The following is a 288358-nucleotide window of genomic DNA, read 5'->3' as shown; positions in this document are numbered from 1 at the left end:
TCTGATTCGGCTCCAAACGCAAACAATTCGCAATCGCCAACGAGAAACGAATGCGTCTCCGGGAATAACGGCTTTTGCATGGTTCCATTAGTACTTTTTACGTCACTTCTTCCCGGTTCCAAAGTGGAGAACAACAACCCTCTTTGCCACAGCCGTTGCAATTCTTATATATTCTCTGCCAATGCATGCCAGTCATATCTTGAGCCGCTAGCGGAAATAAATCACACAGAAATTAATGTTTCTGACCGAGTAAAACCGCAGTCGCGACGATTAGTTTCAATGAATGGCAGCCACTCCGCAGGGGAGAAAGAGTGGTCCGCGTCTAACGTGCAGAACAACAAGAGCTAGATTTATTGGCAACAATTATTTCTCCATTTGCCTGCGTGCATGAAAAAAGCGCGTAAATTCATAATTTACTCATATACTCTTCAGTCTGTTTCATGGTTGGGTGCGTGGGTGGACTCGGTGCTTCGTTAACAAGTTTATTCAATCTTGCTAGTCAAAATCTGGCATTACGATGACGGTGCTACAAACTAGCGTTGCTTAGGTCTAACCACACAAGACAGTTGATTTGAATAACACGGTTTATGCGATGTTGTTAAGTTTGACTTTAGGTCCTGTCAGAAGTGATAAATATGTATTAGAATATTAGATAAATTAACAAGAACAAAGAACATATTCTGAGATCATCAGTTTCAACCTGGTGCAGTGATTTCATGTTTTTCTTGCTAGTGACAAACATGCAAGATCTAATCTCACGGTATTTGCAAATTGTTGTCATTGTACCATACTATGGTACACCAGCTTTTGATTTTAACGTTAGCATTGGAAAAGGCCGTTAATGAGAAACGTCAAGGTACGTAAAGCGGTGTGATTAGTCCTCAATTATGTGTTTTTTAACACTACAGTCCAGTCTCAATTATTCAATTAAATATCAATCTTTTTTAAGATATAAGGTATTTTAGCTGTGCTTAATTTAAAAAAAAATTGTTTCAAAATGAGCGGTTTTTGAAAATTAAAAAAAAAACTTTTTTGAATTATTTTTATTGTTTTGATGTTGACCTGTTTTTATTTTTTGCTGCTATTAGTTTTTCTTTGTTTTTTTTTTAAGATAAAGGTTTAGAACCACTGTACTAACTGCAATTAATCAAAATATCATGTTTTCAAGCACCTCAATCAGCAAAAAAACACTTCGAAACCTCCTACGGAAACCCAAAACATCTCCGGTGGTCAATCGTTGTAACGTCACGCTACATATTCGCTCTTGGAACAGAAGCCAAACAGTGAAATCCTAAACCCAAAGTTGATTCTTATGGCTCAATTAACGTACTTCCAGAATTTGTTAAAATATTGGATTATTTTCTTTCGAGCGAGTTGTGGCGCTATAACCATGGCATATAGTGTCCAGGGCATTCGTGGAAATACAATGTCCCATCCCAAAGGGTCCCCCGGAGTACCAAACCTTCTTAACATGGTGCTCCCAACGAATACAACCAAATCTCGGAGCGTATGGAGGTGGTTCCTCCCCTGTCGATTCAGAATTGAGTTGTTGTTCGAACACTCTGTGCTCAACCCACTGCAAACGAATCATGTCTCTGCGATACGGCTTTACGCAGTAGGCCTGGCCGCTTTAACGCTTGTGATGTTTTAATGCATTCCTATGCAATGGCGCACTACAAATGTGAATAAATGACGAGAAGAGTGCTAGGCGTAATCTAACCTAAGGCACTCTCCAGGATCCCTTCGAAAGATTGGCTGCGCTAGTGTCTGATTAGATTAGATTAGATTAGATTAGAAATATTGGAGTATTTTCGTTCTAATTTCTGAGAAATAGACAAAATATGAAAAACAGAATCTTCTAACCGTTGTAACGTCTCGGCAGAATGTGTCAAATACTTTTTTGTTTTTTTATTTGTATTTATTCAGTTTTTTTTCGATGTACGTTCATTCAGTTAAAATATTATTGAGTGTCCAATCACAATCGGTGATTTTTCATCTCAATTTTAAATACTAGCAACATTCATTTATTCATGAAATATTGTAGCTTTCGCAATTCAGTGATTTCAAATGTAGGAGGTCTTACATTTACAAAAGGGAAAAGAGATACCTTAACGTGAAGACTTCCATCATTGTCTTGATTTTTCATTCAAAGATATAAATTTTGCGTCATTATCAAAATTTGGACAAAATTCCTTCAACAAGTTGTTCAAAATAGTACCCTACATGCGTTGATACTTTTTGGTAACGATTATTCCATTCCTTGTAAAGTTATGGAAATCGTCATTAATCAATGATTGCCAACTAGGACGTCAATGATTGTACCACAAAATTATATAAATTTTGAAACACATTTGATTTAGACCAAAAATTCCTTCAGTGGCTTCAAGAAGGCAACAACCGGCATATGCTGATTCATTTTGGTGCAGAGATTCGTTAAATTGAACTCAATACAGATAATTTTCAAGTGATCGTCAATTATTGTTTTTTTGATCAATTTTCTTCGAAAATGATCAAAGGCTTCACCTTAAAACTAGGGGAAATATACCCTTTCTAATCTAACACCTATCTTCGTCATATGGAGAGTTTGATGCTCGATTTAAGCTCTAAAAATATTATTTAGGCTGTAAACTTACCAGCAACATCACCGCCTCGAGTAAGCACGCAAATGTATGCCACTTACTGGCCAAAAAGATCAAATTTAATGCACTTTTGATCATAATTTCTATTTTGCGAGACCATTTCTCATCATTTTGGTGGCACACACATCCACACGCAAGATCAGAGGTTAACTGCTTAACGAAAGTCGCCATCAATATCTTTTCACTTGCGCTAACGATTTCAAAGCGCTTAAGATATAAAATTGCTTCCAACTACCGGCTACATGTTCTTTTGACCGTTACTTAGTCACTCACTTGAAAAATAATCCCGAAACATGGAAATAATTAGCAAGCGCCATCAAAAAAAACAAACGCGCTAAGTCTTTTTTTTTTTTTTTTTTTTTTTTTTTTTTTTTTTTTTTTTTTTTTTTTTTTTTTTTTTTTTATAAGACCCTCCATCACACCCCCACACCAAAAAGCTCATAATTGAGCCCCCTGGTAGTGGTCTCCTTAAATGCTCAGCTAACAAAAGTTAATGTAAAGGACGAAAGCAAACTAAATTTATGCTGAGAACATTGTTTTACAAAGAAATTCTAATATTGGTGTGCAATGAAGATTAACTACTGCTAATACTAAGGTGAAATCCCAGTGGAAAAAAGATTTCCTTTTAAGGGATCCACAAAACTAAAATAAATGAAAATAGCTCGACTAATAACAAGAAATATAACCTATTTTATGTATTCGGTGTTAAGTGTATTCTATTGGAACAGTTCGTGTAACTTATGTTTTAAATGCTGTTTTAATCTGATTTTGAAAATGGAGGTGCTAGTGGTTTGTTTCAAATCAAGGGGAAGTGTGTTGTATTTAGTAGGACCAATGAAAGATATGCGTCTTTGACCAAGGTTGGTTGAAGCTTGCTCACGTCGCAGGTGGTCATTTTGTCTAGTTGAATGAAAATGTGGTGCACTTGGTAAGGTTATGTTATGGTGCATTACAGGATTATTTAGAAGGTTGTGCACAAATACTAATGTTTGGTAATCCCTTAGGTAATTCAAAGGAAGTATTGTATGAGATAATTCGGAATACAGTTGTAAAGTTGGGTACAGTAATGGTTTGTAAAAAATTGTTTTGAGACAGCGATTTTGGAGTGTACGAATTTTCTTTAATGAAGTACTGGAGGCATAGCCCCAAGTTGACACAAGGTGATTCAGTTGGGAATGAAAATACGCAAAATAAAATTTTAATAGGACATGCCGAGGAACAAAATTTCGCACTCGCCAAAGCATGCCACATAAAGGGGCCAATTTCTTTTCAACGTGATTAACTTGGTATGCCCAGGAAAGTGTCGGGTCTAAGTGTATTCCCAGATTTTTAAAGCAATTTACTTTTTCAATTTCTTGATTCCCCAGTCTTGGATGTTCGTGTTCCGTTATGACTTTACGAATTTAATGAAATATCATGTACTTGGTTTTACTAAGGTTTAACGACAAAAGATTTGCATCAAAGAAATTTTTGAGTACTCCCAGATCAGCCTCAATTGATTCAATTATTGTGTTAATATTTTTATTTGGATAAAATAGAGCTGTATCGTGGGCAAATAACCTAGGAGTACCGCATACCGCTTTTGACGTTTCAATTTCGACCATCCATTCTAATCGAAGGCTGAAGAAAACCGAGCGAGAAGCGAAGGCAAATAAAGAACAAAGGGTGGCCACCAACACCACCAGCAGCGCTTGTGGTGTTGCCAGGAAACTTTCTCTATAAATGCTACTTTTCGTGAGTGTTCGCTCAAAATTTCATCAATTTTGGCAGCACGAAGCAGACCCAAACGAGCGTTGGAAGAAAAAAAGAACTAAGCTGAAAATACAAAAATGGGCGTGGCCCAATGCACACGACTGATTAGAATGCGTTTTTGAAATATTTTTTTAAAATGCTTATAAAAGGAATAGCATAACTTTTAATAAAAGTGAAAATTAACAGAAATGTTCACAAAAAGTTGCTCTACTCGTTGGTGTACTTGGTTTTACTGAATTTCAAGGAACACTCCAGATTATCCAGCATCATTCAAACAAGACCGCTTATTAGGCTTAAAATGGGTTTATTTCCCCTAACTTATAAACTATATAAAGAGCGGATCAATGCAGCTGAAGACTGCAATGATTTTTGTCGAAATGTATCAATTATCTTATTGGACATAACATTCAAAGTGTCAACTTCGGCTAATTGATGAAGTTTACTGGTGCTGAACCAGGGAAGAAGTTTCAGAATCATTTTCAGAATTTTGTTGTGAATCCTCTGAACTTTTTTTTCCTGGTTAAGCAACATCTTGGCCAGATCGGCACAGCATAAATCAAGGCAGGTCTGATTTTTTTTTATAAAATAACAGTTTATTTTTGAGACAAAGTCTTGAATGCCTGTTTATAAGTGGACACAAACATTTAATTTATTTGTTACATTTAACCCGTTACTATCAATGTGATCCTTGTAAGTAAGGTTTTTGACAAAAGCAAGTCCAAGATATTTCACTTGATCCGCCCACTTTAAAATTACCTCATTCATCTTTATAATGTGATGACTTTTTGGTTTAAGAAAATCAGCCTTTGGTTTATGAGGAAAATTAATAGGTTGAGTTTTTGAAGCATTTTGAGTAATTTTCAATTCTTTCAAATAAAAATTGAAAATATCCACGCTGTTTTGTATTCTTCTTGTAATGACACGAAGACTTCTGCCTTTAGCGGAGATGCTTGTAACATCAGCAATATTATGCTTGGTGAGATAATTTAATATTTTGCGGTTCTGGCTACTGCGCCAAGTGCGGTCGTCTGTTCTGAACTGTAGGCGGCGGCGACTAAATCGGATTCTAGCGATTCAGGAGATGAAGAATCCCGGAAGGTAATTATACAATAAAGTTAGAACACAGCAGAAAATTCATTACCCACTTTTGAAATTTTCAGCGCACTAAAAGGCCTGCGTCTGAGGTGCCTATCGAGTACAACATTGAAAGTGACCTGGAGGAGGATGAAGCCCTGTTTAGACTTGAAGCATCGGTTCTGGAGAAGAACTTCAAAGGCCAAAAGTCCAGCGAAAAACGTGGATCCTTGAAAATTGGTGGAAACTGCGTTGACGACATTTAGCGTTCTGTTTGAGATCATTGCATCCAGTTTGTTCTCAAGGGCGAAATGGACGAAACGCATACGAAGCCACGTAGGGCAAAAAGGACCCGGAATATGAAGATAAACATTTTTTTCTGCGAATAAAAAAAAATCAACAAGTTTACAATGATTTCTTTATTTGAATCATCAAACACACTTAAATCCTAATTTCTAGAATTTTTGGTAAAGACCTTTGTTTGGGTCGAAAACCCACACGGAATTGATTCCTGGGGTGCGCTGGATACGGTTCAAATTGGCACTGGGCTGAACCGCAAGAACACTTTTTCCCTTTCAGTACGGATGAAAACGTCATCCCGCTTGTATCTTGTTCGCAATTGTTGTGATACACCTAATTGAGGCGTGTTGCTTGAAAACGGCAGTGCAATTCTCGGACATTTTTCCACTAAAATTCAAATATTATATTGAAAACTCTACAGAAACCAAAACTAGAACAAACTACCTACGAGATGTTGATAGAAGACATACTGACAAGAGCTAAATAATGCACTGAAAGGCCTACTAAGGGGCCGTTGCGATATTCGCAGCTGCGGGATACGCTCGCAGCAGAATGACAATTTATCTTTACAGCCGCAATACTGTTATGATAAAAAAAACCCAACTGTTCATTGAACATTTTTAAACGCCCGTTTCCACTTTTCAACTCCGTTCATCAATCGTATCTGTATTTAAATGAAACTCTGAACAGCAAACAAATTGCACCGAAAAATATCCTTTGCCTTCCAGCAAGCAATAAAAGTCATCATAAAGTAAATTTGTGTTTGACTTAACCCTTGCCCCAAACAACACCACCGTCCATCGTCGGGCACCACCTTCGAAAAAAAAAAAATGTAGCAACGAAACATCATACTATGCAACCGATATGCCTCCCTCTTGTGCATCGCAAATGCATGAAATGAGACGGGGAGCCAAAAAAAAAAAAAAGCGACCACATATCTTACGCCTCAGTGCGGTCCCTCATGAAGTGCCCCCAAGAAATGGCCACAAAATGAGAGGCAACAAAAAAAGCACACATACAAACAACCAGCTAAATTAAAAGCCCAGGATCAACCAACATTTTAATTATGATTTTCGGGGAGTTCGCTTAAATCATTGATATGCTTTTGATGGGTTTATGAGATTTACGATTTCTGGCGAAATGTTTTGCTTTTTTAATCTCTCGAAGGCACGATGTATGGGACGATGATGATGTTGCAGCACACGAGGGGCCAAATGATTGAATTTTGAGTGATTTTTTTCGGCGGTTTGGTAAGTAAGCCCTCGACGGTATGGTTTTTTTTTAGTTTTCAAATTTTTTTAGATCAGGATTATTTTATTCATACGATAAACCATCTTTTTAAAAAAATGTGTAATGAAAAGAAAGAATTTGTAACTTAAAATTTGTCTGTAAATATCATGGCAACATGAATAACTCGACACTTATGGCGAAACCTTTGCAGTTGAGGGTTCGGGGTGGGGGCGTACAGTGATGTTTGAGAACGACCTCCGGACTGTTGGACGTGGATGGACGTGACTGCTTATCCAAACAGACACCGTGTTTGCGATTCCCGGTAGAAATCCCAATAATAACTTTATGCTCAGTGGAGATCAAGGAAGATGAACATTATTAAAAATATTATTTTGTTTTCAAAATGGCACTCGTAAAAAGCCATACTCTTTATCCCGAAGCGTGTGGCGGCGAAGTAAAACTAAATAAATTCAAAAATTCCGCTTATTGTGAGCCCTGTGTGCGAGTGTGGGGGATATCTATGGCTGAGAACTTTGCGAGGAAAAGCCATAAAATCGACGGCGGTGCAGGCGAGCGGTTTTCCTCCCACGAGAGCTGGAAATGAGTTTGAGTCCGCAAAAGGATATTTGCAGAGGCGTACGGGGGCAATTTTTCGATTGGGTGCTCATGATTTTAAGATTTTGTATAAAACAAAATATTTTAAAATTGTTCGCTCTACAGAATTGTCTAAGCGTTCTCTATTTCCAGATTCCCACACGAAACTGGGTGTCCGAAGGTTTGAACTGACGACCTTTGGATTGTGAGTCCAACTGCCGTTCAGCGGCTCTACCGAGGCAGGTTAACGACCTAACCTCTAGGTTAGACCGGGGCCAACATTTACTTCCCCGTCCGGCGGAAGGCGTGATCAGATTAATCTCGTCTCGAAAAATGCCACCGGGGCCGACTGGGACCAAATCCAGGCCAACTGAGGTGAGAGGCGACCACGCTTACCACTAAACCACCAATTCCGAGATTTTTTATTTATATCTTAATTTTATATAAAAATTATAATAATTGTTTATACGGTAGTTCAACGTTTGTAAGACGAGTTAAAAAAAATCAAAATTTAAGATTAAATTCATTTTTATCCTTAAGATAAACATTCAAAGTAAACGAGCAATTAATTCGTATCTGAGCAATTCTCTATGTAGAAGTACTTTTGCAAAAATGTTGATAAATTGCACCAAAAATGTCGATTTAAAAACTACCCGACTCCGCAGCCTTGATGTGATGAAAATGTTTAAATAGCGCTGCATTTTGAACTGGAACCATTCTGAAATGGCACTTTCCCCCACAAAACGCCCCTGGCTACACGTGAGTGAGTGATTGTGTGCACTTTTATATGCGCTTTCGGTGCAGTGAGGCGTAAAAAGCTTGCAATATATACGTGTGCTTTTTGCCGTGGCCTTCTCCAGCGTCCTCAACCCCATATTGGTGGGTTCTGGTTTTGTGCCGCGCTAGCAAAACTCCAACTTTGGGCCATTAAAATCTTTTTTGACGACTTTGGCAAACGATCCTTCTTTTTCCCTGTTGCCGGGCCGGGGCCTCCCTGCTGATTCCGTAACCCTGTGCTTCCCAGAAAACCCATCCATTCATCCATCCATCCATCCCATTTGGCCATATCGCCCATCAGCTCAAGTCGAAGGAAATGCAATTTTCTATGTTCGTTTCCTGGCACATGCATGCGGGATTTATTGTTGCAACCAGACGCTAATGATAAATTTTACTCCGCGCAAGGATATTAAAAAGTGTTTATGGCACCATCAGGATTATTCTTAATGGCAGTAAAGGTGAGCCCTCGTCAACTGAGTGGTTGCTGCTTTTGCTTCAGCTAGCTTGTGACGAGAAACTGGATAATTTATGTATTCGAAACTAGAACAACTGTTTGGTGTGCTTTGTCGGGCTGAAGACTGCAGCAGGAATAATAAATGGTCATTTGCGAAATTGCACTGTTACTACAAGTTGAATAAAGTTAATCCTCATCATTTGTCTTCAATATATAAACCTGGTTTAATAACATGGTTTTTGTACGGAGTTCGGACGGAGTGTCCTTTTTGCCTTCCAGGATCCATCATCCGACCCATCGTTGGTTAGGTAATCAAGAGACCTTTGTGCAAACGATGTCCGGATCCATCATCCAACCCATCGTCGGTTAGGTAATTTAGAGACCTTTCTAACGAGTCCACAACATTGAAGATCTGGCAACCCTGTCTCGTGTTATGACCACTTAAGTGATATTTATGTACTTTTTTGAAGCCGGATCTCAAAAACCTTTCCAACGAGCTCAAAAACATTGAAAATCTGGCAACCCTGTATCGAGTTATGATCACTTAAGTTATATCTGTGTACTTATTTTTCTGGATCTAAAAAAAATAGCTGAAATATGTGTCCAAACCACTCATCTTACTTTGGGTGATAAATAGAGAGAATGCGTAACGTGATTTTCGAATGATCCAACTTTGTTTACATCTACAAAATAGGAGGCTGTTCAAGCACTAGCATGACTTTTTTCTTACTGGCAAATGAGCTGTTTTATAATATAATAATTATTTTGTCTAGTTTTTTACATTTTTTGCTGGAAAATGGTCGCGTTTCGATCGGTTAGAAGAGATTTTTCTTTTTTACGGGTGACGAAGAACTGCGCGAGAGTTTCATTCTGCGATGTCGCAGATAAATTCCCTGTCTGATTCCTGGAGCTCTTCCAGGACAAAAAACATCGCTAATTCTAGCGAAGATGATCCAACAAACAGTGCAGTTTTTCACTAAACCAGGTTTTCAAACGGAATCAAACAATAAAGCATTCTTCTGGATGGATACAATGGCATCGAATCCATAAACAACTTCCATTCATAATTACAAAAAAATTACGCTCTCGCCTTCAACTTTCTTAAGATTTTTTGAATTCAACTCCAGGTCCTCAAAAGCCACACATTTATTATTCTTGCAAAAAAAAAAAAAAAAAATAATGATCGATAACAACATTCTCTACTTTTGGCGATCAATAAATTGGTTCCACTTTGACAGTTTCAAATTGAAGCCGTTATGCGAACCACTATTCAGCACCCAGATATTACCCATTGTTGGTAAAAAGTGAGGAAGGCATCAACCACATGGGTGGATTCAGTTAGTTTTTAAAATATACTTCGACGTTGGAATAGAGCCTTTTTAAAAGGTTTTCAACTTCAATCAAGTATTGAAAAGCAAGTTAACAAGTTAGTTTTAATCAAAAGTTTTTATAAATAATTTGTTCGTGTGTTGGAAGTCAGCAAATATAATGAAAAAGGGAAAATTCCTTAACCAGTCATATATAGTTATACGAATTCACTTATTCCGACGCTGCCGTGCTAACTTGTCGCACGTCTCTTTTTGACGATTCGAGAAAAACCCGTTTTAATGTTAATAAACAAAAACGAAATCTCTTTGCCCATCAAATCATTAATTTTCAGGGCGTGTCAAGATAAAATGACAAGATTGAAATTCATTTATTTGAAAGACTGAAAACAATGCACGAGTTTTTTTTCCGATTTTATTGAATATCTCAAGATTGAAATCTAATGTTGGGGATCTGAGAAGGCCAAACGGTGAGGCTTTGTGAGCTACACAAAATGGCGTTCTTCACTCAATTTGGCCCAAAAGCACGTGCGATTAGAGGGTGACGATTCTCGAGATTTTCAATTTCCCGGGAATCGAGAGTTGAATTTGGCCATTTCCCGGGAATTCCCGGGACCCGGGAGTTTTTTTGTAGCTATGCCAATAGTGGCAAAATTTAAAAAGAAAAGTAATAAATTTGTTTCTTTTCAATGAATTTAGTAACAATGAATTCATACTTATTCTATGAACCGTTAATTTCAGTATCCTTATTATTTTGAGGAACTTTATAGTTAACTATACTGCCCCTGATCGCATAAATGTCCCATATGCATTTTCATCGATTTTGAATTATTGATGCAGTTTGGTTCAAAATTGTGTGCTCTTTCAAAAGAACCTATAACATCCAGTACTTTGTTCTAGAAATCAGGAGGAAATCCAGTTTTTTCAAGAAAACTTAACACGTAGCCTTATGTATGGGACAAACTTCAAAAGCGTTTTTCTCAACTTGCTGTTTTTGCATATGGGACATTTATGCGAACATGGGCAGTATAGTAGTTTAAATGGTTTACGAATCATAATTTGCACTGAGTGATTTTTTAAATGTTGCACAAACTTGTTGCATGAACTTCTTATTAGATATTTGTAAAGTAAAATCAAAGCTAATTTATAATTTCCCAGTATCGAGATTTTTGCAATATGATAAAAAACGACTCAAAACAACATTTTAAACTTCTTCATTGAAGAAATATTCACATTTATCAGGAAACCCCGAATGTTCACAATTGGCGGACCTTAACTTTACAAAGATTGCCACTGCCAGAGTTTGTTTTCCAAAATATAAGTTAAGATTGAGGTTGACTTGAAACGCAACATAATTTATTAACATCAAAATAGAAATTACCTTGATTCAGCGAAATTAACTATGGTACTAGGGATAAAAAAAATATGACGATTACGAGAGAGGATATGGACTAGGATGTAACAAAAATGACTTTTTGGCGGGCATTCAGGGGATTGTTCCGGTGGGCATACTGAGCCCAAATCCCAAATATGAGCTTGATTCGACGTAACAGGAGCTGGCGTTGGCGCTTTTTTTCAAAAATGTCTATTTTTGAGGCACTTTGGCCACCAATGCGTTTACCAAAAACATTACTGGCGTGTAGGTTAGATCCTTGCGCATCTTTTGGTATCTATAACATTGAAGTTTGGAGCACCCTAGAGCTCGGTACAGAACTTCAAAGTTTGGCGTTTTTTCGAAAAATCGGCCCTGGCAAAAAAGATATGCGTCACACCTCGCCTGAATGCCCGCCAAAAAGTCAATTTTGTTACACTCTAATATGGACATTGAACTTATCTTGAAAAAGCTTTCCCTCTTAGAAATGATTAATTAAAAATAAAGTTAAAAAACATTAGATTTCATATTTGGGGTGTAACTACTAAGTATGCTTTGAGGTATTTTTTTTTTGGCATCTCTCAATTATAGTAATTGCATTTTTTTTATAAGTTAAAATTTAAGAGCGAGTCCACGAACAGGGCATACCCCTTTGTATGGGACGTCGTTTGGACCTCACCAATCTGCCTGAAATTTTCAGAGGTTGTTTGTACATATAAAACTAGCATCTGGCCAAAATATGAGCACTCTAGGTCAACGGGAAGTGGGGCAAATCGGGACACAAAGTTTAAAGGTTTAAAACGTCAAAAATCTTGAAAAGGCTATAACTTAGGCAAAATTAAATTAAATTTCAAAATTCAAAATGCATCTGAAAGGGCCCAAAAAATGCAACAAAATGCAGTGTAGAGCATACAGATTGGTTAAATCTAAAGGGAGTTATTGGCATTTTAGTGAAAAATAGCATAATTTTCAAACTCAAATAAAAAAGTGTTCCATCCAGATATCAACTCGGTTCGACCTGCAGCTTGTAGGGGACATCTGGGACTACCATTTGAGACTGAAAACGCTTTGGGTAAGGCAGTTTAACATATTAAATAGACACTTTTACTTTTAGTGATTTTTTTGGTTGTAAATTTTTGCTCGGGGGACCCCTTAAATCCCATTTTCTGGTGATAATTTTATCATATTCGTATTCCTGAGACAATTTCACAAAAGAAACAAGCATAAAAATGTTTATTTTGATCCATTTTAACCCTTTAAAAAATAAAAGTTAAAAAAAATCTTCAATTCACATTTATTGAAAATCAAGCTCGTTTCCAAGGATACTAGATGACACCAGAAAAAAGCCGCTTCATAATTTTTGTTTAACTTTCATTTTTTAAAGGGTTAAAATGGATCAAAATAAACATGGGAACTCCCGCTCGTCACCCTCTACGTGCGATAAACTAGCACAACAGCGACGATTTGAGAATTTTCCACATCGTATAAACACAGTTCAAGTAAAAAAATCAACTTTACTGCATAAGAGTCGTCTGCAATTGCTTCACCACCGAAATTCCGCATCAGCTATTTATTTTACTCATCTACTTTCTAAAATGTGATAAAAGTAAAACTTTTCAGCTGTAACATTTCGGCATTCGCTGTGAGCTTGATGAAAATAAAAGCTTCCTGATGCTTGGTTAGCATCACAGAGAAGAGTGTTTATTTTCGGTAAGCTGCCAACTTATTTCCTCCTATTTTACGACCCAAATTCCCCAAAAAATAAACTCTTTCATTTCCTGGACTCAGCTTCAGTCGGTCCTCCCAGGGTGATCTCGTAGTTGAGCTGTGCTGTGTTTTGTGGCTTGGGCGAATAAAAGCGTCTCGTCATTCAGCTAAACAAGTAAACATATTGAATCGGTCAATTTCCAACGGGGGGTTCCAAGCACTTTGATGCTCATCCAGGTTGGTCTTTGTTCCATTGAGCGAGAAAATTGCATTTCTGAACCTCATCTTCACCTTACGGCAGCCCTCCGTTCAGCTCTGACTGGATTTAATCACCTGATGAAGAGAGAGAGACTGGAGTGATGGAAGAAAAAGTTTTTAATGACATCTTTTGTTACAAGCTGATTGGATTATTTCCACCGTGAACTAACTTAAGCACACACAAACACTAACCGTAACCGAGTGCGAGAGACCAGTAGTGCCAACCAGGGCAGCATAAGTTAATTTAACTTAATTAGAGTCGGAGAGTGGTCCAGACAACACCTCGAACATTTGTATGTTAATTTGATCGGCGATCGTGCGTTGATTCGATACGATTGCATCCTGGGTCACTCTCACTTCAGCTGGCTGGTTGATGCGCAACGAGTTGCATCTTTACGGCAGAAGAAGCTCTGTTACACACGCGTGCCGCCAGAAGCGTTTGACGCGTCCAAACCCTGCCACTGATGCGCACTGGTTGATAAAAAAACGTCTCAATAACTAAATTAAAAATTGGGTTGTAAAATTTTAGAAGCTGCTGCGAGCGTGATGCCGGCATAAATTTATAAGATAGCTGAAAAATGAGCGTTGATCTGCTTCGGTTCGTCAATGAAGTGTTTTATGGCCGGTTCTAATTTATGCAGAGTGAAAAACATGTTTCTCACAGCAATTTTTGTTGCGGTAAGATGCATGTTTCGTTGCAATTAGTTGATAAGGTCCTGAATTTTGCTGGATGTTAATAGCTTTTATATGGTAATGTTAGAATGTGATTGGCCAGTTGTATTCAGTTAAATTATAATCAAGTTGTTCTACCTATTAGTGAAAGAATACAATTTTTAACTGTTTGGCATGCATTTTGGTTGGTGGGTTATATTGGTAATTAAAATACTCGAGCTATCCCTTATTTGACAGCATTGTCAAAATCGATAATAAATTTACTCGTCCTACCTCACATTTATGTATTTTTTATTATCCGATACATCAATATTCCACCAATTTTCTGTAGATTGCAATGAAATATCAGTGGTAGTTCTCTGACAACTCACACGAATTCAGATAAAGTTGCCCGACCCCTCTACGATTTTTGTGAACCTTTATCCTTAAAGGTAATTTTCGGTTCTGATCACGAATTCGATTTCTATTTATCGAAATCCATTTTTGAACAATCGAAAAATACGTGTTTTTCAATAATTTGCAGTCGGAAATGGTGATGGTTTGAAAATTTGGTGTCAAAGGGACTTGTATGTAAAATTGGATGTCCAATTTGATAGCGTACTCATAATTCTAGAGTAAATTTTCAAAACAACAAGTCATGTGTTTCCTATGCAGAATAGACCTTTTTAAAATTTAATCTAGAATTCTGAATAAAGTTTTTTTTAACGAAAAAAAAAGTAAAAGATTAGCCATATTGTTGATTCGATTGTATGTTTTCGACTCGTATGCCGAATTTGATGATTTTTTGGCTTTCTCAGTCAAATAAAATAAGTTTAAACGATTTGTTGTTTGAAAATGCCTGACGTGTCGGCTCAGGGTTTGAGCCTTTTTCAAGTGGATTATAGTGCAATCGTTTTCGTGCGTAGTGACCATACCATGAGATTTCGGAACAAATCTCGTTTTTGTACACACCACCAACAAACCATAATTTCCACGTCCTTCCGTTTGCAACAAACGTTTCTAACGAAAACGATTAGACTTCACCCAAGGTTAAAGATCAAGGGGATAGTCTTCCCGAAAAGAAACATGAGGGAAGTACTATTTTGCGAGAGTATAGACCTCTCGTGTGTTCATTCGTTCTTTGGGACAGTTCATCCTATTGAGTGGCTTATATGGACAAATGACCGCCACTTAGTCATCGAACTATGGTGGCTCATACGGCAAAGGCACGGTTCAGTATGCCGAAGGTCTTGGGTTCAAGTCTCGGTACAGGTACTTTTTTTGACAGATGAACTTTTTTTGAAAATAAACCCATGAGTAAAGTACTCTCGATAATTTCGGGATTTATCCTCTCCGTCCGTTCATGATTGCAGATTTGAAAAGTATATAAAATTTCCCACACCCGGAACTGGGCATCGGCATACGAGAGGATAAAGAGCACGGTTCGGTCGTAAAATGGTACTGTGTGCGGACGGAGAGGATAAATCCCGAAATTACCGAGAGTTCTTTACTCATGGGTTTATTTTCAAAAAAAGTTCATCTGTCAAAAAAAAGTTCCTGTACCGAGACTCGAACCCAAGACCTTCGGCATATTGAACCGTGCCTTCAACGTATGGGCCACCAAGGGTCGGTGACTAAGTGGCGGTCATTTGTCCATATAAGCCACTCAACAGGATGAACTGTTTCAATGAACGAATGAACACGCGAGAGGTCTATACTCTCGCAAAATAGTACTTTCCTCACGTTTCTTTTCAGGAGGACTATGCCCTGGATCTTGAACTTTGGGTGTATTACTTTTCGATTAATTTTTATGTTTGTAGAGAAAAGAAGGCCGTTTCGTCGATCGAGAATGACAGGAAAAGTAAGTAGTTTAACGACGGTAATGCAGCAAAAAATATGATACAGTTTTGTAGGTTAAATTGTTACATTAACAGGGGGTTACCCCCTTTACAAGTTTGTTATGCCATTTGTTTACTTTTTTTTGCAGATCGCGTTAACTTCGGGAAAAAGGATTCTCTTTGTAATAATGCGTTCCCTGGTTTAAGTCTTTTAAACTTAAAAAGCAACTTAAGCTCTTTTTTCAGATAAACATCTTTTTACCGTAATTTTTTTTTTACCATAATTCCAAATAAATATAATGTTAATAAATTGTCAATAAATTACTTTTACGATTTTTTTTCTTATATTTAAGAAACACAAATTACAGAGAAACCTCTTTTTACGCGGTTGCGTCACGCTTTTTATTTCGTCGATTTCTCTAAAACCATACAATATTTTTGAAAGCGACAAATTAGAAAAACGTAACGCACCGCGTAAAAAGAGGTTTCACTGTATTAGTAAAAACAATTTCAATTTCGTGACTGCTTCTTCAGCCCAGATAACCATAAGAAATGTGATTTCATGATCTTTCATAACAACAAACAATTAAATTTCTTGATACAAAATCAAGTGCCAACTATTCATCTCAGGACAGCTTACTCAATGAAGCTCAATCAGTACGAAGTTATCCTTTCCGATTAAAATTGCAATCGCTCTCGGTACACGATGATCTTGCCCTTGCGCCGTTGAGGTACATCACGTTTCGTGCCTCCAACTGATCGCGTGGAAAACACCTTTTGGCGGCCACTGGCATCGAAATTGATTCGGTTCATGGCGGGTCCTCCAGAATACGTGACGACCAATCAACCGCCCGGGACCAGTTTCGCTCCAATCTTGCTAGATTTCGTTGTTGCCAACTGTTTACAAATACATTCACCGCGGCGAATGCTCCGGGATGGTGTGCGATGCACTTACAAATAAACAGAAAGGGAAAATAATCATCTGGTATGACATGACAGCATAATAACATCTAATTCACGTGTAGATACATTTTAAGCCACTTACATTTAAATATTTTCGCTTAGGATTTCGTCTTCCAGAGAGATCGAGTATAGAACAGAAACCGAATCGGGGCCTTGCAACGTCGCGGACTGAGAAATAATTTCATCCATCAGTGCAGTGCATTATTTTCTTAGGAGTTTTTTACGTACAAAATAATTTAAAAGCTATTATCGCTCTCGGTTTCAGGCTCGGCATAATTTTAAATGAAAAACCCCTTCTACACCGTGTGCTACAGATTATGCAGGGTCAACTGCCAACTGTTGGACGATTATTTGATTATATGAAGACAAATGATTAAATACAACAAGCCCAGGAAAAAATATTTGATCAAGCGGTCAACTCTTCAATGAAGTTCCAAAACTTTCAAATTACCTCAGCGCAAAAAGTACAACAAGGCAATTCACCCGACCAGACAGTCGCAAAGAGACGAATCCCAGCACAACACGGTACAAAACATCACAGTCTTCAGCCAAATTACTCTTTTTGCATGTAGGTACATTTAACGTTAAGGACTCGCGCCGCAAAACCAAGTTCTGCCTCACGCTCGCTTCCGCGGTTGCAATCGGCTCCGTTTTCGGATTTGGAGTTGTTGGAGTGTTGAGTTCGAGTCGAGCTTGCAGCAAACGCTTCTTCGTTTCGGCGGTATGCAGATTACTCGTTCTCGACCTGTGTAGCAAAGGCGAGCCAAGCTGAGAGGCTTTTCCGAGTATAGGAGATAACTGGGGCCAGAACACGGGGTGTAATTGGGCCTAACGTCCAATCTGGTCCTCGTCGGCGTTGGCTACCAGAACTATGTGCGTGTATGTGGGACGCTCGGTTGGGGGGCCTCAGTTTGGGAGAGGGGGTTGAAGAACAATAATCGCAAGTAAACACACATGTTCCGACGAAAGCGTTTTGCGTTGGTTGCGTTTTGGATGAAAGTGAGTTTAGCGATTCTTCGACTCTGGGGGCTAGTTAGTTGGTTAGAGCCACCGCATACGAGGGATAAGTGAATGGTATGGTTTGATTTGACTGAATAATGTTCGCTGTTTTAGATTCAAACTGTTAATCACACTATGACAAATTTGACGGTTTGGGTAATTAATTTATATTTCCAATAACTAACCCAATCCAATCCATTAATTTATATTTCTAATAACAGAGATTATCTGGGTCTTTTACAATTTGGGATTTTCATTGGAATGGTTTGATTTTAAAATTCGTTCTTTTGTTTTTTTTTATAAATATTTTTCTTGTAAATCAGTCGTATCTAATTAGCACTAATTTGAGTTCTGAAAAGTTCAAAGTAAGGTAATTATCTGCCAACTCACATAGCAGTTGTCCCACGTCAATTTTCATAAAACTTTGATTTATGAGGTAATTTTGCTCAATGATAACCAATCCGAGGTCCATTTTTCGAAATCTCGTGACGGTGCGGCTGTACAACCCCTTTCATTTTCGTGAAATTTAATGATTTCTAGCTCGAAATAGTGAAGATATAGAAATTTGTTGTCAAAGTGACTTTTGTATAAAATTGGCGTACTCAAAATTTTGAGCTAGTAGAACTAGAACTATTCATCATTGAACATTGTGTCGTCTTAAAAATACTGTGGGAAATTTAGTTTTTTGTAATGTTCGCAAAAAGCTAGCAAAATAGCACAATTATTGTGATCGATCCATCATTTTTGTTTTCAAGTAGTAAAAATAATAACCTTTCATTTGCGCCCAAGATATCTTAAACGGTTGAAATGGTGAAGTCATGGGTTTTTTAATGCTGATATATGCCCGATACAAATTTTAGTACCATCAGTGGGGGTGAGATTGGGTCAAAGTATTTTTTTACGGATTTTACCATTTCTCAGGTACTTCTCAATGGAACTAAATTCACCCCCTCTAAGGGGTGAGATTGGGTCAATTTTCAAACGATTGCCATTTAATGTAGAGTCCATCTAATTACACCATATTTTGGGAAAACGTTAGTAAACTATCTAAGATCAATTCTACGATAAAAGATGTTCGATGTTATTTTAATTTGTTTTTGTTATTAAGAAATTACGAGAGGTGTATCGTTTTTTTACCCATAGTCACCCCCACTGACGGTACTTCAAACTCCTATCAGTATAACACTTAGCTCCACTATTTTAACTACCAAATCTGAATTTCCAGACCAAAATTAGATTTTTTTTCAATATCGGGAAAACCAGATCAAAATTAAAAAAAAAAAATCTGGGACTTGGGAATTTTCGATTTTGGACAAATTTCGTGAATTCAGTCTCATGAAATCCCGGGATGAACGAATTACGTAAAACTTTATTTTCTAATAAGAAACCTTAAGTTCTTACAGCAACATAACTGATGTTATTTTAAAGCATTTTCATGTTCAATACACTCAACCCCCGTTGGTTGGTCACTTTTTCGTTGCATGTGTTATCATTTTCATTGCATAAATAAACATATTATATTTCATGATATGAGCCAGTCATTGAACAATTTTTAAGAGTCGTCGTGGGCCGTATCAAATCCAAGGTTTCTCGAGATTTTCAATTCCCCGGAAATCGAGAGTTGAATTTTGCAATTTCCCGGGAGTTTTGGTTTTTCAGAAAAAATATTGATTTATTGACAATAATTTAAAGAATTTAATGAATTTGTCAGTGCCTGTGTTTTTCTTGGTCGTAGTAGACAAACACTTTCAGCATGGAAATCAGCATGGAAAAAAAACAAAAGCGCTCGGATCGGTCTTAAAAATTTTCTGAGGGTTCCCTGGCCGAAATAATTAGACCCGTATTTTTTTTTGTTTGGCCATTAGGGTGACCTACACCTAGTTAGGGTGGTCCGAAAAATGGCCATTTTCGTCGATTTTCGCAAAAACCACGTTTTTCGAAAAATCATAGCTCCTCGCCATTTCAATCGATTTCAATTGTCTTTTATGCAAATGAAAAATAATAAGAAGTTTCAAAAATCTTGCCTAACATATGAAAAGGTCGAATTAAACTTTAAAATGCCGTTTTGACGGTGTCTGGACCAAAGAGCCTATGTCTGGAAATATTTTTATCGGATTCCTCGGACATTTTTCATTAACAGGATTCCGAGATATGATTTTTGAAAATTCGACGCGCCGAGCGCAAAAACGCGAAAATGACGAAATCGGCAAAAAATCAACTTTTTTCACTAAAACTGCGATAACCCAAACATAAAAGATTTGACGAAAACAAAAATTTTAGAGAAAAAAACATAATCTTCGAACATTTTCAAAAATTCAAAAGATTTTTAAATCAACCAAAACATGCTAAAAATGATTCTTAACGCAGGGAAATGCATTTTCAATTGATTTCAGCTGATTGTACTTACATTTTCATTGAAATTTTGAAGTTTTTTGAAAAAAAAATTTTTTGCCCCCTGATTTTTCGGGCCAACTTTGTTACAAGTAAACTTTGGGCTCCCCAACTAAGTTATCAATTTCGAATATTGGGATTATTAAAAGCTAAATTTTATTTTGCTAAATTTGCAAATCAAAGAAGCATAGGTAGAATTGAAATGGATATTTCCTGTGTATGAAATTTACAGTGTTATAAGTATCGAAATTCCCGGGAGTCTCGACCAAATTTCCCGGGTTTTTTTTTTCTCAGGAATTCCTCGTCACCATCTAGTAATGCGTTTTAAATAAAAAAAATAATGCGTTTTGAAGAATAAAAAAAATTAACGTTAAAACATTTTAGCATCAAATTCTCAATACATTGCTCAACCCCTCGCTCATTCGCACCCAAACCAGCAAAACTTTAGTCAAAAAGCACACACAAGAAATAAAGGAACCAAGAATGTGAATTGAAACATTTAAGCAAAATTGAACCTGCAAAACGGTTGCACACACGTGAACAGAAGGGAATGAGATGCTGCTGATTCGGGTTGCCACTGTGTGTTTGGAAGTTTGGATTGGACTCCTCGTGGTTTACCACTTTTCCTTTTTCACACGCGATTTTGGCACGATGGAAGCTGCTATGAAGGTCGATTGAGGAGTTCTTCTGAAGGTGGTATGCGTTTTATGATAAGTCAATTTAGATGTTTTTTTTCGGTTTTCAAACTGTTGATTGATTGATTTATACTTCAAAAAAGGTATTTTTACTTACTATCTCTGATATTTAGAAAACATTTTCCTAAAAACGCATTAAATGTTATGAAACGTTGCCGCATATCGCATCTGGTGGAGCAGTTCCGACTCTGCCACTCTCTAGTTTCAAAACAACAACACACCAGAACGAGAATACCGGGGAGTAATTTCATTTGTTCGTCTGGATAATCGAGATAAGGATTCTCTCACCGCCATCCTTTTGTTGCCACCGACTGGTTTGGGTTGGGGCGTGTGGCAGTGTTGATGTGTGCGGTGAAACCCTCGGGAGTACGGAGCGTGTAATTTGGGTTTTCAACATGTGGGATGCAGACGTTGTCTCTCGCCACAGTTTCTGGTTCTATCCGCGACTGACGGTTCTTGGTGGGTAATTTGAATGAAATTGAAGGTGTGCACGGTGTTATCCAACACGGTGGGAACTGTACCTCAGTGTCTCGGACGATTGCAGGTCAGGACGAGGATACTGGTGGCGTTATTTATAAATGGTGATTTTCACTAATTTTTAGTTTTTTTTAAGATTTCGAAGAACTTCAAAATCTGTCTAATAATGTTTTTTGTCAAAGTTTAGGTATTGATGAGATTAATAATAATAATTATTTTATTATTATAATGTATATGGAGGTAATTCTCTGCCAACTCACACAGCAGTTGCCCCGACAGCTCTTCGATTTGCGTGAAACTTTGTTATAGGGGGTAACTTTTGTCCCTAATCATGAATCCGAGCTCCATTTTTCGGTATCTCATGACGGAGAGGCGGTAGGACCCCTTGCATTGTTGAAAATTCGAAAAAAGACGTGTTTTTCAATCTTTTGCAGCCTGGAATGGTGATGAGATGGTAATTTGGTGTCAAAGGGACTTTTATGTAGCCAATCGGAAGTGTAACACGCGTAAAAAAGTTTTTATTATTTGGATAAAATTTTAAAACCAATCTGTTGAGATTTTTGCACAATCAATAGATAAGATTTTATTTAGACCTGAGTAAATATATTCATTTTTCATTTTCGATATTTTATTACTTATGATTGATGATTGAGGTGAAATAATAGGGTGTAATATGGTTGTATTAGAAAAAATAAAGTTGTTCAAATTTAGTGAGCACAGCAACTTTTCAGTTCCTTTTGGGGTCCTAAACAACTCCTCAAAGTTTGAGAACGGTTGGTTAAGTCCCCACTTTCGCAAAGCGATTCAGTTTTCCATACAAATTTGTATGGGGAAACCCATTTTTTTGGATAATGATATTTTTAAAATACACGTTTCACGCTATATTAAAACTGGATTCATAATCGGTTGCTCTGGAAGGTGCTCTGTTCAACTTTTATAAGGCATTGCACCATGAAAGTGAAAAGTTTTCTTCCTGGTTCCCGTTGGCATGAACTCTGTTCACGGTTACGCGAACTCATTTTTTTGAGTGTAGAAGACCACTTTATTCACCGGAAAAAAATTGAACCTCGATCTGCGATAGCGCAAAATCAATTTATTTATCTCTGCCGGTCATATTTTCCGACAAATCCGATCAATCTCGCGTGCGTTACAATTCCCGTGCGTGAGGCGTCAATCTAAATATTCTGCAACCACCCTTAACCCTCTACTGCCCAAATTTTTTTTTTCGAAAATATTTATTTTTCCCGTGTTCAGGAGGTCATTTTGTACACTTTTTGTTCTACGAAAAACATTACTTCTCTTGTTTTATGTTTTCTTTGTTTTATTTTTAGTATTTTAATTTGCATTTATCTTGCTTACTTTATGTTTGTTTTTGGTAGTATTTTGCCTACTCTATCATCTAATGTAATTACATTTTGCCTATCTAATTTTTTCACGTTTTTACAGTCACTTTTTCAATTTTTTGCATATTTTTCACATTTTCTGCTATAGAATGGCACCTTCATCATTTAAATTGCGAAAAAATGCGTAGAGGCATAGTCTGGGACACTACAAAAATTACTGCATACTTCTTTTTACTGAAAATATAGGAAATGTTAGTAAAAAACACAGCCAAAGTTGACCCCTAAAAAAATGACATTTTTAAAAACACTGGCAAAGTCACATAAAACAAGTTAAACTTCCAACCCTGAAATTTTCTAAAATTTTAAGAGTTCTTCTTTCCAATGCTTTTTAAAGATCAACAATCGGTTGGAAAATGGATTTTTGGTGATTTTTTAGATTGAAGCCCGTCTAAAGGCGGGGTTAGGTTGTAGAGGGTTAAAAGGGCGTGGGCGAACCGAACCCGCAAACTGGTCCTCGAGTCGGCGATGGCCATTCCCGTTCGCATCGCCGCCGCGGCTGTTCGCGATAACGGCTTGTTTGACTTTGCACCCAAACATACCCACACACATGCTCATTCAGAGGACGAGTGTCATTCGCGGAATCGCGCAATTATGGTGCTCCACGGTATGCAGTGGCATTTCAAAAGTGGCAGCTTTTGCGCCAGCTGTCACACCAAGGTGTCGGACGTCACTTCATGCGGCATTATTATCTTGCAAAGTTAGGCGACTTAGTAGCTTGGCCGGCCCTGCCCGCGAGAGAGAGAGATGCATCTGGCTGTTGTGCCCTGTAGAAGCCCTATACGAGAGGCTTTATTTCTCATGCTTCCGTGGGCTTTTGGGATTTGGCCGTGTAGGAAGTCCCCGTGCCGGAGTTGTGACCATACATTTCAACCGACAACAACGCGGACGCGATGCTCGCTGCTATCTCAATCAGAGCTCAAAGATGCGAATGGGGACTTGGTTGGCATTGTGATATCTTTTGCCAGGTTCGCCAGTTTGTGATCTTCGAAAAGCATCGGAAAGAAAAAATCTTAAAATTTGAGATCATTTAGGGGTTGGAAGTTTGACTTGAATTTCTATAATGCTCCAGACAATGTCTCTATGCTTTTTTTTACATTTTAAATAGTAAGTATATCGTTCTATAGTAGAAAATGTAAAATTCAAGCAAAAAAACAAAAAAAAAAATAAAAAAAGACTAAAAACATGAAAGGTAAAAATAATTAAACAAGATATATAAACAATTCTCCACCAAAACCGGAAATGAATTTTATTTATATTTTATGATTTGGTTCAAACTTCGTTAGGTCTTTCCCATTGGCGATAAAAACTTTAAATGAAATTTGTACCAGCCTTATCTATCCAACTGTAGGTCGGATGATGGTTCCGTTTAGATAAGTTGGATCTGGCTTCAAAAAAGGACATAAATATCACTTAAGTAGTTATTACTTGAGTTAGGTTTGCCAGATCTTCAATATTTTAGACTCGTTGGAAAGGAATGTATGACAAAAGGTCGGAAGACATAAGGTCGAATGGACAAAAGGTCGATTGTCAAAAGGTCGAATGGACAAAAAGTCGAAGGTTGACAAAAGGTCGAGTGGACAAAACGTCGAAAGGACTGTTCGGTTGAAGAGTAAAATTGACTCGCCACCCTGCCGTGTAGCATAAATTCTCTTGCTATAATTTGCGTACATACACGGCAGGGTGATGGTAGTGGTGTTGATGATCGTCGCGATCACGCGCACCGTCACACCATTTTTGCGTATTCCTCTTCACACTGCCTGGACCAAATATCAGTTGAATAAAATCGTCGTCGCGGTCGGATCGCGTTGCTTTTCCTTGAGAGGAATTTTGTTTACGTTTTGGACTTAGCGAATAAAGTCTCGATCGGAAGGAATAAAATTGTAGTTTTCCGCGAATAAAGATCGTTTCTGTGTACCTGTAAAGAAGAAAATACTCACCTGTATTACTTACCCGTTGACTGCTGCTGAAGTGGTTTGAATCCGCCTTTTCTCGTGCGCTTTTCTGGTGTTTGGTTCGCCCTGCAAAGAAGAAGTTTCCGCCATCGAAGTTCTGCCTGCTGTGGGGAGAAAAAGTTACTGCTGCCGCTGCTGCCGGAACTGAAACCTGTTGAAATACTTACCTGGAACCTACAAAAGAAAGAAGGAAGAAAGCGGGACGGAAACGGGACGGACAGGATTTGGAAGGAGTTTTGGAACGGAAAGGGACGGAACACACAGAGGACGACACAACGCACAAACACACAACACACGACAAAAACACAACGTAGAATTAGACGTCCAACGAACAGAGGATTGAACTCAGGTGAGCGCGGTTCGAGGTAGGCCAATTCACGGGTCCGAACAAGGACAAAAGGTCGAATTAAAAAAATACTTTTGATGTGAGCCTAAATGCATGAATATAGAAAGGCATGGCTCTCTAAGGCTCAAAAGTTGAATTTTTTTGTCCCCTAAAACAAAAAAAAAAAATTGGGAAAATGTTTTTTTTTTAGGGTTAATTTAAAAATCGTCTAATTTTATTTCCTTGTGTCAATTCATTTCTGAATAGTCCTCATCAATATCTACAACTTTGCTGAAGACACTTTTGGACTTGGTATCGGTGAACGAATTACTCAAATTGGCTTCTTTGACACAAAATGGCTTTCAAAGATTAAGCCAAATCAAAAAAATATAAAAAATAAAAATTGTCGAAATCGGCCGATTTCGTAGATAATTGCTCAAGGAAAAAATAAAAAAAAATCGGAAAAAATAAGCTATAGTGGAAATTGAGTATTTTTTAAATTATGCTGTTTGAAATGATTTTAGAGATTACAAAAAACCTCTCACCCCAGCTGACCTAGGTTCAATCCCAGTCGACCGCGGTTAGCATTTCTTGAGACAAGAAATGTTTGATCACTAAACTTATGACAGGATAGCACAGCAGTGACGGCATGTTGGCGAAAGTGTCAAGCTGCTGCAATTGCACAACGGTCAGATTGAAATGAGACCGTATGCACACTTGGTAGCCAGTAAATGTCAAAAGATAATTGATTCATTAAAAAGGTGAATGCAAGCGATCAATCAATGATTGGCGCAGCAGCAGAGGCAAAAGTTAAAAAAAGTATTAGCTGGAACTAATGCGGACATGCAATCAGTCCTCCTCGGGAACTCAACTCAACTGCACTATGAAAGTTGAATTTGTCTCGACGGCGCGATAATGTAGTGTCCGTAGCGTGACAACTAATCACTTTGTAAAACAGACAGCTTGTTTCGTTTTGCGCGCGCTTTCCATGCCTTGAAGATTTTGAGCGACAAAAAGCAGATGGATTCAATATCGTTGGGCCCACGAAATTCGAAAATGTACACATTTTGGATCGACACTCGGCACGAGTTTTGCCCGGCTGGGGCGGTGGTAATGATGATAGAAAATTATTCTGTCAATCACCTGGTGTGCTGAAAACGGGTTTGGATTGGAATCGCTCGATTCCGGCCGGAAAATGGGACCTCCAAGCTCCGGGGTGTCATCTCCCGCCAACCTATCGCTAGACGTGATGTCACTTGGCCGCATCACGTGACAAGGATGGGGACGGTTGCGGAGTATTTCCTATTTTTGTAAGAATCAGTTCAGTTCATTTTGAAATTTCAAAACAATATTTTTTTTCTCACTTTAAATGCTCCAACCTAAGGGTGTTTCATCACAGCATCTAACTTCGTAACAAGCAGTAGAAATAGTTTTCTTGAAAGTTTTTATAGCAACAGTGAAATTACTTACGCTGCAAGTTGCATAAAGCGCATCGAAGCAGAGCTAACATAGTCTCATTTCTTTGACGAATGATCTGCAGCGCATCTTTGCCAGCATTTCAGTTATGGACGCATCCCGGGGTACATTCCGAGAGCAAACGGAAAGAAAGTACAAACTTTACTCGTTAAAACGATTCTCATAATTATCCAGCGTATGCAGTGCTTCCGACAGCCAAGGATGAATGTGAAATCCTAATTCGCTTCACTAAGTTCGATAAACTTTTACCGCTTTAGCTGCTGCAAGGAAACTTCGGCCGAACTAAAGCCATCACAATAATCAATCAACTTGACGGCGCGTTGCTTGTACAAGTAGCAACTGATTTCTCACTTATCTTGTTGATAACGTTCCAATCTACTGTTTTTCCCTTAAACGAACAATCCGGGCGTTACTAGCGCCCTTTTCCATCGATTCTCCAGCGAGGATAAATGAAGTGCGAATAGATAGAGATAAAAATTTATCTCATAATTAAAATTGATCACCACAATTAATCACGGGCATCAAACCAATTCTTCATTTGAGCCATCTACAGGCGCATAGAATGGCGGCAGATGCCCACCATAAAAGTATAGACAACCGACAAGCGAAGAGCAGTGGTGTCACGGTTCGCTTATGAGCGTATCACAACCACTCAATCGACGAACCTATCGGGTGAGCGTTTATCGAACGCTCAGAGCGGCGGGTTTGAACGGTTCGCGAACCAAAATTTCGATCATCATTTCTCTGCTCGCTTGCCGTTCCGCTCTGAATGGAGTAAAGAGAGCGTTCAGCGAACGGTTCGCCAACGGAGAATATAGGCACTGATAGAAAAACTTATTTGTTTTTATTCTTCACTCCCACAAAATTGTTCAAATTTGTTAACGATAAAGTTATCAAGGGACCATCCCTAAACTACGTGGACATCTTAGGATGAGGGGGGTGGGGGGGTTGTGCTATGGCGATTAACCACGTTCTATGAAAAAAGATTTAATTTGAAAGGAAATTGTCTACGAGGAGGGGGGTGGGGCGGTTGAGATTTCCAAAAAAGTGTCCACGTTTGTGGATGGTCCCCAAGGAACCAGGGAGTCCTCTGTTGACCCAGGACATAAAAACATAATATAAAAAAGTTATGCGGGTATGATCTGCAGTCATAAACCGCAGACCTCTTGCTTGTTACGGCGGTGGACCCACCGATAATAAATCCAGGGAGTTATTGGAAGACCCAGGACATCCCAATGAGTTGTTGCAGCCATGCTCTGTAGCCCTCCATAGTCACTTAAGCCGTCTGCCGTAGCCTTCTGTTGTCAAAATCATGAAATGTTTTTCTCTGAGTGCTGTTTTTAGCTCTTCTTGCGAACCGCTCATTGATGGTCCCTCTCACTCTCATTCGCGATGAGAGAGCAAGGGTTCATGCGAACCACGGCAGGCGTTCGGATCTTGGTTCGCTCGTGCTTGGTTCGCAATCATGAGCGAACCACACTTGAGCGTCATGACGTATCGTTTGAACCACGATTCGAGTGAGCGAACCGTGACACCACTGGCGAAGAGTACTTGCAAGTTATTACTGTTCATTTTTCCCCAACCCCACCTTCACGGCATGAGCTTGAAAAGTCAATAATAGTTTTTTTTCCAAGCCGACGTTTTCTTATCGGAGACTTGGCGGACAGGAGACGCCCCATCGTAGCACTTCCAACAAGCCAATTGTCTCGTCTTGGGTCTTTGGGAAGGCCGACCGCCGAGTGATTCCATGTTATTACACTGTGTACGACCTCCGCTCCAGTCTCCCCACGACGATCTAGGAGTTCTTTGAAACAGTTCCGAAAGAAGTTCTCTTTTAATTAAAGACTACATTCAGCGGTACACTCTGGAGTTGGCTGGGAAATTACGGACAATCGTGATTTTATTTGGTAGAGTCTAACGTCTGCACTTTTATTTTAAAACAATTAATTTGCATTCCCTCAACGTTTATTATTAAAAGTGTGCCGATATTTCAAGGCAAAATGCGGAAATTTTTTCTTCAAAATTAGTTTTGTAACTTGTATCCTTCAGTTGTTGAGCTTTTTAATGGTAGCAGCTGCCGTAATAAATCGTAATGAATGAAATTAAATACAAATTTTAACCAGTGGCCTAGATGTCAATCTAACTGAGATTAATTCGATTTAATATTACACACTGTTGCAAAGTTGCAACCTACGAGATTCAAACCCAGCACCATTAGCAAGGACTGGCGCCTAAGCCCGCTTGGCCATCAGACCGATGAATTGTGGAAAGGATGAACGCCATATGATATGAGCCTGACATTTCGGTCAAGTTGGTTTCCAATACTAATGGGCTGCAATTTCATAAAATAATGCAAAAAAATTTTATTTTATACCCAGGCCTTTGACACGCAGCTGTTTGGATCGTGTAACTTTACGTCTAATTTGACACAATTTTGCATATAATCTGACACTCCAGATATGTGCATCAAATTTAACTGAAAATTACACGTTTTTCGTAGTGTGTAAGTGTGTTAGATAAGATCTGTATTTTCATAACTCCGTTGCAACGTCACGGAGTAATCGATGAGGCAAATGAAAAGTTTGACTCAAAATAACTTACTCACTTGTAGTAAATTAAATTTCTGATCTAAATCTGTAACACGAGACATATTTCGAAAAAAAGTGATACATTTCGTGACGTTTTTCTTATACCAATTGGAAATGCTTTTAGATCTGCAGCAAAAATTTGCATTCAACGGAAATCAAACGGAATATGCTTGGTTTTGAAATGAAAGCTTTAAAGGAAGTGAAGTAAACAATTTTTTTTATTTGTTTTTTAGATACGTGGTAAAAAAATCAATACATCTGGGAAGGGGTACATCTTTTATGTCACAAAATATGTAATTTTACATCTGAAAATGTGTAATTTTACCTCTTTTCAAGAGAAATGTCACATTTTCAGTCTAGATTGAGGTAAAATTGCATCATAAAAGAGGTAATATTGAACTTTCCTAAATTAGACCTTCCAAATTTACACAATTTTTTACTGTTAGCTTAGCTTAGCTTTGTAATGATTTGTTATGTGAAGCTCAAAATAACATTCAAGAAATGTTGATCATTACCCAAAATTGTATTTTTTTTAAACCTTTTACAACTCAACTCCGCTTCTAGGTGGGCTTTCACTAAACATCAATTTTTCAACCAATTCTCGATCTTTTAAAAGCATTTGAAAGAAGAACTGTGAAAATTTTAGAAAATGTTTGGAAAGGAAGATAGGCTTTTTTTAATGTGACTTTTCAAATGTTGTAAAACATGTAGAGCAACACGAGACAAGGGCGGATCAGCATTTTGATAGCTGGAATTAGTTTGCAAATTCCGGGACAAAAGTTAACTTTTTCACATAACTAAAAATGTATAAGATTAGCTGACCTCCATGGCGGGTGTGTTAAAAAGTTTCTTGTTGTCTCAGAATTTGCAAATTAGTTCCAGCTGTAAAAATGCTTGTGCGCCCTTTTCAAATGTTGCACCACAAATGTAATTTTTAAGGGGTCAGCTTTGGCTGTGTTTTATCAATCATTTCCTATATTTTATAAATAAATAAATATGCAGTATTTTTTGGGTTGTTTTTTGTAGAGGCTTTGCATATTTGCATTTTTCAACAATTTAAATTATAATGATATCACTCAATAGTCATAAATGTGAAATCAAACAAAACTAAATTTAAAAAATTCTGTAAAAACATGAAAAACAAAATAATTCAAAAGGTAATGAGTGATAGGAGGTGGTAGAATAAGTCAAATACTATAAAAAAAAACATAAACTTAACATGATAAATGCAAAATAAAAACCATAAATGAAACAAGAACAGCATAAAATAAAAGAAGTAAAGTTTTTCGTTGAACAAAAGTTGCTCAAAATGAAAACGGGAAAATATTTTTTTTTCGAAAACTAAATTTGGGCATTGAAGGGATCAATGAATAAGTGAACCAAAAATCTGAAATGGGTCTCAAAATTTATAAAATTGTATGATGCACAAATCGTCATCCTGGTGACAATCCTTGATTAATGGTGGATTTTAATATCCTGAAAAGAAATATCGCCGTCAAAAATAAATCATGATGTGAATAACACTACGATTGATATAAATTGTCAGCAAAGCAAATTTTAAATCGCTGAATAAAAAATCATGGCAACGATTCAAGTTGTCACTTTTTGTGGCTATTAGATTAGGAACCATCCACAAACCACGTGGACACTTTTTTGGGAATGTAACCACCCCCCCCCCCAGGTGTCCACGTGGTTTATGGATGGTCCCTTAATAAGATGCATTTAATAAAAAATAACAGTAAAATCCTCCATAAACTGATCCATTTGTGATTTATAAACTTCAAGTCTCCACCACTAATTCCTTATAATTCCGTTGTCATTGCTTACCGCTATAAACCCTTTAGCCATCTCATCATCCGATGACGGTCAGGATGTTTTCGGAAAGTTCATTATTTCGGTGTCAAACCGTTTATCCGATAGGTCTCCGGCCACTTTGGTGGTGGTGGTGGTGGTGATGGCCTGACTTGGTTCGTTGGTTGCCCTTTTAACTCCCACACAGCCTCTCTGTTCTACACCATGTGGCAGCATTAGCCGCTCCATGGCCTGACGACCTGACCACAACAATGCAGTTGAAGTGGCCCAGTCTGTTAGCCGGCCGGAACGGAACGGTTCGGTACGGTACAACTCGGTCAGTACTATTAGAGGTATCATGGCAAACATTAGTTCGAGCAACGGCCCGTTGTCATACATGGGTTCTCTACGGCTCTAGCTTCATCGCAGGGGCAGCAGCTGGGCAAACGTGGTGCCATTGCAGAGGCCAGCCAGTCGGGACTAACTATTCGACTCGAATGTCCTCTCACTCGTTGGTTGTCCTCTCGAAAGCCGGAATGGAGCAGCTCTTCAGTTTTCGGGAGAAGAGTCCCTTTGCAATTGCTTTCATCAATTTGATCAGGTGACGACGCAAAACAGGTCCACACATTATGCCATCGAAAATCGAAAGCCCAAAGAGTCCGGCCGGACCTATGTCCCCCAGCACAACTGCTGCAAGTGCATCATCACATGGCATCGCCAGACACGAGCTCCACCGAGAGATCCAACGTCAGACACCGGAGAGGCACATGTGAAAAGAAAGTAATCACATTGCAAACACAACTGTGGACAATATGTGAGCAGATGAGATGGACAAAATGTATGCAAATTTATGCTTTGTCTGAAGTGTGAACGAGTTTTCCTCATTTGCCTGGCCTCATCCGGCGGGCGGCGGGCGGTCGAGAACATTCGGCACAGAACCAAATGAGATCGTTGTTCTTGTGGTTCCGGTCCTAACCTCGGCCACAGCAGTGGGAAAACTCAGCAGAGCAGCTTCAAATCCGGCAGATAAAATTGTTTTTCCAGAGGGAGCAATCGTGCACATTTTTTTTTGCGAGTCTCCGATCTCGCCACCAAACACTCAACTGAAGTTTAAATTATTCCAAAACCAAGAATTGTGCTACAAACTGTCCGACATTCAAATTCATTCCAACATTAGCATTTCGTTCCAGTTCTTCCAACCGGGAAGAGGAATGTTCGCGTGCGCCAAAAATTGCCATTTACATTTCTCATCTCGTGAATGCTCAGTGTCGAGTGTTTTCTTTACTTCCCAAGTTTGGTTTCAATTTACTCAAAGCTTGCGATGCTGTGACGTGTTACAGTGTGCTGGTTGCGAGATAAAATTTCGTTGCATGATGAATTCAGTTGCATTTGTCACAATGTGAATCATGTTTGATGTGTAAGTAACTTAATTTTTAAATTAATTCAAGTAAATTAAGAAAATTATTAAACTTTTTTCTATGAAGCGTGGACAAGCGTCATAAGCCTTTGGATAAGTGTAATGAAGTTTAACTGGGTACTAACTTTGACATTAGAATATGCAAAGTTTTATTACAAAATCGACTTACCATCAGATGAAAGAAACAGCACTCTCAGTTATCAATGTTGTCGTATCTGCAATCAATTACGGCTAGTGTTGCATAAATCACACGGAGAGACCGTGTCCAGAAATTTTAACAATTAAAATTGTTGATTTTACTTTCGTAAATTTTAACAAAAACGTACTTGTCACTGCCAATTTTCAGTTAAATTAACCAAAATTTAGTATTAATTTAATAACCTGTTTGTAAAAAATGCTAAAGGCAAAAAGCTAACAGATTTCCCGAACTCGAATGAACGTGCTCGACTGTTAGCTTTGGTTTTAGGAAAATCAAAAATTTTGTTGGTTGAATATAATTTACATTTGGTTGAATATTTAAAAGATGAACTTGGGTTTGTTTACGTCTGTCATTTGAAGTCAGGATTCGAACGAGAGCGGTCAATTTGTTGAGTTTGTGTTGTTAATTATGAAGTGAGAGGATGTGAAAAGTGAAAACTACACTATTTAGCTATTGTTGAAGTGGCAAATCAGAGTGTTGCAACTGGGGAGGTGAAATTGGTGAGTAGGTTTGATGATGATTTCTTTGCAGGTGATAAACTATGACGACCTTCGCCATGAGGACCTCTAATGCGAGTGAGTTGAACACGTTATAAGAATGTTTGATGGAACGAGAGGCCAATAGAAGGGAAATGCGGGCCGACTCTTCACGGATAAAGCAGCCCGGGCAAATTTAACAAAATGTTGGTTAATCCAAGTAAGTATGGGTTTATTTTTCCACAATAATTTATCTAATGTGATTCTTATTAGAAAACTGAATCATTAAAAAGCTTCGTGCTTACGACGGATAAAATCTTAATGAATCATTATTTTTTTTCAGAATCATCAATAATAAAATACATAGAAATGCGTACACATGACAACATAAAAAATAGAGATGAAGTAAAGTATAAAAAAATAAAAATATATAAAATATGTAAAAGAAGATAATTATTATCTTGAAAGTTTTTTTGCAACACGACTGCTCAATAAACTGGTGAGTAAAACTCAAAATATTTTTTCAGGAATCGGAGTACGTTGAATAAATTGAATCAAATGCAATGAAACTTTGTTGCCAAAAGTAATTGTTAAATTAATGCAACCTTGGTAAGTAGCATTATTGATATTTCTTCTTTCCTCAATATAATTACATACATTTATTTACGTTCCTTTTTTCAGTTTATAGCCGAAATTAAGAATTTTGTATTAAATTACTAATACATTTCACATGTCTATTTGCAGCAAAAGGTTCACTTTAGTGGAAATTCTGTGTCCAACCACAAGGAAAATAACTAAACCTGAGACCATTGTAGATGATGATGACTTATCGGATGATTTCACAGTGATGGTAAGTGGATACAAGACTTAATTTTATACAACGTAATAAAAATATAAGCTTAAAACTTGGTGAAAATTATGCTCGGTTTATATTTTTAAGGAATTCACGAGAAATTTAACATCATTTGTAAATATGTTTTACAAAATTTGTAAAATGTTTTTTATTATTTTTTTAGATTTATGCGACGTAATTTTTTTAAACATTAATCAAACTTTACATGTTTTATAATAACAGTTAATAAAAATTTTTGTTTTTATGCTTTTTAACAGTAATTTAATAACTTCATGCTAAAAAAAAAACAAATTTATACAAAACGTTAAATTTTTAGGCAGAATAAATGCGAAAATAAAAAACACTCAGCATTAATTTGTAAGGCATTATTAAAAAATTTACCGAAAATTCAATTAAAATATTGCTAACAACAGCTAATTATTGACTACATGTACGAATAATTTACTGTATTAAAGTAAGACATTAGTTAAAATATTGCTAGAAATTCGGCCCAGCCCAGATAATTAAAAAAATATATATATCAACACTTACATAAATAATGTCTAATTAAGAAATGTTTTGTTATAAACCACTAATAATTTGCTGCATGCAAAAATATTTCGGTTGATACAACGAAAAAAAATTGTTGAAAAATAGTTGAAAAACATTTCCCAGCCAGTTTTTAACAGAAAAATCCACAATATTTCAGCTGAAAACAAGAAATTTTTAATTAATTTTCAGAAAAAAATATTCTAGCAGTCGACTGCTAGAATTTTTTCGGCCATTTAACCAAAAAAAAATGGCAATTCCAAGTATTTTTTTAGTTAATTTAATTACCGGTGGTCAGCAATTTCGGGTTAACAAAATCAACAATCGATTGTTGAAAAAAAGCTGTGTAAAAAATTAACCCATACTTTAAGTTAAATTAACCAAGATTTTCTTAGATTTGCCCCTGCCGGTCTCTCCGTGCAGCACCAGAACCTTGCACCCAGGAGTGGTACAACGACGTGCAGTGCACTCACAATTAATTCGACGTCCCTCCTGGCAAATCACAACAACATCAGCTTGATTGAGGTTTCATTACTTTGAGGTAAATTGCGCTCCGATCCGGTGCCAGGGAAACTTCGGACAGTAAAAACGACACGCTGACCAATTGGTGCTGGCAAGTACTTTCATTATATTCGCTTCTCACAACTAGCATTTTCCATCCCAGTAAATCTGAAAGCCGTTTACGATGCGCTTAGCTTCCCTTCAGCCAGTTTTATTATTTAGTATAAAATTGAGAAGAAAATCTTGCTTTGGTTATTTTATATCAGCCTCAGCATTATAGTCCTCGTCGCCGTAGTTGGGATGTACATCGTAGAGCTGCTGTCATAAAACTCGAGATCCCTTCTCGCCACAGTCCTGATGTCTAGTGCCAGGGCATTGCATTGACGGGAGCAGTGCGGGATGGACCTGAACGCGATCCTTGGAGAGCCTTGCTGCTGAGAACAAATACTGTGCCAGATGATTAAAATGCCGCTCAAACGTTGATATCATGCTGGCGAAAATGTGCAATGCACACGACGGTGATGCAATTGATGGAAACTGCTAGCGAACACGGTCGGTGCAATCGCTAGTGCTGAAATAAAATAAGTTGCCGGACAAAAAAAAAAAGAGTTTCCCTTGGACAGGGTTGGAATACAGAACTAAATATGTTTTAACTTTCGATCTAGAGCCCGCTATTTATTTTACAGGCTTCCGGAAAATGATGATACTTTGTGCTAGAAAACATGATAAATCCCCACACGAAATTTTCAAATAAACAATAAACCTTAAAAACAATATGTCAATGGTCGTTACGCTTGCATAGAGCGTATCCTATACCTTTTACCTTGCCAAGAACCGTCCAACTCCAAGCGAAACTTACTTGGGGACACCGTGGATTTTTTTCCTTGTCCTCTTAAAAAAGTGGAGCATCAACACTTCCCGTCTTCTTAATCCCTTTCCTTGTCCCTTATGCGCGGTAGAGGTGGTAGTGGCCGGCAATGGACGGCTTTCATGGTGGTGAGAATTTGGTTCAGGTGGAATTGGATCTATTCCCAATTATCAATTTCTAGGCAACTTAGGGTTAGACAATAATCATATCACATGGCGAAATACAGCCTGCAATCCGGTAAATCACCGTCTCATAGCGAAGCGAATGCACTTGAATAAATTGAAAATGCATTTAAAATTTCACTTCGTTTGATATGAGCAATTCTCTGAGATTTCGGTCATTCGTTTTTTTTTTGTTTTTTTTTTAATCCGGCTGAAACTTGTTTGGTTCCTTTGGTATGCCCAAAGAAGCTATTTTGCATCATTAGTTTGTCCATTTAATTTTCCATACAAATTTGGCAGCTGTCCATACAAAAATGATTTATGAAAATTTCAAAAAATAATTGACCGAGTTATGAATTTTTGAATCAGTACTGATTTATAAAAAAAAATCAAAATATTGTTCGCAAAAAATTTTCAACTTCATTTTTCGATGTGAAATCAAATTTGCAGTCAAAAAGTACTTTATTGAAATTTTGAATAAAGTGCACCGTTTTCAAGTTATAGCCATTTTCAGGTATCTTTTTTGAAAATAGTAGCAGTTATTAATTTTTTTAAATTAGTGCCCATGTTTGCCACTCTTGAAAAATATTTTTGAAAAGCTGAGAAAATTCTCTATATAACTTTTCAGAAATATCCAGGTTGTGCGATAAACCTTTGACCGAGTTATGAATTTTTGAATCAATACTGATTTTTTTTTAACTGCTACTATTTTCAAAATAGTTACTTCAAAATGGCTATAACTTGAAAACGGTGCACTTTATCAAAATTTCACTTTAGTACTTTTTAAATGCAAATTTGATTTTACATCGAAAAATGTAGTTGAAAAATTTTTGCGTCCAATATTTCGATTTAAAAAAAAAATCGTATTGATTGAAAAATTCATAACTCGGTTAAAGGTTTTATTGCACAACCTGGAAATTTCTGAAATGTTGGCATTTGATGTCCCCTAAAATATATCAGAAATTAAAAAAAATAAAAATAGTGTTTTTTTTTGCAAATAAGTTTTAGTGACAAAAAGTGAAATAAAAAATCACCAATTTTTTTCCGTGTATCATATTTTTTCAGAGTAGTCCTTATCCATACCTACAAATTTGCCGGATACACCAAATCGATCAAAAAATTCCATTCAAAGATACAGATTTTCGAATTATCATAAATCATTTTTGTATGGACAGCTGCCAAATTTGTATGGAAAACTATATGTACAAACTAATGATGCAAAATGGCATGGCATACCGAAGGCACCAAAAAAGTTTCAGCCGGATTTAAAAATACAAACATTAAAATTAAAGAAAAAATACCGTAGTGCGTCCATCCCGGGAATTCCCGGGACAAAATTCCCGGGATTTTTCCAAAACCGGGAATTCCCAAGTCCCGGGATTTTTTGTATTTTGTCCCGGGAAATCCCGAAATTGGAAAAAAATATAATTTTGTTCTGGAAATTCAGGTGTTCTTGTGGAAAAAGATGAACAGCGATAAAAAATTAAAATAAAATACTAAGCATACATCCAGGGTTTTTATTTAAATAGTCCTAGAAGCATTTGAATTTTTCATATGTTTGTAGGACCTATTTAAAAACAAACTCAAGATATCAACATTAAAGGAAATTTGTATAAAAAAACGTTACTTAATCCACCCTTAGGTGGTTGGTGCCTTCCTCTCATTTATATAGTAATTTAGTCTGATTATTTGAAAAACTGCACTTTGCACTTTTTGTCAAGTCTGCAGATTTCTATCAGAGCCTGTATAAGCCAATTTTGCCCTTACACAATATTACCATTCGAATTTTCCTTATCTGTCAGACAATAACACCAAAAATCACGATTTTTTGAGTTCCAAATCCCACTTTTCATACGATTTTTTGAGTTCAGGTACTACAACCATAAAAATGGTTATATGGGTTGAACTGAAAAAATCGTATGAAAAGTGGGATTTGGAACTCAAAAAATCATGATTTTTGGAAAGGGTGTACTGTTACTGTTACGTTCGTTTACGATTACCAAAAAAAAGTGATGGTTGCTTTGATGCCTCTCACTTCACGGTACAGAAAACGACAGCCGTGATGGATTTTTCGAAAAAATATCGTAGTTGTGCCGGTGATGATTCTTGCGAAGACTCTGCTTACTAAATAAGGTAGGTGTTGACACTTTTTAAAAATGTGGACAGAAATAAAAATTTCGAGTGCTTAATTACAGCCAAAAACATTTTCTCCCCTTTTCCGAACGGACAAAAAGAGCTTTGGATCAGGTTCGTGATTGGGTACACGGAGTACTCGGCGGAACGGACGGAGACTGGTGGTTGATGGGGACGAACGCGGATTCCTTGCTATAGACCAAGGTTGAAAATGCCGCAAAAGTTTGCGACAATCTGTTGGTGCAGTCGGCGGATTTTGCAATGGAAATGACATCTCGGTACTGGCACCGGTCAACCGACGAAACTAACCTGCACGTGGTCGTTAAGCCTGGTGGCAAGATGGAGTCAGGGCTCAAACACGAAGATGAACCAACGAAACACGCAATATTTGAATTGATCGGCTGGGATCTCGCCAAGGTCTCCCAAGATAAATGCATCAAGCTGAGGGACACTCCGCTAATCAACACCGCGGTGACGCAGATTGATTCCACCAATCAAGAGATTGCAAGTGCGAATCAAGCGCGAGTGTTTCTAAGTTAGCTATCGGTTCCCTGCGTGGCCCAAATAGAAGTGCTTTAATGATGACAAAGTGCAAATAAAAATGGTATATTTCAGCATAAATCTTGTGTTTTATAATCATTTTAATAAATCCATGTGGTATACCAGACAAATGCACTTATATTCAAAACACGAATCAAAAACTGGTTCCGAAAAACCGAAAAAAAAACATTTCCAACCAGTTCCGGCCGAAAGCCGATGAGACTCCGGTCGTTACACAACTACGGGAAACATTCCGGCCCGTTCCGGCGAAAATGCTGGGTAAAAGCGTAAAAAACAACACTCAAAACAGGCGCACCAGAGAAACGAACCGCACTCGACTGCAACGGCTTTTTAATTTCTTAGAGATCCGGCCTCCAAATAGTATATAAATAACAATTAGGTGCTAATAACTTTTGATAGGGTTATCAGATATTTGATGTTGTATGCTAATTTGAAAGGTCTTTCAATTATCTAACTAACGACAGGTCGCATGATGGACCCGGACATCAGTTTTACTGAAATATCTGAGATCCGGCCTCCAAAAAGTGTATAAATAACACTTAAGTGCCAATTACTTTTGATAGGGTTGTCAGATCCTTGATGTTTTAGGCTCATTTGAAAGGTCTTTCGATTATCTAACTAACGACGGGTCGCATGATGGACCCGGACATTATTTTTACTAAAATATCTGAGATCCGGCCTCCAAAAAGTGTATAAATAACACTTAAGTGCTAATAACTTTTGAAAGAGTTGTCAGATCCTCGATGTATTAGGCTCATTTGAAAGGTCTTTCAATTGTCTAACTAACAACAGGTTGCATGATGGACCCGGACATCATTTTTACTGAAAGATCTGAGATCCGGCCTCCAAAAAGTGTATAAATAACACTTAAGTGCCAATTACTTTTGATAGGGTTGTCAGATCCTTGATGTTTTAGGCTCATTTGAAAGGTCTTTCGATTATCTAACTAACGATGGGTCGCATGATGGATCCGGACATCATTTTCATTGAAATATCTGAGATCCGGCCTCCAAAAAGTGTATAAATAACACTTAAGTGCTAATAACTTTTGATAGGGTGGTCAGATCTTCAATGTTTTGGGCTCATTGGAAAGATCTTTTTAATACCTTTCTGAAAATGTATAACATGATAGGGTTTCTTACAAAAACCACCCTTTTTACAATCTTCCGGACTTTAGTCAAAATCGTTTTTTTAGCATAACTTTTGAAGTACTTTACTAAACATCATAATTTTCAATAGGGACTTATGGGACCCCAAGACAAATCGAATGAGACCAAAACGGTCCAAATTGGTTAAGCCAGTGCTGAGATAATCGAGTGCATATTTTTTGGTGCACAGACCCACATCCCTACACACACACACACACACAGACATTTGCTCAGAATTTGATTCTGAGTCGATATGTATACGTGAAGGTGGGTCTAGGAGGTCAAATTAAGAAGTTCGTTTTTCGAGTGATTTTATAGCCTTTCCTCAGTAAAGTGAGGAAGGCAAAACTACCGATCCGTAAATTGCCTAGCGCTTTAATTTTTTTCTTTTAAATTTTATTTATTTTTTAAAAGACTACGTATATTTATGATTTCAAATTTAATATCATTTTAAATTATTTTTCATTAAACATCTTTGGCAAATTAAGACAAGTTTAACGAATTTTGACAGCTGTTTTAGTCATTTGTTTGCATAATGTTTTGATTTTTTTGATTGATTTAGGTTAAAACAGGAACAATACAAAACAATAAGTACACCGATTTCCAAATTAATTACTCTAAAATCTCCTGTACCTATCTCGACTGTATTCCCGATTTTCCCTAGTTGGCGGCAATGACCTTAAGATAATTTGTAAAATATTTTTTAATATAAAACATGAATGTCTAAATTTATCTTAAAATTGACTGGAATAATTTTATTTGTTGTCTTTTTATATGTTATTTTAGACATTTAAAAAGATTTTTTAGGCTTTTCCAGTCATGTCACATAAAAAAAATAAAAAATATGTATTTATAATAGACTTATTTAATTTGAATCACATTGGATTAGAAATTAGATAAAAAACCAAAGCACAACAAAGAACAAAAAAAATTTAAATCTGTCTAGAAACTGCTATCCTTGTTTAGATTTAAGTGTAGATTACCACCAATGAATAGTATTGAGCTAATTCTATGATTTTAAAATGTCATATATAAAGAAAACATAGATTTTATTACTGTTTTCAAAATTTCCCGGGATCCCGGGAATTCCCGGGATTTCAAAAATATTTTTCCCGTTTCCCGGGAAATTCAAAACCCGGGAAAATTGGACGCCCTAAAATACCGATTTCGTAGAGAATTGCTCATATATTGCAAATTTTGAAACATTGAGTATTTTCGCAAAAATACGCTTTTTGTATCAACATTTTCGTATCTTACAAAATTTGAGGAAATTTGAGTATTTTTGAAAATTTGCGATATTTTGCTAAAATTTTAGTACAGGCCATTCTCTGCCAACTTAATTTATTTAATTATTTAATTATTTGTGTAAAATTGGACTCTTGATTTGTACCCAAATTCCGACAATTCGCATTTTTCTTACAAAAAAAGTTTAAAAATAGTTTTAAATTCGCTGCCTTTTCCCTTTACTTAACTGTAAAAAAAACTCGAGAGACAGGGAAATTTACCTTACTTTCCAAATCTGCAATAACCCAGGGAGGTCCTTTTCATTCTGAAAAAAAAAATCATTTAAAAATATCGTGTTTTTAAGAACTTTGCTGGGTCATTTTTAACAATGTTACAATGTTCTACAAAGTTGTAGAGCAGACAAAAACAAAAATATTGGTGTATAAAAAAAAGAGGTTTGCACAGAGATTACACGAGTTTTCAGAATTTTACAAAAAAAAAACTTTTTAAAGTAATTTGAAAAGTCGCAATATTGTTCAAAAAACAGTGTTCTACAAACGCAATCGAAAGTAGATATTCCAGACTTTACATGTTCAAAATTTCATAAGATTTGGTTTTTGCATAACATAAAGTTTTTTCTCTTTTTTTTTCTGGACAAAATTTGCTTCGGAAGCTAAAATCTCCAAAGCAAATTACCTAAAGACTAAATAATGCCACAGAAAAAAGTCATTTTCTGGTCAAAGGAATTATTAATTGAAAAAAGACAATTGAACATAGAATTCAATTAGTTTATCCTGTCCCTAATCCTGGCGATTCCATCCCTGGCGTCCTGAAATAAAACCTAGAAGAACCTTATCCTTCGAAGCGAAGAAGCATCATCCGGCAAGATTTCCTTCTCCGTCCTAGCTCCAATATCAAACGCTATAAAGTCATTCTCAACGCTTTTTAAATTATAGCCGAACGGTATTTAATTTTATGACACAGAATGTGTTTGGTGCATTCGGTGCTTTCGTCCTCCGAGAACGATACAAAACGTTCACCTGAACGAGAATGACGATCTCGAAGACAGCGTTCAAGTCCACACTCTGGTACTAGCTGCTGCTGCTTTTTTATTTGACTTGATGAGTCCTCCTCAAGGAAGTGGGAACACACACCTCGACCTTCTGCATAGAGCCAGGGATTTGATACTTGATTCGCGTGAAATAAAAACGATTCCTCTTTATCCCCCCGGGGGGTGGTGGTGGCCGTATACATTTTATTGAGTTTGCACAGTGCGAAAAAGTGTACATTGCAGGCTAGCTTCCAGAGAACGGCCAAGATGCAACAAAAGACCATCTCCGGATCACAAAAGCGCACCTAGATGACCCATAAAAAGTGTGTTTATATTGTGTTCCGGCAAAAGGCTCTCCTTCCTTCCACGTGGACAATTGGATGCAATGAAATTTGATTGTTTATTGCGATGCACTTTTACGGTATTCGGTGCTCGTTTTAATTTAAATTGTTTTTTCTTCGGCCCACTCTTTGACGCACCTTAGCCAAAAGATCAAGTGACGCGGCAAGAAATGCACCCAAAGTCGTCCAATTGCAACAAATCATTAGCCTGCGTCATGTCATTAGGAGCGCCACATTACCTGTCGGTTCGAACCGCTCTGTAATCAAATTATCGAACGCGCGTGGTACCATAATTTGGAAGGAGGGGGATTCCTTTTTTTTCAAACTTATTTAATTTAAATATTTGGCATCCGCTGCTGCACTTGCTGCCAAGCCCGAGTGCGCACCCATCAGATTGCTAAAGGGCAACTTTTAATTTAATTAAACTTCCATCACACGATGACACTTGAATAACAATCGGGTCCTCACTTGTGAAAGGACCATCATCAGAAGTGCTGCTCCCTTCTTACTGCTTGTAATTTGCAATTTGTGTCGGTTAATTTGTTACCTGGCTTCAATTTGGATCGGTTGAGAGTGAACGACACCTCCATTGCGTTACCAATTATTTTATTAACTGATTCATGCACTTGCTCCTTTTTTTCGAGGCAATCAAGTTTACCATCCATAATAAAGGTAACAGAGAGAGGACACTCGTTAATAACTGTCATTTTTTGTAAACTTTTTTGTACGTAGGTATTACGGGTATGCTGAACAATTTAGGAATTTTGCCAAGTAAAAAAGACATGTAAATAAAAAAAGATTCTACGAGTTCCCGAATATGTTATAAAATGAGTTTTATAAACTTAGAAATATATCCCAAATAGTAAATATTTTCCACAATTCTTTCTGTAGGTTTATGATGTTGACATGAATCGCAAAAAGGCTAACATGCTCTATAATGGCCATTACGTGCTCATATCTGAGATTTTGCCTGAGTACATCCATACGTTTTATTATTTCTAAGAGAGAAAATCCTTTTCATGACAAGTGTAATTTCCATATCCTCTCTCGAACATGTTCTTGCAATCCTAAAAATATAGTTTTTTTATTAATTCTAAATAAGTTAATTTCCCTGTATCATTAGTGGTTCATTGAATAAGTATGAATTTATTTTAAGGGAGCGTTCTTTTATTAAGTAACGCAAAATTTAGGATTTTTGCCCCCTCCTCTTCATAACAAATCGTAACAGATAAGCGATCCCTCTACCCCCCCCCCCCCTGTAACGCGTAACGCAAGGTTGTTTTTGCAATTTTTTATGAGTACTTACATGAAAATTTTGCGTTTAGTGACAACATTTTCATCACTCCCCGATTTTCGAAAATTTCGTAACAGACTCCGACACCCCCTCCCCCCTAACTGTGTTACGTAATAAAAGAACGCTCCCTGATTTAATTCATTGAAAAGAAACACATGTATTAATTTTCTTTATAAATTATTAGCACTATGGCATGGTTAAAATAAATCCTGGGTCCCGGGAATTCCCGGGAAATTGCAAAATTCAACTCTCGATTCTCAGGAAATTATAATTCTCGAGAATCGTCACCCTCTAGCACTGTTTATAGAAGGCGAAAAGTCAAAATCTACACGGAAAAACTGTATAAGGCAAATCCAATAATCGATGTTGAATCGATAGGCTAATTTTCGTATTGACTAAAATGTTCGTCAGGTTTGCCAAACAGTTTCAAAAGTCTGATATTTTTTGGCAGAACTTACAATGATTTTAGTTGAAGTAGCCCATGTTTTAGATATTTCAAACAAATCATTAGTAAGAACGAAAATCGTTCTTTCGGTAGATCGGGGTTCAAATTCCGGCTCGGACCAACACAACTGGTGATCGTTTCTCTTCTGAATTCGATTGCTTAATAAAGGGAAGGTAGTGCATCGTCACAAGCTGGACCTTATCAACGACACCTTAGGAAGGCGACCTATGGAATGTTAACATTAACCTTAACATGTTAACATTAGTTGAGTTAAAAAATGCCACTGAATCCGCTTTGTTAATGCCGGCCCCGATACTTTTCAAGGGTGTTCCCCTCAGAAACTGGGAAAGATTTACTTTTTTTCCGTGTTATATATATATTATAATTTTAATATGATTATATTTTCTAGTTTTTGATGTTGCCAATCCAGAGTCAAATTTGTACAGGTTCTGCTGCTTATGAGAATCAAGCACTTTTTTATATAAACTAACGGACACCGTTTGTGTTCATGTACTCATGCAGCTATAATGATAAGATATTGCATTCATTTTTTTCTGAGTTAGTAATTGATTAAATTTGCAATAGATATATTTAGTATCCTTCTCATTGCGTTTAACTCGCATCAATTTGCATCAACCAGTCATTGTATTTATAAGAGTGAAATTTCCAATAAATTATGGCTCACATATTGCGGTAGAGCCAGCCAGAGTGGCTCACAGAGGCGCTTCTCAACACACACACGGCACAAAAAAAAAAAAAACAGAAAAATGCGCCACTTTATTAGATTGCCCCGAAGCGAACATACATTTAATTTGGCCGTTAAAACGTCAACTCCTTTTTTGCGCAGCCGGGTGAGCTATCAATAAAATCGATAAATTAGAGATTTTATTAATATTGTTTGCCTCCTCGTCACATGGTGGCGGCTGCCGGACCACTTTAGAGCTGGGAACTGGCATACCGTGGCCAGCAGCCGGCCCAAGATGACGACGACGGCGGTGATGATAATCGTTTTATCCTGATGATGGTGACTTCACAGACCGCGGTCAACCCTCTTGGGAGCTTGTTTTTGTTGCAATGCTGCTTTTATTGGCAAAGTTATTAAATTGAGACGTGCTGCCGGCTGATGGTAATCTCTTCAGTGGAGGAATTCGGATACAACTCTTTTCTCGGGAGCATATCAGATTTTATTTGGGAGGTTTGAGGACCACCGATTTGCATACCAATTTATGTTGTGTGAAAAAGTTTAAACGATACTCAGTGGAACGAAATGATTCAATGAAAGCAATTAACCTTCAGTAGCATATTGATACCAAGGAGACAAAAAATAGAATCCACTAAATATTTCAGAAGATAAGCAGCATTTTAGATGCTCATTAAATCACTTGATAAAGCTGAAATTTATTTTAAAACTTACTTGAAAATCAATTAAACAGTTTTTTATCCTCAGTTTGAATAGCAAGTACAAATACAGTAAAACTGTTTCACCAAAAAAACTGCGTCCAGCACGTCAATTTAGCCCCGAGTCTCAATTTGGACATGTTTGGCGGTGCACCTGTTAGAACCACCGTCCAAATAAATTGCAGTGCTATGAAACGCTGCCAGCAGGCAAAAAGGACACAAATTTTACTCCACTTGTTTGGCCACACTGCCGGGTGGTACATCCTGTCCTCGAAATGGCCAACGTCCACCGTTATCTACTACGGGTTTTTGCCCATCCTGCTAATTGATTTTGTTGTTTTAAAATACAATTAATATTAAAATATGTATTGTATTTCCGAAAGTGAAACTGTTTTGCACGTGCTGCCCGAAAACTAATGAGAGTTTTTGAGAGAGCAAGCTAAAAGTGTTGCTACGGTGACTTGGACACGCTAACACACACACTCACGGTAAATGAGTGTGGCAAAAGCAATTTGCGAGAATTCTAAAAACTTTGATGATGCCACAGAAAATTGAGAAAAATTGTTTGAATAGCTATTAAAATGCTAATGGCGCGTAAAGTGATGCTGGGCAGCTTAGCACTATGGGCTAGCAGGTGGCCAAAAATACAAAATGTTACATTTTTGAATATTTTTTTCGCCGATGTTAGTTGATAGTAAACATTTCAACTAAGAAAAACTCCAAATTTCAAAGCTGTAGGTGCCATAGTTTCCGAGATACTCGTTATCAAAGTCAAAAAAGAGTGTGAAAAGATTCATTTTTTACAACAAGTTTAAGATAAAGGAATCATATTTCAAAATAAGCATCTGGAACAAAAAAAAAAGGCTGCTGATTCATCTACGTGTTGAAAAATAATGCATTTAACACTAAAACTAACGATTTGGATTTTTGGCCACCTGCTTGTATGGAAACCGTCCATAGTGCATAGGTTGCCGGTCCACACGAGCGTTAAATGCTTTGTAAATGGAGCGTGTTGGTTGAATTATCATATAGAAACTAGTTTGATATTGTTAAAAAAAAACTCTTTGGGGAAATTCACGTATGTTTGGCTAGAATTCTTCTTGGCATGTGCTCACCTTGTGCAGGCGACGTAATGCAAATATTCAAAGCAGAAAAACAAGACATTTTTGGCCACAAAATAACCTTCGAAAACTTGGACGGATAAGTCGACGCTTTGCGCATTTCATTTCAATAATTCATGAAAATTTGCATAGAAAACCCTTTGTTGGTATTTTTATTTTCTTTTATAAATTTTATTTAGAACTATATTTTAAAACCAATACAATACTTATCAAATTAAAAAAATCTCTTAAATATTCGCATTGAAAGTCTGGTGCTATTTTGATTCTAATAAAAGATACTTTCATTTTATTTACTCGATTATTAGTGATATGAGGTATCTTTCAACATTTTTATCCAAAAATGGTAACAGTTTACTGGTACAAAGAAGAACGAATTGAGTAGGTAAATTAAAAATCACGCTCAAAACTGGTCTTATGTGATTTTAACATTTTATACCATTTTCAAGTACCGTCAGTGTTGGTGAATATGGGTAGAAAATGTATACTCTTCTCACAATTTCTTAATAACACAATTTCTAAATGTTAATTAAATGTTATTATCGTATCGGCATGCTACATGTTGGAAGTGGGGATTTGTAATCATTTAGGTACTTTTAGAGAAATTTAAAAAATATTTATTATATGGTTGTTTGTTTTTGATAGGTTTTTTTTGGCCAAAAACGTACCTAATCTGTGAACAGCTGTCAAAATGGTTTTCTCACAATGTGACGCTATGTCGTTTGCGTAACATTGTGAGAAAATTTCATATTTTTCATGAAATGTTTTTTTTTTAATTCCGCTTTTGAGAAAGCACAAAGATATGTCCCAAATATATGCCTTCCAGTTTGTAATCATAGTAGCCAATGTGTTATGCTTAAAACACTAACACACTAAGAATTTTAAAAATTCTGCTTTGCGCGTGTACATTAATTGAAAGTTAAAAAAAGGTAAATGTTTTCCGTGATATTTCCTACAAGCTGCATTTATTAGTTTCGATTGCATTTTTTTTGGCTCATTTTGCGGAGTATCATGATTTTTCAAAACTTAAAAATATATTTTTTTCTCCCTAAAACGCCCTGACATGTCCAAACACAAGCTTTTATGGACAATGTCTGTCAAGGAATTCGTTCAGCGGACATTAAAATATAAGTTGAAGCCCCAGACGATCAAATGTGAATGTCTTTACTATGTTTGATACGTGCATTTCGAAAAAAAAAAATACTCGAAAAAGTCACGTTTTGCATTCAAGCTTCGCGCGCAGGTTGTAATCCATTTAAGAAATTTTGTTGTTGTATAGAAACATTGTTCCTGACATCCTAATCTATCATTCTAGGAGTAAGTACCAAGGTTTTGACCTCTTTTAATTTTTTTTGAACGTTCAGTGACCAAGCTTGCTCCATAGAAAAGCAAACAACACAATCGAGGTGTTCTCTACATCACCAAAGTAGCGTTGATTTTTTTATTCCATTTTACCCAAATTATCTATCTGATTTTTTTTATTTTTCGCGTGTTTAGGAGGTAATTTAAGGCAACTTTTGTTTTACGAACAGCTTTATTTCTCTTGTTTTATCTTGTTTAATGTTAAAGTATTTTGATTAGCATCTATCTTGTTTTGTTGATGCTTGTTAAGTTTATGTTTGTTCCAAAAAAAATCAAATTAACCCTTTAAATTGAAAAGTTAATAAAAAAAACCTTTCCGTTGGCAAAGATAATTTAATAGTAGCAACCCGAAATCAGCTTCTGCAATAATTGGATTGGATGTTTTATCGATTGAAAAAAAATGCAGTCTGGTAGAAATAATATTGAAATTAATAAATTGGAATTTTAACGCACTCGGATGTCTTCAAAGATAATCACGCCTTTTACCAGTTGGCATCGAAGATACGTTTTGAATCATCGAAGTTCAGCCAAGTCACGCCAAATGACTGCTATCAGATGTCAAACGCGCAGCACGATACTGCAGCAGCACTCACTCCGGCAGTGGAGTGTTATTACCTCTTCCAAAGTATTAAAATTGCAAATAGGCATATGTACTCACATACCGATATGTGGCCACCTTCTCTTCCCAGCAGCCAGATCTGTTCACATCGTCGGGAGTTCAAGTAGTAAGTACCTAGTAGTGGGAGGAGGAGGACCGCCGAGCAACAGTTTACGTACACTTTGATCATTGCAGCGCAGAGTCTGGACACCGGTACTTTGAGTGTTGCTCATTTGCTGCAACTCCGGGATCGGCTGTCGACTGCGCGGACTGCGGCAGAGGAGAGGAGACCCTCGAGGACGATGATTGTATCCGACCGGAGGGGGTTGGCCGGAGAGTGAGATGGTCATCTATGAGGCCGTAGATTGCGAAACGGATACTGCCGCTCCGTTGACTGCCAGCTTACGGCCAGGGGTTGTTTTCGAACGAAAAGTGTCTGCTGATGGGCTGATGGCAAAAGGGATAGGTATTCATACCGGAGAGATAATGTACTTAAATTGATTCCGCTGACCCCGGCGGGTGTAATGATTGTTATTATGTAAACCTCGCCAAATAGCTATATTTTATTTAATTTGCTATCAATTACACCTGACACACGACGACGACGACGACGACGCGAATGGAGAGCAGCACGAGCGCGGCATGGCTCGTTTGCGCGCCGTTGAAAGTGGCTGGCTGCAACTTGGGCTGTCACAGTTGGCTGGCAGATTGGCTGGAGGAATTTAAATGAAGGTGCTTTACGTTTTTTTTTGCTTTAAACTGGAGCAATTCACAGTGAACGCTTGGTGCGAACTGTTCTGAGTAAATATTTGTAGAGTTATAGGAGAACATAATTTTTTTAGATTTCTGTGCTCCAATGAAAACTTTTGTTTGATCTGTTATGAATATTTATTTGGCAGGAGCTACGAGACACTCTTTATACGAAAATCATACTTTTCTTGACAATCGTCAAAATGTTGTGTTGTTTAATTGCAGGTGACTTGCCGTGAACGTTAAAAAGTTATTTTAACTTTCAACTTCAATCTACAAAAAAAACGTTACTTAATCCACCCTTCCTCACATTTAAATGGTAATGCTATCCAAAAGAGACACAAAGGGGGGGTAGTCAGATCTTTTTAATTCAGGGCACTTATGCTACAACTTTTGATAGGGTTGTCAGATCTTCAATCATTTAAACTCGTTAGAAAGATATTTTGATTACCTATCCAACGACCGGTCGCATGATAGATCCGGACAACGTTTTCATTAAAATATCTGAGATCCAGCCGCCAAAAAGTGCATAAATAACACTTAAGTGATAATAACTTTTGATAAGGTTGTCAGATCTTCAATCTTTTGAACTCGTTGGAAAGGTCTTTTCAATACCTTTCTAAAAATTCTTACAAAAAACACCCTTTTTACAATCTTCCGGAATTTTATTTAAAAAGTTTTTTTAGCATAGCTTTTGAAGTACTTAACTTAACTTTATAGTTTTCAATAGCGACTTATGGGACCCCAAGACGGATCGAGTGAGACCAAAACAGACAAATTCGGTTGAGTCAGTGCCGAGGAACTTTTTTGTTGATCAACATCTCACCACACACACAGACATTGGCTCAGAACATGATTCTGAGTCGATATGTATACGTGAAGGTGAGTCTAGGAGGTCAAATTAAGAATTTCAATTTCGAGTGATTTCATACACTTTCCACAGTGAGGCGAGGAAGGCAAAAACTAAATTTTATGAACGCTTATATATCAACTAAACTAACTTTAAATATTGTATGAAATGAAGTTAAGACACAACACTAAAGCCACGACAGAAGGGCATTAGGTAGAAACACCATTCCCCAAATATGAGCTTGATTGGTTGAAACCACGATTTATGGAAACCATTTTATCATAGTTCCCCATGTCTCGATGATAACAACTATTATACCGTACAATTTGTTTTTTTTTTTAAGTTAGGCGATCCACCCAAAAACCACATATTTCAGCATAAGCAACATTCTTCAAACACTCGTGTTCCACAGAAAGAATGTTTCGTTTTGTGCACTTTTGTTTTGATATTCTGATCAAGTGACGCGCTGCTCACTCATTTGCATAGATATTAAAACCATCGCGGGTCTGGCTGGCCGCTCAAATGTAATGTTTTCAAAACCGGGCCATTGGAGCAATATTTTTGTTTCATTCTCGTTACCAGCAAATTGTTTCGTAATTTGTTTTGCATTCTGCTGTCGACCGCGGAGACAACTGCTTCCCCTCTTCCAATTTGGCAAAGGGGTTGCATGTGGTTGTTGCAGCATAAAATCTGTTTGTGGAACATCACCCGAAATGGCCACCACCGCTGGGAAACGTGTCGCTGACGCGTTATTTCATCAATTTGGTAACGGGAACGATGTGAAGTGAGCTGAAGTTTTGAATATTTTTATCAGCTTGTGTAAATAATCTTATAGTGAAGTAATAAGTAATAAAGTTTTATGGAAATTTGTTTGTATTGATTAATGATTTTATGATAATTTTCAATGCTCAGTGGAAAAACTTAAATGAAGTTTCTCAGTTTTCAATGTGTCATAAAACTGAGAATAAATTAAAAAAAAATATACCGCAGGAATATGTGTAAAAAAAACTCCAGCTCATATCTAGAGTTTTTTTTGATTAGGTCCTATACACATATGAAAGACAATAGTTTATTGGTCCTTTTCAAAAAAAACTCTGGATATGTTTCAAGTTAACAGCGGTCCACGTATGAACCTCTCCCAGGAGTAGGTCCACAGTCCACACGTTGTTCGTTTCGAATCGTTTATTCAATAAACGTTTTCAATATTTGTGTTTAATTATTCGGATGAAATTCTCTGGCCCGGACGCGGAGGCAGCTTCCAGAGAACCGACGGAGAGTTGTGTGGCCGTAATTATGTTGTGATTGTCATTGTCACCTGCGTGTGCCATAAACAATCTACCTACAATTTATGCACTTCGTAGGGGGCTTCCCAGCGGATGTGAATCGACTCGTGGAGGGTGGCACTTTTTTTGAGAGGGATTTTTTCGCTTGGGATGATCAATGTAATAAATGGGTTTTAATTTGTTGACATATTTTTATAATATTCTTTCAGTTTGAAATGCAATTATTGAATTTTACATGACTTTGCCTAGATTTATTTTTTGAATTAATACTTAAAAGCTGCAAATATTTTTATTTTTTTGTCATTTTGCTTCCAGTTCCCTTAAAAATTGGTCCGTAAAGAGGACTCAAATATACTATAGATCGATAGAAGGGGGATAGTCTTGGGGAGCGCTCTTTTATAACGTAACGCAGTTGAGGTTGGTCGTAGGCAAGGATCTGACAAGCATGAAGTTTCCTGAAGTTACCACCAGAGGTTTTGTCAGTATTGTTTTTAATCGTGGTTTTGGAAAAGGTCGTATGAAACAAATGAGCAATTTTCTACCAACACCGGAAAAGGATTTTATTTGGGTATTTCTCTACCAACTCACACGAAATCGGGAAAAGTTGCCCCGACCCCTCTTCGAATTGCGTGAAACTTTGTCCTAAGGGGTATCTTTTGTCCCCGATCGCGAATCCGAATTTGATGGCGTACTCAAATTCCGAAAAAAACGTATTTCTCATCGAAAAAAAAAACACTTAAAAAGTTTTAAAAACTCTGCCATTTTCCGTTACTCAACTGTGTATCTTGGAACATGTCATTTTAAGGGAAATTTAATGTACTTTTCGAATCTATATTGGGACTCGTGGTGTAGGGCACGCGTGGTTGCCTCTCACCCAGTCGGCCTGGGTTCGATCCAAAGTTTCATGCAAATCGAAGAGGGGTCTGGGCAACTGCTGTGTGAGTTGGCGGAGAATTACACATTAGTATTTTTTGATTTGGTCAAACTTTGTGGGGAAACCTAATTTTCAATTTCCTGTTTCTTTTTCTTTAAGCCGCTGCATCTTAGCAACCAGAGGTCCAATCATCAATGTCTTTTATAAAATGTTATAGAAAATTTCTGAACTTCCAAAAATGTTCATTTTTACTATTTTCTAAAACTCAAATAACTGCAAATATTTCACTGAAATCAAACTTTCGGTGACTATATCTTGAAAACGAGGCACTTTGCCAAAAAATCTGTAAAGTACTTTTCGATTTACATAAAAAATAATTGAATCATGAAAACAATATTTTTTTCTTTGTCTTATAATAGTTTGTTGATCTTTGGTATGACCCCTAGACTACTCTAAAATTATTTAGAATTTTTAAATCCAAGATGGCGGCCAAAATGGCGGTTACGAAATACTGAAAAAATGCATTAAAAATAATGATTATTCGGCGAAATATCATTTTCACTACCGTCATCAGCACAGCAAAAAATCCGATGGTAAAATCGCATGCATAAGCATGCACATCACCTTTGTGAGAAAAAGCATGTAACATTGTATGAGAAAACGTGTACACAAAAAGCATGTACCGAAGAAAAAAAATCAGGTCTGCTCACCCCAAAAATAACCTCAATCTGACGATTACCAAGTTCGCGCCCCAACCCACTCGGCTATTTCGCCGCTATGAATATAGATGGATCTTCACCGATGTAGCTGTAGGTTCCCCAAACATTGTATGCAATTAACACAGTATAAGACGTACGGAAAACCTACTGTTACATTGGCATTGATCCGACTATTTTCTTAGCGGCGAGATAGCCGAGTGGGTTGGGGCGCGGATTTGGTAATCTGAATATGACTCTCGTCGGATTGATGTTATTTTTGGGGTGAGCAGACCTGATTTGTTTTTCATCGGTACATGCTTTTTGTGTACACGTTTTTTCATACAATGTTACATGTTTTTTCTCACAAAGGTGATGTGCATGCTTTTGCATGCGATTTTACACAGATTTTTTTTGCTGTGAGGGTTGACATTGGGTCTGGGGAGTGAGATTGGGTTATACAAATTTCTGCATTTTTGTATGACCCAATCTCACCCCCCCAGACCCAATGTCACCCCTGATAACGGTACTACACTTGCAAGTGTAATGTCACACATCGAAAATTACCTGTCACTTTTTTTAGATGGACAATGTGTGTAAACAAAGCAAAATAAATAATTTTTAGTGATGCTGAAAAGGAAATTCACAAAATAACATCAACAGATTGATTTTCTTGGAGAAGTTTGTCACATCTCTCTTTCACGGGTGAAGAAAGTTTGCGAGCGAAAATGTTTTTTTTTGCGAATATTCCATCCCTGTTGGCGGGTTTCGGTCCCCTAATACATATAAAAAAATCTCGAAAATATTTTTTTTTGGAATTTGAGTTTTTGTGAAAAAAAGTTTAATAAAAATCGGCAAGAAAGAAATGAGTAGAATATTTGTAAGATATCACGTATTTAATGTTGGAAAGTCCTGTATTATAAGCAAATGTTTTTTAATCCATCAAATTTCTACAATATACTATTACTGTACGTTTACCTTGAAATTTGAAGAAATATTTATTTATAATTTATTTATATTAATTAAAATTGATTGATAATGAGTTTTTTGACACCCCTTTACATAAAAACTCCTTTGTAGAATTCACCTGCCATCACATTCCATCAACGCCGTTTCGATGCAATCAATTTGGCATCCCGTCGACGATGGCCAGTCAACAGAGGGTCGCGTGAAACGCAACAACCAAGGACGCAACGGCAACAAAAAAATATCCATCTCCTCTCACATCCGCATCCGGCCAAAAATTGTCCACGTGCTCTATGGTCATGGCTCTGGCTCACCGATGCGAATATCCCTATTATCGTCGGACGATTTTTTCCTCCCAATTTCCCACCCCTCCACTTGCTCCAATGTTGCACTTTTACTTCTCCGCCGTTGAGAATTCAAATAATGAAACAAACGACGATGGCGTGGGAGGAAAAAAAGGTTGCCAAAACTCGTTTACTTCCCCTTCTGGTTGGAATTGATGGTAACACCGGGGTCGGTTCCATGCGTTTTTGCGTTTTTGGTCCGGATCAGTTCGGCCAACCGCCACGTGAGACGTGGGATTAATATTCCGGAGTGTCCCACCGCAGTGCTGCCAGCCACCGTCCAAAACGGTGGCGGAAGCGAAAACAGCAAACGGGACAGGAAAAAAATTGCTACAAAATGTGCCACTAACTAAATCCGATCCAATCCAAATAATTATATTTCAATTGTTTATTACGGTATTATCCGCGGTGGGTGCGGGACAAGCCAGCGTGGGAGGTTCACGGCCACGAGGACAGCGATTGTCGCGTGGTTCCACAATCAGGCAATCCTTTGTGTGGGGATTTATTGGCAGCGCGGAACACGTGGCCTCATGTATTGCGAAACAACACAGTAAATATTATTGTCTTGTCTGTCTTGTCTGTCTTGTCTGTCTTGTCTGTCTTGTCTGTCTTGTCTGTCTTGTCTGTCTTGTCTGTCTTGTCTGTCTTGTCTGTCTTGTCTGTCTTGTCTGTCTTGTCTGTCTTGTCTGTCTTGTCTGTACACTATATTCTATTTTCGATTTTTCAACAGTGCCTCAGATCCTGTAAATGTGGTTCAATCCAGCCATGTGTGTTTGTGTGCCATGCGGTCTGGTTTCGATGTAAATTCATTCATGTGAAAAGTAAAACCGGATGAAGAAAGCGGCGGAAAAAATATCCACCGTCCACTTCCCGACTGCTGGCTGCCATCCCGGAGAACCACGTACCGGAGGTGACAGATGGCTGGACCGTAAGTTCCGACTGACTTGTTCCGTCCACCGGAGCAATGATATCGGTGGCATCTGTTCCGTTGTGTTCGATCGGTGTGTGGAATGCGGTGTAAAACCATCGCTCGGTGAATTTGTCCAACGGTAATCCGGATGGATGGGTGGATTTACGGTGGTTTTGCCTTTCGACAGCGTCAACGATTGTTTTGTTTATGGAACTGATTGAGAGGAGCTGGTGGGAAAGCTTTTTGCTTTGTTGATGAGATTAGCAGGGAAGAAAAAAAGTAAATGTTTGTTTATGCTTATTTTGAATTCAATTCCAGGATAGTTGTTCGTTGGTTTAAGACTATAGACAGAAACAAAACAAACACGTACTTTTTCTTATTATAAAAAATAAAATTAAAAAAACCTCTTTAAACAATTAACTGTAAAGCCGAAAACTCCCAATAAACTCATTAACAATTCTTCACACCAACAGATAAGCCAGAACTCACTCCAGCAGAGTACAAACACCGACCGCTCAGTCAAAACAACTCCCCCTCGCCAGTATATGTATCAATTTCAAATCCAGTCCCCGTAATGGATACTAATTTGAATGCAATTAGGGCTTCCTGGTCTCCTGTAACATTGTTATTCCCTTTGATGTTGCAAACATCCCCCCCCCCAACAAACGGCAAGCAGAGCAGAGTCTCCGTTGCGTTTACAATTTAACACCTTGTCCACTGCTAGGGCTGAAACATGGGATGATGACACCAATGCAAATCGTACTGCCTTCAGGAGGAGGAGGGGAAGCATGAAATGCGGGGTGTCACAAGGTGTTCGAAATCCCTACGCAAACAATTTGTAATGCCCTAAATACGTGTAGCTTGAAAAGTGCATCTTGCACAATCGTACAGCTCGAGCTCGAACTCGAACCAGATTGTGTGGTGAGGTACGCAATGGAACGGAATCAGAAATCCGATTTGCATGATGAAGAAGGGTGATGATACAGGCCACGTTGGGACTACTGGTCCTCGGTCGGGGAAGAGTGGGTGTAGCTGTATATTCGGTGTCATTGTATGGTCGGAACGGCATCGAATGTAGGAGGAAAAAGTAGCAGCACTTAATGAGTCGACATGGGAGTTGCTGGGGTTGCTCGGAGCTAGTTGAACATTAAACGTAGCGTGCGTTCTTGAACGGGAGCATTTTTAGCGGAGCTTGGCTAGTATGTGGTTAATATTGACAGGTTTATTCATTGTGCTTCCTTCAACTGAAATATTGTTTAAATTTAGCCAAACTCCGAAATTTTGGAAGCATTTTCTCAGCGTATTAATCACTTTGTACTTAAATTTGACCAGTTCACAGGATTTTTAATCAGTTTTGAGAATTGCAGAATGCCCAAGTAACATTTTTAAACCAACTAGCCACCACCTAGTTTTATTGACGTTTTATGGTAGCATATTGATTGCTTTATAGTTTAATTTGGGCCTTCGCTGTAACCAATAAGCAAGAGCTCATTAGTAGGTTCTAACAAGGTTTTATGCCATAAACCTTGGACATAAAACCTTATGACAATAAAAGCGAAAAGTTTTAAGAGAGTCTTGAAACCCCAATGGCAAGGTCATGCCAAACGGTTTCATCGCATGCGTCTTTTAAACCATGGGTGTTTTTTTTTTGCTGTCAAGTGCCATTAGGCATACAAAACGCTTACTTAAAAGCATAAGCTTACTTAAAAGCATAAACTCCTGACTAGGTTTTAACAACTTTGTAATTCTCTACCAACTCACACGAAATCGGGAAAAGTTGCCCCGACCCCTCTTCGATTTTCGTGAAACTTTGTCCTAAGGGGTAACTTTTGTCCCTGATCATGAATCCGAGGTCCGTTTTTTGATATCTCGTTACGGAGGAGCGGTACCACCCCTTAAATTTTTGAACATGCGAAAAAAGAGGTGTTTTTCAATAATTTGCAGCCTGAAACGGTGATGAGATAGAAATTTGGTGTCAAAGAGACTTTCATGTAAAATTAGACGCCCGATTTGATGGCGTACTCAGAATTCCGAAAAAACGTATTTTTCATCGAAAAAACACTAATTTTTTTTTAAAAATTCCCCCATTTTCCGTTACTCGACTGTAAAAAATTTTGGAACATGTCATTTCATGGGAAATTTAATCTACATTGACCCAGAAGGGTCATTTTTTCATTTAGAACAAAATTTTTCATTTTAAAATTTCGTGTTTTTTCTAACTTTGCAGGGTTATTTTTTAGAGTGTAACAATGTTCTACAAAGTTGTAGAGCAGACAATTACAACAATTTTGATATATAGACATAAGGGGTTTGCTTATAAACATCACGAGTTATCGCGATTTTACGAAAAAAAGTTTTGATAAAGTTACTTTTTGCGTTTCTCTTTGTTTCGTCGTCCGTGTCTGTCGCGGGTGACCATGAACGGCCATGATCGATGACGACCAACTTTGTCAAAACTTTTTTTCGTAAAATCAAGAGGTAAATTAATTATCATTGTTTTAGGATCCGAAGAGCAAAAATTTGTTTAAGCTAAGAAGAGTAATGATTTTTTAAATTTATTTTTTATGCCAAAAATATCGTTGCATTTCTTTTCTCAAATTAATTGTGAGTTTGATTTCACCGAGAAACACCGATAAGCTCGTAAATGTAATTTAATTTAAGGTGATTAAAACAATTGGGTAAAGTTAGCAAACAGTCCCAATACTGTGCAAAAATATCGATAAAAAAAAGTTGGAACCGCCCAGAAGTAATAGCAAACAACGTGTACAGCAGTTCATATATTCATTGTCCAGCTAAAATCACAAGAGGTTTTAAAGAATGAATGAAAATTAATAAGTGAAGTTTTATAAAACATTCCCAATGGACAAATCTACGATAGGTTTCCCCTATTCTAGCAAACGACGAAAAGGTTCAACTCTTCTACTGAACTGGTGCACCTCCGACACCGGTAGGTATAGCTATTAAGTCCCGAGTCTTTCTCAGCCCCTGGAATCGATTTTCATTGAGATCAAATGTGTGTCCTCCAGGTTTATTTGGGCTGTGAGGTTTACGTGTGGAGGAAGTGACAGAGGGAGAGGAGGTGTTGTTTGTTTCACACCCATATAATGTTTAGGCAGCACTTTACAATTTGAGCAACTTCAGTCGGATTCTGTTTGAATTCAGAACCCCTTTGTTGAAATTTGTACTCAAATGCACTGCACTGGTTTCCCTCCGATCTCCGCTCTCTCCACCCACAACAACTCCCACAATGATGCTCGACTCGCTCAAGAGTGTGCAAATTTTGTTTATTTGATTTGATTTCAAACATTTGTACACACACTCACTCTCTCTATCTCGCTCAAGTGCGAATGAAGCAGTACTGGTTGGGACTGTCTGTCTGTCTGCCAGTGCCTGCCAGCAGGAGTACGGAACATCATTATGCACATTATGGTCGGTGTAGGGTGTTGCATTTTGTGGCCTGTTGGATGGCCCTCGGTCGCCTCAGGCCGCCCTCTTGACAGAGGAGGCTAATATTGCACCTTCCCTCCTTCATCGGAAACTGGCTCATTGTGGGATTAAATGGTATTATGGCCTCTCGGTGAAATAATCAGGCCAACGAGAGTGAGGAGATTTTCGAGGTGAGAGCGATTTTGATTGATCATTTCAATAAGTTTGGTTTTGATTAAATCTGGGGAGGTATTAGCTTGCAAACAGGGCTTGTTCGGAAAGGGCCGGCTAGTAGTTTAGTGATGGGCAGAGATCAGATGGCGGCCGTTTGAAATGGGATTCAGATCATTTGCCGGCTCAAGTGGGTAACCTAAATTTGATCCTTTAGGGATCTATGTTTATTGGCACAACTGAAAATAGATGCAGTGCTGATATTTTGATGCTAAACGATAGAGTTGATAAAACTTTATTATTGGTTTAGAATTCCAGAAATCGACTTTTTTTGGTTACCCTTTTAACCTGCTATATTTTTGTCGAAAGATTTTTGTTGGTGATTTATGCTGTAGATTTTAATTTTTTTGTCCCTTTTTTTATTTGTTGTTGTTAATTCATTCAGTTATGGTCATCCGCTGCCCTCTTTTTTGTTCAGATGAAAATTTTACCATGTGTTCATTTTGTCACAAGTACCCATTTGTCTTGCTTGTGCTATTTTGTCGCACGTCCATTTTGGGCCAAATTGAGTTTCAATCAAACCATCCACATTAACGACCCCCGGGTCTTTTGTGGTCTCTATTGCAAGTTTCTGCTCGAACCTAGGAGTCCGAAGGCTTGAATGGGGAGAGCACCAAAACCTCTTTCTACTCCAAGGAACCTTCCACCCCAGTGTTTGAACTGACGACCTTTGGATTGCGAGTCCAACCGCCGCCAGCGATTCCACCGGAGTAGGCTTGGTTTGGTGTGTTGTTTGTACTTATGGCATGGAGACGACACCTGGAATGACTTAACGGCCTAACAACCAAGGCCGGGACCGACGTTTTACTTCCTCATCCGATGGAAGGTTGCAGCAGATGGGAATCGAACCCAGAATCATCCGCTTACAAAGCGGACAGCGTAACCATTCGGCCACGCACTGCTGCTGAGTTTATAACTCCAGTTTGTGCAGCTATCTTTGCCTTACCTTTTGACCTTCACAGATCCCCAAAATTCGATTACAATCCTGAGATATTCAACAAAAATCGAGTTACACCCTGAAAATTACTGCAAGTACGACAACTAGCCAAAGGAAATTTAGCCAGAAGACGTTTTCTGCCCATGACTAATATTCACTTTTGTCAAAATCGACATTTTAGCACCAGATGGTAGAGGATGTCTCAACGCATCTTCTGAAACTTGAATTTCACAAAAGATTTTTTGTTACCTGTGACTTTTTTTTATCTGTAGAAGTCATAACCAAGCTTTATCAACTCTGAAAAAAGTTTTTTTTTCGAAAAGTTCAGAAGATCATTGGAGATTGGACCAATGGTGAGATACAGCCTCTGAAAAAAAGTAAACAAGAAAAAATGGGGTTTACCATAGAGTAGTACGGGGCAAAAGCGTGCACGGGCAAAGGTGGTTTTAAATACTTAATTTCAACCTAATAAGCTCATATTCGGGTTTTCGACTCGTCTTAGGGTCAATTTTATGTATTAACAAAAATAAAGTGAAAAAATTGAAATTTGAGAAAGTTATTGGGAAAAGTCACTTTTGGCCCATTTTGATCTAATATCTAATATTCATACATTTTTGTATGAAAAAAAAAATTAAACACATTAGATAACATTTATTTCTGATAAAATTGATTCAAAATTACAAAAAATAGTATTTCTGCCAAAATCGGACCAAAAAATATAACTTATGCGAAAATAGGAAAGTTGTTAACCCTAAAAATTAAACTTTAGTTATATAAGTACTACTTAGTTTAAAGTAGTTACTATACCATAAAATTATCTTCATTTGGGGTAAAAAACAACCCCCAATTGAAAACTTGATGAAAAGTTAACTTTTACACAAAAATTAACTGAAAAATCACTATCCCCGCATAGTGCGCACCTTTACCCCACATACGGGGCAAAGGTGCGCTCTTCATTTTTTTTTAGAGCAATTGCCTGGTTCTCGTGATGTAAGCGATCTGAGGTAAATCCTAGTGTTACATTTTGAAGGCCATGGACAAGGGTACCATTTCGACGTCGTCGTGCTATCTTGTCGCACCCGCCATTTTGACGTTCCGAGAAAAACGCGTTTTAATGTTTGACCTTGAATGTACAAAAACGAGAGCACGCAATGTAAACAATAACAAACACGTTTTGTTTGGCTGACCATTCTGTGCATTGTCCCAAAGTTTGGTTGAAGTTGGTTGCTGGAGTCCCGAGTTATAATTACAAATGTTTACGGTAGTCTAGCTTGTACGTGCGACAAACGCATCCTGACTTTCCAGGCCTGAAATCCCTTTGGCCTTTTGTCGCACTTACATCAATTTTCATGGAGTGACAAGATAGCACGACAAGATTGAAACTACTTTCAAATGTAAAGTGACAAAAATGCACGGAGTTTTTTCGGTTTTTGTTGAATATCTCAGGATTGAAATCGAAATTTGGGGATCTGTGAAGGTCAAAAGGTGAGGCTTTGTGAGCTGCACAAAATGGCGTTCTTAACTTAATTTGGCCCAAAATGCACGTACGACAAGTTAGCACGATGGCGACGATTTGGTATATACAACGAATCAAAAATATTGTATGAACACCAGCGACAGAACGAATACCATTAGGTGGCACCTTTGCCCGCTCTACTCTACAATACTGAAATATAGTATTTTTTAAAGGAAATTTTCTGATCATTTCAAAAGAAAATATTTTCAAAGGTGGCAAGCATGGTCACGGCAGCTAAAATAGACTATAAAACAATTCTAGAGTTTTTTTAATAGGTCCTATAAACATATGAAACACAATAGCTTATAGGACCTTTTCAAAAAAAAAAAAAAACTCTAGAATTTAATGTTATGTTTTATTTTTCATTTTTAGACTTTGTTCAATGTTCTCCAAAAATCATGTTTATTGAAAATCACTGCCAAATGAATTTTGACCAATTTGTGCCATAGCCAGGATTACGAGGTCAAAATTTGAAAAATCTGGCAGACGAAAATCTAGCAACTCTGGATGGTGAAGGGGAGGGAGGATATAAATTAATTCAAATGTTTGTAGAATGTAGATTGTTTTACTGATTTGATTGCCTCAAACATGTTGAATTTTGAGAATTTACATCTTTTTTAAGAAAAACACATTCTTTTTTTTTATTTTCAATAAAATTCGTTCATTTTTATCAAACAGTTGTTCATGATGGGTTCTATCCCATTCCCCAGAATCCCATTCCCCAGAATTCCATTCCCCACACCCAAACGGCGGTCGCATGATTGTGATCCATAGGGACGTGGCGTTACATCGTGCTGCCATCTGGTTTTTTTTTTAAGTGCAAGAGTGGAAAAGTGCTGAGTCATCGTCTAAAAATAGACGGCGTCCTATCTCGCCCAGCAAAATGAAGTCGATAAAGTAGTCGGTTTCGATGAGAAAAAGTGGAAAACGTGGTCTAAAAATAGCGACGCCATCCCCCTATGGCGGCATGAAAGTATATCAGAATCTGCATGAAAACTGTCCTCATGCATTTTTTGCGATATAGGGGTATGACATTTTTGCCCGTTACCGACAATGATCGACATTACCGACGGCTTTTTGGTTGTATTTCACATAAAAAAACCCTAAACAGAACGAGGATTGAACCACCAACTTCTTGGTTATTGATCCGACACGCTACCACCGCGCCATGGACGCTTGATGAAAAGTGAGTGAAAGAGCACCAACATGTTCTTCTCTTTAGAGTGTTGCTCGTGGACGGGCCAGCATTATATGTGTTGGTGAGAACTGCAGATCGCTGTAATGTTTACACGCGGGCAAAAATGATCTAGGGGCTTGCTGCAAAAAATGTTATAAAATGTGACATTTTCTGCAGCAAATCCACTGTTGCAGATTTTGAGATATATTTTTCCTTTGGGTGCAGAATGCCATTCCCCAGAATGCCATTCCCCAGAATGATCCATTCCCCAGAATGACCCATTCCCCAGAAATATTTAGGACCTTGAAAAACATGTTAAGTTTCCCATTTGGTATAATTCCATTTAGCATAACGCCGTTTGGCATAACATAATTTGGCATAATGACCCATAATGGTCAATTGGCATAATGATATTAAATTTTCAACATTAATTCAATATTAGAATCGCTTTAAAGAAGACATCGTGACTTGTGATAACTGCTGACACTAAGTTATTTTTATCATTCTTTAAGAAGGGAAAACTCTCTTTACTATGGATAACTGCTAAAGGAAAATTCAACTTGTGTCAGCATGCTGCAGTTATGAACAAGTCAAGGGAGTTGTACCTTCCTTAAAGAAGCAAAAATACAACTGTAAAGGGAAACGTCAACTTTTGCCCACAGTCAGACAGTCACGAGAGTTTTCCCTTCTGTAAAGAAGGGAAAATTCTACTTCAAAGGGAAATTTAAGCTTTGGCAACAGTACTGCCAGACCAGAGAGTTTTCCCTTCTTTAAAGAAGGCAAAATTCAACTTTAAAGGGAAAATTAAACTTTTGTCAGCAATTACCACAAGTCAAGAGAGTTTTTTCCTTTCTTTGAAGAAGGAAACATTCAGCTTTTATCAGCAGTTATCACAAAAAAGGCGAAATACGAACACTTCACACTTCAAAACTGTTCACTTATTGAAATAATGTACATTCATAATAAAAATAAAACTTTTCTGGGGAATGGGTCATTCTGGGGAATGAGTTTCTGGGGAATAGAGCTATCTAAGGCAGATCTCACACACACACTAGCAAACCATTTGCTTTGCTGGCTGGTACAAAATTTAACCTCAATCTTTTTCGTGTACGTACACGCAATACATGCGCACGTAGATAACTCTATGGCATTCTGGTGAATGAGATTCTGGGGAATGGGATTCTGGGGAAAGGGATAGAACCTTCATGATGGGCATAACGTGAAAAATCTAGCAAAATCTGGCAAAATCTGACAAAATCTGGCATAATCTGTCAAAATCTGGCACAGAGAAGGGTGAATATTCATTCTGACTGTCACTTGAAAATCTCGCTCTCTCAGATTTATCTGTGTATATGTGTACTTGTTCATTCTCATAGGAATTGCTAAACGAGAAAAAAAATTTAAAAATAAATAAACAAACTAACAAACAAATTTTATAAGCAGCACGATCACGACGATGTGTTAAGCAATTATTGAAGCTTTTCGTTGCAACATATAAATGACAGATGACACTAACCTGTAATAAAATAAGTAATAGTTTGTAGAAATGTACAATAATTTAAACAGCAATTTTATAAAGATGCACATCATTGCACCCACTTAACTGTTGTATTTACATTTTGGCATCCCATTCACTTCCTGCTGTTTTCCTTCCTTTTAATGATTATTGAGTTTGTCCCAAGCACACCAAGAAACAAGATTCCACTGAGAACCGCCAAAGTTCCAATGTTCTTCCACCCAGTGTTTCTCGTTTACCCATAAAGCTTTAGATTTAATTGCTTTCTTTTTAACGACATCTGTTGTGAGTTTGGTTAAAATCATGTCCCGTCCCTCCCATGTGTGCTATTTTGCCGATGAAAATAAAAGAAAACCCTACTGATTAGCTGCTAACCACCACATCGCCGCCTTTTCATTCAGTCCCAACACGTCGTCGTTCTTCCCAACAAAACTGCATCCTGCATCCCATCATTTCATTCAGGTGGCGAAGAGGTTCGGTGTTCACATTCTCAATCGCTCGGGACGTCGCTTTCCTCGCTTTTCATGTGCAAAGCCATAATCATGGGAAACTTTGGTACAAAACTTTTCCTCTCGAGGAGCTCTCCGGTTGGAGAAAGTGCATGTTAAACGTTTTAAAATATCTACGCCAATCAATAAGTTTAGCATCTTTACCAAAACTTTTAACCGACACTGCTTGGGAGCAGGACTGCTGTTGCTTGCAAACATCCAGCAAAGCACTAATTTGGAATTGAAACTTTTGCACGAGGAAAAGTTTTTCCTCCTTCCAGGGTGGTGGTGCTTGCCGCCCGGAGTAAAGCGGAACAATGAAACACTTGAGCACTGGCACTGCTGCACAAAAGGTGGAAAATGAGTACACATTTCCTTACATGTTCATCTTCCGAAATTGACGCGCGACTGTCGAAGGAAGGAGAGGCCACATCGCCAGCATTTGGAAGGGTTTTGCTCGGGAGATCCGCGCCGGAAGAAGAAAAACTCGTTACGTTTTATTAGATCTCGATAAGTTGTCGCATCGTTTGCCGCATCGAAAATTTGAGATACGTGATATCTGCTGGCCCGATTGAACCTGTCTTTCAACGTTGGCTGCTCTAGGTTGGTTTCGGAGTTTGGAACTTGTTTCACGTTTATGAGCCACACAGAAGACATGTGTAATTTTCGTACGAAGATGGGTTTTGTTTAGAGTTTTTGCAGTAAGTGGAGCGATTTTATGTTTTTCGCGTGAATCCAGTGTGATTGGTCAGCATAGTTTTCAGTATGACTAATAATAGAAAAAGAAATTAGCCGAATACTTATTTGTTGTTCAAAACTGAATGCTTCGATTGGGAAAAAAATTAAACATTAAACAGCAGTAAACTGCCTATGTTCGCATAAATGTCTTATATGCATATTTGTCTATTTGGAGTTTATTACTTGAATAGCTTTTTTTTGTGCAACTTTATACTACATCAATAATACCCACTACAATAGCACCACTTTTTTATAGCTGGTATGTCTCGGGACCAATAAGCCAACAGCAAAAATGAGGTATCAGAGATTCCTGAAAATAAAATACGTATTCGGAACATTAATTGCGTATCCATCAAAATATTCTGGGAGGTCATTTCGATGGAGAAGCATGATACTTTACGTACGGTTGATGTATCGAAACCCGTTTTTTTTTTTCAAAAAATCATATCTCAGAATCCTGTAAATGGATATTCTTCATTGGTTTGGTTCAGCTGATCTGAATATGAAAACTGTGGTTCTTGCAAATATTGTTAACATTCCAACGCCCAAGGCTCCAACAAAGTTGGAACAGTAACTTCAACTCAATGGTTCTCGGGCATAACTCAACCAATCAAGATGATTCTTCTTTCTGGACAGTGATTTGTTAGGATGTCTAGATGATTCTAGAACTTTGCAGAACTTAATTTGATCAAATCTGTAATTTTTGCGATCAAAAACATTTCGCGTGTAAAAAAAATCGCCGAAACTTCCGCGGAGGCAGTCGTTTTAAAAAAGGTGGAACGATCTTTTCGCGAGTTGAAGTTACCGTTCCACCTTTTTTGGGAGGCTTGGGCGTCCGTGTAAGTTTCAAATAGGACTACCGTATTCGCCAAACAAAAAATACGATTTAATTTTTTTTGGCCATGGAACTCCCATGGAGCACTTTTGATTTGGATCCTGCTGTGTTGACGTGGAATCGCTTATTCAAAGAACGCACGAATTGGTGGTGTTTTGATTTTCATTCAAATAAGCCTCTGTTATTTTTCGTTACAGCGACCCAGGAAGGTACTTTGTATTTTGCTAAAAAAATGTTACTTTATAATATTGTTTTTTTTATTTGTAGAATTCATTTTCACAGTTTAGCAGAAAGAAATAATGTAAAGTCACAATTTAAGCAACGAGTATCACAAAATCATTATGACAGTGATGCCAATTTTAAGAGATATTAAACAACCAGAATTCATAAAAATATACAGATTATTTTATTGATAAAGTTTCTAAAAAATTACGATACAAAATTTGTTTTGATCTCACAGCATAAAAAGAAGTATTCTAGCTGCGTGTAATAGGCCTGGGTGTAAGATAAATCTTGCATTATTTTATGAAATTTTGTGTAATATTACACCCTGAAAATGTAGCCCATCAGTATGAGAAACTTACTTGACCGAAATGTCAAGCTCATATATGCGTTTATTCATTCTATTTTTCATTAGACCGATCCATTCTTCATCAGGTGCCAGTTTTTACTGTTGGTGCTGGGTTTGAATCTCGTCAGCTGCATTTTTTTGTGTTTACAAAAATTGTACATGCAGTGTGTATTATAAAGTGTCTTTTTGCCGTATTTTATTCAGAAATTTGGTTGAATTTTATTCCTTGAGTCCCCCATTACAAAAAACTTAGCAAAAAATTTAGCCTTACATTTACATTTACAACTCAAAACGGCGCACAGTGGGCGAAATGGAACCCAAAATCGGACTTAATTGAACGCGGCTGGTTCCCTGGTATGAAAATAAGTGTTTCTTATGTAAACAAATCCGGGGAATCGATTGGTGATGGTTCCATCCACCGCACGAAACGGCAAAGGTTCCATTTTGCCCAAATTCACCATTTTTTATATTTTTCCTTGAAAATCAGTCTGAATTTAGAGCGGAGGATTTATGTGGCCATCCAAAATGCACTTAACTTATGTAAAAATGTCCCAGGAATCCAGTAAAAATAACCACTTGCACCGCAATAATCATCTAGGGTCCATTTAACCCCAATTCCGCTATAAAAGCATTTTTGGCCGTTTTAAAATGTTAAGTTAGATTTTAAAAATCTGAAAATATTTCAATCGTAAAGATCAGACAATTTTACATTAGAATGATGATTTTCACTTGATAGTTTGACACATTTATGTTGATAAAAATTAAAATTATGTAAAAGGCAAAAAAAATTACAAAAAATTACAAATGTAAAAGGCAAATTAAATTATTACACTTTAAAAAATAACTCTGCAAAGTTAGAAAAAACACGAAATTTTAAAATGAAAATTTTTGTTCTAAATGAAAAAATGACCCATCTGGGTAATGTAGATTCAAAAAGTACATTAAATTTCCCATAAAATGACATGTTCCAAAAAATTTTAAAGTCGAGTAACGGAAAATGGGAGAATTTTTAAAACTTTTTTAGTGTTTTTTTCGATGAAAAATACGTTTTTTCGGAATTCTGAGTACGCCATCAAATCGGGCGTCTAATTTTACATAAAAGTCTCTTTGACACTAAATTTCTATCTCATCACCGTTTCAGGCTGCAAATTATTGAAAAACACCTCTTTTTTCGCATGTTCAAAAATGGAAGGGGTCGTACCGCCCCTCCGTCACGAGATATCAAAAAATGGACCTCGGATTCGTGATCAGGGATAAAAGTTACCCCTTCGGACAAAGTTTCACGCAAATCGAAGAGGGGTCGGGGCAACTTTTCCCGATTTCGTGTGAGTTGGTAGAGAATTACCCAATACAGACCCATTTTCAAGGAAAAATATTTAAAAAATGGGGAATTGGGGCAAAATGTACCCTTTGCTGTTTCGTGCGGTGGATGAAACCATCACCAATTGATTCCCCGGATTTTTTTACATAAGAAACACTTATTTTCATACCAGGGAACCAGCCACGTTCAATTAAGTCCGATTTTGCGTTCCATTTCGCACACTGTGCGGCGTTTTGACCGTGTCTGGATCAAAGATGCTACATATACTTTTATCGGATTCCTCTGACAATTTAACACCACACCACCAAAAAAATGAGACGTTGCCGAGATATATTTTTGTATAAACAAAAACAGGGGTTTTAGACACGCCGCGCGTTAAAGCCGAAAATGACGAAAACGAGAAAAATCAACTTATTACACTAAAAACACGATAGCTAGAGTTTTATGTTTACCAAAAGCTTTTCAATTACAAAAATAAAAAAAATGGTTTTTGCATAAATTGACAAAGATGATAATTTTAGGGACAACCCTAGCACGGCGCAGGCAAAAAAAAACGGGAATTTTTATTTTGGCCAGGGAACCCCCATAAAAATATTGTGCGCGATCGGAGAGCTTTTTTTTCGGTTAATGCGCTTTTCAAATGGAATTGCTGTATAACTAAATCATTTTCACTTTTTTTTTTGTAGCTGCTGGTACCCCAAGATTTTTTTCAAGCTTTATTTGATATAAATATTTTTTTTTTAAATATTTTAATGGTCACAGTGTTGTAAAAATATCAAAATATCAGCTCTCAGGATCTACAATTATCAATCATGAATATTCTTCTCTCCGTATTGATATTGCGATTGACATTTTCCTTTTTTCTCTCATTCCCGCTTTCACGATCATCCAACCCCAAAAGCGTTGACCCACAAAAGCCGCCACAAAACCAAATGCGCAAGCGCGGTTTAACGGGACGTCATGCTTGGTCGGCTCGGAATCACCATCTCGCGTTCTTTCATTGCAGTTTTCGGAGAGATTGAGAGACTCATCGGTGAGAGCGCATAGTCGAAGAAAAGGGCAGTGATAGAGAGGGAATGACATTGCTGGGAATCACGAGACACAAGAAGAGATCAGTGACGGTCGCTATACTCTCGGATGTTTTTGGTGCAGAGATAATCAATCGATAGCTTTTTTATCACTCATTTGGAACACTGAATGGTCACGTAGGTTTTCAGTTAAAACACTCTAAAAGCGTAAGTAAACGTTACGTAAGTAACGTAAATTTAGTGTTTTTAAAGTGTTAAAACTGAAAAGGGATCATCCACAAACCACGTGGACACTTTTTTGGAATTCTCAACTCCCTCGTGGACAATTGTCTATACAAAAAAATCCTTTTTGTATAGAGCGTGGAAAAAGTAAATAAAAGGCCAAGAAAAGAAATAAACAACTAAATTAAAAAAAAATAATGTGGACCACAAATCCTGTGTTTGTCATCACGATCGAAAAAAATGAATTACAAAGATAAAAACGTTACTTAATCCACCTTAAGGTGGTTGGTGCCTTCCTCGCATTCATGTTGTATTTTAGGTTGTATTTACAAATTAATTTAAGAGTTTTTTTTTAATTTTTTTTTCATTTATTTTTTATAATTATTGATTTTACTTGAACAGCAATTTTCAATTATTTTTTTTACCAACTCTCCAAAATAAAGGAGAAAAGTCTCATGAGTTATAAAAAAAAAAATTAAAAAGTTCGTGTAAATCTTTGTCGAGACAAAATGATGCAGCAACATAATTAATACAGATTTTTACAGAAGAGACGCAGACACTGCTTAAGCAATGTGGCAACCGGGCGATACGCTTGCAAGGGGGTGTGGCTGCCAAACCCTCGCGAGGACCAGAATCCCTACGCATGCTGCGCGACTCTCGCGCGTAAGCAAAAAGATCCGGCCTTTGAGGTTATGCAAAAATCACCCTTTTTTGCAGCTACAAAAAAAACTTTTTCTTGGCATAACTTTAAAAGTACTTCATTAAACAGAATAAAATTTAATAGGGTCTTAGGGGACCCCAAAACGAACAGAATAAGGTGGATCCGGTTAAAATCGGTTCAGCCAGTTCTGAGATAATCGTGTGGAAAAAAATCATGTCTACACACATCCCCACAGACATTTGTTCAGAATTTGATTCTGAGTCGATAGGTATACGTGAAGGTATATCTAGGAGTCGTATTTAAGAAGTTCATTTTTCGAGTGATTTTATAGCCTTGCCTCAGTGAGGTGAGGAAGGCAAAACAATGTTGATTCTTCAGACAGGGCTAAGCTGGGAACTTTCGGAACGCAGAAGAAAAAGTATTATCCTTGATTTCAATAATTTATTTCTGACCCCTTCAATCTGAATTTACACTTTTGGGCTGATTTACATCACAAAATTACGAAACAATCACTATTGTTTGCCATCCTCTGCATGTTTCCCACCGGAAACATCTTCGTCTCTGTTATTCCGCCTTTTTGTTTTCATGTTATCGTTCTTAGGTTCCTTAGCGATTTAAAGACAAGAAATTAAAGTCCTACCAACTAGAAAAAAGAGACAACGTTCGTTCTGGGTTTTAAATATCTTAGCGACACTTGTACCTAAATATGCTTGAAATGAAAGAAAACAAATTTCGGTGAATTCTGTGATCATTTATAAACTTGGTTTATTTCACTTCTGTTTTCTCCGCGTGTGTGTGAGTTTACTCGACTTCGTTCCTGTATTTGTGATTTGCACCATTATTCGTTTTATTTTACAATAAATCTACTTTTTTCACAAAACCATCGGGATGGTGGTTTTGCGATTTCTGATCGATTACCATTAGTTTTAAGACAAAACGTAGCTAGGATGATGGGGTAGGGGTAGAGAAGTGACGGAGCAAACCAGAGCTTTATTTATTTACAGCTTTACAGACACGCAATGACTGTGATACCGTCAGTGGGGTTGAAAGAATACCATAACATTATATGCTTGGCTTTTACATAACAAAAATAAATTTAATAAATTTGTCACCTTATCCCAATCCAAATTCTTCTTGGTTGGTGTTAAATCCTGCACAAAATTTCTTGGCTGAACGTGAGTCAGGTATCACAACGAAATCATATCGAAGATTTTTTTTTAAATTTAATTTATGAACAACATTTTTACTAATTAGAGCCAGGAGAGAATTGATGGTTTGCCTGCCTTCATTCCAACTGACGGTATTACAAAAACTTTACGTGGATTTGTAATTGCATTTGTTCGTGAACGTTGCGTGAGGGAGGGTGTTACAGTGAGTTGCTTCTTTTTACTCGTTTTTTAGAATGGAAACGTTTGATTAAATATTTACTTTTGGCAATGGAAAACCCTAATTTGTTCAATACCAAATCAAGGAGATCAATGGTTCAGATTCAAATCAAATATCACCATTTGCATGATGAGTTAAACTCGTAAGTTGCTACTCGGTAGTGAGCAGAACTTTCTGGAATAATTTGGAGGTCTTTTTGAAAGCCAAATGTCAGCAGGTTCAAGAACAACAAAAAGTTACAACATGAATATCACATTTCAATTGCTAAAAACATCATCCATGGGAGACATTTTTCGTTCGTTTTTAAGCGAGCTCAAAACAGGGAGTTTTTTCTTAAAACGTTTCATCTTGGCGTATTTGAAAATTTACAATTAACCTATTGTTAACGTTGATCCTAGATTACATGCTACCGTTTTTTCTTCTGTGTTGCATGACTGTACATTAAATTACAAAATTTAGGGTTAATAAAAGATAGCGCCTACTGCCAGCCTCCTAAAACTGAATCAAAAGGCTTTTAATGTTTTTAACAAGTGAACACCGGTGATAAGGAAAACTTAAATAAAAGCAGGATGAACAAAACAAAATAAAAGGTAGTCTCTCTTCCAACAAAACTGTAGAAAACAAACTTGTAGGTTATATAGTATAGTCTGAAGATTAAAACATAATAGGATGATGAAAACCATGTAAGGTACGTAACGCAATAAATTAACACCTTTCTTTACTATCTTTTCAGTGGGTTTTCTCGTCGATCTACCAGCAATGATCACAATGACTGATGTTGTGTTCTTTCTTTCTTAATTTGTACGGAACCAACTTCACCAAGCAAAACAAAAAAAATCTCTCAAAACGACAATCTTTTCTGCTTACTCAACGGTTTCTTAGGCTTATCTCATTTCCTTTGTGGATATCACAATATCACAGTTCAATCTAAGGCGTCATCCATAAAGTATGTCACGCAAAAATCGGCCAAAATTAACCCCCCCTCCCCCCTATGTCACACTTTGTCACACAAGGTTGAACCCCCCTCAAAAAGTACGTCACATTTTGCCAGTCCCCCCTCCCCTTGTTTTCGATGGGATAATTTTGGTATTTTTGCCAATTTTGATATGAAAAAAATCAATTGTCTAATTATTATTTTTTAGAATAAACATTGCGATATAAAAAAACAGTTTTGTATCTTTAAAAAATAGAAGATCTGGTATAACATTCAAGTATTAAGAAATCTTGAAAACTTTTTTTCACAGCTTTGTATCTAATAAGTTCAAACAATTTAGATCAGTTTTCTTATGAACACCCTGCTTTCAAAGCATTGATTTTTATCGAACAAGAATTTGCTTAATATTGAAGTTCAGGCTGAATAAAAAAATGTGACTGTATAATCAATTATAATGCGATACTTCTAAATAATAGTAAGCAAACAATTCTATAAAAGAGGATTTAATTTAATTGTGTACAATTCGAATTAACATTATGCAATCATAAAAAAAACCTAGCGTGATGTCACAGTCTCGAAACCCCCCCCCCCATCGTCACATCTTGTCACACCTACGGTAACCCCCCTCCCCCCTCCCCCCCTAAGAGCGTACGTACTTTATGGATGACGCCTAATGCCAACACAACATTTCCTAGCGCCAATCATTGTACATAACCTAATTAACACTCTTGTGGGTGCTGTTGCTCACTCCTTTGCCATTCGTAAGCGTGTGTGGTGGTCCGGTGGATTCGAAATTCGTAACAATATCACACGCAGAAAGCAACCCAAACCACGGTTGGGATGTGCGCGTGTGTGGGTGTTCATATTTTTTAACAGTTTAAGTGTAACTTTTGTACATAGTTCATAATTGAGTGTTTACAGCTTCACTGATTTTGGTGATTTGCATTTTTGAAATAAGTCTCGTGGACTCGAGGGGTTTACTGGAAGTAGCCAAACGATGAAATTGATGCTGGATTTGGATGTCTTAGCGGCATCTGTAATGATGATAAGTTAGAAAAGAAAATTAATTAGTGTTTGCCCAACTTATAACATAAACAGCTTCTTTCGCTAAACCCATTGTAAGAAATTCAATAACACCAACATAAATTAATGTTAAAAGAACCTCAAAACTCTAGTTGATTATAAGAAATTCGAATTTGTGAACAGATCATAAATTGAATTCAACAACACCATATAAGTCCGGACCTAAGGGACCATTCATAAACCATGTGGACACCGCGGTTTCAACGCTTCGCCTTGTAGCCTCTAGAGAAATTGTTCCCAAAGCCACCTCCTTGGAACTGCTGGTATGCAAAAATTGTCAAATATTAACGAAACGACTGACAGAGAATTTCACCTAAATGCTCGAGTTAATCCCATTTGAACTTGTTCCTGCTCAAGGTTCAATGAGGGGGTTAATCAACGCTCTCTAATTAGAATAATCTCTCTTGTGAGCATATAGATCAGGGGGTTTTCAACCTTTTGGACCAGCGGGCTAGATCTGATTTTTCTAAAGCAGTGGCGGAACCAGAGAATGATTAGAAGAGAGTGGGGAGACTTGATCCCCTTTTTTGTATCTCAGAGAACTCTGTCTATTTCTCACAAAACTATGAACTTTTTGCATGAATTGAAAGCTTAAACATTCAACTATGTTTGGCTAATAAGGGTTTTTAAGCAGATGAACTTTCAAATCATGCCAAGCGTTTTAAAAAAATATTTTGAACCGGCCTTTTTAAAATTTTAGGGGTAACTAGATCCCCGTTCTAACATTTTGAAGAAATCTTATGCAAAATGTTTCTTATTCATCCAAACTATTGGTTTTCTATAAGTTACAGCAATTTCACATATAACCTGTACGTTTGTGTTTTAAAATGTAACATGTTTAGTTTGTAAATTATTTAAAACTAAAAATATTGTTATTTAGACCAAAATTTAGCATGTTTACAAAAGCTGGTAATTTTTGTTTACAAAACTTTAGAAAAATGGTTCAAACTGCAATAAGTCAAAATTCAAACCATCCACATTAACGACCCCCGGGTCTTTTGTGGTCTCTATTGCAAGTTTCTGCTCGAACCTAGGAGTCCGAAGGCTTGAAACTCCAAGGAACCTTCCACCCCAGTGTTTGAACTGACGACCTTTGGATTACGAGTCCAACCGCCGCCAGCGATTCCACCGGAGTAGGCTTGGTCTGGTGTTTGTACTGATGGCATGGAGACGACTCCTACACCTTGAATGACTTAACGGCCTAACAACCAAGGCCGGGACCGACATTTTACTTCCTCATCCGATGGAAGGTTGGAGCAGATGGGAATCGAACCCAGAATCATCCGCTTACAAAGCGGACAGCGTAACCATTCAGCCACGCACTGCAATAAGTCATGTACAACTATACTAAAGGAAACCATGTACGAAAAACCAAACCAGTTTATAAGGCTTCCAGTGACTGTAAAAATTCAGGGATCAAATCTCCCTGAACGCACTTTTTTAAACAATTGAATGTAAAAATAGTATGACGATAAATTTAACGTCAAATGCGTAAGGGTTCTGTAGTCTCTTGGAGGTTTTTTGTGTTCTACAATGAGTTTGAGTCAATTTCTCACAACTTTCTAGAACAAAGCTATTTTCTACCCGCATGCTGCAGAGATACAGCATTAAAAAAAAAAAAATTTCAATTCACTTCGCTTTACCTCTTTTACATTTTGAAGCAAATATTTTTGCTTTTGAAGCTATTTTTTTTGGGAATCACCCAAACCTGTTTCTACCCCTTCCACCCCAAAGTTCGAACTGGCGACCTTTGGATTGCGTGCAGACTTGGTTTGGTGTGTTGTTTGTACTCATACCAGGGAGACGACTTTTACACCTGGAATGACTTACCGGCCTAACAACAACCAAGGACGTGACCGACGTTTTATTTCCCCATCCGAAATAAAAATAAAAACTTTTTGGTAAGCCTCGATTCTGTTATTTTTGATACAGAAAAGTAGGCTATTTCGTCGTTCATTAATGACAGGAAAAGTAAGTAGTTTCACGACGGAATTGCAAAAAACCATTTTTTGTAATTCCGTCGTGTAACTACTTACTTTTCCTGTCATTCTTGAACGACGAAATAGCCTACTTTTCTGTACCAAAAATAACAGAATCGACTAGCACTTTTCAAATTAAATGCTGAAAAGATTGCTGTAAAGCACCCATTTCAGTGCTGAAAAGTTGAACTTTTCAGCACTTGTTTCGAAAAGTAACACTTTTCAACATTTTTATGATTTAAACGATTTATTGACAAAATACATGAAAATTCGACTTAAAATTTCACTCAATGGGTGTTTTTCGAAATTGCAAAAAATGTTGTATGGCACTCGTTGCAAAACTTGATTTTTTCAGCACTCGTCGTATTTATCCAACTCGGTGAACCTCGTTGGATAAATGTACGACTCGTGCTGAAAAAAATCCTCTTTTTGCAACTTGTTGCATAAACTACTATTAACGGAACCAATTTCTTAAGCTGAAAACCATGAACCATAAACCATTTCATAACTAAAATCATAAAATAACTACTTTGTAATATGTACATGAAAAGTGCAAACATACATTTATACATACATGTATTTCAAAAACTCGCAATAAATATTTGAAAACCTTCAGTTGCAATCTCATATAAAAAATATTTCTGTATGTATGACCCCCGTCTTGGCAGAACTTGGTCATAGGGGGATGGCGTCGCTATTTTTAGACCACGTTTTCCACTTTTTCTCATCGAAACCGACTACTTTATCGACTTCTTTTTGCTGGGCGAGATAGGACGCCGTCTATTTTTAGACGATGACTCAGCACTTTTCCACTCTTGCACTTAAAAAAGTCGAGAGAATCGTTCCTTCAAAATTTATTGAGGGCTCAGGGCCAAAATCGAGAGAATAATGCTACCAACTCACACAACACCATCAAAACGAACGTGTTCATTTGTTAATTGTAACAGTAAATGTCCAACAAGTGTCGTACATTGACTTCTAACCACTCCACAGTCAACAAGCTGTGGTGGCCGAGGCAGTTGAGTCGTTGGGTATGTCTGTCAAAGGTCTCTGGTTCGATTCCCGTGGTCGACACTTTTTGTTTTTTGTTTCGACGGATGAACTTTTTTTGAAAATGAACCTCGAGGGAATAATTCTTTCGCCCATCTCGAGCTGTGTTCTCTGTATCCGTGGATGGTACCACTATTCTCTCGGCTCGAGGACATCATTCTCTCGGACGAGCGCTGCCCAGTTTTGGGTGTAATATAAATGTAACCTAGTTCTTCGTTGCTTAACGAATTTTACCTTAAAAACCGGACATAAATCAACAATTTTTTTTTAAATTTTAAACTTTATTTCCCACCTCCGTGTACGCACGAGTGCAAGCAGCAGTCAAGTGCCCAGTGCTCCATCGTTTTTTCGAAATTTTTCGCCGTAATTTACAGTGATAAGCCGCGAGTTTGCTCCACCAGCATGCCAAGGGCCGGCCGTGGCCGTGGCAGTTCGAGTGCGGCCTCGAAAAACCCGCGAAGTTTGTCTACCGGCCGTGTGCAAAAAGGTAAACAAACCAACGCCGTGTCGACCGCCATCGCGCAGGGGAGCGTGACAAAAAGTTACTACATCCCGGATATGTTCCGAGATCACCAGTGCGAACCCGTTCCGGTACTTCCGGTGCCACAACCAGTGGCACATCAACATCCGCCAACATCCCCATCAGGAACGAGTTCCAGATGCTGAGCGACGACGAAGAAAACAACAACAACAACACCGACGGTAGCACTACCGACGACGACGACGACGATGATGGTCGTGCACGGAAAAAAGTGTCGACGTCAAAAAAGAACAATTCTCCTACGGAACGAAGACCACCTCCAATTTTTGTTTTGGACACGTTGGCGGACGATGTTGACGAGTTGTTGGAAGGCCTCGGATATTGTCTGAAAATCGGTAAGTCGGCAGTGCAAGTGATCACACTGAACAGAAAAGATTTCGACCTGGTGCTTGAAGAACTGAAGCGTAGCAACTTCAACTTCTACACATACGACCCAGAGAAGCCCCCTGTTAAGGTCGTCTTGCAGGGTTACCAAGACCGTCCGATCGCCGACCTGAAGCGACACCTCTCGAACGCCGGAATAAAGCCACGGGAGATAAAAGTACTCTCGCGAAAGACAACAGTCACGGGTACGCATACCCTGTACCTGTTGTACTTCGACCGCGGCACCGTCAAAATTCAAGATCTTCGGTGGACTAAGACGTTGGACGGTTTTTGGGTAAACTGGCGGTTTTACACCAAGAACCCGACGGACGTAGCGCAATGCCACCGTTGCCAGAAATTCGGCCACGGCTCGCGGAACTGCAACCTCCGGCCCCGCTGTGTGAAGTGCGGTGAGTCACACCTCTCGGAGGCGTGCGCACTGCCACGAAAGGTGGACTTGGGGGACAAGGCAGACCAAACCAAGCCGCGCGGATGCGTCGCGCGCAAGGCCTACCTCGAGGAGCAGGAAAAGAGGAAGAAGAAAGCCCACCCTCCTCAGCGAAGTACGAGCGCAGCCGTTCCTGCAGCTGGACAGCGTACGGTTCCAGCGAACAACCCAGTAATCCCTCCTGGATGGGGGCGGTCGTTTGCCAGCATGGTCGCTCCCGGTAGCGGCGATGCGGCCCAGCAAGGAGTTACCGGGGAAGATCTCTTTACCCTACCGGAGTTCTTTGCTCTCGCGGGGGAGATGATGACGCGGTTTCGGAGCTGCCGTAACAAGGCGGAGCAATTTCTGGCCCTCGGGGAGCTGATGATCAAGCACATCTATAATTGATTATTTTTGTCTGTGATCTAGTTTTAAGCTTTCTCTTTATCTATCCTTTTCTCATTGCACTTTCTGTAAGTTTTTTGAAAACTTTTTCTTACTCTTGTCTATTCCATAGTTATAAGTAATAATTTTTCGATTGAATTACGATATAAAACACAGCTGAAAGGAACACCAAAACTCTGTGATATACCTAAATGAACTCATTGTAACTTGGATTATTCACAAATAAAACCGAATTGAAAAAAATAAACTTTATTTCCTAAATACTTTTTTTTATCTTTGAAGTCAAACAATTGAATAAGATCCCAATACTTCAAAAATAACTTTTTTACCTTATGGAGTGAGTGTTTTCCGTCGGCTATCCCATGAATGATTCAAATTCAAATTATTGTTATTTATTAATATGCAAGTATGTTTTGCATTTGCAACGACATAAACACACACACGCTCACCAAACTAGCACTAGCCCACTGCTGTTGCACTATTTTCTATGACTCTCTCTCTCTTTCTCTCTACTACATCTAATACGTACAGAAATTATTCATTTTCTATTTATATTTATTTTTAATCACGAATCAATCACCGTGATATGAAAATTTAGCAGAACGCGGGGCTTTGCTGTGACGAACTGCTCTAACTCTCTCTCTCTCCTGACCCTCCTCCCACCCTTGAGGTTACCAAAAAGGGTGCCGAGGACGTGTGCAAAAAAGTCCTTTTCGATTATTCAAAATTTATACACAAAATATGCATTGCATTTGTGCAGTGTGCTCGAATAGAGTTTAGAAACAGAACCGCATACACACACAGACTCGCACAACACCTACTTGGGTGCGTTCAGTCAATGTAATGCACTGTGAATGTTGGTGGGATTTATACATTTAATGGACATATTTGAAAGCTTCAATATATTTTTATTGAAAAGCCACAACTTTGTTCGAAAGCAAAGGTGCAAAACTTTTGAAAAAAAAACTTGCTTGCTATTTATTAATTCGTTCAAGTTTTTTTCAGCAAGACCGACTACGATACTCTAATCAAAGTTTGAACCAAATTTGGCACAATTCAACTATGGGCCAGGGAGTGTACAACTTCACCATGGTAGGACCACATCCCAATCAGTCACTGTGTGATGCGCGTTGTGCATAAATTTGCCCCGTCTCCTCGGCTGATTGTAATTCATTTTTAATGAGTTTCCGACTGTTTGGTTGACCCTTTCGCAAAACAACACATGTTTTCAAAGGCACAGTTTTTTTTTCTGCTGTTGATCCTACAAAGTATTCCTCGACCAAATTAGCCACGCTCAGATCCTCAGATGTCTGTTGGTTAGTTTTTCACGGATTACAATTTAAGTGCCGACGGAGCAAAAGCGTAACAGAAAAAAAGAGAACTCTTCTAGTCTTGTTTTCGTCTTTGGGTCGCACAAATTTGCCGCGGTGGTAAGAGATATGTTTTGCGAATTTACGACCCATTTTAACGACCGTCATAAAGTCGCATTTAGCTGCGGATGGTTTTGCGCGCATCTCGCGTGTGTGTGCAGAAAACTATCGAAGGTCCAAAGTCGACGACGTCGTTGCACACATTTCGCATGAAATCGATAAGGTGCTGCCTTTTAAGATTCCGACACTCGTTAACGACTGGGTCCACCAGTAAAATGGGAAATTACAGCCGTATTTGTGCTGGTAACGAGATTTTCCTTCGAACAGTCCCAACCAGATACATGCAATTTTCTGAACAACTCTTGGAGAGCAGTTATCACTTGAAGGTCTGATGCATAGTGACTAATGCTATTTTATGGTGAGGGGTTGTTAGAAATGCTGTTACTATTCGTATGTTAATTGGTAACAATAATGATCAATCAAATGAGAAATTTTTCACGTGAATCTTGTCTAAGCAAAAAACAGAAGACGGGTTTGCCACCGATTACGACTATAATTTTTGATTGTACAGAATTTTTCCCCATTTTATCAAAAAGCAAAAAATAAAGAACAGCGAAAATAACCATTTTTGGACCCTCCTAACACAGCGTAGGTCACCTTGATGGTAAAAAAAATACTGGTTGGATTATATATTACTGGTTGGAACCCTCAAACCAATTTTGGACAAGATCGGACAACTTTTTTTTTTCTAATCGTGTTGATTTTCGTGGGAAATTACTGATTTTTTTTTTAAAGGTTGAGAAATTTTTACACGAGTTTCACTTTTTAACATTAACAACCAGATCATTAGTTCCCAACATCATTTGCAAAGTAGCCGCCGACCTTACAAGTCGCATTCTTAACGCCAGTCCGCAGTTTGTGTGCGCGTCGCCGCTTTTTTAAAATGTGCACCGTACACAGAAACAGTGTGGTACAAGCCTAAAGCTTGTAAAAAAATCCGATTTAATATCACCAGAGGTGAAATAGAGCCTTTCTTACAAAATGATGAAACTCCGAAAAATATATTGGTGCAATTATTTTTTCAGAAACATAATGATACCACCCAGTGAGAACTTGACCTAAAGCATCGAGTCTTTTAAGGCTAAACCTCGAATGTCATTTTTTTTTATTTCATAGGTAGATTATGGGTCGCAAGATAATTATATTTAATTAAGAAAACCTTATTGGATTGACATTATTAGAAAAAAAAATAAAGGGTACTCAGTCTTTAATGTTAGTCTATGATTAACTTGAAAAAAAATATGTATCGATATTGCACTTAGTCGATCTATTATGAGAAGCCAGAAAGAACATTTTCACGCGCAGCGTTAAACGCGCAAGCGTAAATGTGCTGGCGTTTATGCTTCGACTTGACGACTTGTCGATCTTTCGAGCGAGAATGAGCCGGGACTTCGAATTTGATGTTCAGTATATGATTTTGTATAAAACCAAAAATTTTATAGGAAAAAATAGGGTAAAAATAAGACGAAAAACACTAAAATGGCTATATCTCTGGAAAAACATTATGGAAAAGCTTCAAATTTTGGGCCCAAGCAGTTTATGGCGCATGTTTTCGAATGGCTTTTTGTTTGAAACTGAATTCTTTCAATTTGTAGTGTTATCTGTAAAATAGTCCAAAAAATACCTCTAAAAATGGCTTTGACCACATTTACAGGTCGAAAATTGTGAATCGAAAAATAAAATGGTTTTACGAGCGGTTTTCCAATGATGGAAGACACAAATTTTTAAGAACGGATGCAGACATCGCTCAAGTATTTCAGAAAAAGAGCTTTCAAAAATCAGACTTTGAGTTCCGGGTTTCGGGCCAAAATTTAATCGAAAGAGCGCATCTAAACCTTCAATTTAGTAATAGGGTTTTTTTCCTGGGACGATTCCTCGCCGTGCACGAAATTTTTAAGATCTCTGAGAAAAGCGTTTTTCCAAAAGCAAACCTTAAACCTTTCTTTTGTTAGAAAGGCAAAAAAATTCTCGCAGACCTACACTGCCCATGTTCGCATAAATGTCCCATATGCAAAAACAGCAATCTGAGAAAAACGCTAAACAAGTTTGTCCCACACATAAGGCTACGTGTTAAGTTTTCACGAAAAAAATGGATTTCCTCCTGATTTCTAGAACAAAGTACTGGATGTTATAGGCTCTTTTGAAAGAGCACACGATTTTGAACCAAACTGCATCCATAACTCAAAAGTGACGAAAATGCATATGGGACATTTATGCGATCATGGGCAGTACAGGTAAACCAAGAAAACTTGTTAAAAAACGATCTAAAAATTCCATTAAAAGATACAGATTTTTGAATTTTCATATATCATTATTGTATGGAGCGGCCGTGGCTGACTGGTTACGGTGTTCGCTTTGTAAGCGAATGGTCCTGGGTTCGATTCCCATCTGCTCCCAACGAGAAAGTATAGGAAATATAAAATCTTGAAACTCTGAACATTAGCGAAAAATCAAAGTCGCTCGAGTTGGGGTTCGATCCCCCGTCCTTTGGATCGATAAGCAAAAATGCTAACCACTAGGCCATCGCGACTTAGTGAGCTATAACTGGAATTAGGAATACTGTTGCTACCAACTATATACGCGCTGGGTCCTTGTCCATTTGACAAGGGTTCGGAAGTTCTAAATAACATTTGAATCCGATTGATGCAAACGTTCTTCAGGGCGGGGCTTGTCGATAAAGCTGAAGTACCTTGCGCTCGGCTAGCCAGCGTAAAAATGGGTCACCGAAGCTCGGCAGACCTAACACCTTCCAATTGCCTATGCGAATTATTTGCATGTATAGAATGTAGATCTAAAATACATGGAAACACCTCAATTTGTAAGAAGCGGCCGCGTGGTCCCGTTTGGTTGGTTGCACACACACACACACACACACACACACACACACACACACACACACACACACACACACACACACACACACACACACACACACACACACACATCACCAATGACCGCTGGACTAACTTCTTCCCAGGATTCCCAAATGTAGTTCGGACCCTACGGATGTTGCTGAAACAGTCAACGGCGAAATCAATTACTGTAAACAGTGCTGCTGCAGCAGTGATGATAACTGGCAAAAAATCGCTTTGTAATCTCAAAGCAAAGAATAAAAAAAGTGCAGAGCTTGACTTGATAAAAAGGTAAACCAAAAAGGCAGTACAGTCATCCCACATATTCGGAACACCCACAAAATCAGAACACTTTTGTGGTAATTTGTCAATAGGATGCAAAATGCAACTTTTCTGGCGACCCTGCTATTTTTAAGGGCCTTTATTTCGACATTCTCTTGCTATTTCACTAGTAAAAGTAGTTCTTTTTAAACAAAAAACTGCATTTCAAGACTATTATATACTGAGCAGCAAAACACTGCCTCCAAATTGCCTGTTCCATAATTGTGGGATGTTATTGTGCCTCCCACAATTGTGGAACACCTGAATTTAACTGATATTTTCACAAAAAAATTATCAGGCCAGTCATAAAACATAACATAAGCTTGAGTTTCATTGATTTCAGTGTGTGAAGTCATTATTTTGTAAAAATTATTTGCTCCTGGAGAGAATCAAAGTTTGTTTACATCCGTAAGAAAAAAGTGTTCCGAATTTGTGGATTTCAAGGGTCAAAGTTTTTCTTCAAAAACTTGATAAAAAAGTTAAAATTTGCAGCTGTTCGATACAGCATTCTAAAGATCGCAAGAAAGGCTTTCAAATGAAGGTAAAAGCGAATCATTAAATTCAATTATCGATTTGCTATAATCTTTTGAACATTGGCCGATCTGTAAGCTGTTCCGAATATGAGGGATGGCTGTAACAATAATTATAATATAACCAGACAAGCGATTTAAACCTCTGTAATCCTTCCTCTTCCACTATCCACCTTGAAGAGACGAATGCACAATGGTGTAAAGTCTCTATAATAAAAAATAGTTCCCAGCATAAATATCATCGATTGAAATTTGAGGACCGAATGGGTAGCGTAATTTTAATCCTTTGCAAGGCCATATCTCAGCAACTTGTTTGTATGAAGCTTGACAAATCGCCAACAGTCCACATGATTTAAAGATGGCTCATTATCACACAATTTGGTAGTTGTAGTCTGCCCAATTTAGAATATCATGAAAAAACAAACAATGTTTAGCTCACCTTCGCCAGCACTATGTCAAAGCGGTTTTTCTTCCTAGGAAGAAATGTCCGTCGAGGATGATCACCAATCGTGTACTGCCCTTTCACTCGCAACTCAAACTCACAGGTCCTCAGCAATTGTGCAGTTAATGAATCGGTGCCACGGACGGTTGACTGGGCTGCAGCACGGGTTCACCCCGCGATCCCGCAAAAGGCTGGGCGCCCACTTTCGGCGGAGAAGACGTTCTGGACGGAGACGTGGGGCATGTGAACTTAGGAAGTTCCTTCCGGTAGCTGTCGGGGAAGAGCAGCGAATGGTGCGGGTAGTTCATGAAGGGACTGGAGATCAGCGGATGGGGAGCATCACTACCGGAGTGCGTTTGGTAGGGATAGAAAAACTGCGGATATGACCGGATCGCTTCCATGTTGGTGAGGGGAATTGAAAACGGAAGTGGGAAGTTTGCCGCTGACGGTAGGGAGAGTGGGGTTTTGAGCAGCTCAAGATTTTCCGCTAGATGTAGATGCCTTGGAAATAAGGATAATGGTTTGTCGCGAGCTGCGAAAGATTCGATCGCGGAGTCATCTTTGTGCGTGCTTCTTCTGTTGGCTTTGTTATTTTTGAACAGCTCCAGACCCTTCTCGAAGCCGTTTGTTTCGTGAGGTGCCCTTTGCGACACTGGTTCGGCATCGTCAGCTACGCTGTGCTTTTTACTCTTGGACTTGGCACTGTGGTGCTGTTCGACACTGTTCTGGTACGCCTCCTCCAGCCGGGACTGGTGCTCGCTTGGTGGCTTTGGATTGACGTCGTTGAACGCCGACGAATCGTTGGATGCTGCATTTTTCGCTGACTTGGTGTCCAAATTGAGAACGCCTTCCTCGTCGGGATGGGGCGGAGAGCGGGACCGCGACCGGTATGGGGAGCTACACCGCGAAAGGGGCGTCGAGTTGGTACGGCCCGTCACCGAGATGTTCTCGTCGTCGATGTCGTCCCGTCCGATTCTGCGGTGAAGAACTGCCTGAGCTGTTTTGTTGGTTGGGATTTGGGGATTGACATTGTGATATTGGGGGTTGGGGAAAAGAATACATTAGCGGACGAATTTGATAGTACAGTGTGTTGGGCTCATTTTGTCAACATTGATTGCCTGGTTGATTGATTGTCGTTAAGTCATATTGACTGCTTCGCTCTTCTTATTTTTTGTTTTGTAGTTTGATTTACATTTGTCATTGTCGTTGGGTTAGGTATCGTAGGTAAAAGGCCCACACTTCAACAAATGATATCTCAGATATTCAATGTTAAAAAAAAATAAACTCTACGGATTTTTTTGGCTATTGTCAATAAAAACAAAAACTAATTTTTGAACATAACATATTATTAAACAAAAGCAAAAACAATTATTTTAGACATTCAAAAATGATCCTGTTGTCATGTCCGTTCGTCTGTATTGTCCTGCTGTTTTTTTTTCTGTTTCCAGTAACTGGTCAATGCCAAATGTAATTAGTTCATGTTAAGTACCTGTCCGGGCATTTCCTGCTGCTTTGGGACATTTTGAGCTAACAATAAGTCCCTTTTTTGGTTGATTGAAGCATTCATATGTTCTGTTTGCGGCCAATCAATGTTTGACCCGGTTGTTTCATTGAAAAAAAAACCCTCGGTTGACGGCATGGTTGATTGAAAAGGCTGTTTTGCTGTTGACTTTTGTATTATTGGTTGCATGGTTGATTGAAATTGTTTTGGTTGTACGGTTTATTCTGCTGAAATAGTCGACATCGGTGGATACGGAACACAGTTTGGTTTTTTCTCTGAATACGAAACTTTTGCTGCCTAATACTTAAAGATTTTCATTTTGCTTTCCAAAATTTTCACCTTGCACTGTTCGTTGACGCTTACTTTTTTACACTTTTACTCACTCACTGAAGATGCTACGCTTGGTAGTCCCATAATGGCTGCATTTCACCATGTTCACTGAACAGCATTATCACTTTAGGGATTGAATTGAATGGTTTACAAAAAAGTTCAAGGTAGTGCATCGAGAGAATAGATATAAGAGGTGTTTTGAACAGCTCTTGCGGTAAGTGGGGTTGAAGTCGTTGGAGAGATTGAGCATCTCTTCACTCCAGAAGAACTATTACAAATGTGTGACCACGACACGTTTTTTGGACCACCTTTGGTTCTGCATGTCACTTGGTCTGCTCCACCCAGTTTCAGATGAATACCCACGATCGTATCGAAGGGACCTTCCATGAAACAGCTAGATAAAATCGAACTCATCGTTGCTCTCTAACCACTAGTTTGAACTTGCGGGTTTTCGTTTGTTTGCTCTTGGCAATAAACTTTGTTTTTACATACATCTCCAGACTGTTTTTTTCGCTCGCACAATTTTCAAAATTGTAAACCCGGCTCCGTCTTTTCCTGTTTCAGGTCCGTGGCTAGCGGGAGTGGGGGTGGTGGTGGTTTTGGAGCCGAAGCCAACGGACCGACGGAGGACATTGCGTAAAAAGTCTATCATCCGGACTGGCGTTGGGTGCTGCGAAGCTCCACCCCGTCGAACATGTTCAGATTGTGCAACCGTGAGTATTCGTTGACGACGGCTTGACCTGCGTGGGAACGAAATAGACAATAGAACGTATGGTTGTGGTGGTTTGATGGGTTGAACGGGAGCTCAACAAAAGAGGGAGGAGATTTTCCAGGGGGACACTTCCGATTTGGGTCAATAGTCGGAATTAAGTAGTTCGAATGTAGAAGTGCAGTAGACGGAAAAATGACAAGTTACGGATCTTGGACCTTGGACGCAAGACGAGTTTGTTCAAAAAGTTCAAGATACCTTCGAGAGTAGTAGTCCCCTAAAATTAGCGATCTTAGCCTGCCATTACAAAATTAAAATTTAATTTCAAGTGTTTATAATTAATTACACAGACCTACCAAAATTGACAATAATGACTGCGCAGTATTGTGTCTCAAAAAAGGCGATGTGGCGGAAACCTTCGAGCATACCCGGATTTCGATAGGTTTTTGCCTATGAAACAATGTTTTCATTCTACGAAAAATTCCCAAAAATCGTTTAGAACTCGCGATTTGCGATTAATGAAAAATGGTCTGTTTACATATAAAATTTCATATTTTGCCCCGTATTTAACTTTAAATCATAGTAAGGAGTTTAACAATAATGTTCTGTATTCATATCGATCTAGGACAGGGGTGCCCAACCTTTCTTAAGCAGTGGCGTGCTGGAACTTATTTAAAAGTTGAAACAGTAAACCCATTTATTTTGCTTTGCTTATAATTGTATTGTCATTATTTTTGTCGATTACAATCAAATACCCTGATTTCAATAACTTTAAAAAGGTCGTTGCAAGTCTGTTCAAGTTCAATTTCCTCAATGCAACAATATATTATAAAATCAATGAGGCATGATATAATTTATTGAATCGAAATTTGGATTACAATCTTCTTAAAAAAAAACTTTACGCGTTGTTGTGCATCTTTATTCAAATATTTTACAAAATATTTCAAAATGATTTTAACCTTACACAAAGTTTAAAAACCGTACAAAAAAAAAATTGAATAGTTTTCAATTCGTTATTCTTCGAATTTCTTTAAACTGTTGAAGTTTATGGAAAAATATATTTTTTGCTCCCCGATTTGAAGTTGAGTAATAGAGTCTTTTTTTTATATTTTGATAAATATTTGCAACAATCTTATTGCCACTTTTTTACTTTTTTTTCTAACAAAACTTTATCACTGAAAAGTTGTTCTGGAAAAATGCATTATTTTTGGATTACTTCATTTAGTAAAAATCAATGTTTATTAAATTTGAATTTTTTGAAGTTAACGCAGTAAAAACGGCAAGAAATGTAAATTTAGTGTCTTTTTGTGCATTTTAAGACATCAATCCAAGTTTTTTTTGCATATATTGGACATCTTTACACAATGGATAACTTTGTTTTCTTGCACCATTTTTCAGCATAATAATTAATTCTGAAAATATCTGTAGAAATGATTAAATTCAAACAAAAAGATGTTTAATTGTGTTGCAAAACTATTAAAAAAACGTTACTTAATCCACCTTTAGGTGGTTGGTGCCTTCCTCACAGTCATAATGTCAATACATTCAGTAAAAATAGAAACATTCCCTTAACATGTTTAACAAATCAACTTTATTACTCATTTCTTTTGATAGGGTTCGCAGACCTTCAATTTTCCTGGCTCATCGGCAAGGTCTGATAAAAAAAACCTTTCCAACGATAGTTCACATGAAAGATTCAGACAATATTTTTATCACAATATCTGAGATCCGACCTCCAAAAAGTATATAAATAACACTTAAGTGTTAATAACTTTTGATAGGGTTGTCAGATCCTTGATGTTTTAGGCTCATTTGAAAGGTCTCTCGATTATCTAACTAACGACAGGTCGCATGATGGACCCGGACATCATTTTTACCAAAATATCTGAGATACGGCCTCCAAAAAGTATATAAATAACACTTAAGTGCCAATAACTTTTGATAAGGTTGTCAGATCCTTGATGTTTTGGGCTCATTTGAAAGGTCTCTCGATTATCTAACTAACGACATGTCGCATGATGGACCCGGACATCATTTTTACCGAAATATCTGAGATCCGGCCTACAAAAAGTGTATAAATAACACTTAAGTGCTAATAACTTTTGATAGGGTTGTCAGATCCTTTATGTTTTGGGCTCATTTGAAAGGTCTTTCGATTATCTAACCAACGATGGGTTACATGATGGACCCGGACACCATTTTACTGAAATATCTGAGATCACGTTGGGCAGGTTTGATCTAGGAAGTCGTCATTTTTCATTGGCGAAAAAAAATAGTTGGAAAAATCATCTTCAAAAAAAATTTGGCACCAATACCATCATAGGTAACTTCTTTCTGAACAAATGCGCTTTTTAACAATTAGTTTTTGTCACTTTCGTGCCAAGATACACCCATTTTAGTAAAATAAAAATGGAGAATTTTCAAACTTCCCTGTGAAAACTCAATTTTATCACTTACACCACTGTTTCAGCTTCTGTCAGCATTTTATATGTTTCCAAGCCTTTTGAATTGCTTTATATCAGCAATTTACGAGCAAAGTCAATAGTTTTCATTGATTTGACTACGTGACGTAGGCGCCATTACGAAGAAATGAATTTTTAATTAACCTCCATTAGTACACAAAATCATTTTTATAGAGATTTTGATGAAATTGCTTGTTAAACCAGGAATTCTTTTAAAAAACTCTGAAAAGTTTTGATAACAAAAAAAAATCAGATGAAATAAACCCGTTTACCTACATTTTCGAACTATTTTTTGTAATTCACTTCAATAAAATAAATTAAGAATAATAAATAAGCCCAATGTATGAAAAAAATAATCAAAAGTGATTAAAATCCCACTTTCACCACCAAATTTTGCTCTTTCAACATTGAATAATTGCCACTTACTAAAATAAATGATACATTCTCACGACTTGGCCATTCTGGCTCCCCAATAACCACGTAAAATACATTTGCTCAAACGAACTCACAATCGCATGAAATATCTCGTTCAGGTTGCGCATCCGCCGTTGTCGGGCCCACCACTGAATGCCGGGCGCAGGCTTCAGCCAGAACGACTTGAGTAATTATGGTTGTAAATTTTTATTTAACGACATAATTCTCATCTCGAGCGCACTTCACCTGAAACCCATTCGGTTACGGTGTAGGTACTTTTCCACTCGTCCAAAACAATTGCCCCCGATCAATGGTCGGTAGGAAGTAACTTGACATCGAAGGTCCTACCGCTTGTCATTTTTCCACCCCTAGCTAATTTGTTTCTTTCAGATAAAAGGCGAATCTCTTGCGTACATTTTACTGTCCCCGTGAGAACCGTTTGGGGGTTTGAGGAGGCTGAAAACTCAAGAGGTGGTGGTTTATTAGTCAATCCAGCAACAGCCAGTGTCGGTACGGAACGGTGGCGGTTGGATCTGGCTGATCAGCGTCCCAAGCTCTGAACACTCGGCCATACCTTCGTCGATCCGCCGGTGCGCCGTTTGGACGTCCCCGTCGGCACCCTTCAGTATCACGTACATCAGGGGCATCATCTCCCACGGGTAGTTGAGCTTCTCCAGCAGATACTGAGATCGTTTCACCAGTTCATCGTCTGAAAGGAGATAAAAGAGAGTAAAGTGGGTAAATATTTTATCTTTTTTGTTGACTGATGTTTGCGTAAGAACTTAAAAATGTTTGTACAGGCAACCATATTTTTAACAAGTCGTAAAATGACCTTCGAGATTTTATAGATCATTTAAAATTTATTTTGGCAGCAGATGATTTTATTGAGCACTAACCTGTCCCTTTTCGAAGGTCATGGAAAATCTCCTTTAGATATTATATTTTCTTGCTTTTCACGAGTCAGTTTGCCATGCCAGATGGATGTAAATGTTTTTATTCTTTAATTTATAAATCTTTAAAATGATTTAAATCAGTGTTTCTCAACCTTTTTCGTTCCATTCCCCCCTTGACTAATTTTCAAGAGCCTAATTCCCTAATGTGATCGCTTAAAAAAATAAAATTAATATATCAATTTTGAAAAAATGCCGTAAACTCAAGTAAAACTTGTTAAAAACTGTGAATATTTACAAAACTAATTTGAATAACGTTGAATTTTTTTTGTAAACATGAAATTTACAAAGAAAGCATCAGCTAAGATTGCATACATGTTTAAAAAAATCGATTTATGATTCATCCTCATTCCCCCCACAAAAAGATCATATTCCCCCCCAGGGGGGGAATTCCTCACCGGTTGAGAAACACTGATTTAAATGAAGTGCCAAAATCGTACCGTGTGGGATATTCGGAACACCTACAAATTCGGAACACTATTGTGGTTATTTGTCAATAGGATGCAAAATGCAACTTTTCTGTTGACCCTGCTATTTTAAGGAACTTTATTTGGACATTCTCTTGCTATTTCACTAGTTAAAGTAGTACTTTTTGAACAAAAAACTTCATTTCAAAGCAAAACACTGCCTCCAAATTGCTTGTTCCATGATTGTGGGATGTTATTGTGCCTCCCACAATTGTGGAACACCTGAATTTAACTGCTATTTTCACAAAAATGTTATCAGACCATTCATAAAACATTACTAAGCATGAGTTTTATTGGTTTCAGAGTGTGAAGTCATTATTTTGTAAAAAATATGTACTCCTGGAGAGAAAAAAAGTTTGTTTACATCGTAAGAAAAAAATTGTTCCGAATTTGTGGATTTCAAGGGTCAATGTTTTACTTTAAAAACTTGATATAAAACGTTAAATCGTACAGCCGGTCTATACATGATCAAAAGATCGCAAGAAAAGCTTTCACGAAGGTAAAGGCAAATCATTATGTTCAATTATCGATTTTCTATGATTTGTTGAACATTAGCCGATCTGTTAATTGTTCCGAATATGTGGGATGACTGCACTATTGAATAAAATTGATTTTTCTAAGCAAAAAAAGTAAAAAAGCAACAAAAAAGAGCAAATTTTATTCACAAGGGTCCTGAAACCCTATGTAAATATTTATGTACAACGATAAAAAAACACGATTTAAACCCATTTCATGTCACTTTTTTTTCATTTTAATGCAAAAAAAAAATTGTCAAGACAACATTTTTTCGATGGATCATTTATGGTCCCCTTGGAACGAGCTGTCAAGTAGGACCTTTTTTGTTAAGGACCACGAAGATAATTTTAAAAAATTGATGTAAAAATCCATTGTACTCAGAAAAATAAGCTTTATCACAAATTTAAGCTTAATTTTTAGGATCCAATTTGTGTTCTATTAGAACTTAACAGTTCTTATACAGAATATAACATTGTTTATTCAAAGATTTGGGGAAACCTTTCACCTGAGATCAATTTAAAAGATTTTGCAGGGAGGTTACATGTGTCTTAGTGAAGAGATAGATAGATTGTTAAAAAAAATAGAAAAAAGGTTTTGAGAAAACCCCAAGAAATTGTTAAACTAGCATGATATTTTGTTCATGGTGCTTCACAAAAAAAAATATGATTTAAAGATAATTGCTCTGTAACAAGATCCCAGCCGTAAGCAACATAACTAATTGGGATTTATTGTGCACCAAATATGGAAGCCACTGATTATAATTTATTGGTTCATGCACTGATTGAATGCAACGCTCAGAATTCCCAGCCAGATGAATGCTCTAGCGTTGGTATTCAAAGGACACCTCTCGATCGAAGGTTAAAAAACCCTCACTTCTCAGGCGCAAATCTATTCAGTTCAATAGCTACCAAGCTATACTGTTAATAACGGACAATTTTGTAAAGACCTGGCCATCTGAATAGACGAGCTTAAGTCCCGGACCTTTGGGTGCCCCCTCTCCCTATAGCTAATCCTCAAAACCAGCTCTCCCCCAGCTGGGTGATTATGAGGAGCCTACGACGATGATGATCACCAACAACGCCGGGTGTTGACCACGGGGAGGAGAGTATGCAAAATCTAGCGTGCGAAAAGCAGAACCCCGGCATTAGTTAGCTCGCCTCGAATGCGATTGGAATCGATCAATCATCTTGGCCGAGCCGAGAGTTGTTGCACTTTTCAATGGTTAAGTGATCGCGTGGAAGGGGAATGCTGCTTGCTGCCATGGCAAGTTCATTTTTCAAATCACGAATGATATATTGACTCGCGTATTGATTGTCTAGCTAGTGAAAAATGTGATCCGGCGACGGACTGTAGCTAAAGCCACTAGTTATCGCTTGGAACTGGAATGTACCGTTCAAAATGTGCATTCAAGCTCTTACGATCAAATCGGTCAACAATTCCAACACAAAATTTGTCTGTTCAAAAATCCCCCTTCCCTCATTAAAGGCACGTGCCAACAGTATCACCCAATCAAACCTTAACGATACCCACTCAGGCGCCGCAGTTCCGACTTCTGGGTGGGCTCGTATGTTTATGCAAATTATACGTCGCTTATCAAATCAAACGGTGCTTCCGCACGTATCACCTGGGCGTCAACTTGGGAGGAGGTTCCCGCTGGCCTGCCAGCGACCCATTAATCGCTGATCGACTGCCATCAGCATACATTAATCGGGAGGACGGAAAAAACCGCCAAACAACCGCTGGCGAAATTAATTGAACGCTTAATTGATTTGCACGCGCCGCCGCGATGGATATCTTATCGACGGGAACGGATCGGTTGACGCCCCGAAGGCACCTGCCTTGTCAGCTCTTAATGGGCCGAGGTTGGGCCGAAACGAGCGGATCGGCGAAGTGGAATTGATGGATAAGATGTTCTAGCTTTGAAACATGTTTTAGAATTTTCGTTAAGACAGTTAAGAGCTTTGGGGTGACTTTGATAGCCTGGGTGACTTTCATAGGTTTGAAAATTTTCCGCAAAATGAAGAGTACAAATTTAATACGTACGGAATGGTTTATACAGTATGTTAAAAAAGTATTTACAACCCTTGGGCACTATGCACATATTGTGATGAAACATCTAACAATTTAATGTTGACAGAAACCTAGTACTACCTTTTTTGTTCAGAAACTCATGCCAAACATTTTGCTAAATTTTTCTGCCAAATTGAGAAAAATTGCTAAAACTGTATGGATCTATCTTGCTCCTGGCAAAAGATACAGGGTACTCAAAACAGGTCGAAAATGTAAAATAACACATTTTGCTGTATCTTTTGCCAGGAGCAACAAGCACCATTCTTTCTTCGAGAAATTTTTAGCAAATTTTCTCTATTGTTAGTTTTTTTATTGGCACAAAATTTAAATTACAAAAATCAAATAACAAATTTAATGAGTTTCTAGTAGATTTTTAATTTTTATTTTTAAATCTTAAATACACTTTAGAACAATTGGACCCAATTTTCCAAGGGTTTCCAGAAGCGTTTATTACTTGCCAGTCTGCCAATTAATTACTCAAATTACTGGTCCAAAATGATTAATTACATAAATTACTTAATTACTTTTCACAACGATAAAAAAAATTAATTTAAATTTAAGTATTCATTTCACCGTTTCTAAACTAAATTATTTATAAATAGCTCATTCGATAGCTCTTTCAAAAATTATGCTGTTTATTTTATTTGTACCACTCTGGATATTGTGAATTTTGCGTATAATTTTTATTGAAAATAACTATAAGCGATCAAACGTCAAAAATACCCCCACTAGAGGGCGCTGAAACTTTGAGTGATGTTTACATAATATCCTACAGCGAGATAATTGGTTTGAAACTTGGAATTGTTTTATTTTATTATAAAATTGGCATTAGTATTTAATAATACCATTAATATTTGTTTTATGGCCAATTTAACGTGTTATATTAATTGCAAAAGAAGATTATTTAAGTTGACTTACGTTTTTTGAAGTTTGTCATAAAAGCTCAAAAACTACTGTACTGTTTTACTTCAATATATGCATTTTAATATAATTAATTAATAATTTAAAATTGTTTTCAGTTTATTGCAAGTCGAATGCCATTAAAATAAAGAAGTTGTTTCAAAAAAGGCCCCCTGATTTTTCGAGCCCAACATAAACTTTGACAAATATTTGCAGCGGCTCTTCATGAAAATTGTGAAATTCTTAAAAATAACGTTGTGTTTTAAAAAAAAATTAAACATTGGTTTGACATTACTTTGCATGTTTTTTCTCAAGCAAATTAAAAAAATTCGTTACTGAAAATACGGATAATGTGAAATGTGACATTTACATTGGATTTTATTTCTGCATCTGAATATTAGTCGATTTTAATTTCACTGATTTTTTTCATTGAAACATTTGTCTCAGAAATATGTAAAAAATTTTCGGGAAAATAGCTTAGCTCTTAATAGAGAAATATTACAGGATTATCACTTTCTGCAGATTATGAAAAAATATAAAACAAAAATATTTTTATTGATTTTTAAATGGCTATCACTTGAAAACTTAGTTTTTATGAATGATAAATTAATACATTTTGGTTTTAAATATTTGATCCACATAAACTTTATATCATTTTGACTGCCTATTAAAAGGAAAAGCATAAAAAATTAATCAATTCTAATGTAGTTCTTGTAGAATGAAAACATATTTTTATATTTATTTAATAAATATGAATAGATTTCGGATTCACAAAACATTTTTCACTTGGTAATATATAATGGCGTTGCCTTTTGTTGTTAATCAGCTTTGATAAACAACATGTTAAAATTTTTTTTAGGAGAATTCTAGGAGAGAACTAAGGCCTTCTACATACAGAACCAGTCTTTTTTAATCTTTGTGTTTCGCTCTAATTTGAAATTAATAAAATACTGTTATAATAGTTTATATATTAAAAGTAAATAGTTCGTTGAAGAAGTACAATTTAAAAAATCAATTGCTTTAATTACTCAAAAATTACTTTAATTACCAATTAATTACCTTAAATTACTCTAATTACCATGAATTACTAAGTAATTAAAGAATTAACTAATTACCAGCTAAAAATCAAAGTAATTTTTAATTACTTGCCAGTCTGAGGCCTTGCTGGAAACCTTGCAATTTTCGTTAAATAAATGAACGCAAATTTCAGGCATGCTTTTGATGTCAGAGTATATCAGTAGATGCGAACGAATCCATAACAGTCACAATTGTGGCGTCTTGGTTCACTCCCAACCCAAAGACGATTAGATAACTCTCTTTGGGCAGCATTTCACCCAGAATGATACAACCCCAGCAATGATCTATGGCTCGCGCTGGTGTTCTTCTACCTCACCATAAAATAATGCATCACACCGGTCCAATCAGGTGGTCATCCATCAGGACTGTGGACTGAAGCTGACGAAGCGCACCGAACCCGAATCAATGGAAGAAAGATCGCACGGGTACAGGTAATCCAAGAACGTAGTAAATTTGAGCACACACCTTTCCCCCAACCCCGTCCAGGCTTTTCAGGGTCGGCCGATTTTCTTCGATTGACTGAGATTATTTTATTGCATACTCACGGCACGCCAGGGACCCAGGATTGATGCAGTTTGCCCGGCCAATAAGACAAGACAACAACCCTAAAGAGGAGAAGGGAGATGAATTGCAAAAGATGCACTCGCCGATGCATGAATCAGCGGAGTTGAGTTGAGTTGTGTTCGAGGTTGGGAGTGAGAGGCTGCTGGGGGACAGGCCAAGCGGATACGGCAGAGTAGGAGAATAAATGAAGCGCAAGATTAGCTTGACGGAGACGACTTTTTCAAGTGTCAAAGTGACGTACTCACGCTTGAAGCGGAACGATGATAAAAATACAGCCTCCCAGCTTCTTCATAACTTTCAAACGGGGAGGTGGGTGCGGGCTCAGTGTGATGCTCCTCCTGATTAATTGTGACTGTGAAGGTAGAGCTAGTTCATGTTACTCAACGAAGAAGCAGCGGGCGGATGAGGTTGATGATGATTCGGAAAATGATGGATTTTTGCACGGTTTGTTTGATCGAGGCACTTTGCAATTACTTACTTGGCGCACTGAGGTCTTCTTCTAGCGGTGCCTAGGTGGAAGCCGATTAATTAAGTGCTAATGAAGAAGTTCACATTAGCTCGGTCGGGCATGGAAGTATATTGCGTATGGTAAGAGCAACGGAGGGCAATGCAGGTAGCACACCAAATGTTGAATCATCTGCATTCGCAGTGTCTAAGTTAATTGTTGAACGCTAGATATAGAACGGGTTTGAAGCGTTCTTAATGTCACAGCATTCAGTGCCAATCATGAATCTAGAGATCAACCTGATTTTGTGGTACATAACAAACTCGATTGCCCGTAGCAGATTGTTGATAAAACTTGAACCATTTTTATCCCAAGAACCAAAATCTTTCAGGAGTACAACAAGAGCTCTTCAAGGTAGCTACAGCATAGCAATTTGGACCGCGGCAGGAAAAAGTTCATTTCAAACCTTCTTCAAGAGTTTGGGAGCGTAGGGGAGAGTGGGGAGACTTGATCCCCTTTTTTTGTATCGCACATAACTCTGTCAATTTCTCACAAAACTATGATCTTTTTGCATGAATTGAAAGCTTGAACATTCAACTATGTTTGGCTGATAAGGGTATTTCATCAGATAAACTCTTCGAATCATGCCAAGCGTTTTAAAAAAATATTTTAAAGCGGCATTTTCAAAATGTTGGGGGTAATTTGATCCCCCTTTAAACATTTTGAAAAAATCTTAAGCAAAATATTTTTTATTCATCCAAACTTTTAATTTTCTATAAGTTACAGCAATTTCACATTAAACCTGTACGTTTATGTTCACAATATAACAATTTTAGCATGCAAAATATTTAAAAACATAAAATTTTCTTTTTTAGACCAAAATTGAGCATGTTTACAAAAGCTGGTAATTTTTGTTTACAAAACTTTTGAAAAATGGTGCACACTGCAGTAAGTTATGTACAACTATACTAAAGGAAACTATGTACGAAAACCCAGCTCAATTAATTAATCTTGAGGCTGATTCCAGTGACTGTAAAAATGCAGGGATCAAGTCTCCCTAAACGTACTTTTTTAAACAATTGTTTGTAAAAATAGTATGACGATAAATTTAACGTCAAATGCGTAAGGGTTTTGGAGTTGATATGTTTATCAAGCAATTCATGTATAAAAAATATTTTTTTAAATAATTTTTGAGTGTTTTCTATACTTATCAAAACAAAGAAAAAAGATCTCTTGGAAGTTTTTTGCAGCACTTTTTCGAAAAATGTGTGTAGCTCAATCTAAACATTTTTTAATTTTTTTCTTTGTTTTCTACAATGAGTTTTAGTCAATTTCGCACAACTTTCTAGAACAAAGCTAAGTGTTTTACCCACATGCTGACGAGATACAGGCTTGGGATCAAGTGTCCCCGGGGATCAAGTCTCCCCACTCTCCCCTACTTGAAGAAAGTATCATCCTGCCGTTGTCGAAACTGTTATACTGTGAAGAGTTCTGGTAGAAATCCTCAAACACTTTGCTACTTGGGGTCAAGGGGTTTCCAGCATCAAGGATTACTGACCAGTCTGAATGGAATTACCAGGATTACTGGCAATATGACACGGATTACTTTGATTTCTCAGATTTACTTCGGATTACCAGAATAACCACGCGGAATTGTTCAAAATTAATAAAAACATTACTTGGGATTACTGCCTTGCTTACAGCATATTGAAAAAAAGTCTTTTGAATTGGATCGATTGACAGCTGTCAAACGCACAAAACCACGTGCTAGGAAATAGTGCGTCCATCCCGGGAATTACCGGCTCAACATTCCCGGGATTTATTAAAAATTCCTGAATACTGGGAATTTTTATGTTTTGTACCTGGATTTCCCGGAATAAAAAAAAACAAATTTTGGCCTCGAAATCCAGATTTGGTTGTGGAAATAGATGAACAGTTAAATAATTAGTAATCGATAAGAAAATTATAGAATAACAACTTTAAATCAATTTAAAAATTGTGATTGAGGATTCGCAAAATGCCTAGCGCCTATTGCCTTTTTTCTATTTAATTTTTTTTTACAGGCTGTTTATTAGCGAGATTATCTTTTTAACAGTTATTTTTATTATTTTTTTTTTATACAGTATGTTTTCACAAAAAAAATTAAGGAATTACCAGGATTCCTGGAATTATTAGGAATTATCAGGATTACTCTGCAATTAATTGGCCGTACAAATTTCCGCATTTTTGTATGACCCAATTTCTCTTAAATCTCTTTTAAATTATCCTGTAAGCTATGGGATTGCCTATGTTTATTAGACCTTTACAAAAACTCTTAAAACAAGCAAATTGTCAGTTAAAAACAAGGACAATGCGAGTTCGAATCCAGTTCACGAGTGCCAAAGCAGCAAAGTGTGCAACAGTTACTGGGTACAACGACGTGTCTTCATCACCGGTGTTGGCGCATTGTATCGATATGCAAATTGAGTCGCCGCTCCAGCAGACTCACGCTAAACGACTGTTGACCTCCCGCGGAGCTTGCCTCAGTTGAATCATCCACGGGGGGTTTTCGCGGTTTCGCGCCTCGTCCAAACAGTTTAGTCTTAAACCCACTCAGCAGCGTTGATACAGTTTGTGCACTGAAAGGCGACCGTATTTTAGTTCCAGCGATAAGCCCAATTCCTTCGCCGAACGATCTCATGTCAATCTAATCAACTTCTCTGATTACTGTTGGCTGGCTCGGCCGGAGGTTTGTTTTGTATACAAACGGGTCTCCTCACTCGCGAGGCGAGTCCGACCGTAACGAAAACATTGGGTTGGGAACCGAGAGCGAGTGCGCGCGAATCGCTCAACGCGACACAACCCCGTCGACCGACCTCCTCGTTAGCAAAGTTATGGTTTGTTTAGTCTCAAAGTATAAATTATTGCTCAATTATTCAATTTATTGTGGCGCGAGAAACGCGAGTCGTGATTGACGAAAGACGCGGCTTTTGGTTCCGCGGCCGCACACACACCACAAATTACACTGGGTGGCGGAAAAATAACTTTTTTCTGAATAATGATTTTTTTTGTTGATTTTAATTCAGTGATTTTTGTCAAGGAACTATGATTCCTCCTTTGGTTCAACTTGAACTGTTCTAGAGTTTTTTTTAAAGGTCCTATAAGCTATTGTGTTTCATATGTTTATGAAACTGAATAAATGTCAGAATAGGACGCAGACCCTTAGCGAAGCCAATCTTTCGAAGGGATCCTGGAGAAAGCCTTAGGTTAGATTACGCCTAGCCTTCTTCTTGTCATTTATTGACATTTGTAGTGCACCATTGCATTAGAATGTATTGAAACATCACAAACGTTAAAGTGGCCAGGCATACTGCGTAAAGTTTACCGCAGAGATGATTCGTTGAAGTGGGTAGAGTTTGAGCACGGAGTGTTCAAACAACACCACAATTCTGAATTGACAGGGGAGGACGAAGCGTGGGAACAATTATTCGTTGGGTGCTCCATGCTAAGTTGTTTTGGTGCTCCAGGTTCCTTAGGACCTTGGCCATTTTTTTAGGTCCTTTACCCTTCTAAGATAGGCAGTATTAAAATTGACTCAAATCATCGACATTTTCCCGTCGAGCAGTGTAATCTAAAGTGGCTGCCGGTCGAAGCTGGCGAGAAGTCATCGAAAAGCAAAGTCATGTGTGAACACGCCCCAGCGTGAGTGTCAAGCGCTGCTGGCTGGGCCCTACAAAGTGCTGGCGCATGGAAAATCGGAGTGTTTGTTTTATTGAGCGTTGTTTAACTGTAACGCCGAGCAAACTGTTTGTGTGTCTCTCAGGGTTGTGGACGGAAAACGCGCGTCCGATGACGGTGATTAATTTGATACTGATACACCACTCAATCGATTGATACTTTTAAAAACAGTTGATTTCTAAGGAATAGTATTGCACAACTTATAACCTTTTAACTGCTTCAGTCCTCTTATATCAAGTGCTGAAACGTACTTTTACAAGGGCAAAGTTCTTCTTTTCAGTACTGAAATGGCTGCTTATCGACGAAACAGATCGATACGTATTATTTTCAAGGGTCATTTATTTAAAACAAAATGATTCTGAGAGTTATGTGCTCTCAACTGATTAAAAGAAAAAAAATCTTTTACTTTTTTCGCAACGACTGTCAAATTTTTATTCGTCGGACTTTTATTCGTCGGACTGAACAGCCATATATGAAGAAAACCGAAAAAAAAAAAATCTAAAATTTATAACACGCATTTGATTTATTGTTTGTATAAAAACATATGGCCAATCATACAATGTCAGCCTTCACCTCAAAACCAACCCATCAGACCTACTTGCACTATGTCTCAATAATCTGCCGAACCAGCCAGTCCACTATCTCTGCTCGACTGGTGGTTGGTGGCGTGACACGTGCTCCCTGCCTCTCCCCTCGTTCACGGCTTGATTTATCGTGGACACCATCCAACAATCCCCCTCCCCCCAATTGAATCGCCAAGACCACTTGCACACACAAAGCGCAGTTCAGTTGTGGTTTGCAGCAAAGTGTGTTAATATTTATTTAATTTTCTATCATTTCTGTCGCGACGACGATCGCTCTCCTGGCGGTTAGTTGGTGTGTGCGCAGAGGGCATTCCAGGGGCCTGCCCAGGGTGATATACGTGGGAGCGAACTGGCCTCCCGGCTTAGAAAAACACACACTCCAGGGCTGCTCTGGAACCAGTTGAGCAAATTGTTAGCGATTACTTGGCGTGCACTTCTTGTTGTTGTTTGTGCCCAAGTAACATTTTTTTCCAGGAGTTCTACAAGAGCTCTTCAAGATAGCTACAGCATAGCAGTTTGGACCGCGGTAGGATAAAATTCTCTTCAAAACTTCTTCAGGAGTTTGGAAGAGTACTTGAAGAGAGTTTTATCCTACCACGGTCCAAACTGCTATGCTGTAGATATCTTGAAGAGCTCTTGTAGAACTCCTGGAAAAAAATGTTACTTGGGAAGTATGCCCTGTTCGTGGTCGTTAGTAATTTGATACACGTAATGAAATTGATCTATGATTTGATCCCCTTAAAAATGTAGAAAAAATGTAGAGCAAAATGATTTTTATTCATCCAAATAAATGATTTCTTTAAAATAGCTGTGATGATAAACGCATGAAATCAGAGACTTTAATTAGACATATTTATTAATTAAAAATATCAAAATAAAGCATGTCTAAAAAAAGCTAATTATTTATGTTTACAAAACCTTTAATTAATGCTTGAAAAGTAAGTTGATGATTTTTCACTGGGTTATTCTCCGCCAACTCACACAGCAGTTTCCCCGACCCCTCTTCGATTTGCGTAAACCTTTGTCCTTAGGGGCTACTTTTGTTCCTGATCACGAATCCGAGCCCCATATTTCGATATCTCGTGACGGAGGGGCGGTACGACCCCTTCCATTTTTGAACACGCGAAAAAATCAAAAACACGTTTTTTCATCGAAAAAAAGCACTAAAAAAGTTATAAGAACTCTGCCATTTTGTACTGTACAAAAATTTGGAATATGCCATTTTTTGGGAAATTTAATGTACTTTTAGAATCTGCATTAACCCAGAAGGGTCTTTTTCATTTAGAACAAAAAATTTCATTTTAAAATTTTGTGTTTTTTTTCTAACTATTCAGGAGTGTAAGCAGACAATTAAAAAAAATGATTTTAAAACAGGGGGTTTACTTGTAACCATCACGAGTTATCGCGATTCTACGTATAAAAAGTTTTGAAAAATTTGATCATGGCCGTTCAAGTTCACTCGCGACAGACACGAATGAAGAAACAAAAAAAAACAAAAAAGTAGAAAAAACACAAAATTTTAAAATAAAAAAAAATATTCTAAATGAAAAAGACCCTTCTGGCTCATTGCAGATTCTTAAAGTACATTAAATTTCCCATAAAATGGCATATTCCAAATTTTTGTACAGTTGAGTAACGAAAAATGGCAGAATTATGAAACTATTTTTGTATTTTTTTTTCGATGAAAAAAAAGTTTTTTAAGAATTCTGACTACTCTATCTAATTAAGCGTCCAATTTCATATAAAAGTCCCTTCGTCACCAAATTTCCAAGCCATCCCCATTTCAGGCTGCAAATTATTGAAAAACACGTCTTTTTTTGAATGTGCAAAAATGGAAGGGGTCGCAAAATTGAAAAAAATAATTGGATGGTTGAGATTACTTTCTGAAGCTTGTGAAAATCTTATCTTAATGAAATTCATTTAAAAAACGGGAAATGTGTCATCCGCAGCACTGGATTGACATATTTTTTTTTATTTTCATTTGCCTTGAAAATAATAAATGAAACCTTTCAATAAACACTTTGATTTTGGGTCGCATCATCAGCTTCTTTGGTAAATCTTGACCAAATACCCTACCCTACTAACAAATTTTCAGGTTCCTGGCACGTGTGAGGTGTAAGCACAGGGTAAACCAGCTGCCCTAGTAGCAACCTGTGCCAACTGACATTCTTGTTCCTTAAGGGTGCACAGCAACCAAGGAAGTTGTTATAATAAAATTGACAAACTTACGGACCCAATCCTGCAATAATGTGATTGTAAAAATAGATAAAATTTGTTATAAATTACTTTGTGGAGAGTACTTTAGGGGATGAATAAAAAAATATGTCGATAGTACCCGTAGTTTTACTAAAATGTCTGTATCAAAAATCTGCGTGCAAAAGCTCTTGTTGATGTGTACTGTTAAAATCGAGATCTACAAATTGCCATGGCGGGCGCCGTTGATGTGAAGTTGTGTGAAAAAGTAGGAATTGTTCATAAGCTTTTACTAATTTATATGATTTTTGTAAAATTCCTAATTTGATCAGTAAAAACATTAAAATAACTTTCATAGAATTTTACTATTTTTACAATATTTATTTGTCTTGTCTTCAATGTAGAAAACTTATTTTCCCATTTTCCTTTTTAATCACAACCAACCATCAATGAGCCACCAACCAGCAGCAGCAGCGGTGCATAGAGCGCGACCTGCGTATGTGCATCATAAAATCGCATAAATCATTAGCCCCCGCCCGCCCAACAGCAACACAGCCCATACATTCCCACTCTACTTTCGAACCAAGGCTTAGCCGAGCATGAATGCTTGTTGGTTGAGCGCCAAACGAGCGTGTAAAACAAAAGCTTCTCGCGGCCAACTACGACGACGACGAAACAACAACAAAACATAGGGAGAATTAAAAAACGGAAAGAAGCAAAAAAAAAACCGACAGCAGTAGAGGGGCGGAGCCAAGCGTCTATTGGCTGCTAGGCGGCTAGTTGTCTCTCTCTCTTTCGTTCGTTGGGTCTGCTTCGTGTCTTTTCCACCTAGCTCTCTGTACGGTTGTGCCGTTTTCCCCACCCAAGCAACCCATGCCATGCGCTAGGAGAACCGAACCGAACCGCCGCCGTTATGCTCTCTAATGTTCTCCCTCGTTCGCTCTCACACCCTCTCTTTTTTTAATGATTGCAGCTGACTCGCTCTCCGGCCGTAATGTTGTACCCCCGGTTATGCTTCGGCTATGCTCTGACGATGTTTACGTTGCGGGCCCGAGACCGAGAAGACGAGCTTCTCGCGATTGTCACCCTTGGCTGGGTTTTCCCGACTTTTCCGACGCCGTTACATCGGCGCCACCTCCCCCCCCCGAGGACGAGGAAAAGAGAGCGGGGTTTAATCGGTTTATCAAGACCCCTGCCGCCGCGCCGTCTTCTCCGCCTCGTTGAAAGCATGTTCAAACTTCGAAATAGGTTGTCGCGCCATTGTGTCTTGTCTTCATAAAAGCGCGGCCGCACGATAAAGCTTTCGTGTGGAAAGTGCCAATGTGCTTTTTCTTTGCATGCAATTGCACGAGGGTGTGAAAAGTTGATGCTACGAAAACACATGGAACATTCTAGGTCGGCGGTGAAATGACAGTGCTGAGCCGAAAATGACATCAAAGTGAGCGCACAGCTTTCGAAAGGTTTGTCGGACGGCCGCTCTGTCTTTGATGTCAATGCGCACGGTGTTTTGGGCTTCAGGTGCTCGCTTACTTAGCGTCTAATTATTGGCTTGTATTCAAATTTTGGTGAGACAAAGTTTTAATGATTTGAATTCAAGCTGAATACTTTCTGGAGCGATGACTTCATGTCTGTCATCATTTCTCTTGTTGTGGTGTTTTTCAATGAAAAAATAGTCAACATTGAATCTTTTAATGAAAAAAATATATTGGATGAAAAGGCCTTTTATTTTTTAAGTTTTCCGTGACCGTATGATTTTTTTTTCTGAACACTGTTTTTCCACTTCGTTTTGTTTTGTTTTTCAACATTATTTCACGGAAAAGCTGACCAAGTCAAATCCACAAATCTGTAGGATATTTCAAAAGGCCTGACTTATGATTTCAATGGGGTCATTCTCCGTAATTTTAGTCCCTGATTACGAATCGGAGGTCCATTTTTTATAACTCGTGATGGGTGAGGACACGTTTTTCAGTGATTAGAAGTTCGAAACCGAGAAGAGATATACATTTTAATGGCGTTCTCAAAATTCCGAAAAAAAATCATGTAATTTTAATCAAATTTTTTTTTATTCGCTGCCATGAATTTAAGTGTCAAAAATCTAGAGACATGTAATTTAATGGGAAATTTAACATACTTTCGAATCTGCAACAACACATAGAGGTCATTTTTTTTTTCGTTTAGAACATCAATGTTTTATTTTGCAAGGTTTTCTGTGCGACTCGCGAGCTGGTTTTGAAATATTGTAGAATCCGGCCCACCTAGAAATCCTCATGTTATTTTCTCTAGACAAACGAATAACAAAATTTCTTTCATAAAGAAAAATGTTTAAAAAAGTAATAAATCTTATCAAAAATGAGAATTACACTTGGAATTAAAATTCAACCTACAAAGTTTCTAAGAATTTGGAAAGTATTAAATAAGCGCTATGTGATTTTCGACAATTTTTTTTTAAATGTTAATAGTTTTTTTTTTTAATAAATGAACTGACGAAACAATAATGAAAACTTTCAAACCTTTGATTAAATTTAAATTCTTAATACACATGTGTATCAAAAAAGAAACTTTAATTTACTTGTAAACCACGATCAGGGATGGAATAATCGCAAAAAAATCAATTTCGCTAGCGAACTTTCTTCACCCGCGAAAGAGAGAGGAGGCAAATCACGCAAAAGAAAATCGCTCCCGAAATTCTCCAAGAAAATCAATCTGCGGATGATTTTTTGTGAATTTCCTTGTCAGCACCACTTAAAAATGTTTATTGAACTTTGTTTACACACATTGCCCATCTACAAAATGTGACAGGTCATTTTTTGACGTGTGACGTTACACTTGCAAGTGTAGTAGTGAAAAAGATGTTCCGCCGAATAATCAAGATGAGGATTTTTTTAGATTCATTTTACCGATCTTTCGTGCGCGAGAGAGGAGAGCCATGCTCCCTACGGATTTTTTCTCTTGATGAACGTCCAATGATTTTCTTTTGATGATGATTATTCCATCGCTGACCACGATGCTAAAAATGCTGGTAACATCAGAAATATTGTTTAACAGTTCTAAAAATCATTTGGATTATAAGTACTACTTCGGATCATCCTGCAAATTTTCAAAATTTAATTCAAATTAAATCATCAAAAAGTATTAATTTAAAAACTGACATCAATACAACAAAGAAGCGGTAATACAATACTATCCATCAAGCAGAAGATCAAAAATAAATTCGTTACAAGGAAACATTTTAAACCACTATTAATTTTGTTTTGGAAACGAACGAATTAGAATTTTTTGTACTTATTTGAATATTTCACCATAATACCATTCAAAAAGGAATTATTATCGTTTAAAGTACATCTAACTTTTAATTGAGAAATTAGGTTAATTTATACTTTTTTTTATTACAAAATAATTTGAATTTACTGCCCCGGATTGCATAAATATCCCATATGCATTGTCATCACTTTTGAGTCATTGATGCAGTTCGGTTCAAATTCGTGTGCTCTTTCAAAAAAGCTTAAAACATTCAGTACTTTTTTTTTCTAGAAATCAGGAGGAATTCCAGTTTTTTCGTGAAAACTTAACACGTAGCCTTATGTGTGGGACAAACTTGCAGTGCGTTTTTCACAGCTTGCAGTTTTTGCAAATGGGACATTTGTGCTAACATGAGCAGTTTAGTACCACAAAAAAACAAGATCTGTTTAAAAAATTTCAAACAAATTTTATCTGAAATTGCTCTGCATTTCAAGCCGACAGTAAATAATAAATAAAGGCAAACATAGTTTCAAAATTTTGCAGGAATATCCCAAGAAATATTGAGTTTAAAAGAATGAAATTTGGCTTTTGAACAGGTTTCAAACATTTTCTTGTTAAATTTCCCAATACGAACAAAAAAATTAAAGGATGATAAAGTTAAAATTAATGTAGTTTTCATTATTATTTCACTTTTCAAATCTTTATTTAAAACTTTAAAAAATGGTGTCAAAAAATCAACAGTCAATCAACTGTCAGTTCAACATGCTTTTTTTTTGAATATTGAAGCATTAAACGCAAACTATTATTGCTAGCAATATTTCAAGGCGATCATTATATATGACATTTGTAAATATGCTATAAAAGTAATTACTTAATTAATAAAGATTAAGCTGGAATATTCTTCTATTGATTGTTTAACAGCCTGGTCGAAATGATTGGTGATGTGTAGATTTGAAAGAGTAATGGAATCGAATTAAATGATAATTATTTTTTTGCGCAGGAAATTTCATTGAAGCCAATTTAGGCCGCTGCAAAAAAATTTTAAAGTTTATATCGCCCCCTTCAATATTTGTACCCATTTCAGTGCTGAAAAGTAGAACTTTCAGCATTTATTTTGAAAAGTGTTGCTATTCGATTCTGTTATTTTTGGTACAGAAAAGTAGGCTATTTCGTCGTTCAAGAATGACAGGAAAAGTAAGTAGTTCCACGACAGAATTGCAAAAATGCATTTTTCGGCATTGATAATCATATTTAGCATGTTTGGGCTGGATTAAAAATATTTTGAATTTTTATGAAATTCCAATGCACAGCACAGCAAAACTTTTTTTTTTCGCAAAAAATAAAATTTTCCTCAATACATATATATTTTGGAAACTAATGATTGCAACACAACTGGACAGGTGTATAATGCATTTTAAAACACTTTTTTCATTCAAATGTTGAAACCATGGCTCGTAAATTCAACTTTTAAACTTTTTTATTTTCTGCCCCCCCTCCCCCCCCCCTCGACTTTGGTCAGAGGCGAGGGACATAAACTTCAAAAAATATTCGCAACGGCCTTATTAGAAAACAATGAAATGGAAATAATTTTTTGAAAAATATTAACAAATTTTAATGAAAAAGTTGTGCAAAAATAAAGATTATAAAAATTCCACATTGACTTGTATGTGACTTATATTTTCTGCGGCCCGCGATACTTCGAAAAATTACCAAAACGGCCCGCTAGGTTCTGCTGGCTGGACCACTGTACTACACCATTAATCGCAACACTTGCTTAGAGCGTATCCTAGACCTCATGCATACTGAAAAATAGTCCAACATTGTATGTAGTTTTAGGATAGGCTGCCTACATTTTTTTCAAGTTTTTATGATTTGACTCACTTTTTTTCGACAAAAATGCCGACATTTTTCCAGCTCCCTCCTTTCAAACGTCATTGTAACCGTCATATCCATCTCGATCCAATTTCTTTCACCAAAAGAAACGACCATGTTTCGTGCAAGAAAAAAAAATGAGCTCGAACAAAAAGCACGAGCTGGTTCGGTTCGCACAACATTCCTGCGCGTTCCCGGGGCAACAACACCGCCCTGACTGACTGACTGACTCTGACTCTAACTAATTGGATCATAAAACTATACAACGGCCAAACCGCAATTTTGTATAAATTTTCCTCATCCTTTTTCTCTGCTCTCTCAGCCTCAAAAACAGTGATATTCTTAACTTTATTACAACTGTTCAGCACACACCACGCCGGTACTTATGGTACACTCTACCTCTTCTTGCGTTGTGACCCTTTAGGTTCTGGTGTGTGTGTGTGTGGAGTACTGGCAATAATAAAATTTAAGGGAAAAATAATAAGCAGCTCAAGCGCTACTACCCGTCTAGAAACGGGGGAAACGGCTTAAAAAGTGAGGTTAGGGGGCCAGGAGGAGAAACAAGAACAAGCTATCCAATAACAATACTGGAAAGCCATAATATTATAACAAATTATGCTCGTCTCGTCGGGATTCTCCTCTCCAAGCGGCTCTGGGAGATGGATTCGTCGCCGTTGTTGGCTGCGCCGCCGTGCAAAACGTACAATAAAAATCATAATATAATTTACGATCTTGCTCACCGCGAAACGGCCAAGTGTTTGCCGGCGATGAAGAAGCACAGCAAAAGAGGCTGTTTGGATATATATTGGGGTGCTTTTGATGGACAATCCTGGAGTGTCAGGTCAGGGAGGGCGATGAGGCTTTCTTCGCGAATTCTCCTCGGTCACGGATGGTTGAGTTTCTTGCTTTTGACGCAGTCACTTCTTGAGCGGGGAATTGGCAGGATTTGTGTGAATGAGGGACATATTTAATGTAATTAAGAATAGTCAAAATAACTTTAAAAAATGCAATTTATAATTTTTGAAACAAACATACACGATTATTGCTTCATTTGTATCTTTTTATTTCAAGATTATTGCTCTTGGTAGAGTTAGACAAATCCCATTTCATGTACTACCTCTGTATTCAAATTTCGTTTCTCAAACTTGACTTACTGAACATTTTTGTAAAATTACAGAGAAATATGGTCATCAGTCAGTAAGTAACAAACTTCACTTTACTGCTACCGTTATAATAGGCAAACCATTACTGGAACCATCCAATCGAGGCGGGCAACATAAATGGCGAAAACTTTGAAACAAATCAAAATCTTAAAATATAACAAAACCATTCAACCCCACCCCCCCCCCCTCCCCCCACCCTCCTAAACCAACATACCGGCAATAACCCAGTTAAAGCTGTTGCCTCCTCCCACGAACAGCCAACGCCATATCATCATTGGTTAGTTCAATTACGGGTTGGAACTAAATCCACCACCAATGCCCGGTTTAAAGCTTAATGGCTGGCTAATGGCTAATGGTCGAGGGAGAGAGAGGCAAACAAAAAAATAAATAAATAAATGTTTTGTGTTACAACCACAACCTTGTCTCAACCTTGTGGTTGAGTTGGTCTCTTTCTAACTAGTATGTAAATGATTGTATGTAAGTTAACGGTATCGAACGGAGCTATCAAAGCACAGTTCCTTTCACTAGGGTGTGGGTGGGTTTATTTTAACCGGTAATCAATTACTGACACCAACGAAAGAAAATTATTCAATGAGATAAGCATTATTTACAAGGCAACTGTGAATTGAAAATTGATAAATTGATTGAAGTTTGAACAGTGAAAAACAATTTCAGACATCACGTTTATTAATTTGTTGTGTCAGGAGGCTGCATGATTTTTCATTTGAAAAAGCTGCAGCAGCTAGTTCAATTCAATTTTCTTTATTTTTGTGAGTATTTAATGGTATTTTCTAGCACTGTTGAAATAGATTTTCACTTTTTTCACTCATAGAATTCTCTCATTGAGCAGCTTTGAAATATTTTTGTTCATGTTTTGAATATGAGCCCTACTTAATTAATTAATTTTTGAACAAGAAATTTCATGTGAGTTTTCAAATGCTTTCAAAATGGGCAGTTCTTTAAATTATTTCCTATTTATAATTTCCTTTGAGTTTGTTGAGGATTGTTTCAATCATGAGTTGTTATTTATTAATGACCAGATCTTCTTTTGAAAATTAATGATCATTTGAATTTTTATAAACCCGAGCAAAAAAATATATACATATTTGTGATGTTTTGAATTCATTCAAATATTTTTGAGATTTTTGCAACTTTTAAACATTACTTGAAGTTTGATAGATGGTTGAGTATTCAAATGTCATTTTGGAATGTTTTTGTTTTCTTTCAAATAACATTCGTTTCTTTTACAAAAATGGTTGAAAGAAATGCATTGATTATTTGTAAATGGTGTGAAAGAAAAAAAAACTTCTTTGACATATGTGCATTGATACCATTTTGTTGAAAATTTAAAGAGGGGAATGAGGTTCTTGAAAAATAGTCAAGGGGGTAATGAATCGATAAAGGTTGAGGTACACTGCCCATGTTCGCATAAATGTCCCATATGCAAAAACAGCAAGCTGAGATAAACGCATTTGAGCAATTCTCTACCAAAACCGGAAATGGATTTTATTTGTATTTTTTGATTTGGCTCAAACTTTGTGGGGGCCTTCCCTATGACCAAAGAAGCCATTTTGCATCATTAGTTTGTCCATATAAATTTCCATACAAATTTGGCAGCTGTTCATACAAAAATGGTACGTAAATATTCGAAAATCTGTAACTTTTGAAGGAATTTTTTGATCAATTTGGTGTCTTCGGCAAAGTTATAGGTATTGTTGAGGACTATTTAGAAAAAAATAGGTACACGGAAAAAAAAATTTCCCGATTTTTTTATTAACTTTTTTTTCACAAAAACTCAAATTCCCAAAATACGTATTTTTTGATTTTCGAGATTTTTTGATATGTTTTAGGGGACAAAAATCCGCAACTTTTGAGCTATAGAGAAACATGGTCAAAAAATCTGCCGCCGAGTTATGATTTTTTGAAAAACTGGTGATTTTTGGAAAAAATCGAAATTTCATACATACAATTTTTTTGACCTCATTTTTTTATGCAAAATTGAATTTGCAATCGAAAATTACTTTACAGATTTTTTGATAAAGGGCCCCGTTTTCAAGATATAGCCACCGAAAGTTTGATTTCAGCGAAATATTTGCAGTTTTGCGATTTTTAAAAATAGTGACCATGAGTGACCATTTCTAAAAATATTTTTTTTGAAAAGTTCAGAAAATTTGCTATAAAATTGTCTAAGAGACATTGAAGATTGGACCTCTGGTTGTTGAGATACAGCGGCTTAAAGAAAAAGAAACACGAAAATTGAAGTTTTCTAAGTCTCACCCAAACAGCCCACCATTTTATAATGACGATATCTCAGCAATTAATGGTTCAATTTTCAATGTTAATACATGAAACATTCGTGAAATTTTCCGATCTCTTCGAAAAAAATATTTTGAAAAAAATTAAATCAAGTCTAACATTTTAAATGGGCATAATATTCAATGTTTGGCCCTTTTAAAATGTTAGTCTTGATTTAATTTTTTTCAAAATATTTTTTTCGAAAAGATCGGAAAATTTCACGAATGTTTCATGTATTAACATTGAAAATTGAACCATTAATTGCTGAGATATCGTCATTAGAAAATGGTGGGCTGTTTGGGTGAGACTTAGAAAACTTCAATTTTCGTGTTTCTTTTTCTTTAAGCCGCTGTATCTCAACAACCAGAGGTCCAATCTTCAATGTCTCTTAGACAATTTTATAGCAAATTTTCTGAACTTTTCAAAAAAAATATTTTCAGAAATGGTCACTCATGGTCACTATTTTTAAAAATCGAAAAACTGCAAATATTTCGCTGAAATCAAACTTTCGGTGGCTATAACTTGAAAACGGGGCCCTTTATCAAAAAATCTGTAAAGTAATTTTCGATTGCAAATTCAATTTTGCATAAAAAAATGAGGTCAAAAAAATTTTATGTATGAAATTTATATTTTTCCAAAAATCACCAGTTTTTCAAAAAATCATAACTCGGCGGCAGATTTTTTGACCATGTTTCTCTATAGCTCAAAAGTTGCGGATTTTTGTCCCCTAAAACATATCAAAAAATCTCGAAAATCAAAAAATACGTATTTTGGGAATTTGAGTTTTTGTGAAAAAAAAGTTAATAAAAAAATCGGGAAATTTTTTTTTCCGTGTACCTATTTTTTTCTAAATAGTCCTCAACAATACCTACAACTTTGCCGAAGACACCAAATTGATCAAAAAATTCCTTCAAAAGTTACGGATTTTCGAATATTTACGTACCATTTTTGTATGAACAGCTGCCAAATTTGTATGGAAATTTATATGGACAAACTAATGATGCAAAATGGCTTCTTTGGTCATGGGGAAGGCCCCCACAAAGTTTGAGCCAAATAAAAAAATACAAAAAATAAAAATGGTCGAAATCGGCCGGTTTTGTAGAGAATTGCTCATATTTGAACTTTGTCCCACACATAAGGCTACATGTTAAGTTTTCGCGAAAAAATTGGATTTCCTCCTGATTTCTAGAACAAAGTACTGGATGTTATAGGCTTTTCTGAAAGAGCACACGATTTTGAACCAAACTGCATCAATAACTCAAAAGTGATGAAAATGCATATGGGACATTTATGCGATCAGGGGCAGTCAGTGGTACCAAAAAAGGAATTTATTTATTTAGTTATGAAATTCTATGTATTAACGTAGAATTCATAAATTTATAAATAAATTTTGAAGATGTAAAGAGGTTCAAATTTTGATTTGAGGGTTAGAAGACATAAATAATTTTAAAAGAAGGGGTAATTTGTATGAATTTTATTATTTGGTAAAACAATAACAATATACATTTCTGGCAAATGTATTTCTGGGGAATGTATTTAAAAATACTCTACTTAAATTTCCAGTCAGTTTTTCATTCATCATATCATGGATAAGCGTCTCATGACATAAGCAAGGATTTTACCTTTGGAAAAATCACATGAGCTTGTTCGCCGGAATGACTTTCGCAGATTTTCCCGATAAGCAACCAAGGAATGAATAATGTCGAGTTTCTTTCTTTCCATACATTGCCCTTATACTTTGCATTCATATTATATTTAGTGTTATTTATATAAAAAAAAACGAGCAAAACAATAAACCATTAAAAGACAAACTGCTGCAGGTTTTGCCATAAAACTGCCACTAGGTATATGGTGTATAGTTGGAAGCAGCCGTGCGTTAACGTTTGAAGGAAAATGAGTCAGAGAGCAAAAGGAGAAAGGAGGGGCGTTTGGGAGGTGGGTGGGGGGGGAGGTCATATAAATTTTGATGTGCACTTATGTATAAATTGTACCACACACGTGAGTGAGCGCTACTATTTAATGAATCTAACTGGCTCGCCTTTAAAAACTTCTCAGCTGCTTTTCGTACCAATAAAATAAAATGAAGTGCAGCAAACTTCAAGGGAGAGCTGCTGAAAAGAAAAAAAATCCACTTGCGGACATTATTTACCCACAAGGCAGCCAGCCAGCCAGCGAAAGCTATAAAAATTAATTAGCATATGAAACTCAGCCCACTTCCGTTCAATTATATTGTTGTTTGCATTTACGCCCCCTCCTCACACCACTCTCGGGAAGGGCCGCACTCACTTTTCCCGGCATTTTTGGCTTTAGGGGTTGTTTTTATTTCACTTATGCTGCTAAGAAACTTCAAATCGCACATGTGCATCAACATTTGAAATTATTTTTGTTGCTAATTGGTTGAAATTTGTTTCTCTTGTTTTCCACTTTCAGCCCGAATGTCCTCGGAAAAGGGGAGCAAAATTCAATTGAATTCACTGGAAACGAAAATGATTTACAGGTTTCCATTAAAAAGTGGTTTATAATAAAACTGAACACGCTAGAAGAATTCGTTCCGCGCCTGAAAATGACATTAAATCGCTCCTCTTAAAAGTATTGAATACCGACTATCAAATCAGCGTCTCAGACAGAGCAAAAAAAAAGAGACTCATCGGATTAAGTGCCTCGTCCCAATCATAAAAATTATTGAAATGGAAGCCATAAAAAAGGCCTCACCGTGCAAGATTTTCTACCGCGGAAGGTTATGAGAAATGCGATATTTTTTTACAGGCTCTGTGTGCAACAATTCTAACGATCGCGAAGATGAACAAGAACATGGTGCTTATTTTGCTGCTAAATAGTTCTATCTTTTCCCCTTCCATGCATGAAATTTTTGAGATAGTGGAATAAATGTTTAAATAAAAGGCAAAAATTGCATTTGCTTGAATCATTTCTAACAAAAATAAAAAAATATGACGTCTAATTCTCAACTTAAATCGCAAATTTTGGTGAAAAAACAGTGAATTCTCAGTCTAAAAAAAAAAAAAAAACGAAAAGTTCAACGTTTGATACAACATTATATTTTTACGTACTTTTTTCTATTTTTTTTATTTTCTTCTTAATATTTTAGGTTTCACGAAAATGAAATAAAAATATCAAATTGCTGGTTTTATTTTAAATCTTAAATCTAAAATAATAAAACAACAAAACCGATTTGTTAAAGTTTTAAAAAAGTAAAGAAAGAAAAAACATGGCATCACATGTCCTGTCAGCTGGTTATGAATTCGGAGAAACACAAAGTCCAAAAAAAATTTCAATGTTATTAAAATTAGGAGAGTAGAGCAATGACCTACAACCTAAATCCATGAGAGGAAGGTACCAACCACCTTAAGGTATAAACTAACCATAAGTTGGTAATGTTTTTTCAAATGATATTTTCAATATGACTTTAATTGATTTCGTTTTGTGTGTTTCTCTTTGTATATGAATTTCGTTTATACTGATGTTAAATTTTCTGAGCTTTGTCCTTAAAATATTCAAAATTAACCCTCTACAATCCAATCCCATCTCTAGGTGGGCTTCGATTTAAAAATCAAATCAAATTTTCAACCAATGTTTGATCATTGAAAAACATTGGAAAAAAAGGTTGGAAGGTTGACTTTTTTGATGTGACCTTGTGAATATTTTTAAAATATATTATTTGTTAGGGTCAACATTGGCTGTGTGTTTTACTAACATTTCTTTTATTTTGTGTTAAAAATATGTATGCAGTAATTTTTATAATGCCCCTTTATGCATTTTTATACAAAACCAGGAAAACAGACAAAAAAAATAAAAAGTGACTTAAAATCCCGATTTAATGTCACCAAGGGGTGAAATAGAGCCTTTCTCACAATATGATGAAGAAAATCCAACAAAAAAACAAAACAAACCTACTGTGCGTAACCGCTCTTCAACCGCCATAACGCGCTCATTTTTTTGCCCCTCAACAAGATAGTTTCATCCCCCCAAAAGCCCCAACACCAACGTTTCGCGCTCCTTCTTAGGAAATATAAACACGACCCTCGAATGTATGGAAATATGCACAATGTGCAGCTTTTTACGACTTTTCGGAAATTTTCTGTTTGCAACGCTTGATGTGTGTTAGTCTTGAGTTTTGAGCTCCTCGTCAGCAGGGAGCCCCGACAACAACAACAACGACTGACGAAGACGAAACGTCAGCAGAGCACTTTCCTTGAAGATTCTTCCTCAACCGGCGGCGGCTTCGTCACCGCCGGCCGTCGCCGACTCTCGGTAGTAAAACCCTCCAAAGTGTGTGTGTGTGTGTGTGTGTGAATTTTACGAGCATGAAACTTTTTGATTTATGCATACGGGAAATACAACGGCGGCCACGACCCCCCGATGATGCGATGTCTGTCAGGACCGGCGAAGTATCCTTTTCCGTGGTTTGCGTGGTGCGGCTCCTAAACACAATAACAGGAACGCGGTGAGGTCGGTTGTGTTTCCGGAGATTCGTTGTGTGTGCTTTGTTTGGGTGGAGCAAGGATGCGAACATTTGAAATAAAGATGAACTTGGGGAATCGCAAACAATCCAGCTAATGAGAGCCTTTTGTAGCGCGAGTAAGAGTTTATAGAGTCATATTTGATATTTTTATGGATGCGGAATAGAGTTGGGAAAATATTTGCTGCTTTGACTGACAGTAAAAAATGCATCAATGCATACAGAGAAGACGAAGATTTATTGAATCCAACGAACATTCAATTTGGCAGCTGCCCATACAAACATGTTTTATGACAATTCGAATATCTGTATCTTTAGAAGGAATGTTTTGATCGATTTAGTGTCTTCGGCAAAGTTGGAGGTATGGATAAGGACTACACTGAAAAAATATGATACATGGTAAAAACAATTTGGGTGATTTTTAATTTCACTTTTTGTCACTAAAACTTGATTTGCAAAAAACACTATTTTAATTTTTTTTCATTTTCTGATATGTTTTAGGGGACATCAAAAGCCAACTCTTCAGAAATTTCTAGAATGGGCAAAAAATCTTTGACCAAGTTATGAATTTTTGAATCAATACTGATTTTTTCGAAAAATCGAAATATTGGTCGCAAATTTTTTTCAATTTTATTTTTCGATGTAAAATTAAATTTGCAATCAAAAAGTACTTTAGTGAAAATTTGATAAAGTGCACCGTTTTCAAGCTACAGTGAAACCTCTTTTTACGCGGTGCGTTACGTTTTTCTAATTTGTCGATTTCTCTGGAACGACGCAACATTTTTGCAATCTTTTAGAAGCAATTTGTAGGTTTTGTTCAGATCTACAAAACGCTGTTTGAAGCTTCCAAAAATATTGCATGGTTTAAGAGAAATCTACGAAACAAAAAGCGTAACGCCACCGCGTAAAAAGAGGTTTCTCTGTATAGCCATTTTTAGTTTTTTTTTGAAAATTGTAGCTGTTATTCATTTTTTAAAATTAGTTGATGTTTGCTTACTTTTGAAAAAATATTTTTGAAAAGCTGAAAAAATTCTCTATATTTTGGTTTTTTAAATTTTTTTGATACGACCCTTAGTTGCTGAGATATTGCCATGCAAATATTTAAAAACAGAAAAAATGATGTTTTCTAAGTCTCACCTAAACAACCCACCATTTTCTAATGTCGATATCTCATCAACTAATGGTCCGATTTTCAATGATAAATTATGAAACATTCGTGAAATTTTCTGATCTTTTCGAAAAAAATATTTTAATTTTTGTTTAACCAGGACTTAAATTACAAAAGGACGTAATATTGAAAGTTTGACCCTTTTGCAATGATAGTCTTGATTTAACAATATTGAAAATATTTTTTTCGAAGAGATCAGAAAATTTCACGAAGGTTTAATATTTTAACATTGAAAACCGGACCATAAGTTGCTGAGACATCGACATTAGAAAATGGTGGGTTGTTTGGGTGAGACTTAGAATACATCAATTTTTCTGTTTTTAAATCTTTGCATTGCAATATCTCAGCCATTAAGGGTCGTATAAACAAAGTTCAAAAAAGCCAAATATAGAGAATTTTCTCAGCTTTTCAAAAATATGTTTGTCAAGAATGGGCGAACATGGGCACTAATTTAAAAAAAGAATAACTGCTACAATTTTCAAAAACAATACCTAAAAATGGCTTTAACTTGAAAACGGTGCACTTTATCAAAATTTCACAAAAGCACTTATTGATTGCAAATTTGATTTTACATCGAAAAATGAAGCTGAAAAATTTTTGCGACCAATGTTTCGATTTTTTGAAAAAATCAGTTTTGATTAAAAAATTCATAACTCAGTCAAAGATTTTTTGCCCATTCTAGAAATTTCTGAAAAGTTGGCTTTTGATGTCCCCTTAAACATATCAGAATTTGAAAAAAAAAATTAAAAACAGTGTTTTTTTTGGGAAATCAAGTTTTAGTGACAAAAAGTGAAATTAAAAATCACCCACATTTTTTTTAACGTGTATCATATTTTTTCAGTGTAGTCCTCATCCATACCTACAACTTTGTCGAAGACACTAAATCGATCAATACATTCCTTCGAAAGATACAGATTTTCGAATTTTCATAAATCATTTTTGTATGGACAGCTGTCAAATTTATATGGACAAACTAATGATGGAAAATGGCTTCTTTGGGCATACTGAAGGCACCAAAAAAGTTTCAGCCGGATTAAAAAAAAAAATCGAATGACCGAAATCTCAGAGAATTGCTCAGTAATGAAGACAAAACGATAAAATTTTTTTTTTAATTTTACGCAGAAAGTATAACAAAATGTTTCATACATAGCTATAATACAGCTGATGGTACAAATTTGTTCAATAAACTTTTTTTAAGTTATTTTATTGAAATTTAGATGTACAGCACCGCGAAAAAATATTTTTCGCAAGAAAATCGTCAATGGCCAAAGTCGAGGAACATAAACTTCAAAAAATATTTGCAACGGCCTATTTATTTTTTGGCTTAGGAAAAAAAAAATGAGAGAGAGGGGAGGGGGGGAGGACTAGAAATAAAATTTGCATTGGCCTTATGGAGTTCACATTATTGGCTCTCTTATTGGTTCCAATGGAGTTGAAAAGATGCAGGTTGTTATGTTACACATGACCAATATGACAAACAACTTTAGACAAAACTCTTGATTGTTTTCATTAAATTTTAGAATGTACAGTTATTATTGGGTGCTAAAATTAAGCTTAAATTGCTGTATATCTTGTTCATAACTAAGGTCAATTTGGATGTGCCTTCTGAGTGCACTGTAAACAGTCAACGATATTGGTTCAAATTTAATGTCTACGGGAAGGTGATTCCAGCATTAGAAGCACTAAAACAAATAAGGATTTTTTATCTCTTGATTTTTTTTTTTAGAAGTTGTCAGCTAGGGCCCGATTTAAAAAAAATCGCAATTCAGTCTTTTTTTAATGTTTTCTGAATTACGATACATTTTAACATAAAATTTTAATCAAATTGGCCTCTTTTAGCCTTTTCCAACCATGAATTATGGATCACAGTTCGGAAATGGGCGTCAAAGTCTATACAAATATTGTCTTCAGTTTTTAATTTTTTCTAAATTTTCAACATAGCATAGCATTGGTGTCTACCCGTAGTTGCTACTCTGATATTGACCAGGACCTCTAAGAATTGCTCCGTGGACCACAGATGAATCATCACCAATCATCACCACTTCGCAACTTTCAAACGTCCCTATCATGCTAGTCAATCTCAGTGCCAGCCACGACCAGTGGTAAGATACGGAGAAGTGGATGGGAATTTTAGTCCGATATTTGAGAGATGAAGACCGCTAAATCGGTTGCGTCTACGACAAAGTATCACGTGAGATTTGAGGGGGTTAGTAAGATGGGTGTGAAGCCAGGATTCACCGTGGTAAGTGATGTGGCCGGTCAAAGTTATTTATAGTCCTTAATTCTTCGTATGTTCTTAGATTCATCTTGAAAGCTTTCCAATTCGGTTCACCAAGCTTTTTGTGGTGAATTTTGGTCGTGTTGAAAGTTCAATATTTGCCTAACAAGTATGCAACCAGTAAAGTTCTTGAATTCAACTTTGCATTCAATATTGCGCATTGTCCTGTTCTTAGGTTCACAGATTCCAATCAAGTTTCTTGGATTCTTATAGCATTCTAAATCCTTCGATTCAACTAAGCCTCGATGGTCTGGTGGTTAGCATTTTTGTCTGCTGACCCAAAGGACGGGGGATCGAACCCCGCTGCGAGCTGATGAATTTTTGTTCATATTCAGGTGTTCAGAATTCCTTCTTTCCAAATGGGAATCGAACCCAGAACCTTCCGCTTACAAAGTGAACAGCGTAACCATTCAGCCACGCCTTACCCCTATTTTTTCTAAATTTTCAACAGTAGCAAAACTTTTAAGACATTTCTTACACTTTTTGCTTCAAAATATGAATTAGAAATTAAAAAAAAAGCTTCGATTATGGTAGAGTGACAATAACTTTGGATGCAATATTTTAAGTACCAAACAAACAAATATAATAATTCTCACGATTTAACCTGAATATTTTTTAGATATGACGAGTGCTGAATCTCTTCGCAACGTGTTGCATGCAACATGTTTTACCAATCCAAAAAACACATTTGAATACGATTTTTCAGTAAAAAGTTAGAGTTGTTAGAAAAAAAAAATCATTGCAATAAACGCGTTGCATGGAACTAGTTGCAAAACTCGCTCTTGTCGTATCTATTTTACTCAAAATAACTGGGAAAAAATTGAGTAACAAAATAACAGAAAAGCTAATTATGAAATTTGTGATTTATATAAAGTTTTAATATTGTATGTGCCAGTTATATATCTGCTTTTTAGTTTTGCTGCTAATGAGTGTAGGTTAATGTTAATCGTGTGTTGCGAATTTTGCAACCTTTTCATCAATAAAATTAAAAAAAAACATCTTGAATTTTCATTTGACCTTTATTTTTTGTTCAGCCAGACTCAAAAGACATTAACTGCCCAAATTTTTTTTTCGAAAATATTTATTTTTCCCGTGTTTAGGAGGTCATTTTGAGCAACTTTTGTTCTACGAAAAACTTTACTTCTCTTGTTTTATGTTTTTCTTGTTTTATTTTTAGTATTTTAATTTGCATTTATCTTGTTCAGTTTATGTTTGTTTTTGGTAGTATTTGGCTTATTCTGCCACCTTATGTAATTCCATTTTGCCTATCTAATTTTTTCACGTTTTTACAGTTACTTTTTCAATTTTTTGCATGTTTTTCACATTTTCTCCTATAGAATGGCACCATCATCATTTAAATTGCAAAAAAATGCGTAGAGGCATAGTCTGGGACACTAGAAAAATTACTGCATACTTCTTTTTACTGAAAATATAGGAAATGTTAGTAAAAAACACAGCCAAAGTTGACCCCTAAAAAATTGACATTTTTAAAAACATTGGCAAAGTCACATAAAACAAGTTAAACTTCCAACCCTGAAATTTTCTAAATTTAAGAGTTTTTTCTTTCCAATGCTTTTTAAAGATCAAAAATCGGTTGGAAAATTGATTTTTGGCGATTTTTTAGATCGAAGCCCGTCTAAAGGCGGGGTTGGGTTGTAGAGGGTTAAGACAGATATTCAAATGTTTAATATATTTTCTATGTTAACAACGAATTATAGTTTTTTAAAATTATTGTATCGACTTTAAATAGTTTTAAATTTATTTGTGGGATATTCGCCTTGTTCCGGTGGGCGTACTGAGCCTAAACCCCAAAAAAGGAGCTGGCGCTTTGCATTTGAATTTTAAATGGGATTTAACCCGTAAAAAGCCTTTTTTCAAAAATTAAAAAATAAAATAAAAATGACATTTTTTGTAGAGCCCTTCAACAAAGTCTTTATCAAAAAGCATTTTTTACTTCTTTCCATGCCGGATTGAGATCTTTGGAGAAATTTTTAGTTTGTTTACATCACTATGAAAAAAGGTTTCCCAAAAAGTAGAGTCCAGGGTTCCGGATGGCCAAAGTATCCCAACAAAATCTGGAATATCTCAGATCAAATTATACCATATTTGATCTCCCTTTTGAAAGATAAAAATATAAACAAATCAATTATATCATTTGTAATTGAAAGCGTCCAATTTGGACAAGTTTACCGAAATATGCTCGAGAAAAAGGGGTGAAAATGACTACCCCAATGTTTGAGTGTCAATGACAAAACATAAAAGTCAAATATTAACAACAACGATCTCTTCCCACGAGAATATGACGCACCACCAACCAAGGTCATCCGCAGACCGTAAAAAGAAATAATCTAGTAAATTCCAACCCCATCAAATATCTATTGCCGTAAAACTGACCAATCCTCCGACAAGCGCGTCAAGAGACTCAACTTTGCACATTTTGCCCGAGGTACTTGGTAAAATTCTAGTGCGCATTATTTATCTACATCGCGATCGTTAAAGTGGCGCGATCGTAAAATCAAAAGGTAAATTGGTCATCAGCCCTGGTCAGTTCCCGTTTGCACACTAAAGATTACAAACTAGTCGCGATGTCAAATAAATAAAATTGAAACGGTCATATTCTTGGCCCCGTGTAGTGCCTGTGTTTAGCACCAAGTCGACACTAGGCCATATTAAATGTGGCTGCTTTTCAGCATTAAACCTTTTTTTTTTCGTTGTTTGTTGCGCGCGTTCCCAATGTGTAAGCAATAAAGTTTGGGTTCCAGTACTCGCGAGCGGGTTTTAATGGTCTTTACAGCCACGAAAATACAGGGAATATTCTGCACTTTGGTGGGGTGGCGGGATTTAGGGATCGGGTGGAGCGCCCCGTGTAAGAGAGGTCATCAAATTTTAACGACTCGTTCCTTGCCATATTTCAATTAAACCGATCACATGGCCGGGATAAAAAAAAGAAGAAGCCAGGATTCCTTCACCGAAACGCGCGTGTGCTCATTAAGGGAGACCCCGGCGCTGATCGAGCCCAATTTATCTGCGACCGTAAAAGTTACAAATGGTGCTTTAATTATTCAATAAAAGCTCCGAAAGCTCGCTACCAGTGAGTGGACATCAAAAAAGGGTGGCCGCCGCCGCCACAGCTCAAGTGAGGCACTTAAAGGCTGCAATGCGTGAAATTGGGCACGATTTTTTGTTTCTGGTTTTATTTTTGCGTTTTTTTTTGTTGTTTGTGGGTACGAGTTTCAGGTGGCAATTTAAACGTTGCAATAAAATATGAACTCCAATGACAAATGAAGCCGTAAAATTTCAATTTCGAGCACCTGATAACGAAGGCGGTTGCGGTTGGGTGGTTAGGGATAATCTGCTGCGGATGCTGGAAAGGGTCCTTCATTCAATATTTGGTGAGTAATTAACTTGTTCATAAAACACTGAAAAAGTATCGATTATCTGAGTGAATTATGACTGCTATTGAATCCTCTAAATGCGCTACACTTTGTAGAAATTATTCAAGACGACTTCTAGCACTCACCTGATCGAGAATCTGGACCGTGATGTACTCTGATGTTTGGAGGGACTGAAATGAAATAATGCGATGGAAATATGGTTAATGCTTACAAGAATTCAAAGTTATACTTGAAATTATGAAATTTCCAGCCCGAAATAAACCAACACAAGTTACTCAAGTCATGGCTCTCAAAAGTTTGTTTGTGCTTCGCAAACGAGAGCAAACATCTTTAAAAAGCAGTCAATAACATGTGAGCAAATATTTGCACACAATTCGACAATTCCACCATAAAAAAAACACCAAACTTAAGCAAACACTCTTGTTACGTCCGATTTCACTTTCCGAGACACGGTCTCCTTCCAAGATATGAAGGCCGCCATTTGACAACTAACACAATGTCTGCAAATGCAAACATAAAAATAAAAACGCGCCAAATCCGCCAGTTAACATGACAGGCGTCTGATGCGATGAATGCTGCCGATGCTGTCAGTTTTGAGGGGAAGTGAAAGCAAGTGAAGTGAGTGCAACCAAAGATGCATACCATTTCCGGGCATTTTTGATTTGTCGATGCTGCTGATGACTTTTTTGTAAACTACAAATTTTAACAATATATATAAAAAAAAAAAACCAAAATGCAATTTCAATTGGTACTTTTATAATACAGTTAGACCTCGCAAAGTGCGCAGGCGTTACGCTTTGTATTTCTTCGATAACTCTAAAACGACATTATATTTTTGCATTCTTTTTGATGCTAATTGTAGATTGGAACAAGACGAACAAATTGTTTTGAAAAGATTGTAAAAATATTACGCCGTGTTTGAGAAATCGACGAAATACAAAGCGTAACTCCTGCGCACTGTGCGAGGTTTAACTGTATTTGGGATTATGTCGGGTGATTTGTTTGGCAACACATAAGCTAATAGATTTTTATTTTATTGCTAAAAATTTGTGAAAAATTGGAAAAATGATTATAAAACATGGTGAAAAGCATAAAACAATAATTATAGTTTGTACGTTAGGATTAACACCATGATTAAAATTATCTTAGCAATCTGAATATATAAAAATCTATATCTCGTAAAGAAATTTTTTATGAGATTTGGTGTTTTTCAAAAAGATGTATTATAAAACAAAAAAGACTGCTGAGAAAAAAGAGTACATTGAAAAATTACTTAAAAAGTAAAATAATAAAAAAATATTTTTATTTCTTATATGCTTCAGGCTTGTCCTTTTTTTATTTTTTGTCCCTTGGCTCTGGTCAAGGTCGAGGGGGGTGAAGTTTTAGGATGGAACAAAATTTGGAACTTGTGTGATGATTTTTTTTAAATCGTTTTATTTTTCGGAAAATATCAAACAATATTTGACGAACAAAATTCTAAAATTCATGTCAAGGTGGGTTATTCTCTACCAACTCACACGAAATCGGGAAAAGTTGCCCCGACCCCTCTTCGATTTGCGTGAAACTTTGTCTTGAGGGATAACTTATGTCCCTGATCACGAATCCGAGGTGCCTTTTTTGATATCTCGTGACGGAGGGGCGGTACGACCCCTTCAATTTTTGAACATGCGAAAAAAGAGGTCTACATTGACCCAGAAGGGTTATTTTTTCATTAAGAACAACATTTTTCTTTTTAAAATTTCGTGTTTTTTCTAGCTTTGCAGGTTTATTTTTTAGAGTGTAACAATGTTCTACAAAGTTAAAGAAAACTTTTTTTCGTAACATCGCGATAACTCGTGATGTTTATAAGCAAACCCCTTATGTCTATATATCAACATTTTTGTAATTGTCTGCTCTACAACTTTGTAGAACATTGTTACACTCAAAAAAATAACCCTGCAGTGTTAGAAAAAACACGAAATTTTAAAATGAAAAATGTTGTTCTAAATGAAAAAATGACCCTTCTGAGTCACTGTTGATTCGAAAAGTACATTAAATTTCCCATAAAATGACATGTTCCAAAAAAATATTACAGTCGAGTAACGGAAAATGGCAGAGTTTTTAAAACGTTTTTAGTGTTTTTTCGATGAAAAATACGTTTTTTTTTGGAATTCTGAGTACGCCATCAAATCGGGCGTCTAATTTTACATAAAAGTCCCTTTGACACCAAATTTCTATCTCATCACCGCTTCAGGCTGCAAATTATTGAAAAACACCTCTTTTTCGCATGTTCAAAAATTGAAGGGGTCGTACCGCCCCTTCGTCACGGGATATCAAAAAACGGACCTCGGATTCGTGATCAGGGACAAAAGTTACCCCTTAGGACAAAGTTTCACGCAAATCGAAGAGGGGTCGGGGCAACTGCTGTGTGAGTTGGCGGAGAATTACCCAGGTACAAAATTCAAATTGCAATTGAAAATGACATAACCAGGGATGGAATAATCGTACAAAAATCAATTTCGCTAGCGAACTTTTTTCACCCGCGAAAGAGAGAGGAGGCAAATCACGCCAAAGAAAATTGCTCCCGAAATTCTTCAAGAAAATCAATCTGTTGATATTTTTTTGTGAATTTCCTTGTCAGCACTACTTACAATATTTATTTCACTCTTTTTACACACATTGCCCATCTGCAAAATGTGACAGGTCGTTTTTCGACGTGTGACGTTACACTTGCAAGTGTAGTAGTGAATAAGATGTTTCGCCGAATAATCAAGGTAATGATTTTTTAGATTTCTTTTACCGATCTTTCGTGCGCGAGAGAGGAGAGCTATGCTCCCTTCGGATTTTTTCTCTTGATGAACGTCCAATGATTTTCTTTTGATGATGGTTATTCCATCGCTGGAATAACAAATTTTTTGATAACGTTCTCAACTAAAAGTTATTTTCTTATTAAAATTTAAAAACATTTTTTACTTTGTTGATGTTGATAATCGATCCCTGAGATACGGCCTCTTAAAGCTTAAATTTTGTGAAAAATAAGTTTTTCCTCAGTGGCTTCTAACTAACCTTAAAGTTATTATGTTGGAAACTAGTAGATCAATGTTGTGAAGTTTTTTTTTCTGGCCAAAATCGAAAGAAGGCAAACAAAAATAAAAAATGTTCAAAAATTTATATTAAGAGCCATGGTTTTGACTGTTTTCACGTGATGGTGCGAAAACCTTCAGGATCGCTCGAATTTCGATAGGTTTTTTGCCCCTTGAACAATTTTCATACAGTCGACTCTCTGGCTGTCGATCTTCTCGATATCAATATTGCTTCTGCTATCAATACATTTTTCAGTCCCTTCAAGAAGCATTCTTTGATTTTTCGTTTTATAATTTGATAACTCCCGTTCATGACGGTCCCTTCAATATCGACAACGAGAGCTTCCACTGTACAACAAAAAAGAACCAAAAATTATTTATGACGTTTTTATCCAGCGTCTACTGGTCTTCAACGTTCTAAGAGACAACATTAACTATAGCAGCATCCGTGAACTGGTTCATTTCAACGTTCCAGCACGTCAAGGACACAGGAACAACCCACCACTGCTTAGTATCACGTGGCACCGAACGGTTTATGGCCATCACAACCCGTAAGATGTTTGTTCTAGAAAGATTAATGACGTTCATTCATGTTTTGATTTAATTGTGTTTAAAAATGTGTTTAAATCTAGAATTAGTTCATAGTTTTTTTAAAGAAAGTAGCCTGTGCATCATATTGATGGAGGTGTCAACAAATAAATATAAAGATAAATTATCTGAAGCTTCGATACTGTTAAGCTAAGGCAAGCGGAGAGGATGTCGAGCCGCTGTCAGTGCGAGCCACCTCCAGAAGCCTGCGGTTGTTAGAGCAGAAAGGAGAACTCGCAAGATAGCGTGTAAAATGAGACAGAAGATTCTCTCCGTTCGACCCAGCTGTTAAGTACTGATTTTCTGAAGCTGATTTTCCAAAGGAAAATTTATCAAAAAAATTACAACTCGAATATAAAAAGTTAAATTCTACGAGGGCTTTAGAGAATTGGCTCTGGGCTGTATTTTTAATTTGGTCTTTCTTCTTCACTTATGTTTTTCCAACTTTTTTTTCGAATTTACACATAAAAATAGCTTTCACCACCCACGATGTGCTCTAGCCAACAATCAAATAATTATCACTCTTTTCTCGCCAGCAAATATGCGTTTTGAACGCAGACAAACACAACACCGGTCTTATTGAGTCGGAAAATTCTAGGAAAATTATACACTTTCCTTGCGTTACCTAGATGGGCTGTCCGTAAGCTGCTCTGCTCCAGATGCTTTTCCCTTCCAATTAAAACCCGTCCCGTAGTTTCTTACTATGGTTATTGGGAGAGAAAAAATTAACACCAACCTTTTTGGTTAAATCTTAAATTAATACGGCAATTAATTAAGGAAGATGCACCAATATGGAAACTCTTGAATACCTTTGCCAATTACTGAAACAAACTGGCGTAGTTTGCGAATGACCAAAACTTCGCGTAAGCAGCAGCAACTACTGCATAAACATTAAAATTGTATGCTATCGTGAACTTCACTTACCAGCTAAGCATACTAACAACATTCATTGCCAACTGAACCATCACCAAGATTAAGGCAAGTTGGGGCTCCTTAAATTGATCGACATAACTAGTTTTATTTGCTTTCAACGCAGTCTCAAGATACCCGAGTCTCCCTTCAAACGAAAAAAAAGTGCAGAAAAACTACAACCCTTTCCTTCGAAATCTTCGCCAACACTTGCACGCGTAACTGCAAACAAAGTCCGGTGCAGTGAGAAATGCGTCCGCTCATTGTCAACAATGCCAACATTATTCTTCTTCATCACGATACGCTGATCTCCTCCGAGCTTTGGGCCGGAAAGGGAGCAGCAGGGTGGTGGCATTCCATCAACTGTACAGCTGGATGCACCGGCAGCAGCACCGTGTATGGGTGGTGGAAAAAACTCAAACTGGAACATGACTGTTTTGAGGTGGTTGGCAAAGTGGGAACAACGTTGTAGAAATTGGTTGAAATTTGAAACTGAATTTTTGTTTTGAGAATCATCTAATTTTCAAATGAATTACACGAAAAAAAAAACGAGCCATGTCAAATAAAAATTGTTAAAAAAAATATCACTGTGCAAAACTTGTCTCTAACCTCGGTGGAACACTACATAAACTGGCTACTGTTACGTCCGGAGACGCCTGGCATCAATCATCTTTGAGTTTAATTGCTGCAAACAGGCAGCCGTCAGCCGGTTGTGCGGTTTTCAATTCATTCAATTAGCGCGACGCGAAGACGTTGGAAGTGTGCGCAAAATTGTGAGATTTTTGCCTAGGGACGCGGTCTTGCTTAGTTGGAAAAATAAATCACATTGAAATTAAATTGTATTATCAAAAATCTTTACCAAGTATCCTATAGGGAACCAAAAATTTGTTTTAATTTAGCTCGTTTTTAACTGTCCAACAAAATTTGCGATCTCTATGTTGCGGGTGTTCAACGACTTTTTTGTAAGTACTTATCTCACTAAGACTATAGTCTTGCTCTGAAATTGTTAATTTTGTATACCTATACCTATACCTTTTACATGGGCTGTCATAAATCTCAGATTTCCCCCCCTCCCCCCCCCTCTTTCCCTTATTCATGGACGTAATTTTTGCACGAACGCTTGGAAAAAATTAGGCGAATTTTTACCAACATGCAAATATACTTATAACTCAAATCAAATCAAATTATTTGCTCTACAGCATTGCCTTGGCGTTCTCGATTGCGAGATTCCTACTCGAAACTAGGTGTCCGAAGGCTTGATTGTTGAGGCAATTGCAAACCTCTTTTTACACCTTAGCTTCCCTCCACCCCGGGATTTGAACTGACGACCTTTGGATTGTTAGTCCAACTGCCTACCAGCGACTCCACCGAGGCAGGACCCAGGGAGACGACTCCTACACCTGGACTGAGCTAACGACCTAACCTTTTAAGTTAGTCCGGGGCCAACATTTACTTCCCGTCCGACGGAAGGCGTGATCAGACAATCTCGTCTCGAAAAATGCCACCGGGACCGTCTGGGATCGAACCCAGGCCGACTGGGTGAGAGGCAATCACGCTTACCCTACACCACGGTTTCCCGGCTTACTTATAACTAGGGTTAGTAAATTTTCAAGATTTTGTGGACAGCGTGAAATAAGTGAAATTTGGAAATTTCCGTGACATCCCGTGAAATTTCAATTTTCTTCAAGCATTGATGAAAATATCAACATTCACCAACTATATGATCCACAAAGCTTTTTTAAGCAAATTATATTAGTTTTCAATTGAAAAGAAGTAAATAAGAATCAGTTATATAAATTAAAAAGAAAATATTTTCGTAAGCATCAAGTAGTCACAAGGAGCAATGGGTAAGAAAGATCGCTATTCAGAGCATCGATACTATTTTATCAGCTTTTCTTCTAAAACTCTATATTTTATTCCCTGCATTAAAAATATGAATATTTATATCATTTTAAATGCAGAATTACAAAAAATAGTAGATTTTAAATTGGTTAATCCAAGATTTACCTTCTACAACCCAACAACTTCTCTAGCATGTAGAAAACTTGCCAAAATCGTTTTCTAACAACTTTGTAATCTTTTAAATACTTTTGAAAGAAAAACTCTTGAAATTATTGAAAACTTGAGGGTTAAAAGTTTGACTCATTAAATGTGACTTTGCCAATGTTTATAAAAATGATTTTTTAAGGGCCGACTTCCGCTGTTGTTTTTACTAACATTTAGTATATTCTAAGCATAAATAAGTATGCAGTAGTTGTTGTTATGTCTCAGATTATGCCTCTATGCATTTTGTTACAATTTAAATGATTATGGTACCATTTAATAGTACCAAGGGAAAACAAGCAAAAACTGTAAAAACATGAAAAAACTAAAAAGGCAAAAGATAATGTTAGGAGGTGGTAGAATAAGTCTAGAGTTTTTTTTAACAGGTCCTATAAACATATGAAAGACAATAGCTTATTGGACCTTTTCAAAAAAAAACTTTGGAGGTCAATTACTTTTTGAAACAAATATAAACTAAACAGGATTAAACACTAAACAAAAAATTAAAAACATAAAAAAAGGAGTTAAGTTTTGAGTAGAACAAAAGTTGCTAAAAATTACCACCTGAACACTAGAAAAACCGTCGAAAAAAATTTAGCTTTCATAATATGTTTTTGGTCTTAAAAAGCACCCCCTTGTAGAAGATTTAAGATTTTTTCTAAGTCCCGTGTCCGTCCCGAAATTTTAAAATTTTATTGGTCTATTACAGGCCTACACCAAGTTCCCTGGACTATTATCTGTTTTGTGTTTTTTCATATCTAACTTTTTCCGAGTTTTGCACGCTATTCTCATTTTTGGTAAATTATAGAATTAAAGTGGGGTAAACCCCCAACTAATGAATTGCATAATTTTAATTTTAAGCTGATATTATATGCTTTTCAAAAGAAACATTTTTAATTGATAATGAGATCTTTTAGTTAACTTTTAAGGGTGTAAAGGTTTGCTCATATTTGGCCAAGCTGATAGTTTTATATGTCCAAACAACCCCTGAAAATTCAGTCAGATTGGTGAGGTCGAGTCGAGATGAGTATGCTCTGCTCGTGGGCTTGCTCTTAAAGTCACGGCTGCGTCACGACTGTCATCCACATACAAGGCGAGTGAAGTCAAAATCGAACCAAGATCGAACCAAGTTTTTGGCGCGTAGCGTTTGAAAAGGTCGTATGCGCTTCGGTCATAATTTAAAAAATAAAAACTTTTTTAGGTTTTTTTTTCTTTAAAAAGCTTTCATTTAATCTCGGACATGAAATTAGGGATCAGCTTTTAATTCCATCGAGCACCTAATGTTGGCGTATCACCTTTTTGGTGTTCATTTAAAACTAGTTAACTAACTAGTAACTAGTACATTTTCGACGGAAATTGAGTGAGTATTTACAAAGCGCAATTTATTTTAAACCAACGGTCAGGAAGAATCAAACGTTATTTATGTTGTTTCAAGGAAATTGAATCTATTTCATTTTTAGTTTTGTGTATTGTGATATATTGCTTGGATGGTCAAGTATTTTTTTTTAATATTTTGAAATTATAATTGTTAAATGTGGAGAAATTCACGTAATACTTGTAATTGGGAGTGCCTCGTGGCGCGGTGGTTAGCGGCTTCGGCTGCTGATCCCTAAGTTGCTATCGGGCGCGGGTTCGATTCCCGCCTTATCCTTCTGGCCTTCTATCGGATGGGGAAGTAAAACGTCGGTCCATTTGCGTAAAAAAGGTTTTGGGTGACTCACCACACATAACCTTCGGACGTATAGAAATGAGCAGAAACTTGCAATAGAGACCACAAAAGTCCCGGGTCGTTAAAGTGGATTGCTTTGTTTTTTGTAATTATCTCAAATATATATGCAAAAGATAGTGAAAACCTAAAAAAAATAATTTGGAAAAATAATTATGTATGTATTTTATACGACCGTTTCAAAAACCACACGTAAACAATATTGACAGCGCCACTGGCGGTGACTTCAGGAAACTGCATGCGTGTCAGATCCTTGCTTAAAGTGCTCTGAAAACTACTACTCTGTACCTTTTCAGACTTAGTCGCAGATTCGCCTGAGTTCTGTAGCATGCTTTCAATATGTATTGTCAGTCAATTCAGTCAGATTGTGACATTAAATGCTAACACGGAGAAAAAAAAATTCTCAAAATCGTGAACAAGCGTTCATGAAATTCGGAACCACGAACAAAGTGTTCAAATTTCATGGTACGTTTTTCGAAATCGTACCATGGAATTTGAACACTTTGTTCGTGGTTCCGAATTTCATGAACGCTTGTTCATGATTTTGGGAACTCTTTTTTCTCCGTGAACCTGCGAGTTTATTTTTATAATTATTGGTCTGAATTACCCAATAGATAATCTGCCTTCATCTCAGAATATGCCAGATTGTCAAACAAAAAAATATCATACCAGATGCACTACACATGCTACACTCCCAACCGTCAAAAATATTAAGCAGTTTTTAAAGTTTTGATGTCACTAAGAATCGAATTAAAAATCGTGGAATCGATTATCCTCGGCGCTGCTGGTGGTCCAAAAGTCAAATCATTCATACAAAAAAACAATGAACGTGATTCATCGAAACCATGCTTCTGCCTTCCATCAATAAACAAATCTGGTTTAAAGCAAGCGATTGCAGTTTGCTTTAAATTTGGAACTGTTTCCTTGAACACACAAAAAAAATCACTGTTTGTTTCTTGCTTGGCTTCCCCAGTTAACACCAATCACCCCCAACTTACAATTCCCACACGACAATCGATACTGTAAAACAGCTCACTTTGGCAACGGTTGTAAATTTTGACGGCGGAACCGGGGCCCGTGGAAGAAGGGTGTCAGACATCGAACTCCCGACGACCCCGGCATGACCGAGTGCTCGCTACAATGTAGCACATTTTAAGCCGCCAATTCGCTTTGGTTTTGTGCATTTTTGCTGTTGGTATAGTTTTGCCATCGCCATAGTTTCCATCCAGCAGTCCGTCATAAAAATATGTGTTTAATTTTTAATGTTCCTATGCGAGTTCGGGGAAAAGGGCCAACCAGGAATAAAAATAAACTAAAATCCAATCCAATCCGGAATGCCACCAGACGAAGGGCAAAGGTTAGTCCCACTTGACCCTCCCCCAACCCACCCGCCAAAATCGATCAAATGCCCCGACCAGCCGATGACAGGTGCGTTTGTGATTGTGTGTGTGAAATGTATGTGTGCAAGAGGCCAAACGTTGCGCTTTTGCCTAGGTCAAGGACGCGGTACGCGGTGTGAGTGTGCACGTGTTTCACACACTCTTTCTACACCTCCCGCAATCCACCACCACCAAACAGGGGGGAAGGGGTGTCAAGAGAGAATGGTGGGAGGTTGAGCCTGGCAGTCAGTGGTGTTTAATTTGCCCCGTCGAGTGGCATATTCGTTACACTGTTTCCGCCCTTTCAATTTACACGCTTGATTGAATCCGACAAAACTCGTCATCAAGTATGAATAAACCTTACAAACGCACACGGGAGTGGGGGGCACACGCAAACACACACGCACCAACACGCGCCTTGATTGGTGTCGCTGGGGTGGTTTTGGGAGAATAAGTAAAAGGTATCAAAATCAAGAATAGATTTAAAGTATTTCGATTCTATCTTTTTAATTCGGACTTTAGGCAAAACACAGGTTCGAAATAAACTTCCAGAAAAAAATGATCAGCTATAGAATTTTGTTCAATTTTAAACCTTTTTAAAAAGTTTTTTTTATCACTAAATAACTACCCGGATTCCTTCAGAATCTAAGCCAGGAGTCGATGATCATGGGTTTGATTCCCATCTGCTCCAACCTTATGTCGGATGAGGAAGTAAATCGTCGGTCCTAGTTCGAGGTGCATGACCAAAGAAGCAAAACGATTTTTTTTTCAAATTGCGAGACAACAGGTAGCTGGTAGCTGGGAAGGTGAGCTGTTTTACACTTCGAATTCAGTGAAAAAGTTACCCAAAGCTTGAGAATTAGCTACATAGTTCAAGAAGACAGCAATTGTCATTACGGCGCTGTCGTGCTATCTTGTCGTACGTCGCTTTTTGACGTTCCGGAAAACCCCTTTAAGTGTTTGACCTTGATTAAGGAAACAATAGAGCGCGCAATGTAAACAATAACAATCACGTTTTGTTAGGTTGACCATTCTGTGCATTGCCCAGGGGGATGCTAAAGACCGCCATCTTGGGTGATTAAAATTGATAACGCGCTCAAACTGCGCACAGTGAAAACAAAAATATTTCTTTTTTTAATAATTCAATTTTTGTTATAAGAATTACTGTAGTAAAAGTCAAATTACACAGAAGTTAAGTTAAACGTTTCATGTACAACTTTAAATGAGGTCATCGGCCCGATGTGTGCTTAATAATCCCAACTTTAGAAGTTAATTTTGCAAATAAATTGATAAAACTCACCTCACAAACATACACTAACTTTTAAACGTACATTGCGGTAAAATTGTACATAGAAACAATAATTATGTACTTTATTTCCATTTTATGCCTGCAGTTTTGTACTTTTTTTTACAGTGCGCAGTTGCTTTGTTTTGGTTCCGTAACGAACAGCTGTTCTTTTGTGCTGGAGCCGAAGTTGACATTTCCCTTTTGTTCTGGTGCCGAAGTTGACAGCTTGTGTTGGCTACGGGCGAGCTGCCTGTAGTGAGATATAGATGTCGCCCCCCTGGCATTGCCTCAAAGTTTGGTTGAATTTGGTTGTCGGAGTCCCGAGTTATAATTACAAATGTTTACGGTAGTCGAGCTCGTACTTGTGGCAAACGCGTTCTGACCTGGAATCCCTTTGGCCAAATGCCGTACTTACTTCATTTTTCAGGCTGTGTCAAGATAGCACGACAAGATTGAAACTTCTTTCATATGAAGAGTGACAGCAATGCACGGAGTTTTTTTCGTTTTTTATTGAAAATCTTAGGATTTAAATCGAATTTTCCATCGTTCGACCAACCCCACAGCCGGTAACAACAAAGTTTTCGGTGCGCCACAGTTTTTTTTTCGATAATTACGTCGTAAATTAGAAGTGATTGTCGGCGAACATCTCCCCCGGGATGCCTAAACCCGGCCGGGGACGCGGGAACTCGAGTGTGGCCTCGAGGCAGCCGCCATCCTAACCTCACCAGCGGGCCAAGATGGAATCAACTCTAACCTGCTCCATGCCAACACCAACATACGAGAGGCATGTTGAGCAAAAGTGGCCAGAAGAACCAGGTTCCTTCCGGCGGTAATTCTGGAACGCAGCAGCAGCAGCAATCCACAACTGTAAACATCCCTACGAGAAACACGTACACTCCGCTCAGTGACGAAGAACAAGAGGGAGATGACAATGACGACATCAGCATCAGAAGCGTTGATGACGGTGACGACGACGACGACGACGACGGCTCAACAAGCAAGTCGAAGTTACGGCGACAAAGGAAAAAATACCTCCGCCGATATTCGTCATCGACACTACAGCCGACAGCGTGGACGAGCTATTGGAAGGGCAAGAATACAGCTTGAAGATTGGTAAGACTGCAGTACAGGTCATTACTTTGAGCAAGAAGAATTTCGATAAAGTGCAAATGGTCCTGAAATTGCACAAGGTGAAATTTTATACGTTTGACCTTGCTCAAAATGTGCCTGTAAAAATCGTTTTGCAAGGCTATCAAGAACGATCAATTGAAGATCTGACCCAAAACCTTGCTGACGTTGGTGTGCATCCGCGAGACATCAAAGTGCTCTCGCGTACGACTACCTGTACCTGTTGTACTTTGATCGTGGTGCTGTAAAAATGCAGGACCTCCGCCGGAACAAGACTCTGGACGGATTCTGGGTTCCCTGGAGATTCTACTCCAAGAATCCGGCAGATACAGCACAATGTCAGCGCTTTGGCCACGGTTCTCGCCACTGTAACCTGCCACCAAAGTGTGTGAAGTGCGGTGAAGAACACTTTACCGAGAGGTGTGCTTTGCCCCGCAAGACGAGCTCGGGCGATAACGACAACGCTCAAAAACACAAATCCCTTGTGAAGTGCGCCAATTGCCAAGGTAACCACACGGCAAACTATCGTGGGTGTGCCGCAAGGAAAAACTACATCGAGGAGCAGGAGAAAAAAAAGCTGAAATCTGCTGCATCGAAGCAAGCTCTGCAGTCTACGAGAGCTACGCCTGTACCTAAACCAGCGGTTCCACCAGGGTGCGGCAGAACAAGATGCCGTCACCGGCGAAAATCTATTTACCTTGCCAGAGTTCTTCTCCCTGGCTGGTGAGATGATGACCCGCTTTCGAACCTGCCGGAACAAGGCGGAACAATTCCTGGCTCTTAGCGAGCTAATGATGAAATACATCTACCACCCAGGAGCTGCCTACGACGTCAAAAGACATCAATCATCTGGGATCTAGTTTTTAAGTTTTCCTTTTTCTATCCCCCTTTCTATAACAAATGTAGTAGTTTTTTTTTGTTGAAATTTTTCCTACTCTGGATTAATCCCTTTTGCTAGTTCTAATAGTATCACCAAGTGTAAATTTGTGCATTCATAGCTGAAAGGAACTCCAAAACTCTATTTAGGCATATAAGAAAAACAAATTGTTTATTGCACCCACAGTAGAAAGCCGAGAGAATTACTCTACCAAAATTAAATGAAAGAATAAACCTCTCGCGGGTGAATCACCACGAAATTGTGATGATTTTTTCATTGAAACAGTTCATCCCTTTAAGTGGCTTATATTGCCAAACAACCATCTCATACTCATCGAACTTTGGTGGCCGATACGGCAAAGGCGCGGTTCGATATGTCAAAGGTCTTGGGTTCGAGTCTAGATATCGGCACTTTTTTTTGGTTGATGAACTGCTTTGAAAATGAACCCATGAGAATAACGCTCTCGCCAATCTCGGGATTTATCCTCTGTGTCCGTTCACAGTACCTTTATACTACCAGATCGTGTTCTTTATTCTCTCGGATGGCGCTGCCCAACTGTGGGTGTGATAACTGAATGAATAAAAACTGAATTGAATTGGAAAATCGAATTTTGGGGATATGTGAAGGTCAAAAGATGAGGCATTGTGAGCAGCACAAAATGGAGTTCTTAACTGAATTTGGCCCAAAATGCACGTGCGACAAGTTAGCAATGATCAACGGCTCCACCTTAAAGGAAAAATGAAGTTTATATCATTCATCGGTAATTTTTGACTGATTTTTTGTTTTCAAAGTTTTTAACATACTGAAGCAATAATTATGTCCATTCACCAGAACCACCCTAGGATACACTCATGCATTTATGCATATTGTTCCGTCTGCCGTGGCCCGTGTGTCGTCGATAGCACACTGCATAGTTGCATACGGCCGTTCGTTGGGCAGAAAGCCGGCAGCACCCAGACAGACCCACGGGCAAGCCGGTCTCGGGTAGCAGTGAAAAATGCACCACCAACCACCAGCAGGACCCCCAATCCAGTAGTGGACAGACCGACGGGAGAGGGAAGTATCGAAAATAGGGCAGCGTTCGGAATGTGGAGGCCTCCAACGTCACGCACCTTTCATGGGTGTGTGTGTGTGAGTGTATATGTGCGGCGCAGTAATGAAGGTGTGTTTACAGTGTGCGATGTGTGTCGTGGGGGTCGTGGGTCCTGTGTTATGTTGCTCTGGGGGACCCCAGTAATTGCAGGATATTGCTCGTGCTTATCAAAATATACACACAGCAAAGGGACGACCTTCGACTGATGATTTAATCATGGTGTGTCGGGACATGATGTAAAGTTCGACTTCTTTTCACTGTACCTTATGGGTTTGCGTTGTGGGAAATATGCTTTATTAAAAGTTATTGTCTAATGTTTAGAAAAAAACTTTTATATAATTTGCAAAGGCTTTAAAAATATGCTTAAAAAAAACTTTTCATGTTTAAAATCCAAGTCTAGAAAACAGGAATGGCATTTACAAGTAAATCAAAATTGTATTGTTTTTCTTCTATAAACATTTTAAACTTCATTTGCTTGTTGTAAATTTATCGTCAATTATAGATTTTAAAATGCAATGACACATTTTTCAAAACATATCCAAAGTCCCACTCCAATCGACATCGACTGTTTTTCATTTTAAAATATAATGAAAATATTCAAAAATATAAACCGGGGTGACATTGATAGGACTTTATTTTTCAATGCAAAAACAGCAGTACCAGTTCTCAACAGACAGCTTTGCGTAAGAGTAAGCTTATTTTTTTCAAACTGAGTGTACAAAGATAACATCTGCACCTATAATTCTCGTTAAAAGCATAATTATGTCAGCCTAACGACAATTTATTTAGGTTTGACCAATAATGAGCAATTCGTCATAAGTTGTTGCAAAGTACTTTTAGTATTTTAATTAATAATTTGTATGAGTTCTGTTCATGTGCTACTGGTTGAGCCGCTTGCATCTGGCTTGAATAATTAATTACTATCTGGAAAGACTCCAGAAATGTTTGTGAGCTGCTAATAGTTATGTCAGTATCATGTCGCATAAATTAGTTTACGTTACACCTTTCCCAAGTGCAGCTTATCATGTTTTATTTTTTCTTGAAGATTTTACAATCTGAATTTCAAGTAGCAGGAAAAAAAACCGTTCTTCACTAACGACATAATGGTAGCAAAGTAACAAACAGTGCTTTTGGCACCTCATCTTAATCACAATATAATTGTGGCATTTGCAGAAGCTGTATTTTTTTGCGAACGCATTCTCAGGCAAAATTATTTGAAACAAATATTCATTACAATTGCATGTCAAGCCAGACAAGCCAGCCGATTTGAAATACATTTCCGACAAGCACCACATTGTGGCCACAACCATGCAAAATCGTCATTAGCGCGCAGGTCTTTGCCATGACGTTGTCGTCACTCTCATATTATGTTTGCAGCAGGTTGGCCCAGTCAGAAGAATGTACAAAGTGTACGGTTTAAGAGCAGTGGCGGCGGCTGCTCTAAATTACAGGGAGCATCCTGGGGAAACCGCTAGACTGAGCGAAATTAAGGTGTGCGATAATAAGGTGTCGATTGAAGTTGGTTGTTTTCGAGTAATCACTTTTTTGTATGAAGTTTAATGCTGGAATATTTGTTGTTTTTTATCATTTACCCGAACCCAGTAATCCAACCTACATGGAATATTCAAGCTATAAATTAGCTAACACAAACAATAACATAGAAGAGTATTGTTCCCGCACGGAAGTACCAACATTGTTTGCCTAATTCGATACTAGCCGCGGCGGAGAAGTGTGCGCAGGGGTGCAACCAAGAAAGAAACGCCATTCCACAAACAGTTATTAATGCTCGGCAAAGGTGCTTTCAATCACCACATAAATCATGAATGAAAAACGGTTGTACACCACCATTAAGGGACCGTAGTGTAACATGATCTCCCACCTCCCGATAGGGGGAGGTTGGGGTGTCTTTTCTCCTCTTCTAACTGTGTCCCACAGAAGCCACCGGGGTAATTCCACACACAAAGTCAAACGGTTCAGCGAAGGAATAAATTATGATGGCGGCATTTCGGTGCAAATGGGAAGCTTTTCCTCCGAGTTATCTCGCCTACACACGTCCCGGCATAATAGAAGCAAGCAAAAAAAAGTCAGGATTAGAAAGGTCCAAGTAGGTGGTAGACACTTTCGCGCGAGATCAAAGCTGGTCGATAAAAAAGATACATTAACGGAGCAGCGAGTCCTTCTCCATAAAGCACAGCTTTCAGCTCTTTTGGAGGTGACCGATTCAAGCTCTGGAGTTAGGGGTGTCTTTGTTTGTGAGGTAATTTAATTCACTTATTCTTCCTCACTGAGACCAGGCTAGGAAATTTGGCAGATAAATAACAATTATTTGAAAATACAAAAAAATTAGTTTTTTACTGTTGGCACTTTTTTATTGTAAGGGTGGATTTGAAAATCGATCTTCAATTTCTGTGAAGCAAGTTCACACAAATATAAAAAGTCACAATTTTAACAAACAATAATTTTGTTAACAAAAAAAAAGTAAAAAAAAAATTTTTAGCAAAAATTTTTTTTTTCAGTTACGTCATAAAACTACTTACTTTTTTAGTTATTTTCGAACGACGTTTTATGCAACAACTGGCAACACTGCCAAATGAATTTTTATCAACTTGAGGCACAGCACAAAAATGGCATTTTGTCACCTTAAAATAAAGCGTCAAATTTACCGCCCCAGGAATTTCTGGGATTTCCCGTACGAAAATATATCCCGTTTCAAGGGAAATTTGAACATTTCCCGGGAATTCCCGGAATTCGAGCAGAAGCAAACATTTTATTAACTTGTTGAAACCATTTTTTGAAATTGAACAGATTTTTTTTTAACTAAGGAACTTAACTAAAAGGATTTTATCAATTAAAATTACTGTTTATTACCTACATGGTAAGTTTCATGTCGAGATATATTTCTGATAATATTAGTTTCTGACACATTGAAAACTGAAAACAGATTTTGCTTAATGAAATTAAACTATTACATTTTAGGTAAACTTTTAAAAGAATTATTGATGTTATTCAATTTCAAATAAGATATTTAAACCCTTCCCGCCCAAGCTAAATTGATTTTTTTTTTACTTTTTTGTTTATTATGATCAAATTGGATGAACGTTCATTATTACTCAAGAAATTACAGTTTGAAGTAAAAAATTTATGGAGCACTGCCGTTTTGAACTAATTTTTCTTCACTATCCTATTTGAAATATTCAACGATCCAATTCAATTTTCATCCAATTCGATCATGGTAATCGTATAATTTAAATCTTCTTTTTGAGCTATGAGAAGTCATTTATTAAGCTGAAAATTGTGTGACAAAATAAAACCATTAGAACATCATTACAGGTGCCCAAAGAATGCAAACATATTTTTTAAACCTGCTATTTGAAATCATTGATTTGTTTAATGTTAAAAAAAACACGTGCAGTAAGATTTTCAAAGAAACTTGTCACAGAAGCAAGCTTAAAATAAATTTTATGATTGTGGAGACACGGGTCCCCCACAGACCGTTATTATGAAAAAAAAAATCCACCCAAACCAATTATTGGACATGGTTGCTGGGACCATTCTGCACCTCTGGGCCGAGTTTCAAAATATTTGCCGGCAGAAATTTCGAATACGGTCAGTTTTAGTGTTTCGAGTAGAAATTAAGGCGAAATCACATGTAAAATGCGTAGGAAACGATCAAAGTTTCATTGTTTTAACTCCAAAACATTACTGGTTTTAAATTATACTAACATGGTTTTAAATTATACTAACATGTAGCAGAATGATATAAAAACGATTTACAGCTCTGACTTAGTCGGATTAAGCCTAAGTGAAGTATATTATTTACAAGTTTATACCTTAATATTTAAAAAAAAACTTCTACATCAAGGAATTTTAGGTCAAGGAAAACTAGATTGCACAAAAATAACTTAAAATGGGGTGACTATGAGCCAAGGGGTGACATTGTACCAATAAACGCATAAAGATTGCTTTGAAAAGCTTGAAATTTATGTTAATTTATTTTTTTGTAGACGGATTATTTTTTTAAATTGTTCCCGCAAAGCAGTTTGATGATATTGCTACGCAAATCTGCTTATTCTGTTTGAATAAAGCCTGTTGATTTAAAATTAAATTAATTAAATTTAAATTCTCCTGGAATCCTCCGAATTTGAAAATGATGCTAACATTTTTCAGTTCTGAATCAATTCCTACTGAAATCAAATAAAACAATCAAAATTTTAGGGAAACAAATTTTGTGACGAGGTAAGTTTGTGACATTGCAATTAGAATAAAATCGTTCTTTTTTGTTTTAAATTGTTTATAAATTTCAACCTTACGAATGAAATCCGGAGAGTACTCCAGCTATCATTTAGCTCATATATTTTTGTTGCCCTGTGTAATGATTATACTTAGCAAAAGTTTAATGACACAACTTCCCACAGGATTAATATTTCAAACCAACCAATTATTTTCCAACATTGCAGTTATCGTCATAAAATAACATTTTATAATTGATTTAATTAATGTTGATACACTCATAGTTAAATTTAATAGAACATATTGTTGATCATCAAGAACGTTCACTAATAATGTATTCAACAAAACAAATCCAATGTGAAAACACAATCAATCTTTTAACAAGTATGGCATATCTCATGAAAACATGAAAATAGTACAGCTAAATATCAAATCAAATCAAATTTTTCGCTCTACAACATTACCAGCCAAACTGGGGTGAGAGGCAACCTCTACCACCGAAGTCAAGTATGTACAGGCGATATAAGTTTTCAATGTGACTTGTTTCTTAAAACTCATGTCGGGGTCAAACGGTAAGGCTTATAAAACTAAAGCCTTATCTATTCTAGTTTTCGTACTTATTGAACTTTTTATGGCAGAGGACAACATAATCTAAGAACAATATTTATTTGCAACGATTATACTTTGCAATTCAAGCTTATCGAGCTTGTTGTTAAGATATCTGGCTATTATAAAATCGAAAATTTGGTACAATGTCACCCCTTGGCTCAAAGTCACCCCATTTTAAGTTATTTTTGTGCAATCTAGTTTTTCTTGACTTAAAATTCCTTGATGTAGGAGTTTTTTTTTTTAATATTAAGGTATAAAATTGTAAATAATATACTTAAGTCACTTCACTTAGGCTTAATCCGGCTAAGTCAGTGCTGTAAATCGTTTTTCATCATATCATTCTGCTACATGTTAGTATAATTTAAAACCATGACCAGTAATGTTTTGAAGTTAAAACATTGAAACTTTGATCGTTTCGTACGCATTTTACATGTGATTTCGCCTTAATTTCTACTTGAAACACTAAAACTGATCGTATTCGAATTTTCTGCCGGCAAATATTTTGAAACTCGGCCCAGAGGTGCAGAATGGTCCCAGAAACCATGTCCAATCATTGGTTTGGGTGGAAATTTTTTTTTTCATAATAACGGTCTGTGGGGGACCCGTGGGAGAATTTTAATTTTATGATTTATTCTACGATTTGAAAAAAAAACTTAAGTGATAATTTAGACTGATCTAGAAATTTAGGTGATGGTGAAGTCCAGATTCATCATGTAATCCTTCGTTGAATAGATAACACAAATCGATATTTTTAAAGATTATGTCAGTAAAGGCTTCAGTTTCGTTAAGGTATGATATATTTGGACTTCCCAAACACCCTTCAATCGATAGAATTGAATTATAGTGATTTTTCTGACATTAAATCAAATTGCAAATTTTGGGTACAAATGGTATGGAATCATCTTAAACTACCATTGAGCACCCACGTTTATCTGTGGGGGTAGCACTAAAGAGGGGGTGCGCATGGTTGCTTAAGATGATTCAATAGCATGTATACCCGGAGTTTAGAATTTTATTTATTAGGAGGGAATTCACTATAATCCAATTCTGTCGATTGGAGCGTGTTCAGGGAGCCGAAATCTATCATACTTTGATGAAAAAATTCAAGTTGAGTAATTGAAAGATCTTCCCGATGAATCATAAACTTGAAGATCTGCGATGGGAAGAGAGGGTGCCATCAGCTTTGAAAAATATTTGCAACGGGCACAATCACTTTGAGTGTTTTATGTTTGATTCGATTTTCTCGTTTAAAACATCAAAATATTAACCTGACCATCCCCACAGTATTACAGCAGATGATGAATTAACTGTATCGACAGAAAGAGCATCCACTGCAAATGCCATCGCTCGGAGCTTAAGAGCTTCTTCTACAACCTTTTTGCACACACAAGGGCAATCCCTACAGCTCATCCCAGGTACACGGCTACCTCCTCCCGGGACAAGAAACTTTGCTAAAGCTTGGGGAGACACACTGAGGTGAAGCAGCGAGGGCACACACATTGCATTCCTTGTTGACTTTCGTGAAGCGCTTGTACTCCCTGGTGGCCCCAGAACACGCGTTCGCGCGCTCCACATATCCGCGCCGGACCGGAGGTTAAGGAGGAAGCAGCAGAGGCCTCCTCGCGAAGTACATCGCGGGCAAATATTAGCTCAATAGGGCCCCGTTCAGCGCAGGTAAGCAAACAGTACAGTAGTGAGTACACTTTTTTTGTTAGCTATTTTGTACTGCTGGCTGGTCGACATTTGTACACTCGAAGGCAAATGTTTGGCTGGACGGTCGTCGAACAAGAAGACTGCAATTGTGCAGCATATCTTTATCGGACTCGGGGGGAGCAAACAAAACGTTACAGTGCGTTCTAAGTGCAACGTCAACGGTGCGAAATGTTGTCTGTAAACCGTGGTTCTTAGTTACATCTGCAATAATATGGCAATTAAAATGCTATTAATATTTCGAACCTTCAGGCACTAAAAATAACAGTAATGTAATCATTAATCTTCCAATTCCGCCCAAATTACAGCTTCTGGAGAGTTGAAACTCAACTAATGACAAATTGTGTGCAAAATGTGGCACTCCGACAGTGTCGATATCTCACTTCCGACGATCTCTCCGTTTGTCTTTTTTCCGTCTACAACCGGACCATCATAATGATAATTTTACGCACCGGACTGCCATAGCCAAACCCAACCAAAAACAAAAAACTTCCCACAGCCCCGGGGATATTTCAGAGCATCGACAGGAGAGCGGCTGCCTTAATGAACTCTCGATCGAAGCACAACTTCATTGTAAGAAGAAAACACACACGCTCATCAAAGTCGTTCGCTGTTTATCAAAATCAATTTGATGGCGAAATAAATGGTGCTCGGCCGAAAGGTCACGCGGCAGGCTGGTTGCAAGATTATTTTTTGAAATGTTTGTTGTTATGTTTTTATTGATCATCGAGAAGAATATCACAAATTAACTTTTCCATCGATTCCTTATGCCCAAATAAGCCGTTTTGCATAATTAATTTCTTCATATAAGTTTTCATACAAATTTGATGGCTGTCTATTAGGATAACAGTAAATGAAAACGTTATCAGGGACACCCCCTGGCTCTATTCTTTAGGAAAAAATAAGTAACTGTGCCAATTTTGAGCCCAATCGTTTTGTTGTTTGTCATCAAATTTTAAATAGGAATCTCACACTTGACAATGATCCGACACATTTAACACATCTTTTGGAGGAATTTCGAAATTTTTGCTGTTCTGGGTACTTTTTTTAGATTTTTCCCCATATAAACTTCTACGATCAATAGCGACCCTTAACCCTTAACCGATTTGGCTTAAAATTTGGCACAGTTATTTATTATTACCTAAAGATTTTTTGTCATCTAACTTTTCATCACAAAAACTCTATTTTGACAAACTTTATTCTTCGATTAAAAAAAAAATTAAATGTTTAAGTACACAAAAAGTGACAAATAATAAGGTATGACGGAAGTTTTGTTTTGGCCAAGCTATGACTTTTTCCAAAAAATAAAAATTGAACCAAAAAAAAATTGAGTTCATAACGGAAAAGTTGTTTTCATTAAACAAAACATTCTTTTTGAACTTTTGAAAATAGTGTAAAATTTTGGCAAAAATAGAATCAAGCTCTAAAAATTTTCTACAATTTGCTTTTTTGGACATTATTGATCCGAGCTTGGAATGCTGAGATATGGACTTGCAAAGAATGAAAATTACCAAAAGAGTTTTTTTAAGTTCTAGTTAGGTCGCTGCAAATATTTTTCAAAGTTTATGTCGCCACCCCCCCCCCTCCCTCAAAATTGGTCCGAAAAATCAGGGGGCAAAAAAATTTTTTTTTCTCAAAAAACATCAAAATTTTAATGGAAATAAAATTATAATCGTTTAAAAATATTTTGAACTTTTGTGAAATGACAATGCACAGCATCGCAAAAACGTTTTTTACGCGCAGAAATAAAATTTTCATCTTTACTTAGAAATTTTGGAAATTAATGATTGCAAAACAACTGGACAAGTGTATAATGTATTTTAAAACACTTTTTTCATTCAAATGTTGACACCGTGGCCTGTAATTTCAATTTTTAACTTTTTTTTTTATTTTTTTGCCCCCCCTCGACTTTGATCAGAGTCGAGGGACATAAACTTCAAAAAATATTTGCAACGGCCTTAACCCTTTTAAAAAGTAAGTAGTAATTCAAATAAATAATAAAATATTTTTTAAAGTTTGGAAAATATCACACAAGATTCTCTTTTAACATTGAAAATCTGATCAATTCAAGATATCATTGAGTGGCAATTGGGTAAAACTTGAAAAACTAATTTTTATGTAATTTTTGTTCTATACAAGGTTATATCCCAGCCGTATAAGTCGGATCAACAATGTCCTAAAAGCAAATTTTAGAGAATTTTCTCAGTTTTTCGACAATTTTGTTTCAAAAAGGGTCACTTTTTTGCAATAAAAAATACAATTTTGTTGACTTATATTACTTAAGACTGGGAATAAATCGAAAACGGTTTAATTTCATTTTTTTTACAACAGAATTTTTCATTCATACCTGTTTATATTTCAAAATATGTTCATACTGTTAAAATGTTGGCATTTTTTGTCGGTTAAAACATATTAAAAATAATGAAATGTTTCATACAAATCAAAAAACAAAAAAAGAAAATCAGGATTTTTTGCGAAATTACAGATCTGCTTATTAGTCATAGAATTGGTATTGGTATTGGTATTGGTATTGGTATTGGTATTGGTATTGGTATTGGTATTGGTATTGGTATTGGTATTGGTATTGGTATTGGTATTGGTATTGGTATTGGTATTGGTATTGGTATTGGTATTGGTATTGGTATTGGTATTGGTATTGGTATTGGTATTGGTATTGGTATTGGTATTGGTATTGGTATTGGTATTGGTATTGGTATTGGTATTGGTATTGGTATTGGTATTGGTATTGGTATTGGTATTGGTATTGGTATTGGTATTGGTATTGGTATTGGTATTGGTATTGGTATTATTGGTATTGGTATTGGTATTGGTATTGGTATTGGTATTGGTATTGGTATTGGTATTGGTATTGGTATTGGTATTGGTATTGGTATTGGTATTGGTATTGGTATTGGTATTGGTATTGGTATTGGTATTGGTATTGGTATTGGTATTGGTATTGGTATTGGTATTGGTATTGGTATTGGTATTGGTATTGGTATTGGTATTGGTATTGGTATTGGTATTGGTATTGGTATTGGTATTGGTATTGGTATTGGTATTGGTATTGGTATTGGTATTGGTATTGGTATTGGTATTGGTATTGGTATTGGTATTGGTATTGGTATTGGTATTGGTATTGGTATTGGTATTGATTTTGGTGTTGGTTTTGATATTGAAATTGGTAATGTATTGTACTCATCATAAAACTCCACTTTAAAGCACCGCAAATCTTTCTCATTGCTCCTCTCGCTGCCAATACCAATTTTTTTTATGAGTTTCGATCAGCTCACTTTTTTTCGCGCTCCTCAGCCGGCTGGAATCGCATTCCTAATTAGCTCATTAAAATTGTTTGATTCCTCTTTGGACCCTATAATACTGCTATACGTTGCTGCCGCTGTTGCACCATGTTGCAACTCGAACGTGCTCAACTTCGCTACAAATTTGAGCCCTTGCCCTGTTTGCTCCTTCCGAGGGCCCTGATGAGCAGTACCAGGGAGAAAAAGGGCAACCCTGTGTAGCTTTGCTGAACACATTACATACAACACCAACACACAAAAAAAGTGTAGTAGCTGACCGCAATTAAGATAATATTTATGTGGTGCTATCTTGATACATTTTGCCCTTTTTCACCCCGCTTTAAGCTCTCGGTCGCTCGGCGGAAGTTTCGTTCCTCCGAACTCTGTACGAGCCAATTGTTTTCTCAGCGATCATCGATCATAATGATCACATCTTCTTCTTTTACTTTTTGTTCGTTATCATCTCTTGACTAATTCATGTATGAGAAATTGCAATGAAGCGGTTTACATGAGAATTGGTGTGGTTTTTTTTGTAAATATGAAACGTTCAGGTTGAGATGACAACGATGAGAGCGGAAGACACGTACCTGGTAACAGGTTGGCGGGTTCGGGAGATACGCTGGCGTGGTTGGCTGGAAAGAGAGGAGGAAATTAAGAACGTTTAGTTTATTGAGTTTAAGTTAGTTTAAGACCAGGATAGAAGATTTGGTAAACAAGAATTGTTGATGCTACACTTTTTTAAGAAGATAAGGGAAAGTCTCCGTGGTAAGTAAGTTTCGCTAAAAGTTTGATGTTTTTTGGTACGATTTTATTCCCAAAGCCTTTAACATTTATCGTCTGCCAGTCAAATCCATCCCCAAGAGTGATTTTTTACTCAGCAGGGGAATCGCTTCACAAGTCACGCGAGCCGATTCGAACTCCAAATAGCAGCATTTTTCAATCGACAGTCGGCAACATTTTTCTGACACCCACCCTCGACTCGTTCGCGATGTAAAACGCACAAAAGTAGCTCATTGTTGCGAGTATTTCAAGAGGGGAAGGGTAGTGAGGTAATGTGGACTGCACATTCACACCCTCCCCCACTTCATCAACCCCTTCGACAGTCCATTATTATGAAAACAATGTAATGTGCGCAGTTACAAACAAAACGCTCGAAAGTCAGTCTCGGCTGAATGAACTTCTCACCGACGACGACTATGACGACGAAGACCATCGGCGACGATGACTTTGCGAACGATTTTGTATTCACTCTCTCTCTCGCGAGTCATTTTCTCTAGCAACGAATTTTCCTCGGCGTTGGTTCGGCCTTTCGAGCGTTTTGACTCGTTTTTGTTTAGTTTATCGATGGTCGTCTAATGGAACGTATCGGAGTATGATGGTTCATGAGATTTGTATCACCTCAATTTTGCCGTGATTGAAGTTTGAGGTAAAACATTAATAAATAAATAAAATAAATAGCAATAAAGAAAGTTTTCAGCTTGGCATCTTTCGTGATAATGTCAACATTTCTCAACTAAGCTCATAAACATTTTTGATTCAATTATCCGGTTTCCTTAGATAACAAACTTTACACCGAGTCTACCATGTACTCCGTGTTGGACACATGTAAATCGATGCATAATAATAGTTCACGTTTGTTATCGCTGCACATTCATCGAGAGCGAACAGAACGGAACAGAACCAGTAAGCTATCGATCACATTTTCTTTGCATGTGCTGGCAAATGAATCAGAGAAACACGATTGCTGGTTCTCTTCCGTCACTTTTCTCGGATTGACCTTGACGGTTACTATCGTCACACAGATTAGAAGCTGCTAGAAGAAGCTGAGAGAAGTCTGACATTTTTCTCGCGCGATAATCTTGACATTCTTTAAAACAGGACGTCACATTGTTGGAAGATATCATAGCATGGTCAGTTGAATTTGCATTTTTTTTTGCTTTTCTACTTATAAGCTTCGCTTTCTAAGGGACTATCCATAAACCACGTGGACACTTTAGTGTTGGCGGTGGGGTGGGTGTTAGCGATTGTCCACGCTGCATAAAAAAAAAAGATTTTTTTTGTATGGACAATTGTCCACGAAGGGGGGGAGGGGGTGGAGATTACCAAAAATGTGTCCACGTGGTTTATGGATGGTCCCTAATCTGTTCAAAAAATGTTTTTTTTAATTATTATTAACACTAAATTGTAAAGGACTCGATTTAAACATTTTGGAAATATGTTTTACAGAAAAGAACTTTCAGTTTAATTTAAAATATTGCAAATCGAATCAATAGTCAGTTGAAATATGAAGGCTTGTTAGGCGATACTTTAAAATCTCATATTTTTGGTCTCGTATTTTCAAAACTTTGAATATTATCACTTCTCTACTGAACGCAGAAAATATTTTTTTTTGAAAATGCTCTCCTCACTCCACACCGAACATGGGTGAGATCCGGCTTCAAAAATGTTCATACATATCACTTAAGGGGTTACATACATGTAGAAAATCACAAAATTTCATATTACAAAAAAATTCCCTAAATTTACTAAAAAGATGATTTTCAATCACTCCTGAAAGTTTCACGAAGATATTTCATGACTGAACTGAGTAAGAGACGATTTAAGTTCACAATTTTGCCATGCGCAAAGCGAACTGTCAAACTTTGTGAACGTTTTTCTCTAAACAAGGAGTTGATTTACGGGTGCCACGATATCTCGAGATGGGATGGACCAAATTGGCTGAAATTTGGGGTGAATACTCCCAACACATATCCCGTGTGCATGACGAAGCCCGATTTTGAAATTTTACTTCATACTTCTCTATGGCTCAAAAATTGTGATTTTTATTCCCTAAATTACATTTTTTTTTTCAAAATTTAAAAAATAATGGATTTGTTGAAAAAAGGTTAATTTTAAAACCGGCAAATTTTTTTCCCGTCTACCTATTTTTTAATGGTCCTCAAAAATTACCTACAACTTTGTTGAATACACCAAATTGATTAGAAAATTCATCAAAACAAACAGATTTGCGAATTTTTACGTACCTTTTTTGTATGTACAGCTTTCAAAATTGTCTAAATCTGCCGATTTCAGTTCAGGCTCAGTTAAATTACATCGTTGACTTTGAAATATTACAGCAATGGAGATTTTCAACTTTCAGAATTTGTGTTTTGGGTGGACTTAGTCAGCAATAAAAAAAATCGTACGTACTATAAATAATCGTGAAAACTAAAAATCCTGACTTTAGATGTTTGTTTTACCTTGTCCATTGATGTTATAATTCAACGCTGATTTATAAAATTTCCCATTTTGTTTTTTTTCTGTTACTCAAACGAGACATTGAAAGAGGATAAAGTATTCTGATTTTTAAGATTTTTTAAGCTATTTGACTTTTCCCCTAAAATTTCCTACCATAGCCTTTTTCCGATCCCATTCCAAATCCTCATCCATTAAACCGACATTCGCGCGCAGTTTTTGCTGCGAGAAACTGCCACCGACTCCCCAACGAACAGAGTGACAGCCTGGCCATCGACATTCTATCCAATGTTTACACAGACTCCTCAACTGGCTGGCTGGCTTAGGGCAGATATAAATGGCCAGGCCGCGCGGCACTTGTTTCCGCGTGTCTTGTCTTTTTTTGTCGTGACCGACCAAGTCCGCGCGCCAGTCTCAGACGTGCCGGCTTTTCGTACACACATACACACAGTGAGTGCAAACTTTGTCTTATTTGGCCTACAAAAACTAGTTTAAAACTCTCTCGGTCAATACTAGTAAAGTGCTGCTAGTGTGTGCTAGTAGTTAGACTCACTACTGCTACACCACCCCCCCCCCCCCCCACACTTGAGCTGGTGTTGGTTGCTGATGTAATTCTCTGTTGCGATAGTGTGGGTACACGCGCTGCAAATTTTAACCCTCAGTGGTGAGGTAATGGAAAAGGGAAAAGGGCGGTGGTCGTCCGGAGAGGGCGGGGGTGTTTGGGCGCATGGAGTCACCACAAGCGGGGGGTGGAAAAGGGGTGGTGTGGAGGTGGGAAAATATTCCGAGCCGGCTGCAAGTGCTTCCGTAACTGTTATTTATGATTCGATCGTACACAGTACGAGACTGGGACCGGGCGATGACGGCGGGATACTACTTCGAGGGTGGCTCGGGTTGGCAGTGTTACCAGACTAGGTGTTTTATAGAATCAATTAACTTCATGAGTTGATTTTTTTGATAGTGATTATTTTGATTGTACGCAAGGTTTTCTGCCATTCTACAATGGGTCGTTGGAAGCAGCACTATGTCCCTCGCTACCTAAAACCCGACCCGGACAGAGGCAAGCTGTATCAGACACATTCTTCGGCAATGTACACCATAGGATGACATTTTGAAAAGCGTGTATGAGCTATTTGAATATTTTCCCTCGATTCTAGACTACTTGAAGCTTCAAAAATCATGGTTTTTATTTATTGATCATTTGAATACCATTATGTACAAGTTGGTTAAGTTATGCATCTATTCGTGATAAAATCAGCGTTTGAAAACATTTTTCTTAAAACTCCTGGTTTTCCGAGAAATAAAATCCAAAAAATATTCTTTTGATTGCATTTTGTAGGTGTTAAGATGTACTACACGGAAAAGTAATGGATTTTCAGTTTATCTTATATTAAGTATTTTTTCGAACTAGTGTAAGTTTGCCATTTTTTGCGTTGCAACGTCACGAAAAAGGGACAGTTGTTTATATCAACAGAAAACTACACATTCAACCATTTTGATGTTTCGGAGTGTCTTTGTGGTAATGGAATAATACAAATATTTATTTTTAATTTTTAAATGCTTTGAAAAAACCTCGCAAATCGTACTGCTACTGCTACTGGTATAGAGGGGGGGGGGGGGGTCTAAAATGGGCGAGACTATCAATTAACATGTCCTTGTAATGTATATTAATGTTTTTTTTTTTTTTATAAAATCATAACCTATAGTTATTCAAACTAACAAAAACTAGCATTTCGTGACGTTGCAACGCAAAGAAAAACCCTGTTTTCAAAAACAGAGCGTTGCAACGTCACGACGTAAGTGGTCTTTAAAAATCGGGGTTTGATTTTTTCGAAAAACTAATGATTGCATTCGATTTGCAGGCCAATTTTACACTAAAAATGGAAGAAGAATTCCAAATTGGCTCTTAATCAGAGTAGAGTTAATGGCGAAACATGAATTGGGTCAGGATTGAGAAAAAGTCACTCGTTGCAACGTCACGCTACATATTTCTCTCTCAAAAATAGAATATTCGCTTTAAACAATTTGTAAACATTGTTTCTTATAGGAAATTTAATGTACTTTCCGAATCTGTAATATCATGTGTACCTATTCAATATATCTCTCGAGTTACAGCCCAAATACTGAAAAAAGAAAAGTCAAAGCGTTGCAACGTCACGGCCGAATGTGTCATCAGCATTTGCGTGTCCCAAAAAAACACGAAGTCGAGGAAATCAATGTGCTCCGTTCTCAAATGATAGATAATCATGATAGAAACAACTTTTTCATACATGAAAACTTTCGGAAAAATCGTTTTCCATGTTCCCTGGGCATTTTTTTTTTGTTGAAAAAAGTCAGTTTTTTCGACAATTTCACAAAATCTGCTCAGAAAAAAATGGAAAATCTTAAAATTTCAAATAGCCCATACCATTAAATGATGGTCTGTGGTCCAATAAACAAGTTAATGTATCGATTTGGCCTTTTAAAACCTTGTTTTTACTTTCCCGGAAGCTTTTATGTCGAAAAATACAAGTTTTTGCTTTACTTTTTTTCAATCTTAAAGCCAATCGATGCATGTTTGCTGCGTTTCCATGGATACAAATAAACAAATAACAAATATAAGGTTCAATTGTACGCATTTCAGTGATCTGAACCACAACGTAACGTTAACGCTTCCATCTTATAACTCCTGTTGATAAATCCGCTGTTCAGGAAAATTTTGAAAATTACGCTAAGTACCTATTCAGAATGTATATTATGGATCACGGAAACGCGTTGTTTATTTGTATCCATGGAAACGCAGCAAACATGTATCGATTGGCTTTAATGTAAAATGCTCTAAACATGAGTTATCTACTAAAAGTAATTTATGATTTAGCACGTAGTGTGCCATGAGAAAACAACAAAAGGTGGCCTAAGTGTTAGAGGATGAGCTAATTATGTTTAAAAACAGATGCGATATAGCCTAAGCTCTTAATATTGTATGCCAATGATGATTAATGTCATTATTTTCAAAAAATCAATATTCTCTCTTCACAAAAACTGGAATATTTCAGCTCAGAGTGGATGAAACTTCAAAGTTGCTTAGACGCAAATCTTCGGCGGAAAATTTCCTACAGGATCCATGTATCCTTACAGATAAGGAAATTTGTGTCCAATACCGAGGGAAAATATTAAAAAAAGTAAAGCAAAAACTTGTATTTTTCGACATAAAAGCTACCGGCAAAGTTAAAACAAGTTTTTAAAAGGCCAAATTGATACATTAACTTGTTTATTGGACCACAAAACGATTTTTCCGAAAGTTTTCATGTATGAAAGAGTTGTTTATAACATGATTATCTATCATTTGAGAACAGAGCACATTAATTTCCTCGACTTCGTGTTTTTCGGGACAACGTAATCAGCATATTCCAAGTCTGATACAAGTTATACTTTTCCATAATTTCGCTGCCAGTCAGTGGGTATTAGTTTTGAAGCACACTCACTACCGTAAAACAAGCCTACCCAGTCAAATCAATTGGAATTCTGAAACGGAATTCAATTCGAATCGTTTACGTATTCCGTTTCAAACGCAACAACCGGTACGTTCACGGAATCGGAATTTGGTCGAAGCAGTGTTGAGAAATCGTGGCACCCGTTTTTTGAAACTGCTAGCTTCAAATAGCTATATCTCGGCAATGATGCAACCAAATGTCTTCAAATTTATTTTGATTATTGTTAAAAATGTTTATGTTAATGTCCTGAAAACAAATTAAAAAAAAAATGATTGTGTGCCAATACCAACCCTTGACATTTTTGCCGATTTACATGTATGTGACCCCTTAATTGAACTGAACTTATCAGTACCATTTCGAATCTGGCAACTCTATTCACAAGAGGATGACATGTGATTGAAGAGGGGCAAAAATAGGAGTTGAAGGGGGGGGGGGGGAGGGGGTTACACAAGTGTACTTGCAGCTTTACTGCACCCTGTTGCAGCAGTCCGGACGGGGTTTTAAGCCTCGCATACCTTCCTCACACCCTTGAGAGAGTAGTTCTGCCTGCCGTCGGCCCAAGTCGTCAGCAAAGTTGTGCATTTCGGTTCAATTTCTAATTTTATTTATATTTGCTAAATTGAATCGTATATATTCTCACACGTTCCCTCCCAGCGACGAGCTGAGCCATGAAGGACAGGGAGGGAGCATGTCATTTTCGCGCTTTATTGATCAGGATGGTCGGGTAATTTATTTTTGAGGCGAGATGCATTTTGGCAAACATTTCGAGTTTTTCATCTGCCGAAAAGCGCCGAAAGGTATCGAAGCTAAACTGTCGCAAAATAAGTGACACCGACTCAGTGCGGACAACACCTGATCACGGTCGTCAAATGAAGAGTGCATTAAAGTTAATATATTTCAGAAATCCAGTCACCCATAAAATCAACCAGAAATGCACCTTCCCCACCTGGTCCTCAGTGAGCGAAAAGAGACAGAGGCGCATTGAATATTTATGAAATTTATTGATTGACTTTGACTGTTCAGGTTCAGGTAGGGTGGACGCATCGACTGCGAGCGAAGGGTAGCAAAAGGGTGGACGTCCCTTGTTTATGAATGAATTTCTGTCCAGAGGGAGAAGCTCGGCGTTGCAACATTCTACTTGAGCCGAATGCATGGAATTAAATGTAAAGATATTTGCAATTGGCGTGGGAAAATCGTCACAAGTCGTGCGTAATGAGCTTTGGTTAGACATTATGCTATTATGAAATCGATTTTATTTTTATTGGGCATCCGATAACGATAATTTTTATATTTTTTGATTTGGATGAAACTTTGTGTGTACTTTTTCGAGGACCAAAGAAGTACTAACAGGCAGAATTACCATTTTTGAAAAAAACTTATTTTTGGATATGTTTAAGATTTATTATTTTTTTGTAAGTTTTAATCCATATTTTAAGCAATAGCTATCATTTGGTAGTGTTGCCAATTTGTCGAAAAAAATATGATTTAGAAAAACGTGGAAAAAGAGGAAACATTTTTTTTTTTAGATTTAAAATCAAATATTCAATCGAGAAGTACTTTACAAAAATTTCCATTTCGTGCACTGTTTTTAAGTAATATCAACTTGAAATAGATATGTTGTTGATTGTGAGTAATTTTTTTTTAAGTGATGATAACTAAGCAAATATGCGCCTGATTTTCAATCTCACAAATTGAAGGTTTCTTTAAAGTTTCCACTTTCGAAGATACCAAATCGATTCGAAAATCCGTTCTCGAAATAGAGATTTTTCTTAATTTGCAAAAAAAATAGTATGAAAAATTGTATGGACGATTAATGTTGCAAAATAACTTCCTTGGACATAGAAAAAGTACACACAAAGTTTCATTCAAATAAAAATATTAAAAAATCAACTTTCACAACCATTTAATCGTTCCTGCGAGAATTGCTTTATTATAATTTAATCCTATCTAATCTTGGGAGAATAGCTCTGTTATAAAATAAAATTAGATTATAACTACGAAACACATTTTTTTCTAAATTGTATCATAATCAACCCGTGGTGTAGGGGTAAGCGTGGTTGCCTTTCACCCAGTTGGCCTGGGTTCGATCCCGGAAGGTCCCGGTGGCTTTTTTCGAGACGAGATTTGTCTGATCACGCCTTCCGTCGGACGGGGAAGTAAATGTTGGCCGCTGTCCAACCATAGTCTCCCTGGGTCCTGTCTCGGTGGAGTCACTGGTGGGCAGTTGGACTCATAATCCAAAGGTCGTCAGTTCGAATCCCGGGATGGATGGATTCTTAGGTGTAAAAAGAGGTTTGCAATTGCCTCAACAATCAAGCCTTCGGACACCTAGTTTCAAGTAGGAATCTCGCAATCGAGAACGCCAAAGCAATGCGGTAGAGCGAATAATTTGATTTTTTGATTTGATAATCAAAAAAACACAAAAAAATAGAAAATGACTCATGGTTTACACGACTGACTATCGATCTAAACGGATTCAAATGGTTTCAAATCATTCTAATCGTTTAGTGGTTCTTGCTATCAATATTTTATTATGAATAAATAAGACACATACATTGTTGTATGCTGAGCCAACAAGAATGTTGCAAATAAACTCTTCTTCAGAAATGCAAAATTTGTGTCGTTAATTGGAATATTAATGTTTTTTAAGTTTTGAAATTGATTTTTATATTTTTGATTTTTTTCTATATGTTTAAGGGGACTCAAAAAAACATCTCTTGAGCTATAGTGCGTGATTGTACAACATCTGGATGAGGAAATATGCATTTTTGTTATGCATTTTTTTTGAAAATCGAAGTCGAAAAGTTTTTAAATTTTTTAAATAAATTTACCTTTTTCAAGTAAAGGCATACACTTTCGATTTTTTTAATAGATTTTTTTGAATTTTAAAGATAAAAGTTCGTGAGATATAGGCTTACAAAAAATTTAAATCGATGAAAATGAATTTCTTTAAATGTCACCCTATTATCCTTTAGTTTACTGGCCATAATTGAAAATTCGGCTATTATGCCAAATCAAGTATTCCGAGAAAAACGCATTTTAATGTATGTCACCAAATCTCCGTCAAGGCAATTTCCCATAAGAGTGACATATTAGCCGTTTGGTTTTTCGCATCGGCAGCCAAATCTAAATACTCTTTTGGTGAAATTCAAGTTTCAGAAGATGCGTTAAAACATCATCTACCACCTGGTGCTAAAAACTCGTTTTTGCCAAAGGGAATATTAGCCGTTTTTCCAATGGTGGGCAGTTTACAACTAAGAACTTTTCGGAAATTATTGGTCCGATTACCAATACTAAAAATTTGTTATTCAAGCTTAACTTTTGAAAAGGCCAAAACATAAATTATTTTCCTTACATCATATCATCAAAAGTATATTTTATTCAGAAAATTTGAAAATTTTATTTAAAAATAAATTTCTTGTCAACTGGAAACAATCTAAAATGCCTTTTTCTGCATTGATTATCATATTTAGCATGATCAAGCTCGCTGTAAAATATTTTAAATTTTTAAGAATTCCAATGTACAGCAGCGCAAAACATGTCTTAAACAAAATAGTTTTTCGTCGATACTTTGAATTTTCTTAAACAAATGATTTCAAAACAACTGGACAGGTGCCTCCTTTTTTATTCAAGTGTGGGAATCTTGGTATGTGATTTATTGACAAAGAACTTTGTCCTAAGGGCACTGTCTACGGGTGTCAATCCAAAATTTCGCGAAGCGAAAGTGTAACGATTTGTGTCGTCTTTCAAATGCTTATATCTTCCCCCCCATTTAAACAATCTTTATGTTTTACCCACCAAACGAAAGAGGAAGTCTTAAAGTACAAGTAGACTACCTCGTAAAGTTGATAAAACTTTGTTAAAGTACTTAAAAGTTAAGACGAAAATAAAAAATCAGACCGGAGTTATCCCGGTCGCTGATTGGTTGAGCGCAACCATTCCCGAACCCATTAATCAGATTCAAGTATCTAGCACTTAGCAAATTTTGCTCTCTGCCACTGCTTCGAAAGCGTCGAGCCGTCACAGCCAAGCGAGGTTATAAAAGAGCGCCGCGCCACCGGTCGAAGCTCAAACAAGTCCGAAGCTTTGCACGAGGAGGATCGAGAAGCAGCAGCAGCACAGCAGAGCCGCCGAGAGGAAGGGAGAATTGTTCTGGAAAGAGAGGCAGAGCAGGCGCTGGAGCCTGGAGGGAAAATTGCCGGCAACTTGGAGTGTCATCATCGCATGGTTTTATCAACGTCATAGGACGTTAAAATGGCCCTTTTCCGAGCCAATTCACACAAAAGAGTATTCTTCAAAAATCTGGTTGGGTACGGTAGTGAGTGTTTGTGTGTGCGGAAGGGAAATCGAGAGGCAAGTTTGGTGCTTGAAAGAGCACCGAATTACGCATACACACAAACGCGGGCTGGAGAGCTTCATTTGTGTGCATCTGGTTTCTGCAGTGCAGCTACTTGTCGCCCTACACGAGTTTGCTCATACCTAGTGGCCACAATTCGGAGGGGCCCGAGTCCCCGCGGATGTTCCGATGGCGGACATTTGCCGAACCATAAGAGTTGGGGCAATATGAGTATCAAACTTTATGGTTTCTGATACTGGACATGAAATTTGACATTTCGGCAGAAGTGGCCACAATCCAGAATGGCCGGAGGCTCCGCGGATGTTCTGATATCAAACTTTATGGTTTCCGATACTGGACATTAAAAGTTGCATTTGGCCATTATCTAAAGCTAAGCAGTAAAAATAAATTGAAGTAATAAATAGATTGCTGCGATGCAATTTTTTTGTGCCGCTGCGAAAATCTGTTTCTGGAAATTTAAAATAACTATTTTGTAATCAATTAGAACCCTGAAAAGGGCAGTTTTAATGTTTGCTGTTAAAATTTACTTTCCTGCCGCCGATTGCTTGCAACAGCCTTGCAAAAACATTTCTGCATCATGGTAACTTTCGAGTGGTGAGTGAAAGTCGATTGATTTCACCTTGAATTCTATTTCAACTCCACTTGCAATTTCCGTCCCCTTAGTTTGATAGGACGTAATTATATGGAAATCATGGGGAAATTTGGACCGGAAATTCTAATCGAAAATTTCAACAATCATCTTGCAAAGTTCTTTGTCGTACTGGTCATGTGTAACATAACCACCTGCACTTTTTTTTTACTTTTTTTATGTTTTGCCCCTCCCCCTCGACTTTGGTCAGAGTCATGGGACAAAAACTTTAAAAAATATTTTCCTAGTACTTTACGATTGCAAACTCAATTTTGATCTTAAAAAATGATTTTTAATTTTTTTTTTTTGTTAAGCTCTTCCATATTTCCCAGAAAAGCACTATTTCTTTCAAAAATGCATATCTTATTATCCAGCTTTTGCACCATAACGCACTTCTGCTCAAAAGATGCCTCTTTAGTCCTTAAAACAAATATAAATTGTTTTTTTTTTGCGAATTCAACTTTTAATCATAAAAAGTTAAATAAAAATGCGACCTTGTTTAGTGTACCTATTTTATCTGAAAAGTCCTTACTTAGCCGGAGACACCAAATCGATCAGAAAATCCCTTCTCAAGATACAAAACTTTTTGCATTTACATAATAATTTTGTATGACCAGCCCCCAAAATTGAATGAAGACTTGTAAAGAAAAATTAATGATTCATAATTACGCTTTTTGACATGCATGGACAAATTTTACTTCAAATCAAAAAATAAAAAATCGCAAAATAATCAATATCAATAGCTGACTTGGCTTAAATCCACCACACCTGCTACTTTTAAAAGACCTTGCTCGCGATACACCTTTGGGCCAGCCAGCTGAGAATTCCCGATCTCACGATGATCGCTGCATTCGCGGAACTAAGGTTGAGACAACACAACAACAATGCGTTCGTGATGCTCATTTGCATGTTGATTATGCCATCCATCATGCCAGGGCTCAATCATCGCAAAGTGACAGTTAGTTGCGTACTCTTCGTCGCGCGGATCGAAACACGATTTATGGCCTGGATTTTTCAAATGTCACAAAGTATTGTTGTGACGGAGCAGAGGGGAGAGATTGGATTACACACACACATACACAGGATGTGCACTTTTAATAAGCAGTGTGGGGATGTTCCAAGCAAGAACTTGCCCATGTGTGATAACTCAGTTAATTTGATAGCTGTCACGTTGTAAAGTGACAAATTTAATCATTACCATAGTATTAACTTGTTTTTAATATGAAGGCATGTCTAGAACGTTCAGTGGGATGTCTGAGTGAAGTTCATGAGTACAACCAACCGGGGATAGCCAAATTCTGTGGATTCTGAAAGTCAAGACACTCATTAGAACTAGACCATTTGAGTGGTTTAGACATTCAGGACCCTTGTATAAGGTAAATTATCATCGATTAATGTCTCTATCCAATTAATCAGGGATCAGATTCTCTACGATCTAAATGTCTTTGCAAACGGGGAACTCATTTTTGACAAGTATTTTGTGAAGCGAAGAATGTAGTAACTTATGTTTCGACATAACAACTTAGACTGTGAATTGTGTACCCGAACGAAACGAAGTTGACTTTATAGCTGTCGGCCACCATTGCTAGTACCAACCACTAGTGTCTATTTTTTATCTACAAGGACTTCGCCGCTCCTAAGTGTATGAAAGTATGGCACGGAGCGACGGTGCCCGGTCTACTCAATTTTGCTAGCTACGCCAGCCAAGTTGCGTCGATCGTCGTGAAGTCGTGACTCCTGCTCGTACACGCATCGGAAGCGTTCCAAGAACCGCGCCGTCGACTCTCACGGCCGGGGTCGACGGGTTTTGAACCCTTGCACCCTCGCGCGAAACGTCAGGTGAAGTGTAAATGTTTCAGCTACACCGTTTCGCACATATCTTAGGTTCTGTCCGGCAGCACGCGGCCAAGGTCTATCGAAAGCCACGCCGCCGGAGGTCCTACCGCTGCCAATTACGGCCTCCCGGGAAGAACGCAAGCCGGGCTCTCGGGCTCAGAATAACAAGGCTCTCGCGCCAGAATGCGATTCAAATTGAGCCGCCATTAAAAAGCAATTACGGCCGGTGTATAGCCGCGGTTTGGGGAGGGATCATCACGATGGGTTGGGGCAACAAGCCGGCCTATAAGTACTACATTGTGTGGTCGTTTTCACCGCCATCAATCTGTATGGATGGGATTAAGTTGAGCTGTCAAGGGAGGATCGGACTTGCAAAATCGTGATTTGGAAAGTAACTACTAATTTGTTTTGATAAGCCAGTTGCAAGTTTTTTTTTTATTTCCATGGGGAGTTGATGACCTTAACACTTCCCATATATTACTCTGCGTGACAGAAAAACGTTTTCCTTTGTGAAAAGAAGATTTGGTTAAAAATATTTCACAGATCCCCAAAATTCGATTTTGGCCCTGAGATATTTAATAAAAACCGTAAAAAATCCGTGCATTGTTGTCACTCTTCAGATGAAAGAAGTGACAATATTATCATGCTATCTTGACACACCCTGCGAATTGCTGTACACGAAGAAAAATGAGTTCCCAAAATCGTGAACAAGCGTTCATGAAATTCGGAACCACGAACAAAGTGTTCAAATTCCATGGTAGAGCAATTCTCTACCAAAACCGGAAATGGATTTTATTTGTATTTTTTGATTTGGCTCAAACTTTGTGGGGGCCTTCCCTATGACCAAAGAAGCCATTTTGCATCATTAGTTTGTCCATATAAATTTCCATACGAATTTGGCAGCTGTTCATACAAAAATGGTACGTAAATATTCGAAAATATGTAACTTTTGAAGGAATTTTTTGATCAATTTGGTGTCTTCGGCAAAGTTGTAGGTATTGTTAAGGACTATTTAGAAAAAAATAGGTACACGGAAAAAAAAATTTCCCGTCTTTTTTATTAACTTTTTTTCACAAATACTCAAATTCCCAAAATACGTATTTTTTGATTTTCGAGATTTTTTGATATGTTTTAGGGGACAAAAATCCGCAACTTTTGAGCTATAGAGAAACATGGTCAAAAAATCTGCCGCCGAGTTATGATTTTTTGAAAAACTGGTGATTTTTGGAAAAAATCGAAATTTCATACATAAAATTTTTTTGACCTCATTTTTTTATGCAAAATTGAATTTGCAATCGAAAATTACTTTACAGATTTTTTGATAAAGGGCCCCGTTTTCAAGATATAGCCATCGAAAGTTTGATTTCAGCGAAATATTTGCAGTTTTTCGATTTTTAAAAATAGTGACCATGAGTGACCATCTCTAAAAATATTTTTTTTGAAAAGTTCAGAAAATTTGCTATAAAATTGTCTAAGAGACATCGAAGATTGGACCTCTGGTTGTTGAGATACAGCGGCTTAAAGAAAAAGAAACACGAAAATTGAAGTTTTCTAAGTCTCACCCAAACAGCCCACGATTTTCTAATGACGATATCTCAGCAACTAATGGTTCAATTTTCAATGTTAATACATGAAACATTCGTGAAATTTTCCGATCTTTTCGAAAAAAATATTTTGAAAAAAATTAAATCAAGACTAACATTTCTAATGGGCATAATATTAAATGTTTGGCCCTTTTAAAATGTTAGTCTTGATTTAATTTTTTTCAAAATATTTTTTTCGAAAAGATCGGAAAATTTCACGAATGTTTCATGTATTAACATTGAAAATTGAACCATTAGTTGCTGAGATATCGTCATTAGAAAATCGTGGGCTGTTTGGGTGAGACTTAGAAAACTTCAATTTTCGTGTTTCTTTTTCTTTAAGCCGCTGTATCTCAACAACCAGAGGTCCAATCTTCGATGTCTCTTAGACAATTTTATAGCAAATTTTCTGAACTTTTCAAAAAAAATATTTTTAGAGATGGTCACTCATGGTCACTATTTTTAAAAATCGAAAAACTGCAAATATTTCGCTGAAATCAAACTTTCGATGGCTATATCTTGAAAACGGGGCCCTTTATCAAAAAATCTGTAAAGTAATTTTCGATTGCAAATTCAATTTTGCATAAAAAAATTAGGTCAAAAAAATTTTATGTATGAAATTTCGATTTTTTCCAAAAATCACCAGTTTTTCAAAAAATCATAACTCGGCGGCAGATTTTTTGACCATGTTTCTCTATAGCTCAAAAGTTGCGGATTTTTGTCCCCTAAAACATATCAAAAAATCTCAAAAATCAAAAAATACGTATTTTGGGAATTTGAGTTTTTGTGAAAAAAGAGTTAATAAAAAAATCGGGAAATTTTTTTTTCCGTGTACCTATTTTTTTCTAAATAGTCCTTAACAATACCTACAACTTTGCCGAAGACACCAAATTGATCAAAAAATTCCTTCAAAAGTTACAGATTTTCGAATATTTACGTACCATTTTTGTATGAACAGCTGCCAAATTTGTATGGAAATTTATATGGACAAACTAATGATGCAAAATGGCTTCTTTGGTCATAGAGAAGGCCCCCAGAAAGTTTGAGCCAAATAAAAAAATACAAAAAATAAAAATGGTCGAAATCGGCCGGTTTTGTAGAGAATTGCTCTGGTACGATTTTGAAAAACGTACCATGGAATTTGAACACTTTGTTCGTGGTTCCGAATTTCATGAACGCTTGTTCACGATTTTGGGAACTCATTTTTCTCCGTGTAGGTGCGACAACTGACCAAAGGGATGTCAGGTCAGAACGCGTTTGACACACGTACATGCCCGACTACCGTAAACATTTGTAATGATAACTTGAGATTTTAACCACCAAATTCAACCAAACTTCGGGACAATGGACAGAATCTTAAACCAAACAAAGCTTGCTTGTTATTGTTTACATTGCGTGTTTACAAAATAGCACAACAACGTCGGTTTGTCTGCAGTGCTGTTTTAATCATGTTCGTGCTTCTTGCATTAACCCTATGGGCTACAATTATGTCCAGCGTTGTCCAAGTCTCAATAAAATATAATCTTTTTTAAGTTCTTGACTTGTTGAACACCACCAACGTGCCAGCACCAAACCTAACCTCCCTGCCAAAACCATGTAAAGTGTCACCCATAAATTTTGCACCGCGAGCACACACGGCACGCGCAGCATGGATCCTGTCAGCTTGAGTGAGCCAACTGCAAATGTGTGCAAAGTAAATATAACCGACTAAACTTTCTTCCCCATCGACCCAACCCTCCCGAAATCCAGCACTAGGTCGAGACCCTCGACGACGCTCACACACACAATTTCCACCTTTTATAGAGTGAGAGTAGTTTTGGTTGACCGGTCTTTTGGGGGTGACATTTGCGGCCAGAAAAGTTCCACTTTTCGCACCGCTGGAGTTCTCCCGTCGGCGAGGAAGAGGAAACACCATCTGCTACAATGTTTCCGGGACGGCGTCCGACCAAATTTTTGTGGCCAGCAAAACTCGGATGTGGATGCGGGACTGCGGGGCGCGGACGGGAATCACGTAACCTTATTGCAAAGCTGAGGAAAACTGAATTATGTGACGTAATCTCTAGGTCTTCCTTGGCTTTCCGTTTAGTTCCGGTCATTACGAAGCCCATTCAGCGGTAGGTCGCGAACTACATAATCACGTTTTAAACGTCGCGACTGAGCAACTGCCCCAACCAACGTGTGAGTGGTCATGTGAGGGACAACTTCTGGAGTTGGCGAAAATATGTGGCCGCAGAATGTCATTCGTTTTTGTTAGGATTACTTTTTATTTGCTGGGTGCTGGGTGAACAGAGTCTGTGCACTTTTTCCTCTCGATGACATTTGATGTTCGAGTTAATTCCAATCTAGTCAGAATAATAATGTAAACAAGACAAATTGCTCATTGTGCTATAAGAAAAAAACTGTCAATCATAGGTTTGTTACTTGAATGCAATAATTCAAGTATCAGTTTTGACACTTCGACGTTTTCGTGCTATCTTGTCGCACGTCGCATTTTGACGTTCCGAGAAAAACGCGTTAGCACACAATGTAAACAACAACTAACCCGTTTTGTTTGGTTTACCATTATGTGCATTGTCCCGAAGGTTGAATTACATTGTCCTGAAGGTTCCGATTTACAATTACAAATGTTTATGGTAATCGGGTAGGTACGTGTGTCAAACGCGTTCTGACCTGAAATCCCTTTGGCCAATTGTCGCACTTACATCCATTTTCAGGCTGTGTCGAGATAGCACGACAAGAATGAAACTTCTTTCATATGAAAAGTGACAAATATGCGCGGAGTATTTTCGGTTTTTATTGAATATCTCATGGTTGAAAATGTATTTTAGGATAAGTGAAGGTTAAAAAGTGAGGCTTCAAGAACTGCACAAAATAGCGTCAATTTGGGCGAAAATGTGACAAGATAGCACGACAGCTACGACTTGCTGAGAATTTATTACCTCGGAACCAACCCAGGGAAATCCTTTCATTCCATTGATCGCTGACCATTGTCTGAAGAGGCGCTTCTTTTGCACTGCAAAGGATCGCGCTTGCCACCACAATTATGCCACCAACCGAGTGTTCGAATAAAATTGATTTCAACTTCAGTCAGTGTGAATTGAAGCGGAAAGCGTGGTGCCGATGATGACGCCGCCGTCGAAAACTTGAACGAAAACGAAACGATGGCGACCTGAGAAAGCAAATGCTGCGCAAATTAACTGGCCTTGGGGCAAAAGCGTGCTTCGGAATGATACCAAAAAATGGCAAGAAAAACAATGTGTTTTTTTCGTTAAGATGTAAATGTAGCATTAAAATACAATAAAATTAACAAAATTTCAAGTTTAATTTGATTTTACACTTAAAAGATATTTTTTGCTGTAAAAAAAGATAACATTGAAACGATAAGCCCTTTTGTAATATTACTAAAAAGATCTTTCCACTGTGAAAAGCAATGGCAAATACTCACACCTTTAGACAGTCGTAATTTGAACGATGAAGGTGCGCACTCACATATACACGCGGTGCAATAACAAAGAAAAACGAGAGAGTAATTGCATCGATGATTGGCTCGCGGTTCGGAGGCTTACGATTGTTTTCCAATCGGTTTTTGATTGAGGAGTTTGTGGAGCGGCGGCGGCGGCGCGTTCGCAGTGGTATAATTAAGCGTGAATGAGCATTGATGGTGGCGGTCTTCTGTGTGAGGTTGAATATTTGCTGATCTTAAAATAAATAATCAAAAAAGAATACCAAAAGCAAAGATGAAAAATATATATAAAGAAAAGTTACGTTATCGTACCGTAAGGTGCAATGTGGGCTTGCTTACACAAACATAATTTGTTTTATCATATTTTAGAAAATTCACACTCTAAAACTAGTTTAAGATCCAAATATGAACCATTTATGTTAAAAAATAATATAAAAAGAGGCATTTAGGGTAGATTTTCTATTTTTTAACTAAAAAAAACAAAAAGTGCATGTTTTTCAATTATTTGCAGCCTGAGATAGAAATTTGGTGTCAAGGGGGCTTCTATGTAAAATTGGACAGAATTCCGATCAAACGTATTCTTCATCGAAAAAAAAAAACACTAAAGATAAAGAAAACTATATAAATTAAAATATGATGTGATTTTAAAACATATCCAATTTCTAAATTTGCTTTAGGACCTGTTACATGTTGCAGTATGAGCTTTGAGAAAATATTAAAAAAAAACTTATCTCCTAAATACGACTTCCAAGCGTTGATACCATAAACACAAAAACTATTAAAAAAAATTCAATACAAGTTCTCTACTTGAACCGCGCTGTAAAATGCCACTTGAATTCACCAAGAGAGCGCGCGCGTGCCGCAAAAAATTTATCACTTCTGGTCACCAACACCACCACCACTAGTTTGGTTTTGCATGCAACTTTACCAACGCCACCACCACCACCGTTTGTTCCTTGCGCGCGCAATTCCCCATTACAATTCCAGTGTCGTGCCGCGCGTAAATGTTATACATTTTAATTAATATTTATATTCATATTAAACCGTCAAGGTGAAGGGGAGAAGGGGGTGCGGAATATGCCAAACCGGGATTTCTTCCGGATTCCGGAGGCTATACCCTGTCACAAACACACACACACACACACTAGCCCACACACACATTTAACACTCAGATGTTTAATTTGCAATTTTTCACGCAACCTTGCGTTCAATTTCGATTACTGTCAACCTTTTTTCCAAGGCCGATTCCGACTCATTCGTTTGGGAACTTGTGGCCTGTAATGATGGATGAGTATAGAGTTATCTACGTGCGCATGTATTGCGTGTACGTACACGAAAAAGATTGAGGTTAAATTTTGTCCGCCCAGCAAAATCAAATGGTGCGCTAGTGTGTGTACGCGAAACGTCATAAAGCTCTATTGATTTCCCGATTGGATCACGACATCAGAAAGAAAGGGTAAAAAATGACAGCTCGGAATGTAAACAAAGCCGTTGGATGACAATCACGTGAACAAATGTGTCGGTGAGATCCACTCTCTTGGCACTACACTCAACCCCCGGTGGTTGGTCACTTTTTAGTTTGACACTTTTTTAGTTTGTTGTTGGTTGGTCAAAGTCAAACTAAAAAGTTACGAACTGTCACTTTTTACACGGCGCTCACACTTACTATCATACCAAACTTTTGATAGTGTGTGTGAACTCCGTTTAAAAGAGGTGTCACATCTTGACAAACCAAATAAAAGGACTTCCTCAAATGGATTTGTAAGCAAAAGTCAGATTTGGGTGAGATTGGCTGCAATTAGTTCAGCAGTTAGTAAAATTTATTCATCCTTACCCATCCTTGAAAATGTGTTTGAATATTTAGGGAAGTTTTCGCAATTCTATAATTTACCTTAAATTTCAGATTTAGGACACGCTGAAATCTTGATGACTTGGATAATAATTCTGACCATCTGGATTGATATTTAACATAACACTTTGCACAGGAATTTCCCAAACTGGCACTTGTGATAAAAGACTACAACATTTACGTCTGTTAGCCTGCCCGTGAAAAGTGACGTGGATGTGGACTACAACGGCCGCGCCGCTCGTGACAGGCGTGACAGTGAAATTATACATCGGAAATATGTCTGTCAAGGTACCACTACATGTAGTTTGATTTTTGTTTTGTCCACATTTAGTATCCCACCTGCGATTAGCGATTTAATAGGACAGCAGACTTGCAATGTGACCCAAATTGTCGAAAGAGTCAATAATTCATAGGGAAAAAGGTTCAGTTTTCTAAATCTGGTTATAAATCTGCAAAAACCGGTGCACACGCGTCCTCACCAGCTTCGGGGTGGCCTCCAGTCAGCGCAAAGTAAAACATTGCCTGCAAAATTTTCCCCTGGCTTATCGCGCGCACTTGGTGCGAATTGTTTTGTTTGAACGCTGACAGTTCCTGACGGCCAGGTCCCAGGTGATAAGAGCGCTGCACTTTTAACGAGCCGCACAAGCCACCACACACTCGAGAGGCCGTCGCGTCTCGTTACGACGAAGTGTGACAGCTCGCGAGAGAGCTTAATTTGTAATCTTTCGAAAGATTGATGCACCATCGTAGATTAATGATGGCAGTCGTGGTAGTAGTAGTAGTAGTGGCTACTACTTTACTAGCAGCTGCAAGTGGAGTGAGACAGTGATTAATGAGTTATGGTACTTAATCATGCGCGATTCAACGAGGCAAAAATCATCGTTTTGTTTCATTTTGATCACGATCTGAAGCAGTTGTGACTTTTGAAAACAATTTGCAAGGAGTTCATAAAGAAACAATTCATTTTCAATCTGGTAACCCTGTTACGAGCTATCACTTCGCCGTGGTCATGCTATCTTGTCGCACATCGCTTTTTAACGTTCTGGGAAAAGGTTTTTTTTTATTTTTAACGTTGAATAAACAAAACAGTTTTAAGAAAAACACCGTATCTTAGAAAGTTCTATGTTTGGCGGTAAATAAGCCGGAAGCAAACAATCTGTCGAGTTTAAAAATTGATTCAAGTCACATAGAAGTTATGATGACCGACGTTCAGCTTCACCTTAAAAAGAAAAATGTTGATGTTTATGTTACAGACATAACCAGGATGAAAAAGAACATATCAAGATAAATTCCGTCAAAAAGTCAATTTCAGTTGTTAGTATCAAAAACCATACATTTCAATACCAATATAGAGTTATCTATGTACGCATATATTGCGTGTACGAAAAAGATTGAGGTCAAATTTTGAACCGGCCAGCAAAACAAATGGCGTGGTAATGTGCGTGAGGTTAGATAACTCTATTGCTCAAACTCGCATGGCTTCGTAAATGTCCTCTGGCCAGACTATCTTTGAGGACTATTTGTCTCATTTTTTGGGTTTAATTTAAAAACATAAACACAAAATTAACCTGTATCTTTTCCGGATCAATTCCTAGCGCTTTGTGGTGAAAATTAAGAATAGAAAAAAATGATTGGAGTTTGGGAAACTTTCTTGAAGAACAGGTAAAAAGTGAAAAATAAATAAATAAAATTGATTAAAATTACATTCAAACTTCAGGTCAAAATTGGAACCACTTAACTTAACCAAATGAGCTCAAGGACCATAGTGCTTGAAATTTCCGGTTGATGCACTCGAAAACTTTTGCCTTTTTCATTTATCCGTGAACCACGATACTGTGGGGTCAGTTAGCTTATGAAATAACTTTAATTCCGACTACAGCTTCTAGAGATTACGTGACTCAGACTCTGACTTTGACGCCGAGTTCTCAGGAATCACCGACTCCAATTCCTACTCCAACTCTGGGTCCTTAAAAATATCCTACAATTTACATCCTATCCTAAATTTTCAAAAGATGGACAAAACACGTAAAAAATATCTGTAAATCATTGTGGAATATTATGAAATAGCTTTCAAAATTTAGGTTCAAAATTTACAACAAATCTGTTCAGATAATTGCAAAAACAACAGGTTAAAAATTAAAGAATTCTGTTCAGAGATACACCCAGAATTCAAAGTCGAGAGAATCGTTCCCTCAAAATTTATTGAGGGCTCAGGGCCAAAATCGAGAGAATAATGCTACCAACTCACACCATCAAAACGAACGTGTTCATTTGTTAATTGTAACAGTAAATGTCCAACAAGTGTCATACATTGACTTCTAACCACTCCTCGGTCATCAAGCTGTGGTGGTCGAGGCAGTTAAGTCGTTGGGTAAGTCTGTCAAAGGTCTCTGGTTCGATTCCCGTGGTCGACACTTTTTGTATTTTTTTGTTTTGACGGATGAACTTTTTTTTTTGCAAATGAACCTCGAGGGAATAATTCTTTCGCCCATCTATTCTCTCGGCTCGAGGACATCATTCTCTCGGACGAGCGCTGTCCAGTTTTGGGTGTAGAATGATCTTAAAATTGTTGTAATATTTCATCCTTTAAAAAAAAAATCACGTGAGTTCAAAAGAAAATTCTATGAAGATTTTGATTTCACATAACATAACCAGTTTGGAGTTCTTCAAAACTAAAATTTCAAGAGAATAATTATTAAGAATTGGAGTTTTGTCACTCTAGAGTCACTCCAAAGAGAATTTGAGCTAAAAGTCTTACTTATCTTAATTGTGTCATAATTTCTTTAACAATTTGTTACTTATGCAACTTAAACCAAAAAGCTTCGCAAACCATTGTTCTCAAAAAGTCAATTTCAGCAACTTTTCAATCAATGGTCAAACAAATTGTTTTTATCCATCAGTTGCCCGGCCCCCACCTCCACTTAACCAGCACTTTCCGCACATCTTTGTCTCCGCTTGACATATCTGTATCAACATTGTTCACCCGGTCGAATTAATTTGTTCGATTCCCCCTTCTCCCCACACACACATTCGAAAGAGACCCACGGTATCAATCGAAAACAACTCTGCAATTTGCCAGCTGCCAAAGTGACGAACCGCACTCCCATTTCCGGTGTCCAAAGCGGTCGGTTCCCTCCCGGGGCTGCTCTATTCCATTAATAGCTGGGGCAAATTATTGTTTTTTTTTTTACATTTTATTCAAATGTTGCAGGTGTCGACACACACAATAATAGCACGCTTTAAAACAATTGAACGGAGTTGTGTTTCGTTTTTTCGATTCGAATTCGTTTTCCTACCCATTCAATTCAGTCATTGGCTTTCGTGAAACTCGTGTACGACTCGTGTTCCGTGCCATAATTATTGCCCTCACAACGTAGGGGAGAGTGGGTTACTTTGAGAGGTTGGCATAATGTTGGCAATTCCGGGGTACGCAATATCCTCTTAGTCCGTTCGTTGTACCTTTTTCGACTCACTTTGAGAGAATTTTCCTCTCAGATGAGTGCAGCGCTGGCTTGGATGTATTGATGTTCAAGTTCTACCTTTCTACTTGTTGTTAAGCTGAAGTGGTGCACTGATAAGATGATGGAAATTCAATAAAAATGATTCGTTACAATTCTTGGCCAGTGGAAATTTGAGAAAGCTTTTTTTACTGAATCTTGTTGAAAAAATCATGCAAATAATTGTATTTATTGGTGAGGGCTCATCTATACATGATCTTCACGTAAAAATTTTAGTGTATCTGGTGTAACTTGTAAAATTTTTTCAACAACTCCCGAAAGACCTCGCAACCCCTTACCCATTGCAATACTAATAAATCGCAAATATTTCCCGTATTGAATCCAGATAAGACCCCGACCCCTCCGATCAAGCTTGACCGATTGTCGGAATTGGAACTCTGCACTGCTGTTTCTGCCTGCTGCTGCTGCTGCTGCTGGTGACTGACGTGCGATAATTGCTTCGCCGATGCGGCACTATGTTGTGTTTCGGAGCACCTCGTTTTGTAGCTGCATAAAAGTGCATTATTGCGTTGCGGTGTCAAAGAGCCTTGGGGCCTCTCCTGGCCCGAAAACCGTGTCCACCCCGCCGCGATTGGTGTGCACAACATTGATTGATTCGTGTCCGCGATTTGGTGGAGAAAAAATCGCACAACCGTTCAGGTGTTTTGATGGATTCCCGAGCAGAGGGGACGCTCCTTGTGCGAAGTGAGGGTACGCAATTTTGCAGTTATCGACCTTCGCTCGCTGACACCGCAAAAAGGAAACGCATTGATGTGCGTTTTTTGGTCGATTATTAATATAATGTGTTGAAAGGAGGGCGAGAGAAAGAGAGTGGGGAGAATGCAGGTCTTTTTGAAACAAGATTGATGATTTGTGTTGAAATACACTCTTAACTTAAGAAAAAGTAGATGAAGATTCATTTGGATATGTTCATGGCACTTTTTCATATATTAAATTTAATTTTGAATCAAATACAGTCAAGATTGAGACAAAACTCAAAATACTCGCAAATAATTCACTTCTGATAATTGAATGAAGAATTGTTGTGGTCTGTTTTTCAATTTTTGAGCATAAATTTGACTAAAAAATGCTCTTTAGTGATACGGGAACATATAAGTGAAGAACAAACATATTTTCGGAAATTTTGCAATTCCTTGGAAATTTAAGCATAAAATTGATCTTACTGCATTCATCCCGGGATTTCCCGGAAAATTTTCCAATACTTAGAATTCCCGAATACCGGGTTTTTGCCTTTCTTACAAAAGAAAGGTTTAAGGTTTGCTTTTGGAAAAACGCTTTTCTCAGAAATCTTAAAAAATTCGTGCACGGCGAGGAATCGTCCCAGAAAAAAATCCTATTACTAAATTGAAGGTTTAGATGCGCTCTTTCGATTGAATTTTGGCCCGAAACCCGGAACTCAAAGTCTGATTTTTGAGAGCTTTTTTTCTGAAATACATGAGCGATGTCTGTATCCGCTCTTAAAAATTTGTGTCTTCCATCACTGGAAAACCGCTCGTGAAACCCACAATTTTAATAAGTCAGATCTGTAGCCGTGGGGTCGGAGACGAACATTTTATTTTTCGATTCACAATTTTCGACCAGTAAATGTGGTCAAAGCCATTTTTAGAGGTATTTTTTGGATTATTTGACAGCTAACACTATCAAATTAAAAGAATTCAGTTTCAAACAAAAAGCCATTCAAAAACATGCGCCATTAACTGCTTGGGCCCAAAATTTGAAGCTTTTCCAAAATGTATTTCCAGAGATATAGCCATTATAGTGTTTTTCGTCTTATTTTTACCCTATTTTTTCCTATTAAATTTTTGGATTTATACAAAATCGTATACTGAACATCAACTTCGAAGTCCCGGCTCGTTCTCGCTCGAAAAGTCGTCAAGTCGAAGCTTCAACGCCAGCGCTTTTACGCTTGCGCGTTTTACGCTGCGCGTGAAAGTGTTCTTTCTGGCTTCTCATAATAGATCGACAAAGTGCAATAGCGATACATATTTTTTTAAGTTAATCATAGACTAACAATTAAGACTGAGTACTCTTAATTTTTTTTTCTAATAATGTCAATCCAATATGTTTTTCTTAATTAAATTTAAATATCTTGCGACAAATAATGTACCTCTGAAATAAAAAAAAAAAGGCAATTGAGGTTTAGTCTTAAAAGATACAAAGCTTTAGGTAAAATTCTCACTGGGTGGTATCATTATGTTTCTGAAAAATTAATTGCACCAATATATTTCTCGGAGTTTCATCATTTTGTAAGAAAAGCTCTATTTCACCTCTGGTGATATTAAATCGGGTTTTATCTTTTATCCCGGTTATTCCGAAATTTAAATAATACATATTTTGGTTTGAAAATTCAGCTTTGGTTATTAAAATCGTGGAACAGTTGAATCGATAGAATTTTTTAGCACTATTTTTTTTATTAGGCATAAATTCGGTTTTTTAAGGAAAATGGTTGAAATTTTAGTGTTCAGATTTGCAAAACGACTAGCAATTAAAAAATATATGAAATTATATTCATTTTGCATGGTCAACTAGTTTTGATGTTTATAAATTCGAAATAGATTACAACTTTGTTTAGGATACCATAGTGATAAGAAAATTCCTCACAAGATTTATTATTTAACTATTGTTTAGCATTTCTCAGATATTTAGGTTACTATACAAATTTGTATGGACAAAAAAGGGAAAGTGAAGATTCAAAAATTTTAATTTTTGATCGATTTGGTGACTTCGGCAAAGTTGTAGGTATGAATGAGGACTGCACTGATAAAACGATACACGATTTTTTCACTGACTTTTAATATCAATTTTCAAAAAATATTATTCAAAAAGTATATATTTTTTCAAATATTTTCTTATATTTCTTTAAGACTTAAATTAAAGAAATATAAGAAAATATTTGACCAAAATATACTTTTTGAATAACATAATATTATTTTCCAAAGAAAATAAAGCAGAACAATAATAAAAAAATTTACAACATTTTTAAATGAAAAATCATTTTTGAAATCAAAAAGAACTTCAGGGAAAACATTTTTTTAAGTTGATTTTTTTTCAACTTAAAAAACAATGCCCATGCTTGCTCATTTTTGAACAAAAAAAATTGCAAAGGTTGAGAGAATTCACTACATTTTGCTTGTTTCAAACATTGCACAGTGGTCCAGATCGCAAAATTAAGTGGAAAATGGATATTTCGAAAAATGGTTAAATTTTGGAGCTTTGATGTCTTCAGAACTTTTGGTTTGGTTGAAAATTAGGGTGGTTCACGATTAGGGTGATTTTAAAAATCTAACTTTACAGGAATATTTTTGGGATTTTTTTGTTTTCTAGAAAGTTGTTGGGCTTGCCAACTCAAGCAACTTTGTCAAAGACACCAAAATTTTATCTCGTAATCTACGCCTTCTATGACCAAATTTACAGAAAGCATCTGAGCAAACATTCAAAAAATAGTTTTTTGGACGTGGCGATTCAGGGTTAAGTTTTAGAGAAGAGTGGTATTCGAGGCACTTTTAGAGCTCTAAAAAACAAACATTTTGATTTATTGACATGTCAATTTGGACTTAAGGGTCAAAAGTTACAGCAATTTTAAGGTAAAAAAGATGCGTGTTTAAAACTTAAATATCTCTAAAAGGCGCAAGCCAAATTTTAAGCACCAGGTTGCATTTGAAAAAGGAGATCTAGCACTACAAACACTGAAAAAATCTCAGAGGTGTTTTTCATTAAACTCGAGAATATCTTCATTTGAAAAAGTCTAATTTTAAACGGAAAACCTTATGGGACCTACTTAACGAAATTCGAAAATTGTCCAAATATATGTTTTTCTATGTAATTTTGCCCGCTGAATCAGAATCTGCCCTCAGAATTGAGCCAAAGTATCGAAAAATCGATTTTTCGTCAAAATTTTGTCATAAATGATAATTTTACATGGAAACCCAAAAAATTAAAATATGGTTTAAAATTTTTAATGTTTTTTTTTCTTCAATCACAAAGAATGTATTAATAATCCACTCAAAGAATTTAGCGTGCAATCGCACGCAGCTATCGGAAAAACGCACTTCAATCCCAAAAATGTACAACAATGACACGCACCTGACAAGCCCCCAAATAAAACGACAATCCAATGGCGCGTGAACTCCACTCCACATCCACCTATTACCGATTGTGCCCCTTAGTTTCTAGGTCTATCGGAAAGAACTGTGCGGGTAGGACTCTTCCAGCTGTATTTAGTGTGAGGAACCTGGTGCACCATTCATCCATCACTTTTGAAGCAAAGTCAGCTGGATTGATTTGCTTTAGCCAAGTACCCTCACACACTTACAAACAAACACAGCTCTGCGAAGGATGCGTTCTTCTATGCACGTCGAATGCAATAGAGTAAAAATTGATAATTTATTTTATGCAAAGTGACGAACTTCAGGCAGAACAAGTGCACTTCCCAGCCAGAAACCCTTTGGCGAGTCGCAAGTGTCTACCGGCGATGATCGATCGGCGACGACCACGTCAAAAGAGCAGCAAAAACTCTCTCGAAAAAGAAGAAGACGCAGAAGAGGAGTTATTGCCGTAAGAATCGAACGGAATTGCAATGAAGTCATTGGCATCAATCAGTGTTCTTGGCTATGACTACGGCGGCTGCAGATGATGTGATTGCACAATTGTTTTCCCTCTCCTCTTGGAGGGGATTGGCGATGGCGATCGGTTCGTGGTCACAGCCTTCACGGCCTGTTGGGTTGGCCATCCGGCCAGGTCTCTCTCTCTGTCTTCACAAATCGTACTACCCCAGAAGAGGGTACTTTGCCAAGTGTTGCACTTTTGGAGAGTACTTTTGCGGGCCCGTTACTTGGGCCAGGTTAACGAGACACTTGAGTGAGTTGGGTCAACCAGTTGGTTGGGATGAGTTCGGCGATTGCATCAACGTTGTTGCAAATGTAAGTCTTTTCGAAGATGGTTAAAACTGTAAATATTGGTCATTTCATATGAAGAGTGCCAACATTGTATGGTGTTTACGGTTTTGTTGAACATCTCAAAATTTTTATCAAATTGCGACAAGATCTCACGGTCAATACAAAATGGAATGGATTCAAGTTTTAGAAAAATCTCAATAAAATAAGTATTTACCCCACATTTTTGTTTTCACCTAGTCCCACCCAAGTGAAACCGACGAGGGATGTCCTCTTTCCACCGAACCCCCAACGAAGGTCAAGATGCTGTGCAGTGCAGCAGCCTCTACCCATTCATCGTGACGGTCATCACGATCCTCCCAAAACCCCCCTTCTTCAACCCATTTAGTTTGGTGATCCTCCTCCCCAATGGCGGCAGCATAAATGAGTCGATCATTTCCGTTCTCTCTCTCTCTCTCTCTCTCACTCAATAATAATGACGATAATGACGTTGGGAATTGTTCCTCTCTATTGGCCCGGTTTCTCTCGCGCCGTGGAACTCTGGTCCGGTCACGGGAACCGTATCGATCGGTCTTTTCAACGCCGCCGCCACCGAGGTTCACAGAAGCTTCCAACCAGGCCCCGGCAGGTCGCAATCTGTTATTACGGCCGACGAGGATCAACCTGAGAAACTTGGAGTAGATGAGGGGTGGTGGAGATCCATCGAAGGAATTGCCTTTTTGTGGCGGCCCTCAATCGACCGTGATGGTCTGAAAACTCCGTCCTACCTGCAAGAAACCAACGTACCGAGGTTGGGTGATCGAATGAGTTCTTGGACACAAAACGTCCGCCGGACCAGGGGGTGGGGATCCCTTTTGGCGTGTTGTAACGGAAGGAAGGGGTGAGGCTGTTGTCTTACCGAGAGTATGATTGATCATTGCGATTTGTATTACTTCTTTGTAATGAAATTGAAAAATTTACGATTCCCAGCTGCATGATAACTCCTTTTATTTTCTTCGCTGCTTTCGTGGCGGACTTTCCGATGCAATTTCTCTACTGAGAAGGGTAAAGACTCTGTTTCGAAAGACTGAAGTCTGTGTAGAGAGAAACACCTTCTTGGAGCCGTCTACGGCACGTGCAGTGGAGAGTTTTGATTTGATTTGTTCACTCGAGTAATGGCCTATCTACAATCACTTAACTTAAAAAATTGTACGTAGCGTAGAAATTTCAACCAGCGTTTGCAAAATAAATTGAAGAATTTGGAAAACTTTTTTAAACCATAAAAAAATAAAAATATTTTACTTTTATTTTAAAAACGCTTTTAATGCATTGGTTTTGAAAAATCATTGAATTTGACATGCATCTTGCCCTATTTACTGGACCAATGTGGTCAACTCTTTCCCCGGGGCACCTGGAAGGTCAGAATTGATTTTTTTACCAATTGGACACTAGTAGTAGGCCACTCTGTTGAAATCATGACGTTTGAAATGCAACATGCCAAAATTACTGGTCAATCTTCCACCGGGGTCCCGGAACATGGTTCCTCTGGTCAATTCTGTACTGTCTCATCTTGGGGTTTTTTTAATACGTCATATCTTGGCCACTGGGGATTTTTTTTTTATTCGTCGGAATAAAAGTTCCGGTGAAAATCCAGCCATATCTCGGTTCCCCGTGGTCCACCCAGGATGAAACCCGCTCCAATCGATTCCCAGTACTTTTTTACATGAGAGCAGTTCTCTACGGAATCGGTCTTTTTTCTTTAATTTTAATTTTTGTATTTTTTAATCCGGCTGAAACTTTTTTGGTGCCTTCGGTATGCCCAAAGAAGCCATTTTGCATCATTAGTTTGTCCATATAATTTTCCATACAAATTTGGTAGCTGTCCATACAAAAATGATATGTGAAAATTCAAAAATCTGTATCTTTTGAAGGAATTTTTTGATCGATTTGGTGTCTTCAGCAAAGTTGTAGGTATTTATATGGACTACACTGAAAAAAAATGATACACGGTAAAAAAAATTTGGTGATTTTTTTATTTAACTTTTTGTCACTAAAACTTGATTTGCAAAAAAACACTATTTTTAATTTTTTTTATTTTTTGATATGTTTTAGAGGACATAAAATGCCAACTTTTCAGAAATTTCCAGAATGGGCAAAAAATCTTTGACCGAGTCATGATTTTTTGAATCAATACAGATTTTTTCAAAAAATTGAAATATTGGTCGCAAAAATTTTTCAACTTCATTTTTCGATGTAAAATCGAATTTGCAATCAAAAAGTACTTTAGTGAATTTTTGATAAAGTGCACCGTTTTCAAGTTATAATCATTTTTAGGTAACTTTTTTGAAAATAGTCGCAGTTTTTCATTTTTTAAAAATAGTGCCCATGTTTGCCCACCTTTGAAAAAAATATTTTTGAAAAGCTGAGAAAATTCTCTATATTTTGCTTCTTCGGACTTTGTTGATACGACTCTTAGTTGCTGAGATATTGCCATGCAAAAGTTAAAAAACAGGAAAATTGATGTTTTCTAAGTCTCACCCAAACAACTCACCATTTTCTAATGTCGATATTTCAGCAACTAATGGTCCGATTTACAATGTTAAAACATGAAACATTCGTGAAATTTTCCGATCTTTTCGAAAAAAATATTTTCAAAAATTTTAAATCAAGACTAACATTTCAAACGGGCCAAACATTCAATATTACGCCCATTTGAAATGTTAGTCTTGATTTAAAATTTTTGAAAATATTTTTTTCGAAAAGATCGGAAAATTTCACGAATGTTTCATGTTTTAACATTGTAAATCGGACCATTAGTTGCTGAAATATCGACATTAGAAAATGGTGAGTTGTTTGGGTGAGACTTAGAAAACATCAATTTTCCTGTTTTTTAACCTTTGCATGGCAATATCTCAGCAACTAAGAGTCGTATCAACAAAGTCCGAAGAAGCAAAATATAGAGAATTTTCTCAGCTTTTCAAAAATATTTTTTTCAAAGGTGGGCAAACATGGGCACTATTTTTAAAAAATGAAAAACTGCGACTATTTTCAAAAAAGTTACCTAAAAATGATTATAACTTGAAAACGGTGCACTTTATCAAAAATTCACTAAAGTACTTTTTGATTGCAAATTCGATTTTACATCGAAAAATGAAGTTGAAAAATTTTTGCGACCAATATTTCAATTTTTTGAAAAAATCTGTATTGATTCAAAAAATCATGACTCGGTCAAAGATTTTTTGCCCATTCTGGAAATTTCTGAAAAGTTGGCATTTTATGTCCTCTAAAACATATCAAAAAATAAAAAAAATTAAAAATAGTGTTTTTTTGCAAATCAAGTTTTAGTGAAAAAAAGTTAAATAAAAAAATCACCAAATTTTTTTTACCGTGTATCATTTTTTTTCAGTGTAGTCCATATAAATACCTACAACTTTGCTGAAGACACCAAATCGATCAAAAAATTCCTTCAAAAGATACAGATTTTTGAATTTTCACATATCATTTTTGTATGGACAGCTACCAAATTTGTATGGAAAATTATATGGACAAACTAATGATGCAAAATGGCTTCTTTGGGCATACCGAAGGCACCAAAAAAGTTTCAGCCGGATTAAAAAATACAAAAAAAATCGAATGACCGAAATCTCAGAGAATTGCTCATGAGAAAAGTCTTGGCAGGACTTGGGAACCAGCCGCGTTCCGAGATGTGAACGTAATCGCTTTTTTCTATTGCGGGCATCCTACTCGAATCTTATTGGGTAAAACAAAGTTGTCAGAAAAATGGATTCAAATCTAATTTTATTCTTTTTATTATTTTAACATCACGAAAAAGTTTGTTTGAAGTTATCAATCAGCAGAATGGCGCAAATTTCCTACTAAAATTGGTTTAATCTTCTTCAAAGTGTAGTACTAGTTAGTAGGCTTAGTGATTTTTATATGCTTAAATATTGCAATTTTCACGAGGCTCGTAATTTTAAAACTCCACAATTTCACGGAACGTCATAATGTCAAATAAGCCTTGAAAAATCTTGAGTGCTGTTTATTCTTTATTTTATATTATTTTTCAATCAGCTATTAATTTTTTTCTGATTTTTTTTGTGTTCTATTAAGTCACGTAACAATGTTCTTAAAAATGATAATAAAATAGTAAGCTTAATATATATTTAATAATAAATGAATTTGAACTTAAATATTTTTTTCAAAACTAAAAAATTTCTCTGATTCGCTTCTATTTTTAACACTTTGTTGAACTCCAAAGTAAGATTAAACAGCGTTAATTAAGATCAAATGGATTTTTTTAAACCCTTAAAAAAAGTTTTCATCGCTCTCTACAAAGCTTCATAAATTAATCAAGAAGCAAGAATGTTATCGGTAACAAAAACACTAAAATTTTAGTTTAGTTTCTTAAAAAAAACAGATTTTAAAACTTTGTGAAAATTTAACGGGGCTCAGAAAAAAATCTAAATAATAACTATAAATATATGGGGGTTATTTTTTTAAATATAAATAAAAACCATCGTAAATTTTTATAAATACAAAAATATTTTTGTAGTCAGATTTTTCTAAGGATCTTATAAGACCATGAATGATAGATTGAAAAAGGAGAGACAACTTGCAACAATATTTCAGAAGCAAGACTTTCTTACTTTTCGGAACTGTTTATATTTTAAAAAAATTAAGAGTCACTAAAATATTCCAACCATTACATACGATATTTTCGAAGTGGTATTTTAAAAAAGAACCGCTCATATTTGAAAGAACAGAAAAATCACAAAAACATCACGACAGTCAAGAATATGTTTTTTTTAGCAATCAAATAAAAACATAAAATAATAATTTGGCTTTAAGTTTTTTTTTTTGAAAAGTTAATGTTTGAAAGAATGGGATTACTCACAATATTATTACAGAAACTTATATGTTTTAGGGAACGGAAAATTTCCCAAAAATTGGATTTGAAGTAATTCTGTTTTGGCCGTTGCAAATATTTTTTGAAGTTCAATTGAATAAAAAATATAAAAATTGAAATTGCAAGCCATCATATTTCCGTTTGAATGAAAAAAGTGTTTTAAAATGTATTTTACACCTGCCCAGTTGTTTTGCAATCATTTGTTTTCAAAATATCCCAGCATTGAAGAGATATTTCTAAGCAAGAAAAAAACTTTTTGCGGTGCTGTGCCTTGGAATTCCCCAAAAATTTAAAATATTTTTGATCGATCCCAGACATGCTAAATATGATTTTAAACGTAGGAAAATGCATTTCAAATTGTTTACAGTTGGTTAGACTTCTATTTCCTTTAAAAATTGAAGTTCTTGAAAAAATATGTTTTTGCCCTCTGATTCTTCGGAGCGATTTTTGAAGGGGGGGAAGGGGGGCGACATAACCTTGAAAAAAAATTGCAGCGGTGTTATTTAAAAAACTAATCATTAGCCACAGAAAAAAATCGGATTTGTTTGTAGGAAAATATTTTTTTAAGAATTTTTTATAAGTTTATAATTATTATCATTTGTTTCATATTTTTCACATTCGACGTTTTGTCCATTCGACCTTTTGTCCACTCTCGACCTTTTTTCCATTCGACCTTACGTCTCCCGACCTTTTAGCATTCGACCTTTTGTCCTTCGACGTTTTATCGCACACCCGAATTAACCACCAAACATTCCCAAGAGTGAGTTTTGCCGACCAAGTTGTTAATGAGTTCCTTGAACCTCATGTTTTCTCACAACTTCGTGAATCACAAATTTATGTTTCAAGGAGAACTTAGAACTTAAATATTTTTGAGACGATGCATTTTTTTCCAGTTGCTTACTAAATTGTAAGCATGCAAAAACGCAAGCACAATAAGTTTCCTGTTCTTTTTTTCCCTCAAAGTACACGTCTTCCACAAGTCTTGGTAAACAGTTTAACGATAAGTGACAGTCAAATGATTCGTTTCCGTTCTATTCTGCACAGCCCTGCGTGTCTTTCCCCAATGCTTCCGATATTTAGTCCACTCACCGTACACAGCAGACCTTTTACCTTTTAGATTTGCAACAATAGTAGTAGTAGTAGTTTGCACTAGAGGAGCTCGAAACGACTTTGGCCCAATGTCGTGTGGGGCCTCTTCCTGTTGCACGTTCGCTCTGTCGTTAATTAAGCAATTGGGCCGGAATCGGCTCGCCTCGCCTCTGCTTTCAAGGAACAAACCTGTGCCCGGCAAAGAGTTACGGGACACAAGAAGACAATGTCTGGCATCACGCGATCAATTGCAATCAAGCGAGTTTTAATTTTATACTTTATTAATTCAATCACACCATCACGATAAAGAAAGAGGTGGGGGAAACAAACACACATATAAGAGACACACGCGTTGGCAGTGGGTTCTCGTTACGACATTGACGTCAAGTCGAGGGCAACCCTGCGGGAGTGATTTCAAGATGGGACTTTTCCCGCGAGGGGCGCACCAATGGAAAATTAATGTTCACAGTTTAAAAGTGCCTTCTTTTATGAAACGCACCGATAGTGGTCAATTACCTAAACCTGAAATTGTGATTTCTTGACACCCCTTGGTAGTTATCGGGCGTTTTCCATGAATTAAACGATGGACACCCCAACGAAAAGTAACTTTGGAACGAGGGCAGTTGTAATGCTTCTCCTAGCCACGGCACCCATCACGAGTGCTTACAAGTCGTACAAGATATTTCGTATGAGGTGTATGCGAGAATCATGTGAGGGAGAGAGAGTAATGCATTGCATGATTCCGAACAATCAGTACGAATAACTTATCACCAAACAAATACAGTCGTACGACTAGCAAGAATGGTATGGTGTGAACTCAACCTTAAAATTACACCCAAAGGAGAAAAATGCATCAAATTTTGTCATAGTTGATTTGCTACCAAAAATGTAATCTTTTTTTTAACAGAATATGCATGAAGCTTGTTTATCAATTTTGCCCGTGTTTATAAACGTCAGCGATCTGCAGTCTTCTCCACATATCTGCTGGCGCGTCCCCTTGCAACTGGTCAAAAATAAGTGTTAAAGCGCCTTTAGGGCAGTGGTAACGTGTTGGATTACTAACTAAGAAGTTGCTAGTGCGCTTACCACTACACCACCGAATCCGACTGGTTCGATAATAATCTTTTTTTTTGTCAATACAATTTGAGTGTACCACCAAATGTGCTGATATTCGGCAGGAGAGTCCGTATAGAGCAATTCTCTACGAAATCGGTCTTTTTTCTTCAATTTTAATTTTTGTATTTTTAATCCGACTGAAACTTTTTTGGTGCCTTCGGTGTGCCCAAAGAAGCCATTTTGCATCATTAGTTTGTCCATATAATTTTCCATACAAATTTGGCAGCTGTCCATACAAAAATGATGTATGAAAATTCAAAAATCTGTATCTTTGGAAGGAATTTTTTGATCATTTGGTGTCTTCGGCAAAGTTGTAAATATGAATACGGACTACACTGGAAAAAAAATGATACACGGTTAAAAAAAATTTGGTGATTTTTTTATTTAACTTTTTATCACTAAAACTTGATTTGCAAAAAAAAACACTATTTTTAATTTTTTTTATTTTTTGATATGTTTTAGAGGACATAAAATGCCAACTTTTCAGAAATTTCCAGGTTGTGCAAAAAATCGTTGACCGAGTTCTGATTTTTTTAATCAATACTGATTTTTTCAAAAAATCGAAATATTGGTCGAAAATTTTTTTCAACTTCAGCAACTAAGGTTCGTATCAACAAAGTTCAAAAAAGCAAAATATAGAGAATTTTCCCAGCTTTTTTAAAATATTTTTTTCCAAAAGTGGGCAAACATGTGCACTAATTTTAAAAAATGAAAAACTGCGACTATTTTCAAAAAAGTCCCCTGAATATTGATTTAACTTGAAAAAGGTGCACTTAATCAAAATTTCACTAAAGTACTTTTTGATTGCAAATTTGATTTTACATCGAAAAATGAAGTTGAAAAATTTTTGCGACCAATATTTCGATTTTTTGAAAAAATCAGTATTGATTAAAATAACTCGGTCAAAGTTATTTTGCACAACCTGGAAATTTCTGAAAAGTTGGCATTTTATGTCCTCTAAAACATATCAAAAAATAAAAAAAATTAAAAATAGTGTTTTTTTGCAAATCAAGTTTTAGTAATAAAAAGTTAAATAAAAAAATCACAAAAAAATTTTTATCGTGTATCATTTTTTCCAGTGTAGTCCGTATCCATACCTACAACTTTGCCGAAGACACCAAAACGATCAAAAAATTCCTTCAAAAGATACAGATTTTTGAATTTTCATACATCATTTTTGTATGGACAGCTGCCAAATTTGTATGGAAAATTATATGAACAAACTAATGATGCAAAATGGCTTCTTTGGGCATACCGAAGGCACCAAAAAAGTTTCAGTCGGATTAAAAAATACAAAAAAAAATCGAATGACCGAAATCCTAGAGAACTGCTCTATAGGTTTGCTCAAGAACAGGAATAAAACTAGAACTTGATCGGAATTTTTGTCGAAATATGAACGCCCCCTTATGATTATGAAAAAGTTTGTTTAAAACTAATTTTACACTGAATTTGAACTTTATCATGATTTTATCTGTTTTTGTACACAAACAAAAACAAACCATCCACATTAACGACCCCCAGTTCTGCCCACCATTGAAAAAACGGCTAATATCCACTTTTGGCAAAATCGAGATATTAGCACCAGGTGGTAGAGGATGTTCCAACGCATCTTCTGAAACTTGAATTTCACTGAAATAATGTTTAGACTTGGCTGCCAATGCGAAAAACCAAACGGCTATTATGCCATTCTAATGGGAAATTGCCTTCACGGAGATTTTGTGACAAACCCTTTAACGCGTTTTTATCGGAATACTTGATTTGGCATAATAGCCGAATTTTCAATTATGGGCAGAGTTGCAGTTTTTCAATATATTGACGAAGAACTTCGTCTTAGGGCTCAAGATGGGGAGCAATCCAAAATTTCGAAAGTGAAATGAAACGCCTGAAGATGAAACACCATTTCCCATCTCAGGACGTGCTATTCAAGTACCTCAAGTTCTTCGTCATGATGGTTATACTTGTAGCATAAACACTGCAGCTTTTTCATGTCATTTTGATTTTACATATATGAAGAAAATAACAATTTTGCTTCAACTTTATAGAACATTGGAACACATTACAAAGTAATCCTACAAACTCACAAAACACGTAATTTTCATTACCTCTCTGGGTTATTCCAGATTCAAAAAGAACATTAAATTTTCCATAAAATGACATGTCTCTCGATTTGTGACAGTTGGGTAAAGGGAAATGTCAGTGATTTCTTTATGATTTTTTTTTTATTATTTTTTAAATGTTTAAATTAGGTTTTTTTCAACATGTTGTATACCGTTAGTGCAAAGTGGCGCAACCGAATCCAAAATCATACTTATTCAAACGCGACTGGTTCCCATGTATGAAAAATACTGTCTCTTACGATAAAATAATCCGGGGAATCGATTGGTGATGGTTTTATCCACCGCACAAAGCGGCAAAGTGTCGCTCTGTATGTAGAAACTTAACTGCACATAACTTATGTACAAATGTCCCATGAAACCAGTAAAATAACCATTTGCACCGCAAAAATCATCTAGGGCCCATTTAGCCCCAATTCCGCTATGAAGGCATTTTTGAACGTTTTCAAATGTTAGGTCGGTTTATAAAACTGAAAATGATGATAGTTTGACATATTTCTGTTTGTATAAAAAAATATTTAAACGGCAGTTTTTTCTGCCTCTGGGAAAATTGGCCCAAAATTGATTCTTAAGCAATTCCAGCCCAAAACAGGAATTTTTTAGGTAGGGTAGGGTAGTCATCAATGAGACACTTTTGATTTTTAACTTTCAACGATTTTTGTATTTTTTTCATCAGCATGTTTTAATGAGCTTTTTGTTGCATTTACTTTCTTTTAATGTGTTCTAACATTAACCAAAATATGGGATCGATATTACGTCTACAGCCCAAGTTATTCAACAGTCTCATTGTAGACGCACTTGACAGGAACAATGAGACAGCTGGGGAACAATGAGACACTCTACAAAAATTAGTAATTTTCTAGTAAAACGTCATGTTTTTGTATTGTTCCGTTTTAGGTAACTTGCCTTAATTATTTTAAAGCAATTTTACCAACTTGAAACTTTAATTAACAAAAGTTATACTAAAAAGTATTTAAATTTTGTAAAATCCATATATTTATACCAAATAACTTTATTTTTTTTGTAAAATAGAGTTAAAACTCAATAAATATGCCAAAAATCACTTTAAATTCATGTTTTGAAAGAATTATATAGATTTTGAAAAGTTTATTGAAGAAAAAATAAAGTGTCTCATTGTTACCCATGGGCTGAAAGGAGTGGGGAACAATGAGTCAGCCCTGGATTCTGGGTATATTCTTAATTTTGGTCAAACCTAATGAAAGGACATTGTAGCCCAACTCATTCCCAATGGAACGTCGAAAAAATCTGAAGAAATGTTAGTTTTGGTATAAATGGCAGCCTACGAGCGAAAAAGTATTTTTTGTCCAAAATTTACTTTTACACCCTGGATTAAACTTTCAATGAAACTTTTTAGATATGTTATCCTACGCTAATGTTAGCAATTTTTGTGTATAGGAGCCAGTTTCACTCGATAATGACATTTGAGAAGGCAGTAAGTGTTTTAAATATGTTTGTATTTCGTAATTTACATATCGCTGTATCTCGAAGCCATTGCATAGTATCAGAAAGTGGTCAAAGATAAACTTGTAGGAAATTGACGGGCTTTCCGAAAAAAAATACACTTAAGGGTACACAGCAACCTAAGAAGTTGTTGTCTTCTTATTCCAAAATTGTTGAACTTACGGACCCAATCCTGAAATAATTTGATTATAAAAATTGACAAATTTTGTTGTAAATCTTTATGGAAATAGTAGCTTAGGAGATGAATAAAAAAAATGTATCGATAGTTCCCGTAGTTTTGAAGATACTAAAATGTCTGTAACAAAAATCTGGGTGCAAAAACTTTGGTTGATGTGCACCGTTAACCGTTTAAAAGTAAATTTTGAAGGTGAGCCCACGATTTTTTTTTCACTCAAATTTTTTGTGAAATTTAGATTAAGATGTTACAAAAAGACGTACAAATAATGAGCTACTCACCTAAAAAAAAAATACAAAAATCATTTACTGATACTGTTTTTTTAAGTGCTCTATAGGTCAAAATATTCAAAAACCGAACACGGGAATCGATTCTCCAGACAATTTTACGTAACAGTTTCTATATTGACCACTGTTCTAAGTGAAGTTATCGCGGTTTTAAAAATAAAGTGTGAAAAAATAGGGAATTGGATAGTTTTTGGCAATTTGTATATGACAGACTTGATTGTTCAGTCTCGAAAATATTTTTACCGGAAAGCTCCTCCAATTTCCCATAAGATTGTCTTTAACCACATTTTAATTGGAAATATGGGCTTACAGATTTTAAGCTAATAACATTGCTGATAATTGAAAACAGAATATTTTTTTCAGTGTAGATCAGTGGATGGTAGTAACCTGGAAAGTAAATTAGCTTAAATCATCAACAAAACGAGTTGTCGTTGAAGATTCAAACATTTTATTTTATTTTATTTCTATTTCAACAAAAATTTGTCAACTATCAAGTGCGAATAGTCATTCTTATGTAAAATTGCTAATCTTTCCGATAAAAATATTTTCTGATTTTTGAAAACTGCACTGGTATTTAATGCATTTTGAAATGCATTTTTCATTAATTTGTTTAAATGGCGTGTATTTTCAATTTTCATATTTTTATTGTTTTGATTTGCTCTTTTTGGATAAATTATGCTATATTGTTATTGATTAGCTACCCATTTTTATTTATTTATGTTGTTAAACTGTTTAAAATACGTACACATAAGTGCACCATGCTATTTATCATAGAGTTTTAAGTTTAGTTACATTTTCAAACATCTTAGTTTGAACGCTGTATTTATTGAAATCTTAAACTAATTTCCTCTTCGTAACAATTTTTTAATCAAAAGATCATATCTAGATTCTTTGACCAGCGCCAAAACTAGTTCGATAATGAGTAACGATCTTCAAAGGTTACCTACTCATCGTTTGCAGTTGGTTCATTATGTAACTTTAGCTAATCCTGGTTCGTAACGAAATTGGATCACAGTGTTTTCAACGAGCTAAATGATTAACCTTTCGTTAGAATCCACTCGTATAACTCACTACAAATAAATGGATCAACAGTCGCCAATTAGATAAATCTTCTCAAGTGTCGACCCCCCGTCCCCTCCCGAGATCACTTGGAACAGTCCCCCCCCCCCCCTCAAAACACTATGCGATACCCAAAAGCATGTTTCTTGGCACCGCCAAGATGTACTGCCGGGTAAGATCGCCGTCTAGACCCGCCGCAAGAGCTCGCTCCACAAGGCGAATTATTTATATCGAATTTTGATTTCATAAATTTGTCACTTGTAATTGAAGATCACACACACTTGGTTGCAGGGCGACACGGCAGCAGCAGCGGCTTGGCCAAAATGACACTAATTACGTAGAAACATGGACGCTCGGGAAAAACCTCGCGCGCCCTAAGGCACGGTCTGGCGCGCCCAAGGATTGACATTTTTCCTCTCGTCATCGCCCGAGGTTGGCTCCCAGCAGTAGTCGGGGATCAAGTGTCGCTGCGGCGGCAGATGATGAAAAGCGGATCGGCAACACATTTTGGGTAGAAATAGACTAATTTTAATACGACACTAGATATTTTTAATCCACTGCTCGTAAATCAAACTTATCCGAACATGGTGCGGTCAAATAGTTGGCAACCGAGCCGGAAAATCAAAATCGGATGGGGATAGGAAAAAGTCAAAGAGGCGCTTTCGGACGTTCATTTGTAAACGTAGGGACATCGAATGTAAGGGTTTTCTGCTGGTCAATAAATAGATCGGAATTTGACAGTGTCGCTATATCGAGGCAAACATCGAACGCAGGAGCGAGAAACAAAGGTTGTGTCTTTTTTAACGTCGCTTTTTGATGCATTACATACAACACCAGCTTATTAGCCATGTAGAAACAAAAGTTCAACCGTTTAAAATGCAATGTTTGTTTTAATCCAACATTCTAAATTATTACCTCCACTTCAGGGCTCACATTTCACCGCGACGCCGCCAACGTGCTAAACATGCCACTTATCCCCCCCCAGATGAAGAGATCTCCTTTGGCTGATCCTTTATCCGCTCCGGTCCCACCTACCATGTAATTTTCCCTAAACGTTATGGTGGCATTATTCATCATTAGCTTAACAAATTGATAGATTCCCATCACACCGTAGCCACCGCACGAGGGTCCACGCTGGATCCATCTCGCCGCAAATTATGATCCCTTCCTGCCCCGTGGGCCTCTCACAGCCAGCGCATCGCTGGGGCCAACATTGTAGAGCTCGTCACGATCCACACAAAGCCAAGCGCCGCCGTACGGAACTCTCCAAACTTGGCGGAATCCAGCGCGTCGGCACTCCGGATCGGACGAAGATTCAGCTGTTGAATACATGTCGTAAAATAAAAATTTATGATTGTAATTATCAACGGGCAGGAGAGTTTGGCGAGAAGGAGGCACCACCACTCTTGCGTTGGGTCATTTGGTCTCCGCCCGGACTGAGTCAACAGCGGTACAACCTGGAACGAGTTCTGGCGTTCAAGCGAATCACTCGGAGAGTACGATCGACAACGATCGCAATAAAATAATGTACTCGATAAATGCATTATGGCGGGCGAGTGCAGCCCCAAAAGAGAGTGAGATGGGGGGAGGGGAGGGAGTTCCCCGGCACTTCTTTTATTATTTAAGACCCATTCCGGGTGCCGTCTCACCTTTTGCCAATGTTTATGAAGGCATCGTGTCACCGCGGCTAGTAGTTCCAATCAACAGTTTGTACCTACAGCGCGCGGGACTAGGAGCGACATGATGTGATATGATGATCCCATCCCAGACCCAGAAGGAGTGAGCTCGAACGGACGGGGTCGTAAAAAAATGTGGTTCCATAAAACTAATCTGAAATCGGCCGTAAACGGGGTAGTGCAATGCAAATGCCTATTTTCAACTGCGGCTGCGGAGAGTACTCTCCGGGAACATCTCGTCACCGATGTCAGTGCCAGAAACTGGTAAAATAAAACAAGAACACTAAAGAAAATTGAATTGCTGAGTACGGACGATTAAAAACAAACCACCCGGTTGAATCACCCTGGTATGAGCTTGACCTTTCTGTGCGGTACTAGTGCGAATGCAAGATGAACGATTCTTGGTGGTCTACAACCATGTTTCTTGGAATGATCCACCCATTTCTCGGAAAGGCTTACGTTTATCACATACCACTTCTTGCTGAAGAACTACATCAATGAACCTGGAAAGGACCTAATAAAAATAATTTTATGAAAAAAAAAAGTTGTCATCACATTTGAATTCGTCCTGCCAAATTTCTGAGATTTTTTTTCAAGATCCAATCCAATTTAGGCCGTTGTTAATATTTTTCAAAGTTTACGTCACCCCCCCCCTTCAAAATTGGTCCGAAATATCAGGGGAAAAAAATATTTTTCCAAAAAACTTCAAAATTTCCATGAAAAAAGAAGTCTTATCAACTGAAAACAATCTAAAATGCATTTTTCTGCATTGGTAATCATAATTAGCATGTTTGGGCTTATTTAAAAATGTTTTGAATTTTTGTGGAATTCCAATGTACACACAATGTACAGCACCAAAAAAAATATTTTTCGCCAAAAATAAAATTTTCGTCAATATTTAGTTATTTTGGAAACTAATGAAGGCAAAAAAAACTGGACAGGTGTATAATGCATTTTGAAACACTTTTTTCATTAAAATGTTAAAACCATGGCTCGTTATTTCAATTGCAGTCATCCCACCCACAAAATCGGAACACTTTTGTGATAATTTGTCAATAGCATGCCATATGCATCTTTTCTGTCGACCCTAATATTTTTATGACCTTTATTTGGACATTCTCTTGCTATTTCACTAGTAAAAGTAGTACTTTTTGAACCAAAATTGCATTTAAAGAGCATTTTATTCAGAGCAGCAAAACACTGCCTACAAATTGCCTGTTCCATAATTGTGGGATGTTATTGTGCCTTCCACAATTGTGGAACACCAGAATTTAACTGATATTTTTACAAAAAAAAAAGTTATCAGACCATTAATAAAACTTCACTTAGCTTGAGTTTCGTTGATTTCAGTGCGTGAAGTCATTATTTTGTAAAAATTATTTACTCATGGAGAGAACCAAAGTTTGCTTACATCCGTAAGAAAAAAGTGTTCCGAATTTGTGGATTTCAAGGGTCAAAGTCTTTCTTCAAAATCTTTATATAAAAAATTAAATTTGCAGTTGTTAGATACAGCATTCGAGCATTTTGAAAAGCTTTCAAATGAAGGTAATAGCGAATCATTCAGTTCAATTATCGATTTTCTATGATTTTTTGAACATTGGCCGAATTGTAAACTGTTCCGAATATGAGAGATGACTGTATTATTTTTTTTTTTTGAAAAAGTTACATTTTGCGTTCCCCTTTGTTTCGTCGTCCGTGTCTCTCGCGGGTGACGATGAACAGCCACCAACTTTTTTTAACCTTTTTTTTGTAGAATCGCGATAACTCGTGATGGTTATGAGCAAATCCTTAATGTTTTTATATATTTTTTTTGCAATTGTCTGCTTTTTAACATTGTAGAACATTGTTACAGCCCTGCAAAGTTAGAAAAAACACGAAATTTTAAAATGAAAAATTTCGTTCTAAATGAAAAAAATTACCCTTCTAGGTTAATGTAGATTCGAAAAGAACATTAAATTTCCCTTAAAATGACATGTTTCATTTTTTTTACAACTGAGTAACGGAAAATGGCAGAGTTTTTATAACTTTTTCAGTGTTTTTTTTTTGTGAAAAATACGTTTTTTTCGGAATTTGGAGTACGCCATCAAATCGGGCGTCATATTTTACATAAAAGTCCCTTTGACACCAAATTTCCATCTCATCAATTGAAATGGTCAAGCTGAATATTATTGAAAAACATGTCTATTCGCATGTTCAAAAATAGAAGGGGTCGTACCACCCCTACGTCACGAGATATCAAAAAACGGACCTCGGATTCTAATCAGGGATCAGGGAATTTTCCGGACACTTTTCCGATTTCGTGTATTGGTAAATATTTACCCTGATGAAAATTCATCAGAAACTGATTAATGTTCCCCAAATCCTGATGTAATATTACACATTTTTGTGACACAAAATCTGTCACCATTGCCTGCCTGTACCAGCAGCTAGAGTTAAACGAAAAGGGGTACCTTGTCAAGAATATGTTGAGAATCGCTGAATTATTCATTTCAATTCAATTCGGTTTATTTGGAAGCAATCAACTGCCCATGTTCGCATAAATGTCCCATGTGCAAAACAGCACACTTGAAGTTTGTCCTATACATAAGGCTACGTGTTGAGTTTTCGCGAAAAACTGGATTTCCTGCTGATTCCTAGAACAAAGTACTGAATTTTGTAGGCTCTTTCGAAAGAGCACCCGATTTTGAACCAAACTGCATCAATAACTAATGACCTGATGAAAATCTATATGGGACATTTATGCGATCAGGGGCAGTAAGTCGATTTAAAAATTTGGTGTCAAAGGGACATATATGTCAAGTTGGGCACCCGATTTGATGGCGTACTCACAATTCCGAAAAAAAACGTATTTTTCATCAACAAAAAACCTGCAATAACCCAGAAGGGTATTTTTTTTCATTTAGAAATTTTTTTTGCATTTAATTTTTTTTATTACTTTGCGGAGTTAGTTTTTAGTATGTGACAATGTTCTACAAAGTTGTAGAGCAGACTATAACAAAAATAATTAATGATATGTGAACTCAACGGGATTGCGAAGGTTTTTAAACTACAACATGGAATTCTAAGTACGCCATCAAATCGGGCGTCCAATTTTACATTAAAGTCCCTTTGACGCCAAATTTCAAAATCGTCTCCACTTCAGACTGCAAATGTTCAAAAATGCAAGGGGTCCTACCACCTCTCCATCACGAGCTATCGAAAAACGGACCTCGGATTCGTGATCAGGGACCAAACTTACTCCTTAGGACAACTCAAATCGAAGTATGGTCGAGGCAACCCTTATTTAAAGGTTTAAAAAAAATCCTGCTGAGAATGCTGAACAGAAACAGTTTTGAAAAGTTCAACCCACATAAATAACGTTCACAGGAAAACCAAATCATTTGAAATTGAAATTAACATACCAAGACCCTTGACAAAGTTACCCAGCTGAAAAAGGGCACTACATTTATTCATCGCTCGACAGTTATCCTTTTTTGGAAGCCTATTCTTTCACTCTAGGAATTATTGTGACCACACACACACACACATGCTCTAGCCCACAAGGTTGCACCACACATCCCACCTCCAGTATGGAGGTCACCACAATCGTGGGTGAAACCATGCGCATAAATTACCGCAGAGTTATTTACAAGCTTCGTGGCACTTTTTTTATGCTTCGTTGAGAGACTCGACTATTGTAGTTTGACCCAGTTTAGATTTGAATGTTTCGTTTCTGGCTTCTATGATTTTGTTTAAGATAAATAATTCCAATTATTTTTTAAATGAAATTGCTGTAAGCCTAAAACAAAGTTCATGCTTCATCGAGCAAATCTGATTACAAAGTCACGAACTTGAAGTTTAGATTGAACATTGATGAAGTCATAAAGCGTGAACCAGCTCGTCTTTTCTAATTTGGTCATGACTTTGAGGTCTTTCACTACCTGCGGTATGATTATGTAAGCAAGATGTCTGTAATTACGGGTCTCGTTGCTCCTCAATCAGGCAAAATTATTACTTTATCGACAGAATATTTCAATTTTGTGCAGCACATCATTTCGGAACGATCCCTTGGGGATATTTTGATATCTTGAAGTTTTTCATCGATCAACAACCTTTGAAAAGCAAAACTAAGCTACAGACAGACTGTAACTTCATTCCAAAGATGCCTCCGCATAGTTTTACTTTTTTGTCTGGAATACCTTGAAGACATTCCAACGATTGCTCCAAAACTGTGACTGAGATTCGCTGTTTCTGCGACGGCTACAATTCGATCAACGTTATCAGGAGAATTATCTCCAGCATCATTACAGTCTTCGAGGGCTCATCACACCATCTTGGACATCGCCGTCTTCGTTTTTGTCAGGTGATAGATTCTCTGGAAACTATATAGTTTATTTCGATTGTTTTTAAATTGACCTAAAATTTGGTCATTTTTTAGTTCAAGATAAATAAAAATAAATTTTAAACAATTCTTAAACATTTTCAATTTTAAGATAACTTCTTAAAATTACACTTTTAAAGAGAATCATCCAGGTGAGACTTGTTTTTAAGCCCTTTCCTCCAAAAACCACCTGAGTGGTTTACTGTTTGTACCTCCCCCTCTTTCCCCCTGTAGGGACTACCCCCACAAATCTCTGCAGACCTTGAGACAATTGAAACGTCTTCTTGGCCCCGCCGTGGCTCAACATTGACTCAGACCGAGCGGAACAAAAAGTGCCCAACGGAGTGCAGTTTCGTCACCTATCGCCGCAGATTACCTTCCAGCTCTCCACTGCTGTAGTGATGGGCTGCCTCGCGAAATTGAGCGGAATAATTTTCCATCATTACGGGCCCAGGCACGACCAATCGAGCGACCACAAGAACGTTGGAGATTTTACCCCTTGGTTGGTGCGGTGGAGACTTACAATAAGATACGAAGTAGCGTTTTTTTTTCGCTGGCTTGGGAAAGAGCCCTAAAAGGACGAGCCGTGGCTTTCGGATTGGGAAAGAGTATAGAGTAGTTTGGGATGCTCCGTGGTGTTGCTTCTTGGTAGAAAATTTCGTAGCAAGAAGACGGACCTACTTACAGTGTTTTTGTTAACGTTGACCTCATTCAAGTGTAATGATTCTGGGATATTGACTCACCTGAAAAGGGAAAGAATACAATAAAATGTGATTAGTTTTGCTGTGCTGTGAAGAGTGACTTAAACTCGAAACTTCAAACAAAAAAATCAGTGACTCCGACTCCGGCTTCTCCAAAATTGGCGACTCAAACTTCGACTCCGGATCCTCAAAAATGGACTGCGACTCCACATGCACATGCTTTTCCCCTTTTCAATCAATTGACTGTGATTTATAAAGTTTACTAAGCTCAAAAACATCAAAGACGATCAGCTTCTTGAAAATAAACTGTTTCTTGCTTCAGAGAGTGTGTAAGATATTGAAAGCAAATCCGATCGAATAAATATCTCTGTCCCAATAAAGATGTTCAACAAACACACAGAATCTCAAGCATTCCTAATCATGTCGTTGAATAATGTATCATGCCTGGGCACAACTCCCTGTCCTTGGCGGAGTTTCACAACCTCCCATCTCTTTTTTTCTCAAACACCAAAGTCTGACTGAATCCGATCCGAATACCAACAACAAACGGAGAAAAGGAGGAGTCGCGATCAAGTCGCAAGTTCCGCGGGGCAATTGCAACACATAATTCCAGCACCATTACCGGCGCACCACGGACCTTGCCGAGGCCCTACAATCAGTGTATCTCTCTGCTTTTTTTTTACTGTTTACAGCAGAGACAGACCCTCGGGCCAGTCAGCCCCGCCGGCCACGGCCAGTGATATCTGCTAATGACCCGAGGAGAGTAAGGAAATCGTGAAGAAATCGGAGAAACGTTCCTTTTTTTATGCTGCCCCTCGATCCTTACGACCATCGAACAACAATCGGTGTGATTGTGAGTAATTTTATCGGTTTATAATTTAGCGCGCTGATTCCGGCGGGGGAGACCGCTTTAAGGGCTAACCGTCTTGAAAGGAGGGGAGGAGGGGAAAATATCGACTTCTCACGGGTGGTGCCTCCGATTCGTGCCGCGGTCATTTGGTGTAGTATGTAGTTTGGTAATGAGTTTGTGATAACCATGATAGTCGCGAGCGGTTATAAAAGACGATGGCCCTTAACCGTATTTTTTAGAGTGGTTTCGATTTCTAGTCATTGGCATTGTCACTCAGTTTTCTCAGCACTGGCTGAACCGATTTACATCAAACCGGTCGCATTTGACTCGGTTTAGGGTCCCATAGATCGAGTTTCAACAAAATTTAAGTTTCGATAAGTAGTTCAAAAGTTTTGTATAACTATGTGTTTTCGTAATATTCGGATGTAACACCCAAAACTGGGCAGCGCTCGTCCGAGAGAACAATGGCCTCGAGTCGAGAGAATAGTGTTACCATTCACAGACAAAGAGAACACAGCTCGAGATTGGCGAGAGAATTATTCCCTCGAGGTTCATTTGTAAAAAAAAATCATTCGTCCAAACAAAAAAACCAAAAGCGTTTTTTGAAGCCGGATCTTACTTATCTGAACGAAAACTATGTCCGGATCTATCATCAGACCCGTTAGTAGTTAGGTATTCAAAAGACCTTTCCAACGAGTCTAATACATTGATGTTCTGGCAACTCCTAAACTACTTAAGCCCTTGTTGTCTGCGTACTTTTTTTCCAATAAATTTATGATTCAGATGAAAATTATTTCAGGATTTTTTGTGTGATCCATATTTGGTTAGGAGTGAGGAAGGCACCAAACACGTAGGTGGATTAATTTATTTATTTTTTGTTTTAGTTTAAACAAGCTATTATTTCTTATCTTATCTCAAGAATAGTATTTTTGAAACATATTCTGGGTAGGCCATACAATAACAAAAAAGTTGTTTTTAATAGTGCTTCAAAAAAAAGTTTCGCTGAAAATTGTTTTTTCAAACCGGGGTGACAGTTTTCTTATAAACTTCAGCCTAAAAGTATGCATATTGAATTCATCACGTCAAATTGGCCATTGGTAATGTTATTTTGAATGTTTCATTTGAAAACATCACATTGAATGTTTATTTTATTCATTTAATGAAAACTTCAAAATTTGATCCAAAATTCATTAGATATTAATTTTTTTATAAATTTTTTTTTATTTTATTCAGGCTGCAATATTGGTTTTGGTGTCAACATAATGTATGTTGACACCAAAACCAATATTGCAGCCTGAATAAAATAAAATCCAAATTACTTATACAACTTGTTCTTCTGAAAAGCTCAAAACTCTGAAGATATTTTGGAGTTCTATTATAATAACACTTATTTAAAACTTGTAACTTAAAATCTCCGATTTCCTATTTGAACTCGTTGGCATTGAGAATAACATGAAACTATGAGAGTATTAAAATAACACTATTTACCAATATTGTCTTAATTGCAGTTAACTTTCTTTCAAAACTATTAAAAAATTGTAGAAAACTACTTCTTGATGTACATTAAACACTTCTCTACCAAGATATGGTATTTAATTCGTTTTTTTCCATTTTGCAGAAAAATCATAAACCAAGTCACGTCGGTTATCAATGTCACCCGTTTTACGGTACCTTAAAAGGCAAACTAACAAAATTGTCCTAGGGCTCTGTCTACGGTATCAATCTAATGTGTAAGAGACTTTCTTTCTAGTGTCACTTAATGATTTGATATGGTAGCTATTTTCACGGGGACAATAAATTCAAAACATGACATTTTACGGATATTTAACAGAAAATGACAAATTATTATTTTTGAACTTTATTTTATATTTTTCTATCATCACCTTTATATTTGCTGCACCATTTTAAAACGTAATAGTAAAAGAAAATCTTTTCTTAACATCTTTGTTCTTATTAGCCACGTAAAATTGTCCAAAACATGGCATCATTTACCGAATAAATCTGAAGCATCAAGAATGATCATTGTAATCATCACGAGTTATTGCGATTTCACCAAAAAAAAGTTTTTTAAAAATTTGGTTGTGTCGATCAAGCAAAACAAATAGAAATGAAAAAGTGACTTTATCAAAACATTTTTTTTTTGAAAAATCTTGTCGATAGCTCATGATGGTAACAAGCAAACCCCTCATGTTAATGCATCTAAATTTTTGTAATTGTCTGCTCTACAATTTTGTAAAACATTGTATTCCTCCAAAACATTAGCCTGCAACGTTACAAAAAACACAACATTTTAAAAGCGAAATTGTTTGTTCAAAATGAAAGTATGACCCTTCTGGATTGCAGATTCGAAAAAAAAACATTAAATTTTCCACAAAATGACATGTGCCAAAAAAAAATACAGTTGAGCAACGAAACATTACAAAGGTTTTAAAACATTTTTCTGTTTTTTTTTTAATTGGAATTCTGAGAACGCCATCAAAATGGGCGTCCAATTTGAATACCTTTGACACCACATTTTCATATATGAAGCAAAATTCATGCAATCTTAAGTGAACCAAGTTTCAATCTTCTATATTTTTGTAATTCTACCTTTAAAATTAAATGGTAGTAAAATTGTTTTTTTTTTTATAATTGCTCAATATTTTTCTCTTCTCTACTCTACTATACTCTACAATGTTATTCCAGTTTTTTTTCAATAGTTTACTTCAATTACTTTATTCTATATATTTGCTTGTGTGATATCTTTCGACACGTCTGTTATAAAAGGATAGAATGTGCCACAAGATATATCGATTGATTGTTCCAACCACGGCCCTTGTGATATCGACTTAAAGAAAGTCAACTGTATCTACTGAATGTTGCTTTTACAGGAATGTTTTGACCATTCGACCATAAACATAAATTAATTAATTTTTTAAGAAAACGTATGAAGTAAATTTTTAAAACAAATCACAATATTTGTTCAGTCAATTAAAAAAAACATGTTGATTAAACATAGAGATTAAATATGTGCATAAAACTTAACAAACAAAAAGTAAAAAATCACAGATATTGAAGTTATATTTGGCAGAAGAATAACTGCATCATCTTCAAATATTTCAAGTTATCACAAAACTTGATGATTCGATTTTTGTTTAATTTGGCTCAGTCTTATTTTTTTACGGCATTTAGGTATTTAAAGTATTAATTGCTTGGTAAATGTAGTAACTGTTTTTCCTTACAATTCTTCAAATAGTTTATTACATGCTTTGCAATTGAAAACAATTCTAACTTTTATGAAAAGGCTTTGTGGTTGAAATAATTGTTGAATTTTGATATTTTTAAGCATTGATTTAAAAAAACATAAAATTTCACAAAACTTTTACGGAAATTTCAAATTTCACAAATTTACGCTATCCGTGAAATCGTGAAGATTCAATAACCCGACATGTAAAATTTGTCCATCGGGGTTCTGCTTAAGACTATTTTTTTAATGTTGAAGAGGTATATTCTTCGAAGTAAACCTTCAAGCATCCAGATTTACCATCCAAATTCATCGCAACATCCATCCCAACTTCGGATGAATCCAAATTTTTACCCCTCTGGCTGACAGTGTGTTGACGTTATCCTTTGAATTCATTACCAACACAGTTTAGCCCGGCAAAATACATTGAAACGATCAGGACTCTCCCTCTCTCCAACACTGTTGCGTCAATGTATTGGCGCGTTCGGTTTTCCATCCCAGCTCCTGCCGACCTTCCCCCAGCTGTGAAACACGCGCGTCATAACAACCGTCCATACCCAAACAAAAGCGCATCCCGCTCCGACCTCTCACCACCACCCACCCCGCTCTATATCAACTGTCTCCTCCGTATGCCTGCGTGTGTCCTTTCGGATTCCTGACCTACCCCAAGGAATCACGGCCGCCGTCGGATGTCTAGCCACGCGAACCGACTTTGGTTGTGTGTGCGAGAGTCTGCCACATGGTCCCGCGCTCTCTCTCACTTCTTACTGCTGGGTGGTGGAGAAGCACACGTGCATTCAATGTTGTCCTGCCCTGTCCTCCATCATCGCCACACTCTGGTTGACATGCTTTCCGGCTTCGGCTTCTGGCCACCGCCAGTGTCCTTGAACTTGGCTGTGATGGTGAAGCTCGGATTCCACTTTTTTTCTGCTATTTTATCACATTTTATACGTGTAAAAGTTGGCTGTGGAGGAATTGGGTTGAAGATTTGAAGATCTGAAGATTTGATGATTTGAAGATTTGAAGATTTGAAGATTTGAAGATTTGAAGATTTGAAGATTTGAAGATTTGAAGATTTGAAGATTTGAAGATTTGAAGATTTGAAGATTTGAAGATTTGAAGATTTGAAGATTTGAAGATTTGAAGATTTGAAGATTTGAAGATTTGAAGATTTGAAGATTTGAAGATTTGAAGATTTGAAGATTTGAAGATCTGAAGATTTGATGATTTGAAGATTTGAAGATTTGAAGATTTGAAGATTTGAAGATTTGCAGATTGGAAGATTTTAAGATTGGAAGATTTGAAGATTTGAAGATTTGAAGATTTGAAGATTTGAAGATTTGAAGATTTGAAGATTTGAAAATTTGAAGATTTGAAGATTTGAAGATTTGAAGATTTGAAGATTTGAAGATTTGAAGATTTGAAGATTTGAAGATTTGAAGATTTGAAGATTTGAAGATTTGAAGATTTGAAGATTTGAAGATTTGAAGATTTGAAGATTTGAAGATTTGAAGATTTGAAGATTTGAAGATTTGAAGATTTGAAGATTTGAAGATTTGAAGATTTGAAGATTTGAAGATTTGAAGATTTGAAGATTTAAAGATTTGAAGATTTGAAGATTTGAAGATTTGAAGATTTGAAGATTTGAAGATGAAGCCAGAGTTGGAGTTGGAGTCAATACAAAAGTTATCTGATTCCGTAGTTGTTGGTAAATCTCTATTTATACATTATGTTCATACATTTTCTTCAAAGTGTCACCAGATTCCACACTGATCAAGCGCCATCCTCTCGTGGCTCACGTTACACCACCATTTTTTCTCTTTCCTGATCGGGAGGCTTGTTATTGTGGTACCAACTCCTTCTTCATCGTTTCACCGCCACCGTTTACCACCAGGGCCAGCAGCACAAGTAAATCTCAGAACAAACAAGAGCTTTTCCAGTGCGGCAGAAGCATTCACTTGTATTATTAAACATAAGCATTTTATTGTTCCATCCATGCGTACGAATCGAACGGTGAAAAATATGTGGTATTAAGGGAAAAGGGAAGCAGCCCGGTTTAGTTTCCAGTAACTTGACCAATAACCATGCATACGTCTTGTAGCATTTTTTTAAAGAAGTATGTTTAAGCTGTCAGGTATCCCAAGATCTATTTGAGTTTAAAGTGTCATTTAAAACAAATATTACTAATTTGTATTATTTCAGAGCCTTAATCAGAAATATTGCATCCTGTTCCGCGACTGTAAACCAAAAGCTTAGTTTGATCCTAATTAATTCAATTGCCTTAGACAAATACTTCATCACCGCCGTCCACAGGTGTCATCCAGCATCTGCTTCCGAATACATTAACTGGGATTGCCTGAGGTAATACTGAAGTCGCTACGCTCCCTCTTCTCTACCCTTCCACGAGGCTGCACTTTCACAAATGCATTTTGGTTCTCATTATTAGCAGCACTGCCGTTGTCTATACCCTTGGAGTCACTCCAAGCCCGGCAGCCCGTCAAAATCCCCCACAATGTGGCCAAACAACGTCGAGGACACGTGGTGAAAAGTAACCTCCCGTCCTCTCTTTCTCTCGAGAGAGGTTTGAATTGAATGCATCCTGTGCCAACTGGTTGGAGCCTGTAATACACCACAGAAAACATCTTGTTTTTATTTTTTTTTATTTCATCAAAGTGAACAATATTAAATCACTTTATTACTTTTGAAGTAAATTTAGACTTGAAAGCCCTTTTTTCAGACTTTTAAATTTTTTCAACAGTGTTCAGCATCACATCGCAGTAAAAGTATGAAGTAATACAGTACACATTCACACACACACACATACGTCACAAGTACCAGCTTAGGCCAGGTCAGTCAGTCAACCAGTAAATGTGAAGTTTGCGCGTCATTGCGAGACGAAAAGAGGAGGCATAGAGAAGGAAAATCCATGCGAAATACCGGAAATTTATCAACAAACTTATTTAAACTGCCTTATAAGCTTTTAGTAAGGTAAACTCGATTGCACCTGACATGAAGAATATGCTATTAGAACACCACCTTACAACTTTAAATACAGTTCAGACTCGATTGTTCAAAGCCCTCGCAAAAAAAAAAAAAAAAAAAAAAATATTTACGATAATCGTTTTTTTCGGTTAATCGAACTACAAAAAATAAAATTCCTGTAATTTTTTGACCCAAAACATGTTCCAAAATGACCTAGGATTATAAAATATAAGATGGTGGCCAAAATGGTGGTGGCGGAATATTGATTGTTTTTTTTTAATTTAAATCAATTTTCTAATTTACTCAATTTGGAATCGCTGAAGGCTTTATGATTCCTCCGGATAATCGAGTCTTTATTGTATTTATTTATACGTTTATTTTTACAATACAAACTTATTTCCTTCTTATGAACAAATCTTATAGTGCTCAAAATTATTACAATATTTTTTATGCGCTTAGTGTAGATTTCTTGCAACATTTTAAGTTTTATTTTTATTTTCGACAAAACCATGTACCGTAAACCGGAGTAACAAATTACTTCAAGAAAAGTGCAATAAAATTTTGAAAAATCTAAACCTTAGTTATTTATGATTACGAAAAATGATTCTTTTGTTTTACTTGTGATCCGGTTTTGCATGCGATTGAGCTGGCTCTCGGGACGTGAAGTCTTGATTTTCCATTTTTTTTTTCTTTTTTTTTTGTTACGATGTTTGTGCAGTCGATTGTGGGCAGCGGGGTCAGTCCGTTTTCTCGCTAGCAATGCCAATAACAGTCCCCAGTCCTTCTTTATTATCGTTGATTAGAAGGCACGCCGCCGGTTGTGTTCGTTGAAGCAATGGTGTTACAAATAACATATTATTTCTTTGCATACACGTCTTAAGTTTGTTCCTTTTTATTTTTATTGTTTCCAAATTGTATGAAAATCAATATTGTAGGGGAAAGTGGGGCAAGTGTAACAAGCTAAGGAAATGCTCGTTATAACCCATTAAAAACGTTTAAAAATCTGTCTGATTTTTTTACAATCATCTTATTCCAGGTCTTGACTAAGACTTTGATAGAACAAGTTTAAAAAAAAAATCATTTTTTTAGTGTAAAAAATTGATTTTATTTTTTTTTATTTCCGTACGTTCAACTCATCTAGTGGGGCAAGACGAACAACCCGTTGGGGCAAGAGGAACAATGCATGAAACAACATGTTAATTTGCTAACAATTGAACTGTTATCACTTAGACACATCAGATTAGAATGTATTTGAAACGTTTCTTTCATTTTTAGCTTAAATAATAATATTTTACACGCGTTATCAATAATTTGAGTCCTTCCCATAGCACTACTGCTCGATTGGCACTCGTTCGTTTAAAAAACATTTCTAATTAATTAACATTGCATCTTCCCGCAGCCGGCTGCCTAAGACTTTTAAATTTTCAACCGATAAAACGTTGCTCATGGTCGCATCTCTTACCATGGTGAATCCTGACCTCATACCCATCTTACTAACCCCTCAAAACTCATGTGGTACTTTGTCGAAAACGCAACCGATTTAGCAGTATTCATCACTCAAGTATCGGACTAACATTCCCATCCACTTCCCCATGGTCTTACCACTGACTGGTCGTGGCCGGCGCCGTGATTGATCAGCATGATAGGGGCCTTTGAGAGTGGTAAAGTGGTGATGATTAGCTCCTACTTTTCATCTGTGGTCCATGGAGCAATTTTTTGGAGGTCCTGGGCAATAACAGAGTAGCAACTATGGGTAGACACCAATGCAAGGCTATACTATACTATTTTACCTTATATGTATTTGTATTTTGTTTAAAAAATAAACTTGTAAGCAGGGCTGTGGAGTCGGAGTCGGAGTCGGAGCCGGAGTCGGTGGAGTCGGGTCTTTTTGGGGACCTGGAGTCGGAGTCGGAGTCGGAGTCGTCAAAACTCGAATAGCTGGAGTCGGAGTCGGAGTCGGAGTCGGCTAAATTTTATGAGCTGGAGTCGGAGTCGGAGCCGGAGTCGTAGATTTCTGATTGACCCGGAGTCGGAGCTGGAGTCGGAGTCATCAAAATATTTTATATAATTTATGAACTTATTTATTGTTCAATATTTGTTATAATTCAGATTAATTCCCATTTATTAAATTTATTTATTGAATCGCGTGCACTGCGTTGACATTTTTATAATCAATTTATTTTTCGGATCAAGATATTTATCAGATTTCATGATGTTTTCGAAGCATTTCTATTGTGATTGGAAAGCTCTTATTGTGTTATTTCACTAAGATCACAGAATCATAATCTGCTAATCCTCTCTTGTCAATGTTTGCATACACTATACTATAGTGTCATAACTCATAAAATAGTAAATAATTGTGGCTGTGTAGTCAAAAAATTAAAACATATTAAAATAGTTCTTAACTGTCTCTTTTTGCTTGCAAAATGGCCCTATGCACATTTTGTGATGAAACATGTAAACAATTTAAAGTTTGACAGAAACCTAGTACTACGTTTTGTACAGAAACTCATGCCGAACATTTTGGTACAAGCTCATGAAAAGATGATTTCTATAAAAAGATCTATAACAAATACTATTACAAAAATAAAAAAGGTACAAAAATAGTTTGTAAACCTTTCGAAAAATTAACATAAATAAAGTTATTTGATGACAATTCACCATAAATCCAGCCTCCCAACTCCAAATAGGCATCTTTGACCGATTAAAAAAATAATTTGGATTGAGTATAAAGTTTACTAACTTCTGGAAATTCTATGTAAAACTTCTGGAAATTCTATGTAAAACTTATCTTAACTTAATTTTGCAAACTTTTAATTCAACTAAATGTCAATATATTACTAAAGAATTGCTAAGGTTTTAAGTAGATCCTTTTTGTTAATAGGAAAATAAAGGTTCATTATCGGTACTTAACAAAAAAAATGTAACATTTGTAAAATTGTCATTATAACTAAAATAATAAAATATCAACTATTATATCAATCTACTACATGGACCGCAACATGCTGCAAATATTTAAAACAAACAAAAAATATCGGAAATAAGTTGCAACTAATTTTGAAATAATCATTGAATTGATTAGATATATCGATTACCTCAATATTTACAATTTCTCTTAAAGTGTTGATTCTTAAGGATCCACTACACGCGAACATTTTTTGATTCGACTTTTTTACGGAAATTGTCATAACTCTGAAAAGAAAACAGTTAGTGTTCCACTTTATGTATTAGGTAGGTCCTGAAGAAATGTTATGCAAAGTTAACATAATTTTCGCAAGTTTTTTTTTTGCTTTTTGAAGAAACCTTTGAAACAATCAGATCAGTTTAGGTCTTGTAAACATTGCATAACTTTTCTACAGAACTTAATACAAAAAGTGGGACTTTAACTGTTTTCTATTCTGAGTTATGACAATTTCCGTAAAAAACTCGAAGCAAAAAATGTTTGCGTGTAGTGAATCCTTAAATAATATCGTTGAACAAGTCTAATTTTTTAAAATACCTTAAATCGGGGTGATATAATTGATATAATTTTAATTTTTTTTTTCAAATATTAGAATTTTCTCATGATTTATATGTTTAAAGTGTGTACTGGGCTGGATCACACAATTTCCATATACGTCCTCTGAAATAAATTCAAAAGAGCTTTAAAAAATAGTGACTTTAAAAATTGTCTATTTCAAAACCAGCGTATCTTTGATAGTTACTGTGTTTCTTTAAAATTTCAGCCTAAAATTATTCAAATGGATTTTATATGTCAATTCGATCATGAAGGTTAACTTTCTTTTAATATTTCATTTAAAAAAGTACAGTTAAAAATTAGTGTAGCTAGTATATAAACTTTAAAAAAATGAATGTAAATTTAAAGTAGTTAAATAAAAAGTTCCAATTTTTCAAACAACAAAATTTAAATTTATTTAGAAAATTGTTGTGCAGAAAATGCGTTTAAATCTGAAGATATTTATGATTTTTGTTTCAAAAATGCTGAAAACATGTAACATAGAACAACGAACACTTATCTACCAAGCTTAGTATGGTTCCATATTATTCTGTTTGTATAAATAATTCGTATGTATAATTTTGTTAAACACCCCGAACAAAAATGTCATTATTCGCGCAAGTGTGAACTGAAATGTGAGTGATGTGATTAATTGAAATTTTTAAAATATTTTAAATACAGATTAGGTGTCGGAGTCGGAGTCGGAGCCGGAGTCAACAATTTGTGGAAAGCTGGAGTCGGAGTCGGAGTCGGAGTCGGCTAGAGTTGGAAGGCCGGAGTCGGAGTCGGAGCCGGAGTCATCAATTTGTGGAAAGCCGGAGCCGGAGTCGGAGTCGGAGTCGGCTTAACTCAGAAAGCCGGAGTCGGAGTCGGAGTCGGAGTCGCTTGAAACATGACCCGACTCCGCAGCCCTGCTTGTAAGCTCAGTTGAGTACAATGATTTTGTTTAAAAAAAAACTATAGCGGCAACCTAAGTAATGATACATTTTACGTAAACAGTAAAATTTGCCCGCTTTGAATCTTATTTCAAGAAAAAAAAACTATGACTTTCAGGGTCACACAGTTTCAAATAAAAAGAAGTAACCAAATCTACCATATTACTTGCTTTCTTTCAAATAACATCAAAATCCAATCTGAAATCTGAACAATTTGAAACATTTTGGAATCAATCGAATTGTAGAGAACAGTTTCCAGTACAATTTGATAAAAAAAGTATCAATTTTGGTTCAATATTAGCAGAGATATGTCCTATTTCGTAAAATTCCATTCGTTCCATTTTTTTCGGATTTATTTCCCTTTCACATGATGGACACTATTCGGATATTTGTAATGATGAGAATAGTTTGTTGAAATATGAAAATATTATAAAATTTGGATCAAATTTATAGAAATTATTTTCTCTCGGGTGTCAAAAAGCCGTAAGAGCCACGGTGACCTCCGACACTAAAATTCGTATTTCTCAAAATTGTAACAAAATTTCATTCATTTTTAGTTTGGGGCACTTGAGAGACGTGTAGATGAACAATCTTAAGCATTTTTTAAATAGGTTTTTCGTAAGTAGTTCTAATACCTAGGCAAAAAATGCTTTTTTTACCATTGACTCTTACGGCTTTTTGAAAACTTATCCGAGATTCTCTGCTTGTATTGAACCAAAATTGATACTATTTTAAGGATTTTTTTTGCTAGGAACTGAGATCTACTATACAGAAAAAAAATCATGGTAAAATTTCATCTTAAAAGGGGTACATCTTTAATGTCAGAAAAAATAACTCTAATTTTACCTCAAATAATGTGTAAATTTACATCTGGCAGACGCTAGGAAAAAATATCTGTAATCCCATAAAAATATCAAACCGGCGAGAGTTATATCTAGCTCACTAAGTCCGCGCCCCAACCCACACGGCCAACTCGCCACTGTGAAAACTGTACGATCAAAGCCGATAGAATTGTTCGATAATAAATAGCATGTTGATGCAATACTCAAAGATTGGCACTGCCCAATGTTCAAATTTGTATCCGGCAATATGTTGCTATGTTTTCATGACAATTTGCACAAAAAAAATATATTCGGTCGTATTAGGTCGTATACCAGCTTGGAATTTGTGATTATTTCATCGAATGTTAGAAATCGGGCAAAATTGGTTCAGAAACTCTTTATTTTTGGTCAAATATTAGTCCGATGAGTAATTCTGAGTCTCTTAAGGCATATTCATAATAATATTGATAGATATATACACAGCAAAAAATCCGATGGTAAAATCGCATGCAAAAGCATGCACATCACCTTCGTCAAAATAAACACTTATTATTACACACTGCATGTACAATTTTTGTAAACGCAAAAAAAAAGTTGCAACCGACGGGATTCAAACCCAGCACCAACAGTAAGGACTGGCGCCTTAGCCCACTCGGCCATCAGACCAATGAAAAGCTTCAAGGATAAACGCATATATGAGCTTGACATTATGGTCAAGTAGGTTTGCCATACTGATGGGCCACTAGGGTGTAATATGGTTGTATGGAAAAAAATAAAGTTGTCCAAATTTAGCGAGCACAACAATTTTTCTGTTCCTTTTGGGGTCCTAAACAACTCCCCAAAGTTTGGGAACGATTGGTTTAGTCCTCACTTTGCGCAAAGCGATTCAATTTTCCATATAAATTTGTATGGGAAAAACCATTTTTTTGGATTTTGATATTTATAAAATCCACGTTTCACGCTGTACTAAAACCGGATTCAAATTCAGATGCTCTGGAATGTGCTCTACAACTTTCCCGAAGAGAGTATGGTGCTAACTTGCTCCTATAAAAAGATACAGCTTGTTCAAAACTCGTCTAAAACGTGTTTTTTGCTCGAAAATCACGTTTTAGACGAGTTTTGAGGACGCTGTATCTTCTTTCAGGGACAAGCTAGCACCATACTCTCTTCGGGAAAGTTGTAGAGCACATTCCAGAGCATCCGAATATGAATCCGGTTTTAGTACAGCGTGAAACGTGGATTTTATAAATATCAAAATCCAAAAAAATTGTTTTTCCCATACAAATTTATATGGAAAATTGAATCGCTTTGCGCAAAGTGAGGACTAAACCAATCGTTCCCAAACTTTGGGGAGTTGTTTAGGACCCCAAAAGGAACTGAAAAATTGCTGTGCTGCAAAATCGATTTTGATATTACACCCTAATGGGCCACATATTTCAGGGTGTAATATTACACAGAATTTCATAAAATAATGCAATATTTATTTTACACCCAGGCCTTTTACTCGGGTGTAAAATAAATATTGCATTATTTTATGAAATTCTGTGTAATATTACACCCTGAAATATGTGGCCCATCAGTATGGCAAACCTACTTGACCATAATGTCAAGCTCATATATGCGTTTATCCTTGCAGCTTTTCATCGGTCTGATGGCCGAGTGAGCTAAGGCGCCAGTCCTTACTGTTGGTGCTGGGTTTGAATCCCGTCGGTTGCAACTTTTTTTTGCGTTTACAAAAATTGTACATGCAGTGTGTAATAATAAGTGTTTATTTTGACGAAGGTGATGTGCATGCTTTTGCATGCGATTTTACCATCGGATTTTTTGCTGTGTACATGATCTATCAATTTCCATCGATTTTTCTGAAGAAACATCGTATAAACCCCCCAACAAAATATTTCGACTGACCCCGCAAAATCTGAAATCTTGCCGAATTTTTTATTTTGAGTTTGTTTTTGGAAACACATTGTGAATGCAACTTCTTCCAAAAAACTGAACATTATTTTTTTGTTTTCAAAGATCATGGAAAAGTGGGCTATCCCAGTACAAGTTTTAAAATAAAAACCTTTTCAGTTCAAAAATAGCATTACTGATAAAACCAAAAAATATTTCGTCACTCCCGCTGGACCGAGCCTCATTCATCACCGCATTGACTCCCCTTGCGCGAGACTCAGCGGCTTCCACCTGGATAGGACGACCTGCCGGCGCAAATCTGTGCGCTTCCGTGGCCACTCGAGTGTTTACTGGCAGCACTTCACCTTCGGTGCATATTTTTGTTTTAGCCGGTGTGGTGGTTTTTCGAAAACTACCTACTGCAAAGCTTCACGACGGTGGAAATGTGTAGGAGGGTTTGTGTGTGTGTGTGTGTTTGGATGCACTTTGCACTCCCAATGCGACCCCCACCTTCAAGTAGTGAATGGAGTGCATTACTGTGCAAGAATATCCTTGGCAGTTGAGGCGAAGAAAAAAAAATGCAAAAATCCTAAAGAGTGCACTCCTGGGAGAGGATCGCGCGCCGAGTTTTATGAACAACAAGTAAGTCGAGGGAAAAGGAACTTAATTGCAGTAACAAGTTCGGTGTGTTTAATATCAAAACCATGGACGACGACGACGGCGATGATGATGGCTGATGAGTGAAGTAACTTTCTACGAGTGGCGAATCTTGAGGATGCATAAAAGGTAAACACATGCAACACTCGGCAACAATGTTGCAGGGGCACAATGTTCGAAGGGAAGCTCGCTAACCTCAATTTTATTACAATTTGTTTGGTGAATTTAGGATGGAAAGACACAAGATTATTTAAAAAAACGTTACTTAATCCACCTTCAGGTGTTTGGTGCCTTCCACGCTTTCATAAAGTCATTCAGTAAAAATAGCAACATTCCCCCTTAACATGTTTAACAAATCAACTTTATTACTCATTTTTGCCTTCCTCACTGAGGTAAGGCTATAATCCTGCTCGAAAAATGAACTTTTGAAATACAGCTCGTAGACCTATACTGCCCACCATTGAAAAAACGGCTAATATCCACTTTTGGCAAAAACGAGATATTAGCACCAGGTGGTAGAGGATGTTCCAACGCATCTTCTGGAACTTGAATTTTACTGAAAAAGTGCTTAGACTTGGCTGCCGATGCGAAAAACCAAACGGCTAATATGCCACTCTTATGGGAAATTGCCTTGACGGAGATTTTGTCACAAACACTAAAACGCGTTTTTCTCGGAATACTTGATTTGGCATAATAGCCGAATTTTCAATTATGGGCAGTATATTCATGTATACCTATCGACTCAGAATCGAAAACTGAACAAATGTCTGTGTGTGTGTGTATGTGTATGTGTGTGTGTGTGTATGTGTGTGTGTGTGTGTGTGTATGTGTGTGTGTGTGTGTGTGTGTGTGTGTGTGTGTGTGTGTGTGTATGTATGTGTTAAAAATTCTTGCCAAGTTTTCTCAGCACTGGCTGGACCGATTTTGATCAAACCGGTTGCATTCGACTTGGTTTAGCGTCCCATACATCGCTATTGAATTGTTTGAAGTTTTGATAAGTAGTTCAAAAGTTATATATAAAAATGTGTTTTCACATTTATCCGGATCTCACTTATATGCATGAAAACTATGTTCAAATCTATCATCCAACCCATCGTTGGTTAGGTAATCAAAAGACCTTTCCAACGAGTCCAAAACATTGAAGATCTGGCAACCCTGTCTCGAGTTACGACCACTTAAGTGATATTTATGTACTTTTTTGAAGCCGAATCTCACTTAAATGTTTGTAAACGAAGTCCGGATCCATCATCCGACCCATCGTTGGTTAGGTAATCGAGAGACCTTTCCAACGAGTCCAAAACATTGAAGATCTGGCAACCCTGTCTCGAGATATGGCCACTTAAGTGATATTGATGCTCTTTTTGGAGGCCGGATCTCACTTAAATGTATGTTAACTATGTCCGGATCCACCATCCGACCCATCGTTGGTTAGGTAATCGAAAAACCTTTCCAACGAGTCCAAAACATTGAAGATCTGGCAACCCTGTCTAGAGATATGGCCACTTAAGTGATATTGATGCACTTTTTTGAAGCCGGATCTCATTTAAATGTATGTAAACTATGTCCGGATCCATCATCCGACCCATCGTTGGTTAGGTAATCGAAAAACCTTTCCAACGAATCCAAAAAACTGAAGATCTGGCAACCATGTCTCGAGATATGGCCACTTAAGCAATATTTATGTACTTTTTGGAAGCCGGATCTCACTTAAATGTATGTAAACTATGTCCGGATCCACCATCCGACCCATCCTTGGTTAGGTAATCAAAAACTTTTTTCAACGAGTCCAAATCATTGAAGATCTGGCAACCCTGTCTCGAGATATGTCCTCCTAAGTGATATTGATGCACTTTTTTGAAGCCGGATCCCACTTAAATGTATGTAAACTATGTCCGGATCCACCATCCGACCCATCGTTGGTTAGGTAATCGAAAAACCTTTCCAACGAGTCCAAAACATTGAAGATCTGGCAACCTGTCTCGAGATATGGCCACTTAAGTGATATTGATGCACTTTTTTGAAGCCGAATCTCACTTAAATGTTTGTAAACGAAGTCCGGATCCATCATCCGACCCATCCCACTTAAATGTATGTAAACTATGTCCGGATCCACCATCCAACCCATCGTTGGTTAGGTAATCGAGAGACCTTTCCAACGAGTCCAAAACATTGAAAATCTGGCAACCCTGTCTCGAGATATGGCCACTTTAGTGATATTGATGCACTTTTTTGAAGCCGGCTCCTCATTTAAATGTATGTAAACTATGTCCGGATCCTTTCCAATGAGTCCAAAACATTGAAGATCTGGCAACCTTGTCTCGAGTTATGATTTCTTAAGTTATATGTGTGTGCGTTTTTTTCTGGATTCAAAAAAATAGCTGAAATATGTGTCCAAACCACTCATATAACCCATTGTTGGTAAAAAGTGAGGAAGGCATCAACCACATAGGTGGATTAAGTTAGTTTTTTTTTGATAGGGTTCGCAGACCTTCAATATTTCTGGCTCATCGGCAAGGTCGGATAAAAAACCTATTCAACGATAGTTCGCATGGAAGATTCAGACAATATTTCTATCACAATATCTGAAATCCGGCCTCCAAATAGTGTATAAATAACACTTAAGGGCTAATAACTTTTGATAGGGTTGTCAGATCTTCGATGTTCTAGGCTCATTTGGAAGGTCTTTCGATTATCTAACTAACGACTGGTCGCATGATGGACCCGGACATCATTTTCAATGAAATATCTGAGATCCGGCTTCCAAAAAGTGTATAAATAACACTTAAGTGCTAATAACTTTTGATAGGGTTGTCAGATCTTCAATGTTTTGAGCGCATTGGAAAGATCTTTTTAATACCTATCTGAAAATGTATAACATGATAGGTTTGCTTGCAAAAATCACTCTTTTTTCTTCCGGACATACGCCAAACTCGTTTTTTTAGCATTAATTTTGAAGTACTTAACTAAACTTGCTGATTTTAAATATAGACCTATGGGACCCCAAGCCGGATCGAATGAGACTAATACGGTCAAAATTCGTTCATCCAATCCGGAGATAATCGAGTGACATTTTTTTTTGTCCACCCACCTACACATATCCACACAGACATTTGCTCAGAACATGATTCTGAGTCGATATGTATATGTGAAGGTGGGTCTACGAGGTCAAATTTATAAGTTCATTTATCGAGTGATTTTATAGCCTTTCCTCAGTAAGGTGAGGAAGGCAAAAATACTAAACCTAAATTGTATGATAAAGACAACATTAAACTATTGAACCTATTAACCCTCTACAACCCAACCCCGCCTTTAGACGGGCCTCGGTTTAAAAAATCGCCGAAAATCCATTTTTCAACCAATTTTTGATCTTTTAAAAGCATTGGAAAGAAGAACTCTTAAAGTTTTAGAAAATTTATGGGTTGGAAGTTTGACTTGTTTTATCTGACTTTGCCAATGTTTTTAAAAATGTCAATTTTTTAGAGGTCAACTTTAGGAGTGTTTTTTACTAACATTTCTTATATTTTAAGTAAAATGAAGTATGCAGTAATTTTTCTAGTGCCCCAGACTATGCCTCTACGCATTTATTTACAATATAAATGATAATGGTGCCATTTTATAGCAGAAAATGTGAAAAACATGCAAAAAATTGAAAAAGTTACTGTAAAAACATGAAAAAATTAGAAAGGCAAAATGTAATGATAGGAGGTGGTAGAATAGGCCTAATACTACCTGTTCGGACCCAATCCCGTCTGGCCACGAAAACGCTCTTCTCACCTGTATCGTTTGTGCTGGAGCTTCTTTCTACGTTGTGTCTAGTTTTGTGTGTTTGTCCTTCGTGTGTTGTGTTGTCCTTCTGTGTCCCTTTCTTTGTAGGTTCTACGGGTACTTTCCAGAGCGGCAGCAGTAGCAGAATCGATGGCGACCACAGGTAAGTATCCCGGGTAAGTATTTCCTTCCACAGGTAGCAAACACGACTTTCACGATAAGAAAACTACAATTTTATTTGAACTAAAAGATTCTTCTTCTCTTCCTTCTTTATTCGCGCGAAACGTAAACAAAATCTCCTCAGAGAAACGCGAGACGACGACCGGCTGCGACGACGATTTATTTGTTCTGATAAACTACACCACGGGATTGAAACTCGTCTGAAAAACCTGTATCATTTTCTCAATCAAAACGGTGGCGCCGCGTGGTGGTAGCTGCCCTGTTTATTACACTGTGAAATTATCCATGGAAAATCCAAGGAACCAAAAGGTGACAACAAAAATGTCCGCCCAAAAGGGGTGCAGCAAAAAAACATTTTATTTAAAAAAAATCCCAACAAATCAGCAACGAATTACAAGTTTGACAGTCGAACTACACTTAAAATTTGGTTTTGTTATTTGTTTTTGCAAAACCGAATATTTTTTAACAAAAGTGCCAAAAATATTCGTAACTACCTTTTGCCACTTGGTGGCGCTTTGTGTTAGTATGTGTGTGGTCGATATTTGCAGACGTGCACGCAGAACACAGAAAAGTAAGAACTAGCGAAAATGCCTCACTTTCTTCTGATACAAGTCGCCATATTGAAATTGCTTGAAGATTCATACCCGTGACTACACGCAAGCAGTGCAAAAAGGAATGAGCAAAACTCTACGATGGTGCGTGTGATCGCGACGATCAACAACACCACTACTGTTGCCCTGCCGTGTGCAAACACAAGATTGAAAATTATAGCAAGATAGAAATTTATGCTACACGGCAGGGTGACAACTCAACTTGCTATCGCGACCGAACACTACCGAAAACAAACATAAACATATAACAAGATAAATGCAAATTAAAATACTAAAAATGAAACAAGAAAAAGATAAAACAAGAGAAGTAAAGTTTTTCGTAGAACAAAAGTTGCTCAAAATTACCTCCTGAACAAGGGAAAAATAAAAATTTGAGAAAAAAAAGTTGGGCAGTAGAGGGTTAAGTGAAGAATTTTTCTGGAGACGATGACAGCTGTAAACTGAATATGAGAATATTTAACAAATTTATGCAATTTCTGGACTTTCTGGACTTTGATCTGAAAAAATGCACAGTTTTGACGAATGTCGCAAAATAAGCTCTCACCTTGTTGAGAGATTTTGATTCCAGCTATTAGGCTGCTCAAACAGCTGCAGCTTTTGAATGAAAAAATCAAACTTGATGAAAATTTCCCGCATTTAAAACTTATTTCTAGAGTTGTTTGTTGAACACTTTTGCTGAAGTGAGCTGATCAAATTTAAATCTTCCGAGAAAAGCATAAATTGCCAAAAAAGTACAAACAACCCACCAACAGTTCGAATCTAGCCCACGGCCAATCCCACCTAGTGTACGTGTATGTCCCGCAAACACATGTCGCAATTGCTGGATAAACATGTGTAAAGGTCACGCGACCGGAAGAATTCGCAAAATGAGCTGCCCACTCCCCGGACTATGTTCGGCATCCCCACCATCGTCAATGGGCAGCACCGGGAAACGGGACACGGGACAAATCTTAATTAAAATATGCATATTTTAAAAATGAAGCCCAGCGCCAATTAAATTTTCATTTTCGTCCACTCCAGACCAATGCAAGCGCAGGAAGGAAATTGATTTCGTGCGGGAGCTCCGTACGAAGAATAAAATTTTGATGAGGTTATGTGTACTGTTGGGACATCTTCTCTAACCGAAAAAATACTTCCTTTAAAAAACGGACTTTTACTTGAAAGAAAAAAAATGGAATTAAAACGACCTGTGACCAAATAGCACATCAAAGTCATAGTACAATTTTAGGATCAAGGTGGTATTAACGGAAACGATGCAAAAAAAACTGTATGTTTGCTGGCCATTCGGCTGAAGACTCGGGTGGCAAACAAGATTTTTCATTGTTTGCAAGATTTTATGCGTCCCATAAAGTCTGGTTCGCCGAATTTCGCGTTGGGTTTTTAAAAAAAACTCCACATTCGGAGATCTTTTATGCGTTTTCTTATCTGTGCCGCAGTGCACAACCAAAACCAGATGAAGGTCAACACTGCGCTCTGCTCTGCAGTTGATGCACCCAGACGAGCAGGAATTACCCGGAAGAGGAAACTAGAAAAATTTTACTACCCCAAGTGTACCCCGTACAACAAGGATCGTAAATGAAATTTATGAGTTGGAAATCATCGCTCCGTTTTCCGGAAGAAGAATCTCTCCAACTCCACGCTCCAACTTTGAGTAATCAGACTGACCCGTCCGCCACCAAGGCTGGCGGGGTCCAAAGGGTTGAGTGGTCAAATTTAAGACATTCGTCAAAATAAGATTCGACACTGCTGCGCCAACTTTAAACTTGGGACAAACATGTCACTAAACCGTAGCTCTGCTCCGCCATCCGGAAGTGATCCTGCGAACCCGTCGTCGTCGTCCGTCAATACATTCCTTGATTGTTTCTGGGTGGGGAATAAAAAGTTCTTGGGATGTGCATCCTGGCTCGGGATTCCTGGCTGTGAAAGGGAGGGGGACGGTTTTTCCTGAACACTCACACATGGGCAACCATCACGCAAATGCACACAAACACACATCTTTGGCAGACTAAAGATGGGAAATTTACGAGATAAAAGAAGGAAGCGCAACTTCTATTGTTGCAGGGTAAATGGAGGTATTTTGGATATTACAATAAACATACATATATATAACAATTACAATTACAATTACAATTACAATTACAATTACAATTACAATTACAATTACAATTACAATTTTAATTACAATTACAATTACAATTACAATTACAATTACAATTACAATTACAATTACAATTACAATTACAATTACAATTACAATTACAATTACAATTACAATTACAATTACAATTACAATTCGGTAATTCTCTACCAACTCACACGAAATCGGGAAAAGTTGCCCCGACCCCTCTTTGATTTGCGTGAAACTTTGTCCTAAATGGTAACATTTGTCCCTGATCACGAATCCGAGGTCCGTTTTTTGATATCTCGTGACGGAGGGGTGGTACGACCCCTTTCATTTTTGAACATGCGAAAAAAGTGGTGTTTTTCAATAATTTGCAGCATGAAACGATGATGGGATAGAAATTTGGTGTCAAAGGGACTTTTATGTAAAATTAGAAGCCCAATTTGATGGAGAACTCAACATTTTTAAAAACCCGTATTTTTATCGAAAAAACACTAAAAAAGTTTAAAAAAAAACTCTGCCATTTTCCGTCATTTTCAGGGAAATTTAATGTACTTTTTGAATCCATTTTTTTTTGTAATAAGGCCATTGCAAATATTTTTTGAAGTTTATGTCCCTCGACTCTGATCAAGGCGAGGGGGGGGGGGCAAACAAATAAAAAAAGTTAAAAATTGAAATTATAGGCCACGGTGTCAACATTTGAATGAAAAAAGTGTTTTAAAATGCATCATACACCTGTCCAGTTGTTTTGCAATCATTGATTTCCAAAATTTCTAAGTACTGACGAAAATTTTATTTTTGCGAGAAAAAAAAGTTTTTGCGGTGCTGTACATTGTAATTTCATAAAAGTTCAAAATATTTTTAAACGAGTCCAAACATGTTTAATATGATTATCAATGCAGAAAAAGGCGATTAAGATTGTTCTCAGTTGATTAGACTTCTATTTCCATTAAAATTTTGATATTTTTTTGAAAAAATATTTTTTTGCCCCCTGGTTTTTCGGACCAATTTTGAAGGGGGGGGGGGGGGGGGCGACATAAACTTTAAAAAATATTTGCAACGGCCTAACCGTCACGAGTATCGCGATGTACGAAAAAAATGTTTTGAAAAAGTTGCTTTTTCGGGTCTCTTTGATTCGTCGTTCGTGTCTGTCGCGAGTGAAGATGAACGGCCATGATCGACGCAACCAACTTTTTCAAATCTTTGTTTAGCAAAATCGCGGTAATTTATGAAAAAAAAAATAAAAATTTTGTTCAAAAAGAAATAATTACCCTTCTGGATTATCCCGAGCAGGGGTAAATAACACGGGAATACCAAATTTTGGTATTACTTGGGCAAATAACAGGGACCAAAATGTGCCCTTGGTTGCCCAGTAATAGATGGTAAAATACCATGAAATCATACCAAAGTCTAGTATGTGGAAGGGCACAACAATACCAAACCATGTTATTCCAAGGGTAAAATAATACCTCAAAATAAAACCATTTCAATACCAAGTTGAGGTCTTCTGGATTTTTGAACATTGCTTGAATACCAAAACTTGGTATTGCCATGGTTTAATTTTTAAGTATTCCCGCGCCCTTGGAAAATCAGATTTTGGTATTCCTGTGGTCTTCCAAATACATGATTTTGGTATGATTTCATGGTATTTTACCATCTATTACTGGGCAACCAAGAGCACATTTTGGTCGCTGGTATTTGCACAAGAAATACCAAAATTTGGTATTTTCATACCATTTTTAGTGCAACAGTTGCAGTTAGTGAAAAAACGGAAATGATCCATATGCAACAGCCAAATCTACTCACCTGATGATTCCATGTTGTTCTTAGTGATATTCTTCACCACATTGAATGCATTTGTCATTGATGAACGGCCTGTGCTTGAAGTTCTTGAAGATTCTAAAAAATAACAAGATTGAAAAATAAGTGTTATTAAAATGAAACTGGATTGAAATTCACCAAAATTTTATAATCTGTCGATTAACTCGTTTTTCAAAGTTGGTTATCCCAACTTAGAGAAATCTCAACGCTTTAAAAAAAATCTTATATAAAAAAATTGAAAATCAGCTTTAACACTTTTGGGTTTCAAGTCATTTTAGCGCAAAATTAATTATCTCATCAAAATTTATAAAAAAAAATCCCATAGTTTCAGAGGAATTTGATGAAACCTTTCAATACCAAAATAATACCAAAATGTGGCATCCTGACTTAGAAATTTTTCCACAATGTCAAGTCATTTCTTTAGGGGGTATATCAAAAATGTTTGAAATCAAGTTTGAAATTTCCGGTTTTCAATGAAAGCATTCGCTTTGAGACATCATTTTAGCGCAAAATTAATTATTTTGTCAAAATTGGTCAAAATTTTCCCATACTTTCAGAGGAATTTGATAAAACACTGTAATACCAAAAGAATACCAATATGTGGTGTTCGACCATTGACAAATTCTGCAATTTTGCAATATCAAAACAATACCTTTTATTTGGTATGATAGCACATTTTGCTCTTGCATAATCCTTAAGACAAATTTTAAAGGGTCCAGGAATACCAAAATTTGGTATTGATACCAGAGAAAGGTATTATTACGCATTTCCCTTGTTATTTACCCATGCTCGGGATTGCAGATTCGAAAAGTTCATAAAATGACATGGGATAAAATGTTTCACAGTTGAGTAACCAAAAATAGAAGAATTTTTGGAACTTTTTTTTTCGTTTTTCGGAATTTTGAGCACGTTATCAAATCGGGCGTTTAATTTTACATAGAAATCCCTTTGACACCATTTTCAAACTATCATTATTTCATGCTATAAATTATTGAGAAGCAAAAATTACCATTAAGAGCAAAGTTTCACGCAAATTGAAGAGCGTTTGGCGCAACTGTTGTGTGAGTTGGCGAAGAATTACTCCATGCAAAAACAGTATTTTTTTAATTTTATGATTAAAAATTGGACTTTAGACTCCTTACACATTTAATATTTCATTAATATGAGATATATCAATTTGCCTCCTCCCCCTCGACCTATTCCAGAGCCGAGGGACAAAACTTACAATAAAATGTTCAGCATTAATTTATCAACATATAGCCCTACCAATTTGGTGTCAACACACAAACCCTTCCCCTGGGTGACCATCTTCCAAGACGAAACCAAATCCACTCACTCATCCATCCGGAATCCAGAAAAACACACCGACCGCGTACCGCCCTTCTTTTACCTACACCACCACCAACAACTCTACTCTGAGAACCTCCAGGACTAGTCCGAGCGATGAAGAAGTACTCCCGGCACCACCACCCGTTCGACGCATGGTTGGAAAATATTTCCCTGCATTTTATGATTATTGTCGTTCCTCTTCTTTCATTTTATCTGTCTTCTTCTTTGTTGACTCCCGTTACACCCCGTCCCTCCCACAATTGGCATTTTTGGCCGAAAACTCTCGGTAGCCGGGCTAGTCGAGCACTTTGTGTTCATTATCTAAGTCAATGTGAGCACACAGACAAAAAGTAAGGAGAAGTTGGGGAAGAAGGAGGGGGGGGGGGGGGTTTGCTCATTGACCTAGATCTGCGGTGCACCAGAAGCAGTTACAGCAGTCGATGCAAACCGTTTGGCCCCGATGGTTGTCTTTTAAACTGATTAAAGTCGGATGGGTGCCCTTTTCCGGAAGCGCACTCGGTGATTGGTTGAATTAATTGAGAAATTGAAACGAAAAGGGCGAAAGGATTCTTCCTCGAAGAGGGCTTTAAGCAGAGGAATTGATGTTTCCTATTTGCATTTCAAAATAATTCTAAAAGGTTGAGAAATTGAAGTTATCAGTGGCTAATTATTGGTGCTTCAATTTAAATTTAAGGCATTTAAATTATCCCTCAAGTGCCCAATTTTTTTCGAATATTTTTTATTTTTCACTTGTTTAGGAGGTCATTTGGGCAACTTTTGTCCAACAAAAAACTTAACTTCTCTTGTTTTAAGTTTTTTCTTCATTATTTTATTATTTTAATTTGCATTTATCTTGGTTATTTTATGTTTGATTTTGGTAGTATTTGGCCTATTTTACCACCTACTATAAATACATTTTTCCTTTTTATTTTTTTGTCTTGTTTTAACAGTGACTTTTTTTTCAATTTATGCTTGTTTTTAACAATTTCTGCTTTAGAATAAAACCGTTATCATTTAAATTGTAAAAAAAGCCAAAGTCAAGCCCTAAAAAAAATATTTTTTAAAGCATTGGAAAAGTCACATTGAACATGACAAATTCAATGTGACTTTTCCAACCCTAAAATTTTCTAAAATTTTAAGAGTTCTTCTTTCCAATGCTTTTTAAAGATCAAAAATTGGTAAAAAAAATGGTTTTTGTGAATTTTTAGATCAAAGCCCGTCTAGAGGTGGGGTTGGGTTGTAGAGAGTTAAGAAAAAAGAAGAAAAAGTGAAAAGAACAAGTCGTTGTCTAGAAATCAACCCACAAATACCATTTTTAAAAATTATGGTGTTTATAAAATTTTCCGGGCTGGTCATACAAGGTTGGCATGTGAATATTTGAAAATAGGTATCTTGAGAAGGAATTTTCTGATCGTCTTCAGCGAAATTTTAGCTTATTAGTTGAACATTTCCGAAAAAATAAAGGCACGTAAAATAAATAGCGTGACATTTTTATTTGATTATTTGTTACTAAAACTTGAATTCTCAAAAAACACATTTCTTAATTTACTTGAAAAGGCATAATTTGTTCTGGAGTTTAGGATGTAGCAAAATCTTGTACCAAAGATATGCATTTTTTAAATTGTGATTTTAGGAAAACTCATGTTTCGATGCAAAATCAAATTTATGATTAAAAATATCTGTACATATTTTGTTTAATAAAATGAACCGTTTTTAAGTTTCAGGCATTTCAAGTTTTTTTCTGAAAAAAATAAGTTTTTTTGCTCAAAAAACTTTTTGAAGCATAATCAACCCTGCTAAAAAACTTTAAAAGCGGAGAAAATGACCTACAATTTCGTTTTGAATTCGATAATCGGACTGCTAGTTGCTGAGTTACAGTCTCTAGAAGTTAAAATATTGTGAATATGATTGTTTTCACTATCATTAAGGTTAGTGAATTTTCACGATTTCGCAAACAGCGTAAAATTCATGAAATTTAAAAAAATCCTTGAAATCCCTCGAAAATTCGCACATTTCTCAAATCAGTGATTGAAAAAACAACATCAAATGCCCCATTGTTGAATTTTTAATCAAAAGATTTTTGCAACAGGAAATTAGAAATGAAGCTTATTTTTTTAAGATGTTAAAAGGGAATGATACTATTTTGACTAAATGAATGTCAGGAAGGCAGGGTAATGTTTTTTTTTTAATTTTTCGACTATTTTTAATTTTCTGATCTGATCTCGAATAAAATTTTGAAAATTTATTATTTTTGCCTTATTATTTTATATGCAATTTTTGAAATAGAAAATGAAAACATTTTGAATATTTGTATTGGGCTTTATGTCGAAGACATTTCAATCTTGTTATGATTTGGACTTATACAATATAAAATTGATAAAATAGAACTAAACTTTACCAAAAAATTCAAAATATTTAAGTGTCAAAAAGAAAGAAAAAAACCGTTTACCTTTTAAAAAAAATCCTAATAATAAACTATAGTTTTGCCAAAGACACCAATTCAATCAGAAAATGCCTTCTGAAAATAAAGATTTATAAATTTTCGCATGTCCGTTTTGTATTAACAGCACGAAAAATTGTGGCTTATTTTGGCTTGAAAAAAAAAACTTAAAAAACAAAATTCAGATTAAATGTAAAATGCATAAACTGTGAATTCATCAATCCAACAACATTTAAAACGATTCAAATCACACAAAAAAATCGAAAATCACCCATGCACGTAAAAACCCTCGACCGTGTAACTGACCTACGCAAAATGTATTAAGCATTCGAAAAACAATGTGAGTCTGTCTTCGAGTCCCGTTTCGCGGATTGACTCTGTTTCCTCAAGTCAAGTCTGGCGAACCAGTTTCTACCGTTTCCGTTTGTATGAAATTATGATAAAATTTGAATAAATGTTTCAATCCGACAGCCAGCCAGTAAAACGGCTCGATTTGACGACCTTGTGTATTATCCCTTTTTAAGATAGAAGGCGATTACCTGAAGAAAAAAAAATGATCTGAAAAGCAGATGCAAGTTGTGTCACAATCTTGGCAGGTAATTGAAACAACTTTTTGATTTCATTTTGCCGCTTGAAAAAGTTAAACAAAATATCATTCTTGCCCCGAACAAAACGGCCAGCTGCGGAATGTTGTGCATTGGATCTGGGTTGTATTTGCGTTCGTTCATGACAGGACTTGTCGACTGTTGAAATGAAAAAAAAAAAAAGTTAACGCTCAAGTGTTTCACTTTGGTATCAACTTTCGGGTTGAGGCAGAAGATGGACAACATTTCGATTGAAGTTTGCCACAATGTCGACACACGTTGAGGAGACAGATCTAAATCTTATGATTACTGAATCCGTATTTCTTTCCTTCTTGCAATACTAAGTTTCTGATATCAGGTTTGTCTGAAAATTCGACTGCCAAACTGGTCTCTTAATGTCTCTTAATTTGGATGTCGTGTCCAAAAGTTCAACTTTGTGGCATTTTTGTTGATTCCCATCAGAACTCAGTCACCTTAAATGATTGTGGCAGCAATCAGTTTGAACCATTTTTTAAACATTGTATTTGCAGTTCTCACACTTTTGCAGAAGACATTAACTTACATCAAACACTGCAAATATGGTCATTATTCAGAAGTAAACGACTTCATTATCGGGCACAACTCGGGGTGAAAAAATAAAACGAACCCACAGTTCCATCAAAATGATGAGGCCATTCAACATAATTTCCTGTTTCGGAGACTTGGCGTAAACTGTCTGCGGAATTGGTAAAAGTCTCGTGAGGTTGGTTTTTTTTTCGTTTTTTTTTTTCGTTTTCTACCTGCCTCATCAACCAAGTCCAAATTGTTCCATAAGGTCCACCGGACCTCTAATGAGGTGAGAGCCGTTATGTTGCAGTTCGAGAGGGGCGCATTGGGGTCAGGGGTGCCAGTAGTGGTGGTTAAGGTTGAGTTGCTAAAACAAAAAAAGAAGCGATCTTCATTTCATTCTCACGTTGAAGCGACGGAGAGAATATTGTTGTTTGGGAAGCGACAGGGATGAAACAAAAGGTTATTTTTACATTAAAAATTGATTTGCTTATTGATGAGAAATTTAACAAATATTTTCATGTTTCAATCAATTTGCAGAGATTTTTCTAAAGAAATATTTTACAAAATCGATAAAATAATTTAAAATAGAAATTTATGTTCGACCCACTAAGTTTTTTGAGTAAAAACCCTCTGAAAAAGTTAGTGTAAAGAGTGGATTTTATAACATATTTATTGAAGTGAAATCTTAAAAAAAAAACTTCCAAATTTTGAAATTCAGAGAATTTGAAAAAAAAACACCTTGAAACAATTTTAACAAATTTGTTAGCATTAAAATTTTAAAATTATAAATAAAATGCTCAAAAACAAACTAAGTTAATTGATTTATAAGCTATACTCCCTTCCTGAAGAATGCCTTTAAAAACACTCAAAAAGTTTATCCCATAAGTCAGCATTGAAAATTGTTGTATTTGTTTAGAACTTCGAAAGTTATGTTATAAAAATACGATTGAGATTAAAGTTCGCAACTTTGTAAAAAGGCGCGATTTATGAAAAAAAGCAAATCATTAAAAAAAAAAATGCAATTTAAAGAAAATTCCAGATGAGCCAAAAGGTTTGAAGATCTAATAAATTTCTGTGTAATGAGAAACGAAGTTTAATTTATTGAAAATGAGCAATTCTGTACAATTTCGCAAATCTACATTTAATGGTTTTTTTATAATTGTATGAAACTTTGTTTATCGATTTCTTATGTCTTTACAAGCCATTTGCATCATTAGTTCCTAGAAAAATGCTATGAAAACATTCGAAAATTTGTGTCTTGATGCATTTGCTGATCGATTTGGTGTCTTCGGGAAAGTTGAGGTTATACTTAAGATTATTCAGAAAAAAGAGCCACCCTTAAAAAAAAATTTCAGACATTTAAAATCACGACTTATATTAAAAAAAAGCTTCAATCATATTATATTGCCCTTTTGAAATGTAAGTCATGATTACAAAAAACTAGAATATTTAAAAAATAAATAGTTTCTCACTAAGTTTCACTTTTAAACATTGAAAATCTGATCAATGCTTTCCAATACATCATCGATTGAAAATTTAGGGTCAATTGAGAAGAACTTTAAAAAAACCTATTTTTTGCTAATTTTCAGGTCAGATCAACAATGCCAAAAAAATCAAATTGTAGATAATTTTCTCAGCTTTTCAAATGTTTTTTTTAACGATGGATACTATTTTTAAAAATTGAAAAAAGACAATTTTATTGAATAATTTTACATAAAAATGGTTATGACTAAAAAGCGGTGCACTTTATCAAAGTTTTACAATAGTAGTTTATGCAACAAGTTGCAAAAACACGAGTCGTACATTTATCCAACGAGGTTTACCGAGTTGGATAAATACGACGAGTGTTGAAAAATTCAAGTTTTGCAACGAGTGTCATACAAATTTTTTTGCAATTCCAAAAAACACACTTTGAATAGAATTATAGGTCAAATGTCCATGCATTTAGTTAATAAATCATTTAACCCTTTCAAGCCTGATGGGTCATATATGACCCAAAAATAAAAAATTTCAAAACTAGCCTATAATTTTCGTATGGTCTTAAGAATCATTTTCCCACACCCAAAGGAAAAATATATCTCAAAATCTGCAACATTGGATTTGCTGCAGAAAATGTCATATTTTATAACATTTTTTGCAGCAAGCCCGTAGATCATTTTTGCCCGCGTGTAAAAATTTCAGCGATCTGCAGTTCTCACCAACACATATAAAGCTGGCCCGTCCCCAAGCAACACTCCAAAGAGAAGCATATGTTGGTGCTCTTTCACTAACTTTTCAGCAAGCGTCCATGGCGCGGTGGTAGCCTGTCGGATCAATAATCAAGAAGTTGGTGGTTCAATCCTCGTTCTGTTAAAGGTTTTTTTTTGTGAAATACAACCAAAAAGCCGTCGGTAATGTCGATAATTGTCGGTAACGGGCAAAAATGTCATACTCCTATATTGCAAAAAATGCATGAGGACAGATTTCATGCAGATTATGATATACTTTCATGCCGCTATGCATCACAATCATGCGACTGCCAGTTGGGTGCATCATTAGATTAAAAAATATTTTTTTGAAAATTCAGGCTCGAAAGGGTTAAATCAAAAAAATGTTGAAAAGTATTACTTTTCCAAACAAGTGCTGAAAAGTTTTACATTTCAGCACCCATTTCAGTGCTGAAAAGTAGAACTTTTCAGTATTTATTTTGAAAAGGGTTACTATTCGATTCTGTTATTTTCGGTAGAGAAAAGTAGGCTGTTTCGTCGTTCGAGAATGGCAGAAAAAAGTAAGGAGGTTTACGAAGGAATTGCAAAAAAGGACTTATCGATTTAGGATTTAATTTTAGTATTTTTACAACTGAAAATGATTTTTTAAATTTTTTATGTGCATTTTTGCTACTTGCCACAAAATTTTTTTTTTTCTTCAGAAAATCATATTTGTTCAAGGTATGGGCGAGGCCAGGCAATGTACAATGACCTCAGAATTCGACCGCAAGAACCTGTGCTATTCTAAAACAGGTCATGAGGAGCCGCGCAATGGCTAACGCCAGCAAATGTCCGGGACTGCGATAATCTGTAACAGCCTAATTCAAGTCTGATACCAATTATACTTTCTCATAATTTGGTAGCCGGCCGGCGAAATCATATTGAAATTAATAAAAACAGAGCAGCGGATCAAGGTTGCTTTCGAGTGACTCTAACTCCGATTCCAAATTTTGCATCTACGACGACAATTCCGGTTTCTGTAGATTTTCTGACTTCAACTCCGATTTCGATGTCTGAAAATTTAGCTACTCAAACTCCTAGTCCTGAAAAGTTTCCGATTTCGACTCTACAGCCAGCTCAATCTTCAAATCTCAAATCTTCATCACTCCACTCCTGTAACCCTGATCATTATCCAACGAATCACTTCATCATTCTGCCGCGAGATGATTTATACCTACTCCGTTTCTTGCACTGGCGCGGAGTGCAAGGAAGCGCAATCTTGCGACCACTTTGCGCGCCAGTCTGTCACCGTTTGACCATGTGGCCAAAGTTGACGCGCTTCCAGACGTTCACCGGCTGCTGGCCGGGGCGTGTGGGTCTGCCCGGTCTCCCCGCGAAATCATTGCAGCAGATTTATTTGTTTTAAATTAGCGTAACATAATAACGAGAAGTGACATATTGTCGTCTGACTGCGGTGGTGCGCTGCTCCCCAGGACTTGGCTGAGCGGCGGCCTGTTTACGGCGTGGCGCGAAAAAAGTGCGACATTTCGCGGGGTTATTTGCGACGGGCCAAGATTTGGTGGGTAAATATTTTAAATGCCTAATGAGGTATGAACAAACATTGAGGCAAATTACCAAAGGAAAGCACCGCGCGGCGCGCGGTCTCAAGACCGGAATGGCCTTGCGTAAATTTTAATGATGTCTTTGTTGGAGTCACGAGTCTGATTGACAAAGTTGGTGAAATGTCAATAACAGGATTAGTTGGCGCTCTTTTTACTATGTCATTGTGACAATATAAGAATTATGAGTTTTTAACAGCTCCTGATTTGAAATGGTCACTTAATGGTCAAGTCCACAGTTCGACCAACAGGTGAGCAAACAATGATTGGCTCAAAACATGTGTAATTTGGACTCAACAGTACTTGTTAGATTGTTTTCACTTACTAAAAAAAGTAACTTTGACACTAGCGTAGGACAAAAACTAGAATCTAGAGAGGCCAAATCGAAAAAGAATGTATTTTTTATTGATCTTATTTCTAGAGAAAGCTCAGCCACGCCAATCGAAGACCGGAGAAGCGAGCAGAAAAAAAAAGCCGCAACAAACTTGACCTTTTTCGCGGAGTTGTCTCCTCTTGGCACACCCCCTCTCCACCAAAGCGATCAGGCAGAGTGCACCCTCGATGATCATGAATCACGATAAAATGCAACAAGGTACACAAAAAATAAAACACGCCGCCGCCGACGACGACGACACGATGTTTCGGAGTTCGTACGAGCAAAAAAAAAACAGGTTTATTACCCTTGCAAACTGGAGGCGCAGGTCGGAACTTAAACTGGGTCCCAATAGGGAATCACAGAGGATTAATTAGGAAAAACATGGTTTTTAGTAGTGTTTACTGTATCATTGTAAAAATTGACGACAGATGAATTTTATCACCTGAATCGTGCTCACTCAATTTCATCTATAAACAATGTTTCTCTTTTAACACTGGAACGCCCAACGCATGTCCAACATTATACGGACGCCCAAGCATCCCAAAACCTTAACTTCACCACGCCGGTTCGCGGGCATAGCTCAACCAATCGGGACGGGATTTGATCAAATTAAGTTCTGCAAAGTTCTAGGATCATCTAGACATTGCAACAAATCACTGAAAAAAAAAAGAATCATCTTGATTGGTTGAGTAATGCCCGAGTACCAACGAGTTGATATTACCGTTCCAACTTTTTTGGAGCCTTGGGCGTTCGAATGTTAAAAGACATCCCCCCCCCCCCCCCCCAACCGCTTTAAAATCGGTCCGAAAAATCAAGTGGCAAAAAAAATGTTTTTTCAAAAAACATCAAAATATAATCGAAATTTTGAGTGCAATCAGCTGAAATCAGGGCCTCGTGGAGCAAACCCCTTATGATCATACATCAAAATTTTTGTAATTAGGGGAGAGTGGGTAGACTTGATCCCCGGGGAGACTTGATCCCAAGCTTGTATCTCGTCAACATGTGGGTAAAACAATTAGCTTTATTCTAGAAAGTTGTGCGAAATTCACTAAAACTCATTGTAGAAAACAAAGAAAAAAAATAAAAAATGTTTAGATTGAGTAACACACATTTTTCGAAGAAGTGCTGCAAAAAACTTCCAAGAGATCTTTTTTCTTTGTTTTGATAAGTATAGAAAACACTCAAAAATTATTCAAAAAAATATTTTTTATACATGAATTGTTTGATAAACTTATCAACTCCAAAACCCTTACGCATTTGACGTTAAATTTATCGTTATACTTTTTTTACAATCAATTGTTTTAAAAAGTGCGTTTAGGGAGACTTGATCCCTGCATTTCTACAGTCACTGGAATCAACCTCAAGATTACATAATTTGGCTGGATGTTCGTACATAGTTGCCTTTAGTATAGTTGTACATAACTAACTGCAGTTTGAACCATTTTTCAAAAGTTTTGTAAACAAAAATTACCAGCTTTTGTAAACATGCTCAATTTTGGTCTAAAAAAGAAAATTTTAAGTTTTTAAATATTTAACATGCTAAACTTGTTATATTTTGAACACAAACGTACAGGTTTAATGTGAAATTGCTGTATCTTATAGAAAATTAAAAGTTTGGATTAATAAGAAACATTTTGCTTAAGATTTCTTCAAAATGTTGAAAGGGGGATCAAATTACCCCCAAAATTTTGAAAATGCCGGTTTAAAATATTTTTTAAAAACGCTTGGCATTATTCGAAAAGTTTATCTGATGAAATACCCTTATCAGCCAAACATAGTTGAATGTTTAAGCCTTCAATTCATGCAAAAAGATCATAGTTTTGTGAGAAATTGACAGAGTTATATGCGATACAAAAAAAAGGGGATCAAGTCTCCCCACTCTCCCCTATCTGCTCTACAACTTTATAGATCATTGTTACGCTATTAAAAATAATCCTGCAAAGTTTGAAAAAACACGAAATTTTAAAATGAAAAAAATTGTTCTAAAAGAAAAAATGACCCTTCTGGGTCAATGAAGATTCGAAAAGTACATCAAATTTCCCTTAAAATTACATGTTCCAAAAAATTTTACAGTCAAGTTACGGAAAATGGCAGAGTTTTTATAACTTTTTACGGAATTCTGAGTACGCCATTAAATTGGGCGTATAATTTTACATAAAAGTCCCTATGACACCAAATTTCTATCTCATCACCGTTTAAGGCTGAAATAATTGAAAAATACCTCTTTTTTCGCATGTTCAAAAATGGAAGGGGTTGTACCGCCCCTCCGTCACGAGATATCAAAAAATGGACATCGGATTCGTGATCAAGGACAAAAGATACCCCTTAGGACAAAGTTTCACGCAAATCGAAGAGGGGTCGGGCAACTTTTCCCGATTTCGTGTGAGTTGGTAGAGAATTACCCACATGTATGCATTCACGTTTTATAAATCATAATAAAACAAAAAAAAATGGAAAAACATCAATGAATTTCTGGAAATATTTTTATCCAAAACTTACATTTGGTACTGCGGTCTCAAAATTCAAAATTTGTTAAAAGATTAAAAAGTCTTAATTTGATTTGAAAAGCATAATGATAAGCAAAGTGTTTTGAATAGTTTACAAACAATTTCAAAAGTTTTTTTTTTTTTCAATAAAACTTTTAATTTAACTTTTTATTTATTGCTCCCCATTTTATTGAGGAAATATAAAAGAGGGAGGAGGGAAAAAAAATAAAAATTGCAATAGTCTAAATCAAATTATTTCAATTTATGAAAGTTTCGGAATATTTTGCTTATTAGGCAAGTCACTTGGGTTAAAATAGAAATCAACCAGTTGGAAATATTTTTTACCATCGCATTTTTAAGAACTTTTCAAAACTTCAAATCCTGAAAGATGCGAGAAAGTCTTTACTATAAATATTATGAAATTTCACCGACGTCTACTTTCGCAGCAAAAAAATAAAAATTTTAGGTAAATTTGTTTATAATGTTTGACGTTTTCTAGAAAATTACTTTTTAATCACTTTCTCATTAACATAGGGGAGAGTGGGGGAGACTTGACATCTGCCCTGTAGCTCGTCTGCGTGTGTGTGAAAAAATACTTTATGTTTCAATTATGTGAAGTTGATTGATATTTACTGTAGAAAACAACTTTTTTTTTTTTTTTATTAAAGCACAATAATGTTTTCTTATCAGCTTTTGTAAGCATGCCTGATTGTGGTCAAAAATTCCAAGATTTTTTTTTCATTCTCATTTTTTTAAACTTTTGAAATTTTGAACTAATTTAACAGTTAAAACGTGAAATTATTGGAACATACAGGGAACCATCAATTTGGAAAAATAAGAGAGAATGTTCAAGAAGGATTAAGGTCGTCGCAAATATTACACAGAAAAAAATGATGGTAATATTTAGGGTAAGTGAAATTTCACGATTTCGCGGACAGCGTGAAATCCGCGAAATTCGTCTTTTTCCGCGAAATCCTGTGAAATTTTATGTTTGTGTGAAACTTTAACGATTTTTCTCAAAATATTTAATCAAACTCAAATAGGAATAAAATTATTTTAAAAAACTACTGTAGAATTAAGCGAGTGAATACGCTTGTTCAATTACTAATAAAGGGTTAGTGAATTTAATGATTTCACGGACGGTGTGAAATTCTTTAAATTTATAAAAAAATTCAAATCATTTTTTCTTCAAATAACATCAATATTTCAACCACAAAGACTATTAAGGTGAATTTTATAAGTTTTATAAGCTTTATATGAACCATTTCAAGAATTGTTTAGATTTTTCAGTTTTTTTAAGGAACTAACAAAATTTAGTAATATTTTTTTCGCTTTAGTAAAAATTTTACTACTTTTTTCAAATGAAAATAAAAGAAATAAGCTTAGTTTTGCTTTGTTTAGTTTTTGAAAAGAGAGATTAAATCCTAAAAATTATTTTGAATGGGCTGAATGTCGCAGAAAATTCAAACTATTTTATTCATTTTGGCTGGACAAGATTGTTGAACTTTGATTTGATAAAAATTTCAATAAAAGGTAAACTGATAAAACAGAAGCAAAAAAGTAAAAAAATAGTTCAATGAATGATAATACGCATGCCCTACTTTTGGTTTTAAAATATAAATAGAGCTCATCCATAAACCAGGTCGATTTTTTTTTGAAAATTATGAGATTTTTTTTTTCTGTGTATTCAAGTTGATTATTAAAAGTAATATTATTTATGTTTATTTAATATTATTAAGGTGCCTTTAACCAAAATGTGTTCATTCATCACCAGGTGACTGATATTAGAAATCCGGAAAATGATTTATTATGAAACGTGCATCCGAAACAAAGGCATAAGAAACTGAAATAAAATCATTTTCAGACTGTTTAATACATAGTAAAACATTGCGTAAATTTTAACATTGTAAATTAGAACTGTTCAATATTACCTCTTTTATTTTGTAATATTACCTTTTTGATAGAAAATTACACATTTTTTTTCTGATATAAAAGATGTACTCATCCCAGATGTGATATTACCATGATTTTTTTACTTTGTATTAAGCAACCCCATAAAATCAAAACTCCAAATTTGACGGAAACTCCTTGCTCATGTCAGAATTTTATAAATAGTTTTCCTTTGAGTGTAGACTAGGACGAAATTTTTTTTTTTCATGTGACGCCCCTGGCTCGAAACCTTAGTTCAAATTAAAGCTTCTGTGCAGTAGCAGGCTTGGTCGAATGGTTACGCTGTCCGCTTTGCAAGCGGATGATCATGACCTGGGGTGGAAGGTTCCTTTGAGTAAAAATTGGTTTGGGTGCTCTCGCCGTTCAAGCCTTTGGACTTCAAGGTACTAATCTCTAATATAATCTAACACAAACGCAGCCAGTCCAATGAAAGCATGCTGCAAAGTCTTGTAATTAGATTACGCCCCAAGCACTTTTCTTGTCATTATTAATAATTGCAGTTCATCCGAGAACACCTGAAAATGTATTGCAAAAATTAAAACGGCCAGCCCTACTACGTTGTGTTTACCGCAGAGAGGATTTTGAGAACGGATCACATTTCAAAGAATCTACAGGGGAGGACGGATGCGTGGACATACCGTACCAAACGCTCCAGTTTACAGTTTCATATGTGTTTCGTATGATGTGTTTAGCGTAAAATATAGTGTTGTTATATAATCAACTAAATTAATAATGCAATATCATGATCATTTAATGTAATCCCTCCACCTATTCATAATAAACACTCACCCAAGCACATAAACAGCGACACAAAAGAAATGAAAATGAGCATGCAAAAACGAGACTGCACGTCCCCGTGGTCAGCACACTAATCCAAGCCTTTGGACTTCAAGGTTCGAGCTAAAACTTGCAATAGAGACCACACGAGACCTGGGGTCGTTAAAGTAGTTAGTGTGATTTTTGTTTTCAATTTTTATTTTTATTTTTGCAATTTTGAGCCAAATAGGTTAAGGGTTGCTATTTTCATGGGAAAACTATGCAATAAATATTGTCATTTGACTGTCGTCCAAATTGACTGCAATCAATTTGATTTTTTTTTATTAAAGAGTATGCAGGAAGCTCGCTTATCAATTTTGACATTTAGATCACAGTTCAAATTTATTCGTTGTTGATGTACTTGATCTTTAGTTCAGCAAGCGCCATGAATTTTTCCGGCTTATATCGACAGGACAAAATCATCTCAAAAAAACCGTTTTGACCAAAATTCTGAAACTTGGAAAGATTTAAAAACATTTTATGTGGTACCAAAGAGACAGTTCTTTTTTTATACTTGATACAACAATTCAAGAAACTAATAGCTCTCTCCTTTCAAATACCCCGCACATCATAAAATATTCAAATAACCTGTACCAAACTTCATAACATCGTTTTTACAGCCTGCCGGCACTCCTGCTACACAAACCGCTCCAACTCCCCAGCTCAGAAGTGTGCCAGGTGGTTCCGGTGCAGCCAATGATAGAAAGTGGCACCCGGAGTTTATTCAATTCTAGGTTTATCCTTTGTATCACAACTATGAGCTACTGGCCCCTGCCACAGGTTCTTCTGTTGTACGAGTTCTGTCTTTTATATAGTAGCAAAGCGTACTGCATGCTATCAATAGTGCACTGTGCGAAATTCTCGGAAGAACTTTACTGTTACTTGTAGTTTGTGTCACTTTCACAGTGCAGCAAACTTGGGCCGGCACAGGTGGTGACATGATAAAATTGCATCTGCATCATCCCCCTGGTTTGTACTCGTCCCTAAGGTTTCACAGTCTCTTTAGTAGATGCAACACCTCACCGAGTGCCACTTTCTATCACTCCCGCACCTATGGTTAGCTACCAAATGATCCATTTAAACACAAATGACTGTGAAGCCCAGCCCGGAGTGGTCTATCGTCGGTCACAGACGGCGTTATGCCTCAAACGAGCATCACATCAATAACTGTGTGTGGACAGTCCGGGGTATAACTTATGAAGTGTGAAATTAACCTGGTCCGGTTTGGTCTTCCTCTCTTGCTGACGGAGTAGGGTTTCGATGTCGGATTGTTCGGATCGCCGGCAAACGAGTTTTGATTTATACAATTTGACTAAAAGTAGTTTAAAAGTTGAGCTCGACAGGAAGGTGGAAGGAGTTATCTGTTTTTTTCTAGCAGGATTTATGACTTTGTTTCTACTCACGGATCGGAGCAGGTTAGAGCGGTACGTACCTGGGAAGTAGAAGATAAAAGAAAGGTGTTAGAATGTTTGGGAATTTTATTATTAAGCTTTAAAAGATCACGCAAAAATTTGAACAAAATAAAAGACAACTTTTAACTTTCAACTTGAGAGAGCAATCAATTTTAACCTAATTGCATTTTTTAACCGTTCTCGCCCGACACATTAATCGAAACGAAGGGAATGCACTTTTCTCTCCGTGCACTTTTCGCATTCGCGCATTGCGATGCGTTTTCTCAGTTCCCCAATTCGTGGAGGCTTTGCCTCACCTGTGGCGAAACCCATCTCCAGACGTATTTGAATTGTTTTAAGAATTAAATGCATTTTGCACGCGACCGGCCTTTCGCCTTCGAAGAAAAAGATATTAATACACCTAGGAGGATTGAGAAGGCTTTAAAATTTTTTTTTTTGTTTTCAATATACAGCAATTCCCCACGAAAACAGCATGGAAAAAAACAAAAGTGCTCGGATCGGGCTCAAAATTTTTCTGGGGGTTCCCTGGCCGAAATAATTAGACCCGTATTTTTTTGTTTGGCCATTAGGGTGACCTACGCCGTCTTAGGGTGGTCTGAAAAATTGCCATTTTCGTCGATTTTCGCAAAAACCACTTTTTTCGAAAAATCATAACTCTCCGCCATTTTAACCGATTTCAATTGTCTTATACGCAAATGAAAGGTGATAAGTTGGCCTTTCAAAGAAAAATAATAAGAAGTTTCAAAAATCTAGCCTAACATATGAAAAGGGCGTATGAAACTTTAAAATGCCGTTTTGACGGTGTCTGGACCAAAGAGCCTATGTCTGGAAATATTTTTATCGGATTCCCCGGACATTTTTACATAATATACTAAAAAATGGGAGGAGTTCATGAACAGGATTCCGAGATATGATTTTTTGAAAAAAAAATCCGTGTTTTTTGACGCGCCGCGCGCAAAAACCGGAGAATGACGAAATTGGCAAAAAATCAACTTTTTTCACTAAAACTGCGATAACTTTAAAATTTTAGCGAAGACCTATAGATGTTTGGGTACCAAAATTTTTGTAATTAAAAGACGCAACTTTTGGTACCCAGACATGTATAGGTCATCGCTGAAATTTTAAAGTTATCGCAGTTTTAGTGAAAAAAGTTGATTTTTTGCCAATTTTGTCTTTCTCCGGTTTTTGCGCGCGGCGCGTCGAAAAACACGGATTTTTTTTTCAAAAAATCATATCTCGGAATCCTGTAAATGAACTCCTCCCATTTTTAGTATGTTATGTAAAAATGTCCGGGGATTCCGATAAAAATATTTCCAGACATAGGCTCTTTGGTCCAGACACCGTCAAAATGGCATTTTAAAGTTTCATTCGACTTTTTCATATGTTAGGCTAGATTTTTGAAACTTCTTATTATTTTTCTTTGAAAGGCCAACTTATCACCTTTCATTTGCGTATAAGACAGCTAAAATCGGTTGAAATGGCGAGGAGTTATGATTTTTTGAAAAAAGTGGTTTTTGCGAAAATCGACGAAAATGGCCATTTTTTAGACCACCCTAAGACGGCGTAGGTCACCCTAATGGCCAAACAAAAAAATACGGGTCTAATTATTTCGGCCAGGGAACCCCCAGAAAAATTTTGAGCCCGATCCGAGCACTTTTGTTTTTTTCCATGCTGTTTTCGTGGGGAATTGCTGTATATATATATATATTTTTTCAAAAATTTAAATCGCTATTTACTTATTAATCATAATGTTTATTAAAAGATTTTGAAATTGTATCGAATGCAATAATCACGATTTTGTGTTTAAAAAAAAAGAGGCTTTACGACGATTGTAAGATCAAACGACTGAAAGATAGTGCACAATAGGGTGACAAGAAAAATTTAAAATTTCGGAAAATCGCAAGAGATACCCCCTGGATCGATTCTTTAGGCAAAAACAAGTAACTGTGCCAATTTTGAGCCAAATCGGTTAAGGCTAAGGGGTCGCTTTTCATCGTTGAAGTTTATATGGGGAAAATCGCAAAAATGTATGGGGAAAAACATCGCTTCAGGATTTTTGCAGCAGGTGGCGCAGGTCTCGCCCAAAATTGTCCAAGTGTGAGATTCTTGTAGGAAATTTAATTACCTACAACTTTGTAGAAGGGTGCAAGACGATCCGAGTTGATCCTGATGAGTTATTAGCAATGCGATGAAAAGAAATCGGCTTATATACTTGAAAGTATACAAGGGGTATACTGCCCCTGATCGCATAAATGTCCCATATGCATTTTCATCGATTTCGAGTTATTTATGCAGTTTGGTTCAAAATTGTGTGCTCTTTCGAAAGAGCCTATAACATCCAGTACTTTGTTCTAGATATAAGGAGGAAACCCAGCTTTTTCGCGAAAATTTAACACGTAGCCTTATGTATGGGACAAACTTCAAATGCGTTTTTCTCTGCTTGCTGTTTTTGCATATGGGACATTTATGCGAACATGGGCAGTATATAGGAAGTATATAAAAAATATTTTTTTCTAGAAAAATCACCAAAAATCAGGATCAACTCGGATCGTTTTGCACCCTTCGACAAAGTTGTAGGGAATTAAATTTCCTACAAGAATCTCACACTTGGACAATTTTGGGTGAGACCTGCGCCACCTAGCAGATTTTTTTTTTCGTAAAATTATTTTTATTAGGTCCTTTTCGGTACTGGGACCTGGTTAGGACCGAGTCGGCCTAGCAGAAAATTACTGAAACGATGTTTTTCCCCATACATTTTCGTGATTTTCAACGATGAAAAATTGAAACAGATACTTATTTTTGCATTAGGAATCGAGTCAGAGGGTATCTCTGATGTCGATTTTTTTTATTGTCACCTTAGTGCACAACCTAACTCTGCCTCTACGTGGAATACGATCTAAAAATTCACTAAAAAACCATTTTTCAACCAATTTTTAAAATCCGTTAGAACCCGGGTAGACGGTGATAACAGAATTCATGCCATTTCAATAACAAATACTGTTAAAATAACAGCAATATTATGGAATCTACTTGAAAATGGAAAAAAATAGAAGGCAAAAGGGAATAATGGTAGAATAAGCCAAATACTATCAGAAACAAACATAAAGTAACATTATTAAAGCAAGTTAAAAATTGTTAGCTACAGTGAAGTCTCTGTTTTGGTATTGAAGGGAAGATTATTTTGTAACTTTTTTCCATTGGTAGATTTACTAGATTCTTGAAGCGCTCGCGAACTCTGTTCCCAACTTTGAATTATTCAGCTGTTGAAAGGTAGTCTATATTCCAGCTTAGAATAGTTATTTCACACAAGTTATGGTCAAACAACGGAATACCTAAATGAAAATACGAAAAATAAAACAAGAAAAACATGCAACAAGAGATTCATTTTTTTTTTTCGTAGAACAAAAGTCGCTCAAATAAATGTCTAAACCCGAGTAAAATAAAAAAAAATCGAAAAAAATTATCATTAAAGAGTTAAGATTCTAAGCAAGGTTCCTGTTGACTCCAAAAATACTCATTCACTGCTCTCCCTCTCTGTCTCGGCTAGTTCAGCGAATATTTCAGAGAGGCTGATTGCGCTGTGTCTCTCAAAGCTAACTCAAAATAGTCTGCGATCGCTTTTGTTTTGATCATTTATGAAACTGCTTAAAATCAATGTTCTCACAAACATTTTGCGATTTTTTTGGTAACACAACATAAAATACACATTTGACAGCAATTTCCACCACGCCAAATACAAATTTACAAACTTTGGTAGTACCAAGCCAAAAGAGCGCCGCGCTGGCGTTTTGTTCGATTCTCTCTTCTCTGAGCATATTCGTTTGGTCGACGGACGGAGTAGGCAAATACAAATCCACCCGGGCAAAAAAATCACAAGGGTGAAGCAATTGCCAAAGTCGCTTGCAGCTATCGAGTTGTGTTCGCTCACGAATCGTTGAGCGCATCAGGACCCTTGATACAAAGTAGGTAAGTTTGTAAGATTGAATGAATGTCAAAATGTAAGACAGTTAGATTGTTAGACTGTAGGATTGAAAGTCTGTTAGAATATAAGAAAGTAAGTTTGAGATTGTAAGACGCATAAAATGCGGATTTATAAGAATTAAAATTAGAAAAATTGCAGGATTATCCACAGAAAGAAAGACGGTGTCAGGCGCTTCGGTTCTCTTCCTCTCATTTTTTTTTCTCTCGATATATGACGAAAGATGGTTTTACATTTTCACGCAGCTTTGGAGGTTCCCCGCTCTGCAACCTTTAAATGTAATGCCATAATTGTCCACTCGTTTTTCGAACCCCCTTCAGGAAGCAATCGTCGGCAGCAAAAACTGGTCGACAGCTCAGAAATATGCATTCTTTTTGTCCATGTGTGTGTGTGTGAATGGCCTTACAACCTGTTGCTTAATGTCTCCACTTAGGAGGGGTTCGCAGCTCTCCGAGAAGCTGACGCGAGGACGAGGCGATTCTGCTACGGCAGTGGTGCCAGATCTGTTGTTAAGCAATATAATCGAAACACTGGAAGGGAGGAGTCTGCTAATCGGCTGCGTGTAGCTGGTGGGGACCCTTTTGTTAGCATTGTTGATTAATGGCAAAGAAAATGAGGATCATTGACCAAAACACCCGACAATAGGCCGTATAATTGAGGTTTCCACCACATTTTGCGGTCTGGCATTATCGGGATCCGAATGGTATTGAGATGTCTTGATGGTGCAATGCTGCCACAGGTTGATAACTAGCTCTGTCCAAAGATCGCAAACTTCGCTCATTGTCTTTCAAACGACACCAACTTGCACCACTGCACCCCTAAAAGGTCCAGGTCTCTGCCCAACCCATTCAAAGGAAACCCCTCCAGGCAACGATGCTGCACTTGGAATTAGATTTCTTACCCGCGCAAAATTGCACCGGTCATGCAACGTTCCGCCACGGGGACCACCAAAAAGGCATACACACACGTGTAAGGTAGGATAAGCTGCTCCTTCGAGGATCACCAAGGGGCCTTCAATGGAACCGCCGAGGTTGTTCACCACGATGACAAGGGAATGATTGATTACTCCGAAAGAGGCGGACTATGTTGGACCGTGTTCAAACCCGGCTACCAATAACGCTACAGGAAGAAGAAACCGAAAAAAAGGACAGTTTAACCCGTTGCGTTGCGTTGAAACGAGCGGGTTGTCTCGCGGGAAAAGTTAACAACGGCAAACGGGTACTGTAATTACCCAAATGTTTGCGTGCTGCGGACCAACTTATAATGTTTGGTTCAATTTTTCAATTTTTTTTTTTTGGCGATGGTGCCGAAAATTAGCTTTGTTATTTCAATTTGTATTTAACTGATTAAAAAGGATCATCTACCAATTTAGAATTTTCAATGTATATCCAGTGTAGGTCCAGAATTGCATTGCTGTCTGGTCTGGATTTAGGTCATAATTGCAATAATCAAGCGTATGAAAATCTTTTTAAACTTTGCATTTCGTTTTGTATCAATTTTTAAAACTTAAAGCAAAAGAACTTGATCCGAGGGCAAAATTCGACGACTTCTTGCTTGTTATGGCGGTGAACCTACAGATCCTACATGTTGAAAGTCCTCGAATGACCTAGAACATCCCATTGTATCAGTCAAGTAGTCTACCATACTATTTGAGGCAATGCGGATATGATCTGGGAGCGCTAGATCTTAACTCTATGGACACTAGGGTGCCCAGAATATGGGACTTTTTCTCAAAACCTCGCTCCACAAGCTGAATATTGTTCCTTGAGCTATTATACGACTCTGGGCCAAATATGAGCAAAATCAGTCAACATTTACCCATTGATACTCGAAGGTAAAGTTTGTATGGGAAAAATCAAAAAAATGTATGGAAAACTCAATTTTATTACGGTTTGGTCTGCACGGTGCGCTTCTTTCATCAAAATATTCCCAAAAGTGAGATTCTCATTGGAAATTTAATGCTCTACAACTTTGTAGAACATACCAAAGCTGTAAAACTCGACCCTGAAAAGTTATTAGCGATTTAAAAAAGTCATTTTTGTATGAAAAACATTTTTTTCTCTAACTTTAGGCTCGGGTATCAATGAGTTAATCTCAACCAATTTCGCTCAAAATTTGCACAGATGCCTAAAATAACCCAAAAAACTGTTTTTTGCATTTTTTCTGGGCACCCTAATGGACACATATATTGATTCCGAGTAGGGCGTCCCAAAAAAAAATGAAAAGTGGTCAAAACTTCGGTGCTCACCCCTAGAATGATAGATTAGGATGTCAGGAGCAATGTTTCCATACAACGAAAAATTTCTAAAAATGGTTTACAACTCGCTCGCTGAGCTTGAATGAAAAAAGTGCCTTTTTCGAGTATTTTTCAGACACACGTAACAAACATACTAAAGTCATTCAAATTTGGTCGCCTTAGGCTTCAAGTTATAGTTTAATGTCCCCTGAACAAATTCCTGTATAGACAAAGTCCATAGAAGCTTGTGTTTGGGCATGTCAGGGCGTTTTAGGGAGAAAAAATTGTATTTTTTAGTGAAAAAAATTCAAAAAACGAAAAGTGACGAATTTTTAAAATTCTTATTAGGGTAATTCTCCGCCAACTCACACAGCAGTTGCCCCGACCCCTCTTCGATTTGCGTGAAACTTTGTCCTAAGGGGTAACTTTTGTCCCTGATCACGAATCCGAGGTCCGTTTTTTGATATCTCGTGACGGAGGAGCGGTACGACCCCTTCCATTTTTGAACATGCGAAAAAAGAGGTGTTTTTCGATAATTTGCAGCCTGAAACGGTGATGAGATAGAAATTTGGTGTTTAACGGACTTTTATGTAAAATTAGACGCCCGATTTGATGGCGTACTCAGAATTCCGAAAAAACGTATTTCTCATCGAAAAAAACATTGAAAAAGTTTTAAAAATTCTCCCATTTTCCGTTACTCGACTGTAAAAAATTTTGGAACATGTCATTTTATGGGAAATTTAATGTACTTTTCGAATCTACATTGACCCAGAAGGGTCATTTTTTCATTTAGAGCAAAATTTTTCATTTTAAAATTTCGTGTTTTTCTAACTTTTTTAGATTGTAACAATGTTCTACAAAGTTGTAGAGCAGACAATTACAAAAATTTTGATATATAGACATAAGGGGTTTGCTTATAAACATCACGAGTTATCGCGATTTTACGAAAAAAAGTTTTGAAAAAGTTGGTCATCATCGACTATGGCCGTTCATGGTCACCCGCGACAAACACGGACGACGAAACAAAGAGAAACGCAAAAAGTTACTTTTTCAAAAAAAAATTTCGTAAAATCGCGATAACTTGTGATGTTTATAAGCAAATCCCTTATGTCTATATATCAAAATTTGTGTAATTGTCTGCTCTACAACTTTGTAGAACATTAGTACACTCTAAAAAATAACCCTGCAAAGTTAGAAAAAACACGAAATTTTGAAATAAAAAATTTTGTTCTAAATTAAAAAAATGACCCTTCTGGGTCAATGTAGATTCGAAAAGTACATTAAATTTCCCATAAAATGACATGTTCCAAAAAATTTTACAGTCGAGTAACGGAAAATGGGAGAATTTTTAAAACTTTTTAGTGTTTTTTTCAATGAAAAATACGTTTTTTCGGAATTCTGAGTACGCCATCAAATCGGGCGTCTAATTTTACATAAAAGTCCCTTTGACACCAAATTTCTATCTCATCACCGTTTCAGGCTGCAAATGAAGGCTGCTCCTCCGTCACGAGATATCAAAAAACGGACCTCGGATTCGTGATCAGGGACAAAAGTTACCCCTTAGGACAAAGTTTCACGCAAATCGAAGAGGGGTCGGGGCAACTTTTCCCGATTTCGTGTGAGTTGGTAGAGAATTACCCACTATGCAAGCGTTTTTAGCATAAAACATTGGCTACTATGATTAAAAACGTTTGAAAATTCGTCACTTTTCGTTTTTTTAAATGCAAATATCTCGGCTTTGCGTGGACATAAATAGGATGTTAAAAAAAGCAAAATGTTCTCCGTGAAATTTATTATAAGCTGCATGCATAAGTTTTGGCGCTAAAATTTTTGGCTCGTTTTGCGGAGTGATTTTTTGATTTTTTTTTTTCACTAAAAAATACAAATTATTCTCCCTAAAACGCCCTACCATGCCCAAACACAAGCTTTTATGGAATATGTCTATACATGAATTTGTTCAGGGGACATATAAATATAACTTGAAGCCCAAGGCGACAAAATTTGAATGACTTTAGTATGTTGGTTACGTGTATTTCTGAAAAAGACTCGAAAAAGGCACTTTTTCATTCAAGCTCAGCGTGCAAGTTTTAAACAATTTTTGGGAATTTTTAGTTGTATGGTAACATTGTTCCTGACATCCTAATCTATCATTCTAGGGGTGAGCACCGAAGTTTTGTCCACTTTTATTTTTTTTTGGGACGCCCTACTCCCGAGCCATTGAGGAAAAATAAAACGCTCAAAATTGTATTCCACTTTAAACGTTCAAATTCAAAGTTTATCACCGTTTTCTGAATCTTCACGTAGACATTAGCTCACATAAAATTTTATTTATTCTTAAAACGCTTGCTCAAGATTTGTGAAAATGTCTGTTTTTAAAGATTATCGATGCCAATGCCAGGGTTCAACCTCCAGCTCCACTTCTGTGCAGTCGATCCCCGGTCAGTAGCCGGCCATTTTCCACACATTAGTCTCCAATATCATGCAGTGTCAAATCCATGTCCGAACAACAACAAAAAAAAGTTTCAAATTACATCACTTCTCCAGCATTCGGCCCAGTTCCAGTGAATTAGTTGAAACCGAAAAAAAAACCCTTTCAAAGACATAGGTGGCAGAAATTAGCAAAAGAACACTTAATTTCGCAAAAACATTGTATCCAAGAGGAAGGAACTGCCGGACTGCTGCTGTCCAAAAACGGACGGAGGTAGATTACAGCCTTTCAGCAACGGGCAAGGCCAGTCGTCGTCGTCGTCAGCGCGCACTGATGCGAAATAGATCAGACAGGTCGAAATTATAGCCTTGCTTGAAGACTCTTCGAATGCCCTGGCAGGCGCAGTCAGAGAACTGGAAGGCTGGGATGCTGCGAAGAGTGTTTCCTTTTGCTCGAATTCCTTCAATGTTGTGCCAATCTTGCGCGTTCCCTCTCGGGGGTTTGTCTTTCACTTTTAAACGTCACACGTCACGGTTGCGTTTTCCGGGGCGCGATTCGCGTCGTGTGTTACGAAATCGGAATCCATCAAATGTGAACAATGCACGAGCGGTTGATTGATAGTATTGCTGCGTTGAGGAGTATTGGCAGATTGAAGGCACGTTTATTAAACGCGTCCAAACAATGTCAACGGAAAAAGAAGTAACACTCTTTCTGCAAGCAAAGATAACTGCACTCGCTTGCATCCGTTACGTCGTTTAAGAGATAAAATATCCTCGCATTATGCAGTTAAAAATGACACAACTTCACCCGCCATGAGAATCTACAGCAAAGCGCAAACTTTCAGTGCTAGCAGAATTGATTAAGCCAGCTCGGCGAACAAGTCATCTGGACACACCAGACCGCGTAGCCCTTTGCTGCAATGTTGTCGTTCCGCTCGACCAGCGACAACACAAAAAACGAGTTTTCAAATATGCAACAACAAAAAAATGGCCCCTATCAACGAGACAAGCATTGATTAATGAAGCAGTCACCTGGCAGAAGATATGCCACTCAGAATGCCCCTTAAGGCCAGATCTAGAGGGGACAGCAGCAGCTGATCAAGCCCAGGTAAAGGAATTTTCACTAAGCAAAGTAAGTGGAACTCATAATGCTAAGAATGATGAAAACAATAACGTCTTGAGCTAAATTAATGAACGCATATTCAAAGTAATGTACGGGTATCGTCCAAAGAACCCAAGAAACCAAGATCCAGCCTTCTTCATTCTACCTTTTTTTGTCGTCGTAGCCGTTGAGACTGCTGAAGATCCAGTTCACCTGCCTGCGAACCTGAGCGAACCAACAATCTTCTTTGATTGATGTACTTCCACACCACAAGCTTAAGCGACCGAATGATCGATCAGTATCAAATTCAAAATATGCTCCAAATTGCGTCGAAGCGTGAAACATACCCGACACTTGCAAAGTTTATTAATTTATCGTATGTTCAGACTTGAATGATATTATCCGAGACACGTTTTAACTTATTTTGATAAAATTAAATCAATATTTTGTCATTTGCATCAACGTTTGACAACTTTCGTCGGCTTTAACAAATTTGTGAATTATTTTTTTTAAATCATAAATTTTCTGCTGATTTTTGCCTTTCTCACTGAGTAAGGCTATAAGCCTGCTCTGAAAATGAACTTTTCACAAAAAGCCACCTTTATGTGTGCCTATCGACTCAGAATCGAAAACTAAACAAATGTGTGTTTATGTGTATGTGTGTGCGTATTCATCTTGGGCCTCAAAATTCTTACCAAGTTTTCTCGGCACTTGCTGATCCGATTTGAATCAAACAAGTTGCATTCGAACCGGTTTGGTGCCTCGTACTGCGATTTTAAATTGTTTGAAGGTCCGATAAGTAGTTCAAAAGTTATGTATAAAAAAGCTACACAGTTGAAAATCGGATGCTGGAATTTTTTTGCCGGATCTCAGATATTGCAATGAAAATAAGGTCTGGAACCACTATTTGACCTTTCTTTGATTAGTTTTCAACTTTCTTTTCTAATGAGTCTAAAAGTTTGAAGATCTGGTAACCCTGTCCCATGTTATGACCTCTAAAGTGATATTTATGAACTTTTTGAAGCCGGATCTCACTTATATTTATTAAATCTATGTCCGGATCTATCATCCGAAGTATCTTTCGGTAGTTGACCAATAGATATTTCCACCGAGTCTTAAAGCTTGAAGATCTGGCAAACCTGTCTCTAGTTATGTCACCTTAAGTGATATTGATTTAATTTTTGATGCCAAATTTTAGTTAGGTCACAACGCTTGCTTAGAGCGTATCCTAGACTTTATACCTTCCCAAAAACCGTCCAACTCCAAGCGATACTTACTTGGGGACACCGTGGAGATTTTCCCTTGTCCCCTTAAAAAAAATGAGCATCAATAATTCCCATTCCCATCTTTGCGGTTAACTTTACGCAGTTGGCCTGGCCAACAAGAAAGATGTTTGGTATTTTTTGATTTTTGAGATTTTTTGTGAGTTTTAGGGTACTAAAAGCCGCACTTTTTGAACCAAAGTAGAGTATGATCAAAAATATTGCCACCGAGTTTTAAAATTTTGAAAGAGCAGAGATGTTTTGAAAATAAAAACGAAATTGGTGTAACCTAATTTTTTATGTAAATTTGAATTTGCAATCGAAAAGTACTTTGCAGATTTTTTAATAAAGTGCCTCGTTTTCAAGACAAAGCCGCCGAAAGTTTGATTTCAGTGAAATATGTGCAGTTTTTTCAGTTTTTAAAAATAGCAACTAATGGTCCAATTTTCAATGTTAAAAAATGAAATGTTCGTGAAAATTTCCGATCTTTTCGAAAACTATGTTTTAAACATTTTGAAGTAAGAGTAACATTCAAAAGAGCGTTATATTGAATGTTTGGCCCTTTTGAAATGTTAGTCTTGTTTCAAAAAGATCGGAATTTTTTTCAATGCTTAAAAATTAACGTAAATAAATTTTTTTGAACTCTTCTAAAACAACTTTCTGTAGTTTTAAAAAAAAAAGTCCTATAAGCTTTTTTGTTTCATATGTTTAAAGGTCCTTTTCAAAAAACAACTCTAGATTTTGAAAACTTTGGAATTATAGCTTTGATTCCAATTATTTTAAGAATCAAATATACAGCAATTCCATTTGAAAAGAGCCTAAACCGAAAAACAAGTTCTCCGATCGAGCTCAAAATTTTTGTGGGAGTTCCTTAGCCGAAATAATTAGAACCGAATTTTTGGTTTGGTCATTAGGGTGACCTACACCGTGCTAGGGTGGTCCCAAAACGGCCATTGTCGTAAATTTGCGCAAAAACCACATTTTTCAACTCCGCACCATTTCAAATGATTTTAGCTGTCTTAGACGCAAAAAAATATTTGAGATCCGAAAAAACCAGCCAAACAATTGAAAACGACGTATGAAAACGTAAAATGGCGTTTTTACCGAGTATGAACCAAAGAGCTTATGTCTGAAAATATTGTTGTCGAATTTTTCGGAAAATTTCACATAACATTAAAAAAAATGGCGATGTCGAACCGTACGTTTCCGAGATATGTTTTTTTGAAAATAAAAACTGTATTTTTTGCCGCGCCACGCGAAAAAACGGGAAAATGACGAAATCGCCAAAAAAAATTTTCACTAAAACTGCGATAACTTTAAAATTTCAGCGATGACCTGTACATGTTTGGGTACCAAAATTTTTGTTAGACGCAACTTTTGGTATCTGCTCGATCGGAGAACTTTTTGTTCCGATTTAGGCTCTTTTCAAATGGAATTGCTGTATATTTATACAAATAATGTTTGGAACTGGGTAGGTTAATTCGAATAGCGATGGCATTAGATAACGTATTGCTTCAACGACACGAATCTTAAATTACTTGCCATACCACTCTGGATACTGCCCTGCTTAACTCTGGTTTCTAATCTAATTATTATCAGTTCCATGTAACATTGCTAACTTCTTCTTTCTTCGTACCTCTTGATATCTGTCCAATATGGAATACCCATAATCTTAAATTCGTCTTTTGTAGCGAAACAAAGAAATGACAGATTCTAAGATTAAAAATTGTACAAAATGATTTACGAACAAGTCAAAATCGGTCAACGATTGGTTCAGGTGCATTTGTCACAAGCCAACAACTGACAAAATCGCTCCCCGAGTGCGGTTTTGCACTGTGCCAAAGTGCGCTATTTTTGGAGACCTCCGCCGTCGCCGCCACCGCCCTTTCTGTCGTGAAATTTGATCGACGCGCAACAGTGTTGCGAATTTCTAATTTTAACCGAATTTTGCAGCACGAGAAGTGATCCCTCTGCTGCTGATCTTGCACACTAGTTAGGACAAGGCACTGTCGCAGGGTAGGTCGCAAGATGGTCCTATTTGCTTGTGGGATTTAAAGGTATTTGAAATTATGGTATTAATTTTGGAAAACTATGCAAATTTATTGGCGTTGGTATTGATTTTACTTCATATCAATATTGTTGGTTTCTTCTTGGGACATCCTTGCGATTACGAGTCAGAAAACGTTCTAAAAATAATGTAAGCAATGCGCCTTCCTTGCCAAAGCACGGAAGTGGCGCGTGTAGGATGGCGATTCGAGTTAGATTTAAACTCATTACAAGGTGGGATTGAAAAACCTCAAGATAAAAAAATATGCTTAGTCGCAAGGAGATGAAATGATTTAGAAAATTCAAATGAGTTGACAAAGCTGTGCAATTGTCTAGTCAATCCCACCGATTTAAGGTTCACGTCATGATCGCAGCTGTACACTTCACGCATCATTAAGGAGACGCATGGATAGCAAAGTGCAGTTGTGGGAACCTAGACGCAGACATTGAAGACGCCAACCTCCATCCAGTCACAAATCCGTCCTCGCTCCAGTGCTGCCAGTCCAACCTAGGAAGTAGTAGACAAAATGCAATCTTGCCGCGAATCACACTGCCAGCGATGTACAAACAAACCGCGCTTTTCGCGGAAACGAGCCCGCGATTCCTAACCCCAACGACTGCACGGCTCAAACGTGACTTTGTCGATGATTTAAATGGTTCGCGACGACATTCACCAAACTCGTCGCACCGCACGCCGCCGTCCCGATCTTCTGCACGCTTCTGCCGGATTGCGCTTTTCCTGTATTGCTGTTCGGAAGGCTCAAGAATCGCGCAAAAATTCACTTACATCGTCGCCATCCCCGGTATTCGTGTAATTGGGGTCATTATTCATCGCAGAATCCCCTTTTATTGTAAAGACCTTTTTTTCGCTAGTTTTTTCCCCTCGCTTCGGTTGATCGGGGCTGATTGTGGAGTATGGTGACCGATTTTGAGCTCTACACGCTTAGCATGTTCAACTGAGTACAGCATAGAACAAACATAGGACATCTATTCCTAGAATGATGAACAAAGTACCACATTTTGATCGCCTTGGTGGCTCCTTGCTGAACCGAGCGAGAATGAAACCAGTTTTTGTCGATGCTTTTTTTTTTGCATCTCGTATTAGGAAGACATATCGGCAGCCGTTTGGTGATCATCAGATAAGAGAGACGGCGGGTCTGACACCAGACCCGAGCCGGGTCTTGGAAAGCCGGGAAAAGGAGACAAAATCAAAACATAACGGATCGCTGCTCCTGCCATTGTTGCGCGGAGCTATCAGAAGGCGTTGCGTTGGCGGAGTTTCGCTTCCGAGTTTTTGTTGCAGTCGTGATAAATCTTTGACGAATGGAGAGGATTAGCATTTAAAATAAAGTAGGAGATTTGGAGAACTTGGGCATCATGGTTAATGTTGTGTTCTAAATAATTCTTGCGATTGAATTGGCTTGCGTTCTGACAAGAAATTTGAAAACTCGATAAGACCTGACAAGATTTGGCGTCGTGACAAGACTTGGCGTCATGACAAGACTTGGCGTCATGACAAGACTTGGCGTCATGACAAGACTTGACGTCAAGACAAGACTTGGCGTCGTGAGAAGACTTGGCGTCAGAGCAAGGCTTGGCGTCATACCAAGACTTGGCGTCAAGACAAGACTTGGCGTAATGACAAGACTTGGCGTCATGACATGATTCGGCTTCATGACATGATTCGGCTTCATGACAAGATTCGGCGTAATGACAAGACTTGGCGTCAAGACAAGACTTGGCGTAATGACAAGACTTGGCGTCGTAAGAAGACTTGGCGTCATGACAAAACTTGGCGTCATGACAAGGCTAGGCGTGATGACAAGACTTGGCGTTTTAACACTTCTTCGCCTTGATGACAAGATTCGGCGTAATGACAAGACTTGGCGTCATGACCAAACTTAGCGTCATCACAAGACTTGGCGTCAGAACAAAACTTGACGTCGTGACAATATTTGGCTGCATGACTAGATTTGACGGCATGACAAAACTTGGTGTCATAGCGAGACTTGGCGTCAGAGTAAAACTTGGCGTTAGAGCAAAACTTGGCGTCTCAACAAGACTTGGCGTCATGACAAGACTTGGCGTCATGACAATACTTGGCGTCAGAACAAAATTTGGCATCAGAGCAAATTTGGCGTCTGAACAAAATTTGGCATCAGATCAAACTTGGCGTCATGACAAGACTTGGCGTCATGACAATACTTGGCGACATGACAAGACTTGGCGTCTTGACAAGATTTGGCATCATGTCTGATTTGCTCAAGTCAACAAGTCATCAAGTATTCCCAAGAAGTTTGCTCTACCGCTACTGAGTCATGTAGCTCAGTGTCAACTTCTTGAGTTTACTGTCACCGTGTACCTTCAAGCCACCGCATAAAGTAGTTCGTGTCACAGAATTGCTTTCTGTTGATCTTAGGGTTAATCGTTTGAAACACACTTTGCAATTAAACAAGTATAGAACAAGCAGGGTATTATCAGCAGCCAGGGTCGATACGGTAACCGTCAATTTCCCCCCCCTCGTGAATTAACTCGTCACGGCAGGATGCACCGCCGAGCTTATCACTGTTTGTTCTGCACACCAACCCGTCGTCGTCGCTAACCTGTCAATCGCCCGAGGTAGCCTGTTTGCACTTCATTTAAGCTCCGTGTTCACATTATTTCCATCATCTCTCGCACTGTGCGCGTGAACACGCTGCCATTCGCCTCGTGTTCGGCCGCACCGAACGACCCACATCAGCGGCCGACCTTGGCCAGAACCCAGAATTCCCTCCTTTTCCCGGCTTTGATACCCACCTACCTGGGAGATAGCGCGCTGAGGTCTCGCTGGTTGGCTCGAGTGCGCGCTGGTTCTGCCTTAAATTATCCATGACCGGCAACACCGGCTTCGCAGATTTGATTGACTCGAGCTGTAATTAACCGTTGCGACCGTTTAAGTCAACCATGAAGCCATGCGGGAGAGGAGAGACCCTCGCGTAGCCTTCAGACAATGTTATGTTGTGCCGTGGCGGGGAGACCCTCGTCCTGACCCGTTCAGTTTTGTTTGATTTTCGCTAATCCAGCAAGCATGTATCCCGGACCGCGCTGTGCAACTCCGTGGGTTCTGCCCACCGATGAAGAAGGTCGACAAGGAGACTACCTGCGGCAGTAGACCCGGGAGCCATCGAAGACCCACGACGACGCGAGAGGTAAGACCTGCCAAGCTCCAATTGTACACGGAATTACAGGGTGTTCAATTAGCGGTAAATCCTGTAATTGCTATTATGCACGGCAAAAATTTGCATTGATTTTATCTTAATTGTCTGTTTGGTGGGCAGTACGGAACGCCGTTCAGGGCCACGGCCATTCTTCGTGCCATTCAGAGGATTATTTTAAATGGGGCGGCTGCTGGAGAAAAGTCGATTGCATGTTCATGATTTGAGCTGATGAATTTATTGTTTCCAACAGCGAGAAGTTCTGGGCAGGTTCTCGTCGCGAAAAATTGTTGTTTAACATTGTGAGTTCTTTTTAATGAAATTTCTGCTCGCAAACTCTAGTTTTTTTGCTCCAACCAACCACAAAACTTCAATACCACGGCTCATTTCGCACATTTGCATCAAGCCGGGCATTCCAGGATCCGCCGCGCTTGCACACGCAAACCGACCTCGTCGGCTCGGGTGCCCCAAAGGTACCCACTCCAAGAAGTAGTTACCGACTGTGACTTTGTGTTGCAGCTGCCGGGCTCTCTTGTCTCTTCAACTTTACGTTTTTGTTTTGTGTTTGTCGAACTGGGTTTAGTATAATTATATTATATTTAATTATTTCTCTCTCGTGTGCATTTTTTAAACGGATAGCAAAGTGGCTTCCCCTTGGAAAGGCAGAGTAGAATCTTTGACAGCGAAGTTTTGACAGCAAAGGAGTACAAGCGCGAGGATCATACAGTTGTGAATTTATGAGTGGTCTGTCAGTTGGTCGGCAGGTTTGTCCAGTTGTGTCGTGTGGCCAGAGGAGAAAGGGACTCGCTCTCGGGGGAATATTTGCATATCTTGGCACGAGACATTTTTCTTTGGGAGAAGTTCAAGTGTGTTAACAATTGATCAATTATTTAAAGTAAAGAAGCATTTTTGTTGAAAACGTGTTTCAAATATCCTCCTCACAGTACACATAAGTAATCCTGGAAGTCATTTCCATCAAAATTCTTGAAATTCGAATTTGAAATGCGCTCGCTTCCCATGTGATTCAATCCTTCAGCAACGGATGCTAAATTGAGTCATCTACAACAGTAACATACGTAAATTTCGGTGTGAGCAACAATTTGTTTCAAGCTACCAGCGCCATGCCGATAAATCACTCGGACCAACTCTGCGCCTCGAGTCTCCTTAAGTGTCCCCCCTCTCCTCCTTCCTCCTGCTGTGAAGTGCGAAGTCACAGCGCAAATTAATCTGATTATTTCATGCTCTCACAACGACGCCGCACCGTCCAAAGAGGTCGTCGGAAATGCGTTCATAGCGCGCTGTCACCCTCATTTTTCGGGGTGCGCAACGGACCGTGGAACGCACACCTCCTCGGGGAACGCGCTCTGTGATCTTCCGCTAAGCGTGAGGCCATTGTCACCTCTTATGTCATACCCTTGACGGGTGTCTTCGTCACACGGGACGGTCCCCTTTCGAGACTTTGGCGGACTGGGCGGTTGAAGAAAACCGCAAATGCCAAGCATCTTGTGACAAATAATTAAGACACATTCTGGCAACGCTGAGTGAATGCTTGTAGGTAAAAACTGGTTAAGTGATTTATATTTCGTGTTACTTCCTCCGGGAAAGCGCGAAATGTTGACCAAATTAATTCTTAAGTTGTGAAGATTAATTCCTCCCTTGATTCTAGCGATTCTCAAAGATGAGCAACAAATGTGTACTGCAACCCTTAATTACACCACCCTGGTCGACACAAAACAGGTTCTCGCTACAATCCTCTACCCTAATGTTGAACTCGTCGTGAACTCTTTTTCACTTCCTGATTTTCGAAGCGCCACTAACATCCTAGCGATGCTTTGTGTGCCGCCTTGAAGAATTCCCAATCCAAGAAACAAGTTTGTTTCTTTTAATCACATTTGTGGTGTGCCAAATTAACACATACTGCGCCTTAATCGAGGTGATTTTGTGTTTTTTTTTCTTCGTTCGCTAACCCCCTATTTTGCTCTTTTTGAAATTTGTCAGGCAACATAATAGGGAGCAATTTGCATACAATAATCAATTTGGTACAAATTGAATTCCCGCGAATCTGCTTCTGATGGCTGGGAAAATTTGAGGACTGTAAGCGGTACTGATGCATGAAGAACTGTTATAATCTCACTGGATACAAGCACTCATTGATATGACCTCGTAGACCCACCTTCATGTGTACATATCGCTGAAACACGATATATTTCCAGCTTTTATACACCCAGAACTGGGCATCGGCATACGAGAGCATAAAGAGCACGATTCGGTAGTAAAATGGTACTGTGTGCGGACGGAGAGGATAAATCCCGAAATTACCGAGAGTACTTTACTCATGGGTTCATCTTCAAAAAAGTTCATCTATCAAAAAAAAAAGTACCGGTACCGAGACTCGAACCCAAGACCTTTGGCATATTGAACCGTGCCTTTGCCGTATGGGCCACCATGGTTCGGTGACCAAGTGGCGGTCATTTGTCCATATAAGCCACTCAATAGGATGAACTGTTCCAATGAACGAATGAACACGCGAGAGGACTATACTCTCGCAAAATAGCACTTTCCTCACGTTTCTTTTCGTAACTATCCTATCGACTATCCTCTCGTTCTTTAACTTTGGGTATAACTTCTATAAACTTTATGTTTTTCAAGATTCACAACTAAGCAATTCTTCACGATTTCATCCGATTTCAGGAAATTTCTACTTTTGTGTTTGGCTCAAGATTTGTGTGAGTTACGTAACTTCGTCCTTACAAGTCTACGTACAATTTTGACATTTCTCCTCACAAGAGTTGCATGTAAATATTTTGAGAAAAACGATTTTTTTTATATTTTAGTGCAGCGGTTTTCAACGTTTTCTTGGCTAGTTTCTAGAGTTGTTTGAAAGCATGTGCTGGGTGTCCAGTTCATTATCGATTTAGTTTTTTTTTCAATGGAGCTTATAAAAGTTGCGTTAAAGTTTTTCATTGAAAGAATTGGACTAACACTTTGACTCTAAAAAAAAACAAAATCAGTAAGAAATCGTTTAATATTTCATTGAATAATCCATAATTAAATCCTTGTTTGAAACAAAACTTTGAAAAAAATACAGATTTTTCATTTAAAAAAAACCCAGTTTTAACTGTTGAAGGCAGTTCGAACTCATTTTAAAGCAACATTTTAAAACCCCATTTTAAAAGTAATTTGATCTACTAAAATTGCTTATAAATTTGTAGGAATTTTACCCATATTTTATGTAAATTTTCAAAGCCTTAAAAAAGCAAAGCAATCCACTTTGACGACCCCGGGTCTTTTGTGGTCTCTGTTGCAAGTTTCAAACCTTTTTTACGCAAATGGACCGACGTTTTGCTTCCCCATCCGATAGAAGGCGTGATCAGGCAAATCTCGTCTCGACCCGGTGGCAGTCCGTCTGGGATTGAACCCAGGCCTTACTGGGGTGAGAGGCTACCACGCTACCTCGATACCACGCTAACCACTAAACCATCGGACTCGGCACTTCATAAAAATCATGGTAATATTACATCTGGGTAGGGGTACATTTTTTATGTCAGAAAATATGTGTAATTTTACCTCTGAAAATGTGTAATTTTGCCACTTTTCTGGTGTAATGTCACTTTTTCAGTCTGAACTGAGGTAAAATTACATCATAACAGAGGTAACATTCAACCTTACGAAATTACAGCTTCAAAATTTACACAATTTTTTACTGTGTACAGGTTGAGAACCGCTGTTTTAGTGGACTAAAAAAGGCATCCTTTGTGCCATATAGATGCACGGCAAATTTACATTCGAATTTACATTCACTAAAATTCGAGAAGTACTGAGGTAGGTTTTAATAGGGGGATGGCGTCGCTATTTTTAGACCACATTTTCCACTTTTGCTCATCGAAACCGACTACTTTATCGACTTCATTTTGCTGGGCGAGATAGGACGCCGTCTATTTTTAGACGATGACTCAGCACTTTTACACTCTTGCGCTTAAAAAAACCAGGTGGCAGCACGATGTAACGCCACGTCCCTATTGATTTTGAAAATAAACCTTTTTTTTGTATAATGCCCACGAATCTCGATCTCGAGCTTCCGTGGCCCAGTGGTACGGGTTTCCCTTTGTATGCGGAAGGTCGATGGCTTGAAACCCATCTGGCGAGGCAAAAAGGGAATTGACTCTGTCAAGTCCCAACGAAGTTGACTTTATAGCTGTCGGCCACCATTGCTAGTACCAACCACTAGTGTCTCCTTTTTATCTACAAGGACTTCGCCGCCCTGGACTCCTAAAGTGTATGAAAGTATGGCACGGAGCGACGGCGCCGAATACCCATATTTACACAAAGAATTTTTAGGGGGCCCGCCGCGGGATTCGAACCGGCGACCTCTGGATTGGAGTCCAGTGCGCGGTCCGATTGATCCACACGGGCGGGACAATTTCCAAACCTCCCCAAAACCCATCCCATCCAATCTCTCGGACTATCTGTTGGCGACTGAGTCTGAGCGTTGAAGAACTCTGTAATAATACACAGAGAAGAGCTTCAAATGCTACTTTCGACTCGGTCACATGCTCTCAGGCAAAATTCGAGCTGAAGATTGGGCAATAGGGACGTGGCGTTACATCGTGCTGCCATCTGGTTTTTTTAAGCGCAAGAGTGGAAAAGTGCTGAGTCATCGTCTAAAAATAGACGGCGTCCTATCTCGCCCAGCAAAATGAAGTCGATAATGTAGTCGGTTTCGATGAGAAAAAGTGTAAAACGTGGTCTAAAAATAGCGACGCCATCCCCCTATATGATCGGTAACGATCTCTAGATGGGTCAAAAATAAATGAGGTTTCCTCTCAATCTCGCTCATCTCCACGTACTCGGTTCGTTCTCTCGTGCTCGTGAGGGGGCAACTGCTCGAATAGTTCGTCAAATACTGTCTCGCTAAAACAATAGCGCTACGGAAGACGATCGATCGGCAGGCTGTAAACAGCAAAAACGAAGTTGACTTTATAGCTGTCGGCCACTATTGCTAGTACCAACCACTAGTGTCTTCCTTTTTATCTACAAGGACTTCGCCGCCCTGGGCTCCTAAGTGTTTGAGTACGGCACGGAGCGACGGCACCGGATACCCATATTTACACTTAGAATTTTAAGAGCGCCCGCCGCGGGATTCGAACCAGCATCCTCTGGATTGAGAGTTCAATGCGCGGTCCGATTGATCCACACGGGCTGTAAACAGCAGCAAAACAGAAAACCTGAGAACAGATCATACTACAATAGATACGCAAGTGTCGCAGTGGCCCGTGTCTGTTCACAGTAAAAAAAAACACTTAGTCTACTAACATTACTGTAAAAAATCGAAGGTCTAAAAATTCGCAATTTTGGAATTAAACTTGGAAAAAAGCGAAAGTTAGAAAAAAAATATTATTTAGTAGGTAAGGGTGTATCCGTAAATTGAAATTTAAAAAAAAATGGCAAAACATTTTGCAGGGCTGTGGAGTCGGAGTCGGAGTCGGAGCCGGAGTCGGTGGAGTCGGGTCTTTTTGGGGACCTGGAGTCGGAGTCGGAGTCGGAGTCGTCAAAACTCTAACAGCTGGAGTCGGAGTCGGAGCCGGAGTCGGCTAAATTTTAAGAGCTGGAGTCGGAGTCGGAGTCGGAGCCGAGGATTTCTGATAACCCGGTGTCGGAGTCGGAGCCGGAGTTATCTTAAATTCAACAAAAAATATGTTTTTTTTATTGTTCAGTATTTCCTATAGAACAGCTTAATTTACAAAACATCTTATATTTTTAATTGATTTATCAGATGCCATTGTGTTTTTGAAGCTTTTTATTGTGATTGAAAAGCTCTAATTCTGTTATTACACTATAATCACTAAATGATAACCTCTTACTCAAGTATGTAGTATCATAATTCAAAAAAAAAAAAAATATTTGTTATGTAGTCAGACATATCTAAATGATTCTTGAATGCTTCCTTTTGCCTATATTTATGTGCCCTTTCAATTCAAATTTGACCAAATTTCATCCAGTTATTTCTGAAAAAAGTACACACACAGTCATCTTTTACCCCGATAGCATATGTCTTGGTACGAGGTACATAAAAAGATTAAAAATAGTAATCACTGTTTTGCAAATCGAAAAAGAGTCACTGACAGTTTAACTTTTGTAACAAATAATCAACGATAATAACAATCTCTTACTTGGAACTCAACATGCGCATTTTGTTTATCACTAAGTACAAGAAAATCGATATGCTGCATTTAAAATAATTGAAACTAACAAAAAATATCAAAAGAAGTTGCAACACATTTTGAATTAATCATTGATTGTTGATGTTGATGTTGATTTTAGTCAAACTATTTTGATATCGTTGCAAATTATCGTTGAACAAATCTCAAGAATTCAGTACAAAAATGAACTAATAAAAAAAATTATAGAACAAAATGTAACATTTTAATTTATTTTTCAAATATTATACAAAAAACAAAATCAAAATATTATCAACTGGTACGAATTTTCTCATACTGTATGTCCCACGCCAATATGACGCAAGGTGATAATCATTGCATAACAATGTACCGTAAAACGGGGTGACTTTGATAGCCGGGGTGACTTTGATAGGTTTGCAGTTTTTCTGCAAAATGAAGAGTACAATGCAAATACGTAAGGAATGGTTTAGAAACATACTGACCTTGGTAGAGAAGTGTTCAAAGTACCTCAAGAAGAACTTTTCATAAAAATTTTAAAAGTTTAAAAAGTTAGTTAACTATAGTTAAGAAAATGTTGATGAAAGTCATTATTTTAAACTTCTCAAAGTGTCATGATTTTCTCAATGAACATGATTTTGAATCGGAAAACGGAATGCATTTTCGGATTCTTTGGACAATTTTCCACTAGGAGAAGGTTCAATAAGTTTATAAATAATAAATAAAAAGAGTGTTTTTGAAACACAATTTTAAAAAATCCAAATTTATAGGCAATTTCAGTTGAACAAACTGTCATGTAAAATGTGAAAACTTATGATTCGTGCTTCGAATTCAGTATAAAATGCAATATAAATCGATTATTTTATAAACAAAACTAGTTTTAACAAATTTCAGGCAAAATTCCGACTTTTTAACAATTTTACCTGAAATTTATATGTATTTTGTTAAAAAGCTTATAAACTTAGTTAACTAAATATAAACATTGATTTTTTTTTTCTTAAAAACTATATCAGCTACTTTAGTGATGGTACATTTAACGTACAAATAAAGTTTGAACATCTTAAATATGATTTTGACAAGAAAAACTATGACTATCAAAGTCACCCCGGAATTAAAACTAAGAATTTTTAACGTAACTATTTTTCTAAACACTTTTGAATAAACTTTTTTCCAAAACAGTGCATGGACTTTGTGTGGCCTACCCCAGTACATGTTTTTAAAATAATAATCTTGAGAAAAACCTTGCCTGTTGGAAAATATTCCAAAGACAAAATGAAATCCTATCAAAGTCACCCCGGTTTACGGTACCTTAAAAAATTAAATATTTTTGACCTAGAAAATATTTTACTTGTGGATATTTGTTTTTTATTATATTTTAAGTTTTTTCATATATTTTGATGGAGGCGCAAGATCATTCATAAAGCTTCGTTTTAGGTGAGGATTCTCGAAGTATCGTGCGCCTCCTTTTTAAAGTATATAAAATTTTAAAATTAAAATAAATTAAAAATTTCCAGGGTAAAATATTTTCCATGTCACAGATATTTGAAAAGGACATCTTAAGCGTCCTTTCCACGAAGAAATTGTTTAGATACATTGATTTGCAATAATAATCTCCTTCAGCCATGGCGTGATGTCCATGTACGTCTTAAAAAAAAAACCAAAAAAAAATGTTTCGTTTAAAATTGCCATTTTAAAAACAAGGTTCCTGTCACTGTGCTTGTTACAAATGTCAGCCTGAAAGTGAGCAAATTGAATTTTAATGTTCAATAGATCATTAAGGCCAGGTTTCTTTTAGTTATACTTTCAAAAATAACAATTTAATACTTAAATTTATTAGCCTTGAAAAAAATATTTTCAAATTTGAGGTTAAGCAAATAAATCCAAATTTACTTACAAAACTGTTCTTCTCAAAATGCCTCTAAAACTGAAGATATTTTTTGATTTCTGTTTCCATAACGTATAAAACTTGTAACCTAGAAACTTTTTTCCGTTTATTTACTTTACTTTACTTTTACTTAACTTATTTTTCTTGAGAAAAACATGACGCTTAGAGAGTATTCAAATAATCCTATTTATCAATGTTTTAAAAATAATTAACAAATAATAGTTAACTAACTTTTGAAACATTTAAAAATATGTGGAGTCGGAGTCGGAGTCGGAGCCAACCATTTGTTGAAAGCTGGAGTCGGAGTCGGAGTCGGAGTCGGCTAGAGTTGGTAGGCTGGAGTCGGAGTCGGAGTCGGAGCCAACCATTTGTTGAAAGCCGGAGCCGGAGTCGGAGTCGGAGTCGGCTAATCTGAGAAAGCCGGAGTCGGAGTCGGAGTCGGAGTCGTTTGAAATATGACCCGACTCCGCAGCCCTGACATTTTGTATTTATTTTTCACATTACATACTCAATAATGGTAATAGTTTTAAAGTATAAACGCACGAGCATGCAAAAAAATGTGAAGAATCAGGTAATTTCTTACGTAGAGACTGATTAAGTTAAATCAAACAATTGATGAGTTTTTTTCCTGACCAAGCATTTGTTTGAATTAAGTTTAATAAAGATTAAATCCGTTGCAAATATTTATCATAGTTTATGTTTGAATTAGAATTAGAAGATCAACATAAATTAAAAAGCTTCAAAACTTCAATGGATATAGAAGTCTAATCAACTGAAAACAATTTGAAATACGTTTTTCTGCGTTGATTAAAATATATTAAGCATGTTTTCCTCGTTTGAAAATAATTTGAATTTTTGGTGAAATTCCGATGCACAGTACCACAATTACATTTTTGCAAAAAAAAAAAAAATATTTCGTTGCTTACAATGCATTGAAAAAAAATATATAGGAATTATAGCATGTAATTCAACTTTTGGTAGTTAATTTTTTATGTGTGTGTGTGTGTGTGTGGTCCAATCCAATACCCGGTAGCGAAATTATGGGAAAGTATAGTTTGTATCAGACTTTTGTATATGCCGAATGCTGATACAACTTATCTCAGTCCCGGGTATTAGGTGGTGATAGCCCTCGCGCTGCTTCCAACGACCCGTTTCAGAATGACAGAGCTCCTTGCGGTCCAATTCCGAGGTCGCTGGGCATTGTTTGGCCCCGCCTAAACATAGAAGCAAACGTCTGAAGGATACTCGATCTATATTTAGACTTCCAATCCCATCAGGCAGCAAATCAAGGACCAGCACGTATTTAATATGAGAAGATTGCATGTTTCAACACTACGGATCAATTCACTACTGGAGTGTAAACCTTCTGATGGCCGACTGCTTAGCCTTCCAGACCACCAATCCAAAGGCGTGAGTTCGAATCCCACCTGATTCATTTTCGTTTTTGTTCATATTCAAAGTTCAAATTTCTGATTCCAAATTTCAAAGGTACCGACCGGGATTTGATCCCTGAACCTTCTGCTTGTGAGGCAGAAGCCGTAACCATTAAGCCACGGAGCCGGTATTTTTTTTGTTTTTCTCGAAAATGAAACAAAATTTCATTAATTTTAAGTTTGGGGCACTTTAAGGACGTGTAGATGAACAATCTCGAGCATATTTGTTATTAGTTTTTCGTAAGTAGGTCAAATACCGATGCAAAAGGACTTTGTTTACCAATGGCTCTTACGGCTTTTTGAAAACTAATCCGAGAGTTAATCTATTATCATTTATTAAAAATAAATTAACCATTTAAGTTGTCTATTTCACCGACGGCAAATATAAAAAATCAAGCTATCAGCTTGGTAATATTTGTCTTACTCTTCACTGCTTCACTTCATATGCGATATCAAGCGATCCGGTTGCACCGCGCACCGCAAATAAAAACCAGTTCTCTACCGTACGCACGCATTTTACCGGCTGCGCAAACTTGCTCATCCACGCACAGCGGTAATTAAATTCACTTATCTTCTTCCCCTCCGCCAAAGAAACGCGTACGCACGCACATCTCAATCCCAATCATCAGCATCGTCTTGGAAGCCAAAGTGAAGATTACCATAAATACGCGAATTGGTCCCGACTGATTGTAGATTCCGGGCGGTGGCATTAGTGCGTCCCATAAATTGGATGCTAATGTGGCGAAATTATGATTTTTCTCTTCTCCTTCAAGATCTTAGTTTAAACGCGAAAGAAAGTGTTGATCTTGAGCTACAGGGTTTTGCCAACGGAAGAGGAAAATATTCAAGGCTTACCTCCAAGATGTTGCGCCTCGCCGGGATGTACCGGACCCGTCGGTGATCTTCGATGTAGTGGTAGTGCCATGGACGAGGTGCCCGGTGTGGAGTTCATCGATCCGGTCGACGAATCGCAGTCGATCAACGAGCGTTGCTGCTGAGAATTATGCATCAAATTATGTTTCATCTCTTTCAGTTCGGATAGCTTGGGTATGTGAATGTTATGTACCGGTTCGGGGGCCACTTCGCCATCGTTGAGGGCCCGTTGCTCGTCCTGAGTTTGGGCCCGCCGCAGGGCCGTCTGCAGGGCCATGACCCGCTGCCGTTCGGCCGTCAGGCAGCATTTCTCGCAGTTGCAGCTGCGATACTTGCAGTACCGCTTGTGTCCCTTCAGGCCAATCTTGAGCCCGTGGTTTCGGCAGCGGGCACAGTTCGGGGGCGTCCGCGGGTTCAGCGAGTTACTGCTGGACGCACCGCTGGCCCCATCCGGCCGGCCTTCGTATCCCGATTCTGACATCGTCTCCATCCAGGTATCTTGCGAAACCATGCGGCGAACTTGCCCAAGCTACCCAAAACAGTTACGCGCTCTCTACGCTCGCTAAGGAATCCTCCTACCAGAAAAAAAGGATCGATTCCACGAATGTTGACCGGGTCACAATCGTCTGTGTGGGGCGCGTCAGTGCTTCGCTATCTCCGGTGAAGGTCGGATTATCGAGTACACCGCCCTGCTAACTAGTGCGGCAGTTCGGTCGATATCGGATGGTCAAACGAGACAATACACACAATACACAGCACAGAGACGACGTGCTCAGAAAACATCGCAACGCACCACTAGCCTTACAACCGCGATGAAAACAACCCGGACGTGGACAACATGGAGGGATGTGGCGCGGAATTAAGCTAATCTTAACATGTTTGGAAATATTCGTAGATCGTTAAACACACTTTTCAATGAGAATAAGAGGTTCGTGAAATTAAACCGTAGCGTAAGCAAGGATCTGAAACGAGAAAAAGATGTCGTTTTTCGATTAGTTGGAGTTGCTGAAGATTTGAGTAAATATATAATATTGGGTAATTCTCCGCCAACTCACACGAAATCGGAAAAAGTTGTTTTGTCCCTCATGAATCGGAGCTCCATTTTTCGATGTCTCGTGACGGAGGGACGGTAGGACCTTTTTAATTTTTGAAAGGTAATTTTTCAATGTAAAACAATTTTTACGTTTTAAAATTTCGTGTTTTTTGTAATTTTGCAGGAATATTTTAAGTGTGCAACAACACGGAGAAAAAAGAGTTCCCAAAATCGTGAACAAGCGTTCATGAAAATGGGAACCACGAACAAAGTGTTCAAATTTCATGGTTCGTTTTTCAAAATCGTACAATGGGATTTGAACACTTTGTTCGAGGTTCCCATTTTCATGAACGCTTGTTCACGATTTTGGGAACTATTTTTTTCTCCGTGAATGATTTACATAGTTGTTGAGCAGACAGTTACAAACATTTAGATATACAGTACTGGTCAAAAGTATATGACGATTTGTCAAACCTAACTCCAAATTCAAATTTTTGGTGTTCGCTCGTGTTTCGACCAAACCTCATGAAAATTTCTGCATAAGTATTTATTTCGGAATGTCTACTTTCAGATGTTTTTTTTGAAAAACCTAGCTACCTGTTATCGTTTTAAAGTTATTGACATTTTCGTCGAAAACGATTAAGACCGACACTCACTTTTTTGACGATATCTCGAAAAATATTGATCGGACCAACTTCATATTTTGTGCACTTTAACTATCTCTAGAATAAGTGTGAGTGTCGGTCAAAATCGCATTTCGAAATACTTATGCTTAAAATTTTATGGGGTTTGTTCAAAACACGAGCGATCACCAGCAATTTGAATTCGGAGTTAGATTTGACGAATCGTCCAATGTCATATACTTTTGACCAGTACTGTATATACACAAGGGGTTTGCTTGTAACCATCACGAGTTATCGCGATTTTTTTTAAAAGTATTTTTTCAAATGTTCAATAATGGAAGGGGCATTTGTCACGAGATATCGTAAAATTGAGCTCGGATTCGTGATCAGGGCCAAAACTTACCTCTTAGGACAAAGTTTCGCGCAAATTGAAGAGGGGTCGGGCCAACTGCTGTGTGAGTTGGTGGAGAATTACCCTCTTGTTAAATAATGTATTTTTTGGACCTTTGAGGAATTTCTCAGAAGTTTGTGTGGAGTGAAAATGAAAATTTGTGAAAAAAATAAAACCATGATTTACAACATCATCTAATAACATTAATACAAATTTCCATACCAAAAACATGCCAATTACCGACGGCTTTTTGGTTGTATTTCACAAGAAAAACCCTTATCAGAACGAGGATTGAACCACCAAGTTCTTGGTTATTGATCCGACACGCTACCACCGGGGCATGGACGCTTGATGAAACGAGAGTGAAAGAGCACCAACATATTCTTCATTTTGGCTTCATCCATAAAGTACGTCACGCTAAAATCAGCCAAAATTTACCCCCCTCCCCCCCCCCCTTTGTCACGCTTTCCCTATACTTATAACACGCAATGTCACACATGCTCAGACCCCCCCTCCCCCCCCAAGAGCGTGACATACTTTATGGATGACGCCTTTGGAGTGTTGCTCGGGGACGGGCCAACATTATATGTGTTGGTGAGAACTGCAGATCGCTATAATGTTAACACGCGGGCAAAAATGATCTACGGGCTTGCTGCAAAAAATGTTATGAAATGTGACATTTTCTGCAGCAAATCCAATGTTACAGATTTTGTGCTATATTTTTCCTTTGGGTGTATGAAAAAATATGGAGGTTATGTATTAAACAAATCAAAAAATCTAATTATTCGCTCTAAAGCATTGCCTTGGCGTTCTCGATAGCGAGATCCTACTCCGTTTGCAATTGCAAACCACTTTTAATACCTTAGTTTTCATCCACCCCGGGATTCAAACTGACGACCTTTGGATTGTTAGTCCAGCTGCCTACCAGCAACTCCACCGAGACAGGACCCAGGGAGACGACTCATACACCTGGATTGAGCTAACGATCTAACTTCTAGGTTAGACCGGGGCCAACGTTTACGTCCCCGTCGGACGGAAACCGTGATCAGACAAATTCCGTCTCGAAAAATGCCTTCTGGGATCGAACCCAGGCAGAATGGGTGAGAGGCAACCATGCTTTCCCCTACACCGAGGGTCCGCGAATTTGGGTTGTATTAACCCAAAACCCTATAAAAGTCTAAGAATAGTTTATATTTAATGAATATTCACCAAATTTTCAGATTGTCAATTTTGTAAAAAATATTAAATATGTTCAAATCTGCAATCTTTATATTGGTTGACACTTAAAAAAAATAGCATTGCAAGATTATTTTTTTTTTCTGGCGATCGGACAACCTTGGTAAAGGGTTTTAAAATGATTTTTTCCCAATTCAATCGTTTTGCAATCATTTGTTTTCAAAATATTTTATCATTAGGCCGTTTATGTCCCCCCACCGCCTTCAAATTTGTCCGAAAAATCAGGGGACAAAAAAATAGTTTTTCAAAAAAACCTCAAAATTGTAATGAAACTAGAAGTCTAATCAACTGAAAACAATCTTAAATGTATTTTCTGCATTGGTAATCATATTTTGAATATTTTGAATTTTCATAACATTCCGATGAACAGCACAACAAAAACAAATTTGCAAAAAAATAAATTCAGGCGACCTCTGGATGGTGAGTCCAGTGCGCGGTCCGATTGATTCACACAGGCAGGCATCATTTTGCATCATTGCTCTTAAAATGGTAATTTTTGACTGAATGTTGAGTGAGGCAAAAAAAAGCAAATCAGTCAGTAATTTAACATAAATGTCATTGCAGACAAACCAGATGCTTCCGAATCTTTGAATGCTTAATGTGTAAAATAATTTGAACTGTTTCCAGGCAGAAATTTAGCATTTTAAATTAGGAATCTGATTTTCAATTGTCAGTTTAGGAAAACACTGTTTCCTCGGACAAGCTTGGTCCGTTTTTGTGCATGTAGTTTGAGCATTCTGAAGTTCTGAACACTGAACAGGAAATGATATTCATATATTTCGACACAGTTTTTTTTCTGTAAGGAAATTTATGTATCGCAGTGTTTTTGCCTTCCTCACCTAACTAAGGAAAGGCTATAAAATCACTCGAAAAACTAAATTCTTAATTTGACCTCCTAGACCCACCTTAACGTATATATATCGACTCAGAATCAAATTCTGTGTGTGTGTGTGTGTGTGTGTGTTGTGGAATGTTGATCAATAGATTTTGTCTGTTTTGGTGTCATTCGATCCGTCTTGGGGTCCCATAAGTCGCTTTTGAAAAATATAAAGTTTATTAAGTACTTCAAACGTTATGCTGAAAAAAAGATTTCAACAAAAGTCCGGAATATTGTAAAAAGGGTGGTTTTTGTAGGAAACCCCACCATGTTATATATTTTTAGAAAGGTATTCAAAAGATTTTTCAAACGAATTCAAAAGATTGAAGATCTGACAACCCTAAAAAATGTTATAAGCACTTAAGTGTTATTTGTTCACTTTTTGGAGGACGGATCCTTAATCTAAATTTTTGATGAAAACGTTGTCCGGAGTTGGCATGCGACCTGTCGTTGAATAGGTTATCAAAAGACCTTTCAACGAGCCAAAAAGATTGGAAATCTGACAGCCCTATCATAAGTTGTAAGCACATAAATGCCCTGAATTATGAAAATCTGATGGTATGAATAACGAGTCAAATTGATAGAACACTGAAAGATGTTGTTTGATTCAGCAATTCTCGAAAGTATTTATTTATTTGCTGTAATGTTTCCTTTCCTTGCCGAATCCATTGTTGTAATATCCAATCAAATCAAAATAAACTATAGTAGGAACCATAGTTGCAAAGAACTCCAAAACGCTCATAGTTTATAAGAAATACGTAATGTGAATTGATTATTTACTAATAAAGTAAATTAAATTGAATTTAATTGAATATTGTTGGATTCGGAATCGGACTCCTGGAATCAGTCCTGACGTTCGAAGTCGGAATCGTAGTGCCTTTAACCTTAGAAATCCGAGTCAGATTCGGAGTCGCCAAATTGTCAAAAACAGGTGTTGGAGTCACTTCAAAAGCTACCCGACTCCACAAACCTGACAATTTCCTTGAATTTCACTTGAAAACGACTAACGAAAAGTAATTCGGCTATGGCTACGGCATAATTACTTAGGCTTCCGAAATCAAACATTATTTTCATGAGCAGGATTATTTTTTATTAGAAAAAATGTTTCATGAATTTGGTAATAATAGTTGCCATTCAAGCCGTTCAGTCAGCCCCGGAAATTTGTCTGATTACCCCTTCCGTCGGACGGGGAAGTTAATGTTGGTTCCGGCCTAACCTAGATGTTAGATCGTTAGGTCAGTCCAGCTTCAGGAGGTGTCCACCTGGAAAAGCAAAACCTGCTTCGGTAGAGTCGCTGGTCGGCAGTTGGACTTACAATCCTAAGATCGTCAGTTCGAATCCTGGGATAGACAGGATATCTCGCTTTTTAATTTAACTAGTTGAGTAAATAGTCTTTTGAATTCCGTTTTTATATTTGTTTCGGTTGTTTTTATTTTTATTGTTATTATTTTTTGCCTGAACAAGGGTAAGAATTTGACAAAATATTTGATACGCCTTCAAAACGAATATGTCCTTAGCACATTTTCTCCTAATAGCGGTGCATAATGCACCTTTTGATAAAAAAAATCACTTTAGCTGACTTTTGAAATTTTTCCTCCTTGGCTCAATTTAATTTAAACGGAATTCAACTACATCACCTGAAAAACAATTTCAAATTCATGTTCCTTGAATTATAATAATTTCAGGCCTTTATACGGCTAGTATCTAAATATTTTGACTATAGTAGGAACCATTGTTTTTTTTTTTGCTAAATATTTTGAATAGATATTAGTGAAATTAAATTTTTTATTTACAGTATCAGTATCGCAAATAAGTGCTTATTGATAACTTATCCTTATTTTTAAATCACGCATTCGTATTGACTTATTGATCACGAAAAAAAAAGAAATTGCACAATTTAGCCTGAAAATCAAATCGGAAATCTATCAAATTTAATGTAAACATTTTCTGCATGGTAAAAAAGCGAATCAACAGAATTTTTGTACTTGGAGATAAAGAAGCTCACCTTTTTTTCAACTCAACGATCTCCCACTTTGCCTTTCAAATAGTCAACAAACACGATTTGTATTCACCAGCCAGCTGAATAGAACGCGTCGCAATGTATTCTTCAAGCTCACACACAATGTAACACACAAACTTTCCTTCTTCGCTTTCTTCGCCTTGGTTTCGATTTGATTAAATTTTAATCGGCCCGGAGTTTGGCAATCATGACGTTCATCACACACACACCGCTTAAATTTTTTTTCTCGTCACTTCAGGTGGTCAGTTTAGACCTCGGTTGTCAATTTCACCGATTTCACAAAACTATGTGCCCGGAATTGGTTTTATCTTCACAACTTTATCTGATGTTGTTTCAGAGCCGCGACACCTTTTTTTCTCTCTTGGGTTCTTCTGTTTATATCAATGAATTCACCGAACTGATACCGCACACAAGGTTTTTTTTTGTTTTCTTTTTTTCCTTTTTTTACCACATCACAAACACGCGCGAATAACTGGCCCCGAATCTCGGTCGGACGCGAATTCGCGAAAAGAGCATCAAAATCAACAACAAACACCTCACACAATGTTGCACGAGCTTCAGCCGAACTCGTCGGCGGTGAATACGCGAAACGTCGGAACTAGAAATAGAGCTGCCGTCGGCGGCAGGACACGACACGTGCCGCGCAGATCAACGCTAGAAAGTCAACGCGATTAGCCGCTTTGCTTGTTTTAGCGAGTTTGTGTGCGCACGTCACGAAAGATTAAGTTCAGATTGTATTGCCGCCGTTCAGCTCAAAGTCACAACCTCCAAACGGGCAGAAGCCGATGAGAAGAGTCCGAGTTCGGATGCCGTCGCGAGTAAACTAACTGCCAGTTTGTGATACAAAGCTGACCGGAGTGCAACAGCGAACTGCATCGATGACGAACCTCTACGAACACACCAGGACTACGGGAACCGACGACGAACAGACAGACGAAATGTGCAAATGCGCTCTCAACGCTACTCATACTAACTAGCGCGATGTAGCGCGCGCGAACTTAGTAACACCAACTCTTGTGGAGATCAGCCGCTCTCTCCCTCTCCCAGTTCAACGAAAAATCTCTCGCGCTCCCATACGAACGCACGCACACACACATTGGTCTCACATGTAGCGCCGAGGCACCACCAAAACTAGCAGCAAAATTCGCGCGCAACAGTGTGTTTGTTCTCTGGCGTGGTGTGCAAATTAATCAAAATGTATGCAACTAACCAACACTACACTGCACGTGGCTTGCGAACGCATGCCCACCTTGTGCATGTGCATCGTAGTAGCCGTCATCGTCATCGGACTTCATCAAGGCAGTTCATTTGTTAAGGTGTTCATCCAATATTTGCACAGCTCAATGGCATGAACATAAATCAGTAAGCGTAATGGTTCATTGTGTGTGTGTTTTTATTTATAGCGGGGAAGGGGATCGTCTCAGCACGACCCTAGTCAACGTGCTCCTCCTTCGCCAAGTGAAGCACCTGCAAGCGAAGTACCTACTTTACGGTTAAAATGTGGAATGATTTTTCAAATACTTTTAGTTTTAATAGAGTCAAAGTTGTAAAAAAACACGATTTGTTAGCCATTTTTTGCATTACATGCAAAACTTTATTTTTAAGGGAGCATGCTAGGTTGAATGGTTACGCGGTTCAATTTATAAGCGGACGATTATGGGTTTTTCCCATCTTCTCCTATCGTAGAATTTCCGGACAGAAGGAATTCTTGAACATCTGAATAAGAACGAAAATATCATGTGCTCGTGGCGGGGTTCAATCCCCCGTCCTTTGAATCAGGGTTCGTTCAAATATTACGTCCAGAGATTTTCGGGATTTCGAGATTAAATAAAACTGGTCACATCACAGTCATGCGTAAATTCTGACCTCATACCCAACTCACGCGATACAGTCGATTGGGCACATCCCCTTCTCAGTGACCCTACCACTGGTCGTAACCGGCGCCGGTATTGATCAGAAAGGAACCTTTGAGAATTTGCGAAACGTGGAAAGATAGTACAGGCTGATCTTCCGTGGCTCGTGGAAGTAATTTCTGGAGGTCCTGGTCAAAAACGGAGTAACAACAACGGGTGGGCACTCATTGAACAAAAAACGTTACTTTATCCATTTGACCTACAAATGATCTCTTTATTGAACTTCATATTTATATTACTTTTGTTAAGGTTGTCAAATTTTTAATATTTTGTACTCTCTGGAAAGGCATTAGGATTGCGTATCCAAAGACAAGGTATGTATATTAAAAAAAGGTAAGGCTGTCAAAATAGTGCCAAACTGAACCAAGAAACGAGTTTAGTTGAATTTATTTTTTTGAAAAAATATTTTTGTTTCAAAAGCGTAAATGGTAATATTCATCAGGAAATGGTGACAGATATTGTGTCAAAAAATGAGAATCGTTCCCTCAAAATTTAACAAGTGACATACATCGACATCTGACCCCTTCTTTGCCACCAAGCTGTGGTGGCCAAGGCAGTTATGTCATTGAGTTAGTTGGCCAAACGTCTCTTGTTCGATTCCCGTAGGCGATACGTTGGTTTTTTGTTTGACGTATAAATTTTTTTTTTTGCAAATGAACCACGAGAGAATGATTCTCTCGCCCATCTCGAGCTGTGTTCTCTGTGTCCGTGAATGGTACCACTATTCTCTCGACTCGAAGCCACCATTCTCTCGAACGAGTGCTGCCCAGTTTTGGATGTAACTTTGTGGGTTGTGGTTGTACCTTGAACTCGGGTATTAACGGCTCGATGACACTCGTTTATGATAATTAAAGTAAATTTTATGAAGTCTGTGAATTCTGGCCTAAACAGCTATGGAGCGCGGGTTCGATACCCGGCCGTATCCTCCTGGAAAAATCAAAGACACATTTCACTTATTTGTTATTTATGTTACTGAGATAACTTTCAGCTCACAGCCAACTTACTGATCAGCAAAAAAAACTTGCAAAAATTCAATAACGAAGATCCTCCTACGTATTACAGTGGACTCTCTCGTTGTCGATATTGAAGGGACCGACGAGAGCGGGAGTTATCAAATTATACAACGAAAAATCAAAGCAATCTATTTGAAGGGTTTGAAAAATTTATTGACAGCTGGAGCAATATTGATATCGAGAAGATCGACAGCCAGAGAGTCCACTGTATTATACGAAAACAAGCCAAACCAACGCACGTTGCACGTGTTAATCGTTTGATTCATTGCCAAAACAAAAACCTTCTCTCATATTCCTCATTCAGGCCGGCCGGTCCCTCCAATGAGCATACATGCGCGTTTCGGTAGTGGTGAGACGAAATTTTGGAGCATGCCGCCAGAATTGCGTGACCGTCCCCAACAAACTAGCAAATACATTGCTAAAAGGGCACATTTCGATCGCTACACACATGTGTGTGTATATTTAAAAGTTATTTGATGGAGTTGTGTTTGTGAATCGTTCTTGGGGCTCCGAACGAGACTGTACGCAACATATGGTTTTGTTGATTTAATTTGCATTCAGTGTTGCCTGGCTTATTACATTTAACTTTTATGTTTGAAAGTTTTCAAAAATATTGTCCTTACTCAATTTACAGAAAGCTTTGGAAAAAAAAATTATATTTGGTAATTTGTCATTACATCTGGCAACACTTCCCGGTCCAAAAAGGACGCGAGAAAACACGTTTTTGTGACATGTTCATTTTCGTGTACACAGTGCGGGAATCGGTTCGGTGGAAACATTCCAAGGGGGGGAATCTTACTATGTGTGTGCGAACATGAAAAACTGGAAAAACTTGTCGTGGAAACCAGAGCGAAAGTTCATTCTGTCTGCACACTTGGTTCATTCGAACAAGCACGCTTGTGTTGGAAATGCAACGAGCCGGCCTGTATTTGCAACATTGTTAACCTCATTCGAGTTCATTGTGTTGGTGAATACCACTGAAAGTTGCGTGTTTGAATTTTGTTGTTGTTGGTGTTATTGTTTTTTTTTTTCGATCAGTTTTCTTTGCATTTTTCGTAAACCCACGTAAATAGAAGCTTTGTAATGAGAAAGAGAGGGAGAGCGAGAAAAAAGCGTTCAAAAAGAGAAAGAAAGTAATGATACCGTGTCGTTAAAGGTGAGGTACAAGGGGATGAATTGGTAATGGGAGGAGGAAGGAGACAAGTGGAAGAAAGAAACGTCAAGTATTGAAAAGAGGATTGTGGCTGAGAGAGCGAGAGAAGAGTGAGGGGGCAATGGAAAAGCTGATGGGTGAGTGTGGGAAACGGGCGAGGGGAAGGTGCATCGACGGCGGCATTGGCGATGGTGGGACTGTGTGGGGAGCAGCGCTGTTTTCTTTCCTCAATGCAAACTCCTGAGCCTGTGACGTGCACTGAATGATCTTTCCGAAGAAAAACTGGCAAATATGCAGTTGAATTTAAATTTAAAGGAAAAATATTAAACAACATATCTAGACTTTTTTTATTAGGTACTATAAACAAATATAAACATTGAGTATATCCCGCTTACTCCGATGGGCATAGACATATGGTGTGAAAGGGATACACTCAATGTTTACATTAGTTTATAGGACTTAATCAAAAAAATGTCAAGATATCAATCTTTTGCTGAAGATTTACTTCCCATGTTCGCATAAATGTCCCATATGCAAAAACAGCAAGCTGAGAAAAACGCAAGGAAAGCCATGAATATCATACAAGTTTTTCATATTGAATCTTCTTACAACCTTGGTAGCTGCATAAATAATGTATTTTCCACAAAAATCGATCAATTTACCCTTCAATTTACACAATTTTCACCTCGTATTCAATATAATTTCGAATAACATTTATAAATAAATTGTTTAAAAACCGTCAAATTCAAATTGAGATATCTGAAAATAGACACCGATAGACACGGAGATATTTTCAGGAAATGTAATTGAAAATGTGTACTTTCAGGTGCATTGTTCGGTTTTGCGCCAAAATGCGCCATTTTGAAAACATAGCAACTTGAAAATAGGCTCAAAATCAATTAAAAACGGTTATAACTCCTCAATAAAGGCTCAAAACATTTAGCTGTCTTCGGCAAATATGTGTAATTTTATGTCATAAACAACTCTTCAGAACATAGTAGGCCGCTAAAATGCTAACATAATGAGTTATCACCAAAAATGTGCTTTTTTGGATCATTTTTTCAAAAAATGTGTACATCTCGAGTAGATAAGAAGCTACAAATTTGGCGCCTTTTCTCCTCTACAACTTTGCCGAAAACACCAAAGCCCTACAACGTCATCCAACAAAGTTAGTTTTTGGTTGACACCCTGGAAGGTCGTCACCCTGTATGTCAATAACTTCAAAAGATAGCCCTTATTAAGTACAACAACTCTTCCTAAGACACCATTTGGCTAGGACGTCAAATAAAGGAGTTATCAATTTATTCAAATTTATTCCACTTAATTTTGCCATTCCGAACACTGTGCAGTGCTTATATTCGCGCGTAGTCACCCTGTGCGCAACGGACGGTGTTGGTGCGGCGTCCTATCCCCCGCACGAGCAGTTGTCAAACTCGCCGTTGCCCGTCACTTAGAACAGCCGTCGGCCAGAGCAGTCGACAAAACACGTTTTTTACAAATAAATTTAGAATTAGTTTGAGAGAGATAAAATACAGTCCACTTTAGTTTAATCCAATCGGCCGCGTTTTATTCGTATGTGCCACTGCTCTCCGCGACTAACATTGAAACGCCTGCACAAACTGATGGACCTCAGTGACCAGTTTGACTAAGTGCAAAGTAATCTGGAAGAACTGACGGAATTGATTAGCGAGATAACCTCAATTTTCAACAACCGGTTGGAATTCGAGGAAATGTACTATACAGTGAAAGCGCGCTATATCCGGATGCTGGAGGAACAGCAGCCAAAGGAACTGTCGTGGAGACAAAGGACGAACTGCGGGACGCCATGAAGCTGCTGCTAAGAGCACCATGTCGCAACTGGCTGGCCAAGTAGGCACGAGCGTACGTTCCCGTCCTAACGAAGATTCTCACAATTCCGGAGCCCTAGTTCCGGTCGAGGTGCGCCTACCGTCCTACTCACTGCCAACGTTTACAGACGGACAGAAGCAGTTGGTGTCCGCACACGAAAAGGAGCAGGAGCGGAAAGTGGATCAACGAAAGACCGCCTCGTCAACCAAGGAAATCCAGAGTTTCCACGCAAACACCCAGCCAACCTGCCCAAAGTGCTCCGAAGCTCACACCATCTACCAGTGTGCCAGCTTCAGGGAGCTGCCAGCAAGCGATCGACGAGAATTGGTGGCGCGAGCCAAGCTCTGCTTCAATTGCCTCAAGTCGACCCACGGATTGAAAAGCTGCACGTCAACAGAACCATGCAGGAACTGCAAACAGAAGCGCCATACGCTGCTCTGCACGGGTGATGCGAGCTCTGCCAACCCCGCGATCAAGCAGCAGCTGAGAAGAAGCAGCCACTTACGAAGGTGGACGCCACGAAGCAAGCGGATTCGGTGGCATCTTATGTCACGGATCTCCGGACTTGCCGTTCAGTAAACTTTATGAGCTTGCTGCCTACGGCTGTCGTCAAAGTAATGCGGAGAAACAACGTCTTCCACGAAGTGCGGGCAATGGTTGACTCTGCCTGCATGAACTTGCTAATCAGCAAACAATCCTTCGAACGTCTTGGCCAGGAACGGCGCAACGAAGCTGGCGTCACGAGAATGCTGGCGTGAGCGGCATCACCGACGGGAAGCCCAGCAAGACATCCGGAGCAGTGACGCTGCAGATCGCATCGCGATTCGACGACCGTGTCGTCATCGTGGTGGATGCACTCATCCTGAACAACCTGGTTCCGGATCCTCTTGCTGGGAATCGAGGTCTTCTTCTCCATCCTTGAACCGGGCAAGCTGTTCGACGGTCGAGGTGCGCCCATCGCACAGAACTCCATCTTCGGCTTTGTGCATTACGTAATAAAAGAACGCTCCCTAACTCGTGATGTTTATAAGCAAACCCTTTATGTTTGTATATCATTTTTTTTGTTTCTGGCCTACAACTTTGTAGAACATCGTTACACTCTAAAAAGTAACCTTGCAAAGTTAGAAAAAACACGAAATTTTAACATGAAAATTTTTGTTCTAAATGAAAAAATGACCCTTCTGGGTTAATGTAGGTCCGAAAAGTACACTAAATAACCCTCAAAATTACATGTTCCAAAATTTGTTACAGTTGAGTAACGGAAAATGGCAAAGTTTTTAAAACTTTTTTAGGGTTTTTTGCCTGTCTTACTAAAGAAAGGTATAGGTTTTACTTTAAGGCAGGACGTCATTTCCATCTTCGTAAATATGTCGATTCAGCATGAATTTTAATCGGAAAAATCGTCAAAACATCACACTGCATCGATTTTTGACGCTTCGTCGCCAAGTCGACAAGTTGTCAAGTTGAGCTTCGAATACTGGCGCGAGAATGCTGGCGCATATATTTTGTGGCTCGACTTATACTCATTTTGTAGTAGCTTGTCTACCGATGTTTCCTTCAATATGTAAGATATCGTAGCTTTTCGGTTTCTTTTGCCCTGTCCGTTTTTCCATAACTGTCCAATGTTTATGCAAAAACCTTTGTGACATAGGACATTCATCCGGCTACAATCATTTTGTTTCCCGTGCGCTCCTAAAATCGCCTAAATGTAGACTTCATTTTTTCGTGATTTCGTAAGTTTATTTAACAGGGTTCATTGGATTCCAATAGGAGCTTTCTAAGCTTTTCATCGTTTATATCGTTTTCAAAGTGTTCAATGCTGGCGACTCCAATGGCTTTCTTCCTAAGGTTCTCGCGATTGAGTGTGTAGTGGTGCGGTTGTTAAAAATAGCTATCACTGACTCTGTCACTTTCGTAGAAGCTGAATGGCTAGCTTCCCTGCACCGTGCGGCACACGTGGTTCACTTGTACCGCGGTTTTGCTTGTCTTGGTGCGCTGGTACGATGAACCAAAACACCAACACAGTCACACAAAAGGGCTCGTACCGAAACTAGAAAACCAAAACCGCGGTGTGCGTTGTTGGGAAGCTTGCTATGATCGCGTTTGTCATAAACGCTTGTTTGATTAGAAACGTACAAACATATTGTACGATTAAAAATATTCTTTTGGTGAAAATTGCGTTTTTTATTTCTTTTGGAAATCATATCATTCATAATACTCATAATATCATCATAATACTTTGCTTTCATCATAAGACTTTCTTTTGTGCTGACGTTATAAATAAACAAAGTCGATGTTATTAATTGAAAGAAGTTCTACCATTGTTATATTCTTTAGTAAGAAAGGCTCTTTCTCACCCCAGGTGGTATTAAATCGGGTTTTTTTCGATGAAAAATACGTTTTTTCAAAATTCTGAGTAGGCTATCAAATCGGGCGTCCAATTTTACATAAAAATCCCATTGACATCAAATTTCTATCTCATCACCGTTTCAGGCTGCACATTATTGAAAAACACCTCTTTTTTCGCATGTTCAAAAATGGAAGGGGTCGTACTGCCCCTCCGTCACGAGATATCAAAAAATGGACCTCGGATTCGTGATTAGTGACAAAAGTTACCCCTTAGGACAAAGTTTCACGCAAATCGAAGAGGGGTCGGGGCAACTTTTCCCGATTTCGTGAGAGTTGGTAGAGGATTACCCATATATCTAAATAAAATCTATTCTAATTTGAGGTAAAGTATATCAAAAGTCCACTTTAACGACGCCCAGGTCTTTTGTAATCTCTTTTGCAAGTTTCTGCTCGAACCTCTTTCTACAATAAAGGTGAGCCGACTCCCATACATGGAGTGACTTAACGTCCTAACAAAAACCAAAGCCGGGTTCTACATTTTACTTCCCCATCCGATGGAAGATTGAAGCTGATAGGAATCGAACCCATGTTTATCCGCTTACAAAGCGGACAGCGTAACCATTCGGCCAAACCTGCTCCAGATGTTCGACTACAAATGACAATCAATTTTAAGCTACTTTGAATTTATTTCACCTATGGTTTGTTCAAACATTTCGACAGCTTATTTTTTACATGGAACCAACCTAGTTTTCCGTGCGATTGGTTGACATTGAAATTCAATGAAGGTTCTACATCTGAGAAATGGATAACAATGGCGCCCTCCAAAGGCAAAAAAGTAGAACAGTTGCTTTTCTCCATACATTTTGACCCGATACAAACTTCAAGCGATTAGAGAGAGGGGAGAGAGGGGGAATTAAGCTTAGTGAAGGGCCAATCTTTCATTTTAGGGAGTAGCACCGAGGAGATGACATAAAATGCTTAAAATAAATATCTTTGGAAATACACTCAACCTCCGGTGGTTGGTCCCGCCCGTGTGGATCAATCGGACCGCGCACTGGCTCACAATCCAGAGGTGCTGGTTCGAATCCCGCGGCGGGCGCTCCAAATTTCTTTGTGTAAATATGGGTATTCGGCGCCGTCGCTCCGTGCCATACTCTAGTACACTTAGGAGCCCAGGGCGGCGAAGTCCTTGTAGTTAAAAAGGAAGACACTAGTGGTTGGTACTAGCAATGGTGGCCGACAGCTATAAAGTCAACTTCGTTTTCCGGTGGTTGGTCACTTTTTCGTTTGACACTTTTTTAGTTTGTACCCCGTTAGTTGGTCAAAGTCAAACTGAAAGGTGACGAACTGTCACTTTTTACACGGCGCTCACGCACACTATCAAAACAAACGTTTGGTAGTTTGTGTGAACTCCGTGTAAAAGGGGTGTCAAATAAAAAAGTGACCCCGTTCGTTTGACAACAGTTGTTGTCAAACCATCGGGGTTTGAGTGTATCTATTTTAGTGATCCTAATTCTATGACAAAACACCAAGATAACTTACGCATTAGGATTGGAGACGGCTGACGGCAAGTTCTGTAATCAAATTACACCCCGTTCAGTTCCAACAGCAGCTTTCTTTCAAAGTGTCAAAAATGGAACATCACATCCAATGAAAAAGGCCTTTCAGTGTCACCAAACTGCACGAGCAGCTCCACTCGCTTGTTCACTTATTCCACGGTTCGAACACCAGGATGGATGAAGTGTTGTAACCGGTACTGGTGGCTGGCCCTTTGCTACGGCCGTTCTCGCTTTGCCTTTTTCGCGATGTGCATTTTCGGAAGCGGTTTGCCAACTACTTTGTAGCGCGCACCACTTGGCGTACTCCACACCGTATTGATCACACAAATCACGCGGCTTTGACGCGCGCTTGAAGCTGATGGGGTCTCTGGGTACACGGAACTGACGGTCCGATCTTCGAGTGTCACGAGCACTTTTTTTCCTCTGTAACTCGACCAGGAAGTACACACGATGGCACTGCACGACGACACTCTTATTAGATTAGCTAGTTGACGCGGTGACGAAGACGACAACGACGACGGCCAAGATCTACTAGAGAGTACTTAACCGCGAGCATCCGACTAGCTGTGTGTCGGTCTATTGCACTGATTTCACCACATCCAAGGGCAGAAAGCTCGGAGAATGCAACAAGTTTTCTCCCCACGTCGGATGGAGCTTCGTGGAACGATTTCAAATGCTCTCGCACGCGTCTTATCAACACTGCAGTTCCACAAGCCTCGCTGGTCTGTCCCTGAGGCAACTGTATTCATCAAGAGTTCGATTCGATTGCACCAGCCGTCAATACGTGAAAACTCGGAAGTCGACCTCCTTGCAAGCAAACCTTTCAGCGCAGACAGGAACAGGCAAAACACACTTCAAACTTGTTGTAAAACTTGACACGAGAATTGGCACCCAAATGTCGATTTACACTGAACAACTTCTAGTCGTAGCTCGGTCGAATACGGTCAATCGGCTGTGTTATATTTTAAGACAAACTGCATCGCAAAAATGAACAAACCAACGCGGCGACTGACTGAACTGCAACTACAGCCGAAGTACTCAATCGCATACAATGTTGCACAGACTATCGGTGGTTCGTGAGAGAGTTTTTTTTATTGTTCATTTTGCTTTCAACTTGATGTATTTTTACCCTTACATTGTATGAACATTCGCGTAAAGAGAGTTCAGTTCGTAGCGGGAGCAGACTGTGTTTACATTTGAGAGTTTACACATACCAACTTGATCGAAGTGCATTCGTGTATGGACGAGCACATGAATAGTGTGTACAAAATGAACGCAAATGAACTGTCCTGTTGGGGAGAAGATGATGATGGCGAGAGCATTGGATAAACGCCCCGTTCAAGTGAATGTTCGAAAATTATTGAACTTGACTTGTCTTGTAAGAATGGGACGGCAGTCGGTTTCAAGTTCACCAGACTGGCGGCAGTCGAGTTGTTATGCAGTTGGTGGCGAGGTCAACAGCAAAGTTTGAGTTTTTCGAAGATTCGAGTGATATGAATCTTATCTTTATACTCGACAGGATAGTATACTTCGGGAGTTTACAGGAACATTGCATTTAAAAAGTAGAAACAACAGTATATACGACTATTTTTCAACGGTCAGTAAACCACCAAGCGTCTCCACCTTTTCTAAAGCAGCTTTAATCTAGGTGAAATCTTTGATAACTGAATTAGAATCATGACTGTGACGTAGGTCGTAACAACCCCAGCAAAAAAACGCATGTATCAAAGAGTTTTGTCATTCCTATGATAGTTTATCCAGTCAGATACTAAAAAAAACTTAATAATCGCTCAATCTAATTTTGATTACCAGATTAACACATGGAGTTCTCTGATCGAGGTAGTGTGCTTTGATTGTTCCCTAAACATTTTTCACGGGACCATTAGAATTCGGCGACGCCGGAATAAATCGGCTTCAAAGCAAGACCAAAGGCCTCGGATCGTCTTGCACTCTTGAGAGGAATTGTTACCCAGACTATCCCCTTGGAGGGCAGCGAATGATCGTACAGAAATAAAGAACTAACAACAACAAAAACATCCCCTTGGACCCCATGGTATGCGAAAATCGTCATTTCGTGCTTTCCATTTCATTAGGGCACAAAACTTTTGTAAACAAGAGTGTATCCCTCTCACACCTTATGCAAACTGTCATTTGAGTGAAAGGGATACACTATTGTTTACAAAAGTTTTGTGCCCTAATGAAATGTTTGGCTCCATTTACTAACGGCTGACTTGTACACACCAATTTACGTCATTGCTCAAGTTATAAGCGTTAATTCCCATTTAACCTTTCTTACTCAAAGCAATCCGGTTTTCAACCCAATAACTGAAATTTAGGATATAATTTTTAATCTGAGCAACTTTTTTGTTTACCCGGGCTAATGTTTATGTTTCTAAACCATTGCCTTATTACAGCAATTGACATGCAAAATGAAAAATAAATCTTTGATTTGACTGTGCGAAGTGAGCGTAAAAGAAGAAAAGCATTTTTAATGAGCCACATTTAGTACTAGAAAAAATCTTTTTTTTCAACATTTATTGGTGAATATTCAAGATATAATAAGTTCTTTTGAGGTTCATTACAGAGTTTTGGAGTTCCTTTCAGCTGTGTGTTACATCATAATCCATTTTGGAACAATTATTGCTTGTAAATAAAGGTGTCACCAAGAGTAAGAAAAATTAAGAAAAAAACTTACTAAAATTGCAAGGGAAAGGGGATAGAAATAGAGAAAGCTTAAAACTAGATCACAGTTTTTTATCCTTTATAGATGTGCTTGATCATCAGCTCCCCAAGGGCCAGGAATTGCTCCGCCTTGTTACGGCAGGTCCGAAACCGCGTCATCATCTCCCCTGCGAGAGCAAAGAACTCTGGCAGGGTAAAGAGATCTTCCCCGGTAACTTCTTGCTGGGCCGCATTGCCGCTACCGGCAGCGACCACGCTGGCGAACGATCGCCCCCATCCAGGAGGGAACGCTGAGTTGTCCGCTGGAACCGTACGATGACCAGCTGCCGGCACGGTTAAGCTCGTACTTCGCTGAGGAGGGTGGGATGCTTCTGTTTTCTTCTTCCTCTTTTCCTGCTCCTCGAGGTAGTTTTTCCGTGCGCTGCATCCCCGGTAGTTGCTAGTATGGTTACCTCCACAGTTGGCGCACTTGATGCGCGCCTTGGTTTGCTCTGCCTTGTCCCCCAGGTTCGCCTTGCACGGCAGTGCACACGCCTCAGAGAGGTGTGATTCACCGCACTTCACACAGCGGGGCGGGAGGTTGCAATTCCGCGAGCCGTGGCCGAATTTCTGGCAACGGTGGCATTGTGCTGCGTCCGACGGGTTCTTTGAGTAGAACCGCCAGTTTACCCAAAACCCGTCCAACGCCTTAGTTCGCCGCAGGTCTTGAATCTTGACGGTGCCGCGGTCGAAGTACAACAGGTACAGTGTGTGTGTACCTGTGACTGTTGTCTTCCGCGAGAGGACTTTTATGTCACGCGGCGTTATTCCAGCACCCGAGAGGTCCTTCTTGAGGTCGGAGATCGGGCGGTCTTGGTACCCCTGCAAGACGACCTTAACAGCTGTCTTCTGCACGGGGTCGAATGTGTAGAACTTAAAGTTTTTACTCTTTAATTTCTCCACAACCAGGTCGAAGTTCTTTTCGTCGAATGTGTAAACTTGCACCGACGACTTACCAATTTTCAGACAATATCCGAGGCCTTCCAGCAACTCGTCAATATCGTCCGCCAACGTGTCCAAAACAAGGGGGAGGAAACTTCAAAAATATTAAGAACATTTTGGTAGAATAACGAAGTTTTAATATACTTTTTAATATATTAACGAAATGTCAACCATAAGTTCTCACCAACACTTGAAGCACCTTGATTTTGACAGTGCAAGCGGATTGTTGTTGTTTTCATTTATCAGCTGATTGAAATATTTATTTTTAAGCACAATTGAATAATAAAACAATTTTATAATCATAGACCGTTCGAGGGGCGGGTTGGGAGATGTTTCGTCTAGGCTAGATTTTCTGCCGCGATATTTGTGGATCTGATTTGGACCTCAACCTTGACCTCAACACATTATCGTGCTCGTTTGCCTTAGATGTCAGGGCACGTTGACTGGCTTCAACATCCGTCTCCAAATTGACCGTGTCTGGTGTAACATCTTCGGTAGGGACTCTTGACACATTAGCTGGCCACTTTTGTTTGGCTAGAGCTAGCCGCCGTGCCCGACCAGGCTCGATTGACGGAATTTCCACCGTCAGACAGGCACTTGCGTTGGCATGAAAACACTTCAGAAAATGTCACCCTCCTTCTCCTTCTACTACTGTTGCGCTCATGAGGCTGTTCCTTTGGCACTGACAATATAGCCGTTCGAGGTACGGTTGGCAGAAATTCCGTCATGCCGTTCTGGACAGAACCAGCTACAACGGAATCCATCTTCCGGCAATCGCATGTACTCCGGAGATGGCAAAGTTACAGCTTCCAGTTGGCGAGTTTGAACGATATGTGAGTATTTCCTGTTAGATACTTGGAACAGAGTTCAAAGTTGGCCACATCCCGTTCTCGACGTGAAGAGCCTGGGTGGAAATCGGATGGGAACCTGGCTTGTGAGACAAGCCGCTTGCAAGCGGCAACGGCCCAGTAAGAAATACGGGGCCGATCGGGTCTGACCGTAAGAACGACGATCAGACCTACAGGGGCCGATGCGTGTCTGATTTTGAGACACGCATCAGACCCGAATCAAGGTGTTTTGCACCCGAAACGTCAACCTGTCAAGGTTGTTCGAACATCGCGGAAGGCCTACGTGCGTGGCCGATGTAAGAACGACGTAAGCGTGAAAAATCGGACGCGCATCAACCCCTTTTTTGCGCTCTTCTTCTTCTTTTTCTGTCATCTGTCATTGGGTTTGTTTTGATTGAAACAATTGTTTTCAGGTTTTAATTCGTTTATTTTGCTACAATTAGTTTAGCTGCTCCGCATCACTAACTTAGGCACGATTTCCCGGCACAAACGGTGTTCAAAGGAATGCTCTGGACGAGGGGAACTGGCTCCGGTTTAATTGGAGTTGGACGCGTTCCAGCGGCCGTTCCAAGGGCACTTGCATCGCGACAGCAGTCCATCGATCCTGATCCGTGGTGCGTCGTACAGAATACATCTGCAGGGACGTGGCCTTCCGGCGTGGCAGTTCCGGAATGCGCTTGAGAGGAGGACGAATGCCTGGAACGTTCTATTTGCTCTGCTCCTTGACGAGCGTCCAACTCGTCGCTCCGAAGGCACTTGTGGGCTGTCTTCAGGCCTGTTCCAGGCGTTGTAGTTCCAAGATCGCTGGCAATGCCATGGCCGTCCCTCGTACCAGTTCCGGACGATATCGGGCTGTTAAAAGAGAGGAAAAATAACGGGAATTTAAGGGTTGGAATGCGAGTAGTTGACCGGAATCGTTTTGAAATATGGTGGCAGTGTTCCAGGGACGTGGACCGGTTCCACAGATTCTTCCGGACTTCGCTAATCTCATCACTGGAATTTGCTGCTTTGGGATACTCACCCAGACGATTGTAATCGCATGCACGGGTCAAGTGGCGGCTTCCGTCAGGATCCAGGTTCGGAGTCGTCCAATTGTTGCCATGCGCGTTCCGATTGGCAACCTGCAACTTCAACAGTGCCAAGTATTGCAGTTCCTGCAGCCTGTTCATTTCCGAGGGAACCTTGTGGTCTGTTGCAGTTCCGTGTGGCATTTCCGGATTCCGGATGAACCTATTTAGGAAAGAAAAATAAACAATTAGTGAACTGAACCATGCAAACCTAACAAATAAATTACCGAAATTTTGAAAAGCAATAGGCCACCCGTCGTGTTTCGAGGATAGTTGCAGGGCCATAACCGGGTCAGTTCATGGTCGGTGCATTTCCGGCAAGCACTTCGAGGGACTAGATTCCGGAGATTCTTCCGGGCTTTGGAATCGTTGTTCGTGCCGCCATTTGGAATCCTTGTTCATGAGCTCAATCGAGTGCACCTGAACGGTCCGCAGACACACCACCAGTGTCGTTTTTACCAGCATCCGATCCGGAAGCATCCTTTTTGTCGTCATGTGTCCAATGAGGTTGCGCACACGTTAAGTGACTAGCTCGCTTTCTCCGAAGCTTCTACCGATTCTTCCCAAGGCCTCCCAAGGTTGCTAAGTTTCGCTGGCCTCCACCACTTTTTATGACTCCAGCTTGTCCGAAGTTTCCTTGATCCGCCCAAGAATCTGCTCTCCGAAAGCGCCGACAATTCCGAAATTCAACGCGAATCGTGTTGCGACTGGAACTTGACTGGAACTGCTGCATCTGGTTTTCCTTGGCCAACGCAGCGGCTGCCTCCGCTAGTCGACGATCCTTTTTCCGCTTCACTCTCCCAAGATTCAATAATGATCTGCTGCAGCTGATGGTCGTGCTGGCGATAGTTAATTGTTATCGCTCGAAACGCTTCGATTCAACTGCGGCGTTGTACGGCCACTGCCGCCGCCCATCTTGACGACTCTGGTTACCGCTGCTTAAGCCTTCGTCCTCCTCAGAGTCAATGCGACGCTTCATGATCTCTCGTGGGACCATGTTACCGGGGTCACGAACGTCCCGATCGACACCCACCGGTTGACACTTGCCGTATCATTGCTGGTGAAGACCCCGGTCCTCCGTCTTCACCCTTCTTACTCTTCAGCTTCCTGGCCGCGGCTTGCTTGTTTTCCATAGCCCTTCGCTGGTCATCCTCGCGACGCTACATTAGACGTTCCTTGGCCTCGGCGTCCAGTCCACGACCTCCGACGCCGACGTGGCCATTCTATTGCGAGGGAGGTGGCTGTTGTCTAAGGTGGATGGTGGGCTGTTAAACGACAATCTCCATCAACGGAGCCGCCGCCGACGACGAATTACGTTGGTGATCGGCGTGATCCTTGTGCTGGTCTCGCTGTTGCCGGGTGGCCAACCTTGGAGGTTGCATTTGTCTTCGAGGTCCACGACCGCCACCTCCTCCGTACGAGTCACGATATTTACCACATTCCACGATTGTCCCGGTCGTCGTTTATCTTTTCCGATGAAGGTGGACCGTCCGAAGGAGGCGGTGGCGATCCAGAAGTTGCCACAATACATGAGGTGGCATGAGCGAGAGGAAATGCGACGGAAACGGAGCTTCTAGGCGTCGTGCCTATTTCGTGATATGTATTTCTAGGGCCATGTCCGTCCAGCCTTGTTCCGCGGGAACTTCCAGGTTGGCGATCGCCCGGTAAACCGTGTTACCTATTTAGAAGAGCAAAATAAACAATTAGTGCACTAAATGAAGCAAATCAATTAAACATAAATTACCAAAATTTAAAAAGCTATCGGCCAGGATCGTTTACGGGATTCATTTGATCTTGGCTTTTGGCGTCCGTGCAGCTTTTAAATCGACGTTCCGAAGGTAATTGCAAGTTGGCGACCATCCGGCGAACTTAATCTAGAACCATGGCCGCTCTGGTGGTAGTTCTGGATTGCAAGAACCTATTCCGTTCAGCGGCGTACCAAAGTTGGGGACCGTCCGGCGAGCTTGTTCCGACCAGCGTCATTCCGAGGGAACTTGCTGGACTATTCGTTTAAAACATGACGATTCCTGCCGGACCGCCACGGCTGATTCGCAATCCGTTACTTTTTCCAGCCACCAACGATGTGAGGTGGTGCAACTATGGTAGACAATGGTAAACTTGTGCAGGTGCGAGCTGCTTTGCCGCTTGAGGTGCTGATTGAGTTAAAAACAAAGCATTATAACTATGTAATTTAAAACAGCATAAAATTACCTGACTTTTGCGATCAAGGATATGCTATTATCAGCGTCCAAACTAGAAGTACTATAATAACTTTCTCGTAGGCTTGACACCAGACCACCTTCCGGCGATTTGACCGGCTCACCGACCCGGCTGCTATTGTTGCTGCTTCTTTTTTTCCCAACTTGCAGATTCTCGGCCGATGCAGGAAATGGCGTTCGTGGGTATGCACTGAAGTTCGGACTCGGGGGAGGTCAGCTCGACGAATGTTATGAAGCTTATGTGCGATTCTGGTCACCGACTGACTGGTATTGGCCACCGCCGCCTTGCTTGATATCATCTCGACGGATTCGTCAAATTTCGCCAGCGATCAGTTTCGTCTCATTACAGTTGTACAGATAGAGCAGATTCTGCAGACGCTGGACACCATCATGCACATCCGGAAACTTGCGGATCAAGTTGAACTCGTGAATTGCTCAGGAACAGGCCTGGGTAAATCGAAATAATGCATTAAGCTGGAAAATAATAGGCTAATTTTGTTTGAATATTGGGACCATCCATAAACCACGTGGACACCTTAGGGAGGGGGGAGTCAGCGATTGTCCACGCTCCATACAAAAGATTTGTTTTGTATGTAAATTAATTGTTCACAAGGGGGGAGGGGGGGGGGGTCTCAGATAAAAAAAAGTGTCCACGTGGTTTATGGATGGTCCCATTGCAAGAGTACTCGTTTACCTATTTTTCGGCGGTAACGGTTCCGCTGCCTCCGGCGTTGATGATGCGGCATTTGCTGTCACTTGGTCCGATTGGAGGGGTTCTTTGAATCCGGTTCGAGCTCCTTCAGACAATCTTTTCCTTTTAAGTCTCGGTTTACTCAATCTTGTAAAGCCGACATCCGGTTCCGTCTCCAATTGCTCCAACAAGCTGGTGTCATCCTACTGTGGAACCGCACTATTTACAATTGAAAACTCGATTAAAAACCTCCAAGCACCAGATTCAATATATCTGTCCACCTGACTTCCAATTATTAAAGTTCTTTTAGTTCTCGCCGTGATCCATGATGCCCGGCCCGAGCTGTTGATGAGAACTAGGAAGTTCCGGTGGATGGATTTGCTGACCGGTGATTCCGTGGCCACATGATATTGTTTCCGCTTTCCAAGATTGGCGGTTTGGCGGCCGGCTGATTGTCCAAAACTGCTCGCTCCTGAGTTCAAAGTGCACCATGTTTTACAGACCCGCATACTTCCGGCAACTCGTGTCCACCGATCAACAATCCGGAACAAAACTGCAGTAAACAAATGGAAAAGAATTTTCTCGTAAACAACTCGAGCCTTGATAGAGCAGATGTTTGTTTACCTGAGAAATTCGTCCAGTCGGCAAATGAAATCAATTCCCATCAAATTTGAATCGTACTTTTTTTTATTAAATACTGAATTTGACGGGAAAAATCGTGGAAAACTTTTTCTTGCCGACCAAACCAACACGCAAACGACGCGAGAATTTTCGGTTTGACAGTTCTCCCGAATTTTCGCAATCGTGATAGAGCGAGATAGCCTGCTCAGCGAAACATCGATGAAAATACAAATCATGTTTTCTCTTTCACACTAATGTACAGCATACAGTTCATCGAATTTTTCGAAAAACATCGTTGCCTTACAAAACATCGTGGGTTTACGGACTTTCGATCTGGGGGTCGACCGACGACGGTCAACGGTAAACAAAAACAACAAGAAAAATCTGACTTTTCTTTACGTCAGTTATGACATTTCTATTAAAGGTGTATATATTCAGGGTGGGAAAGTATTAATATAATAACGAACGTTAGTATACTTATTAATATAATAAGTAAAGTTCAACGGAGTTTCCTGCCCCTTGGTCCAAAACAAAAATTGGAGGTGGTCTACGTTCCTTTGGAGAATTGTTCATTTTTGGCGTCGGCACTTTTTTCCGTGCACGACGATCGTCGTCGTCGTCGTCGGTAGTGCTGCTACCGTCGGTGTTGTTGTTGTTGTTTTCTTCGTCGTCGCTCAGCATCTGGAACTCGTTCCTGATGGGGATGTTGGCGGATGTTGATGTGCCGCTGGTCGTGGCACCGGGTTCGCACTGGTGATCTCGGAACATATCCGGGATGTAGTAACTTTTTGTCGATGCCTTCTGCGCTCACGCTCCCTGCGCGATGGCGGTCGACACGGCGTTGGTTTGTTTACCTTTTTGCACACGGCCGGTAGAGGAACTTCGCGGGGTTTTCGAGGCCGCACTCGAACTGCCACGGCCACGGCCGGCCTTTGGCATGCTGGAGAAGCAAACTCGCGGTTAGTCACAATCAATTACGGCGAAGAAATCCGAAAAAACGATAGAGCACTGAGCACTTCACTGCTGCTTGCTCTCGTGCGTACACGGAGGTGATTTTCAACATTTAATTTTGTTGAAAACCGTTTTTTCATGAACAAATATTCTTAACATAAATGCTTTTGTTGCAAATACTTATCAAAATCAGGATGAGCCCAAAGGTTTCGGCAACATCGCGTTTATTACTCACCCGAATTCTAAGTGTGTTTCGGTATAAAAATTCACCAAAAATATATTTATTTTTTTTGGAAAGAAGAAATCTTTAAGCAGTTAACATTCCAACGCCCAAGGCTCCAAAAAGTTGGAACGGTAACTTCAACTCAATGGTTCTCGGGCATAACTCAACCAATTGGGACGGTTCTTGTTTCCAGTGATTTGTAAGAATGTCTAGATGATCCTAAAATTTTGCAGAACTTGATTTGAACAAATCTGTAATTTCTGCGACCGAAAATATCGTGAAGTGCAAATTAGTGTTGCACAGTGTTATGCGATTTTTCTTAACGAACTTAGCTTGTGAAAAAAGAGATAAATTAGAAATTATGACAAATTTAGATGCTCTTAAACTAGACATGCAGTCTCATAATAGGTGATTGATAAGAAAATACACGCATCCAACAACAATCACCCAACTGCCTCTCAAAATCAAATCAACTTAGTAACTGTGAAAACGACGACTACCATCATCAGAGGTGACATTGGGTCTGGGGGGTGAGGTTGGGTCATACACCCGCCAGACCCAATTACCCCTGATGACGGTATATAAAAAAAAGTCCGATAATACGAGCGCAGTGTATGGCACCAAAATTGCATGTCTTATCTGCGGCTTTCAAAATAAGAACACCAAACACAACTCGGGACTTCACAATCGACGATTTGAGTTTGCAATAAGGTCATTCACGGTAATTCTACTCTGCATCACAGACAAGCATACGCCTAGCTGTTGTCTTTGTTTATAAATATCGTCTTTGTTCTATGTTTTTTATGAAACCACCTCTCTTAATTATACATATATATTTGAAAAGTAAAGTAAAATTAGCTGTCGTATAAATTTAAAGTATCTCTGCAAAACCAGTTCCACAAACACACATACTATGAATAGAACGCCGTATCAGGTGCAACTGATAACCGGCAACAATGTTTTTTTTTTATTATTTGGTACTATGCCGTTGTCAGTGTACGTGCCTTTACTGGTGTTTGTGCTGCAAGCTGGTGTGAATGCAGCTCGTTTAAAGTTCAAACTTTTTGCGAAAGTTTTTTTTCATGCGTGGTACGCACAGTGTGTGCGTGAAATCTACGCCACACACGTTTTTGAGACTTCTACAACACAGAAAAAAAAATCATGGTAATATTACATCTGGGAAGGGGTACATCTTTTATGTCAGAAAAAGGTGTAATTTTACCTCTGAAAATGTGTAATTTTACCACTTTTCTGGTGTAATGTCACTTTTTTAGTCTAAATTGAGGTAAAATTACATCATAAAAGAGGTAATATTCAACCTTCCAAAATTACAGCTTCCAAATTTACATTATTTTTTGCTGTGAAGACAACTGGAGCATTTTGCTTTGATTTTTTTTCTTTACTGTTATCAGCTGCGTACTTAAATTGAGTACCGTAAAACGGGGTGACTTTGAAAGCCGGGGTGACTTTGATAGGACTGAGATTTGTCCGCAAAATGAAGAGTACATATTAAATACGTACACAGAAAAAAAAATCATGGTAACATTACATCTGGGAAGGGGTACATATTTTATGTCAGAAAAAAGGTGTAATTTTACCTCTGAAAATGTGTAAATTTAGAAGGTATGATTTTAGAAGGTTGAATATTACCACTTTTGTGATGTAATATTACCTCAATTTAGACTGAAAAAGTGACCTTACACCAGAAAAGTGGTAAAATGACTGGTTTTCAGGTGTAAAATTACACATTTTTTCTGACATAAAAGATGTACCCCTTCCCAGATGTAATATTACCATGATAGTTTTACTGTGTAGAGAAGTGTTCAAAGTACATCAAGAAAAACAATCAGAAAATTTAGAAAAGTTTAAAAAGTTCTTTAACTATAATTAAGATAATGTTGATGAATAGCATTATTTTAATATCCCCAATGTCATTATTTTCTCAGTAAACATGATTTCGAATCGGAAAACGTAATGCAATTCCGAATTCTTTGGACAATTTTCCACTAGGATAAGATGAAATTTGTTTGTAAATAATAAAAATCATGTG

At 37.6% G+C, this 288358-nt stretch overlaps 1 protein-coding gene and 1 long non-coding RNA gene across 7 annotated transcripts; both read right to left on the bottom strand.

Moving 5' to 3' along the window:
• Window positions 1–70473: 70473 nt before the first annotated feature.
• On the bottom strand, window positions 70474–277049 carry LOC120423422 (uncharacterized). Of its 5 annotated transcripts, none has more exons than XM_039587227.2 (8): window positions 266176–267156; window positions 260204–260972; window positions 259993–260131; window positions 147105–147149; window positions 122702–122746; window positions 89780–89914; window positions 83787–84786; window positions 70474–73400 (listed from the first exon to the last, which is right to left on the bottom strand). In XM_039587227.2, exons 2-7 carry the CDS (start codon window positions 260519–260521, stop codon window positions 83912–83914), a joined length of 1557 nt encoding a protein of 518 aa, XP_039443161.1. In that variant the 5' UTR covers window positions 260522–260972; window positions 266176–267156; the 3' UTR covers window positions 70474–73400; window positions 83787–83911. The 5 variants fall into 5 exon arrangements, with proteins under 5 accessions (XP_039443161.1, XP_039443162.1, XP_039443160.1 ...); XM_039587228.2 differs by having other exon boundaries at window positions 259993–260128; window positions 266176–267155; XM_039587226.2 differs by lacking the exon at window positions 266176–267156 and adding an exon at window positions 276009–277049 and having other exon boundaries at window positions 259993–260972.
• Window positions 277050–280715: 3666 nt separating this feature from the next.
• On the bottom strand, window positions 280716–285467 carry LOC120423425 (uncharacterized). Of its 2 annotated transcripts, XR_005606239.2 has the most exons (8): window positions 285138–285467; window positions 284795–285066; window positions 284517–284732; window positions 283815–284269; window positions 283348–283756; window positions 281831–283281; window positions 281558–281766; window positions 280716–281388 (listed from the first exon to the last, which is right to left on the bottom strand). It is a non-coding gene; the product is annotated as an uncharacterized LOC120423425 (long non-coding RNA). The 2 variants fall into 2 exon arrangements; XR_005606238.2 differs by having other exon boundaries at window positions 284517–285066.
• Window positions 285468–288358: the final 2891 nt, after the last annotated feature.

The sequence above is a fragment of the Culex pipiens genome, chromosome 1, assembly GCF_016801865.2.
Source record: "Culex pipiens pallens isolate TS chromosome 1, TS_CPP_V2, whole genome shotgun sequence".
In the NCBI taxonomy this organism is placed as follows: Eukaryota; Metazoa; Arthropoda; class Insecta; order Diptera; family Culicidae; genus Culex; species Culex pipiens.
Note: the sequence above shows the minus strand (reverse complement) of the source record. Positions and strands in the feature narration are given on the sequence as shown.

Bases quoted from the DNA above. Each gene is read 5' to 3' on its own strand.
- LOC120423422 (XM_039587226.2), bottom strand. From the start codon at position 260,521: ATGGTTTCGCAAGATACCTGGATGGAGACGATGTCAGAATCGGGATAC. The intron at 147,150-259,992 runs GTAAGCCTTGAA...CTCTCTTTCCAG, and splicing joins CGAGGCGCAACATCTTGGAG to CCAACCACGCCAGCGTATCT. The intron at 122,747-147,104 runs GTACGTGTCTTC...ATTTCATTTCAG, and splicing joins ACCCGCCAACCTGTTACCAG to TCCCTCCAAACATCAGAGTA.